This window comes from Hippoglossus hippoglossus, chromosome 4 (genome assembly GCF_009819705.1).
Source record: "Hippoglossus hippoglossus isolate fHipHip1 chromosome 4, fHipHip1.pri, whole genome shotgun sequence".
NCBI classification, from domain to species: Eukaryota; Metazoa; Chordata; class Actinopteri; order Pleuronectiformes; family Pleuronectidae; genus Hippoglossus; species Hippoglossus hippoglossus.
The window spans coordinates 5,183,236-5,471,593 of NC_047154.1; the positions used below are offsets into that span (position 1 = coordinate 5,183,236).

A 288,358-nucleotide genomic window follows, 5' to 3' on the forward strand; every position below is an offset into this window, starting at 1 on the left:
TTGTGGTCTCTCATTTTGGGCTTCACTCGATTTCCTGTGCTCCAGCTTCAGCTCTTCATCTTCCGCTCACTCTGCTTCAGTGCGTGTGAAACGTCTGCTCTTGGATTTGTGGGTCAACATTTCCCAACCAATAGAATGCCAGGTACGGATGGCAAATGTAAGTGTCCCGTCCTCATTGTGGGTGTGTTAGCTTTACATTTTTGAAGAGTACGGTATGGGCAGTTACTTCAACCGGGTTTATGCAATTCCGGCCTCAACGGCTTTCACCAGCTTCCCGTGGTTGAGCCCAGAATATCTCTGGTCAACGTGGACCACGCTCTTGAATAAAGATTGGGGGAAAAACCATATAAAAAAGATAATAACCTGTGCGTACAAGACTCAAAAATGTCCCCTGTTGGGACTTTAGGGGCTCCATCGTAATCAGTCATTCTCATGGGGGGGCTCCCAGCTTGACCCCAGGCAGCTACCCATGCTGCATACCCTGTTGTTACGCCCCTGCTCGAGAGACATTACACTGTTAAGATACTTCTGCTTCTTGTGTGTGAACTGTCTCTCCTCTGGCAGACAAAGGAGCTGAGGACATGGGTTTAATCTAATAACACCAGCAGTTCTCCACATATTCCACACTGGGCTTTGACTGTGGGTTAAAAATGGAGAAGTGGGGACCAGAGTGATTCACCCAGCAGTGAGGCAGCAGCGCTTGGGAGGCTGCTGTGGGTCGTGGTGACACCGCTGGCCTGATGCCTTACATGGGCAAACCTCTCCACTCACCGAGGCGGCTGGAATTTCAGAGCGTGACGTCAGCGCCCCGCAACTCTCCCAGAATTCGTTGGATCACGAAGTTTCACTTTTTTTCGCCGGGATTTTGAGCCTCAGTTTCCTGGAGAGAGCGAGGTAAGCCTCACCGCCGAGCAGCCGCCCGGCTCTCCCCCACGCCGATGTGTGCCGCTGTGTGTGCGGGCTGCGGTGTGCCCGTAGCCGGGGCTCGTCTCCCCGTGTGTGGAGGTAGCAGCTCCACTTTGTTTCGGCCTTGTCGGGCTGCGCTGTTTGACTCGAGTTCACAGTGAGGGCGTGGACTCGGCACGTTAGCTCGGGCTAAAGTTACACTGAGCTAACCTGTCGCTAGCTGCCGCCGAGCTGGACACGTTCAGGCGTCGTGAAGTTTTAATTTGAGCTTGACGGAACCGCGGGGCGTCTCTGGGTGTGTGTGTCTGCGTGTGTGTGTCGCCCGGTGTTGTGGTGCCGAGCAATGCGGAAGAGCAGACTGTCACCGGAGAAACGCGTCCAGCTCCTGCGGGCTCACTCACAAGTTCTCCCTGTTTAGCTTGGAACTGTTTGTCGGTGTGTCCTGCTACACGAGCTGCTAACTCACTGTCCGCTGCTTTGAAACAAATCCCCGTCCCGACGTGAGAGCGAGTGGACGCTTGTTTACCACTGCACAGATTCGCCACGTTGTTTTGAAGTAGTTTTGATCAACTCTATACTAACTGGAGTAACTCACTCCGAACTCATCCCTGGTCTGATGGGGACTCCTGTGTGCACTTTACTTTACTCATGACAGCAACATGTATGCACAGGTTACGTTTGTGGCACTAATGTTGAAGTGCTGTAACATTAGGCCTCTAATCGGTCGTAAAAGGAGTGGGGCAACATTTACAGTGCGGGCCTGCAGTATAGATAACAAGCAGGAAACCATCCCTGCCTCAGTGTATGTTGACCTGGCTCCACCCAGAGTGTGACTTCTGGTTACTGTACAGGTGACTTTAAACTTGTGTAGCTGCTTAGAGGGACAGTTCACCCCAAAATGAAAATTCACTCATTACCTACTCACCTCTATGCCGATGGAGGGGGTGGGTGAAGTGTTTGAGTCCACACAACACTTTTGGAGTTTCAGGGGTAAATGGCATTGCAGCCAGATCCAATCCATTTGAAGTAACTGTTGACCCTGTCTTCAATCAAATGCATCCATGTGTTCTGCCATTCAAGTGTCTGTAAGCCCCGACATTCAAATTTGACTCGAAACGGCCTCATTTAAACCATGTTTTATGCCTAAAAGTCTGCTGCCGGAAGTAGTGATGCTAACGCGCACCCCGAGTGTGCCCTTTGGGCCAGAGCTTGTGTGCAGTGTGTGCGTGCGAGCGTGAACACGGCTACAGAAGAGGATATCAGAGGACATTTAGGCTAAAGTCCTGGTGTAAATTACGCCATTTTGAGTCAAATTTGAATGTCGCGGCTTATGGACACTTGGATGAGACCACAGGAGCAGTATGGAGGCGTTTTCGTTTATTTTATTTTTTTTCACCCACCCCTCCATCGGCATAGTGATGAGTAGATAATGAGTGAATTTTCATTTTTCAGTGAACTTTCCCTTAAAGCTGCTTTCAGACAGGCACTGATCTCTGAAGAATCTCCACACCCTCTCCTGAGGGGCTTTATGTGTGAACACAAATGTCCGAGCAAGAGCCCCGGGTCAAACTCAAGAGAATGTCCGAATGAACCAATGGGAGACAACAGCAGGAGATCCTCAGCAGAATTCACTAGTGATTGGACGTGTTGATGACATTTGTAACACGTGGCAGGCACAAAAATAGAAGAAGACAAATATCTCAGGATACAAAAGGGGTGAAGTAAACATTGAAGACACAGACAAAGATGTTAGAGAAAGCTTTTGGAGATAAAGGCAGACACCAGTGTCGATGTTCTGTAAACAAAAACATACGGAGGTGGTCTGGGCCACATGTGTCCACATTCTTTTAGCAATATGAATGCAAATCCATCCTGGGCCACATATGAAGGACCTCCTACTCAGCTGACGTCTTCTGACCTGCTACAGTTTCACTAAGAATCAAATATATATTTTCTCTTCTGGTAGACTTGTTTGTAACCACCGCCACTATATCAACACTAATCAGCACAAAACGATTGATACTTTCCTTAAATTGGTCAAAACTTTCTTCACAGCGCAGCGGCACGAGATTCACTCAGACATTCCTGACTCTTCTCTCTACTCCTCTTTCGCTCGCTCGTGCTGACACACACACACACACACAGTGGTATCAGACATAGTTGTGTACTCAGACTGGGTAAAAACAACATAACCTGGTCTTCTTAAACAGAAATGATGTACCAGTTGTTTGCATAGAGCAGGGAGGTGAGATCCGACCTCATTTTAATGTGAATGCACACACTATCTACTTCGGATCACAAAAGCCACATATTGTAGTGTATTAACAAAGTGTGTACGATGCCTCACATTCACACCCTGCCAGCAGTTCTAATGGATTGGGACCCCCCACGCTCCTCAGACATGATTTAGCCCCGGCTGTCTCGGAACCAGCCAACTCTCCTGGTGGTTTAAACAGCTTAGGACAACCGGCGAGAAGCCATTACTTCATATGACATTTCCGCTGCAAAAGTATGTGGGGGCGAAGATACTAAAGGCTACGGTCTAAAGGGATTTTTTTGAATTTCCAGGTAGAGTCAATTCAGCCAAAACTTGCCAAAACAGGGTGACTTTAAATAACATTTTTTAAATTGACATGTTTAACCTTTGGGCTAATTTTGTCAGTCCTGCCATTATCAAGACATATTTAGTCATTTTCATGTGTTTTCATGTGTCAACAAATGCAAAAAGTCACTTGTGTTTCGACCACTTGACCACAACAAATTTCCAAAGACAGTTCTAAGTTACTTTCTTCCTCCTTACATTTAAGTTAGGTGGGTTTTAGCTCGTCAACGTCTCACTGTCCACATCCTGTATTCTCATAGACATAAATGTCTTAAAATAGGATTGATAGATTTAGCCAAAGTAAGTCTCATCCTTTTGAAAGTTATGATGGAGTGTCGGACGTTTCAGAGACATTTAGACTATACGGATTTCCCCTGATCTGTCTATATACCAAGCTTTAAAGCTTTAGAGAAATTACACTATAGTCTGTCTTCAAGCAGACTACTCATACCTCAGGTTTTCCTCCAAAGCTTTTCATGGGTCATAGTCACAGATTACTTCGCTGAAAAACTATGGAAACATCTTTGACATTGTTGTCTTCCTCTTTGTGATGGACAAAAGAACCTAGATCCAGACTAAAGATATTGATCTGCTATAAAATGAGGCAAATGTGAGAAATAAGTTTCACTTTCCTTTTTAAAAAGACTAAATTCAAACTTTGACTTAGATGTGAATTTCAAATCAATAACACCAAGGTCCCCCGAGAGTGCTGCCATCAAACTGCATACATCTGCCTTGCTCTAACACATTCTTGACTCAGGCAACATTAAATGGAACTGTCTTTAAAATCTGTGGTTTAAAAGGACTGGTTTGACAGTGCTGATGATGCTGAAGTTAAAAGATGAGTGCCTCAACTGCCTTCAAGCCTGGGGCCCCCTGATAGATTTAGTCAAGTTATTCTCCTGTTTGTGTTTCTTGGTATATTTTTAATGAGGACGTCCTTTTCTTAAAAGAGCAGTTTCTCAGGCTCAAAATGCACAGTTTTAGATTAGAGGGTGGTGTCAGGACAGTGGGCTTTTAGAGAGCATCACCCGTGCGATTGTTACTGCAACCAGAAGCTAGTGGGAATCTATACAATACATGGTAAATGGGTTGTCTACCAGAAATTAAGAAAAGACCCTCTGTGTTTTTGCCTTTCATGTATTTTTATTAAATTTGAGTCACATAGCAGAAGCCTCCATACAACATGCAATTTAAGGATCTCGTTAAATATATAAATCTATATTAACGGACACCTTTAGTAACTTTTTTTAGAAATAAGAAGCACCCAACTACAGGGATTTTTGGACAAACCCAGAGGCATTATAAGTTATACATGACGTTTTAAGGATTTTGACAAACTGTAGTTATTTTCATCAGAAGGCTGTTGACTGTGTTGCCCTGCAAGCGCGAGACACATCTCTCTCTGGGGCCGTGCTGTTCAGTGATTGGCAGAATGCTAATGTGATGTGATCATCGCATGAATTTATGAATTGCTGTATTCCACAACTGTTTTTCAACTTTGTTTTTAAGGATTTAACCTCATCTTGATCAAATATCACTGAGTATTATGCTTTGTTCTGTAAATCAGAGGCGTTGCAACGGATTAAGCAAAGCACGCAATTGCCTGGGGCCCCAAACTGAGGTGTGGGGGCCCAGAGAGAGGCTGTTTACGTGAGTCCACAGCAATGATAATTTCGTGAAAAACCCTTAAACTCACTGATCAGTACAGGAGACTGCAATGACACCATGGTTGGAACCCCCCTAATGAGGCCCCATGCTACTAGCTTTCTGCCAAAGGCTCTGTAATTTTGGAAGACTGGTTGAAGACTAGAATGTCTAGACGCATGTGAATGATGAGGTTTGCACATAACGTCACTACTTTAGAATTATTTATTTGAGCAAGCACACTATGCATTTTGTGTAAACATTTGATAAGTCATTTTTTGAAGATTGGAACGAGGTGGTTTGGTATATGTCTGTCTGGGGGTGGGGTTCGGTTCGGTTAGGAGTGATGTACTGGACTCTTGAATGCAACAAACCATTAAGATTTTATAATGTCAGTGAAAGTGTGCACCACCACAGAAAATTATAGTAATAGTCATTGTAGAAGAAGAAAAAAAAAAAAAGGAAATGTGCTTGTGAACAGATAACACGACAAACACTCAGAGGGCCGAGCACGGACTTGTCAGCGCCTGCTCAAACTCTGCTGTTCCCAGGAAGAGACGTGACATGTAGTGGGCCGGCTTTGCACATCAATGCTGCTCACTTTCTTGTAAAAAACCCTTGTACAGAACATTTCATTATCCTGCACTATACCTGCATAGTGTTAGGAGTTGTTCATTGAACGTACCCTCACTGTACTCGGCAACTTAAAGAACAGGAGGTCATGCAGTGAATTAACATAATTATACCACTTTTCAGACTCATTTGTCTAGTTTTAACCGCTTTACTTGCACTAATTACAATGTGAACGACTTGTTTCCTTCCTCTAGCCTGCTGCGTACTCTATCTCAGTTTTACAGTTAAAAATGTGGAATAAAAACGAGTTTAGTCTCATGTGAGGGCAATTGGTTTGCAGGTTTATTGCACTATATAGCTGAATGCATCATGTTTCTTAAAGCAGGCTTCGCAGTTGCATCAGAAAACACCAACCAGAGCGCTGTCTGAAGGAGTAGAGGCAGTGCACTTCTCCAACTTTCATCCACTTTTACCAGCTCATGAAAGCTTCATCTTCATCACAGTAGTGTGCAGATCAGATTAGAGAACAACGTAATAGGACATAATTATTAGACTCAAACATGGGTAATGATCTAGTTTGTCAAAAACCACACCAAATAAGTACTGCTAAACTAAACTGCACTGAACACACTAATTAGTTTGAGTGTCACTTTTTTAAACGTATTTATTAACTAAATATCCTAAACATTTGCACATTACATCCTCTTTAATGTGAGGATTTGCTTGGTCGCTGAAAAAAAAAGCAGTGAACATAGAATATATGACGGACATTTTCATTAATACATTATTCAGACAATAGAATAATCAATATCCAAAGCTGTAAACTGTAAAGATCAGGCTCATGTGTAAAATACAGCAAAGAAATACAACTATCACCTGAGATATATGATCAGTGCAACAAGATCACAATACCCATAAATTGTGGAAAAATCTGTATGTGTTAATGTTTTCTGATTCCAGTAATTTAATGATATTCAGCTACAATAGTGTGTTGATACTTATTTGAATAGTGTTATAATATTGTTGATATTCATGATTGTGTCTATCATGAATATCAACACAAAATCTGATCAATGACTACAAGTAAAACATTGTCGCTATGACTTCAACATTGGACCGATTTGTCCCGTTTCTGAGAGATACCTTTTATATCAAAGGTTATTTTACCCTGCTCTTTACATTGAATAATTGTCACACTGGGGTGAAATATTTTCCGAGGTGTCACTTGTCAGCATTGTTTTCTACGCACTGTCTTTGCAGTGAAGTATTACTCCAACAGTGTGACAGGTGCCCGCTGAAAAATGGCAGCCCAAAAATGGACAACTTACACTCAGGTTCATACAGGATTGATAGCAGCCTGCGTATGGTTCATCCCTCCACAGATGAACAACACAGTCAGCATCCACTAACTGTGACATGTTGACGAGGCCCTGCACAGAACAATGACAGTTATGTCATTGGACTTATTTGAAGCTTATTAACCCACCATTAAACATGAACTAACACAATGGAAAAGCTCCATTTACAGTGTGTGTGACACATAAAAAAACCCAATACAAAATTTATAAATAACAAGGGCTTAACTTTAATGTGCAAATAGTAGCATAATACAGAAGTTGAGGGTTCACACATGATCACTTGAATGCAGCTGCCGTAAACAGATAACAACATTAAAACAGACCAATGATTGTGCGATTTATGTTTCCCTTGAATGATCTAGCCTGTGGCAGCCACCAAATGTATATGTATAGGTACATACTGTATATATGGGGCTGGCTGTGGCTGAGGGGGTAGAGCGGTCATCCTCTAACCAGAAGGTCGGCAGCTCGATCCCAGTCTTCCCTATCTGCATGCCGAAGTGTCCTTGGGGAAAATACTAAAGCCCAAATTGCCCCAATAGAAAAGAAAGTGCTGCCCATATATGGACTGTATGAATGTTTGTGTGAATGGCAAAAAAAACTGTACTGCACTGCATTGAGTGGTCATCAGGACTAGAAAAGCGCTATATAAACACTGACCATTTACCATACATATAAATATATCATGATTCATAATATCCCCATATGTAATCAAATTAAGTTTACTCAATCTTAATTTCATCATCTTTGTCTCAACAGATTTCAACACAGTAAGGAGTATCACTTTTACTACTCTGCAGAAATCCCAAACATCCAGAGAGGAGAAAGGTAAGATAGCTTTGCTGTACTTTCCTGCCAGAGTCTTCTTTGTCTGTTTTTGTCCTGCTTTTATGTTACGTTCTGGCAGTGGTAGAACTTATATTTGGAAGGTTGTGTGTTTTAACATCCAGTTTAAGGGCACAAATATGGACATTTCATTTATTAACTCAGGGCCAAGTCAATCCGCAGAAACTGATCGTTTGGGAACTTAAAGAAGCTCAGTGGCAAAAGAAAATATACGTGGTGGTACCCAGCGTGAGTACATGTTAGTAAATTATTGTGTTGCACGGTGTATCTTTCAGTGCAGGTTATTATTAACTTCTGCTCCTCCAGAGCATTTGCGCAGCAGGTATAATATTACCTTAATGCTAGGCCATATTCAAACTGCAATGCTGGGATCTGATTTTGTTGGTTCGATTTGTCACAAGTTTTCAGACATCGTCCTGAGGAGAAACTCTCGAGAAATGGGTCCACACTTTGATCACATGTTTTTGTTTACAGCACATTGACACTGCCCGTAGGCTTTCTTGACGTGTTTGTCTGTGTCCTCCACGTGTATGGCACCGCTTTTACATCCTAAGATATTTGTTCTCTTTTTGATTTTTCCATCTCTGCGTCCATCACGTGTTAGAGGCGTCATCAACCCCTCCCTCCACTCGCTAGCGGTGAATCCAGCAGAGGATCTCCTGCTGTGTTCTCATGTTGGCTCCTCCAGACTTTCTGCGGACTTCATACTAGGGGGCCAGACAGAGAAAGTCAGCAGAAACTCCGGAGGCTCTCACTCAGACATTTGTGTTCACGCATAAACCTCATCCGGAGAAACTGCGGAGGATCTCCATAGTTCAGTGCATGTCTGAAAGCAGCTATACTGTGTTTTGTAATGTGGCTCACACAGTATTTTATACCAGCCTGATCTGACCTGCATGTGTTGTAACACCTGGGTGCTTCTGCAGACATATGCCTGGATCTCCCTCTGCTCATGGGTTCGTTGCATACAGTGTGATTTAGCTCATTGTAAAAAGCATACATTTTCCACGGCTGCTTTTATTTAAATCTCTTATCTCTGTATGGACATTGCAGTCACATACTCACCTGGTAATGTTTTTGTGGTTTCTAATATGCTTCCAAATATGCAATGGTCACATATTTTATAGGTTGACTTTCATATAAGTTAAAACATTCCCCAAAAATATAGCACCTCACCTTTCTTACACCGTCAAGGCTGTCTTGTCCAAGCTTTTCTCAAGCACCAGTGCAAATTATTGACTAATGCTGAATTAGAGCAGGAAGAAGTTTCTTGAGTTAGGATGAGATTATTTTACAAATGATTCAATTTGTTCCAGATGTACAAAGATGGGCCAGAGTAGAAAAAACTATAACAGTAATGGAATGCTATGAGAAAACAAACAAAGACTGTCTAAATAAAGATAAAATAGATATATTTGAAGTATAATATGAACATGTCAGTCCACTGACCACCGTCCTTTCCTCTGGGGTCTGGATGAAATGGGTTGTTCGGTTTAAAGAGACAAACACGCACCTCAAGTCGCTCCACGGGTTGGTGTAGTGTTCGGTCGCAGCAGCTGTTATGCTACCGTGATCTCTACTGACCGATGGCACTCATGGTGAGTAATCAGACTTTAATTATACCTTCTTAATCACTTGAGGACAATCTGTACGACAGGACAGCTCTCACAGTAAATGCCCTAACCTCACCTTCTAATCTTGCCCGGGTCGCCTGGAGAACAAGAATAATGTTCACCATATATTCCTAGTTTCTTTTATAAACCTTTACACATTCAAGCTAACACCTCCTCTCCTTTTTGAATTTGTACTATTCACTCTTTAAAGTGCAGGCTCACAGTGTTATCCCTCTTAGGTCAGACTGAACTCCAAGCGATTGTGAAAAGTTCTCTACAATCATCATTATTATTCTTAGTGAAAGGTATGCACCACAGAACTGGCTCTGCCGAGTGACTCTGGCTCACAGCGTATGGCATTCCAGGCTGAAAGCAAACCAAACTGATATTGCCCTCAATACTGTCTTCATATTTTCTCCATATTTGGAAATGTTTACCTCCTCATGATGGTTGACAGAGGTTGGGAGAGGGGATGTGAGTCATTTCAGCTGGATAAGGCTTTCTTGGGGTGAGAGGAGCCTTCTAAGTGACTGCCATTTAGTGAAGTTAGTAGTTTACTGTGCTTCAGTGATCTAAAGAGAAACTGTGAGTATCATTTTGTGCTCAATATTTTGTTGTATTAATTTAGTTGTATGGTAGCATGTGTGTATATATATCTACTGTGAGAGAATGTGTTTTTTTCAGAATAGCTTTTCATATTATATTATATTTGTTAAAATGAGTGATTTGCCAGTGACTTTTTTTGCATAATTCAAAAACAATGAATGTACTTGCTGCTTGTGGGAAACTTGGTGTCGGTATTCGTCACTGCTTGATTGAAGGTTTGAGAGATTTTATTGCTATTTCCTTGCATCAGACACACAATGTTCCCGTGCAAGTATTGAACTAAAGACAGACTTTTGACTGTTCACCAACTCACCAGATATTTTGGGAAGGTTTTTCAAAAGTTGGAACTAACTCAGCATTGCAGTGAGAATTTCGTTTGACCACGAGCCTGACCTATTATAAGAGTCTCTGCCGGTAACATGAGGAGGTTAGAAAAGAAGGTGAGAAGCACAAAAAGCTGTTGTGTCCACACACTCTGAATGGGTATTTTAGGATAGAAATTGTTAAATAGCCGTGTGTGTGTGTGTGTGTGTGTGTGTGTGTGTGTGTGTGTGTGTGTGTGTGTGTGTGTGTGTGTGTGTGTGTGTGTGTGTGTGTGTGTGTGTGTGTGTGTGTGTGTGTGTGTGTGTGTGTGTGTGTGTGTGTGTGTGTGTGTGTAAGCGAGCTAGGGGCAGCTCAGGCCATTGATGAGTTCTGGTTTTGCAAACATCCACTCACACTGGCTACACCTTAACAGGTCTGACCTTCCCCCCGGCTCTTACTTCCACACTTCAAACATTTAGTGGCAGGTTCCTGGCAGTTTTTTCTCTTCACAAGTGGAGGAAAGTGGTAAATGATTTCACTTAGCTTTAAGGGCTGATGCTGCTGACTTTACTGATGGTGTGGTGCGATTATCTAATTAATGTTAATCTTTAAATCAAGCTGGGACTGTATCGGCTTTCAGCCTTGGAGCTAGTTTTCCTGTTAACATCAGTTGTTCTTTTGTTCACGCAGGTTTTATTGAACCATTTATCTGCTAATGAAATAAACATACAGTATATTGAGCCATGATTGACCCTGGAGTTCTCATAGTGCTGACCAACTCTCACCAGAGACAGTGGGGATCATGACTGAACAGCAAGAAGACAAAGACTCATTCATGTAATGAGCAGGAAAGCAACATTAACTGAATGATGAAGACATGACTGAAGCATCATGTACATTGTGGTCTATGCTGTCAGTTAGTTGGTTCCTCAGTTTGGTCATGTATGATTGTATTTGTCCTCACAATGATCCATAATACAGTTTTTATGCACAATCTCCTCTGCTGCAGGTCCTGGAATGTGTTGTAGATTTTCAAGATTGAAGATGGAGTGGGTTTAATAATATTTGATGATGCTGAAGGAAATGGTAAATAAATTATGTCCTGAGTATTTATGCAAACCCATCTGGGTGGTTTCAGAGCCTGCGCCATTGTCCAACTTTAAGATCTACCAGCCTTTAAAGAATGCGGTGACAGCTGCTTTGTGGTTTGATTGTTATTGTCCATTTAGATTCAGGTATAAAAAGGGGTCAAAATTCCTACATATTTGCAGAGTGTGGGAACTGAGCTCTGAGTTTTATACACAGTTAGGTGCTTTGCATCTGTACAGGCAAGACTTTCTTTCATTGTCTATCCTCACCACTAACATAGAGTTTAGACACACAGTCTCATTTTCTTGCAAATACAAATCCTCTTTACACGTTTATTGTATAGTTTGATTTTAACTGAATCATACTGCATTCACTTGAGAAAATTCTGCTCTGTTTTTCTGAATCAATACGATTATTATGATTATTATTATAGTATTATATTTTATTCTCCAGTGAATGCAATACGCTTCCATAGATACATAAATACAAACTTTTTGAATTATTTGTGAACATTAATTTACAAACTCAAAATCGTATTGACCCTAATGTGCCTTTACTTTAATGGGCTAATTATTTCAGATTAGCCATCAAAGCTAATCATGCTGCAGCTGTTTTGTACACACCCTGTCAGAGACTATATAATCAACAGTAGAGGTTTACAGTTATCTTCAATGAACACTTATCTATGAACAGGCCATTTTATTAAAGTTATCATATTGGATCATTTTTTCAGTTTCATTATAACCATCAAGAATGAAGTAGCGTTGCTTTCTTAACAAACAGTTCAGTGGCATGTCCAGTTTGATAAGCAGCGACAGATGCTGGTCATGGTGTTATATCAGTCTCTGGCCACATCTCCAACACTCTTCCAATGACTTAATCCGGTCTCACTCTGCTTTGCTGTCCTTAATTTCAAGATGCTGGCGTCCCCTAGATTGGGAGTGTGTTTTCAAGACAACACTTCCAAATGAATCTTGTCAACAAATTAAGGCATGATTAACAAGAGCAATTACACTGAGGATCCAACTGAGCTGAGGAGAATCAAGCTCAAGAAGAAGAGATTATCTTTCTTATTAAGGAGAATCACTTTAAGGGTTTGATTACTTTCTGTTTTTGTGTTTACCTCTTGATTACTCTCTAACTAACAAAGCCTTCTAAACAACTTTTTTTTTCTCAAATTGTACCCTTGAGAGTTTTAGAGTGCAGATTGAACACAGAGATTGTACATAAACACAAGCAGCCAGGCTCTGTTTCTTCTCAGGGCTAAATAACCCTCGTGGCACCAACATTTTGAGGACTGACACGAGAATTATCAGAGCTTTGGATACATGTCAGCGTCTGCTTGGCACATGTGAATTTGGGGATTTTTTCCCAGTCTAGATTGATTTTTATTCATCTCACCCAGTAAAGCTGTACAGGGTGAGTCAATAAACAACAATCTCAGACACATTATTTTACAATATGTTTCAAGGCTTTGGCAGGGCCCATCATCGCAGTGTCAATTTGGCTGCAGTGGCCATTATTATGTTTTAACGTACTGTAAATCATCACCTCAGTTTAAGCTCTTTGGCACTTTAAAGAAGGTTCCTCTCAAGCCTTCATTTATTGTTCCCTTCTCAGCTATAAAAAAAAAAAAAGACCCACTCCTTCTGCATGATGTCATGACCCTCCTTCACGGTTGGGATGTTGTCAGATTTGTGATCTGTTGTCATGTTGTCAGCAGCCTCCACCAGACACTTTATATCATTGCTTAGGAATTAAGTCATTCAGTCATTTCACAAGAATGAAGTATCTTTTGCATTTTACTTCAGGAAAGTTTTCATTCTTGTTGTAGAGCCCAGATTTCTCTCTGGAAAGGTTTCTCACTGCCAGTAAACTCTGCAGTGAAGGACTGTGGATGTTTTTTGTGATACAATCTCTCAAGTTCAAGTTAGGACGTCTACTTAATTTGTCTCAGTTAGCCTAAATTTACTAGTCTTCTGCAGTAAATTAGCCCCTCATGGAAATGTGGTTACTTATCAGTTAAAATAAGATTTCACCCTAGTTATGTAGAAATTACATGATTATTGCAATAATTAATAATAATGATAATATTATAAGTATATGCAATACGGTGGATAAATCTTTATCCTTGCAATACATTCAGAGGAGCACTTACTAATTGGACTTTTCTGCTTTTTAGTTATTCATCAGTAAATTTCGATGCATCCCAAAGTCAGAAAATTATGGATTTTGTCTAGAGCGATTAACTTGGTGAACTTATTTTCTACTCCGGCACGCTGGCAACAGCCAGTGGCCAAGAGGTTTATGAGGTGGCGTGTCCATCCATCTGTCCCGTTCTCATCAAAACAGTATCTCAAGAATGCCTTGAGGGAATTTTTTCAAATTTCTTACAAACGTTCACTTTGACTGATGAATGAACAGATTAGAATTTGGTGGTCAAAGGTCAAGGGGACAAAAGAGATATTTGGTCTTGTGAGCGCATCATCTCAGAAACACTTTGATGGAATTTCTTTAAATTTGATTCAATCGTTCACTAATATTTTGGTGGTCAAAGGTCAAAAGTCAAGATCCCGCTGACCTCATGTTCTTGTGAATGTGATATACCAGGTCCACACATAGGAAATATCATTACATCCAGCACAAAAAGTTACTTGGACTCAAGGATGACTGATGTAAATTTGGAGGTCATAGTCCCAGTGGCCTCACAAAACATGTCTTTGGCCTCTTTAGCATGATATAATAGTGCCCTGTAGGGGAAATCTTGGTGTGAGTTGAACTCAAATATTACTTGATTAGATTTCAGTGGTCAAAGGTCAAAGGTTAGGGTTACGGAGTCTGTGAAAAATTGGATGTAGACTGAAATTGCACTGGTAGCTGGAGGGATGCAACCGCAAAGTGGTAATTCTAGTTTAATTTGCGGAACAGACCATGCAGACTAATAGAAGAAGAGTCTTGTGATCTCACAGTGGTGATTTAATTTATTTCATTGTCTCCATGTCTCCAAAATCTCCATGTCTTGTCCTAATATTAGTTCTTCTTGATGGTCACCTCTAATCATCTAACGCAGCAGGAACTATCTTAGGACCAGGAACTTTTTGGGCGTCAAAGTCCATGGCCCAGAACACAAAAACAGAACTTTTATTTAACCTGAAATATAGTTTCTGTGATTTAGAAAAGGTTGCTAGATTCCCAGGAAAGTTCCTGCTTCTGAAAAGAACCATACATTTTACTCTGAATCAAGTCTGATTACACCCTCGGGTATTCCTGTTGCCCAACACCCATCATTTGTCAAACTATTGTGCTTAGTGAAAATTTCTCTTTGGTGTTTGTCAACACTTTCATTACCAGTAAACAACAGTAATCTTTAACACTGTCATAATGCTAACAATTCCAGACAGCGGAGTGATTGTGTGCCAGAAGTGACATTTTCTCTGTGCCCCAATCATTTAGGATCAGATGCCACTAAATGATTAATCTGGGATTATGCAGGAGCTTGGGCCTAATGGGACACTTTACACTACGTGACTGATACACTTGCTTGGCATGGACTGACAGATGCCAGCCCCTAAAGACAGTCAAATTACTGAGGCATGTTGGCAACACAGGGCCATTAATAATGTGCCAAAACATATAAACTGCAAAGCACATGAATAAGATTAGAATGACAAAAGGATGAGGGAAGTCAGTGGACACGGACAATGTTATAACTTAAAGCATTGTTTTTCTCTTGAATATCATCAAAAAGTCAGCAAACCAACCAACAAATATGTATTTATGGTTTGAAGGTTAATAAACGTTCTCAATTTTGAGAGGTACCTGAAAATTATAACAAGTTTCTTAGATTGAAATTAAACTAAATCTCTACATTTGACCTTTTCTTTTACCAGAAACAGTACTAGACTTGTTTTTACTCTCTTAACTAAAGAAAAGCTTTTGGAGCCTCTAGTCTATAAAAGTCTTTGTGATAATACATGATAACAGCTGGTGTTATTTGCCTTTGGTACAATTTTATAGCCTTTTTGATTTTATCTTTTAACCTGACTGGGTTTTTCCATGATCTTGATAAAGAAAAGAGTCTTCTGACAGATATAAGCGGTCAGTAAAATTGGATGTTTCCGGGTATCAGTTTTGGTGACGCTGATGATGTGAGATCTAAGAGCTCGCTTATGTTTGTGATTTTTAAACTGCTTAATTGAGAGGCAAGATTTCAGATTTTCCGCTGCATCAGGCACAGTACCTTTTCTTTCTTCTACCATCATCTTATTTTGTCACGGTAACTGTAAATCGCTGGTGTCAGTGACTGGAATTTTACCCTATCACGCTTTGACAGGGCTTTATGAACAGAAATGCACTTATCAATATACTGGCACACTGAACATGTGCATATTTCTAGTGGCTCATTGTCAAGATTAATCGGCAACTAGTCCCCTGTGGTCCAGGAATGCAATTACCTACTGACCCAAATCATTCCTCTGGCTGGAAGTCACTGTTTCTGCTCTGGCTGTGTTACACCTGGGACTGAAACTTCACAGACATCCTCACACTCCCCTCTTGAAGCATCCATAATGAAGGCGTAGTCTGATTTTTATGAATTTGTGTCATAATAACTCAGGGTGTGTATGCAAAATAGAGGAGTGATAGGTTATTTATTACCCCAGAGACCATTTTGTGGTATCTGTGTGTACTGTTCAGGAATTAACCAAAGATACCAGTTATCCTCTGATTTACATCTTGATTGGTGGTTGACTCATGTTAGTGTGGTGGATGGATGTTGACTCTGGGCTATGTCTGCTGTAAATGGGGTTTTCCTGACTCTTATCTGGGATCAACATGTTGAGTGAAGCAAAATCTATCAACCAAACCCCAGAGAGAGATTTCAGGTTCTGAGGTTTGACAAGACTCCAATTATCACAGAATACATTGTATTGGTACTGAGTCAAAACTAGTTAAACCGATCAATTAATTAATTAGGGAATAGAAAGAAAACAAAAAAACTAAAACTTTGATAACTGATCAAAAAACGTGAGGATTTACTTTATCTGTATTATTGTTGTTGTTTTTTTTGGGGGGGGGGTTACACAATTGGTTGGACAAAAAAATTATTTCAATACATCACCTTGGGTTCTCGGAAAATATGATGAAAATCATTTTCCACTACTTGTTGACATTTCACACACCAAAAATGTGTAATCTGTGAGCTTTAACACCTTAAAGAAACTAGAAACATAATCCAATCTGAATCAATTAATAGTTTTTCAAGCAAAAATACCAACAGCTCCTGAATGTGAGGATTCATGTATTTTCTTTGTCTTGAATATCTCTGGGTTTGCATTTTGGCTGGATGAATTAGGAAACTTGAATACATCATCTTGGCCTCAAACCACCTAAGAATCCCATCGATAATTTGACAGTGTATGTTCAGAGCCAGAGGAGGAAAGAAAGGGTGTGAACATTGGGGTCGGGATTGGGAAATCCGACTTTCATACCAGAGAGCAGAGTCCTTATGAATTTGTCTGACCATACCGTAAACATCATTTATTTGCCCTAACCACAGTGTCTCTCTCAGCATTCCACATTTTTTTGAAACAGATGTGAAAATGCAGTTGTCACTGAACGTTTTCCAGGGTTTCCAGAATGGCCCAGTATCTTAGTTCTTCTCTGTCAGTGGGTTTGGATTTTTCACAAGTTGTGATGTTTCATTGACCAACAGAAATAGATTGTGTGTAAAGATTCCTCACCTTTATTGTGGAAGACTCACCTCACTGTGAATATTGGACTCTGTGTTGGACATAGAAACAAATAAACAATAATAAAAAGCCATGGCTTAACTAAATGGAAACCATTTACTGCCCTAATGCAGTAAGATTTAGACACAAAACCATTGTTAATGCTATTACAAGTATACAGGAAGAGGTGGAGGGAAGTTCCACATACTGTTGGTTCATCAAAGCATAAAGAGAAAAGCTTCTTTGTCTCTCCACATATGCATTTACTTGCACTATTCCCATGTCAGATATAATGCATAAGAGGTTAAAGGTTGTGGTCTGGGTCTTAGTAAGTCATCCCAGAATCTGCTTCATTAATGGATTATCCAATTGTATGTGATGTGGCGTGTATTGTGGATCAAGCACCATAGTGCATTGACATTCAGAACACTATAGATGGCTTGCTTGTTATGTTTGAGCTCCCCGCTTGCTTTTTTAGGTTGCAAGCTGCGGGGTTTAAGCTGAGGGTGAGAGGGTCCTTACGTGTCAGGTTCGAGGTCACTTGTGTTAATATCAGACAGATCCAGTACATTAGTTGCATTCCCTAATCTCTTAAATCCCTCCACTGGCCCAACTTTCATTTGTTGCTGAAGCATTAAATTCGGAAGAAACACACAAACCAAAGCCCTGGATTTGTTTCGCCACCTTTCAGGGATTGCACTGGTCAGCTCAGACCTCAGGTCTGTGTAGAAGCTCCAGTGTTTCTGCTCATGATTAAAGCATATAGAAGAAGCATTTGTTTTATGCTTAGGAATGGGATGAGCACTTGTATTGTAACTTTATCTCTGTATGTCGACGAATTTCACCTCTGGCACACGATCACTCCGCTGTCTGGAATTTTGTTGCCCTTATCCAGCTCATGTGGCTCTGTCCATTATGAGTTCATGTTGTTTGTTGGTGGATTGTTGGTGGTTGGAAAATACAGTTTTCTTGATGAACACAACCTTTTCTACTGTAGAAGCATTTGTTCCAAAGTACCAATACTTTAAATACTTTGAACCAGCTTCCGGTTGCGCCGTGAGATGGCTGCACCGAGGAGAGCTCTGAGCTAGTTCAGCAGAAGGTACAGGAGCAGGGCTGCCCACACCAGCAGACTTAAGAACAGTTTCTACCATCAGGCCATCAGCTTCCTAAACTTGTAGTCATCTCATAACTTACAACCCTCTGCACATCGTTTCCTGCCTGCACTTTATTTGGAAATGTGGACTGACACACATGGTGCAATACCTACAAGTACATGTGCAAGATGTATATATTCTTATTTTTGTATTGTATAACATTTGACTTTAACTATTGCACTGCTGAGCTGACTGGTTTCTTCTTGTCCAACACTTACACGACAAATAAAACCTGAAAACTTGAATACTTTGAAAGTGTGTTGTAAAAGGCTGCCAACACTAATCTATTAGAATTGTTGACAATTCGAAAAGCACTGTGCTCATTAATGCCATGTACTGAGGGTTTTTTAGGCAGGGCTCTCCCTGGGTTTCCCTTGGTTGGGCGTTGTGCATTGTAACCCACAATATTTTGGACCCACAATACCCACAATATGTAGAGAAACACAACACAGCTTGTTGTATTTTACTCAGACATCTTCTAGAACAAAAGCAAAACAAATATGCTCACTGTTTTAATGTCGCTGAGTGAACACTGTGTCCTGAAGTAATCCTTCACGTTTTTATGAGCGATCACACTGTGCACCATACAAAATAACATTTGTAAAACAAGACTTGTATAAATGGATTTGAACGGCAATTTTGTTATCCTCCCGTAGCCATCTCACAATGTAACAGCATTTGGCTGCTTACAAATGTCTTTATTCGGTGGGACGTCTGTAGACGCCTCACTTTCCCAGTGGCAGCTTGTCAGCTGACTGACTTTGTGTAGTGAGGCCAGTCCTCTCTCACTCTCATTCCTCTCGCATAATCAATTTCTCTGACAGTTGACATTTTTCAGACTTCAGTCCTTTGGAGCTCATCATCAATGACATCTGTAATTCTTCGCTATTTCAGATGTGTTATATCAAAATTTGATTGGTTTCATAACTCGCCCACTGCCCACCATTTAATTTTTACATTACTAGACAATAGACATAAAACCCATTTGCTTCTTATCTACTTATCAGCATTTGTGTCCAGATTCATCAAATAAAAAAGCTGTAAAAGAATAGTTATCGGTTATTAGTCAGATGCTACAGTTATGAACTGGAAGTGTCTTCAATGTGCAGTGGGGGAGCAGAGTCGCTCACCGTGAAGCAGTGACTTTTATCACAAGGAGAGTAGATCTACAAAACAATGTTGAAGGTATTGGTTTCATAGTGAAAGATAAAAGCACTTATTTGGTATTATTTTTGAAAGTAAACCCAGTGCCTAAAGGGAAACTAGAAAACACACGCACACGCGCACACCTTCAAGTGCTCCAGTCTCCTTTTTGTTCAGAAAGTAAGCGGACGTGAGCCGACGTGTACAGTATGATCGGTAACACTGTCACTATTCCTCTGCTGTCCTTCCTGTAGTTTTGTCCTGATTCTACCAATCAGATTTCATTGCGGTTCACCTGGTCTGGTAATTGAAGTGCTTTAAAGCTCCTCTGCCTGTGGGGATGAGAAGGGGACAAACCAGGGGACTGCTGGTTTGCTGCACTACCTGGAATTTGTACCTATGCCAAGGAGGCTATGTTTTTGTTTGTGTTTGCTTGTTTGTTAGCAGGATTACTAAAAAAACAAGTCAAATTGCAACTTAAATTTTGTCTCGGATCCGGATCAGGGGGTGGATTGAGGAATTCACTTTTTTAAAATTTTAAATCACTGTCTTAAACATTGCGAGTAAAGGTGTTTTTAAAAATGTGGTTACACTAGGGGACTGTTGGGCCTTGGCAGAGGTATGCCATCTATTGAGTGCCGTTATTTTGTGTTGAGCTTTGATTGTGTGTAATATAATCTTTTCATGGATTTGGTTCTTTTAAAGGTTTTCTTTGGTTGATGTGGGTCAGTGGTGGAGTTTCGTACACCTCATAGAGCCACCCAAATGGTGGGGTGTAACACCCACCATAGTTCCAGCCATTTTCAGTCATTTAAACACTTTTGTTTCTCACGGTAAATGCAGTAGAAGCATGGTGAGCAAAGTGCTCAGAAAGTCTCCTCTGTGTGACACTGTTGTGACAGTGCAGCCATCATAGTAAATATTAACCATTCATAATATCCTAGTTGACTGCAACACTGATAGAAGCTTAGGCATAGTTTAATGTTTCTGACGGGATCACAGAGCTCACCATTGGCAAGCAGGCTGAAAAGGTAAATCGACAGTTATTTGTTTTGTGATAGAAAATAAAGGGGAAAGACTTCACAAGCTCGATTGGTGCAAGAGTATCATTTCCAAGGTGTGTGTATTGGAAAGTCTACAAGAGAAAGTCTACAAGAGAGCCCTCAAGCATTTGACATTTTCACAGCAGGAGAAATCGGAGTCCTCACCGAACGTATCAGGAACACGTGGCGAAGTCTGAGAGCCTGTGATGGTGGACTCTGGGACGGGTCATGGGGCAACTACAAAACAGGAAAGAAGGCTCAATGCAGGCAGAAAAACATGGCATGTTGTTATAGTGGCTGATGTTCATCTGTAGACTCTGCTGCAGACGAACAGGAATCATCAGGTGATCAAACTGGGAAATCAGCAGGCGTCTGTCTAAATGTGTCTGAAAGAGCAGAAAGGGAGATAAGGCATCAGTACGGTGCTCATGGATTAGTGTGACCTGGGGCCGAATGAGATGGAGCAAAAGCCACTCCAATGTCTTTAATAATATGTGATGTTAGGGCAACTGGTCTTAGTCGCAGGCTCAGATTGAAAACATGTTGAAGGGGCTCCCCTACTTCAGCAGCAGAGGCCTTGAGCATTGTCGGGCACACCTTGTCTGGGCCGGCTGCCTTGCTGGGACGGAGCCTTAAAGGGATAAGTCACAGAAAAATGAAATTCACTCATTATCAACTCACCACTATGCCAATGGAGGGGTGGGTGAAGTGTTTGAGTCGACAAAACACTTTCAGTGTTTCAGCCAAGGCGACCTCTTCTTCAGACGTTATAAAACTACTGAAAAAAAACATGCCTCCATTCTGCTCATATGTTGTCATCCAAGTGTGCGCAAGCCCCGACATTCATATTCGATATTCGTAATTTACACCAAGTTTTTTGGTCCACTACCGGCAGTAGCGAAGCTAATTCAAATTCTAGATATTTTGTTTTCTTTTTATTTCTTGCTGTAAAAACTTCGAGCCTCAATTACATTTCTTTGTCATTAGCTTTTAATAACAACATCTTAGGAATTATTGGCAATTAAAAAAAAAGATATTTATCAGTATCGCAAATATTTTACTCCTTAACATCAGTATCTGCTTCGGCCCTCAAAAATATCAGTCTTGTTCTAGTATTTAGAATTCTAGTGGTAGGAGATGAAAATGATGTTTAGATGATGTTTTCTTCCTCATGAAACTGTTTGCGTCTGCAAGAGGTATAATCAAAAATTCAGACTGGGGCTTTGAGAGTCACTTTGCTGCGATCGGCCTGGGAGCCTGCTCACCTCTAAGTGAGACCCAGCAGTATTCTTGGTTCAGATGAACCTCTCATGGATGGTTAGCAGGTCAGATATAAGTCAGATGAGAGACTTGCTTTCTGTCAAGGGTATTCCATGCACTCCAATCTGCCCTTGGGCAGATTCCTGTAACGCCACTAGACTGTACCTAGTTCAGAAAAGGTAACTAATTTAATCTGAACATGCCTTTCACTTTGCTGTGACGCTGTAAAAAAGTGGTTATAAATACACTATAAAGCCCAGGAAAAAGGCCAAGGTGTTTTCAGGGATATGTATTTTTCATTGGTTTGGTGCCTTTTCAGGCTGTAAACATTAAGGCTCAATCAGGCTGTCCATTGTAGGAGCACTTAGACAGCATGTGCCTACAAGGAAAATGGACCCTTTGCTCCATAGTTTTGTCAGATTTCTATAACATAAATGTTTCGGTCAACCATTGTTAAAAAAGGCGTCATGAGTATCAAACCTATCATATAAAGTATAGTCCACAATAGCAATAGAGTGATCCAGAGTGCAGCATGAGACGAAGATGAAGGTTAGAGGAAGGGTTTGTTGCATGCACACTTTCTCATCTCTTTCCAGCCTGTCCATCACAACTTGATGAATGAAGACTTTTCAGGGCCTAAATTACATTTCTTTGACAGATTGTGAGTCTTTAGAATTGTGGTAATGGTCTAACGTACTTGCAAGATCGTTTGTGTTTGATAGCAAATTCCTCTATCTGAATGTCTAATGGCTCTGATAATTTGAGTATTTAGCTCATTGTGTTTTATCCATGGGCTACTGGACTGAAAATTGTTTTAGCTAAGTTAAATCATAATGGATTTGGGCATTGAATGAAATTGGCTCATTTTATTTGACTAACAAAAATATGCCTGAATATTTCTGAGTGATGGCAGACAGCGTGAATACACGCCCTGTCCAGGCTGGACTGTGATTGATGCAGTGTTTTTAGAATGGACACAAAAACAACTCATCACACAACCTAAGAATGTTTTTAAGTTTTCTTCAGTATCAACATGACCCAGTGAGAGTTATCTGTACATCAATTTGTACAATGCAAACAGGAACTTATCAAAGATAACTTAGTTTACTTTTAATGGTGCCAGTTTGCAGAAATGTAAACAAATGCAGGTTACACAATGAGACTCTAGTTGAAGTTTATGGTGGAACTCACTGAATCCATGGCAACATTATGAATCCTATTTATATCTCCCAAAGTAGTAGCAGGGGTTTCCTACAGTTGAAGCTGCTCCTCAGTTCAATTCAGTTTGTGTCCAATTTTAAAACCCTACCTGATGAATACTACAAGTTTGCCACTGAGAGATGTTTAGTTTTTATAGAAATGTGCTTTGGCAGTGTGCTTTGGCTGTTCACCATCAGACACACAAGGAATGTACAATACTCCCATCAAACCAGCAGCCACAGTGGGAATGATCTGGCCTTTTTTGGACTTATTTTCCCAGACTAGACATTTGAAAAATGTAAGTAACATTCTGCAAAGTTTCCGTTACAGCAGGGGTCAGGAATTAGGTTCAACCATGGGCCTGATTTTCAGCCTTTTTACGTGTGTTAAAAACATGTCTTGCCTGTATGTTTTTATTTGGATGTCCTTAAATTAATTTAGGACTAGATGTAATTTGGGCAAATGTTTTACAGCAGCTTCAGTTTAGCAAAAAATGTCTCACATACACAAATATAATTTCCGTTTTTCACTATAAGATCCACACACAATAAACAATGGCCTGTTTTAGTTGGGTTGAGTAATATTGTTGTTGTTGTTGTTGTCGTCACCAGCATGCTTTTTCTTGACAGCCCATTATCTGTGTCTGTAAATAAGTGATGGTTAAATAGGCTGAAGGCAATGAATGAAAGTAGTTTTAAATCAACAGGTACTTGTTTCATTTAAAGTGTATTCATTGTGAAATTTACTGGATAAGTTTGTAAGACTTTAAATAGCCTGGTGTAGAACGAGGTACAGTAGCCATTATTTTGAATGCCTTGGGTACTAGTGGGTGTCAACTTCATAAATACACAATACATTTGGGTATTCATCAATTCCATCCCTTAACTATGACCCTTTTAAGGGTCACAGGGGGGCACATTCATTCAGTTTAGACCTGTGTGCTGCACCTAATGCTTAAAAGGACAAACTCTTATTATAGCCTTTACTGTATCAAGGTTGCCCCCCTGGCCCCCACTTAGCAGCGCCACTGCACTGAGGTGCATTACTCTGCGCAGGTCAACAAGAGACTCTGCTCCTCTGATGTTTTCTAATCATCACTTAGGACTGATCTTTATAAAACCTGCTGAATTCATATTTATTTTCCTGGATAAACGGTCATAATCTGCAGGAGGAACCCTGTGTGTGTGTGTGTGTGTGTGTGTGTGTGTGTGTGTGTGTGTGTGTGTGTGTCCGTGTGTCCGTGTCCCATTCTTCACACATGAACTGATAACCACATGTATTTAGTTATTAATCGATGATGTCGGATCATGACTCTGGATCGTTCCGTCACTTTAACCCTGATGTCCTGACTGTGTGCGCCTCGTGTTGTGTAGCAGGTTTAAACAAGTGTCTCATAATCTCTAGAGTGAATCAAACAAACCCTAAGTAAACATCAGTCCTGTACGTGTCCTAATAACTTCTGATCAGTCATGGGGTTTATTGTTAAAATGTAAAGTGAGCACAGGTCAGAGGAGGAGTGAGGAGGAAGCAGACTCCGACAGAGACTCTGACACAGGAGGACCGGACCGGACCTTCAATGTGCATCTGTCCTGGTCCTGAAGCAGTGCTAGTTATAATTATGCAGCAGCGGGAACTTTGCTAAAACACTGAACGTAGCGGAAAACATGAAACCATTATGTTCTGTCTCTGCATCGATGCAGAGTCGTTAAGTCCGCATCGCAATGCATCTAAGAATTGAGTAATTTTCACACCTTTAATCTATACTAATTTGTTTTAAATCCAAATTGGTCTGCACATAAGCATTTTGGGTCTGTATCAGTTATCAACCCTGTCCATACTAAAAACGCATACAACGTAACCACTCAGATACACTGGGCATAGCCGGGCTGTCTACCCTGCAGTTGTTTGCTTAGTTGCAGACAATACTACGTTTGAGAACCAACTTGAGGTCTATCGCATAAGATGTGTGATTTCTTGTCTTGGACCAACGATGAGAAAAACGAATGAGAATTTAGTTGCCAAGAGCATTTTGACCAACGAATTGACCAGTCGAGCGTTAGATTTCAGCCCAGACTGGCACAGTTTCGGCACCAGCGATGCAAGATTACAATTGGGTTGGTCAGCTGTCCTTCTGTCTGACCCATTTTCCTGAACACAACATCTCAGGAACACCTTGAGGGAAGTTCTTTGAACCACAGACAAACACCACTTTTCTGGCCGTTATTCAAAGTCATAACTCAGCAAAAAACAAGGGGAGATTGTGAACACATTTCCTGCAAAATAACTGGTTGGTGGAGGCAGCCGACCACGAGGCGGTAATTCTGGTTAATTTACTTGGCTGGCAACTGACAGCCACACACAAAGCCATAAGCTCAACTGATGTGTTTTCCACAATTTCTGGCCAGATCTCCAATTACGCAACTCCTTTTCAGCTGGAAACTTCCCCAGATGTTTTAGGACAGAACGTGCTGAAACCCTTTTTGTTTTCATCTGTATCTGAATCTTAAAATTTGTGGACAGATTCCAAGTCCCTCACTTCTCAGAAAAAATATCACAGCAACTGGTCAGAAATTTGTGCTGCTATGTATCATTTATTTTCATTTTTGCTTTGGTGACTCACTTTCATTGAAATTTAGCTGGACATGAAATCAGTGCGACCATTAGTTGCATGGATTTCTGTGGTTGTGGATATTTTGCAGTTATGGAAAATCTCTGCGACGCTCGAAGACTGTTGTTTGTTAGAGTTGCTGCAAAATAACATTAGAGCTCTGTATATTTACCTTGGGTTAATAATAATGGAAATTTATATCTAACCCACATAGCTGTGGCGCACAATATAAGTTGACAGCTGCCCACAGGAAGTGAGGCATATTTGCCAACACTTATGGACGTAATAAGGCCCACGGTTATCTGTTTTGTTCTCTGTGCACTGTGTATGGGCAGAAGCCACAATAGTTCTGGTCTACGTAAACAGCCAAAGCTTGTCCTTGATGTTGATACTTGGGGAAGAAGCTGACTGTGGTGTCACAAGAGAGCAAACTGTTTCCGGAGTATTGCACCTTTGGTTGAGAATGACATTTTCTGAATGGGAACATTGTTAATACAAATCTCTTTGTCTTGAAGTGACAACAAAAGTATCTTTTGCTAATCTCTCAACATGTGAACAAGTATTGACACGGCTAGACAGTACTAACTGTAGACACGCAGTCTTTTTTGTCTGTGTAGTCAGAGAACGTGTTCAGTTTTAGTGTTGGTTAGATTCATAAGATTTACCTTGAGTTCTGTTGCTGCAGGTTCATCTACATGTGGTTTATTACCTGTATTATTCATTTATTTATGTTTTATTGTCTACTGTGTTAACTTTCAACAAATAGATCACTGTTAAGAACTATATATTCAAAGAGGCTACAAACAATGATTATTTTTCTCATTGACTAAATTGTTTTCAAATTTTTATTCTATTTAGTTGATTTTCCATTTAGGCTGTAATATGAAAGAAAATTGTGATTTTTTTTTTTTTCGTCATTCAATCTAAGATGATTGAAATGAAAAAAATCTGCAGAAGGTTTACATTGTTATTATTATTTTTTCTTATATAAAGTTAAAATGGTCACTAACTAAACACAAACTCTACACATATTTTGACGTTAAGATAATTTGTGATAAAGGAAAGCATTGTCCTTGTGGGAACACAAAGGATCCATTTAAGCTCAATGCTCAAAACTGAAAAAGCACTACATTAAAAGTGGAAACTATACTCACTAACTGTCACTGTGTTTTGAAGACTTCAGACTTCATGAAAAGACCAAAATAAAGCTCGTTCATCAACATTATTTCCCTGGGGAAACATGTCCCCAGCTCCTGGTTACTTCTCCTCGGTGGCTACCCGCTCGCTGTGCTTGTGGAACACGCAGCGCCTCAACAACGGGAGCATGTGCTATAACAAGGAGCACCACTTCAAGCAATACTTGTTCCTTAACATCAGCTCAGCATAAAGAAACCGAAGAGAAGTTGAGAAAAGACTTAGTTGTCAGTTGCATGTTCTCAAAACATTGAATTATTCTTGCAAAAAAAAAAAAAGTGTGAAGGAGGCATGGATAACAATTCCAAACTGGCGCCCACCAGTAATTATGATGCGAGTACAAAGAGATTTTTGCCATTCTAAAGGGAGAAGGGGAGTGTAGGTGTATTCATTCTTATTCCTTCCTGCTTCCTCGACTTGGAAGTTCAGATTTAGAAAAATAGACCCCCCCTTCTTCAAAAGAGAAGAAAAAACAAGAACTGTCACATTGACTGACGCCAATCGTATGTAGCATCTGTGTTCCCACCACTGCTCCCTATAGTATATGCCACACTGTGGCAACGTGGGAAACTGACAATGTCAATTTATCAGAACAAAAACATTCCTCAGCAAGAGGAATACACATCTTTGGGCCCTGGAGACAAAAATCATTCCACCCCCACCCTTACCTGTATCTAAACAGAATGTAGGACATTCACAACACCAGAAATAGAAATTTCAGTCACAATTATCATTCTTGAATTTATCCCCTGCAGTCAAAAGTTAGTGTTTCACTTTAGGAGTTGGTGCTGCTCTGTAATGCCAACTTTCCGAAAGTAAACAAATGAAAGTCACTGAAATGAATCAAACACCCAAACAGCAGCTTCAGACCAAGAACGGAGAGATCAGATCAGAAGCGATCCACATACTGGCCCAAATGATTATCTCTCTGTGAAGCCAGTTTTCCCTGTATATATGAGCTGTATACTTAAAATGTTTTTCTTTTCAGGTGTCTGATCCTGTTGTCCCCATCATCACTTAGTGTTAAAATTTGGGTGAGTACTTAATAATATCTTTCTGCCATTCCACATCAGTACAGTCTATGTGTGTGTGTGTCTCGTACAGGTTTGATAATCGTGTGTTGCAAAACATTTTCTTTTCTTTGTTCTACCTCTTCAAAATGATAAAAAGAAAAAAGGTCTTGTTTTCACTATTGCAGCGATGTTCAATTTATATATTAATTTTCTTTATTTTTTAGAAAGCAGACAATCAGAAACCTTCAACTGTGTCTGTTTTTCATGATTGGCAAAAATACTGTACAGACATTAGTGGTAATTAGTCAGAATTTTCTTTTTGAATTCATTAAATGCTGATTCATCTTAGTTATTGTTCTGAGTTTGTAGATATTTTGTAAACCCATTTCATCATGTTTAAAATGTAGACGTACTCATTTATAGTATTTTGCTGTATTGAGCTGGAAATTTGGCATACATGTAATATGCACATATAGACACGGAGAGTTTTCTGTGTTTTTAACTTTTAAGTGCAGCATATAAAATGTCCATTTCTATAATTATGAATTCCCCCAAAAAATATTACATTTGCATCTTTATTGAATTTAAAGCAGGAAGACCAAAAATTTATTTTAATTTAATCTTTTTAATTGTATAATTATATTTTTCTATAATTTATCCAGTTATTCTATTCATTTTTGTCAAATCGTTCTTGTTATTTTCTAGCTTCCAGATTGGTGGCATCTTAATAACTATAAAACAGTGTATATGTAACATACATACAACATTATTGTAGCTATTCCTTTGCTGTGTCAGATGATTGTCGTCACAGACAGTTGTCCAAAGGGCCGTGAGGTTGCCTTAATGACGTACAGTAAATGTTCCCATGATGCATTCTTGATTTATTCAATTATCCTTGGTTTTGAGAAAAACAAGTCATGTTTTTTCAATTGAAAATGTGGAAAAAAGCATAACCACTGGAGTCAAGTAAAGCTTTGTTGAGTTGGCTTTTGTAGCCTCTTCAGACAGACATGAGCCACATATTTGCTGACTCATTACCACAACCCCATCTGAAGTTGTCGCCAGCACAGGAAGTGATTAATAGTTTAGTCTACGTTTTGACTAATTGATTGTCGAATCACAACTGCAAGACTAGACCCTGTGTGTGACTGAAGTACGACTTACAAATCTTTGTCTCGCATCACATAAGTGACGCGAGACAAAGATTTTCTCTATGAACACAACAGAAAACATACGATTCTGAAAGTTTACTGAGTGTTACACTGAGACAATTCTGATTTTAGCCGGAAAATGTTGTCAGCTTTGAAGTTTAAACACGGCTTTGCACTAGGAACATCTTGAAATTCACGGTTGACTTAGATTTCAGATAGTCAATAAGAAAATAACCGTTAACCTTCAGGGTTGTTTTTAGGTTGTGTATATTTTCAGCTGCAACTGAGAGATTGTAGATGCCACTCATCGTTATGGGTCTGAAAATAAAAAAGGACTTATCAAAATAATAGATACCTGTTATTAAATGTGGATGTAGACATCATTGCTGCACATCTAGTATGCTTTTGGTACATTAGTTTATCCGACAATGATTCTTTGTCTTTATCTACTAATTAGCTGACTCTTTGTTGCCGTTGTTTCTGATAAGCTGCTGAGAACTCCCGTAACAGCCACATCAGATTTGTGTATGCATGTCCCGATAACACTAATGGCCCTTGCTATAATTGATGTAAGATATAATGTCATTACTGTTTCAGTCATGCTTGTGTGTTTTTAATTCTAATGGAGCAGAGTTGATTGTTGTTTTTTGGTACTGTTACTAAAAAGTATGCCATTAGATAAACTGCATTTCCAATGAGCTGTACTATTATCAAACAATGGATATGAAGCAGATATTATGAGATGGTATAGACCACAAACCATAAGTAGCGATGCTGAAATTAGAAAGCTCTGAGGTGTCTGTGCTCAGCAAAGTATGGACTGTTGTTGAATACTAACATTTGACTCTTGAAACAGATGGTAAGGTGCTCGTTTGGGAACCTGAGCTCTTCCTCGCAGAATATGAAAATGTTGAACAGGTGGTGCAAGAAGATTCCCCCCCTTCCACGGCTTTCATTAATACACCTTCAGTCTTGTAGTAACAATAAGCTTACTCGTGCCATCAGAGACCGAGGGCAGACAAAAGAGTTTCTTCTTTTTTGCAGTGAAAAAGTGGCAAAGCTCTGTCCGTGTTATGTAGTATGAGACACAACCTGCTCCACCAACATCGCCAAAAATCATAAAACACACACACTCTTTCCATACATTATGTGATACTCTGCACAGTCACTTTTTTATATGTGCAGATACTGTACAACTATCAACCATGAACATTGTAACTGTTAAAGGATTTGCAATAGAGTTATGTTTAAATGTCACACCTTGTACCCTGTTGTCCTCCTGGAATAAAGGGCAGAATGAGTAGTCAGGGTTCCATCCAAATGTAGCGCAAATTTATATTTAATTTCAAGAAAATCAGCACAAGAAAATTCTAAATACTCTCCCAGTAACTGCTATTGTGCGAGTATTAGGAGTAGGTTCATGGACATAAACAGCTGGTGGCAAATTTCCCAGTCTGCTGCTATTAAACCATTGAAGAAGAAGAGGGATGCATGATCGTTTAAAACTTAAGATAACAATGTAGAAAGCATCATGGAAGTAAACATGTTTGTTTCATGTGTTAATATGAATGCTGGAAAGAACCAGAGAGTCTGTCTCCATCCAGTATAAACTTCTGTCACATGTTCACAGTTCAGTTCTCATACTTTGTAGCCAGATAGCAGTTGAACACTGACTAGCTCAGCACTGTGGAATCTCACACACTTTAAACTGTGCACATCAATATTTTAATCACCTTAATCAGGTTCCCTGGAGCTTTTAAAGCAGCTAAGAGCAGCTTGTCCTGTCAGTCTGTGAAACTATAACGTTAGCTAAAGTAACATTAGTTAATCAGTTAAAGAGGTGAGAGCTGTCAGCGGGATAAATTTAGATGATGTCTTACACCTTAAGCTTCAAGACCAAAACACTCTGAACCACTGACTGGCGAGCGAGAAAACAGCCGTGTTGTTGTTGTACTTTGTGGCTTCTGTAGCAGCCCAACTCTCCTCACCACATGTGTTCTCCGTACAAGTAGGAGGGACTACTCTCAACTGCATTCAATAGCAACAAAGATATTTCATTGTTAGAGACAACTTCTGAGATTTTCTGATAACACACCACCCTTGCAAATTATTAATCAAATAAAGACAACTGCAACAGGCAAAGCACCTATGCTAGTTTGTTATCCTGTTCCGTGTATGCTCCTGGTCCCGTTGGCGTGCTGCAGTACGGTGCTTCCTGTTGGTGTTATTGGGGGAACACTCTGTTTTGCACGTACACAAAACTTTGGAAGGTGTTTGTAAAAATCTGTTTTAGTTACTTAAGTTTGCTTGTGCATGAGAGGCCCAAACACAGATGGCCCAAACAAAATATTTTGCATTAGTGTGGACAGGGTGAAAGAGTGTAGGAGACAGTACTGTGGCCTTCAGGTAGAAAGGCGAAAGGCCCTCTGTTTGGTTTGTCCACTGGGGGCTTATGTGAAAACATGCAGATACATGGCAAAATCCAATGAGAGATATGTCATCTAAAAGTCAATTGGTTTTCTAGAAACTAATTTAAGGGTATTTTTAAGGGCCTTTGAAGCCTATCTTAAGGTGAAATAGCAATACAAATATTTTTTCAGTGTCATGGTTGAGCTCTGGTGAAAGAGGTGTACTTTCTTGATTGCTCTAATTTTATTTATTTATGTAAATTCATAATTATATAACATGTATCATTTAATATTTAGTTTTTTCATTTCAATGTACTTCGTGGGAATTTTGCTTTGATGATCTCACATTAAACAAAATCCCTGTCCAAACCGAACCTGCCTTAAACCCTGTTACGTTTGGTTATACTAACCTTAACAGCATCTCATGTGCATTTTAAACAGTGACTTTAAATGCACGTTGCCGTTTGTTTCTTGTAGCAATGCCAGGAGTAATGCTTCGACATCTTTTTTGCATTAACACTGATGAATTCTTTAACAGAGTTGATTTCAGGGTTTTGTTTTTTTCCCATTGTCGAAATTTTACATTTGCTGTGCAGTCAAATCAGTGCGATTATCTAGAGTGCAGAAGAATGAACCTGCCCGGTGTAGGTTTATGAACTCTGACATCTCTAAATACAGACTGTGAAGGTTTCCAGGTTTATTCTCACAACAGAGTGTTTACAGTACAGAGTTGTTGCTTTGGAATAAAGACACCGTGGTGACTTATTTCAAACAAAGAGCAGTATATGTATTTGTATTGATTCAGCTTGACCTTTCTGTCATCCCTTAGAAAACTAAATTATCAACAACACCACAGAGTGCTAAGAATTTCATGGGTGTTATATTTAAGAGGATATAACAAAGCTGTTTATCCAGGGAGGTTCAACACTTGAGCAGAATGAAAGAAGAATGTTAGGAACAGTTATTTACTGAAGGCACAACCCAACTAAATGCATTTTAGCCTCTAACCTTATAGAACACAGCTTTGTGCGTACATACGTATAATAACTTCAACAGTCTGAGCACCCTGTGAACCAAAAGGCACCCTAATTCACAAAAACCTTTATATTGCACCAGTACTAACACTCTTAAGTCAGCACTATGTTATAGTCAAGTAGTTCAGAAGTGTAGTCTCATTAAAGCATGAGAGTAGCGTGGAGGTGGACTGATGGGGGCCATCTTACGTGACTGGGCCGCACTGAAGCTGTAAAATGAACTTGCCAAGGAGGGATCTTGGTTTCTCTGTTTGTTTGGATGTCCTGGCTCACAGTTTGTCTGTACGGGCCAGATTCTTGAAGCACACATCAAATCAACGGATGACTAGTGAGGCCGGCTGCCAGCTGAATTTCAAGAACACTTTAGCTTTACTGCAGAATTTTAAATGCTTAACTCTTTGGTGGACTTAAAGTGAATGGACAAATCCTTTTTTTTTTTTTACTGGATTCTCAGTGGACGCACCAGGGAAATTATATAATGGCATAGCATCTTTTCTCCCGTTCAATAGCCGTGCAATTCACTCTTACCTATAACCAGCTTTCTACATGTAAGGTAAACATCTTTTAGAATAAAGCCAAGTCCTTAGTCTGATTCATCACATTTTCCCCACAGCTTTTACAACCTGATAATCTCAGCAGCGCAGTTTGTGTGCATTTAGTGTTCAAATATATTTTGGGACTGCAAGAAAAATCCATGTAGAGTCTCATCCAAAAGTATGTTTCTTTAGCGTTGGCTTACTTCACAAAATATAATCTGGAATGTTCTCTATTTTGCTCTTATCCTGTGAATAACATATAGTCATGGTAGGTAATCGGTAACTACCAAATTTTTGTTGATTATCAGAAAACTTGTCAGACCGTGTAGAGCTTTTGCAAAAATCCTTAAAAACCCATTGTTGCTGTACGTTCCACAAATCCACAAAACAGCAGGGCAGTGTTTCCCAGAAACCCGAAAAATCACAATATTTAAACATTTCCAGCCTTACAACCTTATAACCATGACCTTAAATTGAATTAAGACTTTTAGTCATACTACGTCTAGATCTTAAGAGAAAAAGAAAGTAAAAAAACACGCAGCTCCTCCTGTCACCATGTGTCCACCAAAGAATGTCAGAGAAACACTGATTTTAGTGTAAAGCTGATTTATGCAGTGTTTTTACCTGTTTCCATTACCTGGTCCATTTATTATGAAGAGTAGGAGATCTCTGCTAATTCAGTTTAGGGTAAAAACCTCCTGAATGATTTGCACTGAAGGAATCCCAAACTTGAAACAGGCTGAGAGTGTTTTTTAAACGTGTTAATATAAGGCATGTTAGAAAGTATAAAAATGGGTCTAATCTCAGTCAAATATGTAACATTTCAAGATAAAATACATTATTTAAAAGCAACTATTTTCAGCAACTCGAAGATCTGGTTCAGCATCAGCATATTTAAACATGACGTGGTGGAATCTCAGTGACAGCTCATGTGTGGCCTGATTGGATGGTCCAGAACAAATGATATGTAAAAAAAAAATTGAGAATGTTAATGAATATTGTTCTATTTTTTTACATGGAGCCTGAAGTGTTTTACATTCATACGAGCTGCTTAACAAAGACCCACAGTTGCTGTGTTGTGGATTCTTTTATCATGGGATCGTGCAGCTCATTATTATCAAATTTGGCAGATTTGGATGAATGAGGCTGACAGTGCAGTCGTGTCACAGGGGTAATCTCTGTCTTTTTTTTCTGCTTTTCCTTTCTGCCTACTTGATTTTCTTCATTTCTTTATCCTTCCTTTCATTCTCTCCCAAAATACACATTGCTGTGAAGTTTGTGCCCAGTCTGACTTCAGGATTTAGGAGTCAGTGAGTTATGACGACTGAGGTGGACGTGCTCAAATGGTCAAAGCTAGTCTGATATGCATCTGGAAAAGAATTTGCTTGTAGTATTAATCTTTAGGACGCTATCCCAAACTGGTGTACCAAGGTGGATACTCTGTCATAGATTGTGTTGTTTTATGTCATTATAGTGAATGTATATAACAGAATAATCTCATTTAGAAGATTCAATAAAGAAAACTTTGTTTCTTTGTGCCTGAATGTTAGACTTAATACCCCAGCTGAAATAAAGCAAATGAGTTTTAAATGCTCTCTCCACGAAGCCGTGAAATGTAGTTGTTAAAATATGATGTTTTATTGTTAATAGGGAGCAGTGGATGTCTTAGCTGCCACACTGAGGTCATATTGTTGGCTGTTCTGGGGGGATTTAAACAACCTGAAGGAACATGGCATTTTGCAAATTAAGACCCTACATATGGTTTGTATATTATAAGCTGGTTCAAGCATTTCTATAAAGATACATTTAGATTTGTAAACTTTTAGGTCAAGAAAATAAGGCCTAAATAAAGGCAACAGAATTTCTTCTCCAGAATTTAATTCCGCTGAAATATTTAGACAATCGGATCTAATCTTGCATAGATCTCAGTCTTGATAAACGTATAACTGAAAAGTTAAATAGATATTTGAAACAGTGATTAGCTTTTTTGTTAAAGGTATTTCTTTAGTAGCTTTAAAATAAAGTCAGATTTAGGGCTTTAACTAATGATTATTTATTTTCTGCAGGTCATCGTCTGATCAATTTGAAAAATATGTAGTTTGTCGGAGTCCAAGGTATATTGTAATGTATTGTTGCATCTGACGGTCAAAAAGTCTCACAGATTTAATATTAAACAGAAAATATTTATATTTTTGTAGCAAAAAATTATTAGGAATTGATGCCCTAAAGAATTTCATGATTTCAATCATCAATCAATCAAATTGTATTTGTACAGCCCATATTCAGAAGTCACAATTTTTCTCCTTGGACAAGGTGTGACATCCTCTGTCCTAAACCCTCTATAAGAGTAAGGAAAAACTACCAAAAAATCCCTTTTATGATTTGTTATTGATCAAATCAGTTTCAGATTATTTTTGATGATAAAAAAAATCTATTTGATGTCTCGATATTGTTATTAGAGACCTTTTCTTATGTTTTTGAATTCAAAATAATAAGAACAATTATTTTTCAGCATTTCTAAAAAAATGGAATCTAGTTTAATTGTTATTATGTGTTAATGGTGCAGGTTGATTCATTTAGTCTCTCACATGACGGCTGTGTAGTTAAATTTTCATACCTCAGTTAATGATGGTGCATTTTTACCAGCAGTAATTCAGTTGGTTAACTTGGTGTGTGATACAGAGACACTAGCTGAGTGCACACTTCAATTCTGACACAGTGAGCATGAATCTATTTCACTGAATCAATGCTTCTCTGTTGGGAGGGCCCACATGCCCAACAATGCAGGGAAAATAATGGCGTATTGAACTGGTACGTGATAGAGCAATTATACCCTTTGTTCACAGCTCTGCAGATATGTTTGACAGCTGCTATCAAGCTGCATGTTTACACACTGGCGCAGAGGTCTGTCCTTAAACAATTACTAGTTTTCAAAGAGAAACTAGAGCAGTGGATAGTATGCAGCTGAGCTGCGATCAACTTCTGCAAGGAAAGTGAAGAGCAGAAAACAAGTAAATAAGGCATGCTCATGATGCACAGATTAGATTAAGACAGTGATTAAGTGGGCTGACATAGATACCCTGGCTGGTCCAATGAGTGGCTTTGGATTTGGTTTTAAGCAGCAGGAAGAGATAAACAGCAAAAGCCATCAGTCAATTAAGGATAAAGCCTTCCAAAAACAACTAGTTTAACTTTGCTTTTCAATTAATCCTCTCCAGGTTCCACTGGGGGTCATAGTGCTGCAGAGTGAGCAGTGGAGGAGTCGAAGATTAAGTAAGAGTCCAAACAACTGGGCGCAAGCACTAAGGCTCAAATCATTTAACCCAGCTGATGCTGCACAGATGCTTCTTGCAGTGTAGGATTTCAGCCATTTGTTTTTCCTCAGGAATTTTACAAACATCTCATTCATTTTGGGAAATTATGATCTGTGGATGAATCGTGGAAGTCCAAAAGTGTTCATTTTTTTTATTTACACAAGCACCTCTCTGTTGTTAGAAGGGATTTCAAGAATGTGTAAACATTTAAAAAACACAACTATGTTGTGTTCTTCAGAGTAATCTGTAAGAAATCCCTTAGCTAAAGTCCTCATCTGCTGTGGGAGAAAATCTCCCTTTCATGTACTCTGGTTTGGATCGAGATAATCAAGTAACATTGTTTACTGTACAAATGAAACAATTCGTATTGACCTAATGTGTTTCAACAACAACATTGGACTATGATCCCTTTATTTTGTCCCTTAACTTCCTGTCTTTGGTGAACGTTGGACCAGTTTCACAACATAACATACAGTGTGAATTAAGGACTGGCGGATCAGTAGGAATAACAGACCAGATGTCCCATACACCAGTGGGACAAACATTTTCTATATCAACAGCATAACTGTGCTATAGGCATTGGATACATTTTCAAAGACAAGAGCTCATGAACATTCTATTCAACCTGGTTCTGGTCCAATCTGACTTCTGTTATCTTGTCTCTGAAAAATGTGGCAAACTCCTCACATTTTGATGTTGGCGTGGTGATTGTGTAGCTTTTGGAGCGGGATTTACGAGGCTGTCCATAGTCAATCAAAATATTCTGGCATTTTTATGGGTTCCAGAAATTGGCTTTGAGAAATGGTCTTCATTGAAATAAGTGAAGTGTTTTTTTTTTTAGTTTCCCTATATTGGCTCTTTCCAACTGTTTTTCGTTGCGTTAATATCTGTTGTCCTTGTTGGTTTCTTTTCATATTTAATCTCTTTCAGTTTGACTGGTGCCAATGGCAGCCTTCAGCTTTTTGTTAAAATTATTCCCTAGATCATCAAACTATATTGTTGTCATAATTGGTCCTGACAACAGACAACATTGTGGTAACTCATCTGAAAGTATAGGACATTGTTTGGTAGGTCTATATGTTGCTATAAACAGCACAAGGGGATGCCATTTGAACAGTCTAGTCTGATGTTCAAAGGAGCAAAAATCACCAATAGAGATGCTTTGACAGTTCAGGGCATCAGCAAATTCCCAGGCACTCCCACTGCCTTTATAACCAGGGGTCATCTCTATAAGAGCAGCAGGTCTGTGGCTAAATATCCAGGTTTCTGCTAAAACATGCAGATTAGTTTATGTTCAGAAATCTTTTCCTTAATAACAAAAGTCAGCGATCAAACACTGAGAAGTTCCATAGCCACTTTTCCCATCCAGCTTTTCTTAGTTCAGGGAAGTAGTACATTTAATAAGATCAAGATTGAATTATTTGTAGTTATACCAGATTAGTATGGGTTATCTGATGTATAATGGGTCTCACAAGTTGTTAGTATGATGATATTAGGCTGTTGACAAACTGTTCTCCTGGCAGAGTTTAGGGAGTGTTTGTTAAGTAGTCCAGGCCCCTTGTCGTGACCACACAAGGTAACTGATTGGATTGACTTCTCGATCAGATAAGGAGATGTGATTACCTTGTTGGAGTGTGATGATACTTACAAGGTGATAATGTAATTAATAATGTAGGTAATAAAGAGTAGTCTCATCTGTAATTCATGTAGGGCTCTATGCAGTGATTGAGTAAGTATTCCGATTTTACTTGTGTAATAGCACAAATACAACACTGTAAAATACTCTATGACTAATTAGCATCAGGCATTTAAAATGTCACCTAAGTAAAAGCATGTCTGTAGTCAGGGTAATTAAAGTAATAAGAAGTATTTAATGCAGGAAAATGTTCCTTGGGACTGCATGCTATATTATTTCATTAGATTGTTATTGTTAAGCATGCATTAATGTAAAAGTATTATTAGTAGTAATAAAAACGGCCAACACATTTGTCCTCACAAATAAATAAAAATGTTAAAATTAGTGGTGCACCGATGTATCGGCCGTATATCGGTAGCGGCCGATATTCGCCTCGTTTACTGCTATCGGCGTATCGGTAATAAACTTGACTTTCACCGATAACATTGGCCGATATTCATTGGTATGTTTTCTGCAGCCTGCCAATCTGGCATCCAGATTATGGTACACTGACGCCGGGTTTACACCGGGCGCTGAAGCGCAGCGCAGCGCCAAGGAAAGCCAGGCGCCTCCCATCCACCCCCCTGTTAAACCTTTGTGCGGTTCACATGGGCTGCGATGCGCCGCGCCGCGCCAGCGCCCTTCACCGATGGTTTCGGCGTGCGAGCGAGCGTATCGCGCCAGGAAACAGACTGAAAAATGATTTTAAACGATATAAATGACATATTTGATATGATATAAATGATCAAATATGCATCCCATACTTTGTATTCCCCTTCTGTTGTCCTGGAGTTTTAATTTTCCCAATTTTCCCAATCACATAATTAAATGTCCCCCTCTGCCCATCCACTACAGCCACACAAGCAGTCATATAGATAAAAAGAGAGAGAGGGGGGGGCTAAAGGCTTGCTTGGAGAATATGTCATTTACCCCCGACACCCGACATTGAACGGGTTACATACAACAAGCAGAGAATCACGGGCTGACCAACGCGGAGAAATGCGGGTCCGGTGTGAACAGCCAGGCGGCTGCGCGCTTGAGAATAACGCGGCGCGGGGCGGCGCTTCAGCGCCCGGTGTAAACCCGGCGTTACACACCAAGAAGGCCACATGCAAGTAATAAACAAATATCGGTATCGGCTATCGGCTAGATTGTTGTTTTAAATATCGGTATCGGTATCGGCCAAGAATTTCCATATCGGTGCATCCCTAGTTAAAATCCCTCCATCCATTATCTGTACCTCTTGTCCTTTGAGGGTGGTGGGGGGAGCTGGAACCAATCCCAGCTGACATTGAGTCAAACAAACTTTCACTCTCACATTCACACCTACGATCAATTTATCTAACCCCATTTATCTGCATGTCACTGGAGTGTGGGAGGAAGCCGGAGTACCTGGAGAAAACCCACACAGACATGGGGAGAACATGCTAACCCCACACAGAAAAAACCTTCTAACCATGGCACCACTGGGCCGCCAAAGTAAATGTTAAAAATTGTAGTAATGTATTATTACTCTGTTGAAGCAATGAAAATGACATTGTATATTGTGAAGAGCACATTTTTACATGTTTAGGATATGAACTATGACTTAGTCCCAACTCAGCTCTGAATGACAGTATAACATTGTATAATAAGTTGTGGCCTTGCAAATTCAATATTTTTTCATTTTTCATATCATTGAGTAAATAGTGGAGGTAAACTATCACACTACACTGCATTTTTCCCATCACATTATAGGTATATAAATTAGTCTCCCCTTCCCTTAATTGTATTTTTTACAGCCAATCGCAGGCTCTTTGTTGCTGATAGCTAACACTCCTCCACAGTGGCTGAGAACCCTATAGTGAGCTTAGCCACTGGTATTGTGTGTGATAGAGCGAGTATGAGGAAACCCTGGCTCAGTGTGACATGATGAAGTTATGGACCTAAAGCCCCTCATTGTTCCAGTGTGTGTCTGTGGTCCTGTAGTCCAGCACGGCAGAATATAGAGAGGTGAAATGCTGCCGTGGCTGCCAACCCACTGGACCTTTTTCTGCTCCTGAGAAGAGTTTACAAACGAGGCAATACCTGCAAGTCAAGATAAAGGGGTAAAGCACCCAGGCTCTTTCATCGGGCCAAACCCAAACGATCTGGATATAATTGCAAAGCGAAATCGCAGTCTGCTGCAATTGCTTAAATAGTAGCTCAAGTATTTAAAAAAGCTCAGATGAAATCATCATGAGCTTACACTCATTCATGTCTTTATATCCTGTGCTGTGCTAAGGGGATTCTTGAGCAAAGTCATCTGTATTCAGTAAACAAAGTGGTATTGATGAGTTGATTCAATGTGGCTTTGCCAGTGAGCGAGCCGGGGAAGGGATTATGTCCCCAAGCCAAAACCCAATACAAGTTTGAATTAGGGGATAGATGTGCAGTGCTTATTGTAGCAGCTGAGGATAAGCTGTGTTGAACATTAAAATAACAACTCAATACCTGTGATATGAACAGGTTTCAGAAAATCTCAGACTCGCTTAAGTGGAAAATATCTGTTTACTGTCACAGAATAATAAATCGACAGAAGTTTTTTAAGCAAATGCAAAGGGGTACACAAACTGTGTGTTTCAAAGGTGGTTTGAAACAAGTTTGACTTGATTTCTGCTGATAACACTTTATAAAGGGACATAATTGAAGGAGTTGTTTTGGAAGGCCTTGGTTGAGCTTTCCTTTACAGAAGGATTTAAGCATCTCCAGTGAGTCAGGCTGGTGTAAAGGTGTAACTACAGCAGCATATGGCAGAGACTGTGAGGAATCCAGAAATCCGTTAATCCACCATTCTTCCAGTATAGGGATTATATATCTTCTGTGACTTTCTCCTGTTTTTACGTCTTGCTTTCCCTTCGTCTGTCCACATGGTTTCAGTCACTGCTGTTACAAAACTATGAGGGGTGTTACATTTTGTTTAACATTGCAACTGCCAAGCATTTTCCAAAGACACATCTTGGATTCAGCTACTTTTATATATTTTTTTTATTTGTCTTGATAAAAACTGTCTGCTGCAAATGAACCTCTCCTTAGGTACCTTCTATAGATTAGAGATACCGCGATTACACAGCAACATTTTTGTCTCAGTGTAAAACTCATTAACACTGACGTATTACTTGTAAATACATGTTCATCCATTTATACAGATAAAAACACATACAAAGTTCATATCACTCTCACTTGTATCCATTAACTAAAAGGGGACTAAAATATACTAACTAAAGAAAACCTGCAAGAATATTTCATATGTTAGGGATTTTTTCTTTAGCATTAAATATTTAGATTCGGCGCTCAAAATTGAACTGAATTGAATACCTGTTATTTAACATCATTCATTTTTTGGCATGGATTTTGTGAAGCACTTTGTAACCTTCTTTAGATAATTGCTATACAAATAATAATATTATTATTCATTACTGAAGTTAGAGTTCAGTATTTGATCAGATGTGATTGACAGTACGACATCACCGTTTCTCAACTCAGCCCGCCCACTTTAAACCAGTGAGAAGGACACAGTCAAAGCAAAACAACTTGCTGTAGCAGATTAGTTGTAAATAAACAACTTCTAGAAGACAGGGTTATTGAGGTCAGAGTTCAATATGGTGTTGTACCAGACTACATTGCAAATGTTTACCTTTCTAACAACAAGTGATGCAGAGTATTATTCTGGTACAAGACAGTGTCAAAAACCCCTTGAACATTATAGGCATAACAAAATAGACCTGATGGAACAGCAGTATTGGTGCAGGTGTACCTAATAATGTGGACACTTGAGTGTATATATCTTTCTCTTACACCTAGCTCCGAAGAACTGGGATTTAATAGTTAAGAATCTTTTATTCATTATATGTTTTTGTCCCACCCACCACAAACAAACAAACAAATGGGCAATAACACCTGAGTTTGTTTTTTTGGTATTCCAATAATCCATATATAAACAATTTGCCTATACAGTCAGAATTGACTAAGGAGATAAAAACAACAGGTTGGGACAACCATCAATTTCAGCTAAGTCCCCTTCACAGGCATAAAACTGATGAAAAAAGAAAATAATGCTTAAGTAGGATATAGTTATATTTTTTGTCATCCAATGATTTGATATATTTTTAGGATCTGTGCATGGACGTCATATCACAGTGGTGTTGAAAATTTTTAAGTAGATGCATTTTAAAGCTAATTATGCAGTGAGATAGCCATATCCATCCCAATCACCATATGTTTTAAAGAAACATGTATTCAAAACTGATTTACAGCTCCTAAACCACACATGTACAATTACAAAGACACACAGAGACGACAGTTTGATCCCCCAAATTACATGCTTGCCTCCCTTTTCTCCTTTTTCATGGCTTCAGTCCTCACCAGCGCAGCAGTTGGAGTCGTATGTCCAGACACTTGACTTGTTTGTGAGTTCAGGATCATAATTAACTCCGTCCAACCATAAACTTTGCAAACTTCAGTGTGTCCATGTCCTCATAAATTACATTTCAAAAAGTTTTTAGAGAGTCTCTGGGTTTTTTGTCTGGATAAAACCTAGTCAACTTAATTATCACCTAGCCTTACATTGTATTGCAGACTATCCTTGAAACGCCCAGCTACATGTGTGCTACAGTCCAAGGCCTCTCACTTTTCATTATTCGCTTTGTCATTCAACTTTACAAAGAATGCTCCCACCTCACTGAGCAAATATTTAAAATAGAGGAGACATCCACTGTACTCCTCCATTATCAGTCTACAGGCTCCGCTGATTCACCTCTTACCATCAAGCGCAAATTTCTCTTAAATTAAAGGCAGCAATTAACACATCAAGGCTGAAGATGGTACCAAACTCAGTTTTTCCCTCCAGTCCTCACAGGTAGCTACAGGAAAGAAAAAAGTCCTCCTGTTGAATGATAAGCACTTCCTCTGCTGTGATAAGAAGCCCCAGGATAATGGCTGTCAGATGAGGCCAATTAATGATGGTTTGATGTGATGTTTGAAGTGTTCAAGGCAAGTCCACGGCTCCTCTTACACACTGTTGTTCCCTCCCAGATAAGCTTTGTTGACTTTGCCCAAATCCACTTTCAAAACCAAAGGCACTTGTTAGCTACCTATCCGAGAGTGACATGCGTAGCTATAGGCCAGCGTTGGGTAATGGTCCTTCACTGTCACCTCCGTAATTTGTGGATTAACAGTTTGATTTAATTCTGAGCCGTCATAGGCAGCTGTTTGGCATATTTGGAGGCAAGGACCGATCATCCCGTAAGCTTCTCGGACAGGCAGTTTGGATGTTATCACGCATTATTTATGTATGCTGTACACAGAAGTGTATTATGCCAAACGGGAAGTACTAGACGCTAATAAGGGGGTTGGGGAAAAAATGTAGGCCAGTGTTGTCTTTTTAAATTATCTAGTCCGTTGACCATGGACCTCCATCGAGTAGAACTTAAACTATCCAAAGAAGAACTGTTGTTTGAACCTTTCACTGTATACTACTTGGAAAGTATGTCTATAACAGAAACTCCCAGTACTGAAGCCATCCAGAATATTTGGGCCTGCATCAATATAGAACAAAAATAAGAACAATAGAGAACAATGTGTCCTGATTTATTTAGAGTTTATTACTCAACAGCTTAATTTGCTTCATCAAACTAAAATGGTGAAGTTGGCAGAAAACTACGGATGTGTTCATTTGCTGTGAAGTTTCAGACATTCACTGTCCTCAGAGGATGAATTGTAATCACCCTTTAAATAATGACATTCCCATCAGCCTCAGCTCTACTGTGTGTTTTGCGCTATTTAACAAATGTTAACGTGCTAACATGCCTAATTAGCACAGTGAAAATAGCAAACACTGTATCTGGCTGTCATACTGATATTATTGTGAGCATACTGATGTGAACATTTAGCTCCACTACAGCCTCTCAGAGCTGCGAGCACGGCTGTCGACTCTTGCTCACTTGCTTTTCCTCTCATAGTGATAACGATTCATCAAACCATTTCTATCCTTATCCTTCCTGCGAACATTACCCTGACCTTTTAACCACTTTTGAGTCATATGAGCTTGAAGTAACCAAACTGGTTCATATACTCGTCTGTAGTTTTCTTTGTCCAGGCTACTGCTTGTTCCTTTTAATTGCATCTTACAAGTAAGGAACAGAATGTGACAGTTTATTGAAAAAAGAAACATGTCGCAATTTATCTAACAATTTTTCATCAAAAATATCAAAACCATAAAATTTTAAATAATGAAGTTGAAGAGAAACCTCTACCTCTAAGATGATGTCCTCTGTCTTGTGTGTTATATACAAGATTCACTTCTTTACTGCCGTACACAGTAGGGTGTGCTACCTTATTTAGTCTGTATTCTTAGTTAAATGCTTTATCTTCTCTAATATTATTAAATGTTTGTCTTGAATAATATATAAACAATGTTGTAAAATCGCTGGTGTTCAATTTTTGAGCCAGAGATGTGACATAAATGCCATCCGCCCCTTTTTGTTTGTGTGCCATTACCCAATACGATCAGGTGAACGCAGATCGTCTTCTATCATCTGCTATTGATTTGCAAAAAATGTGAAATATACAGATCTTTCCTTTGTTTATTGTTGATGCAAATATATTTTTAAGTGCATGTGCTTTCTACCACAGAGGTATGTGGGAGATGGTTATGGTTGTGTTGTGATATATTTACAGCTGTCAGTCAGTAACCCCCTGAGACTCAGATAAGATAAACTCCTGAGACGTTGCATCTTACCACTTGCAGTATCAAGGAGCACATACTCCAGTCATGCAAGCCATCCAATTCTATTTGATATATCCCAAGCCAATATACAAGCTGTCAGTCAGCATTAGAGTCAGATTCACGTATTTACAGAAAAGTTGTGCTGCTGTCATTAGGGAGCAAAGGCCAACAACTCAAGTAAACTACTCAACAGCTGTTCAAAAAAAGTCATGCAAATCTTGTTAGGAAGTTTTGAGTTGTAACTTTAACAAACATATCTATTATCTAGTGGGATAAGTGGTGTTTTTATGCCCAAGTGATGCAGAAATACAATCCTTGTTTTGGCTGTAATTCTGAAACGCTGCAAATAAACAATGACAGTTTTAAGCACAAAGGGAGAGTAGAGAGCATGTTCAAACAGCAGATTTTCTCAGCAAGTGTTTTGACCATTAAAACTTTCTCTGTGCCGCTTTTGGTGTGTAAACGTTACATGTTCAGCTTGTTATCACAGATAAAAACATCACAGACCCAATGAGGAACCGAAAAAAGTGTAGGAGAGGTTGAAAAATGGAGCTTTTGGAAGAGTTGCTACTCTAAGAAAGGATTAGAAATAAATGTAGGAGTTGCTGAAGTAATTTGAGAAAAACTGCTTGATGCTGTTTATAAGAACTGAATAAACAGTCGCCCGGCACTCTGTAGCAGTCAGTGGGGGCAGGGCAGTATGTTGAACATGTCTTCTTCGACACCATATGATAAATAACAGCAGCAATCGACGTATGTGTTACACTGCGGGTCAAACTCACTGCCAGCTTATTTAGATAATTTATAATGTTATAATGATAATTCACCATATCGGACTGAGGCAGACACAGACAGACTGACCCTTGACCTCTGAAATAGCTGACATGCAATGTATGAAAAAATAACTAATAAATACTTTAAACTTCTATATAAGCAAATTCTCTTTCATTTTATGAAAAACAGTTAACAATCCAGTGTATCAGAGGTTAACTTTTACAGTTTCAGAAAAAAAAGCTGCACCCAGCTTCAACACATGCCAAGAAAACAGGTCATTCCAAACATACGTGTTCAGAATAGATACTGTCAGTAGTTTCAAATCCTGTGTTAAGCAAAAAGAGAAATCTGAAAATGGCCCCCTGATCACCTCCAGTTTTTTAATGGCTACGTGTCTGGAGCTCCTGCTGAATCAAAGTAGTCATTTCACATGCTGAAGATATTCCTGACATAAAAATACTTTTCACGTGATGTCTGTGTTTAATAAAAACAGTGGAGCCCCTTGTATTTCTCTCACTTGTTACCATGGGCTGTTTGTCACCTCCTGTTTTTGCTCAGGGAGCTGCTGTGGGGTGCAGGTGGGGGGGGGGGGGGTGGAGTTGTAACTCTTTGTAGTAGTCACAGCTCTAAATCTCATTTGTAACGGTTATCAACTGGTTGAGGTCCTCACAATAGCTTTTGGGGAAAACAAATTGGTTTTTGCTGTGTTTATCCTTTGATTAACCTCCATATTATCCATCTGTGTAATTAGCCTCATTATGAGAGGCTTCACACAGGAGTGGTCTGACATTTTCCGGCCTTTAACAAATGGAGCGCTCGCTCTGTCTGAAAGATGGACTCTGAGCGAGGTGGACTGTGGCTGTAAGAAATCTTCTAATGCTTGTTTTAAGGAATAATTTGCAATCTGAGAGTTTTACTCTGTGACAGTTTAAAAGGCTACCTCTCGTAAGAAAAGTGAAGCATGTGATAATGTATTAGTCAAATTGTCTCATGTAGATAGTTTTTGGTTGTGATGGTACGAAACAAAGAACGCACTGTTGCACAACTGATACCGATGTAGTATCTGTTGGTGCACAACAAGTTTCTTCTCACCTTTGCGGCGAGCACCTTCTGCCCGTTCGCCTCTGTCAGACTGAAATTGGCCGCCTCCTGTCAGGTTCCTGCCGGGGTGTAGACAGGATGAGTTGTGATTGAGACCCTCTTCTTCACTGAGCTCTGAGCACACTTGCTTTGACAAAACAAAAAGGTGATTTTGCCTCCTGGCTTTCTCTTGTCCTCTCTTCTCCCACTTGTCTCGGCGGGTTTGTGTTAAGCGGTGAGTGCAGTAACAAGGACTGACTTCCAGCAGGTGACTGTGAGACTGAGGTGTTGAAACAGGTTGTTGTTGGAATTAGAGGTGAAACTCCTTCACTGTAATGTATCAGGACCTCAGAAGACCTTTTTTTCACACAGTTAAGTCAGACCTTTGTGTGACTGTGAAGGTTCAACTTTTGTGTGACTGCTTCAGTTTTTCACTGATTGAATTATCCAGACCAAATCTGGACCTCCACAGAAATGATACAGCCCCCATGTGAAATCCTTTCATAATCCCTTTTGGGCTACACCAGACATTGTAAGTGGTAAATTTATTGTTTGTTATTTTCGAATTAATAATTAGTACAAAATAGAGATGCACTGTAAAAAGGTTATTAACAGTGCAGATGAAATTAGATAAGTCATGATTTAATCATTTCCCTATAATGCTGAATGAAATCCCCCAAAATCCCCAGCTGAGTAAAACCACTATCCTGTATTTAAATTTCACAAATATAGAGAGACTTGAGGTTAGAGAAGTAATGGCTGTGTATCCTTCTGGTCTGAGAAACATGTTGAATTAATTTACTCAGTCGTAAAAAAAAAATGTACAAAGCTAATCAAACAAATTAGATGAATAACATAAACCAGGTCAGTGGAAAAATCAACCTGGCAGCATCTATGTGCTCATTCACGATACAAACAAAACAGTATCGAGCTCATAATAACAATGCCCCGCAGTGTTACTACCTTTAACTATGAAAATATTGTGCTGATTAATCAATAATGAAAGAATGGTTTGTAGCCCTAAACAAATCCCTCATCTCTGTCGCTGAATGTTTGAATTCTGAAGCTTTTTTTAACCAATGGCAAGATCTGTGTTTTGCAGCATTTTTTCTCTTAAGCTGCTAAAGATGTATTTCAAAGAAGAGTCAGCAGTCTGCCATTGGCTCATCTTTGTCCCCACTGTTCTTTTGCACAGGTTTGACTGACAGGAGTGTTTTATTGAAAGGTGCAGGCTGCAACTGAAGCCTGACTTAATGTGAGACACAATCAATTAATCAAAGAGATAATATCTAACCCCTCACAGCAATGTAACACATGCAAAAAAAATCATATTTGAAAATGTACCATAATTATTATTTATTTATGAAGTAATTATCCCTCTGAGGACTTACCGAGACCTCTCACTGTTTTGGGACTCACACTGATGTGTTACTTTACTTAATCCATACTCTACATGTTTATATGGATAAGTAAAATAACAAATTACTGTCTCATATTTATCCGCAGTGAATTCCCGTCTTAAAGGGATAAAGGAGTAAATTCATTCTTACTTTCTCATATTTGCATGCATTAAAATCCTAAATTTGCTGGGTGTGTGTTTTCTAGGTCATAGTGTGATGAAAAAAATCTACAGGAAATCTACAGAGGTACATATACCAAAATACCATGTAGACACTGAGGGCGCAACAATATTAAATATATCTGCTCTCGGAAATCTATTATATCAAATCTTTTTAATTAATTGCATTTTTTTTAATAAAGTGCCATGATTAATATCCACATAAGAGTAATTTCGGGTCTAAAATAAAGTACAGCCTGCTGAAATTAAATATAAATGCCACTTAACTCGCAGCATTAGCAGTAATAAAATCATGTTTTGCTCCTGAGGTTATGTGAATATATTCTTGTCATGCAGCTGTACTGTTTGCTGTGGCTACGTTTCAGAACATCATGTTTGACTTGCCCGGTCCTCTGATGCCCTGACACTGCTATTACGCTTTCACTATAAATGTTTTAACACTTGAAAGAGGTCCAAAACAGCTTTTTGCTTTTATTAATATGTCAACACATGGCATGGTGTCAGACTTCCAGCACTTTCAAACATTTACCCTCTCGTACAAAACATTTCGAGATCTATAATGACCACTTGAACTCTTTGCTCTTCCCTGTTTCCAAACAGTAGAACGCAGGGAGCAAGCGCTTGTTTGTGTAATGTCGCATTAACCTGTTCAGCCATTCAACCGTCCCTCCGAAGCAGAGCAAGTCCAATGCCGGGCAGTCGGCAGCAACCTCTTGCAGATGGGAACCTTTAATTTTTAAAGCGGTTTCATCCGCATGGCTGATCCTCCGCACGTTGCGTCACGAATCGTGAGTGCTAATCCCAGTCGCCTACCACCCCTCTGTTTGCTATGAAAAATCTGCCAGCCAAAGTGTATCTCCGTCTTCATCTCTGCAGTGTCTTTTTGAAGTGATGTTTTGATCGGTGCCTAGTGAACCAGGGGCTGTGTGGTTTTAACTGAACTCTACTCATGGGACGGAGCACAAGGTGGGAGAGAAGCAGCATAATTGCCCTTTGAATCTTAGTTCCCTTTTCCTCAACAACTTTATGATTGGCAGGATAACATGCAATATTATGGGCAGCACTGACAAATAGTATATGGCAAAGCTGGATGACATGGGTAAAACCTATATTGAGATAGAAATTTCAGTCTATCGATAATTCTCCATCTATCCATCTATCCATCTATCTATCTACAAATAATATTAATATGTAATATGTCCCATTATTACGTAATATAAATGTAAACTCCTCTTTATGGACAGAGAAACAAACTCTTGACATAAAGCAAAATATTTTACAAATCTTAGGTAAATCTACTATGAGATATACCTCCTTACTCTACTTTCACAATGCAATTAAAAACATACAGTATATATGTATTGACAATTCCATTAGGATAATTATTAATATTGTTTTATTGCCCAGCCTTAGTACACCAGATGCAAAATAGAGTTTTTATTTTAATTTGTATCACCCTCTGTTGTGTATTGCAATACAGCAGATTGCTATCAAAGTGGGACTTATTTGTCTAAAGCTTGTTTCTGCCACATCCAAGTGACCAAAAAATCTGAATATATACGTTTTTCATCTTATTACAGGTTAAGAATCCTTTAATTTCAAAGTAGCGTCTCAGACATACTCCGCACCCCACAACTACTACATCCAAGTATCTCTTTATCAATGTACCATCAGTAGTTTAATATTTGGTATGAATCATTTCTGTATTTATTAGTTTTTCCTTTACGTCATGTGAACGTAATGTACTGGCTATGTTTACATTGTTAGTTTTTGATTAACTTCTGCTCATCTGTAACCTCAAAGCTTCAGAGTGAAACAAAAGACGAAACACTCCTTTAAAAGCAGCCAGCTCCCCCATAGATATTTGTGTGCTTGTTTGTAATGGAGAAGACAAAAGAAAAACAATGTAGAGATGCTAGTAGAGTGTTTTAAAGCAGCAGATCCTGAACACTGCCAGATCAAGTTCTGCGGTTTTGTGTATGTTCTCGACATGTGATTCAGTTTCTCAGCCACAAAGAAGATTCTCTACAGATCGTGTCGTGCCCCCCTCCCCCTGAAAAAAAAATTCTGAACCCTGCTATTTTATTTGAGGATTCAGTACTCTCTGTGGTCCTCTTTGGATGGTTTGTTTGATAGTTTCCTTGGTGTACATGAAAGATTAATGCAGCAGAAACACCTGCAGCAGTTCCTCAATGACAGCTGTAAAAGTGCAGCGGAACAGCTGTGAGAAGACAGCCTGACTGCCATGCCCCCATAAAGCAAACTGTTAAACACGGTGTCACAGCTTTGCGAGTCATCTTGTAACTGCCCTGGCAATCACAATTGGCTCCCCTTCCACCAGGCTTTGATAGGGATGCAGCCTGTCCTCTGTACTTTTGACCTATACCTTCTTCCTCACTTATAACCACGTCTCGTGTGCTTGTGTGTTTGTGTCTTCTTGTCTCGTGTTCCCTCAGTTTTTGTGTGTTTTTCTAAGAGAGGTATATTTCTCTATCACAAACACATCGGAGCAGATACAGTGGACCAATAAGGAAATATATGATCATCTTATTAAGTAGCAAGAGTTGACAGAAGTTAAACAAACAGCATCGACCTCAAAGGTCATTTGCATACGGTATGTGCTGCATGTGCACTGTGTTTGTGATGGTTCCCTCTGGTGTCCTCACACAGTCTGGAGACATGCAGGATGAAACTGAAAGTTGTGCATGTGACTCATGTGATCTCCCCGTAGATTTGGAATGTTTTCAAGAGAGAATGGACAATTATGTTGGGTAAAATAAGAAGTAAAAGTGAAGCCAGTGCTGACAAAGGCCAATCTCACGTGTCATCACAGCTGAAAACATGCAAAAGTGAATGAATTGCTTGGCAAAGTTTGATTGCCTAGTAACAAGCAGCTTTTACAAGACCACATTCTGAGAGACAGTGTTATGCAGGCAATCTTTGTGCTAATAGCAGGAGAATTTCTGAAGGAGAATTTGTGACCATTGTTGCTGCTGCAGAGCTGCTAGAACTGTCTTGATGAACAATTGCATAGTAGATTGTTGATTTGGCACAAAATATTGAAAAAGGCCTGGAAGGACACTTAAAGAAATTTCTCTCTGGTCTTTGATGGAACAACAGACATAACAAATACAGCCCAACTCTCCATTTGTATGTGTGGGATCACTGCTGATTTTTATACGAGGGTGGAATTACTGTCTTCGCAAGTCAGGCATGAGACTAACAAAGGTGAGGATTTGTTTGAGCAGATTGTTTGGCGAAAACCAGCTGTTAGTAGCATCATCATCAATTTCATCTGACATCAGATGCATCACCAAAGAGAGGCCATTCTAGGCATCACATTAAAAAGGTTGTTATGTGTTTTAGTATGGCCATCAAATTTTTTTTATAAAAATTGAATTGGCAGGGAAATGGTTTCCCACCCCTGTATAGTCTCGTTCCTTGAGAAGTAGGACTGGGGCGACGCGTTGTTGTAATCGACGTCATCGATTATGTAAATACGTTGACTCTCGGAACGTGGGTCGACTCGTCTTAAGGAAGGTGGCTGCGCACAGTCAAAGCATGGACTCACTTGAAGAGCAAGCTGAAGCGAAAACAAACACCCATGATCATGTAGCATAGGTCACAGATAGTCGGACTGCGGTCCGGACCCAGACCTGTTATTAGATTGTGACGGACCGATTTTATTTTAACCTGTGTACTTTATCTTCGAAAGAGGAAAGTTAAAGCTGTTTAGTTGTTAATATTTGTCGAGATTGTTTTTATGTGAAATGTAGTTATATATATGTATAGCACTTTATTTTAAGATGCCTTTTTCAAAAGCTCTTTGGTTTTCATTTGTTTTGTTGTTGGACAGCCTAATGTAGATTGATATATTCCTTTTACTTGAATGGAACAACCTCTTGAACAAATTTTATTTTGGAGAGATATGGGACTGTAAAAGGCAGATTAGCAGTTCAGACTGTGCTATTTTCTGTTGTTGAATAATGCCTTGCACTGCATACGTTTTTGTCCGATTTGTTTGTATATAAGAGAAGATTATTAAGTAAGGTTTTAAAATTTTATTTGTGATAAATTCATTATTATATTAATCGAGTAATAAAACATTATCATTAGATTAATCGAAAAAATAATCGACAGGTGCAGCCCTATTGAGAAGGGGTGGGCAGTATTGCTAAAATCACATGATCACTAATCTGAATCACACTAAATGGCTCTTTGTTAATTACATGAGCTACTACAAAAATATGATGAAATGAGAAAACAGTGTTCTTATAAGTATTGATCTATATACCTTACAAATGCTATATGCATGCACATCTTCAGTTGAGACTGAATGGATGTTTTAAAGTGAACTCTCGGTTGGTTTGTGAAAAAAAAAGATTGCATAATGTAGACACAATACAGAATACACTTGGAACTGTAACATTTTTTATAATATAACCTTAAATGGCATTTGTTGACAACTAAATTCTTTGTAAAGGTGTTATGTTGATGCACTACAGTGTCCTTACATGGGTTTAAAAGTGAGGTGCCACAGGAGTAATTGTGGTATTTTTGCTTCCACATTCAAAAGTCCTATAACGCTGTCATTAAACTTAATTCATTAAGTAGAACTTAAATGAACACATTTTGCTTTTCCAATTTTCCACAGAGAAAAAACTGTTTGTTTTTTTCTTCGTTGTCTGTTTCTCTGCCCGTCTCCAAAAACAGTTGTAAAAATATGAAATGCTGAAATGACGTGTGCTGTAGAGCTGAGATAGAGCTGTATTGAGCCTTTTAGAGCCCTAAGAAAACATCACCGGGACGCTTCTGCTGTGAAACTGCGTCATGACTCATTGAGCCATATTGATCACAGTCAACTAATTAATATGCTGAACACAAAAAAGGCGACACAAACACCTGCTGATTCGGCCCTGCCTCCTCAGTTCCTCTGTGGAAGTTGAACATGAGCGTCGTAGATAAAAATCCTCTGAAGCTTCCCGTCGGCCTGGAAATCAGACCACACTGGATTCTTGATTTTGGCATATGTCCTGTGATGTCAAATGATGGCGCCATATTGTGATCTGACATATTGTCAACATCCATTGAAATATCCGGTTGCTATACAGTATATATCTTATCTGATAGTTGACAGTACATGACTTCTCGCCCTGGGAGAGAAATGGAGACGCTGTTCTATTCAGGCACTGGTCATGTCCTCCACTGCTCTTTCCCTCTGTCTTTTCTCTTTCAGTCTCTCAACTGTCACCTGATGTTCTGTATTTTGATATTTGTCAACAAAAATCACGGAATTGACAAAGCCAGCAAAGAATCAATCCAACTTATATTTTTTATCTCTTCACTTAAAAACTGATATATCTAGTTTTTCTGTGTCTCCATTGCTCCATTATTGTTCAAAACATGAAGTTTTTAATTAATAGTAAAAACACACCACAAGCCACACTGTTGCACTGTCTGACATCATCATAATGAATCCGGTCACATCTTCACAGTTAATTTGGACTTAATTCACTGACCCACTGCCAAAAATATTCATCAGACAATCAAACCTGTATTAATCTGCTGCTGAAAATAGCTCAACAAATGCTCTATTTTCTTTTGTTGGAGTAACATTTGCTAAAAACTACAGTGCCCAGCTTTTTCATGTAGACAGAAAGTATCTAGAGATGGAACAACATTAGTCTAAGATTGTTTTTAATTGTTCTTAATTGTGTTTTCTTTTCTTTGCTCTTGTTTTTTTCTCCTTTTTATTGCTGTCTTACTATCATATTGTCAATCATTTGTGAAGCACTTTGAAATGCACGCACCTGCATCAAAGGTGCTATATAAATGAAGTTTGTTTCATTGATTGATGCATATTTGGTTGAGGACTTACCATTGGATATCCTTCTTAATCTTTTAATATATTAAAGATCTCACGACACACACACAGTTTTGCTCTTAGTTGCCGGGGTTTGGAGAAGCATTGAGATTTCTGCCTCCGGCTCAGTACAATGCAGGCGATTGTGGTGCTCAGTCAGACGTTACATTTAAAAGCTCGACTGGAACATTTCTTTTCACAAACCGTGTCCTTGTTACTCTTTACAAACCACAGAACACAGCGCCAACCAGGTTTTATACAGTGTCTCTCAATCACTGTAATAATTATATGCTGAGGTCTGAGTAAGTTACTTTGAAATACAGGTAAAAGTGATTTTAGTGGGTTTAATGTGCACCGTAGGGCAGTGTTTATTTAAAGTGACGTCCCACTGTTTGAATGTTAAATTATTTTACATGATCAAAAAATCAACTTACAAACTGAAATAGACATTCTTCACTTAGCACGTCATGTATTGAGTCCTACTCACTCCTGCTAAGATCATTTCTTCTTCTCTCCGAGTCATCTTTTATTTTGTTAGCCATTTGAGTGTCGGGAAATGAAAGCGTTCGCACTGAAAGGACAGGTGGGTGTGAGACACCAGCGCGGCGTCTGAATCGCAGCATTAAGAGCAGATGGAAAAATATCAAAAGTGAGAACCATTCAGACGGCAGGAGGGGCTGGGATTTGAGCAGATATTAAAAGATGATTGTGCGTGGGCTTTTCTGCTGTGCTTCGGTGAAAGAATGTAAACCCTGTATCAGTCGGAGTGAGGATAATAAACAGCAGAACATCAGAACGCAGCACAACAAACAAACAAAAAGAAGGATGGGGAGCGCGGCGTATAAATAGTTCAGATATTTCAAGTGATTTCAGAATGAGATGGTGAAATACTGGATGTTTGTGTCCTCAGCTATGGCAACTTAATCTGAGCAGTGTTTTCTTCACTGTAACTGTATGAAGGACACACAAGTTGACATATAAAGTAAAGGGAAGTCATTATATTGATTAGCTATCAGTTAGACCTACGTTTCAATGTAAAACTTATATATATGAATCTTGTGAATTCAGTTCCCCATCAAAAAGAAGAATAAAAAACAGCATATACAAATAATATGTATTATATCTTTACCTTCCTACATGGCATGCAGATCAGTGTTCTGTCGTCCCTGAACTCTGATCTGATCTCAGTTTGGACAGCTACATCAACACTTGCAAATCATTCATGGTTACATCAGCATTACAACATTTTTCAATACTTTTTCTGCTACAAAATTCTGTGTTGTTTTCTTTCTATCTCACGTCTTGTTTTTGTTCATGTTTTTGATTTGTTGTTGTAAGCATTGCAACCGAGGATGTAAGCAAAGTAAAAGAAAGGGCTGAGACATAGTTCCAACTAACTTTAAATTGGACACATTAACACATGTCAGAACACGGTGTTTATCACCTTGTTTTTCTTTTACAAAATAATATTATCAGCTGCCTTAATACTATCACTCAGTAGTTCATAGAAAAAAGTAGAGTTGATTCTCACACATTTTTCCTGTGGCTTGTGCAGCAGTCACCCCCGTTGTCACGCACAGCAGAGGTGACTGTATTATACACACAGTAACATTCTGTAAATAAAAATATTATTATATATATATTATTGTTTTACGAGTGCACTGAACAACCACAACCCACACACTTAGCCTCCTACCTGGTCACTTCCTGTTTCTGTCATTATATTTGCCATATGGTAACTGCATGTAGTTGTGTCTCTGGATCAGTTATGATATTTTGGAAAATCAACTGATTGTATTATTATAATCAAAGTAATAATTTTGGTAATTTGGATGTTAGTTCTAATCTACCCCAGGACTACACTGTTTCAAGGATTTCAGAAGTTGTTCTCCGCAGAACCTTCTTGACTTCTCTTGTCTCCCTGGTGAAATCACTGCTGCTCCTGTTTTTGAAGAAATATATATTTTTTTTACCCTCCATTGATTTCAGCTTGCTGTCCTTTCATATTTAATATTCTAACCTAGAATGGCACATAGTAGAGTGCATACCTTCACTAACGCCAACAGTCCCCTTAAGTCAAGCTGCACCAAATTCTAAACACTTATGGATATCAGTCCTCTAAAGCTTGATTGTTTTTTTTCTTCACCAAGATCCATGAATTATTCCCTGGGAAATGGTGAAAATGGTGAAAAACACCCCATATCGCAATGTTTAATAAAGTTGGGAAAAAATCCTGGATTCACACCCCAATTTGAGATTTATTGGGTTCTTTCCTGACTCATATTAGGAAAGTCGATTCTTCCATCGACTTTCCTGGAAGTCTGTTTGGGGTGAAAAACGTAACCTCCTGGGTGGAAGTATGTGATGTGTCATTAATGTTTAACTGTTAGAGGCAGTATTTAAAATGACATTATGACACTACTCCATGTTATTGTGATCCATAATGATGTTTCTTTACTTTCAGGCCTGGCTCTAAAAGTCTCAAAGAGTTTCCATTGCCTCCTTTGATCAAGATTGAATTCACTGGTCAGAGTTTTGTATAACGTTTTTTCTTCCCTCTACAGAACCATGTGGAACCAAGTGAACAGTAACGACCAGACAGGACAAGTGGCTGCCAGGATGGAGACCACACCGTCTATGGGCAGTGCGAGCATCTCTATCTCCCAGCAGCAGGCACCCAAGAAGTTTGCCCCGATGGTTGCACCCAAGCCCAAGTACAACCCTTACAAACAGATGGGAGAGCCCACCAACCCGGACCCCTCAGGTAAAGTCACAGAAGTCAGCAGTAAATATTTGAACTAATATCAAGGAAATGAAAAATTTATCTCAATTTAAACTTAATATGCAATTGTGGTTTGACTGTCAAATTCCAACCCGTGTCTAAGAGTCCATATTGGTATAGTTTGAATATTTTCACATTTTTTTTGCTAAAGTGATATTTGTATGGGTTTTTACTGACTGGGTGTGGTCACCGTCTTCATTTGACTGATTTCAAACAAGCACAAAATCCAAAGTGGTAGATTTGTTAAGCAGCATAACTGCTTGTTTACCCGTTATTTGCCAGATGGTATAGTTGATCTATTTGTTATTGTTTTTTTTTTGTTATAGTATATGTTTTCTGTCCTAAAACACTCATTGATAAAAATCTGAGTTAGAATTTGAGCAAACTATGGAGGAGTTTAAAAAGACACATCGCAATTTGTGATTGTGTTGTTGGAATTTAGTTGTATTCCTTTGTCCTTTGTGAAACTATTGTGATCATCATAACTGTCATCAATTATTGAGATATGGGAACAACTTGTGGAATTCCTATGAGGTAGTTTTTTTACACATTTAATCAAAAAAATAATTTGAGTCATAAATGAATAAAAACTATAATTTAAAAGATTCCAAATATTCGGGTGAAAGGCCACATGCGATCCTTGAGCTCTTTCATTTCTAGATGTTGATCGTAACAGTCCTTGCTTTGTGCCAGTTTTCTTTCAAGAAGTGTAAGTACCGAGGTGAGCAGTCATGTGTGAGTTCAGGAAGCTGCTGTTGTAGGTCTCTTTTTGGTTTGTTCCATTGCACTATGGTTGTTTCTTTTTTCAGCTTTCTACATGTAGATTTACATTTAACCTAAAGATGATTTAAAATAATGTGAGTTATTAATTACAGTGTAATGTAAATGACTGACATTGGGCAAACACAGAAGCTGTGTGCAACAGAGCACAACTCTGTTTTACATCAGACAGTTATGAATACTTTTAAAATACTAATTAAGAAGTAAAGCAGAACTTATGTAAGTTGACCCAAAGAAAAATAATAATAGGATGACTGATTCAAATATATATTTACATAAACTACTTTCTGTTTTCATAATAAAATTCGGTAATTTGAAATGGGAACACAGGAATTGATTTTGAGTCAACGGCAAGAAAGAAAAAATACTGCGAAGGGAAGACACCTGTAAAGACACCTCTCCATTGTTACTCACAGACATTTTAAAAGCATTGATGCTCATATTTTACATATGCTCCAAGTGACTGTTCCATACCATAACCACAACTGTACACAATGGGTTGTAAAGAATGTTTTTCAACATTTTGTGAACAGCGTTGCTCCATTGTTATTTAAATGTTTACTTAAAGGGGACATAGCATGCCCATTTTACCACAAGTTGATATGGTTCCTTGGGGTCTTAATGAAATGTCTGTAACATACTTTGGTCAAAATACCACAAGGATCATTTAAAACAGCACCCTTTTTACCCTGTATAAAACAGCCCTCCACAGAGTGACCTGTTTTGAGTGCCTGTTCCTTTAAATGCTAATGAGCCAGCTCCCCCCTCCCCCCTCTCCCCCCATGATTTTAAACGATATAAATTACATATTTTATATGATATAAATTATCAAATATGCATCCCATACTTTGTATTCCCCTTCTGTTGTCCTGGAGTTTTAATTTTCCCAATCACATGGGCCAAGGCCATGTAGGGAGACTTCCAGTGTATTGTGACGACACAATACACAGGAAGCTCATTCCAGTCACTCAAGCATGATGTTTCTGACTTAGAGGAACTATAACAAAACGCGCGAGTGTTTTTTTTCCAGAGTTTTTGGGTTGGTAGAAATGCCAGATACCCACATTAACCTGTAGAAGCACTAACAAAGTGGAATTTTAATGATATGTCCCCTTTAACATTTTTTACCTTTTTAAAAATATGCTTATTACAACTGCACTCACATTATCTGAAGTCTTCAGTGAGTGAGGTGTTACAATGGTTGATTATGACACACAGGAAATATTAGACACACAGTGTGTATCAACCCACCTCCCCATCTGGTAGATATGTTGTGATGTAAATATTCTCTAACCCTCTACCCTCAGACCCCCCTGAGAGCCCTAGATTACCAAAACGGGAAATGATTCTGAAATTCAACAAGCAGTGAACACGGTGTCAGGCGGAAGACACTGCTGTCTGTGGGGGGTTGTGGACCTGTCTGGCACTCCAGATGTTAGTCTAGTGAAACTTGTTCTGAGGCGGCTGTTTTTGGACTAAAACATGTTTCAGAGGCTATCACACAATTCATGTTGGCCTTAAAGTCCCTTTACATTCAGAAATATGTTTTTCTTATTGTATAGCTCTACTTGTTGCAAGTTTGAACTTTTATGTGCATATATATATAAAAAATATATATATGTATTTGAATATACATGTACCCAATACAATATTTTATCGGTTGACCAATATGCTGAGGTCTGGTTATAATACGATTTCAGTTCTTTTTGCAACACCCACAGTTTCTGGTTGCAGCTGGTTTTAATACTACAAGTCCCAGAATTGTATGGGCAGCAAAAACTTTGAAAAAACACTTTGTCAAGAAGACGGCCAAAGAGCAACTAGTTTTCGAGTGTGTATAGTGCAGCTAAACAAACATTGGCAGGCAATTCAAACTCATGGCAGGAAAGACAGACTTGACCACCAACAAAGAAAACCACAGCATCGGAAGATTTTAATGTAAACACATTATTGAAAATATGCTGACCTTAAATATTATACATACCGGATTTTGATTTAATGAAAACCAAAGATTTAAACTTTAAACTCTGCATGTAATGATTTTGGAAACCTATACTTTTTGCCCAGCCCATAAAGAAAATGTCAATTTCAAGCCCTTTTGTATAAATTGTTTTGATAGGCTCAGACAGGACCAGTGTAAAATGTCTTAGCATCCCACCTAAAGAAATAAATGAACTCTGGATCTCTTCATATTGACCTTCATCCTGAGCCTCGTCCACGGATTAATTGCAAATTAAAAAAACAACTACATTTTGTTCCCAGTTGATGTGTGGCCTCATTAAATCCTTATAATTCCAAAATGTCATTTTGCTACATAACATTTAATCCAGACTCATTGACACTGTCTTAGTTTCCACAATTAATCATTGAGAGAGTATTAAGAGGATTATTAAACATTATAAAAAGGGTGGGGAATACCACCGTTGCAGGTGATATTATCAGTGTAAGTTTGTACTTTAAATGTTTAAACTTTTATGAATTCAGTAACATCAGGGTTAGATTGTCAGTATCTCATGACCTTCAAGGCCACAATAAAACTCACAGTAATTACATAGCTATGGATCCACTTTGAGATCTATTACCCTCTTTGATTGATTTTGGGAAAAGTGGAGAAAAACTGTATTAGCTTCTGTAAAATTGTTGTCAGGGTTTTAACCTTTTTGTTTATATGTAATTTTCTGTAAGATACAGCATCATTTGGTGAAATTTAGGAGATCAGATGTTCTGATACAGCACGAGTCTTCATTAAACATTAGATGATGACAGTGATGATTGCTGGCTGTCAGCATTTTGAACATGCAAATATGTAAAGCCATCTGCACACATCTCCACTTGTCAAAGGATAAGACGTCTTTATGAAAAGATTATCTAGGACTCTACTGATTTATTTTTTTATTATGTTTTATATCAAATGTAGGGACTGCCTGATGTAAAATAGAGGATTAGCATAAAAATTAGGGACAAGTCAATTTGGCACGGCGCCGCGCTGTCCCTTTTGTCTATCAGAGGCCAGTGTGAGGGCTGGAATGAGCAGTCTGAGGCCACGGTTACCGCGCGGACAAAGAGGCTGGTGCAGACGGGGCGGTGCGCAGCAAGCGAGGTCTGCCCCCACATTTTTTTCGGCATCACTTGTCCTCATTAAGGCCACAGCAGGAGGAGGTGAGAGACATATAGGTCTCAGACATTGACTCAAAAATCCCTCAAAACTCCTTACATCCGATCAGATTTTAGGCTTTGAGTTGATCTCATAGGCACATGTGCTGTTAAAGGTCGGACATGATTGCTTTATGAAATATCATTTTTGCATGTAGCGCAGTGTCTGCTTCACTTCTTGGCTTTGAACTTAGTCCTGTGATTTTGTTCTGGGTATTTGTACGGTTTAAAAGTACAATTACATGCATGCAACTATTAAGTGATTAGAGTCATGATTAACTCTGCAACACACTGTATGAGAAATGGACAAAATATGATGAATAACTATCAGTCAATGCAACCCAGTGCAATATCCCTGCAGTAAGAACTACGCTTCTGAACTGTATCAGGTTCCGTTTTGTTGAAGCAGTATTGACAACACAGTGTCATTTACTGTCTGTTGTCAAGCTTTGTGAAATTATTTCAAAAACCCTCGATGTAGAGTCGAGCACGCTCCGATGCATTGTGGCACAAATTGGCCTTTCTAGAAATCTCAAACAATAAATCATTATTTTTCTTATAAAAAAAAAAGAGCAACCTCACATTCCTGTTGTATGATTAAGTCTGACTTTCCTTCTTGACATCGTTTTTAGACGTACATCCTGGTTAAAATGGTTTGCACACTTGTTATCGGATTTCTGTGCAGCTGTCTGCATAGATCAGCACACGTTGATGACTCGTCAGAGTCTGCTTAGTGCTCCTTGAGACTTCTCTGTTGCTATAGCAGTTTTCAAACATGACCTGCGGAGGAAGTCCAGAGAATCGGGTCAGGTTTGCCTTTTGCACATGCACAACATAACGAGAGATTCTTTGCTCAGACACATCCACAACAGCAACAAATTCTCTGCAGGATTCATAACGTATAAATTCTTCTGTGGAAATCTCGTGTTTGTATTTTACAGCACATCAACACTTGAGTCGGCCCTTATCGCCACAAACTATTTTAACGTCTTCTTAAATTTCTTCTATATCTATGGCTCCACTTTTTCAAGCTGAGCTATTTGTTTTCTTTTAGTTTTTTGCGTTTGTCGCATTTTTGAAGCATCATCAACTCCCCACTCGCTCTTTCTGCTGACTTCATACCAGGGGGCCAGGCGGAGAAAGTACACTGAAACTTTTGAGGCTCTCACTCAGACATTTGCATTAACAGATACACGTTCTCAGGAGAAACTCTGGGTGTTTTTGTTGACTCTGAGGTTGAGTTTCTGTTGACTCTGTTCAGACTTCCCAGCACGTGCACATGATGGTCTGATTGATGTTCGGGGATACCTCTCTGTGTCTTGAGTTGCATTGTTGTTTGATTCACTGCTGTATGTATTTGACATAACTGCATCAAATGTCTTTTTGCAATGGTCCTGGTCCAGCATTAAATGGGGATTTTTTTTCTATATGAATCTTATGGTGTGACCAAAGAGTCTGACGGTCCACAAGAGAACGAGTCACACTGGAATGAGTCATCATTAGCAGCATGATTCAGATAGTAATTCATTTTATGTAAAAGCCTGAAAACCAGATGAATTAACACTGGAGTCGATTTGTAACAATACCGTGCCGTTTCCTTTCATAATGTCTGGCTGCTGATTATCAAACTCAATAAGTTTTTATAGTGGAATAATCATAAAGAAAGTTACACATCCGAGAAGTGCTGTTGTTGATAAAAACTTCTCGCACTAAGTTACAGAAAAAAACGTGCTAATTGTTTGCTCAGAGCGATTCGAAAAGTGTTGAACATGTGCATAAGCTGTTTTTATTCCTCTCTGCTTGACTGGCCAGAGGCAAACTGACTACCGGTTGTTATGTCAGGGTCCCTCATGGGTGTCACCAAGAGAATTTACAGGAAATCCACCAGTGAGTGTGTCACTGTCCCCATAGAAACCACAGGCTCATGCTCCGAGCACACACAAAGGCCAATTTAATCTAAGTGGAACACATACCTCAACTAATTGTTGTCTGCACTTTGTGTGTCTGTGTGTGTATATGTGAAACAAGTGATTTTCTTGCTTGAAAGATAATGATTCTAAAATCTTTTTTTTTTTTTTAGAGCCTGACTTGTATGAATTTTTTGGGGCCGATGCTCATGTAGATTATAGGGAGTGAAAACTTTCTAATACCAGTATATTGCGTGATAATGTTTCCCAGGATGTTGTTGATGTCTATGATAAAGACAAAATATTTCTTGACAGTTTACACTTTAACCATAACATGTGTTGTAAATAACGTAAAATGTAATCATATATGCGCATTTTTCTGTATTGTTTATTCTGAAAAATATGTAGTTTCATTTCGTCATACAAACACGTAGATTCTGATATGTCAGTGAAAGACTAATATTTACCAATTTTATTGGCCAACATTGGGTCACATTTCTTTTCTCCCTTTACTTAATTCTTTTACAGCATTGGATAAGATTGTGTCTGCTGATCGTTTTGAAACCAATGTTTTCTGTTCCCTGAATGAAACGTTTCATTCTCTAAATCTCACTGTAATCCCTGATTCGGTAATAGTGTTATGAAAACAACCTTTTCTAAGTGGTGTCTATAAAGTCAAAGGAAATCACTGAGTAATGCACATTGTCTACAGATTGATGATTTATTTACAAGTATAAGTATAATTTATATTTCCTTATTTACACAAATGGCAAAGTAAAGTTGACTTTAAAATTCCTTTAGCTGTTATTTTAAATAGAGGATAATGACCAAACACATAATGTCTACACATTTCTTGTTGCTAATGTTGCAGAGAATGCTACTGTTGATAAGCAAGAGGCTACTGATGGTGGTACATCGGCCTGGCTGATTTGTTAGTCTAACTTTTTCTATCTATATATTGTCGTTTATTTGACAACATCTTATTTTCTATAATTAACAAGCCCAATAAAAGTGTTCTCCATCAAAGACACCTCAGTGTCCATTAGATTGTAATAATATTTAAATGTCATCCTAGTAGTTACACTGTGGAACTGTACTTGTTAGCATCACATTCCCCTCACAGGTTATGCCATTTAATAGGTCATAAAGTCTGAGAGATGTATAAATGTATGGTCCATTACCTCACGTAGCCTTTGACACTTTCAAGGATGCTTCTGGTATTTTTAAACCTTTACACTATTTTCCCCTCTTTTTTGGACTAAATGATTAATAGGGGCAACATTTTTTGGATTCAATCCAATATTTTGGCAGAGAACTTTGGCAACGGTGAAACAGTTGCATTGCAATCCCACCGGGTATTTGTCCACGTCAGTGTTCTGATGCCAGGTCAACAAAATAAATTGAGCTCATAACATCACCTTCAGTCTGTCTGCAGCAGGTCTCCTCTCTCCTGGAACAGTTTCTCTTCAGGAAAACGTGCTGCTGCTATTTGACCAGCAGTTGTTGTCCTGGTCGCTTCAAACACGAGGGTACAGACAGTGTGTGGGTAATAAATGTGTTGCCTCATTTTACCACAATTTGGAAATGTTCAAACACAAAATCTTTCAGACATAGTATGCTGCTGTAACGCCCTCCACTGATCCCAGGACAGCCTTTCCTAACGCACACTCACATTTACACTGTTGTCCACCTGCAGCAAATCATCTCCTGCGAGATTTCAGATCGAGATCTTTCCCTGATGGAGACTTCTGCTCCATGTCAGACACACATTTATCCCTATTGGGATACTTTCCATAATGTTGTCAGACGTTTATAATAAAAATCTGAATGTGTCAGTGACAAAGACAAAGACTTTGAATGGACGCAATTTGACGCAGCCATTTTGAGGTAGTCTTTTATAGCATTTCAGCTCAGTAGACTGGGCGGACTCCAAGCATTTTTGTCTTCATTAATTATTTAGGAAAATAGGGACCAGGTTAAAAAAGAGAAAAAAAACAAACACTGGAATTGTTCTTTAAAATGTAGAATAAAAGGCTTGAAGTCCACAGTAGAGTGTCAGCGTTGCAGCGGCTGCTTGGAAAGGTTTCATGTTATGAAACGGGATGAGTTTACACAGCAGTGACTGCCTGCTGTGACATTTGTCTGGCTTCATTTACTTGCTCTCTCATTTGTTTCATAAGAAACAATAGTAAACCCTTTCCATCTTTTGATGAATCACGCTCTCACTCATCAGAAAACCATCACAGTTTAATGCACTAATTGTTCAGCGCGCTTATTGGTTCAAATGTTCGGATAAAAAAAGGAAAAAGAAAGTTGGCTCCGGTTTGAAACCGTTCACCCTTTTCACAGTATTTGTTTCTCTGCTTTCATACAAAAACATAATCCCTCTATTGTGCCTGATCTCCATTTCTGCTCCCAGTGGGAATTCTCCTCATGAGTAGCAGAAGCCAGTTTCAGTCTGCTCCTTTACACTTAAAACAAGCACATCTCCCAAGACCTCAAATCCCTGCCTTGCATCTCGAAACCGAATGCAGTCACAAATCACTCGTCTATACATATCATGCTAATTAAGAGCAGGGCTCAGCTGCTCTTCTCCAGCGGAAGACAGAATAAAACGGGTCCATAATTATGTCAAAACAATGCGCTCGCAACCTCTGCCACAGCACATTTGGAACGAGTGTGTGGGGATACAACATGTGGACTGACACCCAGGACTTAGAGCACTTTGTTCATGTTGCCTGGGAGGGATTATAGGTCTTCACTCCTGGATAAAGGAATGCCCTTTCTTTGATTCTCTTTTGTTTTAAATGCACATTAGGCTTGTGCAAATATAAAAGGATGAACAGTTTAGATTTCAGGCGCCAGGTATTGTAGAGTTTCTTTTCAATACACACCCTAACGCTTCAATGCAGTAGATAACTGTCACATGACCCACGTGGATCCACAGTCACTCTCCCCTGCCCTCACTTTGGCACGATGCTAACAGACACAAGCGAGACAAGCTCTCAGCAATAAATTAAGTTTGCACCGTGGGAGGTAATTTATGCTGTGTACATATAAGCGAACATGCTGTGATTTATTTAGTTTTTTACAGTGACAGAACAGTGTCTGAGGTTTCTTCCGTTTCTGATCTTGCTGTTGCAAACTGATCCTTAACTGTAGTGTTTTATGCATTATGCAGGAGGCAGTTATATTCTGTGCCAGGCTTTGTCCTAAGTCCTTAAAGGCCAGATGGCCCCCGCTTACACACGTGTAACTCTGATAATATTGTACATATGTAAATCTGCAAACATATGCTCACCCCCCCTCTATATTTTAATCCTTACAACAGAATATAAAGGCTCATCTGCAACCTGTAAAGTTTTTTTTTATTTTTTTATTTTTTACTCCTTCACAAATCTCTACTGGTATTTCTCTTTTCTGTAACAACATAAATAATTTCTAAGAATTTACACTTGTAGATGCAGCATGAGACGATCGGAGTTGCCTTCCATTAGTCATATACAGTGCTTGAAGTATTACAAATGCATCACTTACTTTAAAACAAAGTTTAATATTAGTCCCACTGTCACAGCTGGATCCACCTCCACCCTTTTAAATATCCTCTTAACAATACTCCGCTTCCTGATAGCCGGTTATATCTCTTATGGCCTCTCAAATAACTTTAATTACTGATTAGGATTCCTTGTTCACAAAGCAGCTACTTAAAAGTAATTGCTCAATAAAGAGAGGGGAAGTTGTCGTATTAAGTAGGTGTTCCTGCTGCTTCTCTCATTAGTGCTCACTTGGAGCTTTCAACTCCCTGTTGTCACAAATGGAGTCGGCTTCATTCACAGCACAGAAGCCGTTCTCACTCTGCCTCGTTCGCGCCGCTCTAAATCACCGGGCCGAACAAAGCATGCTTAACAGTTCGAGCTGGTGTTGATTTTGAGTTATTAGAAATAGCCGCCACTGAGACCCGGGGATTCGATTTCCAGTGGCGGCACCGCTGGCTCGGTCGCACTTCTCAATACACAGTCAGCTGTAAAGGTAGGAAGTCAGTGGGGAGCTCATGAGCCTAACTTATCAATGAAGTTCCTCATTTTCAGTTTCTATACTGATCTTTACAATTTCAACACTAAACTGATTTTGGTCAGACATGTTGTCCCTCTTTCCCTGTAGTTGACTTTAAATAAGGCTCTTGTTCCATGGGCAAGTTTAGAAATTGTATTGGACAAAAAAAAGGAGGTGTGAATGAAAGTGTGAATGGTTGTCTCTATATGTTGGCCCTGTGATGCGCTGGTGACCTGTCCAAGGTGTAGCCTGCCTCTCGCCCAATGTCAGCTGGGATTGGCTCCAGCTCCCCCAGTGGTAGTACCAAGTGGTAGACAATGGATGGATGAGTGGATAAACTGTGACCAAATTGTAAAAACGGTTTGATGTTGAGACATGTAAAACACAGATGACTTCAATTCAAATGATCTGTGTTAGAACATCAATTGTAGTTTTATTAAACACACATTTTGATATGTAGATTTTATTACATTGAAAATATCATGTTTGAGAAAGTTGTGTGTTTGCTTTAACATGGAACCCAACTGTTTGTTCTCACGCTATTGTTTTTTAAAGCAGTCTAGGTCATTCTGAACCAATTGTTTAAATGTCCCACCCCAGTCTTTATATTGATACTTGCTGCAAACAGAGCTTGATCACGGTATTAATAGGTCCATTACTTTCTCTAAGAACAGTTTCTTATAATAACTGTATAAGCTCTTTTACTTTTCTGATTTGATTATACTGTTTTCACAGATTGAAATACAAACGATCATGAATTGCTCTACCAGAAATTCCTCTTAATGCACCAGCGTTTGCACCAATCATTTTCAATGCACACACAAAGGCTACTTGATTCAAAGGAGTCAAAAAATATGAATAATTAATTTTATAATAATTTAGAATATTTTAAATATGTCAGTCAGTGTTAAATATTTAACTCGGAAAGAGGAGTTGGGGTAATAATAATAATAATCATTCAGAGTAATGTGACTTGCAAAATATTGTTTGCATGACTTCGAGTCACTATTAATAGAGAGCAATGTAGTCCTTGCATTCACAAGAAGTATACAACATGCTTCATGGAGCCTTTGTATAGAAAGAAACCTCTAAAATCTGAGGTAAATTACTTAATTGTTAGATTTTCAGTTGCTTGAAAAATGATTAAGTAAATAATTCCTTATAATGACTGATACATTGGAGCTCAGCATAACTTTGGACTTTCTCTTCACTGAAACAGTAAAGCTGCTCAGTTATTGTCAGTTTTTGTCAACACCTCAGGTTTGAGAAAAAGACACATTTTTCACTTTGGAAACTTTATAAAAGAATATATAGTAAAAATCTGGCCACTTGTATGCAGGTGATGTGAAACCAGCTGACACCAGTTTTATGAGATTTTATTGATTGCAGTAACATGTGAAGAGGTGTAGCTCTGCTCTCACAACAGTGATGAAGAGGAAGAATGAAACCCACCAAACATGCATGTAAACAATACAGAACGTTCACAAAATCTGCTTTCGCAAATGGTTTATGAGGAAGGAGATGCGATGAACGTGTTTGTTTGACGTCAGTGTTTGTTCCCAGTGTTTCGGGGAGAAACACTTGATGTATAGGTGCCTTTAAACATTTAATATAAGCTTTAACTTTTTTTTTTTACCGTGTTATAATTGTTCTGCAGTGGTTATGAAAATGTTTTATTACATATCTCCAGTGTGAGTTACAGCGTTGAAAAGGTGTTTTGTAACTACTCCTTGGCTCCGGTGAATCGAGTTCCTTGAGGTCCCTGTTTTTTAGTGTTTTTGTCAGTGAAGCCAGTGCAAATGTAATTATTTGAATGTGCACTGTGTTTAAAAGGCGCTGCTAAAGATCATCTGGTCACCAGCGCCATTTTTATAAAGGACAGATAATTATTTTCATAGATGAATGTTAAATTACATAAACACTGTAAGCTATGACATTACGCGTCGCTTGCTGACCCTGAATCAGCCACAAACAACTTCAAGGTTGAGTGCAGTCATTTATTGGAGAAAATGATTTTGCTTGGTAGGACTGTGGGAAATACAAACACTACGAATGATTTGGTGTCACATTAGCACATAAACACATTTCAATCCTAAACGACTGGCGTGATGACAGATACAAGGAAAATAAGGCTGACTCTGAGGGAAAATTACCAGAAAGATCCTTTCAGCGAGGATGCTTAATGACCCCTGTCCCTGCTCCAAGTCTTGCTTTCCACTGTTCCACATACAGAACTCTAAGACCTTTTCAATAAAACATGCATCTCTGAAACATTTACAACTCTTGTGTTTCCTGAAATGATAAATCCAAAACATCTTTGATGTTCGAGAGACACGTACATGAAACTTAATGTTTTAATTCTCTGTAAGCCACAAGTTACAAGTGAGTTATATTCTGGCAAAAAGGATCTACGCTGGAGCAGGAGGGGAGGAGGGTGGCCGGGGCAGAACCTTGTTGTCGAGCAGCATGTTTTATTTTCTCTCCCAGAGGTTTAGAGGAGCTGTTACACTGGAGTTTTAGCGGAGGTCATAAGGTTATTATATAAACAATTCACATGGAGGCCCTCAAGCACCCAGAGGGAATGTTTAATGCAATGCTCACAATTTCTGCATTGTTGTAACGCTCGAGACGCATACGTGTCCAGCTTTAACCATGCCGCATTATCTCTCTGTCTTCACTTTTTCTTCTTTCGGCTGTTTTGTCAAACAGCGGCTGAGAGCCATGCTTAATTAATTTGGTCAGCTGCCTTGGATAAACTACATTGATGACATCAATTAGATTCTAATGAAAACAGATAAAAGCCATGGAAAGCAAATGGAATTTCTTAACAGGACTCATCAAAGTCTTAGCATTGGAACAAATTCCCATTACATCTCATGAAAGCCTTTAATTTGCAAAGCTCATGTCTGGTTTGGTACTTAGAAGTACATGGTCAAATGATTCGGTCTTAAGTCCTGTGCCGTAAGAAGCCAAATCAGAATTTAATTTGGCATGTAACTCCTTATCCTGTCTGAAACATGTGGTAGGATGCAATCCTTGGATTAGCCTGGACTTTAGAACTACACATGTGGCTTGTTTCTCCCTTTCTGGCAGAGCAGACACCTAGTCTACCCCATTTGTAACACACATTAACATTTCCAATTTCAGTGGGAAAAAAACCATGCTTGCTTCAGATTAGTACTTCTTAGGTACCCAAATTGCTGCACATTATGTGTCAGTCATTGACATGAGTTGAAGAGGGTCCATTTATTTCTCTTTCTCTTTCTTTCTCTCCTTTGTAAAAAAAAAAAAAAGGCTTTTTCCATTGACTGATTTGATTTTACAGTTAACACCGATTTTGAAATACAAATTATGATGAATTGCTCTATTATAAAGTCCTTTTTATGCACCAGTTACTAATAATCATAATTTCCCAGCATGTTGGACAGATACCGGCTGCACGACATCTTTCAAACCAGTGAAGAAAAAATGCAAATGTAGAATACTTTTGTTAGTCAGAGTTAAATATACAACTCAGATTAAGGAGTCTGGGTTGTGATGCTGTCCCATGTCATACTAATCATTCATAGCCTAGATGCAAAATGATGAGCAGGTTGTGTTTGAATGACCTCATGTCCCTGGTGTGCAACGCTGTCAAATTGCATTGAACTATTTGTTGTAGTTAAACACCTAAATTAAAAATGTATATACAGTTCAAACAGAATTTGATATTGATGGCTCGTCGCCAAAATCTGGTGCCGGACATGTAGTGTCCAGTTGATTTTAAGAGCTTTTACGCTTAAAGCGCCTGCCTGCTACAGCCAAAATTGACACAAATGAGAGCAGTGGGAGTGAATAAAGACAGTAGGCTAAAGTTTTCAGCCTGAAAACCAAAAGAAAGAGCCGAAAAATACTAAAATGCTCAGTAGAGCTAAGAAGAGCTACAGGATCCGGTGGTAATTCTTTGAATTGAACAGTCACTTTTACATTTTACATACTCCCCAATTACATTTTGATTATCACAGCTTTCATCTCATGTTTTTGTCCTAAAATGTAAGCATTTGTGTCTAATGTCGCTAAAATCACACTTATACCTTCAAATAACAAAACTTTAACCATCACAATTATCTACCTTTTACTTACAAAGGTCAAAAATAAACTGCTTAGTAAATGTTACTCTTTATCTCAATGCACATGCTGGTATCCTTCAACTGTTACCATAAGAATTGCTTAAACATATGACAGTTGCATTCTAGCAAAGGTTCAGTTTTATGTTCATATATTTTACTTATTTATGTTTTATCTATGGACGTTCTGGCACTGGGATCACTCCACTGCCGGTTACATCCATCCATATATGTGGAGTCAAAGTAGCCTCAGTAACCTACAGTCTAAATTTATCATGAAGTAAATCCAGTAAAGTGTTTAGTATTTACATTTCTTATGTCTCATAAACTTAAACTACCCGTTGGAAAGAGTGTATGTAATTTCTTCCTTTCTGCACTTGGGACACTAGCTATTGAAAATATAAATTAAATGATAAAAACAGAACTCATATTCATTAAATTCATTGGTGTCTGTGCTTCAGAATTATGACAATTTAAATGCATAAAAAAGGGGAAGTATTTAATAAGCTGTTGGTTTTTTTTGTCTCCAAGCAGACTACCCTCCCCCTCCACCACCTGCCGAAGAATCAACCGGTTTCTCATCCCCTGGTTCCTTACCACCACCGCCGATGAACTCCTATGATTTTCAGGTGAGCTAGGCTGGTATAGTATTACGTTTGGATGTCAGTAACTCTATAAGAGTCATTGCAGAAAAAAAAAGACAGCCCCGAGCTCCACTCTGAGTTCATGTACCGAGTCCAGAAAAACTGTCTGTCCAATTTGAGTTGCAGCCAACTGCAGAGATGTATAGCTCCAGATGCAGCCTGGAGCCAGCCATCCTAACTTCAGGACCCACACACAAACACACTTTTCTTCAGTTTCTGAGAGCTCGAATGCAGGAGGGATAGAAGGCTGACACCTATTGGCAGAGCCTTGTCACTTTTCTTTGCTTTGCTGGTCAAAAATACCCACAGGCATTTGGCCCTGCCGGGATATCTGGCCTCTGTGATCCCACTGACACTCTCAGTACTTGACCTCTGCTGTGAAATCCTCCAAGTGCTTCACATTCCTTTGTTCAGTGTAAGCAGGAAGAAACAAAAAAACTCCCTTCCCAAGTCCCTCATTTGATCCAACCAGTTTATATCCTAAATGAATGCTTCTTTTGTAAGTTTGGAGACAGACAGTTGCATAATTATAATAAGTTATGCAATGTGTGTAAATGCGCTGCTCTTCCCACACAAACTATATACATAGACAGTAAAGAAATCCTTTGGGATTTGAATGTACGTGACCATTCATGTGGGCTTATGACGTTAATGTAAACTATGGGCCTCTCATAGTTATACAGTTGTTCTAAAAGGTGCAGTATAATAACAGTTACAGTTGTTAGTGTCATGGTGTTGTTTAACCAGGGGGATGTATGTCTCAGCCTATCGACAGGACTGCTGTCTTTAACACTCAGGTGGAGCAGGGTGCTCTGTCTTGATGATTTCAGCTCAAAATCTAAAGTGCACAGAGAGAATGCATTCAGTGCTGGAACTAGCGAAGACAATTGAGTAGACTTTGTGCTTCTTTATGTCACATGTGCCCCAAAACACACGAGTACCTAAAAATAAAATATGCCTTCCAAACAAAATGTACTTCTCACAAATCTAATTTTGTCACGAGTTTTTCTGCAAATCATTAGATCCTCAAACTTCCTCAGATATTATTTATTTCATTGATCATTTTATGAAATCACAGATAATTTTTTAATCAAATTACAATGGGCATGTGTTTACAATGGACTCGCAGTCTCACTTTTGTAGTTATACTATAAGGGCCATTACCAATACTACTATATATATTTATATATATATACATATATAACTGACACGATAAATACATATTTGCTGTTTTCAACAATTTGTTTAGTGCTGATCGTCATATCTGGCCCTTGATCCAGTGATAAATTCCAGACTTTATTGTTCATAGTTGTGTTAATGTATCCAATATTCTTGAAGAAAACAAGTGGTCCCTTTTCGCATTTTTCGAACGCACTACACATCTTTGAAAAAGAAAGCTTTTAAAATAATATCTGTGTTCAGCTCACTTAATCAGAGTGCTTGTCTGTAAAGAGTCCTTGTCTGAGTGCGAGATAATCGTAATGGAACAAGGTAACGCAGGTAAAATCCATCTAATGGCCTTCAGTGTCAATTGGAAGTTTTTACATTCTTGGTTAACAACCAGTTCCCTTGATTAACTTAAATATATCATTACTCTCCAGTAAAATATGTATCTATGAATTTTCTGGTTTTGAAATTTCCTGCTGAATGGTGCTTTACATGTTTATTCATGAGTTGAGGAAATTGATCTACTTCTTTCAGTATAATTTCCCAACCTCCTCCAAATTAAAGGATTATCTTGGTCGTTGGTCTAGCAACTACCAACAGCTGTAGACATGCCAGAAAATAATCACTGATGACAAACAAATAGCCGTCCACTTTATGATGAGAAACTACCGTGGTAGCTTGGTTAGGTTAAGGGTAAAATAATCTTGTAGTATAAAACAAAAGAGACTTTCGATTTCATTGTAGTAAACATTTGGTTAAGCTTACAGAATGATTATGATCATGGTAAAAGGAAATGATGTTCCATTCACCTTGACCTCCTCCCTACACAGGCTTTGTTGATACCTTGTTGGTACCGTCCCTTTAAGTAGGTTTAATTTAATTTTTTTGTTGTAATGGGAGACAGATCATTTACAGATTTACCTTGTGACGGCCCCCTTCTCTCTGAGACTCGTCAGCCCTCACCAAAATGACACCACACTGTTGCGCGGTGCACACTCTCTTTAAGGGGAAGGATCTGGGAAGTTTAAAAAAATGTCTGGTTGGTTAAGTCCATCCCGCCGCTAACACACCCAGACCATCTCAATCTTTCTCTGTTTCCAGGGGTGTCAGGTGCATCCTTGTCACCCAAATACCAAATGCTCACAGCCACGCCCCCTGCGACATGGCCCACCAAAATAGGTCCATGTGTTGTTAGCGACTAGTAATTGCAAATGTTTCCACAACAGTGTGTCCTCAGAGTCAGTGCAGACAGTGTGTGTTGATAATTGAGGCTACATCATGTGATTAAGTGAAACGTTTGATCTCTCATCCAAGAGGCTTCTTCAGTTCAGTTCAGCAGGTCTTGTTAGTAAAGAACAGATTCATATCTCGTGGCCACGAGTTATCTTGTTCTCAAGACTTAGTAAGTCGTGGCCACGAGTTAAATGACTGTGAATTTAATTAAAACCAGCCTTCTTAAGTGTAATATGTAACCATATAACCATATAACCATATAACCAGTAGAGGTGGACTGGAAAGTTTCTCTAAATTGGAGAAATTAATTCCTGTGGGTGGGCGACGAGCAGATGAGTCAAGCATTTACGTACGGATCTGGATATCGCCAGAGCCGATCCGCGCATCTCTAATATATACGTATTGGCTGATATGGTATCAGACATTTTTACATTCATCGGCATTGGCCCCAGACATCCATCCCGGTCGGGCTCCACAAATAACTTGTGGTTGTTTTTATGGGAGTCTCCTTAAAACAAGTGTCTGATGCCCATAGGTACAATAGTACAATGCAGCTGCTTTTGTCTGCTTTAATTCCTCCTGGTTGCACTTCGCCATTCATAAAAAGAAGTAGACATCAATTAAAATGTCTGTAAGTCTTTTTGAATGTGCCTAAGTAGAGAAATTATACACAGTGACAGAGTAAATCAGCGACTAAATGGAGGCAGAAATACTCTCTTGTCTTTATCGCCCTCCCTGACAGAGATGTCTGGATTATGACACCTTCATGCTGAAAGCTTGAGCAAGAGAAAGAAAGACAAAAGCAGTTAGCGCTCATCAAGGCTGTTGTCCACATTACGAAGGCCTGCACGGTGAATTCCAGCACATCACAAAGACTGCACTGTTCCCTTTCATCCTCCTCGTTATCACTGTTAAACAAGTTTGCCTGTTTTTCTTTTGTTGATTTGAGACAAGCCATTAGTGTTTTGCTTTGTTTACCCCCGCTCATGATTGCCTTAGATGTTTTTTAAGCAGCAGCTTGGCTTCGAATGGAGGCAGACTCTTGCCTGTAATAGGTTGTGACAGGTAATCCAAACACATAACATTAGAATAAGAAGCAGTCACTGATCCAGCCAACTCAAAAAGCCCCCGCAGGCAATTGCAAGAAGTCTTCTTGCCGTTGCAGCATAGTTCAGAAGACTAAAAATATATCTGTCATTCCACAGAGAAATTCCCGGGAATTCTGTAGAAAACCCAGCGCCTCTAACGGTCAGATCATTTAAACTCCTTTCCGCAATTTTTGTGCAACAGCCTTGTTTTTCTTTTGCTCGAAGATTTTGTTGAAGCTGTGCTTTCTCTGTGGTAAGGAAATGCAGATAAATAAATCAGTGAGGTCTCAGAGAGCTGGAGTGATCCTGTAACTGGTGCTTTTGAGCTCCTCTGGAAATAAATTAGTTAGATACAAATAAGAGCCCCTCTTGTGATCACATTTTTTTAAAATAAGGAATAAAAGAAATCTGACTTTAATTTGAAAGAATCAACCTTTTTGTTTGAAATGTTGCTGTTTGAGATTGTGATGAATAAAACATGAGGAATGAGATACTGTAAATCCAAGTGCACTGAAAAGCAGGAGGCGAATAGTGCACTGTGTTATGAAAGTTGTCTCACAGACAATACATCACTTGTTATTTCTCAGCGCATATCTCTGAGAGAAAAGTCTCTTCTATTGATGTGTGGCTTTCAAAAGGATTGTCTGAGGTCAAGGTGAAACATGAACTTCCAAGCAGTAATCTATGGTGTAAGGCGTGGAGGGGGGAAAAAAGCAGCAGAGAGCGTGAATTACTTGTCACTGATGAATGTCTGCCCTTAACTTTCGAGAGCAGCTGGTCTAGTAACCAAGCATGGTCACAGGCGGGTTTGGTTTGAGTTCAGTCAGTGGGTAAGTTCACTGTGTTTTTGTGATGATTGTTCACAGATGAAGGGACCGGAGAAGACGCTGGAGGAGAGGCGCTCCAGTCTGGATGCCGAGATCGACTCCCTCACCAGTATCCTGGCAGACCTGGAGAGCAGCTCGCCCTACAAGCCGCGGATCGCACAAGTATGACCACCAACGACACAACATCCTACCCATACACACAAATGTACACTGACGCTGAGAAAACGACCGTGGTGATGTTATAGTGATGTCATCAGGGTTATTTAATCTTGGGCTGGAAACATCACAATCTTTACTCAAAGGGAAAGACTGCGTCACAAGCGGGTGTGTAGTTTGACAGAGGTGGGTGTTGATGTAGCAAGGGGGGGGGTCTGATGACAGATCATCACTGTCAATGTTGTTCCCAAACATTTTTGGCTTCTGACCTCTGACAAAAGTCAGGGTCGACTCTCATGTCTCAGATTTCACCGAGGAGTGTTTTTCTCTCTGAACTCAGATATTTCATTTAAATAATTCCCAAAGAGGTTGAATTATCCAGCTCCTCACGAAAAAACTAATCTGAAAAACAATAAAATATAACTTTGCACTTTCTCAACCTGTAACAACAGTAAGAGGCTCCTTCTGAATTAATATATTAGTTACAACAATATAACTATGTTCCACCTGACAATAGATTTGTCACATGACTCTTGTCTGACTGGGAATTTTGTCAGACCAACAACTAGTTTTTGATAACACAACAAAATAATGTGCTTTCGGATTCAATTCAACGTCTTCATGTTATGACATAAAATGACCAGGTTGGGGAGTTTTTTTGTTTTTTTTATTAAACACAACAATGATGACTTATAACTTTGTCATTTTATGTACAACCTACTATTATATTGTATTTTTAAATTCAAAGATATATATTCTTTTATTCAGATATATCCCAGTTGGCTGACTCTACTCAAAAGTGTATTTAAATGCACACAAACCTTTCCAATATATTTAAAGTTATGCAGATGCCTGACATGGAAGTTGTAAAAACTTTACATTTAACATTGCTTCCACACATTTTATCTAAATTCAATGAACTAGAAATTAAAAACGTGAAATATTTATCAAGCTAATAAATTGCAGTAAAATATACCCCAAAATCTGAAATTGCTGACTTAACATTTAAAGTGTGTCAAGGGCACAAGGGACATGTCTTTGTGTCACGTGAACATAAAGTTTTTATGTCATTTTGACTTTCAAGAACATTTGTGTGAACTTAGCAATAACATTTTATGATTTTGATGAACTTGCTGATGATACCTCTGTCCTTTCAGTTAAGTAGGATTTTAAAGGCAGGACATTTTACTTATGAAAGTGTTCCTATCTTTTGTTCTACTTTGTGCTGGGGGCTTCTTCAACTTAGTACGATGATAGACACAATTAACAATTGACAATTAAAGACTCTGGACGGCAAGTGAAAAACCTTTAGGAATAGTTATTGTAAATGTTTGAAAATACATGCTAAGATAACTGGGGTTCCTGCAGGACCCATATGTTGCATCTTTAAAAAAAATGTTTTGACAAAATGAGCCTTGACCTATATCATTAGTTGATATTAAACGATATTAGGAGCAACTTCAAAAAGTCAAAGCCTTGGGCAGTTTGCTAAATTGTTTGACACACAATGAATGTAGGACAGACGGATGAAAAAACTCAAACCAATTGTGTTTGGAGTAGAAAGGCTTAGAGCGACTGCGAACACTATGAAGATGGTATCTGTGGTGAGATATTCAAGCAATATAATACCTGAAAAAGTCTTCTCATAGACATGATGGAGATGTGGCTATGCTGGCATCACCAGTGCACTGTGTTTTCATTTAACTCAAAAACCTTGGGTAGTGTGTTGTTACCATGTTGTCTGCTTGGTTTAGTAAATTATACATAAAATAAATCTGAAATGAGGGTTAAAATAATAAATTATTTAGTGTTACGGTTGTTGAAAATACCATTTTTCTGAATTGGAAGTCAAATACAGCTGGGTTCACAAGTCGAGTGAGAAACATGGTATTTTGGGTGAATTGTAAAGTGTGAGGAAGACAAACAGAAAGTGTGATGGCTGTTAGTCCGGGTTTTCTGGTCAGAGGGAGGAAAATGGGGGAACGACACACAAAGTGAAAATTATTGCACCACACAGGGGAAACATACACTGCGGTTCTGAAATGATACACATTAAGATGATTGGGTTCCTGGGTGCTGATGTTACTATAATAACATGACATTATGTGGTCTTAAAATATGTTGAAGTGCTTCAATCGTATATATATAGCCTGTCGTGTAGATTTGACCTACAGTCTGTGTTGATCATAGGCCTACAGGTGTCTGTACAGGTTTACCATAGACCCTGTTCACACTCGTCCTGAGTGGTCGGAACACACGTGATCAGCTCTAAGTACAGTTCTGAACACACCCCACTTTCAGAGGTGGTGTGGGTAGCATGTGGCCTCATTCTTTTTGCTGTGTGAACAGAAATCCATCCTGGGCCACGTACTCAGCCGTCATCCTCTGACCCACTACAGTTTTTACACATACATTGATTTGTTTGTAGCCACCCCCACAATCAACACTGATCACCAACAATACTTTTATTCAATTGGTAAAATATTTCTTCATAGCAGCATACATTCATTCATTCAGTCCATCTTGACTCTCGCTCTCTTTCTCTTGAGAATTGAGATCTGATCACTATTGGCCACAGGAGTCACATTCAGGACTGATGTAAACACCAGGTGTGAGCAGAGCCTACGATAGGGCTCTGTAAGGTAATGCTCAGGGCCACAGGTTACTGGGACAGCTCTAGCTCGGTGTCAGGAGCTCATCATTGTGAACGTGTTTCAATGTGGAGAGCTGTTTGCATTCAGAGGAAATTAACTGAAAGAAGTGTCTGCTTTCTTTATGTTTTTCCCCGCTCTGTGTTGCCTGTAAACTGATAAAACAAGTATACATACTGAAAATGCACAGAAGGCCACGCGTGCGCAATTGTTTTAGGATGTGGAGCCAGCAGCTGCTGAAATGTATGGCATTCTTCCCTAAATAAAATATAGTATGAGTGCATACGTTTGTTGGAATCTGAAAGCTTTTGTCAACAGGACTTGAAAAATTGATGTGCACCTGTACAGCTTGGTGAGAGGCCAGCTTTTTTCGAATGAGCGGGCGCACAGTCACGCTAAGTAATGTATGGATGCCACGGTGGTTTTACCTGTCGGGGTCAAAGTCACGTCACGTTTATTTTTATCGTAACCTGCTGCAAGCTTTTGGAGTTATGGGTGAGAAGCCACTCCACCTGTGTCTCAGCAGAGTACACATATGCGGTGTGACATGTATAAATCATGAAACGCTATGTATCAGACATTTTGTTGACTTAACCCTGGTTTTACAGTGGAAGACAGCACCTCCGTGCCCCTCTGTGGTTTCTGTGGCTTCTCACTGAGACTCTTTGCACATGGAAAAGATTTCAGTTTAATTGTTTGTATTTTAGCATCATGAGCACATGCATTTACACACACACACACACACACACACAGACAGACACACACGTTCACACACACACACACACTCACTCCTCAGCTGATGCTGATTCTAGCTGATTAACTCAGGTTGACCTTTTCCTCTACGCAGCTGCTCCTGTCAGTCCGTGCTTGCTTTCTTTCAATGCATTATTCTACAGCGTAACACTGGTGTGTGTGTGTGTGTGTGTGTGTGTGTGTGTGTGTGTGTGTGTGTGTGTGTGTGTGTGTGTGTGTGTGTGTGTGTGTGTGTGTGTGTGTGTGTGTGTGTGTGTGTGTGTGTGTGTGTGTGTGTGTAATGGTCCAGGTTTCAAGCTCCAGCATTGGCACAACTGCCGCACAGTAATCTTCCGCTTGTATAAGCAAAGAGTAACGAGCACTCTTGATTTACAGCTCTCTGCGCACAAGCAATTACAGAGCCAGCTCTCCAAAATCAATAGGCCACCCCGCGCTCTCCCTTTCAAGCGTCTGGGAGAGGAATCTTCCCCTTGACGTTAAATTTGGAATCAGCGAGGGGACCTTATGTGCGCTCGCCTCCCAGATGAAATCGAAATGGACGTCGCTGCTCATTCATAAAAATCTAAGTAGCATTCCTGCAAACGTTCAGCCGGCACTGATGCTTCACAGACATCAAAACAATTTTGTTTGCTTTAGTTGGTATTCTCTGTGGCATAACAGTGGGTAATGAAATGTGATCATTATATAATTCCCATTTGTTCTCTCTCCACTTCCATCTTAGATGTCATTTGTTGTTTGATACAGTTAACTAAGTTTGTGTTACAGTGTGTTTGCTTAATCCTGCAACAGCAGAAATTAAGCCACACCCAATAACGATGTTTGAGGCATTATTCTGTTAGAGGTTATTATTTCTTATATTATTACACAAAATGTCATGCATGTTATTTTGTTATTAATTTGTATCATTTACATAAGAGCGCAAATTTGTTTATTGTGTAGTGGGTAATTCATTTAGTGGGATCTGAAAGTTATTTTCCAGATGTGTTATTTAAATTTGTTTAACATTCTCAGTTTCTCTTGGCACATAATGTGTTGTGCATGCAACATATACAAGTGCTGTTTGAATAAATCACAAACTCATCAGCCAAATAATTAAGAAATACAAGAGAAGTAGTTGTAACTGAAATGTGACAATGATTTTTTTTTGTGTGATATGTTTGGGCTTTTCTCCTTTACTAATAGGACTCTAAGCATGTAGTGGAGGACAGACATGCAGCAAAGGGCCAGGTTGCAACTCAACCTGCAGCCGCTGCAGAAGGGCTCAAGCATGTGTATTTCGGGGCACCGCTAGCACAGCTGATAGCTTGAGAGAACTTTTTTTATGATGCGTTACTGAGCTTTAATGTGTGGAAAGGACAGGGCTATGGTTGTTCTGGGTTCAGTGCTGGAAAAAGTGTGTGTGCGTGTGTGCAAGTGCATTCTTGTCCTTTACGTCTGTTTTGTGTCTTCTAATTTTAAAATTGACAACATTTAATCAATTCCATGATTAATTCCTCCAAAAGCTTTCACCAGACCCGGGATGTCATCTGGCAAAGCATTCTGTTGGCCAATTCATTACATGCATATTACCTTGTAACATTAATACCTCTACTGTTCACATTGTGATTGTTGAGACATAAGATGAAATCATCGCTGCTGAATTTCTCAAACATGACTTTGTGGATCATATTTGATGTGGAATCAGCTCCTGAAACGAGCTCTGTTGTTTTAATGCTGTTTTCAGCCTTAATACCTGTTTAGGCTGAGTTTGTGGGTAAGGTTAGAATTAGTCGAGGGTGGACTAAGGGTGTAAGATATAGCTTATATCACTGATTGTCCTATCAAACTAATCACAACCAAACACCGCTACAGTTCTACAGCAGCTGCACCTGGTGAACCGTCTGGATTACTAAGACCTCTGCATAGTTTCAGCCCTGCATTTGAAATAGTTTAGGATCCTGTCATAAGATGTAAAAACTCTTGTTGTCTTCGATGTAAAGTGTATCTTGTAGATTCGAGGAAACACAACAGAGCGTGTTGATGCTAAATCCTTCAAGTGTGCTGCACTGCAATCTGAGCCCAACCAGCCCCGCTAATGTGCAGCGTAGGCCTGTCCAAACACATCAGATCTGTTGTGGGGGAGTTAACAAGGAGGCCCAGATGAGTGTCAAAATAGTGTGCACATCAAGCGCCAGAGCTGCTTTGGTGGAGGCTACAGAGGCTTTGACTGCGTGACCTCTAATTCACACTGACCTCTCCTGTGTTTCTAGTAATCAAATGAATCAGCTTCCCACCTACTGAGATTCTACATCATCCAGTCTGTGCTCCACTTTGTACGCTGTCAAAGTGAATATCAGGACGTTTTTATCTTTACACATTCGGTTTGTGGCTTTAGGTCATTATTAGGAGCATGAAAACAAAGTTGGGGCAATCTGAGCAGATGTCTGCCACTGGATGGAAACATAATTAGACCTCAGCATGTGAATGTGTGTAAGGTTTTTTTTTTTTTTTTCAAATCCACAGAAGCTCCATCACATCAGATTGATTTAGTGCTTTTTCTCTGGATAACCTCCTTCATAGAGACTTTTCCCCAATGCTAAAATTTTTTACTCTGCTAAAATGCACATGAAATATAACAATGAAACTTGAAGAATTAACAGTGACTTAAACAGTAAACTTAGTCGTACTCAGTTCCCACATGTACACAAATTGATCATACTTTATCTGATTTACAAAACTGTCTTGACAGAAAACATCAAAACCAAATATTAGCATTAAGATGTTTTTTCATGACCGTCACTTAAACAGACATCAGTTTATTGAGGAGAAATGTTTACAGTGCATATGTACTTCACTAGTTACCCTCTGTATATCCAATAAATTACCCAAGTAAGTCTAATATTTCTCCATTAAGTAGGGACATTTTTGTCCTAATGAAACTCTAATGCATTCCTCCAAAAAGCTGCACCTCCTTCTGATATGATTCAATCTGTTGTGATAAGATTCGAGTTGAATTTAAAAAGCTTCCTCTGTCTGATTCATACACAGAAAACGATAACATGCAGCATAATAAATAAAATATTGAAAGCCTCAGCTTCCAAAATGACATACACTTACCAGCATGGCAAACGTCCTCTCTCTGTGTGTGTGTGTGTGTGGGTGTGGGTGAGTGCGCCTTAACATTTGGAGCGTCTGTCTAGATGGATTCATGGAAGGAGAGCTGCTCCCTCTCCCCCAGTGCCAGAACCTCTGGGACAAGAAATATGTGCCTCACTTCCAGTCATGGTTCCACCCCAATTAACAGGAAGTGCCCTGAAGTGGTCTGTTTGTTGGCGTCCATGCTAGAAACTGAAGTGTGGAGTTGTTGATGCTGTCTAGAAAGTTGGGTCAAGCATGGTCGTTGGCATTGTGGTGCCTCTGAGGAAAGAAGTGGGGACTATATGAGATGGACGTTCCTTTTCATTCACGTGTCATACGTATATGTGGATTGTGATTTCCCATTGATAGTGTGAGAATTGATGGCTTCACTCATCCATGTGTTATACTGCTGTCATGTTCTTTCTATATTAAAGTCGCTTCAGGTCTTACTGTCCTCAAGTTTATTCAAATCAGACTTCCGCACCTCTGGTCTCTTTTGAACCAGGTGTTTTTATGCCTCCACACCGGTGACAGCCAGTGGCAGGAGGCATTACGTCCAGATTGTCTGTCCATCCTATTCTTGTAGGCATGATATCACAAGAATGCCTGGGGGCAATTTATTCAAACTTGGTACAACTGTTCAGGTGGACTCAGCGATGACCTTATTAGAATTTGGTCAAAGGTTGAGATCACTCTGACTTCCAAAACCCCTTTTTTGTCTTGTGAAAGTGTTATCTCTACAACGCCTCAAAGATCCTTACAAACTTGACACTTATGTCCACTAATGGATTAGCTGAGGCAAAGGTCAAGGTCATGGTGGACTCACAAAACATGTTTTCAGCCTCTTGAACAGGATATCTCAAGTCTGCCTTTAGGAAATTTCTTCAAATGTTGACTATTTGTCACTTGTCGACAAAGATCAAAGGGTACAGTGACCTTTTATGAGTCTGGGAAAAAAATGTGAAGTTCTATAACTTCACTGGTTGGGGGAGGCAAACCACAGGGCCGTAATTCTAGCTTAAAAAGGTAGTTTATGCATGACTAGTACGATAAGGTTGTCCATTGTTTGATAGTCATAGTAAGATTTGGTAAAAGATTCTGGACCCTTAAGGACATGTAAATTAGAGCCACTTGGCTTTGCCTCTACTACATGTACAGTTTTTTGGCATTCACCATGTTACATACTTTAAATATTTTTGAAAAGCTTGGCAAAGTCAATGCTGTTAATAGTTATTATCCCACAAACAGTAATTTTATTTTGTCAGTGCTAAAGATCCCCAGGTTCATATCCCATCTGATGAAGGATGCTGCAGGAAGGTGGGTAGATGTACTGCTTTAGAAATACTTTTAATAGACAACCCTTCTGCTTTTTTTCCCCTCACAAGTCATAGAATAAGAATTTACATTTGTGGCAGCAGGCACACTATGCTCTGTTTGGTTCAAACTGAATGTAATACCATGGAGAACATTACTGTCACTTCAGTACCATGTCAGCAGACGAGCTGCAGCATAGCCCACATCGGTCTGTTTGTGTTTTTACTCTGTGTCAAATAGCCTGATGTCTGTGTAATAAGTTGTCATGTCCATACAAAACAGACGGGAATTATTGAAGTCTGCTGACAGTTGAGCTAAAGCCGAGTGCTTGAAATGCTGCTGAGATGGATCCTTCCACACGAGTGCCCTAAGGAGGCCTGACTTCACACTGTGCCAGTCAAGCCATGCCATGACACTTCCATCTCTCAACAGGCAGAGCATTGTGGATGGCGCTTGCTGTCACAACATGGCAGAATGATAGGCCCTCGCTGCTCGCTCCCATGTCTCCCACTGATCATGGCGTCTGCTGAACGATCACAGACAATGCAGACTCGCCACCACCCTGGCGGTGTTTCAGCTCCCTGAGAGTATGATAGGGTTGGTGACCTTTCCTCTGTTTTCTTCATGAGGCATAAACTCTGGAGGCATCTCAAGGGACGACCTCTCCATTTCAGTTCTTTCTACCAACCCTCCAGGAGCAACCGTTTGTGCATCAGAGGTGCACAGAACAAAATATGTTAATGGTTTCACATTAACATATGACCATGTTCATATCAGGTATAATCATGTGACAAATTTTGTTTAAATATAAGGTGTAAGGTGTGAGACATAATGATGCCAGTTCATATGGAAGTGAATGCATCACAGTAATAAAGCTGTTCACTGTTTTATATAGATAGAAGAAATGAAAAGGTAATAGTGCCTGGTAGGAAGAAGTGTTACAGAAAGGGAAAAGTCATTGAATCGGCCCAGGAATAGTTTGACATTTTGTGAAAAACTTACATTTGTGTTCACAATTGTTGAAAGAATTGTGTCACGTTTGGACCGAGCTAGGCTAGCTGCTTCCTCCGGTTTCCACTCGTTTTTTTAGCGTACGAACCCTTTTAAAAGTATTTATTTTTTCATTTCATTTAGATTTTTAGACTAATCTTTGTTGTTAAACTTTTCTAGCTTTGCTACCATTCAAGTTTGTCTAAACTAACTAAACACAGTCACTCGTGATATTTGATATTTGACTTGCCTCTGGGAAATGGTGAATGGTTCATTAAAGGTCATTGAAACAGATTTAGAAATGACTGACTTGAATAAATTGCTTTTCAAAAACATACCATCACTATCCAGGCACGTGAACTGCATGATATGCTGCTGAGCAAGGCTGTGATCCCAGGCTGACTTTTAGTCATTTGCATTGTTACAAATGTCAATGTCACAGCTTTTTGGTCACCACAACTCTATATTTAATGATCTATTGTTGTACTGTAAATAGTGAATGACTGTGATACGTTGCCTCATATTATGTTTGACATCTCAGGTGTCAGGAGATTGTGTTCAATTTTTTTTGAGGAGATATAATCTCACTGGATTTGTTTTATGATATTTGATACATGTAAAAAGAAACCAATTCAAATAGTCTTTAAATGTATTGATTGCCTCTTTGTCTCATGAGGCCAGTTGTAGTTTTTGCAGTGTGCACTGTGACATTGTGTGCCCTTGTTTTCAGTGTCTCTTTTTACTGCACCCATGTTTACCTGTGTCCCTGCCCTACTATAATGACAGGAATGCTCCTCACATGTTTTAGCTGCCACTGCATTGAGACACTCTGCTTTAAGCTTCTCTTAAGGTGGAATGAATTGGCATCAGCCAAGAATACATGTAATGACATGTTAGATTTCAGTTGTCATAAGGTTCTCAAAAACTCAAAGGTCAATCTTAGATATCATGCAGGCTCAGCTGCAGACATGCTGTTAAAGACAAATTTAAATACAGCAAAACATGTATTTTATTACTATAAAAAGTAGGTTGTGAGATAAAACGTCACATGTTCACTTTGACGGTTAGACAACAGTTAACTGAGCAGTGGTATGTCTCCAACAGCTGAGCGGAGTGATCACTCCTGAAGATGACACTCCTGCACTGTAATTATAGGACTGGGTGGCGTTCAAGTCTTTCCTCGCTGTTTGTTTATACACTGCTCTTCACTTTGATTGCTTTGTTGCTGCGTGTAGCAGAGATGTTGCCACCGTGCCGGTGGCACCCGTTGACCTTATGGTCAATCTGGCAGCAGGTTCTGAGTTTTGACAGGGGCAGCCAACTGTGGAGAGAAGAGCATGCCTCCAGGCGCTCAGTGTGTTCCGTCAATGTTTGTTAGTCAAATAAACTGCATAGTATCACCCTTTTGTCTTTTATTAACAGGGTGATCCAATGACGAGTTTAGTTTGAGCCAGGAAGCTGTGACAGTCAGTGAAACCTGCCTCTTTACATGATGAAGTCCTAGTAACTATGCTAAAAGGCTCACCATCAACTGCTGTCACTGACTATTATCCTTCTTCCCAATAACATGTGCAAGCTCACAGTACCCACACACATACGCAAAGAGAACAGAGAACAGTTACGTTTGCTGTCTCCAGGATTGACGACATTGACACATTATAAGCCATGGGCATTTTGAACTGTGCAGCATTTCACCTTCTGAAGCAGGAGGGGTCATAAGTGCATGAAAAGCTCATTACGGGGATGAGTCAGAGGTGTGGGGTGAGAGACTGGCCTGTAGTTCTGCAGGAGGTGAATGAAACAATTAGTCTCTGCTGTGTGAGAACTACAAAACACACATTTCCCTCTTTTGTAAAGGCAGCCTGCAGAAATGCCACGATCGGTGACTCTCAGGGACTTTTTTTTCATACAGTTGCCCAGAAAATGATTTTTTAGTTGCATCAGTGAGTAATACGCCCTACTTTGTACAATGTTGTTACATCATACCAGAAATATTACGTAACAGTGAATTTTGAAGCATGGACTTAATGTTCAAGTAGACCATCTTAGGTTATCTTGGTGCTTGTGTACTGTACATGTGATTGCTACCTACCTTGTTCACACTTTCTCTCATTGCATTTTAAATGCAACAAGATAAACTTTATTTAAGGCCTAAACAATACTTTAATGCAAAGAATATGATTGCTTAAGCAGTGCATGATTTTTTGATACTCAACACAAAATAAAAAAAATGTAATATATCCATCTACTTTAAAATATACAAGTATCTATGAATTTTTAAGAAGACAGTTAAGAAATTATAAAAATAAAGATGAATGATTTATACATTAAAAGCCACAACCAATGGTGATGATGATAATGTTATCTTTAGTGTTTCGAAAAAAACTACATGAAGAATTAGAAACTAATTTTGTAGAATTGGAGACTTAAACAATTAGTTTTATCTTATCTACAACAATGCCACTACTTTCTAATGTTAGTGCGTTTGTCGAACTCGCATGTCTCTCTCCGTTATGCAAATATTAGTGACTAACTGAGAAAAAGTGCCACACCGACCCAAACAATACAGTTAATAGTTTCATAGGAATGTGTTTGGAAAACATGATCGAAATAATGTGTTAGTATTAATTTCCATTTTCTATTTGAGGAATGCTACAGTCTCTTTTTGTGTCTCCACACAGATGTGATGTTTAGGTCTGCCACCGTATTCATTCTTCAGTGGAAGTTTGATCGGCAAATTACTCTCATCCTTCGTGTACGCCAATGTTTATTTCTTAAGTCTGTTTTCATGAAGGAAATTGTCACATTTTGTCTTTTACTATACCAATTTGTCCATTTTAGCCAAGCATAGAAATAGTTTCCTTTTAATGTCCAAATTTTGCACTTTTTTAACATGCAAATTGGAAGTATGCATTGATAATAGGTGGATAGAAATGCACTTTAACCTGTTCCAGTAAATGCACCTTGCCCATGCACCATGAAGAATAAACTGACATTATTGGTACTGTAACTTCATTATTATAAAGAATGCAACGACTACTTGACTGAAAAATAAATGCACATAAAGTGACCAGTCACAGTTGTAGGATTCCAGGTCAGATGTGATACAGTGCACCCATTAAACATTGATTCCACTTCATGTATGCAAGGCTGAAAACATTACTGAAATATCCACTTGAGAGAGGGAGAGGATTTCCACGCTACAATCATTTGAAGGAGTAAAAAATAATCAGATATAATATATGTCAGCGGAAAGTTCTCAATATGTGTATAACACAGTTTAAGTGCAAATGGAAAGATAGTTCATAACAGCTAGAGGTCTTGCCACGGTCCACAGAGACATTGTTTAATCATTTTTAATGTGGCTTATCTGGAACTATTTTAGGAAGAAAATTGATATCCTCAATTGCATGACTGAACTGTCAGATTGTTAAATGTGACTGTTGTGCCTGATCGTGCACAGACGAGATGACTGAAAGTGAAGGGAAGATTAGAGAGTGTTGACCGGGGCTGGTAGAGCCGACAGTTCAGCTTTGTATGAATAAGGAGCAGGAAAAAAGTTGAGAGAAAAATATCCAAGGTCTAAGATGAGTCTGAAAAGATGCAGAACTTCTCCCTCTTCGGGGGTTTTCCCCAAGCTTGCTTTAAAAAAATCCCCCACCCTCGTGGTTTGAAATGCAAAGTTAACAGTTTTACTCAGCCCCCCAAGGCTTGTATAGTCTCTCCTAATCTTTTTTAATGTGTCAAAAGGCTTTCTTGAGAGTCTCTGTGAAATTTCACACTTAAGTTGTTTGCAAAGTCAGTCTGAATTACAGCATAGAGTGAGGGTTAACTTTTCCAAAGGGGTTGGGGAAAACTTTATGTGTTGTTGTTTGTGTGGAGGGGGTGTTGGAGACAACAACACAGTGTGCACTGACACTGATGCTGCACGTTAGGTCGGACTCTTTAAACTGTGCCTCATGAGGACAGCTGCACATACCGCCTTTCTTTGCATTATGACTATTAACTGAGTAGCGTTAGCTTCTTGGAGGCATAATGAATTGTTATATCAAGAACACACCCATGCTGCAACAAACCCAAAACCATTTCTATTTGTAAAATGTTTTTGGTCAGCCAATGGCCGGTGGCATTATGTTTTCGGTTGTCAGTCCGTCCGTCCCATTCTCGAGAATGCGATATCTCAAGAATGCCTTGTGGGAATTTCTTCAAAATTACTACAATTATTCACTTGGACTCAAGAATGAACTGATTACATTTTGGTGGTCAAAGGTCATAGGTCAAGGTCAAAGTGACCTCACATCCCTGTAAATGTGACATATCAAGACTCTCCATTGGGAATTGCATTACATTTGGCACAACTCACTTTGACTTATGGATGAGCTGATTAGAATTTTGTGGTCAAAGATCAAAACCTTTGACCACCAGTCTGTCACCAAATTCTAATTCTCTATATATCAACTTGCAGTTGATATCACTGGGATCCTTATACTTATTATAGGTACAGTAACAGTATATTACAGTAGCAATGTGCCTCATTAGATTTAGTTTTCCTGAAGGTTTCCCTGTCCACCCCCCCCGTCCACCCCCCCCCCCCCCCCGGGAAAGCTGCCCCCTGGCCCCATCAGTATTCTGAACAGTGTCTTTGGTCTGAGCTGTGGTTTCAGTGTTCTGGATGTTATGTTATTAACAAAAATCTAAAGTTTCTGGTAGGACCTTTTCAATATGGTTTCATGAAGAAACTGTTGGGCCTTTTTGTAGGTTTGCACTCGACTAAGTGCCATATCTCTTAGCTGTAGTTACTCTTTTTTTTCTATCTTTCTGGATCATGAAACAGAAGAAATGTACTATAACATCATATACCGTATCTGACATGTCCTCGTCTTATCATGAAAACACAATCACCTATTGTCCTCCACAACCTTCATAACAGCACGAGGGAGCCTATTTTCTCACTGGGACAAAACATCAATTTGTATAATGAACAACAAAAGCCACCTTTTAGCAGACTAGAGTCACATGCCCTGACAACATATGAAAATGTTAGACAGTTTTATTAATGAGCTAATCTCAGTAACACCATGTACCATAAGATGATATGATGGATTTGTTCCAATTACAAGTGACTAGACCTGTGTTAAACGTTTTGTTGACCTGTGTACTTACATTATCCAAAATGTTTCCAACAATGTTCAAACCCAGAGAAATCCCAGATTCAAGGTAAGGGGACAATTCATATTGGTCGCCTTTTAGTCGCATCAAATCTATTTTTTCATTTGGCTTTACCCGTCTGTGCTATAACAACTGGGGCAAACGACTTATGACGAGAAAAACACACTGGCCAGTTAGCTGTTTTTTCCTTCCACTTTTTGCATTGATGAGTCATAATGGATCATGATTATTTTTTTCTGTTTGCCTCTTAACGTGACCTAGGTGAAACTCGCCAACTATACCCCTAGTGGCCATAGTCACATACTGTACATTTAACTGACCTGGGGTTCAGCTTCAGATTTTGAACTTGCAGGGTCTGATTCCAGCAGTTTAAGCCACGGACTAGAATTCATCATGGGAGATCATTAAGTATTTACTAAAGTTACAAGACGCATTCGGTGCAATGAGTGGGAATGAAAGAGGCATCATTCTCCTAATTACAAGTCATAGTACCATCAAAATAATACTGAATCTGTGACATTGAGATGAAATAGTTGCATTATGTGGAAGTTATAATATACACATAGGCTTTTATTAACCGACCTGGTTAACATAAGTGAACAGCATCATATCCGTCCTAATTGAGGCAATATACTGACGAGCTGCCCAATTCACTCAAAATGTATGCTGCCATTCAATTTGGCCATTGGTGGAAAACATGAAGGACCACTGAAGCAAAAACTTAAAATTCAATAGCCAACTCAACAAATTGCTTCCAGGATCTAATCTCTGACCTCCCTCCTTATCATCGACAGGTCAAAGGCATACAGCAGCTTTAATGATCGTTTAGTTAATATGAAAATTCTTGCCACTACACAGACGTCTTTGGTTGAGATTGTGTGCATTTGATTAGTTTCATCACCCCCAGAAAGAGATGAATCCATTCTCTTAATGTAATTTGTGGAAAATTTACCATGACAGTGTAATTATTTTGAGGGGACCAATTTGCATTTCCAGTGCTCGGTTAACTAAAATGTTACTGTAGGTTCTGAGGCCTTGAAGATAAATTAATAATCTGGAGTATTTAAAACCCATGAAACATTCAAATTAAGTAATTTCACTTCCTAAAGGGCATAGTGGAGATTTTTCTATACATATGCAGACAGACACACTTTTTAAGTAAACATCAGCGCTAATCACTGAGACAGAATTCTGAGTGAGAGCAGGGAATATTTTCTGGAGCTTTTAATGGTTCCTTAGGGGCTTCCCTCTGACTTAGATTAGATGGGATTTAGACAAAGTTGATGCATGCACCTCTTTTGCCAAAACTTGGAATTCTGTTTTATCTCTGTACACTATTAGGATCACAGACTGTGAATTTTACTGTGCACTTTATCACTGATAGTATTGCAACAGAAGGGTTTCTATTCAGTTGGGGCAAGGAGTTTCAAGGGAGCATTGCTGAGCTGCGAACCACAGCTATTTGTGACACTTCTCTGCAGCAGGCTTTGATCAGCTTTTAAGGGAAATCGATTGGAATTGTTGCTCTGCCCCAATTTAGAAGACGTCTCATCAAACGGAGTTGCAAAGGGTCTAAAGACTACAAGTTTTAATTTTTGTTCCCCCAGTGCTGCAAATTTAGTAATTGACTCTGATTTTTGGCTTCAGGCAATAACCTAATAAGGCCATCCAAGGTTAATGATAGACCCTTTTTAGACTGGCTGAACGTCTGACACCGATATGTAGTGGTAGTGAAAAACAATTATTACTTACATGAGAAGACACCCAGGGCAGAAGCCTCTGACATCTGAGTGAAACGCTGTTACACTGTGTATTATTAGCTGCTGTGTTCAGCTACAGTTTTGCCTGTGCATCATGTGTAGCCATTGGACATGAGATGCCTCAGTCTTTCAGATGTCAGAATCGCAGCAGTGGGTTGTGTTGCTGTTTTACAGCCGTCTCTTCCCAGGAGCACAAGTGCCACAAATCTTTGTGATTTAACATCTTTCACATCCAAGCAGCTGGAGTCAGCACAAGTGTCATGTGCCATTGCCAATCTGCTATCATGGCTTCCTCTGCCAAACAATTTATCCTTTCCCCTCTGGCTTTATTAGCCATAAATTATGGGTGATCGCGACAGTGTAGAGCCTCTGCTGTCGAGGTAGCCTTGTAATTGACTCTGGGAAGGCCGAGTGGATAATGATTTGAGCATAAACTACCTTATCATTAAATAGCTGTTCATCTATTGTAGTTTCACCATTTAGCAGGTTTTCATTTATCAAAGTGTTTACTTCATCTTCTTATAAGCCAATTAAAATTGTCACCCACTTAACTATTATGTGGACTTTATACACATTCGTGGTCCCCAGAAGATGAATAATAATGACCCTTGACTTTTTTGTCTACTGTTGTATTAGGGCCAAAACTTAGAGTTTTCCAGTATTTTGGTTTATGACATTGGCGTCAGCCTTTACCTTGTGCTTGTTTATTACCAAATATTGCCATTCTAACGTGTTGAACTAAAATGATGATGAAGATTTAAACCCACTTGACACAGCCCTTAACATCAGCATGTCAGGACAGTCATCATGAGCATGTTGACCTGCTTATGTTAAAAATGTTCACTTTATTGTTTGTTAAATTCTTTGTCTCATGTGAAAAATGTATGGCTTTGTTCTGAGAGGTCTATTTCCACCCCCATGTTAAGTGTGAACTTAAGTTATCTGGAAGTTTGCATTAACTGGAGCACATATTCTCTGTTGTTTTTCAGAACTCTGTATCCTCAGCAACCTCTTCTCCCAGTGCTCCTGTAACTGGTTACAAGCGTATGGTCATTCCAACTCAGCCACCCCTTACTGCAACTAAGAAGTCTACACCCAAACCTCAGATTCCTGGGGGAGTCTATTCTACCCTCCCTTCCTCTGGCAGCCCGGCAGCTAAGCCTCAAAGTCACATGGCTCCTCAGCCTGTCCCAGCCTCCTACGCTACAGCTTCAACCCCAAGCCAGCCCACTTTTAATGTCCAGGTGAGGTCAGCCCAGCCCGGCCCACAGCATCAAGCCCCTGGAGGGCACCATTTTGGCCAGCAGCCCATTCGCAGCCCTGCACAGGTGCAGTACATGCCTGCCCAGCCCAGAGGTCCTGACTTTGCCTACGGACCACCACAGCCTGGCTTCTCCCCTATGAGTCAAGGTGCATATCAAGAACAGCACTATCCAGGAGTAGCTCAAGCTGGTGGGCTAAGCTCCAGGAGAGCTGAACCTGCCCCCACTCAAGCATACCAGCCTTCTGGCCCCAAGAAGACCTACATCACAGATGTACCACCAAGCCTGGCTTCCTACACTTCTGGACCAGCTGTCCCACCAAAGGTAAGAATATTCATAAATATGATATTGAATTAGTTATTGTAATTAAATTTAAAGTAAAGTCATATTTCTTGCTGATATTAGGTAAAAAGGCTATTTTTCTGCTTATCGCTGCAGTTGTACACACATACAACATGACACAATCAGTGCAATCAATCCAATCATTTGATAATCCACCCTTTAATTAATTGATTCTTTTAGCCAGTTTTCTGGCACTTTTTTTCGATCTGATTTGGTGGCAGTAGGCAATGAAGTGCAGCCCAGCATCAATTTCCCCAGCTGCTTTTCCCAACTCCTTCTTGAGAATTGAATTAAGAGGCCTTCTCAGGCCAGCTGGGACATTTAATCCCTCCAGTGTGTTCTAGGTCTACCCTGGAGCTTTCTCCCACATAGATATCCCTGGAATACCTCCACAGAGAGAAGTCTTGGAGGTTTCCTGATAGGATGACTGAACAACCTCAACTGGCTTCTGTGAAAAGCGTAGCTCTTCTACTTTAATCTTTCATGGGACATTTGAACTCCTCTACTTATCTCAAAGGGTGGACCCTGACACAGTGGGGGAAAAAAATGGTTTCCACCATTTGTAGCTCTTAGTTAGGGGGTCAGTTTAATACAATTTATGGTGGCCAAATCCTTCTTTGTCAGTTATTGTTTATTTTTGGTATCTTTTCAGTCATGATGTATACTATTTAATTGTGTGTGTGTGTGTGTGTGTGTGTGTGTGTGTGTGTGTGTGTGTGTGTGTGTGTGTGTGTGTGTGTGTGTGTGTGTGTGTGTGTGTGTGTGTGTGTGTGTGTGTGTGTGTGTGTGTACTTGTACAGATATCTTTATGAGGACAATTTTGCCCCTTCAACCTTCAGAGTGAGGACACTTTTTGACCCACTTTAAATGGGCTGATTTAGGGACTTGGTTTTAGGGTTAGAATTAGGTCAGGGTTAGGCATCCACTTTTTCGTTAGGGTAAGGGGCTAGGGAATGCATTATGCCAATGAGTGTCCTCACTAAGATAGATGTACAAACATATGTGTGTGTTTGTTAGTTTGTGTGGGGGTTGGCGTACACAACTACAAGCACGTGTACAAGATTGTGTGTGTATCAATGTGGTGTTGACTCTTACATGGTTTTGTGCGTGTGTGTGTGTGTTTTGTGTGTGTGTTTGTCTGTGCATACATTTGTACAGCATCAGATGGCAATGCAGTGGGGAGCTCCTTGCCATCTTTCATTGAACTGCTTAGAATAAACAGTTGTTTTAACCTTTATGAATATTTGAAAGATCCTCTCTGCTGGGGGTTTCCACCATCTGATTCCATTTGTCTCATAAAAGGCAGATTGTATTCAATAGTATATACAGTATCTAACCAGGCTTATGGATTTATAAAATATAAATAAAAATGTTTATCTCTTCAAATGTAAACAGCAATTGTTAGTAAGTCAAGTTTACTGATTAAACTCACAAATTACAACAGCACCTTCAGAATAGATTTATTATTATTAGTTACAGGTTTTAAAAAATACTATAAAAACAATTGATGACTCTTCCATCTATTATAGTATATCCCAACATAGCAGAAGCTGGTCCAGAATTGTAATTGACGTTTGCAAATGGAGATTATTTGGTGATTACCTGAAATCTGCTATTTTAACATGTAATCTCTGGTGTGTATTTTGTTTGTCTTCTCCGATGATATTTTCTGCTTTTAAACTTTTTAACGAAACTCTTTGACCTATTCCTGGTTTACTTTTATCTTGTTTTATGTTTACCCTCTTATTAGTTGAATTGTATTTTGAGTTACACTTGGACAGAAAACCTGTTAATTGTATGGCTGAATGTGGACTGCAAATTTACTCATTGTTAACCACTGGCTGGAGTCAGAGCTCTGAATACAAAAATAAGCTGGCTGCTTGATTACTTTGTTTCTATAGTTGCTGCCCAGCAAAGCATATATCCACCATAATTTCCATATATACCGTCGGCAAGCAGAGAGCTGGAGGTAGGGGCAGCAAGTAGCAGCTCCATCGCTGGATCTGGTCAGGACAACATTAAGGACAGTTGCTGTGACCCTGCTAGTTCCAGCAGTTTGCAACAGAACCAGATCAGAGGCTCCGTTTTATAGCTCAAAACCAAATCTAATTGGGACATTCTCATCCAAAATGACGATCTGTTCTGCTTATTTGAGCACTTTACTGACCATATCCATTTTCATTTACTAGTAAGTTTTACCAAGCAGAGGCTCAGAGCACAATTTCATACAAATGTCAAATAGGGTTAAAATGGTCAAGGGTCAATGGTTAAAGGTCATCATGACTGCGACAGGACCATGTTCTGCAACAACACATTTTTGGCCATTACTCAATGTCATAATTCAGGAACAGGAGGGGAGATTGTGACCATATTTCCTGCAACTTGACTGATTGGCTGAGGTATACAACGGCGAGGCAGTTGTTCTAGTTAAATGTAACCATCCATTCCATGATCGTGTCATATGTGCACTATTTAATACACAAATTAAATATATTATTATTTAACATAAATAACGGTTGTAAAGTTAAAAAGCACTTCAGTGAATATTGGACTCAAGCCCTCTAAAACAATGCAAGATGTTGAATGCGGCACTATACCTTTTTATAGAACTGTATCTGATTGGGAAAAATAAAAAATTACTGTCATCTCTTAGAACATAGTAGTCAATGCCACAGAGACATCTATTCTCATCTCTGTATCCAGCCGTCGACAATCTCTGGAAATTGCAAGGCCCTTGAGTTTTCTTTAATTCAAGGATTTTATGCTGGTTCCAAATACAAACTGGGCCTCCCTGCCTCTGGGAATTGCTCATCAAGGACTGTACTTTACTAAATACAAATTAGCTTCAACATTGCTGTGAGTATCTTAAAAATAATCTAATTATATTTGTTCAAAACAAAAGTCTACATTTTGCTTGAAAAGCTTTCTTTGGTCCCAGTATGATGCATTATTAAAAAACAAAAGGTGGCGTTTAATAGATTTGTGAGTATCTCTTTGATTTCAGATAAAAGCAAATCACTAATTTTACACATAGAGCTCATCTCTCATACTCTCTCTCTCTCTCAGCTCTCTCTCTCTCTCTCTCTCTCTCTCTCTCTCTCTCTCTCTCTCTCTCTCTCTCCATATGTATATATATTATATATACTTTAATATATACTTTAATTCCCAAGGATATGATGTAATGTAGCAAGATAATGGGCTCTGCATCCTTCCCCCTGTGCTTCATTTGAACACTTTGTTTGTATGTTTGGCCTGACCCTTCTCTAAAATATCAGAACCTTAGCTCTAATCTGTCCTTTGTGTATTTGTGTCCAGTATAGCCGATATTTAAAGCCAAAACAGACTAGAGACTCTATAAAAGCCAGATTAGAATTAAAGCAAAATCTGTCAACTCTGCCTTTATGATCATCACTCTGCTTAACCCAATGTCGTGACATGTTCATAACCTTTTACAAATGGTGTTAAATCTGCTTAAATGAAAAAAGGGGTTGTGCCTCTTTTAATCTGTTGTGTAAATAAACCAAAACACAGTCAATTAAATGAACTGCTTACATATTTGTCATAATTATCAAATATTATCTCAAGTTATTTAGAGTTAATGGTGATTTAATGTAATACCCGAGACTTTCTCAGTAGGAGGTTTGTGATTTTGATTGAGGACTTTATTAAAGAGATCATTTCACATAATTGAGTGTATTCATAGAAGGTCAGTGTCATTAGAAGTCCAAGATCGACTCTGCGTATGAAATTCTATGATCTCGACTCTAACTCGCCTGATCTGCCCTTCCTGTTACCCCACATCACCCTCTGCCACCCAGCACCCAATCCCCTAACGTGTTGTTACTCACACGTAAAGTGAAGGTGTAGTAACATCAACCCGCTCCAAGGACGCTTAATTACCCAAATCCAGCCGTTTTTGATCTCTAAAAAAAAATATCTCAAAAAAATTAACAGATTTCATGGCTTCTGGTTAACATACCAATTTCCACGAGTCTCTCAGTCTTTGCAATTGGAGGAAAGCTAAGCTGGATGATGACTTGTGTTATGGCTGAGCTTGAGTGACGTTTGGCAGGGGAGGATTATTTTTGAACTATTCAATCCCTGCAGCCAGTTAAAGTTAAAGTCCCCTCGAAGGTCAATGATGGTTTCAACTGTCAAACATGTTTAAATATCTGACATTTCTCAGCCTTCCAGTCCTGGCTACTGCGACTTTTGACCTGCACAGCAGCATTTCCATATGGTTCTATCAGTATTCATCCAGACGCCATGTGTGACCCGACATAAACCAACATCAATCTCTAAAATGATGTTTGCAAAACAAGAACTGAAATGTTTTGTAAAGGAATACAATTAGTAACAGCAGTGAAAATATATCAAATGTATAGGTCATTTTCTATTTAAATTTCTATTTGACGGGACATTAACATATTATGCTGATATTGAAAGTAAAATTCCTGATTTTATATATAATTTATTTTAGCTAGCTAGCTTGCCATCTTTACATCATACACGACGCCTTCTCCTCAGGTGACTGACCCTAGCTTCCCCAAAATCTAGAGCTGTGTGTGGCTCCTAAAAAAAGCCTGATGTCTGAGTGCAGGATTACCAGCTCTGCTTTAGATTTCCAGAGTGAATTCTTCTCCTGGTGCAGCTTTACCACGTGTAACTACAAAGTGAGAGCCTTGGGCTTCAACAAGATGAAGATATTATCCATAATGCTGTGATCTTCTCCCTGTGTATAGATGCACCATGAAACACATTACATTTTGTTCTACAAAACAAACTAATTTTAAACCAAATATTGACTCACTAATAATTGTATATTTTTGAAATTTGTTATATATTATACTATATTTCTCTGACCCACTGATCTATTTTCTTTTACTTGACTGCACCATTGCAACATTACATCGAATTCTCATCCACATGTTTTTGTTTGCTTCCCTTTGCAAACTGTACAAACCAACAATCTACAAAATGTCCCTCTGGCTACAGGAGAAAGAATAGTTCTTTACAATTCCTTAAAGCTACTTCTATTTCTGCTAAACCACAGTAGAAAAACATCTTAATTCTCATCATCTACCTAAGCATATTTGTTTATTTGCTATTCAAATGTCACTGTGTTTCGTTATAGCAATTTATGCCAAATTTGTGTACAGTGGTGCTTGTGTGTGCTTGTGTGTGTGCATGCGAGTGTCTATGTGGGTATGCAAGCAGTGAACCTGAAAATATAATTAGAACATATTCCATGCAGTTATATCTCAGTGATATTGTCTCCACAGTGCAATTAAAAACAAAATGAGTCATGATTTTGGAATAAAAAAAGGACACCCACTCACATCTAAGTATGAGTACTTTACTTACACCTGTGAGTGACTCTGCCTTTTCAACGCTCTGTTTATCTTCTCATACTGCTTAAGAAAATAAGATTACAGACAGAAGCACAAATAATAGCTGCTTTGCACTTTCAATCACATCATGATTCATTCTCCCATAGTTTTTCACCTGAAGTGAACTGCTTGACTGAAGCAGATACACTACATATTTGTGATGATACTGCATATTAACCCAGTATCTCCAAGTTTGTGCCGTCCACCATTCGCGTATGTAATAATGACACAAACAGGACACGTGAGGTCGAAGTCTTGACATCAGAGGTGGATGGTATCCATGTAGGGATTTAAAGGTGCCCTGAGGAGCCCTTCTGTTTGCATTCAGTTACTCACTAAAACCCTTTTTTTGGAAACCATGAGGTCCAAGAAATGTGTTGAATGTGGAAACCCCCACCTCCACCATTAATGTCTTGAGGAATGAATTTTTTTTTATTATTATTTTTCGTGTGAAAACCACAGCAGCGGGTCATTCAAGTCGACTCCTCTTGTAAACACAGTAAACACAACCAGACTTCGACATACATTAAGATCATAGGCATGTATTCCACTTAAAGCTGCTGCAGACATCAGGTAGGGATGTGCATGACAATTTGTTGTTGATGTTTTGAGACGAGTCTGTGAACTCTGCGAGGTGTCAAAATATCGACAGTGAGGTGGGAGCAGTGAGTAGTGCAACAGAATCTGTAAGGTTGAAGGCATCAGCCACAGGAGTCTATGATTTTAAAAGGCTGTTTGTAACTTAATTTATTTACTGTATATTTACACAGCGGATACACTTAACCGTGTAAGTCATACCACATTGTATTTACTAAAATTAGAAGATTATGTGGATAGTGTAAATACAATTATGGTTACTTAAACAGGAATCCATGCAGAGACCCTGTCACATGCTACAGGAAACGCCACATGAGACAGTTAGATCGTCTCACCATCATTGCTCGTGTTATTTTGTAATATAACACCCATCAGCACGTATCAGCTGACTGACTTATAACTTTGTTGATCATTGTGTGACAGTGATCTGTGATCAGCTGCATCCCTCTCGCATTGCACGGTTACAAGCAAGTGTTTGTAATTATTGCAGTGCCTACAACCACATTCTTGTTTGACATGATGTTTCGTGGTGGGTCCAAATACGATCTGGTTACCGAACGCCTCGCACACTAAAGGTCAGCTCACTAGAGCCGAACCTTGAGGTCAGTGATGGAACATGGATCTCCTTATGTTTCACTTTCTCATGCCCACATGTCAGGAACATTTCCTTCCAGTAGCTACTTCCAGGCCTCGAGCTGTGACAAATCTCTGAGGCAAATGTAGCTGCAAGCGACAGAAAAAAGTAATCAGGCCCATTATGGGAAACAGTCGCATTAGCAGCATTGATAAATATGTGATCAGGTGATTGATGATCATGATAGGCCTCTACAGATATTTTAAAAGTTATATTAGTTATTTTTCTACATAATTATGGTCAGATACAGTATAAGTGTCACATTTATTAGTATTATTATTATTTATTTACTTATTTGAAGGGGCTTTCCACAGCAAAACCATAATGTGGACTGCTACATTAATTACAGAATTACAAATTAATTGAGATTTTAAATGATTTATTAGTATTAATGACAAACTCATACAGTGGACTCCAGATTTATCCATATTTACTGTTTGTCATAGAAAACCAGTGGTTGGAATATTAAAGGTGCACTGTGGAGTTTATGAGCCACTTGTAGTTTTATGGGCCATGTTTTTGATGAGCAGATTTTGTTTGCACTGCACAACACATGTTTCTGCCAGTGGTTTCAGGCTATTTGACAGTTGGTAGTGGCAATGAGCCAGTGAGCGTAGTAAAGCTTGTAAAATTAAGAATGTAAACAGACTTCCGTCTGTTTACAAGACGCTAAATCAAAAATGATGAATATAATGAGTGCCGGCCCAATGTAAAAAAAAAAGTCATCAGCGGACGCAGATAAATAAATAACACTTTTAATAGGATCATGCGCAGTAGCTAACAGAAAGTGATGTGTCATTAGGCCAGGCTTTACAAAGCACCTTTCATACACAGAGGTAGATTCAATGTGCTGAATTGTCTCTATAAGGGTTGTTTGACTGTTTCATTGCGAAAGTGAGGTCTCATTTCTCTAGAGTGGGAAGAAAGAAAGAGGTATAGAGAGAGAGAGAGAGAGAGGGAGGGGAAAGGAAGGAAGGAAGGAAGGATGGATGGATGGATGGATGGATGGATGGATGGATGTCATCACTTTAAGGTGGAAGGAAGAATGGACAGATGGACCTCATGTCACTTTGTGATGGAAGGATGGATGGATGGTAGGCATGTAATTTCATGACGGAAAGAACTTCATGCTAGAAGGAAGGTATGAGGGATGTCTGTCCTTCATGAGTCCTAACTCCTACATCACATTTGCTGTTGTTTAGTTTACAGATGTTGACCTTCACTTCAGTCATTCCAAACGGCATTTAATCACACAGCTGGACTGCTAACAAACACATGTTAAAAAACCCATGCAGGTTCCCATGAGTGTTTTTCTATGGGAAAGGGCAGAAGATTATGTTGAGCATTCCCGAGAAATACCCCAGTTCTGTTTCCCAGCATTAATCCCCAGTGTATACATACACAGATGCCATTTCCAACAAAAAAAAACTGAACGTCAACACTAAAGGGTTTCAATGTATAGAGCGTTAACCTCTAATTATCAACAAAACCTGGCAATGTGAACTGACTCAACATGAAATAAAGACCAGTTTAAGGCTTTGATTTATCTTCATTTTTGGTCTCACTTCGAGGTAAAGTGCTTTTCATCCGCATTCTTTTTTATTAGCTGTTGATTGGCCGGTTCATCCGGTCAGTGGTAACCCTCAGTATATCAGAAGTGTTTGTCACATAACCGCTCATAAATAATAGCCCCTGCCACCCCAGCCTCAGCCGGCCCCCTCTGAGACTAGCAGCGCGGCTGGTAAATAACTGGCTGGATCGATAACTGTCATTGCAGTTCAGTGAGCTCCGGCAATCTAAAATGTCTGCGAGCGGTTTGTGTGTTCTGTTGTTGTGCGCCGCTCCTCGCTGGCCCGTAGGCCATGGTCCTGCAATATGCTGAGATTATTCTGCCTTCTTAAAAGCAGTAAATTGATGATCCTGTGGCGTGCAGGGTGACAGTTGGATGACCTCTCCTCATTCACTGAATGTCACATGAAAACAGGAAATTCCTTTATATAGTGCCTGTATTCCAGCAGTGTTGCTTAGTTATTTAAGGTAGTTCATTTTCAAGTAGTTAAACCTTTTAGTGAGAGTAAAAAAAGCAGAGTTATGTCAAAAAATGTATTTTATGAATTTACTTTTGGTTAACGAAGAAAAGCACTAGTCACATGACTGACACTCTTGTGCTTGTGTATTGATTCAAGCATTTTGCTCACTAAGTACAATTTACAGGAAGAAATAGAGTCATGTTGGTTCAGTCAGAAACCAGGCTGCCAAAATCACCTGCATAAACAGTGGCCCCTGCTGGCTCCTCCTGGATATGGTCTCCTGTCAGTGTCGACACCTCTTTGCACACAAACAAGTCTCCTCTGTTTTTGTGTTTGAGTGCTGCTGAGGTCGGATTCCTCTCCGCCCTCCTAACATCCACATCTGTCCACAGAAGAACTCTCATCCGCCCCTGGCTCAGACTCCATGAAACGTGTGCACTTTCTAAACATTTTCTCTCATCAAGACAGCGTCTGTGAGTGGATCAGGATTTTTGTATTCTCCAGTCCAGCAATTTGGCGGTAGTGTTTGGTCAGGAGATATCCTCCAGGGTGTCATTCAGATAAACCACGTGGCCGTTTAGGTGGAAAGCAGAGTGATATATCATGGTTTGCCTCGGAGGCAAAATTACACAGGAGATCGACAACACTGTGTATTACAAAAGGGAAGTGCAGGCTGCCAATACATCGATTTGAAGACATAACCTGTATGAATCTTCATTATGTCCACCGCGTGTGTTTAAATATAGATCTGTGTTACCGCGGGAGGAAGCGGCAGGGAAAACTGCATCCTGTGTAATGTAGTGTTTGCTACATTCACAGGATTGTAATGGTACACAAAGAGATGCCAAATAAGTTCCATCTCCGTCCCAACAATTTGTGCTGTCATTTGTTGTTGTTGTAGGTTTTTTTTTCTTTTTTGTTAGGTTTTTTTTTTTTTTTTCAGATTGCTTGTGGCACCCCTCTCTACACTCTCAGATTTTCAAATATCTGTTTGCAGGGGGATGTGTCAGTTCCTAACAGATGACCTAGTTTTTACTCACGCACAATCTTACAAACATTGAGAGGCCCCTCTACATACATTACATGTCGGTGAGCGCTCTGATGTTCATCCCTTTAAATGAATTCACTTTACAGCGAGAGATTTGAATGGCTGTGGAAAATGTCAATTATGGAAAAGGTTAATTTTTAATTATCGCTGGCTGCTCTGTACACAGCTGCTCTACAGTTGACTGCTATTTTCTTTCCCCAGCATTTAATTGGAGCTGAAACAGCATGACCTATTTTGTTTGGAGAGAATGTATACTTTATCTGTGCCTCCTCAAAAGGTGGCCTTGAGCTTAATTTGCAGCGCAGCGATGCTTCTTCTCCAAATGTAATGCATTACAGATTACTCATAACCTGTTTAACATTGCGAGCAGAAAATTCATCTACTGGATTACATAAAGCCACTCACATGTGATTCCTCTCACAGACTTAACACGTTCTTCAATTAAACATGCAGCTGCCAGAAGAATGACAAAGCACAGATCCACAAAAAAAATGTTTTGTCCCGACAAAGCTCTTGGATATGAAGTGGGAAACCCGCAGTTGTCCATAACTCTCAGTTCTGTCCACTCAGTCTTGTGAATGAATCACAATAATCAGGTTTCTATTAAAAAGCGCTGCTGTGTCACCATGTCACAAATAATATCTGTCTCTGCACTTTATCACTGTGCGCTGTGAATCAAATAAAGCATCCACTTTAACCAGATGCCTCATACACTCATTTAAAAAAGAAAGCATCTTAGAGTGTTTAACCCATATGTATGATTTTAGATACACGACATACTGTAACCCCCTCTGCTCAAAACACTCACTGACACACACTCTCACACACTCACACTCTTCACACACACGCAAACACAGTAACTCAGTGAAAGGATAGTGTGGCTGATCCAGCAATCCTTTCATTGTTTTGGTAAAACAGAGTCGCCTAAGCTGCTATAATCACTCGTTTAGTGTTGTGGCAATAAATGCTTTTTTTCCCCCCAATCGAATACAAAAATGTTCCTCATGAACCGTAACTAATGCAATGGTCCATTTGCTCTTGTTGTGTTCATTACTGATATTATTATTAATAAGCCATTTCCCTTTAAAAGGCTCTGTGTCCATTTCCAATTATACCATTGTGATTGAAGGAGACAAAAGGCAGAATGTCAGATTGTGAGCTGACTAAAGCTTCTCTCTTTTTAAAAGCCTGAGTTAAAGCCGCTGTTCCATTGACACTAAAGAGCATTTTGTATTGTAAAGTCCATCATCATTTAATCTGTGGATAAATATGCCTGTGAGTGATTGTCTTCCTTCAGTTTGTGCTGATCGTGCAGGAAATGCAGAAGCTATTGTAAAAAGGAAGACAATTGTTTTCGGTGGAAGGTGGAATGTTGCGTTCACAGGAAGTAAAGCTTACTGATAGATAGATGAGTGCAGGTTTAGAGGCACAGATTAGTGCTGTTTAGCGGTTGTCTTTCACTGTGCTCGCTCCACAGTGCTTTTACTTTCCCCCTTCTGGTTATCACTTTCAGCTCAGTGGTTTGTGCTGTTTGTGCAGCGGCTCTCAATCTCATTGTCTTTGCACATTGCTTTTGAACCCTGCATAAAAAAGGACTGGCCTAAATAAGAAGATGCAGCTCATGATTCTTCAAACATTAGACTGAAATTTGAAGTCTCTCCTCTTTTTGTGCAAGAAAATATAAACCATAGTGATATTGCAGCTCTTGGACACAGAGAAAACAGCCCTGCATAGCCAAAGTTTATGTTATGTACATGTTTCCCTTTTTCAACATTATAGATTAGTTGATTTAATGTAACCTTGTCAGTTATTATAACATTTTAGACGGAGAGCCCGCGCTGCTGCTTTTATTTGTATTCATGGGAGCTGTACTTACAGAGTAGTCATTGTTTAACCTTGTCAGAATCAGAGTTCATTAACCGTTTCTCAAATCTGTTGTGAAACTGATTAGTCTCAGAAAAATTCAAAGAAAATTGGGGAAGCACTTTTTTTTTTTCAGAAAGACTGATGAAGAAAATGCTGAATGCGAGAGTGTATTCACATAAGCTTGAGAAACAGAAGTTAGCCTGGATGTGACGTCACGACTATATTTCCTCATCCTGCGATGACGGTAGTCTGTACGTTGCAGTGATTCTAATCATGACTGATTCTTATTACGACAGAGTCACATAGATAGTTGAAGCTCTTTTACACCAATATTATACACAGGTTATTTAAAAGTGGGTTCCTCGCTCTAAAATGACAATTGACTCCTTTCCCATTGAATGTAGAGGAATTTACCTTTCTGTGTTTTTTTCCGTGGTGCGTCATGTTCGACATCACAAACGCAGCGAAAAGTACATCAAAAGAACTATCGATGATAATGTGCCCAGCTTTCATTTTATTAGGTACACATAGCTAAAAACCCTGCAGTAATTCAAAACCCTTATGAAGGTACTGTTGAGCTGCACTGCATTATTCTGAATGTTGTCTCGAACACCTTCATGCAAACCACACATTATAACCTTCAACAAGATGGGATCTTTTTGGCGTGTTAATGCTTTTTTCCTGCCTGAGTTTCGGGTGTACCTTATACCTTAACAGGCAACTCAGTGTATATACTGCTTCTTATTTAAAATAAAGAGAACTATTGGTTATGTCAGCTGCATTTCTATATACACATAGACACAATGTCAGGCTCATGTGAATATATAACTTCAGTGATCTGTTTTGTAGAGTTGACCTGTACTGCGTCGTATCATTATTCCACCTGCAAATCTGTGCGTTCCCATTGTTCTGCACATGGTGGGTGATGATATGCAAATAGTTCCAGCTTCCTGCTCGCCTGCGCTCCTTTGTTCCACCTCCACTAACAAAGGTGTAGATCAGATGCCCTGAGAACAGTTGTCTCTCCTGTTCACTCTCTATCGCTGCGGTGGAGGCAGGAGACACAGAGCCTGAGGTTTGGTTCTTAGCAGGACATGATGTTGTCAGGGCATCAGGTGAGAGCGCTGCACCGAGCCCCCTCTGCCCACCCCCACCCTCCGCTCCTCACTTAATCACTTCTGACACAATGCCAATTCCACAGTGGGTGGCGCACACAGCTTTATTCATAGATGTGGCAGCCGCGCGGCGATCAGATCTCAGATTGTGTTCACCTTTCATGCTGTATCAGGTATAGCACGATGGTCCCTTCCACATGCTTCTGTTGTTTTTGGATTGTAAGTGGTCGGGCATTAAACAACGCTCTGACAACCATATGATGGCCCATCAGCATGACTTTCAGGGGTATTACAACTGAAAGGCTTTCTGCCATTAAAAAGCAGAGAGCAGATGACCTGAAACTATGAGCCTCGACGTACGGGGGGGGGGAAACAGTGGAAAATAGGTGCAGTTGTTAACCCAGTCACTGAATTTAAGCTCCAGCTTCAATGAAACCACGGCTGAGTGTCCTGAGGGCGTCGGCAAACAATTTACTGAATTGCGCCAGACATAACTGAAAAGTCATGTCTGCGGCACGTACATGTATAGCCGCTGTATGGTTACTATTGTTGCCTCTGAAAAGCTGAACAGGAACTGCGAAGCAATCATAAAGCATGCAGGGAAGCAATTTCTTTCTCTTATTCAAGTGAAAAATTATTCTGGGCTGTCACAAAAGACTCCTTAACAAGGTGCTTTAAACTCTCTGGCAGTGCATTGCTGCGGGGTGTCAAAAAGTGGATAAGGTATAAATGAAGCTTAAACTCAAAAGTCTGTTTCTGGTAATAGCAGCATTTCATTCCCTCTCCAATGTGCTTTTGATGTGGAGCTAAGATTAACAGTGTTAAATCATTCTCTTCACTGTCTCAAACTCACAACACGGGCATAATGAGCAGAATGTTGAGAACAAGAGTGTTTCTTTGAGGTGTACTTGCACTCTGCGCACTTATATTTTCTTTTGTGCAGGTTGTTGAGTTATTATTCAACCCTTGGTATATACACCCCTATTGACCACTATGTATTCTTGTGTATTATTTTTTAAAAGTCATGTAATTTGAGGTGACAAAGGAGGAATACCCAACCACTCAGGAATGTTTCTTTCATCTCCTCCTAATACTCAATTATACAATCCTGGCCATTTATGCTTGAGTGGCTGTGGCGGCGCAAGGTGCCAGGGAATCCAGGGAATCCGGCCGAGCAGGAAGATTTGCACGTCAAACGTGTCGATCCCTCAGAGTTAATGAGGCCTGTTGTTTGGGCTTCCATTATCAGGCTGCTGCATCCCAAGCCAGGCCTGAGCACAAGTCATGCGTCATAAAGTTTAGACCCTCCTTGATACATTGTGGACAGTAAGTAGAGCTCAGCAGTTCTCTCCGCCTCTGTAAATAAACGCAGTAGACCATTGAATGTTCTCACAGCAGATATAATATACAATTGCATTACCAACTTTAATGTATTGTAAAAACAAAAATATACCAATTTTATACATTACTAGTGCAGGGTGAGTTCTAAACCTGTCTGTTCTGAATGGACTGTTCTCTTGTCCTGTGTTAAAGCTCCGGAGCTACTTCAGAATTATTGTCATTAGTGAGTCCTCCTCAAACAGTTCTACAATGTACTGTCACTTTTTATTGTTTGTGTGCTGGACGTTGTGTGCAGAGCTTTTTATAAACAGTCTATGGTGCAAAGTGAAGGTAGAAAACTTTGTGTTCATCCTACCTGGTTTATAAGATTTTATAGTCAATGTTTTTCATTAAATGAAACTGAATTTGTTTCGTTACTTTTCACGTGTGGTCCATATATAAGTTTGAATAATTTGCTAAACTGTTATTTTTGATACATTCATTTCATGCAGAGGTCTGTTTAGCAATCTTCAGACTAAAGTTCACAACTTTTCAAAATAGAAGCTCTGTAACTCGGCTTGATAAAAAGCAATGAAAAAAAGTGAGTGACAAATCGCCAAACAAGAAGTGATTCTATGAATATTGTTGCCATGGCAGAGATCAGCGCCTGTGCTGTGTGTCGCAGTCCGATACGGTGAAATATACAAAAAAGAATTATCTGAATGATCTGGCAGAGATTTTGCTCACAGCTGCAGACCACTGCTGTAGTTTATCTGAGGATAGTAGACATGTTAAACTCAGTTTACAGACTGACTATTTGCCCACTGCCCTGCCCCCACTTGCTTCCTGTTACCAAATTGAAGATACCACATGTCCAAATCGCACCAAACTGGGGCACTGCACTTGGCCATTACCAATATGCAAGCCAAGTGTGAAGCCCATAAATTGAACGGTTTGCAAGATCTGCGTTACACATACAAACATACAGCAGATATTTGTGGAATTAGTAGGTAGATGTGTTGTTGAAACCTTGACTGACACATACAATGAGTCCATGCCATTCAGTCATCAATGAAAGCAGAAGCGTTGTGTGACAGGATCTGTCACTCCTCGTTCATCTTGAATACAAAAACAGTTTTCACTCAATCTCTATTGATAAATCTGATTCCTTTATGCGACACAGATAAATGAGTACAAGACCAGACTGGCTGCTAACATTCACCCAGCTCCCAGACGTCACAATTAGGAACACCTCAAAGGTCAACGCAGATCTTGGCTCGCGTAACAATATTGAAAATCAAAACTACTGTAAAGATCCAGCCCGGGATCTAGGGAAGGTCATCTAAGTGTCACCGATTTCTGACAAAGCTCGGCCGCGCAGCATGAAATGCGTCAACTTCAGGCCTCTGAGGTGTTTGCAAAGGACTCACACACCTGTGACGGGATTGCACCATGAGCCGGGGCTCAGGGAGGGAGAGAGGGAGGCTGTGTTCTGGGGTTCTGCGAATGATTGGCAGAAACTGTCAGGCACACCACGTCAGCTCCATGCAGACACACAGCAGGCGGATGCCAGAGACTGCATGATAAGGAGGGCAGGCTCACAAGGAAGAGGCATCTTCAGAGAGTTATGTCATCCTTCTGAAATCTCTTACAGATTAGGCCTCAACATGGCTCACACCTAAAGTCTTTAGTGCTCAGCGTATGTCTAAATAACTATCTCCTGACCCGTGACCCGAAAGGAGTTTAAAAAGTAGCTTTCTTCTTCTGTTTCCTCCCCTCTTTTCTTTCTCGTATCATTATTTTCCAAACAGAAGGATTAGTCAGGGTCACATTTTTGTCCACATGCTTGAATTGCACAGAAGGATATGCGCAACCTTCTGGGCTGCACACCACTGGGGCCTGAGCCAGGGTCAGATATCTCAGAGGAGAAAGGCAGACTGAAGACTATCCACTGCATGTTAATTACAGTCGATGTGTTTTGTTTGACCTTGAGACAGGGCCTCATCCTGATTTATTGAAGTCAGGTTTCTTGTGGCTATTTAAGTTGGACCTAGTTGTATTTTGTTAAGCATTATTGCAATATTTTCATTTTTCGCAGCATTTACATTGCATAAACCAAAAATGACCCTCATGAGTCAGGTGGAAATGACTGCAAGAAAGTGCTGAAATCCTCCTTGTTATCTTGGTCAGTGTTGTGTATCAAAACTATATTTCTTCTCTGGTCCTCAGGGCAGTGCTCCTATGGCCCATCCTGAAGACGAGCTGGAGCGTCTGACCAAGAAGATGCTGTTTGACATGGACAACCCTCCAGCTGAGGAATTTTTTGGTAAGAATCATCTAGTATAGATGTTGTTAGCAATAGCATTTTCATTGGAAGAAATTTTGATCTGTCACAGTGAGAAAAATTGTGTGTAACGATGGTTGGATTCCATTTATCTTGGTGAAAGATGGCACAGCATTATAGTGATTCACTGCTGCTCTTTCTTTCACCACAAATTTCGAACAATTTTTGTGTGTGTCTGTTGTGGTGACAATACGATTTATTCTATTCTATATTTCACGACGCGATTTAGCAAATACAATTCTAAAGATAAAAAAGAACGTGCCTCGGACAAAGAGAGAGCTGCCTTCTGTATTTTTGTTTTAATGATATCAACACAAATGCTGAGACATGTAATGCCTCATCCTAATTCAAGCTTTTAATTTTTAATATTTGTGTGGGAATGTTACCGGGCAGGACTATAGTTTTTCACATCTGGTGTCATAGCGATTTTATTTCTTATTTTTTAGCATTAGGATGCTAACCAGGCTTGAATAAATTCTGTTTGCTGCTAGTATGCTGCTAGTATATCGTGTCTATGAAAAGGGGCATTCTAATTACATTAACTTTATTGCATAGGTACTAGGGCTGGGTGATTAATTGAATTTCAATTATGATTACGGCCTCCAATGATTATGAAATGTTTGCTTGATGACACCCGGGCCACACAGTCTGAGTGGCTGTGGTATTACGTCTGTATTTCCTCGAATAACAGTCAGGGTATGTACTGAAACTAAATGCCAGGACACCCCAGCGGAAAACACTTTGATAAAAAGTCAAACATTTTGCCCGCACTCAGTTCACCTGCTACACACATGAGACGTAATGTGATGCGCACAGCCAGGACATCAGGGTTAAAGTGACCGTAGTGATCCGGATTCAGGATCAAACACCATCTATTGATAACTAAATAAATATGATCGTCAGCTTGTGTGAAGAGTGACAGAGATGAACAGACTGAGCAGACAGAAGAGTAGTACTTCCCTGCTCACTCAGTGAAGACACTGAAAACCGACACCATCTGTTAACACGGGCGATAAAATGATACATTTTTCTTTAAAGTTCAATAAATGCTGGATTTAATGCGTGATTTTAAAAAAACAACTATATTGAGTAAAATAATCATACTTTTGATTTTGGCCATAATCGAGCAGCACTAATAGGTACTTGTTTTGTAATCTAGTAAATGGAATTAAAAATAGTCATCATACATATATGGCTTTTGTACGGTTACTATTGTTGCAACAACAATCACTTCACAATGTCGCCTTTAAGGGCGAGAGCAGAGTGGCTGAAATAGTCCATGACTCACTGTTTGATTCACATGTAGCACTGACACTGGGAAAACTTTGCGCGCTCACACGTATCTTTTTGGATGAATTGCAAAAGCAGCTCTGAAAACTTTCACAGAGGTAGTGTGATCTCCTGAGGAGCAGCTCACTCACTCTCTGGCCTTTCACTGGGATATTTTGTGGAACTAGAATAAAAGTTGTGCCTTCCAATTACTCTCGAGAATTTGCAGGTTGTACTATTAAGCGGACCTGCCTCATTTCTGGTGATGAAGGCTAAATAAAACAATGTGGGATAATGGGTTAATAGAATAAAACTGGCATAAGCTTTCCTAGATTAGACTACCCAGTGACCCACAAAGTTAGTTTTGTGTCATGAGAACAATGTTTTTATAAAATGGCTCCACTATTGAGACTGAATATTGAGTACAGTGCAGGTGTGTAAGATACAGACCAGACAAAACTTAAGTAGAATTCTGGGCACATGTTATCCGTTGATTTCCTCTGTGTAGATACAGCATGTTTACCAGTCTAGGAAGCAGTCCTCAAGGTAGTCTGTCTCAAGTCAGAGACCTCTTTTGGGAATCAGGCTGATCAAAGGTTGAGACACAACTCTTGTTCAGGGTGTAATGATAATAATGATAATGAGAGTAAAGAATCTAGGCAGATAATATCCTGTTTTGATTGTCTAGCTACATTTAACAGTATTGTTTTCTCTGAAGCACTTGATATTAATTTTGTTCTTATTGAAAAAAATTAAAACATTAGTGCCAGGATTAAAGAAAATACCAAGTTTTATACTATTTCGCAAAATAGGATTCAAAATACAAGGATTCTTAGCATTTACATTTCATTTCTATTTTTCCGCCCTCTATACCCTCTGCTGCCAGCGAGTGCCATCCCTCTGCTTCTCTCGCTTCTCTAGCCTTTAATCCCCTTTGCCCTGGAATTAGTTCCCATGCCCATTAGATACCTCACTCAGTATATTCAATGGGACTCTGGAGCAGGCTTTATATCAGCACATAATCACACAGCACACCATGATAACGTGGAGGTATATTATAGCTACAAGAACATGTATTTAACCGGCATTAAGGGATATTCGGCCTCACATTGGTGCACGCTGATGTAAAGACCTTAATTGGTTCACATTAGACATAGGTCAAATGGATCTGCTGGCTTAAGCAAAGTGTAGTCATTTTACAGAGGAATGGCCCTCAAAGCCTTGTTGGCCTAATTTCTGCGTGAATGTGTATGCAATGTAGACCTGGCATGAACCCTTCTGTAGCGCTATACCATGCATGCAATGGTCACTGTTTGCCAACTATAAGGCTGACTGGCTGAGGGCTGGTTAAACAAGGACATGCGAGTTGAGAAATGGGTCATATGTGAGCTGAGGTAGCCAGAACTAGTTAGGGATAGCGTGCGCGTACCCGGCTGACAGCGGCTCGCTGTTACTGGAGAGGATGGGAGGGAGGAGGGTCATCTTGTGGTTAAACTAGGCGACAGCTGAATTAACTGCAAGATAGAAAGAGGATGAGAGCAGGAGCCCGCAACCGAGGTGACTGCAGGGACTCATTAGGAGAGAGTTCAAGCGCAGGCACATGCTGTTCTGCAAATCCACAGAGCCTCCTTTCTCCCCCGCTGAATAATGTACATATAGTCGCCGCAGTAATGTTAAAATTGACTTTAGTCTGGCGTGTTTTCCGACTGTATATGCAATTCTGTGGGAGAATGGGTCCCAGAGCATGAGACTTTTGTAATTACAAAGAATCTGATGGCGCACAAGCCTCGTCTTCTTTTGGCGGGGTACAGGGGGAAAGAGGGCCAGCAGTTGTTGAAACCCTTAGGCTAGTAATTAACAAGATTAATCAAAGTGGGGCTGCGATCTCTAGTGCACGACTGGACTGGATCATTGTCTTCCTATAGCAAAGTTTTATTGGTGCCACTAATGTCTTTGATGAGCTTCTAATCTGAAAAGGCTATAGTGAGTTTTCACAGGTCCAGAGGGGGTTAATGGAATTGAATTAATGTTACACTCTGGCTCTGTGATGTCACAGGGGAACTTTTCATCAGACTCCATCTCTGGCTTATAAATTACATACATAACATTATTATGCCATTTTACGCCAACAGCAGTCAAGAAATTGCACCGGACATGCACTCTCCAACACAAATGCTCCTCAAACTGTAAAAAACCTGAAAATGATACATAATAAAAGAACGGCTTTTCTTGTGAGAAACCCAGTTTGCGAGCCAGAAATTCCCCCTCTGATTGAAGCTTCTTTGAAAAGCCACTGATTAGTCCTGATTTAGAGTTCCAGATTAGATTTGAGTAATCTGAAAGAGCCTTTTCTCCAAATGTCATCATCCGTCATATTTAATCCACTTAGATTGTGCGTAGGTGTACTGTGTTTGTGGAAATCTAATAAGACACAGCTACTCAGCTCGCAGTACAGATGCCTTGGCATCAGAGGAACTTACGATATTTTGTCATCACGACATTTCTGTCAACCAAAACCAGGACGTAAAGCTGAATAATTGAAAGGATGAGATGCTTTGCATTATTTACAATTAGTGTTGATGATATTTATGCAGTGTAGTTCATTCTGCCGCAGAGAATCTGTTTTTATTCCCCCTTTTAATACCAAAATGACAAGTTGAGAAATCCTCCATGTGATCCCAGACTTCAGTTTTCCACTGTATAGAATTAAGAAAGACGTGAAATATTGATGTCCAATCAATATTTATACAGTGTGATTTTACAGAGAGGTTTTTGAGCAGTGGCATAAATGTTTTTGTAATGTTATTACCAGACAGTGGAGAGATAGTCATTGGAAATTAGCAGGGAGCATCATATGAGCGTACTGTACTCCGCACAGGACTCTTAGCTGTCGAGAAAAGCCTCTCCTCCTGGTTTTAGCTAGCTTTTGTTTCATGATAAGAGCGAGAGAAGAAAAGGAAGGCTTTGCCATTTTCCGTCATAATGTCAGCTGGAGGAGCCCTCATAATTTATGAGACACCTCACATTAAAAGTTCATGAGGAATCTTGGAAGAGATACAAATGGCAGTGGAGCTCCAGTAACGGTGCAGGCCAGAGGAGTCGGAACAGATCAGCTGAGGTAATTGGGTCAGAAAAGTTTAGGTTCACACAGTGCATGCTGGTGGAGCTGCCTTTGTTGCTTTAAAACACAACCAAGCATCATAACTTAATGTATTAATAGGCTTCCAGTTTAGACAGCTTTGTGCATTGTCTAAGATACTCTGGTGGAAGTGATTTGCATATTACTGAGGTCGCCCTCAGCAACCTCTCAGGAGTTTGCTTTTAGATGTGCCTCTACATGTCATAACAAGTGGGATGTGTGTCAGAGTAAAACCTTTCTGCTGCTTTAAAATGAGCCCCCCCCCACCCACCCCCCCGACTCAACTGCGCTTCCTCACCAATCTCCACCCCCACAGTCTCCAAACGCCTTTAGCCAGCCGTCTCCCCCAAATTAGACGACTGTTTCCATTTAGTGTGAAGCTTTACCTTTAAAGTCGTGTTCACTCGGCATGTACACAAACAATAAACAAGAGCTCTAGTGAATATGCAGGTGAAATATGGTAATACCCTTACAATTACACCACTTTCAAATAGCATGCAGCTCAAAGTCATAATGAAAATATAATATGTTGCAATTCAGCATTAAAATGTCTTAGAATTAGTCCTCAGTTCTATATTTTGTTGACTTGTGTTGTTTATATTATCCAAAATGTTTTCAACAATGTTCAAACTCAGAGAAATCCCCAATTCTATTCAAGATAAGTGTATGTTTCAGTCTGGTCGCCTCATTATTTCATCATATCAGCTTTACCTGTGACTTTACCAGTCTCCAACGACGAATGATAAAGGAAAAACACACTGCTCGCCAGTTAGTGCTGCTGCAAACTAGAGGATAATCAGGCTGATTTTTGACCCGATTCGCCCATTCCAACAATTGCCGGCTAGAGGCCGGTCAGTGACAAGTATCTGCCTAAATAATCCTGAAGTGTGAGGAGTGTACAAAATACTCTTATTACCATTTCAGTTGGAGCCTCCCTGATCTCAAATTATAAATTTCAAACATATTTGATATGTTACAAACTTGTATAGCTGCGAATAAAAACTTTCGAACAAATTTCCAACTCACTTCCAGCTTGCACTGCAAATTGTGTAAGCCAATTTCGCCTTCTCAGCGATGAATTTGTCCTTTTGTTTCCTCTTTACAATTATGAAATAAAAAATCAGTTAAATCTGTCGTTATGTCTTTGGGCTCTTACGTTTTTTAAAATTGGATAAGAGTTGAAAATGCTTTAGTGTGCACCATACCATAGTCAGTCAGAAGTTTTTTTCCTTCCACTGTTTGTATTGGTCACCTGAAATGAATGACCACTCTCGTCCTCCGTCCTTCCATGTGCCTAAATGGAAAGCTTTAGACAGGGAGAGCCGCAGCCCCAAAGGGAACAGAACAGAGGGGGCATCAGTGAAATCAGAAATGACACTGAATAAATCAAAACGCAGCATGAAAAAAGGGTGGAGCTGGGGTGGAGGTGGGTGGCAAAATGGCTTTCAGAGGAAGCAGCAAGGGTAGGCAGGCTGAAGCAGCTGAAATAAGGATGAATGCGTGGATGGATGTGGGCTGTCTTTGAGATCAGCTGCTGTAGCTGTCAGGTGAGCTGAGCTTGACTCCGTGGCCTGAACTAACACTATGCTCAGTTTGTCTCCATTAGTTTGGTTACAATCCAAATATATAGCACAAATTTGAACAGTATTTAGAGCAAAAGAAAATGCTAATTAATATAAGTTTCCATTAACTACTGTGAGGAGATGCTTCATCAAGATAAACGCCTGCTTTAGCTGTGGCATAGGAAGTGGGAGCAACAAGATGACCAACAGTGATTAAAAGAAGGCTAGTAAAACCTCAAACAAAAAAAACATGATGAGAAATGAGACCTTTCTGTTTGTTAGTCTCCTGATCACACCACACAGATCTGCTGATTTTATTTGGCATTATTTTTCCTCTCACAGTGAAGCAGAGGTTTCAGTCACATGTTTCGTGTTCACCATGATTTCTTCACTAGATCTGTTTCACATCTTGTTTTTGTCAACACACCAACTCCTACACCTCAGTCAAGCATCAACGTTTTTGAGTCAGATCTTTTTCCATTCCTACTCATTCTAAAATGAAAATACACATGGAAACTAGAATGGCACTCAGTAGAGAACAGTCCCTTTTAAGAAACCACATTTAATTTCACTAAATGTGGGTTTTTATTTGGACCTGAACCAAGTTGCACACATTCATAAAAATCACCTAATCTCACAATGAAGTTTGTGGATGTGCTCGCTGATCCAGGTCTACACCAAGATTTAATGGGTTCTTCCTTGACACATGTCCCATCCAAGTTCTGTGGTAATCTGTTCTGTTGTTTTTGTGTAATCGTGCTCACAAACCTACAAAACAACCAACAAACAAACGGAGGAGAAAACATAACGTAATGGAGGAAGGAGGAAATAAGTGCATGAAAACGTGACCAGTATTAGTGACAGTCTCTATCATTCTCGCCTAAATTCAAACTGTGTTTACAGGAAACAATCCATGCATGTGATCCAGTTAAATCTTATTAATGCTAACCACACTGTTTACTGTTCACGTCCATTAAGTTGTATCCCAGTGAATATGTATCCTGCATTTCCCACTGCCGCTGCTGCTTCATAAAACAGGGCGTCTTTTATTGTGAAGCCGTCACAGGAATTTCAGTGCACTTGCCACCAAGGTCAGCGCTGACACTGCTTGTCAGATGCATGTCCTCATGACTGACTTGTTTAATTTAACAGCAATGTAAACATATACACCTGCTGCTCTTCTGCCATATATCTGACAAAAGTTAGAGTTTAGCAATGTGTAAACGTAAACATGCACAATGTTAGACACAGGTATGCAACCTTCTGTCCATACTCAGTACAGCCTTCATTTCGTCCATATTTGTGCATGTCAGAGCAGTACCAGTGGAAATCATTGGGGGCAGTGTAACCATTAGTTCAAGCGAAACAACCATGGGACGGGAAGAAGAAGTTTCTGCTTTGGCGGAACCTTTTGAGGAGACCCTTTGCGAGTTTGAAAGAAACTAAAGGCAGAAGCCTGTGATGTTACCATGTGGAAGAGGCCTATTTTGCCTCTACAATGTCCTGTCGCCATGTTTGTTGTTGTCAGAAACTCTTGCCTCTGTGTTGCCCTCTAGTGGAGGTATTGCATTTCAACCATGCCAACGTAAAAGACACATGTAAAATTTGGGCAGTGAAACGGACGGATCTCTTTTCGTTCATTTTGGCAGCACAAATGAACTTTAACATGTTATCAAATAGCTGCATAAAAGTAAAGCATTGGATAAAATACTAAATCACATCAAAATCCTGGACTTGATTTTGACACAATTGGAAAAAAGCAACAGTTTGGTGTAGTGTCATCCTTTTACCTAAGCTGCCCTCATTTCCCCCCACAGCAAACTCCTTGTAGGCCCTTTACTGTGAAGAGCCCATTTCCTCTTTCACTATCAGAGGATTTCCTCCATTCACAGTGACTGAGTGTTGGCCATGACTTTGTTGTGCTGTGCTGTACTCCATGTGTATGTAAGTGCAGTCACTGTGAGACAGCGGAGCATAATGCTGCTGGAAGGAGGTCAGAGACCACCCGAGGGCAGGGAGGCATCATATGAGGCAGTCTGGTGACATGGCAACTCATCTAAAGCCCATGCATCACTATACCACCTACAGTGGATTATAATGTACGACTGCAAAAGACTAGATTATACAACACAATAGCCACGGATGAACCATCGTGGCTGCCTTTCATAAGGGAAACCTACAGTATGTCAGTGTGAGGCTGTAGATTTGACTTTCAGGATTATTTATTTTTTCTCATGTTAAAACTGTCTATAATTCAGTTCTTTTATGAATGAGATCGTTTTTTCTGCTATGTCATCAGCTTGGAACTGGTCACAAGATGTTTTCAATACTTAATCGTATTTGGCAGTATTTTTAGCGTGGGGGTCGGTTTTACAAAGCATTAAGTATTTTTTTGTTTTCAGTGTTGTTCATGGATCCTCCACGCCACTTGTTTCCTCTCATTATTTTGTCCCAGTGCTGCCGCTGACCTCGCAATGCTGCTTTCTAGTTTCTCACCGGATGCAGTGTGCCAGCACGGGGGCCTCTCTTTGTGGCGTCACAAGCCCACTTTTTTGGCAGCGGTTCACGTGAGGTGACTGCCCCCACCCCACCACCACCACCACCCTCCTCCCTGCGCTCCCTCCCCTCCCCTTCCTCCCCCGGCAGGCTCGGCACTTGCTATCCTGCCTCGTTGAGACAGCTCCACTGAGGCTTGCAAGATCAGCTGCCGTGCGAGCCCAGCTGAGGCTTCCGGGCACTCACGTTGCTAGATTTCATTTGAGAGTGAGCGTTTGACCTCAGGAATGAGTAGGCATCCGCATGCTCATGCACGCAAACGCAGACATACTTTGCAAGCACACGGGTGCGCACGGATAAACAGCATATACTGTAAACACGGGGACGTCTTTGAGCCCACAGCTTGTCCATATACTCTGCTGCTTGCTCATACACACACACACACACACACACACACACACACACACACACACACACATTCACCTGCTCCCCCCCCTCCCCCCCCCCCCCCACTCTCTCTCTCTCACTCCCTCGCTCTCTCCCCCACCCACTCGCTCTCTCTTTCACCCCATTCGCCAGCCCCGCTCGCTCCCTGGCACCCCTCCATGTCGCCCCTGCCAACCTGTTTCTAAAACATGTAACCTACACTCAGCACCCCCTTGCACCGCTGCCGCAGGCCGTGACAGCCCGGGCTGTAATGCTTAGTGGCACAGGCTTGCCTCTCCTCCATCCTCCACCATCGCCGCAGCAGTTCTGCAGATTGCTATTTGCTGACATTGGGGATGAGATTAAAGGCAGGGGTTAGGAAAGAGGCATTCAGAGATTGAAATGCAGCGATGACAGCTATTTCTCTTGTCATCCCAAGGCAACTGAAGGCCACAGCATTGTCAGGCTGCGCAGAGGGCAATCCGAGGCAACAAAGTAGATTAACCTAGAGGGGAAAGAGATGAAACACTGAGCAAATGGTGGCCCCTGGCACTTCAGTAGCTGGCAGTTACACGCCTAATGTGTTCGGCAGACTTATTTTCTGCCGTTAACCACTCGCTGACCTATTGTTTATGTCTTTAATTAAGTGTGAAGAAGTTATCACAACTTTGTACCTTTATTTGGCTCACCTTTTTAAGGGTGTCACAATAAATTAATGTTTTATTAGAGGGTGGAAACACTTCTGTGCCCACTGAAAGCAAGATAATATGTTGTAGCCACATTTCTATTACTTAAGTTTAAATCTTTTACTTTTACCTTGTTGTGTTGATAATATTGAAACACAAACACATATTAGGTGGTTGAATGTGTTATGTGTTTTACCACTATATATATATATATATATATATATATATTGGATATTTTAATCCAAGCCCAGAACTTTAGTTTTTAGTCCCAAATGGGTTTTGTGGTTCTTTTATTAGTTTTGGATACGAGCTATAGTCGCTGGGTTTGCCTCTGGGGTTTGCAAGGGTTGCACCAGCAGAATTGTATTCTTTAGTAACACAGTGTGAAAAGTTTGGTCTCCCACAAAAAAAGTTCCTTGCGATCCTTCTTTACATGCACGATCTTTGATTTCTGACGATGTAAGATCAAATTGAGCTGCAAGTGTGCTCCCTCTCTGCCTTTCATGCCGCTTCAATATCACGGCGTGAAAAAACAAAGAAGGCAAAGACTGAGGGAAATCTGAAGCGTTCTGCCACTCAACATCCCCCATTCCCAAACAACAGCGTCTCACTGCCACTACAAATACATTAGAAATCAATTATTTATGGAACAAAGTCAGGGCCTCTTTTATCTTTTCCTTTTATCCAATTAAATTGTCTAACCATTCTAAGCCTCTATAGCTCACAGGGAATGTGCTGCTTTTAAAAAAAAGAAGAAAAGAGTTTCTCTTCAGTCCTTCTTTTGACTTTCGACGTAACAGAGAAGAGACACTTCTGAGGGTTGAAGAATGAAAGGAAGAAAGTGAGTAAAGTGTAAATGAACTCCCCCTCCTACCCCCGTCACCATTGCATTGGTTCTACAGGAACTATTTGAAGTTTTGATATTAAGACTTTGGTTCCATTCCGTGCGCAAAGGGACACTGGGAGTGGCGAGGCCTTTCATGATTCCTTTATGCCCAGCTGAAATAGTTCGAAAGTATTTGGGATCATCTCCACAGGGGTAAATACGATGTTGCTTCAATTGCTCGCCTGTATTATTCACGAAGTCAATTGATGTAGTGTCGCAAAAATCGAAAATGCTTATTTCTGATGCAGACGTGTGAAATTATTGATGTTAAGCTTTGTAAAACACCCTGCACGTCTCTCTATTATCTTACAGTACGACTGTTAGAGAAAAACAGCCACAGATTCTCTGAAAAGCTTCTCAGTTTGTCACTTTGTAGAATCATTTTCGTGCACTACAATAAAACACATTACAGTAAATGCATGCTGTAGATCTACAGGTGTGGTGGCAAAGGGCTTAAAGAATGAAACCTTTTTTTGTTATTATTGTTAATTTATCCATTGTTTAATTCATTAGGCAAATATGACAACAGTGTCCGCTGCCACCCTCTCAAATGTGAAAATGACCTGATATAATGATATATTAGTCTTTACAAAAAAACGACCTAAACACTAGTAAATGAGTGAATAGAGCTGTTTCCAATAAATCAATCGACAATTGCAACAATTTTGACGATGAGTTCATTGCTTAAGTTATTGTATTGTGCAAAAATGCAGAAACGGCTCTGATTCTCAAATGTGGGACTGGTCATTTTCTCTTCTTCCTGTGATCGTAAACTTGGACACCATACAGTCCTGTTTTGATTATTCATTTGTCTGACAAAACAATCAATATGGCAGCGTGCCCTCGGAAACATGATTTGACTGAAACATTAATCTGTTCATCAAGAAAATCATAAATTACATCCTTGTTTAGTTTACATTCCATGCCCAGTTTATTAGCTCGACCTTTTAAGTGTCATTAAATGCATTTAATACCTGCATGACACTGCTGTCAAGGTCTCTGTTCAATTATATGCATTATCATTGAAGTCTCAGTTAGTGGTGGTATTATACTGGACTACATCATACCCAGAGGTGTCTCTAATAATCTAAACAATGTAAGTGGGAAGAAAAATCTCTCGGTGTAATGCAGGGACAACACCAGCTTTAACTGTGGCCTCAGTGATATTAAATATAACTGAACATGGAACACAGCAAAGGTTATTGTAATCTGGCTAATAGCAGAGAGCAGGACTGAAATAATGAAATGATTGATTCATTCATTAATTGTGCAGTGGAAAATTGCAGATATTTGGATATTTTTCTCTTCTATGATAGTAACCTGACACATGGGGTTTTCAAGAGCAAAAAAATGTCACCTCAGCATCTGGACAATTGATTTTTAACCCATATCCTGTATTTTTTAGACCTAACAATGAATACATTAACTGAGAAAATAATGAACAGATAAGTCTTTATTAAGTTCATGTTTTGTTTTGTTTTTTATCATGGATCCTGAAACATACTACAACAGACTGAATTTTCTCCATTAACCCATTATATTAATAAATAGTCAATTGTACTACTTACAGAATGCAGTAGAAAAACCGCTTGGCATAATGGGAGAGAATAGTGTGAGCGCTGTCAAAACAAAGGCTTTTGTTTCCTCTCAAACAACAGAGATCATAGTGTCATGTCTGCCATTATAGCGACAGCCACTTTATGATTAACAAGGTGCTTACAAACTCTTAATCCTATCATTAAACTGTCCAAAACATATGGGGGGAATATTTAGAAATAAAACACACACACAAGTTTTAGAGCCGACTGTGAGCAGCCTCAGATCCGCTGCTCTTTGTTACAGGTTCATGTGTGTTCATGTGTGGGCTGGTGATTTGTATGTGCAGCCTGGCATGACATGTCTGAGGGCTTGTATATACAGTACATGATACATGTGTCTGTTGTTTGTGTTTATCGGTCTACATGTGTGGCATGTCTGGCTCAAAGAGATTCTTTTTTTCACTGTATATGCGCCTGTGTGTGTGTGTTGGGGTAAAACTGTGTACACTGTAAGCAGAGTCGCGCACAAATAGCTCCTGAGGGCCCTTACGATCACAGACTGCCAAAAGGAAAAGGATTTCCGAGAGGTTTCCTTCTCGCTATTTAAAGTGGGAGCCCTGTGGGACATGTTTGGCATTCTCATCCACTCACTGAAGATGGCCTGTGATCTGAAGCCACTAACAGGCTCGGCGTGCTCTGTCTCTGTCTCTCGCTCACTCTCTCCCTTTCTCTTTCCCTCTGGCTCTCTGAAGTGATTACCCTGCTTGTGATTCCACTGACACCCACATGTCCCCTGGAGACGTGCCTTCACTAGTTTGTTTAATCTGCCTCCCTGTACAGTAGGTAACACAGCCATAATTGAGGTGTGGATAGAGCTGTGGGAGCAGATGAAAACGATAGCAGGTTTAATGAAAACTTGTCTGCGCTATAAGTCGCCGTGGATGGCAGCAGTCGCTAAATTAATGTACAAAATGCTGCTGTGATAAGAATTTTTTAAAGGAAACTGTCTTCTGCTGCAATCTGTCAGTCCTTTGTTTCTTAATGTTTCCCCAGGCGATAAACGAAGAATCCTGTACTAAAAAAAAGTCACAAATATCAATGTTGCAGTAAGGATTTGGAAAATGTTGCTGGGAAAGTTGTGGCTCCCGTCGCTCTTCAAGCAACTTTTCTCAGTTTCCAGTGAGGCTGCTGATAAGATAATGAGTTATCTGAGATTAGAATACCATTAGCGGGCCTCGCAGTCAAGCAGATATTTGATCTCAACAACATATGACTTCCAAAGTTGTGCTGATACCTGAGACAGATTCCGCTTTACACTCCGTTTGAATTTTTTGATATGAAAACAGCAAGTGGAACTGTGAAAATGCAAGCATCAGATACTCTATCTCCCCCGGTTAGTGTCTCGCCTCTGTCTGTAACACGCTTGAACTGCTCTGTTCAGAACATACAGGGTGTCAATCATCGCCCAAATCAGCCTTTAGATGAGGCAAAAAATGAAAAAGGAACAAAAAGGATCCATAGAACTGAACTTGAATTAATTAAATATACTGTATCGTACTTCCTCAGAGAGATTGCATCTGTCCTCAGATGTGTAAAAAATAAAACATTCTCAGATATCTTCTTAAACCCTATTATTGTAAGATACCAGTAATTAAATTGACAGTGTCATTAATTGGGTTGAAGATAACTTGTATTGAGTCGAGGACATCTTAAACTCAATTAAAGATATCTCTAACTCAATTAAAGATATTCAAATGCCATGTCCCGCAATATGCAATCAGCCCCTTTCTGGCGCAATAGTATCAGTTCACTTGTGCCCCTTTTACAAAGACTTAGTTGTACTTCTAAAGTTTTCTTTTTTATCGTTTAAAGCTTGACTTTTTCAAATAGATGTCACACTTTGGTGATGTCTATAGCTCTTTTAATGTGGCATAATTATAGTATTTAATCCGTCCTTATCCAGCGTTTGAAATAGAAGTGAAGATTAGACGCTTCTGACATCATTGAAAGGAGGCATTTAAAGGGGAAGCTTATAATTTTTTTGGGGGAACAAGGTATGATGAGTTGGAGCACGGGCAGCAGTTCTGTCTGTAGATCTCTGGGTCAAGCAGTGCCAGGGAGACAGCAGCCTGTCAGAAATCAACAGAAATGACTGGAAACAGGTGATATCTTAAGATGCTTTCTGACATGCACTGAACTCCAGTTAATGTCTGGCTATTCTCCGGTGGGGCTGTATGTGAGAACTCAACTGTCCAAATGAGAGGCTCCGGACATTCTCTGGCCAGCCCCCTAGTAAAGACTCTAGAGAATGTCCAAATGACCCTATGCGAGAACACAGCAGGTGGATCCACTGCGAACAAGTGGGTGTGTTGATGATGTTTCCAACACGGGACTGACGCAAACCTGAAAGGAAAAAAAAGAAAAAGAAAATTACAAATATCTCCGAATAAAAAAGCGGTGCCATACACATAGAAGACCCAGACAAAGATGTAAAGATAGTTTTTGGTGGTAAGACGGTGTTGATGTGCTGTAAATAAAATCATATGATCTCCGCAGCAGAATTAACCTCGTGCCTCTGCCTGCTGTTCCACCCGTCACATAACCCTCCAGAGATTTCTGTGATGTTTTGAGCTGCGTCGTTCATGTGTCAAAGGTAAACTCCGGAGAATGTCCAGACCCAATTGTGAGGAAATTCTCCGGAGCACATGTGTGAAAACGGTTTAAATCACTCTGAGTAGCATTAAAATAAATGTTCACCATACATAACAAACTAGAACATTTTCATTCTATCCTGATGTTTTTTTCCTCATTAATAAATAAATCTGCATAAAGTTGATAATCAATTAGAGATCTCAAGGCAAATCCATTTTCAGCCTCTCAGATATGAAGATTTTCTGCTTTTGTCCTTTTCTGTATTTAATTGTGACTGGAAGACACTTTGGTTTCTGCTCTGTCTGTTGGACAAAACAAGTTGATTTAAATGAGTCACCTCAGAAGAACTAGTGATCTGCATTTCCGACAGTTTTTCAAATAATAAAATGTAATTTCAGCTAAAAACGAGTAGCAAAGTTGAAGCAGACTCTGGTATATTTCTTCACACTCCGAATTCTCTTTTCCAATTTTTGCTTTGAATGATATTCTCAATTTTCCTCAATAAAGAAACATGCGAGTCTCCTGGATAATTAAACAAGCCTACAGGTTTATGTCATGGCCACCAGTTTTAATTATTTCAACAAAAAGGTTATTTTCCATTTTATTGGCGTGGCGGTTGGCTCCAATAAGAAGAAGAAGAAGCCACCCAGAGGCGTGAACCAGAGCTGTAGCACTTTACAAACATTTAGTTGTTGCAGTTGTGAACAAAACACACCACTGTAGTTGCCAAATTCACCCTGAATTGACCCAGACTTTGACTGTAAATTCACCGAAGCGGCAAATTGTAAAATTTGTTTTCTCGACAGCCGTGATCTTTCGCTTCAACCCACACAGAATTGTAAGCTCTGTGAGTGGATGGTTCCTACCAATATGCACCTTGGGAGTATCTTTTTCTACTAACCTTGCATGTTTTTTATACACAGTCTAACAATTTCTATTGAAAGAATGAATGGTAGTTTAGAAGCACAGCTGCCAGAAACTCCAAAACTATGATCAAAATCTAAATAAGCCTTAGTTGCAGCCCTCTGGTCTCATATCTCTTTGCATCATTTTGCATCATTCAAGTTTTTAAAAATTGTTCCAGGATAACGTGTATGACATATCTAGCCTTATAAGGATTATTTTCACCTCCTTTTTAGAGACCTGTTGCAAAAAATATATCTTAGCAAAGCCCATTTCCTTTGACCTGGTTGTATTAGAAGTGTTGTGTTCTGTGGACGATTTGCAGCTCTAACATGCTTCTCATCACATCATGCTGTTTGCTATTATTAGATCCTCTGCCAGTGCATGGAAAAAGAATCAAACTCTACAGCTCTTCTTCACTATAATATTCATGATTGGATGATTTGTAGGGACCTTTCAATTGTTTTCATTGAGTGGAATGGGACTGTTGGTTTCCTGATAAATGCTACCTGATCTTAAGTATCTGTGGATTTATGGTGAATCTGGGCTCAGCCTCTCCTCCTCTTCCTTCTCCTCTCCCCAGGGCGCTGTGCCAGCTGTGGAGACAACGTGGTGGGTGAAGGCACCGGTTGCACTGCCATGGACCAGGTCTTCCATGTCGACTGCTTCGTCTGCATGACCTGCAGCACCAAGCTGCGTGGCAAGCCCTTCTATGCTGTGGAGAAGAAGGCGTACTGCGAGCCTTGCTATATCGTAAGTAACTTCAGTGCTTTTTAAAACCACCTGTCCCAGCACCATGTTTAAGCTCACCCTGGTTATTGATGAGTCTGTGTGGGGGGCACATTGGCAGCTCTGTGCCAGGATTGTTCACATCAAAACTGCTCGTATCATCACACATCTTCATTTCCTCTTTTGTCTTTGTTTTGGTTTTGATCCCTCAGTCAAACTGACTTTTGAGTGACTTTAGTTGGTCTTGTTATATGTTCAGTTTGATATTATTAAAATGTTATCTCCTGAAAGGAATGAGCAGAATAATGAATAATATTAACTTGAAGTTATAAGTTTTAGGTTTAAAACCGCCCAGCTAACAGTTAAGTGCTGTGATGGTTTGTAATTCTAAAGCTCTCCCAACAAACATTTTCATATTCACATGAAGATGTGGTGAACCCACTGAGAATTCTTAATTCTACTCTGAAGTTTCTCTCAGCTTCACTTGGCTGTTAAGAGTCTTTCAGCTCATTGTTTTGGTTTTCCGCCTTCAGCTTTTAATTTATTACCTCCGCTAAGGAAGTTATGTTTTCTTTTTATCTGTTTGTTAGTCAGCCAGTTTACACACAAGCTACAAAGTACAACAAAGAACAAAAACTTGGTGGAAGGATGCAATATGGTTCAGAAAAAGACCCATTAAATGTAGGTGCAGATATGATTAAATGGGCAAATCCAGAAAATTTGTTTCACTTTCTCTGCAGTATTTACCACAAAATTCATTCAAACTATGGCAGAAGCGGGGGTGCACGTGTACACGCATGAACATCGCTCTCATGTTCAACAGATTGTGATTGACAGGTACACAGTCTAAAGAGTGAAAGACAAGTTCTTGCATGAGAGAGAGAAATGCATTGATGCCACTTGCGAGTACACTCACCACTCACGACTGCAGCCATAACTATGAAAACTTACTGTGTGGATGGTAAAAACTTTATGGACGATAGCATTAGTGCACACGTGAGCCAATAGTGCTGTGCATATAAATGCAGCAACGAAGCAGCACATCGTGTTGGAGATCTCTCATGTTATTATGAGATTTCAACCTTTTTTTTGGGGTTCCTTATGAAACTGTAGTCGGAAAGAATTTGATATGGCAGCTGCCACAAACTAGATTGTTAATGGGAAATGATGTTAGATAATGGTGAGGGCATTAGCAGAAGTATGCACTCTCAGAGCATACTTTTAGTTCTCACTGCTATCAGCAGCAATTCTAGCAGTGGTGTGCAGCTTTTCCGGTGACAAAAGCGCTTCTATGTTGACAATTAGCTGGTGAGCATAGTGAAGCATTTAGCAGCTACATAGTTGGATACTATTCTCAGTAGCTGGGGGAGTGAATTCTGGACGGAAACACGACTCCAGATACATTTCAATGCTGCTCTTTGTCTGCTGGATGTGAAAACAAGCTGTTTGCTGACACATTAGCCATATCAGCTTCATAAGGTGATAATGTATGAGCGTGATATTCACATCTGTCCACAAGTGTTAAAGACGCTTCAAATGTCCAGTATATTGTTGCCTGTTGTTCATAGTGACATCCAAGCCAAATGTTAATAACAGATCAAATAAATTGGCAGAGCTTCAGATCTCACTCTCTTTACTTCTCACCTCTAACTTTTTCTAGCCGAGGAAGTGATAGACATTAGTCATTTGATCTCCCTGTCCCTAATCATCTTTAAAGGTAACATGGTGATACATCTCTGTGTGGATAATAGAAAACAAATGTTCCTTTTCATTTTCTATCTAAATTTGACCAAACAGAAGAAGAAGTTAAAGACATTTAGTGACCGGTACTGTTTTTCGTTGCACAATATTATCAGGAAAGATCTGAAGAGACCACAAGGAAATCCCCTCATTTTGAGTTTCATGACAATATGTTTCAGTTTCGTCATAAATCAGTTCAACTGCTGGAAATGACTACAAGTTTTGTATTGTCAGCAATTTCATGGGTAAGTTTGTGGGTCATATCTGGAAGCTGAGAAAGGGAGGAACTGTACAATGGGTCTTTACAATGGAACTTTCCCAAATGCTGCCAACTTGTGGATTTGGAGTCAGAGTCTGCGTCGTAGTGAGGTCCTATTGATACACGTGTCTGAGTCAGTCTCAGCTGTCAATTGTGACATTTCACCACATTCTTATAGCATCAAATAGATGACAAAACTTGAACCAGGACTAACACCACTGTGAACTACAGTGAATAACAGAAACCATATTTAAGGAAATCTTTCTTTAATGTTCTTTGATTTTTTTTCTTAGTTTGGTCCATGTCCCATCTGCTAACATGGATAAGAAAGGATTTATGACCTTTAGTGCAGCCAGATTAAGACGCTTTAGCTTCACTTCTGGGGAGCTGTCATATTGTCCATCTTTTTACAAAGTCTATGGGTTTATTCCTATAAGCCTCCTGAGACAGACAGGGGCCACACTAAGTTATTTGTGTTCCACTTTCCAGGTTGTAGAAAAAAGAGTTTAAGGAAAAATAATTGCGCTTGTACAAGTTTCAGTGTAGTTTACAATGTGCTAGTTAACGAGGAGGTTAAGGCTTTGTTTGTAGTAGATGAGAGATAAAGCATTGCGATGACCAGAGTAGTTACAGAATAACAAGTTGTCCGAAAGAAATTAATTAGTTAGAATTTTATTCGAACACTGATGTGCTGGATTCTTCTGGAACAGCACATATTTACACACACATACAATTCATTTACATCACTTGCAGGATATGAGTTGACGTGCACTTTACCAGTAAATTCTCCGAGCTGAGCTACTGTACATGATGTTTAAACCAGCGACAGGCCATCTCCTAAATCACCCCCTCTCAGAGGCACTCACTGTGATTGTAGTTGTCTTGTCTGGAAGTTCTCCAACTCTGATACATGCGCTAAAGAGGAATGGGATAATTTAAGAACTTTATTTATGCATTTCATCAGCATAAATGTTCTTCTGGCACAAGATCAAAAGGATGGGGGAAATCTGAATTTCTTAATGAAAGTAATTTCTTCTTCTTTTATTCCCATCCTCAGGGTCATACGCCTCTGTACGATTAGAAAATGAACGTGAGTGTTGAGTCTCTGAAGAGAAATGTCATATCCCAGGGAGGAAGAGGAAAACTTCAAGTTATAGCCTCCAAGTCAGTCAGTCTAGGAATCTCTAAGAGCAAAATGAACATTAATGATATATTTTGAATTGTGTTTTTATCTGTATATTCTCAAACTACTCTCACTTTCCAACCTGCTGTTTTATATCTGTAGCATATAGACCTATTTTTACCCTCAGTTTTTTTTATCTTGAAAAAGCACTGGAGTGATTTATAGTTGCACTTCCATAAGATTGGGCGACCTATAAGAGATACAGCCAGGTGACAAATTAAAATGAAAATCAATATTAAGTGTCTCAATATACCATGTGCCACCAGAACAGCTTTAATATGCCTTGGAAGTTTAGAATTTTTTTCTGTGTGGAGTTTGCATGTTTTCCCGTGTCCGAGTGGGTCGTCTCCGGGTTTTCTGACTTCCTCCCACTGACATGCCGTTAAGAGACAAAGTGAACTGGCTGGCGATCAAGCTTATTTGAATATACTTATCTCACTTACCCATGTGCAATCAGACTATCTCACTGTGGTGGCTGAGGATTATTCACACTTTTCAGCTGAACTTCCCGACCTCTTCCACCTGTGGGCCCGTGAACCACAATGCGATCTGTTGGGCGTCAGCCAGGTCAGTCTCCGAGCTCTGCCTGCTTGAATGGGGCGTATGGTTTCAGTTCCTAAGTGATTTTTGACCATCCTCACACATTACATTTGTACACTATTATGAGAATAGGGCCTCTCTCATTGCTCATATACTCCCTTCTCTCTCCAAGCAATACCCAAGGTCAGGTTGTAGATAAAGGGCCAACTAGCAGTACATTGTAGTGTCTATATTCAAGGACTTTCATATCTAACTCAGATGCGCCAGACAGAGATCCAGCAAACTTTAACTCTTTTGGGTATTACACCAGTGGCAAGACGTAAGGACACAATGTGATTTAGGAATGCATATTTAGACTTAACTATCCAGTAGTATGTGAACACCTACATGTAACATAGAGAGTGACAGCAATTCTAGCCTTTCATGGATGTGCTGTTAGAATGGGTAACGCACGGTGAGGGAGAGATATGGGGATGCTGTGTTAGACATCGTCAGACTTGGGGGTGACAATCGCTCATGTAACTCTGTTAGGGTTTGGTTATTTCACCTTCTGGTCTCCTTGATGCATCAAGTCTACATTAAACTCTTCTGCATTAGACATCAGCTGCTACCTGAGTTCTCCTTTCATCGGCTTCCAGAAACCTTCCATCACAATGGGGAAAGTGTCCGCGTGCACAATGAAGTAGTGTAGTGAAAAAGAGTCTGTGCTCCGGGTTACTGTCTAGAGTCTTGACTGGAGGTTTGTTTGGTCACAACATTAGGTCAGCTGCCGTTGCTTTCCTCAGTCTCTCAGGTGTGTCGCTGTTAGGTGTGTTGAGTTGTCCACTAAAAAGGGAGGTAACCCCACCCCCCATGTGGAGAGTATTTATTTCCCTATTCGGCCATGCTCTAACGATAAACCCTATCCAAAAAATAAATATATGAACAAATCTCTTAATGTGTCATAACAAATGCAGACCAGGGATTGGGTGGATTGTAGACTCTAAATTGACTAGGTGTGAATGTGTAAAATATTGTTTGTCCCTGTATGTTGGCCCTGTGATAAGCTGGCCACCTGTCCAGGGTGTACCCCACCTCTAGCCCAGCGTCAGTTGGGATTGGCTCCAGCTCCATTGCGACCCTCGAAGGATAAAGGGTATATATAATGGATGGATGATGGTGAGGGAGGGGGCTGTTTACCACGTCAGTCCAAAATCTGTTGAGATCGTCATCGCATCATCATCATACTTATGAGTTTAGTTAAACCTTGTGATGAGACTTTATTGTTGACTTTTCCTAGTTTGACATTTTGGGAGAGACACTTGTTCACTTTATTTCAAAGGAAGATAAGACCACACAATAGATGTTCTGTTAAGACTTTGAGTATTAACTTAATGGAAACACATTTTATATTTTTAATCCCTTATGTAATGTACTCTAAGTGTGAAGTAAATGTTTGTAACTGCCTCTGGCAGTGTATTACATTTTGATGTAGGAATATCTTACAGGTCTAACAGCTGCCTGAGGAAACGAACTGTTAGTAGAATCTGTACAATGTCAAATAAAAATCTATTAATCCCTTTGCCACGAATTGTAGGAATACATTTTGTTTGCCAGAGCGACTGTCATCCAATAGAGTTCTCTGCCCTGTATCAGAGTAAGGGATCAGCAGCTCCTTTATCTAGTCCAGAACTTTGCATATTCTGCAGAACAATACTGGCATTTATATTGACAAGATCCATCTGTTCCTCTGGGTGATTTGCCTCATTCATTGTCTAGATATATTTGATTCCTTTTTAGTAATGTGCAGGAACTCACCCCCATCTGTTATTATCTACATCCAGATTTTCCTACCTGTTAACTGTCAGGCGAACAAACCTCAGTCAGACGACTTGCCCACAAACTGCAGGGCAGCACTCAGACTTTGTCTTCGGCACTTCCCCGGCCTGAGTCCTTATCGCTGCGTATTTAAAAACACGATGATGTTGATAAACTCGACAGCCGCTCAGTTAATGTCCAAGTTTGCATGGAGTTAATGTGCCAACATTGGCTCACCATTGTTTTTTTTCCTTTTCTGATATGACTCAGTCGGAGGTTACCCACAGCTCCAGATACTCCCTGTTTGCATAGATAAGACTGAAAGTATGAGTGAGTGTGCAAACACCACCCAGAGAGCTGTCCATCACTGTTATTGAAAGACACTAGTTTGGCTTTAGTGCATCTAAGTGCTTTCCCAGAAAGCTCAATTTAATTCAAATTATTCTTGAATGTATGTTTTCTGCAACTTTGAGCATCAATCACAGGGCTTATGGAAATCTACAAAGCTGAATGGAAGACACACCCAGTGGGGAAAGACAATATAACAGATTATCATTAACTGAACTTTTTATCTTTTTACAGCTCACAATCAAGACATTGTATCTCATTTGTCTATCAAACTGCTCCTGGCAGCAACATGTTACTACTGCAATGGTGATTTACGTTCAAGGTTTTGTACAAATGAATGAAATAAGATGTGATAAGTGATCTTAAGCGGGGCTGGTAAGTGGGTTTATTATCAGCCCATCTGCTTTTGTGTACAGACATAGTGGTATCAATCTTCTCATCAAAGCCATGATGATGTTTACAGTATGTTTTCATGTGTTGAACCAAAGGGCCTGCATGGGTTGATTCAGGTTTGTTCACATTAATCCTTCATACGCATGTAATCTTACCCACAGACGGCTTCATTGTGTGAAGCGTCAGTTTTTTTGCAGTAAATTTTCACATTAAGGTGAAGAAACTTGAGGCTTTTGTAAGTAAAGGACACAGTCTCAGACAAATCTTGTGAGGGACGTTATGAGATGTAACACATTTAAGAAGATTGCTCCACTTTTGAGGAAAAGTGGTGTCATTTGACAGACCGAGAGTCAGTCTGGAAGCTTTTGTGTTAAAACACCAGATACAGACAGCATCACGTCCAGGTATATGTTGGAGGGATTCACTTCAACAATGCCCCATGTAATCCAGCACATCTGTTTAGAATGTGATCTCTTCACTATCTGCCTCATTGTTTAATCGTCACTCTCTTCACACCATATCTGTGGTGAATAAAGTTACTGTTAATGCTAACATAACATTTTCAACTACTGCTGCTCAAATTACATCATTTTCATTGTAAAGCAGTCTCAGGAAGTGAAATGTACTAGTCACAGAAGTAGTGACTGTCATTGTTCATCAAAAATGTCTCTACAAAGCAAGACAGAAAATTCAATGTCTGCTTTTTAATGCTATCATTTTACTTTTTAATTTCATTAGTGAGCAATGAACTAGAGGCAGCAATTATTTCTAAAAAACTGTGCAAGTTGTATTTCCAAAGAAGTAGCTCTGCTGTTGAATAAAACCCCCAGTAACCACACGTGTCACCAAATCTACCCATAACATCGACTGATTGACTGATGGAATTACCTAGCAACTATGACCTTCTTTATAGGCCGTGATTTTAAAAGATTCATTTGAGACATTTTCACAGCTTCACATAAAAAAAGAAAAATGTTCATTGTGTTCTAGCAGTCATTATACCTTCCACTGAGTTCAAGCCACAAAATGCTCTGAATTAGTGGGATTATTAAAGCCACTGCATCGTTTTGAATATGTAGTCTTAGAAATGAAGAGTAATTTTCTCCCTCCTTTCACTTCAGGAAGTCTTCCTGTAACCACGAGATCATATTATTGAACAGAGCTGCGAGCAACAGGGGCTCCGCATCCATCTGATAGCTCAGCTGCTCTTTGAACAAGTTCAGCCCTGGGACTCAGTGTCACTGAGGTTAATTGCTTACACAGGGTATGTGCCCACTGTTCTTAAGTCCATTCGGTGCCGTGCATCTCAGCCTCATTACTGCAGCAGTTCATTGCAGATTTCTGCAGCATTCCCTCAGCCAGGTTGATGACAAGTTAATGAATTAATTCATTTTAAAATGGTTATTTAGCTGCCCTTTGCATCTGGTTGGATGCTGATAAACAGATCCATTCAATCTGCTTTACTGACACCAGTGAACGGTGAAAAGGCTTTAGACAATGCTCAGCTCCATGTTAGGGGCAGAATCCCATCATGGCCTTCCTGTTTATACTACCACTCCCTATGAATACAGCGAAGCAAAGTGCAGTATTGTAATGAGACTGATGTAAGTAACACAAGGTCAAGCCAGGAGCAGAGCTTCATATTGAAAGAGCAGTAATAAAAAGATAGGGATTTGCCCACATAAAAACCTTAATCTATTTCTGCCTCTTTTGACAAAATTTCAGAGACCAGCAAGGTCACGGACACCAACTTGCTTGAATGTAATTGCGTTCATTATCTGGTGTTGTACCGTAGCTCAGTTATTATTAAAAATAAATGGGCTCTGGTCTCATTGGTTACACTCTGGGAAAGATTTTCCATTCTGCTATTGAAAAGGAAGAAGTGCACAGAGCCGTCCTGACCTGCCAGTCACCAGGAAACATTCATGATTGACTGATGAGCTTTTACCCTCCGCGTTAGTTTGCCTGTACTGGAAAGTAGTGATGTCGGCCTCATTGGACACCCATTCATCCGTCCTTCTTAATAGCTGTAATCCTGGGCTGCCTTTTTGTAATTCATTTTCACAGTTTTTTCAAACTCTAACTATGATTTTATTATATGTAGTGACATTGATCCTGAGAGAAAGAAACTTTTTGGTTGGAGACAATAATCATAACAGGAATTAATTTCTATCAGACATTTAGAAAATCCTGCTTTGTGCTTAATAGTCTTGTAAAAACTGATCAACTGATTTTATCATCAGAAACAAAGAATGCCATGCTTTATAAATGTAAAATGTTTTTCAAGCTAACATTTGTCAAAATATACTGATTATTCTCACCAATGATTAATCATACAAATACATTTCAATTAACTAATGGATGTTTGTCCAATTAACAACTTAAACAATTTCCTTACCTCATCCAACATCATCGATGAAATCACACCTAATTTCACACACTCATGTCTTTATTCATCAAGATCCATAAATAATTCCCTGGGAAAACATTGAAAATGTAAAAAATAATATATATATATATATATTCCGCAATTTTAAAGAATTCCATAAACAAATCCCATGACCTGCCCCTATGTCCAACATTTAATGTTTGTTTTCTTGATCCATGTCCCATTCTTCCACCAAGTTTTGTGGAAATTCTTTCTGTAGTTTTTGTGTGAATCTGCTGACAAACAAACAAGCCAACTAATCAACAGGGGTAAATGCTTTTTGACTTTTTAAATAATAGATCATCAGAAATGTATCCAACATATTGTTTCAGAGCCACAGTTATTCCACTTTAACTGAAACAATCCAAAGACTGTGGAGAAGTGATTGTGATTCTGATTTACAGAGCATTTTGCAATGGGATCACACCAGCCTGTCAATATGACGACGTTCTGACCCATGGTTATTCACAGGTCACTACTACACTATTACAGAAGTATTCAGTCCTCGTAAATCAGACCACACCTATCTTTGAACTCGCTCTTTAGTTCGATCTCAACTCCAGTGCTATTGCAGGGATGGGATCTGTTTGCGAGCTGGTTTGTTCTGTTCTCACTACAGTTGACTTCCAGGACCACATTTTGCCTTGATGACACACACATACCCAAACTCACCAAGTGTCACAAAAACTAGTCAGCTGCCGGCCCCAATAAGCTGATTTCAACCAACCTGAGTCAGTTTTACCTTTAAATACTATGCGTGTCTACCAAGTGTAAAGGAAAACTAAAGCAATTGTTGGCTAAAAGTTATGGATAAACAGGTTGATATTCTACAGAATATGTTGATCAAATCTGTGAAATATTTAGCTGAAAAAATGTAATGTAGATAATTATGTAAAGTAATTAAACAGTGAGCTGACATTTATGGATAGACAGGTCAAATAAATTGTGAAAGTGAAAAATGTAAGCTTTACCAGTAGAAATACATTTTTGAACAAACCAACTTAAACATTGACGAATACAAAAATCTTGTAACAACATCCATGTTTTATAGCTTCACTTAAAATCCACCTCAAATGAATTGAACTGAATGTTTTGTGGGTGAAGGGATACTTGAGTTCATCTGACAGCCACGTGGGCGTACATCACACTACAAAAAAGGTGAGGATCTACTGCTCCAGTTGTGTTTACAGAATTTTCCACTTGACTTCAAACGCACCATAATCATACGATCTAGATAGCAAAGGGAAGTTTCCGAGGGTGGCACAGCACCCAGAGGCGACAGGCTTGGTGCCAACTGTATTGGGGCTCCTGGTGATGGATGTCCTCCACAGCACATCATATCCGACTATTCTCCCATCTAACAATGGGATATCCCCCAAGAACTCCCCTCAAGCTGCTGCTGTCATTGAGAGCGGAGATATACAATACATTCAATCACAGAGGATGATCTCTCTTCTCCCATCCACTCACAGCACAACACAGGAACCGAAAGCTCATAATGTAGCTTCTCTGACAGTAATATGGCTCTAATTAGAAATGACTGCACACCACCCCACACACCTGTCACTCCCGTGTGATGGATATCCAGGTAGTCAGATCCAGAGGCTCGCAGCCAGCATGGTGCGTTCAGGGTCCCCATATGCTCGTTGTTGCGGCGCTGTAACTCGGTGTTGGCGGTGCTGCGTGTCTGGATGTGGCCACACAGCTGCTGCTAAGAGAACAGCCTGGCACATGCCGAGCGGGGACGACAGGTGTACTTACACCCTGGTTTTTACTTGTCGTCTGTAGCACCGTCGTGAACACACAGAGACTCGCTTTCTGCTGACTTCGTCATCAAATATTCATGGCTGTCTGCATTAGCTTGCAGAGTTCTAATTGAGTTCTGTATATTCAGACGTGATTAACTCGGTCTAATTCCTCAAAGGAGTGAGCCAATTAGATAGCACTTGCATGAATAGGATTTCACATCTTAGTACGTCTCCAGAATTGCCAAGACAATTATATGTGTGTATAATTGCGCTGTACAGTGGGTGTGAGCCCGCTAAACTCAAGCAGGTCATTATTTCTTATTACCGACCCGCACTACAGGAAATACAGCTGTCCAATCCATCACCAGCAAGTGGATGAAAAGCCGGAGTGTTGTTATTAGAGTTCACTGTTTGGACAAAAGACGAGAGAGCGATTCCAAACACCAGGCCCCCTAAACCGTCCTCATGTTTTTTGTCGAAGCGCATTTCCTCCCCCCCCCCAGGAGCGAGCGGGAGAAAAATATCCGTGACCCAGTGCTGACCCACCACAATGTCACTCTAACTCATGCCATGAGAGAACTACTGCCGGGGTCTTTGTCAGTTTCTCTCTGTAACCAGAGCAGGAGACATTGCCCAAAGTCCAGAGGGGTCACATTCTGCTGCGGAGCCTGAATTTAAGGCACAGAGGCAGACAGGCAGTCAGGCAGGCCGGCCACTTTGCCTAAGCTGGAGAGAGAGAGATCAGGGCCCCCCACTGCCACCTTTTATTCTTTGGAGAAAGGCCTGAGTAAGGCATGATCTCTGTGTCGGCCCTGTCCCTTCATGTCGGCTTTACCATGACGCTATCACGCAGCTAAAATAAGAAATCTCTGGGAACAAATACAGCAACACAGCAACACAGCTGAGTGTAATAGAATGTATGAATATTTAAATCTCATTTGACGTTTGTTAGTTTGTCAAAAGTTGTGGGTAACCTGCACAGGCAGAGCAGCTGCTGGTGAGGAGGACGTCTGAGGCCGAGGCTGCTCATGAAGTGTCCAGGCCAAGACATAAAATAAATGTAAAGAAACAAATCAGGAGAGGAGGCTCTGGCATGTTGCCATCCTAATCCTACACGCGGCGCTCGTCCATAACCCAGTGTGAATTTATTACACAGACAGACTGAGCCGAGCAGGGTAGACCTGCACCCAGAGGAGGCAGGGCCGTTCCAGGTCAGAGACATCGAAACCTCTGCGTACTCGTCCTGCCTGAGTGGCGTGCACATGGATGAGTGTCACAAATGCTCCGTCCGTGATTTACGCGGCTGATACTTTCAAGGTCACTGATCCTCGGAGTCAGCAAACCATTAGGAGAATCACTTTCCACTGCCTGACGGGCTCACTCACACCCACACGTAAACAAAACCAAAACACACACACCTCAGTCATCTGCATCCAGGCAGCAGAGGAGATACGAGTGGGTGATTTACATAACATGCTTATAAGTGACAGGATTTTGTAAAGGAGTCAGGTCCTGTTAATATATCTTCATATGCTCACACTGTGGGCTGATGCTGAGAAACTGCACAGACAGATGGAGCGAGTACCTGGCACTGGAAAGCAATCGCTGATATAAAATTACATTTAAGTTGAATGTCAAGGGCCGGGGATGGGATGGTGTCAGGGGCCTCTGGTGAGAGTTGGACCGCGGCGGGGGGGAAATGGCAGGGGGCTGTTCACTTTTTAACCTTCGCAGGAATGAGATTTGGGAGATGATCCTGATCACTGAACCCAACCAGCTGAAGGGAAACTCAAGTTATCCTCACACACAGTCACACGCTGACCTCTCCGCGTCCGCGACCTGAGTGGACCACAGATCAGGGAAGGGTGATGCTCCTACAGTCTCTCCACACACGTGTGGAGACTTAGAAGAGCTTCCAACCAAACCTCCACCAAAACAAATCTCTGACGTTTCATGTTTGCCACTATCTGATCTATGACTGACTTAAGTTAGGGTTAGGGTCTGAAAACACTGTCATGGTGACTGTTTTTCCAAATCTGCTTTTTTAAAATATGCATGAAGAGAAGCTGGTGCCAAGTCAGCTGTGAGTAAGGAAACTGTGTCTTTCTCGTGAACACACTTTAGACAACAGCATATAAACTGCAGACTGTTGGGAGCTTTTCCATCCAGTGTTGACCTTTACGTTTATAGTCTGCTGTGGAATAATTCAGATACTATGTGGAGTTGGTATATTTACAGGATTCTTTAAATAAATGGTAGAGCATCTCCCGTGAGCTGAAGGCATCGTAATGAAGGTTAAGTGACGTGATGGATCATCTACCTGGTGAGAAGCAGGCAGCGAGTGTCACAGGAGTTGCACAATAAAAGATGGAGTGTGTTAAGAACAAAATAACTTGAATATCTTTTGAAAAGGGGCAACCCCCCCCCAAAAAAAGAAGTGAAACAAGTACTAAAAATTATTTCTGATGTTTTGATATTGTCAGGGGTGTCAGAAGAGTATTTATCCACTTATAATAATTTGACGTTTTTATAAAATGTGCTTCCTCTCTTTCTTGCTGAGAGTTGAAAAGGCAGAATTGATACCACCCTCATACATGTCTGCTAGATATAAAGCTGCAGCTGCACTGCAGGACTTAAATGTAATTGATGGCTTATCCACACTCAATAAACCGAGACCTGCTGTCATATCAGAAAGCATGTGTTAGACTACTACCTATTACCGTTAGTAAGGTTATGTTTATTATATGTCAACTCCGTTATTTATATTCAAAGTGTGAAACTGCTCCTTTAGAGTTTGACTTTCATGGCATTGTGACGTCCGTTTTGTTGAGCTGTGCAGTTTGTAACTTTCTCACACTTTTGCTCAGTAGTATCGCTCATTATTAGTCATAGTTCCCTCATCTCTCTCCTTTCTCACTCATCTCTCTCCTTTCCCACTCATCCCTCTCCTTTCCCACTCATCTCTTTCCTTCTTTTACGTTATAGTACTTTCTGTTGAAATATACGCCACCTGAGTGCATAATTATATAATTGTAGATAAAAAAGATTTTTCTTTGTCCTGCTTGATTGACCCATATTAAGCAATAAAAATGGAGAAAGGCTGCTTGTCAAGGTTCATTAAGTCAACAGACACCTTCCCTCGGGAAGTAGGAGGGTCAGTGATTTGACTCATAGTTCACGACCGAGTCAGAATCTCTTATTCACTGCGGAGGAACCAAACGCTGCAGCGGATTTGTCTTTCGAACAAGCCCTTGTTAGACAACGCAGAACCACCCTCAGTAGGGTGTAGTTAATTCACACAGCATGGCCTGGCACCAACCAGCACATTCTTTGAGGGTGCAGGCGCGCGCACACACACACACACAGACTCACACACACACACTGAATCAGATCATCTGTAAATTTGGCCCACTCTGAGTTCAGCATGCCAGGTCATAAATCGCGTGCAGTCTCACTGAACTCCAGCCTGCCTCCTGTCAGCCCGACTCGGCCACGTGAAAAAAAAAAGAACAGATAGGTATAAAAATTTGTGTTGATGTGGTCGGAGGAGAACAGCTTCAACTTAGCAATATGCCACAGCGGATTTCCAGCTGTTTGCTGTTACATCAGATTTGTTCCAGCATTGCTGAAAAAATGACATAATGTAAACTCAATTATTTGTAATATTTTGATTTACAATGAAAATGACCCATTAGGTTGTCTATTTTGGTTAATTGATTCTTTTTTACAAACAAAAATCCCAAACATGCGATGGTTCCAGCCTCCATGCGTGAGGATTTGTAGTTTCACTCTGTGTTGCATTATAGCAAACTGAACATTTGACTTTTAGATTATTAGTTAACCCAAAGAAATTTTAAAAAGTTATCTGAAGACATGACTGTGGGCTTTTGGAAATTATATTGGGCGTTACACACAATTTTCTTAAGTTTTATAGACCAAATAACAACTAATCGATTAACTGAGATAATCAGATCATTTGGTAAAATAATTTATGTTTCGGCTCAAATTTTTATTTATTTTAAGTATTTATTTGTTTAAAATAACTTATTTATGATTACGTGTCTAAAATCAGAAAGCATTCATCATTTGATCCAATCAAGTAACAGATTACAAGCTTATTTACAGTAAAATTTGTCAAATGGACTCAAACCATTACCATTGTTTAAATACAAGAGATTTTCTGAGACTCAATATAACACAAAATTACTTGGATTTGTGTGTGTGTGTATGCGTGTGTGTGTTATTTCACCATCTGTGTTTCTTTCTCAGTCCGTCAGGCCTGTATCTCATGTTCGGAGCAAAGCACATGGGACCTCTTAACTCCCTCTTGAATGCTTTGTTTGCCATCACACTCCTCATTCTAACAGACAGCTGTGTCAAATGTTGTTTGGGGGCCCGCTGCTAAATAGTGGGGAGCTTGGCTGGGTCTGTTTGGTGTGAGAGCATGGGAGCACTTTGTGGCAGAAGAAACAGCTCACGATGAGAAAAGGGGGGCCACAATTGACTTTAGAGCACTCCACTCACCCCTCAGTTCAGCAAGAGGCTGTCTGACCTAAATTCACTTTACCTCATCTGCCTAGACATTTGTTTAGCCTTCTGGGCAAACACTTAGAGAAATGTATGAGGGAGAGAGAGGGAAAAAAAGAATACATATGCTTGAATACATCACATTTAGTCAGGGGAAAAGCTAAACCCGGACATCTGCAGACGTATACAGCCCTCTAGTGGCCATCTGCAAAGGACCTGGATGTGTGACAAAGGGCTTGAAGTGATTTATGCAGAATTTCCTCAAGCATCTGTGGAGGTTGTACCCAGACACTGACCAAATTTCTGCACGTCTTCTGTTTTGACATCAGACCCAGGTTTCTGTAACAGCGCTAATAAATGTTACCTAACATCAAATAATAGGAGTCATGGGTGAATTAAATAAAAGCAAAACAACGGAGGCTGGAGCAAAATGAATGAATTGAGGTCATAGAATATTACCATCAGGGAGAAAGAGAGAAATTTTGTCTTTTGAGTACTGTACTCATTACAATGGCCTGGAGGAAGTGTGTGCTGTGAAATCATATGCTCTAGTTAAGCTAAACAAGGGCAAGGTATTCCCACATGAAGGACAGATGAGAATAAGTAAGTGGAAATCCAGACAGATGAGTAAGAGTTGAGGATGCTTTAGTGCTGTTTGGCCTCGGTATCTCACTCACATTCTCAGGTTGCAAATATATTCCCTCTCTCTCTCTCTCTCTCTCTCTCCCTCGCTCTCTCTCTCCCTCGCTCTACCTCTACCTCGCTCTGTCTCTGTGTGCGTGTGTGAGGCAAACCTCAAGGGTTCAGTGCAGCGAGCTCATTAAAGGCTTTATTCCACTTCCAGGATCCAGCAGGATTGCAATATGGACATTGTTTATACACAAATGTTGCCCTGGGAATAATGTTTATTTCTATTACCGTCTTGGAGGGGAAAATAAATAAATAAGGATCCAGAGCTTGTCTGCGCACATTGCTTTTCATGAAATAATGCCTCTCCAAGAGTGCTTTGAAGAAACGGCTATTTTTCAAACCACTTCACTCCAGCCTGGAGTCATACATCAGCTGCTCTCATCTTCAGTGGCACATGATGGTGTTGTGAGGAGGCCTGAGAAGCAAAAGTCACAGAATGGCACCACACAGACTCATGTCAGAAACTGTTTCACATTGTAGTTTCACTGAACCTCGTCCTCGGAAGACGCTCCGCTCATTAGCATATATACTACAAATGTCACTGCGCGTCCTCCGCAGCCGGACGGCGAATGGCTCAGAGTTTATCTCAGCCGAGCGGTCACAAAAGTGTCATTTTAAACGGCAGGACCCGGCGGCACGTCTGGGAGGCAGCTGATGACGCAGCACAGTGTTGCTACACACCCCGAGCTGTGTTTGGAAACACTGAGGCAGCTCACTACTACAGTGGGAGCCAATGGGAACAGCTGAACCGTGAACTCTTTAGCTCAGCCAAGCGCAGAAAGAAGGGGGGAGAAGAGAGACACACAGAGATCCAGGAAATGCCTGAGCAAGCTGCAGTGACAGCGAAGCCCATCAGCTCACACACAGCCACATCAGGCCGCACACTGATCACACTCACATGATATATCCATCCCCCTGTAATTGCATTGCTGTTTAGAGAGGCGGTCATTACTTATAAAATAACGAATGGCGTCTCCCGGCAGATATTAAGAAGAGAGATGCCACAGATAAGTCAGAGGCGGGCGGCCGCCACGTCTAACCCCCCCACCCCCCCATTTGTGGGCCGCTTGCCCAGTCGCCTGGCTGCAGAAAACCTGCAGTCATCACAAAGTGGAAATATTTACTGCTCACACTCTTGCATATGGGAGGATGGAGTGTGGTTGAGGGCAACTGATAAATGACTGTGTTTGTGTTTCGAGGGGAGTGCTAATCAGATTCCTTCAGCTTCAGAGGCATCTGAGGACAGCCAAGCTAAAGGTACCGAGCGAGGATTTATTTGTGGCACAGGCTCCAGTGGAAAGAGAGCCACCACGAGTGTAACACAGGAAACGGGAAGTTTAAATTCACAAAGAAACACAGGAAATCTTAACAAAGTTTTCATGCTGTGTAAATTAGTGCTGATTGTACACGAGCACTTAAAGGCCCATTGAAAATGACTCATGAGAATCACTCCATTCATGGTTTGTTGTGTAAACATGTGGGTGTATGTGTGTTTGTGCGTTTGTTTCTGCAGAACACCCTTGAGACCTGCAACATCTGCAGTAAGCCCATCATGGAGCGCATCCTGCGGGCTACAGGGAAAGCCTACCACCCTCACTGCTTCACCTGCGTGGTGTGCCACCGCAGCCTGGACGGCATCCCTTTCACCGTGGACGCTTCCAACCACATCCACTGCATCGAGGACTTCCACAAGTATGACATTCAGGATTTCATCAGATTTAAAGCTGCACCAATCAATATGTTTTCTATTAACAACCAATCAAATAACTGTGTATAAAATGAAAAGGGGTCACGTGTTGATGAACCCAAGAATTATCATCTGCCTCCGTTGTTCCTATTTTCATCTCGTTGATTGATTTTTTTACGGCCTTAAACGTTATGTGGCTGCATCTGTCTGCTTTCATGACAACTTCACTTTTCAAAGCCACATCAGCAGTTCACAGTGAAATCAAGTATCTGATCTACCAACTCTATCAGCACTAAACAACTGACAGACAAACTTTGGGTCAGATAATTCCCTCAGGAGTTGGTGGAGACCAAACCAAAGAGTGACTATTAGATGAACTTTTGGCTGGAGTAAGGTTTGATTCCCTTTTCCCGTTTCAAAACCTCCAAATACTTAAGATAAAAATGATTTTGTTGATTGTTTATATCGTTTGGTAACTAGCAGGCGATGCTAGTTGTTTGCAGTTTTGCTAAACTAAACACATCCTCTTCTCGAACTTCAAATTAGGCAAGTAACTAGCATGCGTCCAAAATCACCTAAAGTGATGAACTCTGCAGTCTCCTCTGCTCCATGGAGAATACATGTCTTTCATCTGTCCTCATTGTCCAGACACATGACAAACAACATCAAATGCTAAGGTTGCTTTGTGTCTGCCTGATGTGTTACTGTTTGCTAACATTATAAGATGCTCATACAACCAACATGCTTCAGTATCCTTAATTGACATAAAAAATGATATATATATATATATATTGAAGTTGTGTTAATACGGATCTTCTTGCTTCCTTTTCTTGAAATACTGCAAATCATTTCACAAGTTCACTGACCATATGAGATGCAGCAGTGGACATGAATTTAATAGTAAATTCCTGCCATTGTGTCACACTCTGATTGCACAACTGCCACCTTACCAGAAATGTTCCCTGACTCAGTGACCAGAAGGGAAACAGAAGTAAACAACTGGCTCTTGCTGTGAGTGCACAGCGTTTGCTGTACGGAGTGGCTGCACTGGGCTGTTGTTTAATTCCACCTGACAAGTGTGACCTCAGCAGTGTAGCCCTCTACGTCGAGGAACGGTCACGCCTGAGCTTTTTCTGTTTATGATTGTCAGGCACTGAATGCGCTTGTAGAAGAGGGATTTTTTGCCACTCAGCGTCCGGCCAGTGGACAGGACCTGAGATCTCAGCGTGCGTCTCATATCCTCATTAATTCTATTATTAGATAGACCTCTTCCTGTTAAAGGCATTTCCAAAGTTACCAGTTTTAAAGCTTGTTCTGTAAATGTTGCTGTGAGAGTCAGTTACAATATTTGTTATAGTCTCACTTAAATGTAGACATTTCCTCAAAACATTCTATTTAAATGAAGTATTTCAGAGAAGAGCAGATTTATCTTTTAGTTCCTTCTCAGTGTCTCAGTGAGCTGTTAAATAATTAAAAGGCCTGTATGTAAGTTTTTGCTATTGCTACATAGCCGACATTAGCATTAACAGCTGTTTACTTAAAAGAAATGCAAGTTCAGCATCAACCTTCATTCCTTTGCTTTGCCAAAATGCCTCTGGTCATGATTGAATTGAACCACAACCAATCAGAGTGACAAAAGGTGTGAGGCTGCGTATCAACAAACATTGTGTGTCCGCTTCTTTGTTCTTATTTTTGAGAACATAAACCATTGAAGTAAATTTAATACCGTCACAATTTAACAGTCACAACCCTGTTGCTGAGGTGCTCCTCTGTCAGTCATCATAATCAGACCCGCCCCATTTGAGATAAATGGATGTGATTGGCAGGCGAACTCAGGAGGGGGATATCTGATACAACCTAACCATGATAAACTTGAGCTCGCTGAATGGTTTGGTTTTTTATTTTTGCTCTTGTGTGAAAGGATCAAACACAAATGGATGGATCAGTCAGTGCAGTGATTCCCAAACCTGAGGGGGTGGAAGAGAAATCTGAGGATTCATAAAAATCAAATGTCTGCATATGTATTGGTCATTTTTTCATATTTAGCTCATTTGAATTTCTGGATAACCTTGGCCTTTTGACCCCTGAAACCAATTTAAATATAACAAGAAGAAATTTTACAGTCAGTTGAAATGGTTATGGCAAAATGTGTAATGCAAAGGTCAAACATCTTTTATTCCAGCTTCTCAATTGTTGGGATTATCAGTTTATTCTTAGTTTTCTAGTTGTAAACTCAGGCTCTGATAGAAATGTTGCACCAACAGGCAAATTAATCTAAAATCATAATGGCGCTTGTGTTGCATACAGTCACTGAAAACCTCTCTCTGCCAAATAGTGAATGAGGAGAGTTCCCCTCTCAAAAAGTGCCTTTGTCTCAAATGAAAGATGACATAATGTCACATTATATTCTGTTCCTTCTCACAGGAAGTTCGCTCCACGCTGCTGTGTGTGCTCTGAGCCTATAATGCCAGCGCCGGGCCAGGAGGAGACCGTCCGTATTGTGGCCCTGGACCGCGACTTCCATGTGCAGTGCTACCGCTGTGAGGTACGTGTTGTGTGTTTATCTGCCCTGGTATGTGAGCACCCTATAATTAGCAGTGGTCGTCATGTACCACAGCTACAAGTGACCGTCATAATAGCAGGAAGGTGTAAGGCACGATGTACATACCCATCCCCAGAGTCACCTTTTGAGCAAGACGAGTGAATCATTCCTCTCTTACCTGCCTCAAAATAGCTTTTCATCTCTCCTCTGCAAAGTTCATGGACTTACATAGTAACCAATCAGTCAGCCGTCGCTCGCCGGCTGATAAGCTGCACATTACATGCCCGGCTAAAAGAGAAGTAACGTGTCACATTGTCAAAGAACTATTTCAGTGTGAGAACACAGAGCATTTGGCAGACATAAAGGTCAAATGAAAGCAAAGCAGATTAGTTCAGCTGAAGGGGCTCAGCAAGAGAAGAATTGTGTCACCAGGGAGACATGAGTAGATGGAGTTGTAATTCTGTGTTTGTGTGTGTGTGCGCATGCATGAGTGTGAGAGAGAGAGAGAGACAGAGGGAGACAGAGGGAGACAGAGAGTGGTTGAAAGTGTCACAGGGAATGAGATAATATCGCTAAAGCAATTTGTTCATCATATTAATGTGAGTAAACAACAAGACCAACAATTGACAGGTTTTACAGAACCTGTGAAAGTGTTTTGTCTGATTCTGAGGGCAAGAGTCAGATATAAGATCGACACACTCTCCTTTAATAAAGTCTGAATTTTGACTGAACTGAGGCTTTGTCACGTGACCAACGCAGACTGGAACATGGTTTATACAGAAGCCTTCTCTTTTGCACCTTTTGTTTGGTTCAGCCTTATACTGACATTTTTTTCAATTCATTCTTCTCCCATCACTCAATACCCCAAAACGAGTAAAACTGGGTTTTTTTTGTAAATGTATAAAAAAAAAAGGGGAAAAGAACTGAAATATCATATTAGTTTTGTTGTCATACAATTGTCCAATGAATTTGAAGAAAACATCTGAAATGTCACAAAAATGAAAATAATTTGAAGCAAATAAACTAAGCTACTTCTGTTGTCAGAAGGTGGCAGGGAATCACCCAAGTCATTAGAGTAAATCCTCTGAGGATCATGAATGCTATTGCAATCCATCTAATTGTTGTTTAGGTATTTCAATCTGGACCAAAATCGTGGACTGACCAGCATCCATCCAGCTCGCTGCTAGCATGGCTAAATATTAGTAATATTCACTTGCGCAAAAAAAGTTTAAATAGCAAACACAAGATGAAACTTTACATAGGAGAAATAGAAAACAATCTTTGTTACAAGTATAAACACTTAAACATAGGTTTAGGATCAACAACTAACTTCAAGAAAGGGTTAGGCAGTAATAATCAGCTGTTGCTGGTACAGATTCACCAGCTCATAGAAAACCAAAGTAGTGTCTTTGAGTTGGAGAGCCTCCTGTAGGTTGATAGTTTCAACAGCTGTAAACGTCTCATTCAGGGCAGGAGCTCAGCGAGTGTATGAACGTGTCGAATCGGCGAGCGTGGCTAATGGTTGTTTGTGTTTGTGGACTTACGGAGTATCTGTGTCCTGCAGGACTGTGGCTCTCTGCTCTCAGAGGGGGACAACCAGGGCTGCTACCCTCTGGACGGACATGTCCTCTGCAAAAACTGTAACACCAGCCGCATCCAGGACCTCACCGCCAAGTCCACCACTGACCTCTGAACAAGCCGGCGCCCGGTCACCTCCACTGTGATAACCCAACGCTCGCTCTCTCTCTCTCCCTCCTTCACTCCCTCCTTCACTCCCTCCCTTTCTCACAGGCATACCCATCCACAGATGCTTGCATTCACCATATATATATATATGAATATATTCTATATTCACCTTCAGAAACTAAAAAATACCATCACATGTTCACCTGCATATATTATCTATAGACTGAGTGCAGTCACAGCAGAAGAGACAGTACTTGTGTCTCAATTCAGGGGCTGTCCTACTTTGAAGGCTCCTTTAAATGCTTCCCTCCACCCACCGAACTATATCCATAAAGCTCAATAATTTTGTATCTCATTTGTGGTTTTTCAAGGGGGTTATTTGCTGCTTCTGGCCAAGAAATATTCCTTCACATAACCCACCACCGTCCACCACCACAAAGCCACAATATGGGCAGCCTTGGAGGAGCTCATTTTCCAGATTTGGTTATTTCTGGACAGATCTGTGTTAGCTAATTTCCCCCATTCCCAGTCTTAACATTAAGGTACTATAAAAAAATTAGAAGTGGCGTTAATCTTCTCGTCCGACTCACTTCAAGAGAGCAAATAATCGTATTTTCCCAAAGTGTTAAACTGTTGCTTAGAATCACTCTGAATCCATCAGTTACAATTTACATCATCACTCAGTGTTATTATCTCATATCATAATTATCTTCAGCCTGTATCTTCCAGCCACTGTGCACATCCATGCGTTTAAGCATGCAACCCAAATTTTACTGACTGGTTCTCGTGATCTAAAATCTGAGAACATGCAGGAGGTCTGACACATGTGCCCTGCAGGTGAAGTGGGTGTGTGTATGAGTGTGTTCAGAAAAGCCACGGCGCGTTCAGTAAATCATTTAGTTTGTTCTTTCATCTTTATTAAAGTGCACATGCACAGACAGCACACACAGAGGGATGTAATTACACAGTGAAGCTTATTATTATAAAACAGTTCTGCATAACTGAACACCAAAGAATTGAATTTAAGCTACCATGTGTAGTTATTCTATTTGCAACTATATGAAACATTTCCTTCAGTGTCTGGCCCGTCGGAAACACAGCAGACACACAACACAATCTGCAATAGGCGGCTGTTCTTCTTCTTTGTTCGGTTTATAGGCGGGTGGCAACCAATGTCAAGGTGCATTACCGCCATCCACTGTGTTGGTGCACCGTTCCTGGAGGTACTGCAATACCAGGTCGATAAATGCAATGCTCCTTTTTAACATAATATTGTCTTTGTACTTTCCTGTAGACTTTGCTTTGATATAAACAGCATTTAACGTTTGTGTTGGCCTGAACTGTACAATCAAGACATTCCATTCATAGAAACATGGCTTGTTAGAGCAGATAGACCATAGATCATTTACCATGCCATGGATTAGATCAGTGACTGCACTCCAAGCAGTCTGGCAGGGAAAACCAATATGACATGGCTATGCAATTTTTAATGTTAATTGCATTGACACTTTATAAGAAATTTTTATGAATAAGGAAATATTTTACCTGTACAGATCCAAGCATAAGTGTCCTTATAGTAATCCTTTAATCCAGACTATGCTGGTACTGTGTGACTTTGTGCGTCACTGTGCTGTGTGTCAGTATTGATTGTTCCAGTGACTCGTCTTTTATATCTAGTGTTTGTTTAACGTTGATGGGCGAAGAAGGGACCTTTCCCAAATATGATTTTTTTTTTTGTGTATTGTTTGTTCCACTAAAGGTGATGGACCAGTGGTTTGACTGCTTGATTTGATCTGAATTAATGAGACATTTAAAGATGGTGAGTTCAATGTACCCTGTGGAATTGTCACCACTCTTTGTTTGAATCTTGTCATTCCTGTGTGAGACAGTGAGGGAACAGAGACACACAAAATGACTACAAAACGATCACAGACAGACGCAAAGAGATGTCAAATGACTATTAAATTGATTTTTGTTTGGGGGTGTGGCATTTATGTAGGAGGGCTCAGGCACCTTTGCACATGCACATCATCCAAGGGTCCAATATCCGTGGCGATAGGAATCACAGTGCACGTGGGTAATATGCCACAACACTTTAAACAACTGTTTTCACACCATTCCACTGATCAGCAATAGTGTCAGTGATGTAGAGATGACTACACACCCGTAAAAAGGATGTCCACATTCCACATTTTACATTATTCAAACAGTTTTGTGAATGCAAAATATCTTTTAATTGAATGGAAATCAATTCAGAATCTTTGTACACACAAAATATTTTGATGGTGAACTGTGATTTTAAGCCAAACTTCATCATCCACAGGGTACATTTAAACACCACAGACAATGTTATTCATACTGGTCGGCCAGTTCATTATCTGGACTGGTTGCTTGCAGTCAAACCACATCACGCAAACCAGAGTATTTCAAAACCCCTGATTTACAAATGTCCTGTGCATGTGTATTTATAGGTTATGAACATTATAATTTCCAGAGACTTCTCTGTACTTCTTCTTTCTGTCTTCCTGTCACATTCCGTTTAGTGCCATCTGGATATGTGATAGAAAGTGATTAAACGAACAAATGAATCTCTATTTACTTCATGTATAATAATCTGAAAGTGGTCACAGGAGACTTGTTAGATCAGTTTGAGTGTGGCACTATTTTACCAGGGTAACACAATGTAAATGTATGTGCTAATAAGACCATTCATTAATTAAATGTGATTACAACAAAATTGCCTACAGCAGAATTATAGGAAACAACTGAGTTTTTAATATTCCTTAACATCCAGTAAAAACTTGTTTGAGCTGAAGGTGAGAAGGTGGCGCAGAGTGTGAACTCTGTTTATTTGGTTCTCAGACGCACTGCGTGCACAGACAGAAGCAGCCTCACACGCCTCGAGCAGGAAGCCAGGGAAGGCTGCTTCTGTCGAAGGTTAGGCAACCTCAACTCCATATCCTGAGGAATTTATTTCATCAATATCTGACGCGCATATTTAGCCAGACAGTTCATCGGTCACAGAGAAAAACCAACAGACAACAAGACCCTCACAGCCGAGGAAAATCATCTCAGTGCAGCGCCGGAGAAAGACTTTTTAGTGCGTCTTAAAAACATGTTTAAGTGTCTCAAAGGTGTCACAAAACTCGAGCTAGTTAGTCTATTTATAGCCATCGTGAGCATCTTTTATAATTTTATTCGTCTTTTCTCAAGTAACAAACACAACTTTTATTCTGCTTATTCTGTCTCCTCCACTCACACCAGCTGCATCATGTCCACGCTGACTGTGGCCATTTGACACTTCTGATTACCTCTGGTTGCCAGGCAACAGAGGACACAAGAAAAATACACACTCCATATATCATTATGTCACTTACTGTACGTTGCTAGGTTTCAGCTCAGAGATGTAGCCGGGGATCCGACTGAGTTAGCATGTGATGTTGGCAGCGTGGTAAAGGTCGCTGCGGGGCCCTGTGACCTGCTGCGATAATTAGACAAGCAGTGTTGAAGGTCACAACACGAGTTTTACATCCGCTGATGAAAACCCAGAGGAAGATGTCAAAGTGACTCAAGAGGCAGAGAAAACAATCATTCATCACCGCAGTCGATGAATTTTTAAAAAAGCAGTATAGTGGTGCTCATTTGAAATTATTATTCAGGTATCAGCTGCAGAGCTCGTTCAGTCCTTATCGCCTCAGTTTTCTATAGTAGCCTGAAAGTTGTTATTTGTACACTGTTGATGCCTTCCAGAGTTGTTTAACTTCATTTGTGACAGTCTGAGGAAGCTCCATGTAAAGATGTAGTTCATATCTTTGCAGAGTGAGCGCTCTTAAATCAGACGTTTTAAATGAAAACTATGAAACATGCAGTAAACTTCTTCACAGCACATGGTGCGAGAAGAGAAGCCAATTGTTGTTACAGTGTGTTAAAGGGATCAAACCTCCCACCTCTCTCTGATCTTGTTGTCAGTATTTAAATATTAGCTTATTAGCATGTATTTTACTAAGTGTACCCTGGTCTGGCCCATGAGCACAGAGGTGGATCTATGCTTTAGTTTTTCATTGTGCCATTACAGCTGCCTTGCACTCCTGTTTGTCAGCGGACACATCGCACACGCTTGTGGGAGCATATCCGACATGAATCTATTCAAGACGTCTGATGCTTTTATTACAAAGACCATTTAATGATTTTTTTTAAAGTATTTGTTAAGTGTATTTGTGTTGTGTTACTGTCTTTGTGTGTGTAAAAGTGCCCTCGGCTGAGCAGCACTGAATCACTAAACTGTTGTGTGTTTCATATGTCGCTCTGCCTCGCTCAAAGATGTTGCCTTGTTTACTTGTGTTTTGCCAAAGTAAATAAACAGGCTGCCTTTTGTTTGTTAGTCCGTACAGTGGGTGTCTATATCAGGTGTGGTGACTTTAAGACCAGCAGCAGAGCCTGAACCGCTGCTGTGTGTGTGTGAGAGAGCTTGACCCCCTGTTGATAAAGTTAAGCGTCTCATCTGTTCTTCATCATTGGAAGGGGCATGTAGTCAACTGTTGTTTTCTCTTCTTCAATAAAAAGCTTTTGCAACAGCATCACTTCTCTGCATCTCTGTGTGCTCCCAGTCTTCTTCCTGTCACATCACATGAGAGGATATTAGAATCTCTTTCTGATTCAGGGAAAGCCCCCATCCCCCCCCTCCCCCCCTGTCGCTGGTTAACACTTGCTCTTTGGCTCCTGGTCCGTTAGATTTTCCCCCGGTAATGAGCTCGCTCTCTCCGTCTTCTCCTGGCACTCCGCTGAAACCTGGCGGTGACCTCCTGCGCAGCGTACCTGCAGATGAAAGAGATTTATTTCCAACAAGTATAACCCAGGGCTCCTTCACTCTTTTCAAGAGTCATTTAAAAGCCCCTCAGTGGCTGCAAATGCCCCCATGCTTACACAGCGCAGATTCATTTCCTCCTCTCTCATGCGGCGCTCTGTAGTGCTCTTTAGTTGAATTGGAATCACCTGCTTAATAGAAATCCTACACTCGCAATAGTCTTTTGAGTGTACATCTGGGACAACGGTTTAATTACCACGGAGATACAGTGAGCGGTGGCCACCATCAGCAAGTCTGCGTACTGCTGCCATCAGCGTGATGGAGTTGTCGGAATAATTTAAAGACCTCCTGAAAAGACTTTATTATTTTCTGTCGCCTTTCCAAGACCCGCTTGATTTAATCCTTTCCATTTGTCATCTTTACTTGTGTGCCACATGTCAGCAGTAAGTCACGAGCGTTTCATTCCAATCCTACAGATTCCTCCTTTGAAACGGCAACCTGAAGTGTTCAAGCGGAGAGAAAGTGTATTGTTGGACCAAAGGAGGAAACCCGTATAATATTTTAAATGTTAGAGACAAAGTAGCCGCAGAGTTTTGTCTGATCACTTACAAATCAAACAGAAATATTTATCCACAGCCGGTCTGGTGCTGACAGTAAACAGAGCAGTTATATCATCAGCTCATTGCTGTCCTGCCTCTGACGTGAACTGTGACCTGTAAAGTGTGTGTTCACCCCCTTGTTCCTCTTTTAGTAAACTGAAGGTTTAGGCACGCTGGCAACGTGGAGATTTCCTCGTAATTTTTTGCTAAATATGCTGCAGGCCATACTGTGTGTGTGTGTGTGTGTGTGTTAGTGCGTGTTTGTGTGTGTGTGTGTTAGTGCGTGTGTCTGTGCGTGTGTGTGTCTGTGTGTGTGTTTGTGTGTGTCTGCCTGTGTGTGTTTGTGTGTGTCTGCCTGTGTGTGTGGGTCTGTTTGTGTGTGTCTGCCTGTGTGTGTGGGTCTGTTTGTGTGTGTCTGCCTGTCTGCCTGCGTGTGCGTGTCTGAGAATGAGAAGCCCTGCAGCAGTTTAGCCGAGGACTTGCTTTACTGCACATAAATCTGGTGTTTACAAACAAATTGATGAGTGATGGGCCCTCCAGCCAACATGATGTACCCACCAATTTCTTCTTCTGCATAAAATCCCAGCGTCAAGTCTCCAGGGGCCTGCTTCGGCATTTTTGAATGTCTTCTTGTAATATGCAGAATTATGGCTTGAATGATTTACCAGGAAGCAGAGATGAGCACAAGGGAGCAAAATGGGCCACTATCATGCATAATCTCACACAATGTAATTTAAATGAGGTTGTCATATGGTCAGATTTACATAACATTACAATGTGGGCCAACATTGCAGTGCTCAGAGCTTAATGTTATTAGCTTAAAAGTGAATTCCCACTGTGCATTTGCATCAAGAGCATTGATTTTGTGCATCCTTGAGTTTGCTGAAGATAGTGATGTAATCAGTGAGTCAGTGTTGCTCTCAGTAGAACTCGGAACACTTCGCATTTAAACCTTTATTACGTTCTCTTGTTCTACAACTGCTGTTCCCGTCCAAGGACTGGCCAAGGTGCCTGCAGAGTTCAAGGGTTCCACACACTGCTACTCTTTTATTTCCGTCAAGACGTCTTAAAGATTAAGAAACTTTTCTCCATCAGTTTGATGAAGAGGAGAGAAACTTGTGTTTGCAGAAACAGATTCATCAGAGCTGTGGACCGTGTCGCAGAAACCGAACCTTTTCCTCTGTGTGCCTTCATTACAGACTGATGCAAACCTCAGAATGTTGCATTCATGAATGAACAATAAACAGTTTTAAGTGCCATTATCCATGCAGCAGACTTTCTAAAACAACTGCAATCATGTAAAATGAAAATTTCACCTCTGGCAGTCACTCTGTTCTTTACAGGCGCCAGTCAATCTGGTTTATGTGAACTGTTTTTGGTTCCTCTAATATTCTGCTGCTGGGGTCTGCTACACTCCAGATTGTTTCTTCATTAACATTTAACAACGCACCAAACATTTCTGGCATTAAAATGTTCAGTAAAGTACAATAATACTAATTATGTATGTTAGCGAGGAACAAGTCACAAATCTACTTTGCCTGTTGTTAACAACACAAAAACTGAATCTGTCTTCAATTGTACATTTCTTGTTCTCCACGTCAGCACCGTGCATGTGAAGGATGAACTATGCTGGCTGCGTGGTCTGGAGATCACAAACTGGTTTGGGTCATCTTTACATTTAGCTCAGAATGCTAAAACGCTAAACTACACAATGAACATGTCTGTTAAACCACTGATTCAGGCTGGGTTACGTGCATTTAGTTTCTCTAATATTCTATATAATTCTATATATAACACTATAGCGGCTGCTGCCCTCCAGATTTTTATTCTTTGTGTTTTATATCCCAAGCTACTAAAATGAACCTTCAATTCAAAACATTTCATAAATAAATCAATTGTTTCGCTTCTAGCAAAGCAGTATAGCACATTAGAAAACATTACCATGGCAACAAAGATGGTGTACATGGAGAACATTGTTTTTTTTAACATAAACATATAAGCATTATTGGGTGAATTTTAGCATGCTAATGTTAGCGTAGGTTAAAACACTGGTGTGCCTCCAGCTTCACAAAGCTGCTCTGACCCTGAATCTTTATCCAGGGTTTTCTGACCCTGTTCCAGCCGGGGACCTTTTAATGTTCTGTCAGAACTGACTTTGGAAACTGAACCTTGGGTTCACACTGAACTGTTACACGTTTGTTTCTTTAAAGTGCCAGAAACTACACAGAATTGGGCTCGACAAGAACATGCGGTGCCCAATTTGTGCCTCTTACAGTTTATCTGTGAAAAATGTACTTCAGACTTCAAAATCATTTTTTTTCAGGCTTTTTTCTGTAGAATAATAAATTCCTCCAGTGGCAGCTTTATGCTTCCTGAACTTTTATACCCAGCGGGAAAGAAAAAAAGAACACACACGCAGGATGCAATGTTTTCTTGCAGAATTACTGTAGACGTTGTTTTCTGGGGAAATTTCCTCTCAGCTGAAGAAGATCATTTTGCTGAGGGAGTCAGCGTCGGGCCACAGCACTGAGCAGCTTCAACCTCATAACATAGGAAAATAACCTGCAGTGACTCATCACAGTCTGTCACACATGCACTTGGTGCCTGGAAAGATGGAAATGCAACAGCAAACACTTTCCGTACAGTCATACTTTTAAATGTAGTCACAGCACATGAGTGTACGGGGATGAAGCTTGTGCCAGAAGCAGCAGAGCTACATGTTATTAGCCTGGTACTTACATCACATGCCCTCATTAGAGTGAAGAGGCTGAGTTCACTGCTGATCCAAGCAGCAGGTTATCTGCTACCGATGTGATCAGGATTTACATCTGAAGCAGCTGCAGCCACAGAGCCACACTGGACATGATCACACACTGTGGGTTAGCGCACAAACACCTGAAGCTACTGTCTGCCACACATTAACACGTGAGGCGTGGACACAACATGGTTCATTCATTGTTAACACAAACAGTTACATACATCTTTCCAAAAGAACGATCACAAAGCAACACAAAATCTACTTCACAGACTGATCTTGGAGCTGCTTTGACAAAAGTCAGGTGCATTACTGCTCTAGCATCGGTTGCTAAGTTACAGTTACAATCCTCAGACAAATCGGTCCCCATATTGTTATTTCATTCACAGACAGGGAGAGACAATGGGCCGAGTCCAGCAGGAATAACAATTAACTCCTTTTATCTCTTTCAAATTACAGATCATTCTATTAGCAGAAGATATTTTCACAGTTTGTTCAGGTCTCATCTCCTCCAGCATCCATTCCTGCTTTGTCTCTCGCTTCCAGCTGGATGGAGTTAGTAGGTACAAGTGTTTAACTGATCAGTTCAAACAGCCTAACATTGGGAACGTGATTAAACAGACAATGGTTTTACAAACTTACAACCAGCTCACTTTGTTCTGTGGTAGCTGCTCATTTCAGGACATCATTTTTTTCAGATGATGATGTGACCTCATCATAAAAGTTAGTATCCTCACAGGAAGGAGTAGTTTTTTCCAGTACAGATAAATTATAGTCGGTCATCACACCTTTCATATAAGAAACAGTTTATCTGTAACAGTTCAAATACTGTCTGTTAACTGATGGCTTATAGCCTACTACTGACTGTATAAATCCTACCTCCTCCATGTTAGAGCATTGGACATAGAGTTAACAAAAAAGTGAAAGTACACGTCAAATAAATTGTTCTCAAAGATGGTTTCTGTCATTTTAGGTAGTTCTTAGTTCCAAGTGCTACTTTTTCCAGTACTGACACTGGTTTACAGCTGAGACAGACTTATGATTGGTTGAGCTTGTGTATCGACGGGACCCTGTTAGAACAGCTCCATCCCCTAATCGCTACTTTGCAGACTCCAAATGACAGAATCCACCATTATTATCACGATCTGCCAGCACGACACAGGATCCGCCATTACGATCACGATCTCTGATTCGCGATCCACCATCATAATCCACGATGTGGCTGCAGCCGCAGCCCTGGATCTGCGGACGATAAGGCAAAGGGACTCTGGGGAAGAGGTCAAGTCAGTAATATGAACAGTATTGAAGAGATATTCATTTCTTTGATGTGATAAGGAGGGAGAAGAGGAAGGAGAAGCTGGGAAGAGAATCTCAATGAGAAGCTCAATGATCTTCCCATACGTTAACCAATTGTTTTAGCTGCTTAGCCTTAACAATTTCAAATTTTTTTGACATTTAAGAGCCTTTACATTGATCGATTTAGATTCTTTTTTAGCTACTGTTATTTCTGACAGGGGCACAGAGGTCATCTCATCAAAATGTAGTATAGATTTAATATATGGACAGAGCTGCATTCATTTCACAATGAATATAAAGACAACAATGTCACGTTCATATCCAGTTTTTATTGTGTGAGTGTTATTTTTATGCCAGTCGTTGAAGCTCATGAGGCTCAGTGCTTTAAATACTCACCAATTTCTCAATTTACAGGCTGGACATAAAATCTAGAAACAATTGAGTAAACAGCCCTGAATGTTACAAACAGGGAGATATTAATATTATTGCTTAAAATAGTGAACCTGTTTGCCTGTTTGTTTAACTCAAAATGTCTGTGTGACTCTATAGAGGGTAATAATAGAGTTCTGCTTGTTGCCCTCTGCCTGTCTCCACATCCCAACCATCACTCACCCTCAGTCTGTCAGGCTCACACAGAACCCACAGTCAAACCAAATGATGGCTGATTTATATTCAACACGGGGGAAACGTTCAGATCCGGATAAATCCACAGACTTTACTGACTTAGTGTAGGTGCGTTTCTGCAGCTCCACTGAAAGGTAAAGCAGTTCTCATGATTTAAGGCGTTCTTTGAGCTGTCACCTCTTGACCTCAGGGTAAGAGGAAGAGTCGTCCGTGGGTTTAATGCAAAACCTTGTGTTGCAGTGTGAATTTTCATTCTCACACTAAAGCAGGCCGACTGAATAAGCCACCTGAGTATATACAGTATCTGAATAGCAGGGAAAATGGCACAAAATGAATCAAAATGAATGCATTTTTTACAGTGACAGTTGCTGGGATTGTTGTGTGAAAACAATTATACCTGAATATCCAAAGACACGATTTCTAATGGCTATAGAGCCAAAGCGTTTCCATGTGAACCAGGCTGCCTTTATGCTTACAAACAAGCATGTGCTGCATATTTGTGTAAATAAGAACAATCATGTGGGGGAAATGATCTGGTTCTGAACAGGTGTTATTTTGAACTGATGTAGCCCCACGTGTGAGATGACCTCAACAACCTGTTCATCCACTACACATCATTATCCAAAGAATTTGTTTTCATGATGTTTAAAAGGATGTTGAGAAAAATGTTTTTCTCACAAGTCAATGGCCCAGGTCAACAATTTAAGCTATTTCACCTTTTCTAATTTACATTATTAAAATTGGTAGTTTATATTCCTAGAGCAGAGCCCATTCCACACCTGCCTGTTCTCTTGTCCTGTGTCAAAGCTCTGCAGCTACTTCAGAATGATTCCTTGTCATCAGTGAGTCCTCCTCAAACAGTTCTACAATATACTGTCACTTTTTATTGTTTGTGTGCTGGACCTTGTGTGCAGAGCTTTTTATAAAGTTAGAAAACTTTGTTTTCATCCCACCTGGTTTATCTGCAGTGATGATTTTATAGTCAATGTTTTTAATAAAATGAAACTGAATTTGTTTTATTACTGTTCACATTTGTAGTTTATATATATATTAAAGTTTGAATGATTCCCTGAACTGCTTTTATTGCTTTCGACTATTCTTTGAAACAACCATCACAATCTTCAGACCCAAGTTCACCTCTTTTCAAAATAAAAGCGATCAGCCGGAGATCAGCACCTGTTCTGTGTCTGAGTCAGTCCGATATGGGGAAATAGATAAAATCACACTATTAAAATGATCTGGCGCAGTTTTGATCCATAGTTTGACTCTGCTGCCGATCAATGCTTGAGTTTATCCGCGGTCGTAGAAGAAGACATGTTCAACTTTGTATGCAGATTGACTGTTAGTGCACTACCCTGCTCCCACTGACTGCTACAGGGAGCTGGTCGCCTGTTTATTCAACATGTCCAAATCCCACCAACCTTAGCCCTGTACTTCCCTGGGATATTAACAATACAGATGCCAAGTGTGAAGCTGATAAGCTGAGGTATGTGACATAGGCTTTCCACATACGGACTTGGAGACGTTTGTGGAATTAGTAGGTTGATTATTTGTAACTCATAATTTCTAATGGAGGTGTTTACTAAGCAGTTAGCCAATCGCAGAAGGTTATTTATTATGAAAATGTACTAAATCGAGATCAGATCAAATTATTTGTATTGTTATTTTACCTTTAAACATCTTTTTAATTAGTCGAGATACTTAATCTTTCCCCGAGGCAACAGCAGAACTGCAGCTAGGTGTACAACAACTGGTTGGGAATCTCTATAGTGCTTCAATTATGTGTGAACCATGAACTCTTTAGAGGTGTCCGTTGTCCTCTAAATAGGACTCCTATTTTAAAAATAGATGTTCCCTCTTTCTTCACAGAACCGTTTTCAGGAGATATTTATTGATGTAAACTGTCCCTTTGCAATGATGTTGAAGGTCAGTACTTCTTTGGAAATAAGACAATTATGATCAAGTGTTTCCATTTTCCTTTTTTTCCCTTCAGAGGAGGTTGTGTAATTGAAAATTTGCGTCAGACGTTAGCCCTTAACGGAAACCTATTCACAGTACATCCATCTATCTTTTCCTTAACTCAGAAGCTTTTGATAAATGTGCGTTTGAGGTGTCTGAATTCTCTCAGATGTGCAGAATATAAATTGTGTTTGAAACTCCAGACGTTGCAGAGTTCAACTGTTAACACCAGATGATAAAATGAGACGACTCCCAATCACGTCAGCTTCGTTTCTGTCTCCGGATTTCCCTTAAAGTCTCCGTCCAGGGAAAACCAAGTTTTAAAACATGTTATCACGTCTCCTTTGTGCCTTTCATATCATAACAATGTAATTTTATGTTTTTTTCCCTTTAACTATACCTTTAACTCTATCTTTGTAGTATAAAGTATAAAGTATAGTAGTATTGTGTATCTACAGTAGTATAATCAAGCACAGTGTATATTAAACAGCGTGGGGAGATTGCATGAGGGTGGAATATCATATTTCCATTTAACAAAGGGGTCTTGCAAGATGGTTACAGCGACAGATTACGAATGAACAAGTGTGACTTACTGTGTTGCTGGATCCATCTGCTTTTTCCAGTTAGTCTTAGTGTGAACTTTTGCCAAAGTAAATGTTTAATCCAATAAATGATTGAACAGCTTTGATGAGTGTGTAGTCATTGAAATACCCGAGACACATCTGTATGTTTTGCAAAATTTAAATTAGAGGGTGAAGGGTGGGGAGAAATGGGTTGTATACCCATGTGGCCTCAATAACTTAGAATTCTAGAAAAAAAGAAGGGAAGAATTCTTATTTCATAATCCCAGGACTGAGAATTATTTGATCACACATAATAAGTCCAGCCACAAATGCTATTAAAACTTAAAACTCGGATCCTTTGGACCTAGAACAAAGGCAGTGGAAACATCAGTGATAAATTATTCACATCGTCTTGTCGCCCCTCCCTCCCCCATCACTGTTTTGCTCAGACACTCCAAACTCATCCAACTCCACCTCTTTGGCTTGAATTACTGGAGAAGAAACTTAAGATATGTGAACTTTGGCACCTCTGCTCTGTCCTAACTTCTCACACTGTCTCTGCCTTCTTTACACTCATAATAATAAGAGTCTGGATAGTGGCTCTATGGGTTAGTGTTGGTCTGTCAGTCAGGGCAGACTGTTTGATGGATTACCACACAACTTTATTTTTTTACATATACTTATGGTCCCCAGAGGAAGAACCTTAAAGACGTTTCCTGTTTCCTCTCGCAACACTATGTGGTTAACCTTTTTAGTTTTCAGTAAAATATCTCAGTAACGTTTAAATGGATTGGCAGAGATTGTTTTGTGGACATTCATGGTTCACATGTACCACAGACCCAGCATCCGTTTCCTCTTGCACCAGCATGAGGTTGAAATTTGTGGTTCGCAGTGAAAAGTCTTAACAACTATTGGATGGATTAACAGAATTGTTAATGTCACATGTCAAGATAAATTAATATAACATGAATGATTCCCTGATTTTCAGTTAGCACCATCATCAGGTCATAATTGAAGTTTGTCAGGTTCTTGGATTATGACCAAATATCTGCTAAACATTTCAATAAACTATAGCTGTACCTTGTTCAGCGTCAATTTGCAGTTGTTTAATGTTAGCATGCTAACATGCTAAACTGAGATGGTGCATGTTAAACATATTATCAAATATCACCATTTCGGTAAATCATTCAGACATATATATAAACCAAACATGTGAACAGTAAATAAAAAGCAAATTCATTTCATTTTATGAAAAAACGTTGACTATATAATCTTCACTACAGATGAACCAGGTAGGATGAACACAAAGTTTTCTAACTTCACTCTGCACCAAAGACTGTTTATAAAAACCTCTGCACACAACGTCCAGCACACAAACAATAAAAAGTGACAGTATATTGTAGAACTGTTTGAAGTAGCTCCAGAGCATTTACACAGGCAGGTTTAGAACAGACACGACACTAGTAATATATAATATTATTTTTTATCTTAGCTAGTTCCCACTTTATTAGTTTGTTATCTATGTCATCCGTAAATATACATCACATCATCATGTTGTTTACCTTGTACAGCAAAAATACATTTGAATCTCTTAACCCAACATGATCATTTGATCGTCTGTCTCTGCGCACCACGCATGTTCTGCAGCACTCATGATTCAGCTCTACATGACAGGTTTAAACCATCTTTTTAACCTCCATCCTCTGTCAGGCTGAGGTCTCCAGTTTATCAAACGCTCCTGAGTGAGTGATATAGACTAACAGTGTTTTGTCCAGGCTCAGACAGCTATGATTAAGGGGATTTTGAGTGGGATTTGTGGATTACCATTCCAACATTTGTGTGTAAACAGCTGAATGTCACAGGTTGTATGTACCATCATGACCGAGTCTGTTCCCCTACGAGTGGATCGAGTGGAAACACATCAACACAATGCTGCCAACAGAGATATTTAGTATTTTCACTGAGGATGGAGTGTAAGAATACATCAGCAACAACCAAGGATTGAAGTAAACTATTGACAGATACAACATGCTTTCTCTTGGAATGCTATAAAAAAAAACAAGGGGAAAAAATCAAAGAAAGAAGAAATGATTCAAGCAAAGAAGCTGTTTTAATAGAATCCTGTCTTTGTTTCTTTGAGCTTTTAACATCGCAGGACTGTTTTCCTTCTTGCTCTGTGTTTTATGGCGTAATCAACATTATTGATTATGTCTCCAAGGCTGCGTTGAGTAGCTGTGCTGTGAATGAACCACTCTTGAGTAAAATCAGGCCTTTGTGCTCTTGGGTCTTTGATGGACGAATCTCTCAGACACTGAAAATATTTGGTGGTGGTTACTTCAACCTTGTGTCACCGACAGTTGTAAATTACATGGTGACATTTTAAGACACAGTTTGACAACCTTGTTATGCAGTCCATGAATTGTTTATGTAGAATCCAATCAGTAACGAATGACTGCATGGCGATGAGGCTGCATGGATTCATTTACGGATTAATGTCTTAGACATCATTAACTATTAGGGAACGGGCAGGGTTCATCGTTTTCAACCATCAAAATTTCATGCAATACATTGAACACCTTAATTAATGCCTCGACTGTTAATCTGCTTTGTTGATTATTATTTGATAGGAAATCATTTGTAACTATGAAATAAAAGAGATTCGCTCTCTACTATCTTCCAACTGTTCATTCTACTACCAGTATTGTAATTGTAATTGAATTGTATTTTATAGTTTCAGATTGTTTTTCTCTGTGTGTTGTGAAAACATCAGAAACTGCCTAACTTTTGGCGACTCTGTAGAATCAGGTCAGTGATTGTGTCAGCGACCTTCGGGGACGCACTTCTTATACTTTTGGAAATACACTCATATACGAATATACTCTAGAGCAGGGGTCTTCAACGTTTTTCAGGCCAAGGACCCCCAAACTGATGGAGAGATGGAGCAGGGACCCCCTACGATATATATTGTATAAAATTGTGTTTTATATTAAACTGGGCCTAGTGCCATGTATAAACATAGCTACCCTGTTATTGTGCATTCAATACTAAGCTATTCAAATAATACACAGGTTCATATATTCATGTTTTTATTATTGAATGTGTGCATTGCTGACTGAAAGATAACGTCTTCTGCCTCCATTTATCCGTTCGCTACAATATGTTGGATTCATGTTAATGTGTATTTAAGACATTTAAATTTGTGGGAAAGAAATTGGTTGGGAAAAAAATAAAATAAAATAAATTGTCTAATCAACCAAAAATGTCGAAGAAGACCTCTGCTCTAGAGTGTGTGTTGCAAGCTATTCCCAGCTGCCAGTTAGCGTATCTTAGCTTATCATATCTTTCTCAATGGGTTGAGCTTAGACCTGTTTAGAGACCTCATCATTCACCCATACAGTCCACTCCAAATGTCCATGCCCTCACAGTATTTGATGAGAAGATACAATTGTCTCGTATCCTACTTTTAGTTTGTACTCCAGCCACAAGGAGCTATGACACAAGCTGGTGAAGTATTTTTGGCATCAGGATACAAACAGATTCCTGGAAGCAATAGACAAATTCAGTGCTGGAATTGATGCCAGTACAGTGGCTGTAAATACGTTTCATCCAACATCAATCACCTGAATATAGGCAATTTAAAAAATTTAGACCAGTTGTCAGCCAACTAACTGACTGCCACACCTCGCTCTCACAGCGGTGTGTGATTCTCACATTAGTGTTTGTCACTGAGGCAGACTGATGACCTGATTTGAATGCTCTCCTGTGGAGTATATGATCAGCCTCTCACTCAGTGGGTCTCAGCACATCAGTCATTCATCTGCACACAGTTCACCAAAAGGGCCACAGACAAAAAGTGTTCATGGAAACTTTCCTGCTATTTCAAATATGCTGCTGTCCTGTAGGTCGGCAGCAGCGCTCAGTGCATCTAGTGTGCATTTTAAGATTCACACCAGAGGTTTGGAGATCTTGAGTGGTTGCAGTGAATTGAAAGACAAAGTTCTGATGTCAGCACTCATTAAGTCAGACCCACATTGTGAAGTGTTCGTACCTTAAAGAGCTCGTCGTACCATATCAACCCACTAGAGCACTGCGCTCCCAGAATTCAGGCTTACTTGTCGTTCCTAAAGTCTCTAAAGTAGAGTAGGAGCCAGAGCTTTCAGTTATCAAGCTCCTCTGCTGCGGAATCATCTCCCAGATTCAGTACAGGAGGCAGACACCCTCTCTCTCTCTCTCTCTCTCTCTCTCTCTCTCTCTCTCTCTCTCTCTCTCTCTCTCTCTCTATCTCTAAGAGTCTGCTTAGAGCCATGAAAAGCTACTAGGGATCATTTAGTACACTGATATCTAGCTACATTTCCAGAAGAGGAAATCTCTGCTTTGATTCCAACAGATCAGGTGTTTGTGGTATGAGTGGTCTTTGATGAAGGAATGCACAATGCACTCCATCATCTAACTTTAACATTGTTTTGAGAAATTTGACTAGCATCTGTTTATACTTCTTAGTTTCCTGAATTTCTAAAATAAATGTTTTGAGAAATAATGTTCTCTTGTTTGCTCTGTTACCACATCTTTTTATAATTCTCATCAAAGCCGTCAAATAGCTCCCTATCTAGTGAGCTATAAAACATGGTTATGAATAGAGAATATATCTTCCACCTACTACTTTTATTCTACGTACTCTACGTACGTATTCTACGTATTCTACTACGTTTATTCTACTACTAATATTGTAATTTTGTAATGTTTTGCATGGGGATTCATAGTTAACATCTTAATTACATGATGTTACTGTCAGTTAAAACGGTTCTATAGTTTCAGATTGTGTTTCTCTGTGGGTTGTGAAATGTCAGCATATAACTTTCTGCAACTCTGTAGAATAATTGATTGTTTCAACTAAAACATGGAGACCCTTCCAAGCATTTCAGAAAGAACTTCTTACCTTTTACAACTACTACTACTGATATTGTGTATGTGTTGCGAGCCCAGCTGCCAGTTAGCGTAGCTTAGCGTAAAGAAGAAGCTAAGTCGAAGCAGCTAACCTGGCTTTGTTCAAAGATAAACAAATCTAGCTTGTTCTAATTTGTTTGTAAAACATAAACATGTTACATTTAAAATGAACATGTGTTTCTTTAACGGTAAGTTACAAACTTGGCATAGCCAACTACTTGGCTGGAGGGAGTGCACCAAGCCAAGATATAATTCTAACACCTTACTCCCTGTGAAAAAAGCAACATGCCATTTTTACATTTTTTTCTTTTGTGCCATTTTAATTCTCATTTTGGAAAGAATGACCTTTTCTCTCTACACTGTAAACCATGTCACTGCTGGCTAACTCTCTCCTGGGAGTGTTAGGCACTATGACAATGTGCAGAGCCTAAGACCACAGGGTCATGCTAACATGCGAAATAAATGAAATGATCTAATTTTAAACATTTGAAAGGTCTTTGATTGATGCTACAGGCTCCCAAGATAGAACACATACGTCTCCCTGATGTGGGCCCGATATATAAGTTTCATTGGTAAGTCGTAGTATGGCGACAATTTTTCTAATTGACACAATGTTACAAATGCGAATTTGGACTTTATTTGCTATTACAAAAAAATAATTTACATACTTACATCTCGATTTGCGACATTAAACACAAAATTTCATAAAACTGTAATATAAATGAATTATACATTCACATACAATTTAAAGTGCCGCCTAAATAATGGCAGCATTTTCACTCACTTGCTTGGATTAGTAAAAGTTAGAGGTAGTCAGATCTGTGTGTGTGTGTCTGATCGGAGGCCCTCTCCCTTCCTCCGCTGCCTCTACTTACATTTTAATGAGCCCTTTTGAGGATAACCATGCTTTCCGTGTTTTTAGCATTAGCCTCCTCATCGCTCACTACCCATGTGTGTTTCGCATGCTCTCCGTTGCAATAGTAAATGATTCAGAACTACATGATCAAAGTAATTTTGAAGACCCACTCTGTGGTTCAGGTTTGCGTGGTAGACAGCACACTCTCATGCTTCTGGCACGCTCTCCCTTTTCCACAACATCCACACACACAGCCAGCTGAAACCTGATTTGTGGATTAACCTTGGATTTACATCTTGGAATGTGGCACCTTCGGAGGGAAAGTATGAGAGATACCAGCTCGCATTTGAAGAAATCATTAACAATTAACATCAGAGTAAGGGATGACTCGAAATGGTTGCAGAGCAGCACGGAAGCAGCAACGCCAGCTGAAATAGTAATGTGTTTTCCTGTGTAGCTGTCAGCTCTCTTATCTCATATCCTTTGAGTGGCAAAGACTTGACGTGGGATTCCAACAATGCGAATGATGTTCACCTCCTGCTCTCAGACACAGTTAATGGGAAAATCCATCCTAACACAGATTTCACATATGTTATTCCTGTGTTAGTCCATCTACTGTTTTGAAAAAAATTATTTCATTTTAACTATAGAATAAGAACTTGTCTGTCTGGGATGTATAGCCTTGGTGTGTGGATGGATGCTGCATTCTTCTATATGAGCTTATGAACACTGTCTCCTTTGAGGAGAAGGAAGCAAATAAAAAAATCAGGATGAGCAAAGTCGACGGACTTACGCTTTAAATTATTTGAAATACACTGTAGCAGTTAGAAATCTACAGGTTAAAAGGTCAGGGGGTCATAAATCCGACATGCACTCTTTATATTTAGTCTGTTCTCCAAGGCAGTGCTCACCTGACTCTCCCAATCTGCTCATGTTTTATACATGTCACCCTTCACACTGCGTCTTCATCTTGCATGTTCCCCAGGCTTACATAGAAAAACTGGAGAGATCTATGTTTTGTCTCTGTCAGATGTTTTCTCTGGGGCAGAGTTTGGACAGCCTGATGATTTAGGATATGAAGAAGAGAGATGTTGGGTCCTTGAACACAGTCTCCGCAGGCCTTTGGTGAAGCTGTAGAAACGCTAAGCAGAATGTTTGACTTGTGAGGAATTCAGAATTTACCAGCGTTTCTGCAGCGCTGCTGATTAATTTAATGTAAGGATTGACCATCCTGCCGAATTAGACATATTAACCCTTTAGTAGTTTTTTAACCCATTGGTGAAACTCATTTTAAGTTACAATATCCTCAAAAATGTAATGTTGGCAACATTACTCAACTTGAGCTCACAGTTTTATTTTGTTAGTTTGCAGGATTACATACAAAGCATTGAACCAATTTCCATGAAACTTGGTGGAAGGATGTGGTGAAGGTCAGGGAACAACCTATTTAACTTTGGTGCAGATCTGGATCCAGTCATTTTCTTTCCCTTTTCACAGCATTGTGAGATCGGACGTTTCCGAACAAATCCGTGGATTTCTCCGAGAATAATTCATGGATCTTGATGAGGACTGATATTTATGAGATTTTAGTGCAGATCCCCCCAAAAATATTTCATAAGGGGACTGTTTGGCCTCGGTGAAGGTATGACCTCTACTGAGTGACATTTTAATTTCACCACTCTCTGTTGGTTTATTCGTTTGGTAGTTAATTTGTTAGCAGGATAACGCAAAATCTAGTTAAAGGTTCAGTGTGTAAGATTTAGGTGAAAGGGATCTATTGGCAGAAATTGGCAGGATTTTTTTTTTCACTTTCTTTAAAAATATAATAAATATAAATATAAACTTCATTTTTTTCTTTTATATTTCTACCATAACAACTAGACTATGCATAATTGTTGGGTTTCTAACTTTATTGTATCTTAATGGCTAAAACATTGCTAATGGTATATTATATGTCAGTGAATGTCTTCCTCTCAGCAGAGAATGAACAATATTTTCATTTTAGATTATAGAATTTTAATTTTAAATTTTAGTTTGTACAGATATTCAGACACATAGAGTTTAGGCCTTTAATGTTATGGTTTACATCTACAGCACAGCTCACACTGTGGAATGCTTTCATAGTGTAGGCAACCTCAAAATTATATATTACCATTTGGCTGTTGTGTGTGTGCATGCACTTTCAATACCATCAGCCCCGAGGCCAGGATCCCAAAGAAGATAAGGGATGAAGAATAGATGGCATTCTTAGCTCTCAAGCCTCACGCACATGTTTTTATTTTTACCTTCAGACTTCTTGGGAGCCATCTGTTCAAACATTTAAAGAATACCTTGCATCTCGCCAGCCAGAGTGGAGCGGCTTGACCAGCAAACATTATGAAGGTGCTGTCGAATAAATATAGCTCCCTGGACAGAAGGGGCAAAGAGATTTGTATGAGATAAAACCAGGAAATAAGAGTCAACTGATGAAATATCATCATGACACTGTGGTGGAGCACACAGAGCGACAGTGGATGTGATGATACTGCTGAAAAGCAAACCTTCTTCGTGTCTGCATCTGACCAGCTGAATCCACATTTGGCCAATTTGAGGAACTGATCAACTTCCTGCTGTTCTCTCTGCAAAACCATCCGCTGCACATATTTGTGGGCCGCTCAGGGGACAGCTTGTTCTTGGCATCGTGTCTCAGGACCAGTCGAGACATTCCGACTTTGGAGGGAAGATCCACAAACACAGAGACAGTGGAAGCAGGAACCATCACATTAAATACCAGAATCATTCAGTTCATTTTTTCTCAAGATCTCACTCTGAATTGCGAACCACTTAATCACAGTTTAATGCATTCTATTCAATAGGTCGCAGGGATGCAAGGTAAAGTAGAATAAGAGCTCCAAAGTCAAATTATCTGTGTTATTCAGGTACGAGTGAGCATCACTGCAGCTCATTTTCTGAAGAATGTTATCAGGTTTAAACTTCCAGTCTTAGAGACGCGTTTTTTTCCCCGTTGCTCTCTCCTTAATTGTCTTTCTTAAGCAGATGGCAGTTTTTACAAAAAGCCAAATTGTGACGCTTAGTGGTTCCCTCAAGACTTCTCCGCCATTTTCTGAGAAAGCCTCTGAATAGATCCCGACAAGCCATTACTGTTCTTCACTTTCCCCCCTGTTTATTTCTGTTTACAGCAGTTAATACAATTATTCCCAGTCGTGACCTATTTAAGCAGTGCATGCTACGAGCCATTAGCATTCAGGGAGTCTAAAAAGTTACTACATTGATGGATTTGTGAAAGGAGGTTGTGTTTTTTTAGTGTGCGCGTAGGTGGAGGTTCAGAGGCCTCCTGTTTGTCTTCATTTAACTGATTTTCTGTTGCCATAGGAGCTGGCCTCTTTTTTCTCCTATGAAAGTGCAGCACTTCAGAGCGCACTGTTTGGATTCAGATCTACAAGAAGGTGTCAGGGGAGTTGTCCAGGATTTTACACTTATCATTGCTTCCATTAGATGACTTGTAGCTCACTTTGGAGAAACGTTCAGTTCAGATTGTCTTTATTACCCCAGAACCATTCATGAGTGCATATTGATGTGGATTTAGCGGATCTTTAAAAACATCATATATGTACTGCAGCATATAGCGAGAGAAGATAAATGTTCCTGGGTTGAATTAAAGTGCAAATGTAGGATTTTTTTAGCCTTTGTTTTGTCGGCTCCTGTGCTTTGGTTTCTTTTTTTGAAGATATTGTAAGCTCTCTTTTGTTGCTTTTGATTTATCGCTCCACCCGGGAAGAGTTCAAAGACTCCTTAGTAAATCAGCCAGAAAAGAGAAAAGTCAGCAGACCATTTTGGATACAAGCCATTCACTGCCCTCCGCTGCTTTGGACCTTTCCCCAGCCAGAGAGCTAGTCAATCAAATAACTCACACATGTCCCGACAGGACCCTGTAGGTCAGTGGTCCTCCGCCTTCTTTTTCCTGATGTACCTCACCACCTCTTAAAATGAGCTCACATATCATCAACTGTTTAATGTGAAGTAATTTTTGTTCATTTCATCTTTTCTCCTCCATTGTATTCTATTGTTCAGGCAGTGTCTGCGCACACACATGTCGACTTCTTTAATTGTTTATCTTTTGTACAGCTCATTACACACATCTGTAGCCATAGCAACCAAAGTTGTGGTATGCATGTAGTCGTAGAGGTAGGATCGCCACAACCTCCGGTGCAGGAGGTCATCGCCACGACAAACAGTCAGTGTCTCAGTATCATCATGTCAGTGCACAAGCCTTTACTGAGTCGAAGTCAAAGGGACAAACATGTTGTGATAGTCTGTTTCATATGAGGATACATTGATGTTTTTTCTTTTTAAGGAAATGGTATTTCATTTGAGGTGGCTTTACTGGTTCAATTTCTGCTTTAGACATTTGGATTTTACAACCCTTTTTCTAACAGCGCCTAAGATTTCCATCACAGTCATTTCATTCTAATTTAAATTTCTAAAGCTATCATTAGAGGCAGAGGATGGATCTTACAACCTGTTATCCATCAGACTACTTTATGTGATTTCAACCCTATTATTGAAGCAATCTGTGAGCCAGTCACTCTGATTGGACAGTATGAGCACAAAAGCTCATGGGACTGTTAAGTGTCCTGGTTAAATATATAACAGTTTTATTTGCTATCTAAGTAATGTTATGTGAATGTTCTAACTTGGTTTATGTGTTTTTTATGTTTATGTGTGTAGGGTAGTTTTATGTCAAAGGTTTAATAGAGATGTAGCCACCATGACTGTTGGGTATGGAGTGTTTGATCATGTTTCTCTTACATGGTAGAGGTGTTGTTAAGAAGATTACATTTAAACCCAAAGCCTTTTGTCCAGCCTTCTCTCTTCCATGATAACTCATCACTTCATCATTCATTTATCACCCACAACTTTGACTGTTTATCCATAACAAATATGTATCCATTAACTTTTGGGTCATTATGTTAACTGTTAACTAAACACCAATATCACACCAGCTTGAGTGGCTGTATTTTGATGGTTTTGTCCTCTACAGACAAATATATGGACATATACTATATCATTTCATTTTATTAATTAAGTGGGTTTCTCCACAGGCTCCAGGAAACTGCAGAAATACAGCCTGAGTTACAAGTACCCATGGTTGGGTTTCACTGCTGTAGACTATATGTCTCACTCTCATGCCAACAAGAGGCAAAAACACAGGCAATAACATCGTCTTTTTACAGCGATCCAATGGAAACTGCTTTTAGTAATGAGAACTTTCCAAGTGGGTCCTGTCAGTGTTCAGACACATCACTGACGGTGGAGACACGCGCAGCAATGCACGACCCTTTTGCAGCAAATGGGGCAAAACCAGATTCAGGCCTTGCTCAGCGTTTAAAGAGAAGAAAAGCATGTTGTGGGTGATGTCATTGTAACCTCAAGATTATTCTGAAGACATGTTGACTGGATGTTTCTGTTAAAGGTCTTCTGTGATGTGATCTATCCTTTAAAAAAAAATGCGAGTAGGGTCCTATTGAAAAAGTGGGTCAATGAAGCTATTTTTAGTAGCCAATGCAACACCCCTTTTTGTAAACAAGCAGAGGCACAAATTCAGAAGGAAACCTCAGCCTGCTACGTTGAACAAATATTCTGGGAGAAATCAAGGTGTTCAACTTGCGGGTAAGTGGGGTGAACTATTTATCTGGTTTCAAACTTCACCTCCCTGCGGAGATGAGAAGCTGCGTGAGGGCATGAAATGACTGGGGTGGGGTGGGGGTGGGAGGGGCTGTGATAAACTGGGGACTTGTGAGATTTGTAGGGCTCTCTGTTCTAAAGTGGGCTTCTATTTCATCATCTCCAAGCCCCGGCGCCTTGCGTGGCTACCTTGTTGTAATTCCTCCTCATTTTCTGGCTTCCTCTCTCGTGCTGCCTTTCATTTCCAAAGACGGCACTTGAAAAGGAAGTGTTTGCTGCCTTCTGCCGTGTTAGAAGTGACACGGTGGGCGATGATGTGATGGAGGCGTACCAGAGACAACATCCTCACATGCACCTTACCGGGTTTAATGTTCTGCAATTGCACACAAAAAAGTTTGTCAACTAAACAGAGCGTGAGGTGACATATGTTGAGAGCAGCGTCTTGAAGCTGTGCACAAAAACCCCACGTTCGGCAAGAAGTGAAGGAAATGAACAATAAAAATTTGGCTTGCCTGTTTCAGGATTATACTCTGTCAGCGATGGCGGTGAAGCAGTGAATTACTGCTCGTCTTGCAATCAAGCCCAATAAATCACATGAGGCTGTGCACTGCCCCAAACAAACAGGCAAGAGAATGTCAGTGAAGCAGAAAGCGATTTAGCGGCAGAGCAGAAAATGCACTGTATTCCTACAGGCATTGCATGACAAATCTGTGAACTTCCACTAAGTAGAGGGGAGCATTGTCTGTAGGAATTCCTAAATGACTTTTTCACCTGAAGCAAACCTGGGACGAAGACTTCATAATCATTCTGAATTATAGCACATTTAATCAGTTTTACTATGACGTCAAATTAATGATTTGTTGTTGTTGCTTAAAAAGAAAACATTCGCACTTTGCATGGCAGGCTTTTCTTGGAGTGGCTATTTAAGCTTTCCAGAGGACATGTGATACCTCAGCCCCAGGGGGAAAACATGCAAAGCCATTAGTTACCAAAGGGGAAATCACTGTTGTTGTAGCACCAGCGCTGCAGCAGGTTTATGAGCAAACCCTCTGCAGCTTTATACCTTCATCCATCCAGTCATAGTGGCAGAGGCTGTATGTTTCCAGGAAACCTCACTAATATTACTCACCTTGAGTGAAACTCCTGTGATGTAATAACCAGTAAATCTCAGAACTCGTGTGCAGAAGTTTCATGTTTCTGTTGTAAGATGAGAACTGAGAGGAGAAAAAAAAAATGCTGATGCTTATGTTGTAGCAAGGAAAGTGTGAAAACAAGTTTCTTACAGAGTTGATAGAGGTTATGTAATATCAAATGAGCAAGGGCACTGGCAAAGCTTAGAATATACTGCCTTGCTAAAAGGCAGCAGTTAAGAATAAATGTGTTACTTGCCATCCTTAATTCATCAGCTCCAATCTGGCTTTCATCCTCCTGTTAGTGCCACATATCAAAGCTATCATTTTCTGGCTACTTTTCAGTGCCAGTCACACTGCGAGCTCAGGGCTAAAGTGCTACTCAGATGAGTCGGAAACATCGCGATTTATGATGAATTCACGATATCCGATCGGTGTTTCCTGCAGCCTGGATGGGCCATGTGGGAGCAGTCACTGTGTCCAGGGTGACAGTATGTCACAGGGAAACAGTTTGGATTGGTAATGACACATGCCAGGAGGGCTTGTCTGTTTTACAGTCAGAGGTGACGTGAGGAGGACGAGACAGAATCAGGATGGCAATGAAAAGGAAGGAAGAGAGCAAAGGCACGTTAGCCTCAAAGCAGCAGGTGTACAATAAGATGGAATGAAATGATGTCAGTTCATCCTACTATACTCTCTGCAAAGTTATTGGACAATTAGCAGAAGTTGGCTGCTGACTTAATACATGTTAAACATGTTGTAATCACACATGTAGAATGTGAAAATGCTCTACATGGCCCCGTTGTCCATGTCCTCTGCTGCAGTTGTATCATCACTGGAACAACACTGCCACTCAGTGGTTGCATTATCTCTCCCTCTGGACAAAACTCAGTGCAAGGTTGGCTTAACCACATTAATACAGCTCATACAGCTGCACCATAACTGAACTCATGAGGATCACTTGAAGTTTGGTACCAGGGGGAAAACACTTTTAATGCGTAAATATGGGGCATGGGATCGCTGTTATAATTTTTAATACTGTGCTATCTAGTATCACGTGCTTTTTACACAATGTTATACCAATGTCTTACTTTAAAAGTTTGCATACATCTAACTGTCTCACTGATATATCCTGATGTTAAACAATACTGTTTGTCTGGATTGACATGATTAACCTGCAAACCAGGACCCTTTGGGGCAGAAGTTGGCTTCCAGCCCCTCCTTTACATCATGTTCCTATGCTATAATACACCACATTTGAGAAGCATACGTTAATTATTTTACCTTAGTCAATGTAGGCCACTTCATGATCCGTTTAATGTCATTTGACATTGTAGTTTTGAGGCGAATATTCCGAGATAATATAATTAAGCCACTTACCTCAAACCAGATGACTCAATTTAGTGGTCCACTGTCCCAGGGGAGTTTTGCCCAGCTGGTAAAAGAAGAACAGTTCTGTATTTAGTGCAAGAAACTTGTTTTAATTTGTAAAATAATTTTACTTTTAATGTTCAAAAGGTTCTTTGTCTTACGATCCTCACACGAATACCTATTCAGGGAATTGTTTGGCATTTTGAGGAATACATTTATTGTTTTTTTTGGTGGGAGCTAAGAGTTACATACCACTCTGGTGTCTGTGCGTTAAATGAAGCTACAGCCAACAGCCAGATTTCACACATTTTAACAAGACAGTTATCTCAATTGTTTACTTTGTGGTCGCACATGTCGGCCTAAATAAGCTGCTTTTGATTATGTATTTGAAGTGGTGTGATAATACGTACAACCAGATACAAACTGTGGTTAATCTTTTTTCATACGCTCAAATAACTGTTTTTGTATAATTATGTATGAAATATTGGGTTTTATTTCGATGTTATTGCCAGCGAGGGTGCAATTTGTTGTTGAATCTAGAAAGAGAAAGACTAGGTGTTATTCAGTGCTTCTAGTTTTTGCCTAGCTAAGCTAACTGCCTCTCATGGGGATTTCCTGTTCCTGTGTTTTCACTACCAGTGGTAGTTTGCTGCAACTTAACTTAGAGGTTCTGTTAAGGGTATTTTTTAACATAGGGGCGACGCTAGCAGTTTCTCACTGCTTTCAGGCTTATGCTAAGCTAAGCTAACCATGTGTAACTTTTGCCAGGCAAGGGGACAATATATTTCTCAAAATGAATAAAAATGGCTAAAAATGTTCACTTCACAAAATAAACTTGAATAATACTGTTTAATCTTTCAAATTGCTGTTTATAAACAATGCACCAAGCTGTTGCTTTACATACCAACTTTCAACCTGAAAACTGAGATTATGAGCCACAAACTATTCATGTGAAACTTTGTCTTAGACCTGGACAGGGAGGGTCAGGGCCTTGAACCTTTTATCTTGGAGAAATAACAGCCCCATGTCACACTGATTTATGTGTGTACTATCACTTTCAGGCTCACCAGGCACCAAGCAGACTCTCCTGAAACTCTCCATCACTGACCTAAGACGTCCCTGTGAACCACACCTGACAGGTCAGGTCTCGGCCTGATGGTCATAACAGCCAAGGTCAAGTGAAACTGTTGTCTGCAGTCATCTGGGAGTGGAGCCTCTGGGTCGTAAACGCAGCGGTCAGCTCGCGGTCAGTATGTGCAGCGCTCCCACGCCACATCATTGTCAACTGAAGCCAACATACAGTGGTCCTCAGATGCACTTAACTGTCTGAAAGAATTAGGGTTATTCCAATTGAGATGGGAAAGTTAAACAAGATAAAAGATAAAGATGAACAAAAAAAAGTAGTTGAATGACCGGGACTAGAGTATACAAGTGTTTCCCTTGAGTCACTTCCTGTCATGTTACCTGAGAGGATATGGCATAACATTCAAATCATGGAATTCATACATATACACATCAAATTTCAGTTTGTTTGCCTTTGTCTGTTAATCGATGGTCAGAAATGAAGAAGGGCCTCAGCATACACTCAGGGCATTTACCACACTGGGTGAAATTACACTCCTACAGTATGTGGAGCTTTTGCTGGACTAAAACATTGAAGTTTAGGAGTTTTCCAGCTCATCAAGCTTCAGCTGAGTTAATGAACCCTGGTGGCCCAGCCCCTACGCTCTGGTCTGAGCATTACTCATGGGCTAAGCAGGGGAAAAAGGAGCTGGCAGTGTTGCTACGCCTCAGCAAACCACTGCACACACACATACACAGATCATGACTGTGGGACTTTCGAGGTCACAGAGGTCTTTGCAACATCTGCCGATCCCATGTGATATCCCAGGAGAGTTAAATCAGGCATCGCTGCGATATGGGTAAACAAACACAAACGTGCTGGGACATAATTGAATTACTTCCATCCGCCAAGAATATTGAAGATGAAGGGTGCATGCCCCTGGACATGTTTGTGTGTATGTTTGAGCTGTAAAGTGAACTGATGTCGTCTCACTGAGAGGACTCTCTGGCCCAGATTCCCTGAGCTCCCTCACGTTGTTTTCCAGAAGTGTACAACATGCCCATCATGAGTATACTTTCAATTCACTTATAATTCTTCTGAAAAAGTAAAGGGAAAAGAATAATATAGTATACAGAATCTTTCTGCTGTTTGATACACACAACCCGAACAACCTCCCTTCTGCCTCCACAAGCTGCTACGATACGTTGTAATGTGAAATAATAAAACCATTGGAACTACTCAGCTATATAGAAATAGGCTGTATGAGTAAAGGAATAGCTATAATTTAGGAAAATACCCCTTCTTTGTTTGCTTGCCACAACTTAGATAACAACACTGATAACAACTCCCCTTTCAGCTTTGTGATTGGTCTCCACCATCTCAGGGCTCTTCATGTTTACCAGTGAGTTGGGGACTGTGTCTGTCTGGTGTTTGGCCCTGGGGAGGTAGCATTGATTCTTTTAGCTTTAAAAGCTGTTTAACTTCATTAAGAGTGAAAGATGCTAAAAATAATTTAAAGAAACCGCAGTCTGATATCAATTTTCTCTTTTTTTGTGAACATCAGTGACCAATATATATATATTATTTTGTTTTCATTTAATGTTGAATATGGAAGCTTTATATTATAAAAATATCACTTGTGGTATCTGGGGCTTATATAAGAAAAGATTTTCTATTGATTTTTGCTTAAACTCCCCAGTTGTTGAGCATAATGTTATATGTGCAGCACTGTATATATAGTGCAAGCATAACATCATACAATAAAACAGAAAACACTCAAAACAGTCTCAGATACACATGTATGATGCATACATATGCAAGATAATATTAAGTTCGCGGGGAACATTAACTGCACTTATCTACAAAGGAGAGCACATGCTGCACTACTCACGATGCCATTATAATGCACTACATGCAGCAGTTTTTCATCTAAAACATCCAGTGGAAATATGACATGTATTATTTAACCTATTATTAATTCATGATAAATTCCATCTGTGATAAACATGTATGTCTGTGGAGAGCACCAAAAAAACTGAGCAGGGAGACTGAAGCATCAACTTAAGGAGATACACAGTAGTACCAAGTGAAACGCTTACAGCTTGGCATCAGTCAGCATTTCCAGTTATGCGATGTTGATTACTTGGCCTAGATACAACAATATGGATTATTCTTATCCTCACTTCTCTGAATGATGTGATGCATCACGGGGCAAAGGCTTTTTAAGTTCACTGGTTTATTTCAAGTGTGTGGCAGCAGAAATCCAATGCTCCAGTACGGCACTGTCATGATGAGCTATTTCCGTTAAATGACGACCCAGTCTGTGATTCAATTAAGTTCTGGTCTTTAGTTTGCATTTATCACAGCATCAACTCACGGAAAAACAAGACATTTATGGATTTCATAAGGATTTTGGAGAAATTCCAGCCACTCTATTTTAGCAGAAGCAAAATCCAGAAAATGCATTTTGAACTCATCACTGAAGCAAGGAGGAGCTCTGGATTGATTTGATGTAATTACTTGATCGCAGCCGAAAAACCCCAAATGAGATCTGGACTGAAAGCTACTGGCCATTCACGCAAACACTAAAGAGCATGGAAATCTCAGCCCGCAGTATGTGGGAGTAGTTAAGCAACCGTGCACAGAGAATGCCTTTAGAAATCTGTCTATATTTCTTTGACGGCTACAGATTACAACTGGATTGGTTTTGAACCTCCGACAAGGCGTTGGAAGAAGTCCCTGACAGAGTTGTGACTGGGAACGAGTGGCTCCATCGTATGCTGTGTCAGAGAACATTAGCGCAAACGAGGATTGATGTTTAAATGGTGATGCTATTCAAGGATTGGTGGGAGGGAAAAGTCTTATTTGCTTTCAATGATCTGGTTCATCCCACAATTGCTTGATTGTGTTATTGTCCAGTCGAATCATGGATGCCATTCACTGGTATTTTAAGAAAAGATGTCAAGACAGGAACATAATCTCGAGAGAGGAAATTCAAAGCGAGCCAAACCTTACATAAGCAGTATAAATAGTGTGTTACAAAAATGTCCAAGGTTAATCTAGGCAGCAGTTTAATGTTTCCCATATTCAGTATGGATTAGAATTCCACCCCAAAAAGTTAGAATCCCTCTTGAGACATAACATATAACATGGAACCTAACTGGTTAACATTGAATGTCTGTCTGTGGTTGTTAATGTTTATAAACTCATTTAGTGGGTAGGATCCATGTTTTCCCCCTTAGCACCAACAACAAAAACAGCAGGCACATTAGCAATTTACAAACCTTTATACATATTAAAAATGTTGATTCCATCAGTAGGGGCTGTAAATCCTATTCATGTCCACAGTAAGCCTCTTTTATTTCACATAAACGACAACAGATTCACAAAGTAAAGTCATCAGCCTCAACAGTTCCCTTAACTTCAGTCCAGCTGTTCCAAGACGCAGATACTCATAGAATCTATCAGGAATTTTAAAGATAATAAATCAACATTTTGAGATTTGTCAACATTTTCTTATATTTCTCTGAGAATAATCACGGATCTTGATGAACAAAATCAGGCATGTTCAGAGGACTGATATTTATGAGTGTGTGTCATTTTGTGTGGATCCAAATAAATCTGGATCTAGTGAATTTAAATGTGGTTTCATACGGGGACTGTTTGGCCTCAGCGGAGGTTTGCACCATACTGAGTTACTAGTTACAGCTGTTTTAGATTATATATATATATATATATATATAAAAGTCATTGAAGCCAAAACCTTTTCAGGTTTCACTACCTGAAATCAACAAAATCTTAATTTAGTTGAATTAGTTGTTTCAACCATGAAGCTTGGAGCAAGTAGGAGCTAAATGCTGAATGAATGAATCTAAAATCTAAGAGCAATAAACTGATATTTAAAGATGATCCTGCAGCTCTCCCATTAGTAGATGAGCAGTAAGTGTGTACAGTTCACGTGCCTCTGTAAATCACAGTGATGCTGCAGCTCACGCCCTCTGACAACACCAACCAGACAGGAACAGGGAACAAGGAAGTTGTTGCACCTGTTGCTGACTCTGACAAACTTTCAATTCCTGAGAAACTCGATCTTTGGTGGTAAGTAAATCCTCTTTATAACTTCTTAATCTGTCCAATGACACACGGTGCTTTACTCTTGTTGTTCTTCTTACATGTATAATTTGGATTGTGGGGAGGTTTGTACTTCTGGAGGAAAAGAGTTGACAGGATGTACAAACCTTCACTTAAATACACGTCTACACCTCCGTGTTGTCCATCTCTTTAGAGCAGGTGTTGAGAGACTCCATCATGGCAGAGGCTGAGGGGAAAGCAGCGTCCAGTGACGAGCAGCTGCAGCCGGTCAGCGTCTCCTCCAGCGGCCCGGAGGACGGTCAGCCTGCTGCCCGGACACAGAGCACCGAGGAGCGGGTAGAGGCGGGAGGAGCGGCCCGGGCAGAGAGCACCGGGGAGCGGGTAGAGGCGGGAGGAGCGGCCCGGGCAGAGAGCACCGGGGAGCGGGTAGAGGCGGGAGGAGCGGCCCGGGCAGAGAGCACCGAGGAGCGGGTAGAGGCGGGAGGAGCGGCCCGGGCAGAGAGCACCGAGGAGCGGGCAGAAGGAGCGGCTCTCTTGGCCAACCACGATCCCACCTCTGTGACCTTAGCTCTGGACCCGTTCAAACGGAGGAAGTTCTTCGTGTTGAGGGTAAACACGTCAACATTTCCACCTGCTACAAAGCAAACAGTTCAAGTGGCTCAGAAATCCTACATCACATTACAAAAACCCATATTATTTATCCGTAGGCCAACACAGGACAAAACGAGAAGAACCTGTACAGTCAGTAGAAGAATACAGTATCTCGGACTTTGGTACTTTGGTACATTTGTACTTTTTATCTCATTGGCCATGGCTGTGTTAAGAGCATAATATTTTTGTATTATTTCCAGGGGACACTGTACCTCATTTAATATAAATGTAATTATAATCCATGATATATTAGTTTATTGCGGATATATTAGTATCTGTGTATATGTTGTCATAAAGTAACAAGAGATTACAGTCCAAGAATGTCATTCAAAAGCAGTTTTAAAATGTCATGGTTTATTTTTCAGTGATGTTTGTATCTTGACCACACATAATTAGTATTGGCCTTAAAGGTTCAGTGTGTAGAATTTAGTGATCTCTAGTGGTGAAATTGCATATTGCAGCTGAATACCCCTCACCTCACCCTCCCCTTCCAAACATGAAAGAGAACCTGTAGTAGCCTTCAGTTGTCATAAACACTGTGTATAGTTTGTCCAGTCTGGACTACTGTCAAAAACATGGAGGCCTCCGTAGAGAGGACCTGCTCCAGATGTTAATATAAAGTATTTAAATATAAAAGGCCCATTCTAGGGTAAATAAAACAGTTATTACAATTTAGAGGAAACACACTAGTGCAAACATCACTAGGATTATTTTATATTCAATATCTGCCAATAGATCCCTTTCACATAAATCTTACACACTGGACCTTTAAAATCACACAATAGGTTGTGCTATAATCTATAATATATTTGTTTTCCTTTTCTTGTGAAAACCATGTTATGCAGTCCAGGAAAAGAAAACAGCTCCTTAAAAGTAGGGATTAATCAACACCTCTGTGGCACAGTGTCAACAGTGAAGTGAATATTATCAGTGTCTCAGAGGGAGTGGGCCTGTTGTATTGGATTGCAATGGAGAGTCAGTCACACCTCCCATGTTGCCAGGCCGACTCTGCACCAGGCTCAGATTACACTAAGACCGTCAGGAGTCCTTAGTGTGAACTCCTAATCTTTTTTAAGTTCTCCAATTTGGCATAGAAATGAATCACAAAGTTCAAGGATTGAATGGCACGTTGTGAAAAGTGACTGTGTGTATGGGTAGCCTTGGTAAACAGATGCTTTGACTGTGTAATGTATTGTGTACTGAAGCTTTCTCTAGTGTCTTCAAATACCTGAGTTACTCAGATTTATACTTGGAAGCTGCACGCTCAGCTGTCTTCATTTACAGTCATTTTCATATGCCAAGGCTTCATGTTTTTGTTTATTGTTACTCTGTTTGACACGCAGACGCACTGACATTTTGTTGGAGTACCGGTCCCAGCTGCGCATCTGCCTCAAAGATTACCCCTTAAGCTTTCTGTGTACATATTGTGATTGTCACAATGGAAAATTAGAAAGTGACACCCGTGCATTTCTGTCTCTGCAGCCTGGCACTCTGAATCAGGCCATCAAAGACGTCGAAGCTCTGGTGGATAAAGAAGTAGATGGCAGCATTCACGGCATCTGGCTGATGGCAGAGTGAGTTCATGAGACCATGTTCAGCTTTGTGTTCATGTTCACATGCTGAGTAACATGTGCAAAGTGAAAAGCTTGTATCCTGAATTCGTTAACCCTTCATCTTCTTCTCTGTCTTGTTGCTGGTACATGTCCCATTTGTTACACTTTTCAGCTTAGAAATATTGGAAAACACACAATGGTAACACACTATAATTCAGATGTTTTGTTTAACATATTAGTAAGCAAACAGTGATGTATAATTTCACACATGAGCCAATCCGTAGAGTATCTAATCAAGCATTTATTACCTGTGAATTAATGTGTACACATTAATTCACAGATGAGTTTGAAACTATTAAATTAAAGGTTATTCTTGACCTTGGAAATAGTAAATGGAATATATAATCAAGGTCCACTTACTGAATTTCGCACACTGCTTTCACTGCATGAGATGACTGGACAGCGTGTATTCATGAATAAATAATTAGCACACTAGTAATTACAATAATTGAATCATTCAATTTGATGAATAAATTATGATTATTTCATATTTATATAAAATAGAATTGGAATTTTGTAAGATTTAAACGTATTCAGTACGGACACAACTGTGTTGTATGATATTGATGTGGTAACTTGGGATTTAATGATTCTCAATGTTCTTAATTGTTTTTGGCCAAACATTTTTAGTCTTTGTAATAATCTGGATATTATCCATCTTTACCATCTTAAACTGGCCTAATGTTTACCTCAGGCTAATCAGTTGATCATGACTGGATCAAAATAGTTACACATGCAGTAAGAATACATAAAGTAGGTGTCATATTTACAAAATATATATATTGTCCTGACTTTAAATATAATAATAATAATTATGTGATTTACTTGTTACAGTGGTAATAGTGAAATGTAAATGGGAGCCTAGAGATTGGTCTGTAGTTCCTAAGGACAGAACAGTATGAGTTTGCACGTGTCTTTGGACACTTGAGGTCATAAAATAATCAGGAATACATCCATAAATTAACTATAGATGATTGAGAGCATTAATGAGGTGACATCATGACGAACATCTAATAAGAGTTTCGTAGATGTTATATGATGGAGACATGTGCAATAATTCAGTTGATTCTTAGAAAGTGAGTATCCAGTTGAGGACAAACTAAGTCAGAGACAGGAGTTGGGTGGTGGTAGGGGGGGGTCTTTCAATGTCCTCTAACAGTTTTCTGCATTGGAGGAAATAGGGACACCAGCAGAAGCTTACTGATCACTGGTATTAAATAAGAAGCTAGGGCTGTGCTAGTTGGTGCTGATGAGCTTACAAACATATTTTTCTCCTGCATCTTTAAGTTCGCTGTTGAAAAGACAGTGATAAAGATTTTATATGCCCGCAATGCACTGAGAGGAGGAGTGAAGACAGCGACCGCCTGTCCTAAAGTCGACACATGTATAATGTACTGCAGTGCAGAAGCGTGACGCCTTAGCATCGTCAGATCCACACGTCTTCATTAGTTAACCTCTCACTCACATATCAGTGCCCTTATCAAAGCCAAAGCTCACGAGTCACAGCAGAGGTAGCGATCTATGTGACTGGAATGCAGAGTAAAATGAAGTGACTGCAGGACATTTACCAAGTGCATTTGCAGATGTCAGGTTGCATCACTCCTGGACGAGCTTTCAGGAAACATTAAGGCTGCCCATGTGAGAATGAATAATACATCCCATTTATACAGCTCTGTCCAACACACATTTATGTTTGTCCTGCATTTTGCCTGCAGTTATTGTTGTGGCAACAGATGCCTCTGCAGGATGTCTTGCATTAGAAAGAGTGAATTCTGTGGTAATTCTGTAACGTTTGTGGCTGAGTCAGAGAAGCATGACATCTAAGAATCTAAGACTCTAGTGTGTCCTATAGAAGTAAATCCATGCAGGCCTCCATGTTTTTGACTTGGCACTGTGTTATAGTGTCAAGCCTGAGCGGCAGCAGTGTGTTGCACCACCCACAGTCTGATCCAGGATCTGTGTAACACCTCTGTTCCATCAGTGACCCGAGCCAAGGTCAACTTTTTTTATTAGTACTGTCAAATCTCTTCACCCACACCTTCCCCATGAGGGGTTATTCAGTCAACTGTTTTTTTGTTTTGGCCTACGGCTGCCAGCAGCAGTCAAGAGAGTTTCAGTTGAAGTTGGCCACGTGCACCCGGCTCAGTGGGCTGTAAGAAAGAGAGCCACACCAAGAGAATCCATGCCAAGATGAATTAGTTGTGTGTGTACAGCAGCGAGGGAGAGAGTGTGTGTGAAACGATGCTTTTTCTGACTGCTTACATGCTTTTGTGACATTTTTAGAAGCACTTTGAGGGCATAAGAGAAAGTGGATTTGTTGCTTTGAAGGTGTTTTATGTTTATTAGATTCCTCTCTCTTCATTTCTCTTGGAAATAAAATGAGGGACTTAAAAATATTTGCATGCATACTGCTTGATCCAAGGGCATTTTCCCGAAATTATGAATCCTTTACAGAACATAATTGAGCAGCTTTGCTATACATTTTTTTCCCGTCCATCCATATATTATCTATACCACTTATCCTTTGAGGGTCGCAGGGGGACTGGAGCCATTCGCAGCTGACTTTGGGTGAGAGGCAGGGTACACCCTGGACAGGTCGCCAGTGTCACAGGGCCAACATATAGAGACAAACAACTATTCACAGTCACCGTCACACCTACAGTCAGTCTGTAATTAACCTAACCCCATTCTGCATGTCTTTGGAATGTGGGAGGAAGCCAGAGAAAACCCACAGAGACATGGGGAGAACATGGAAACTCCACACAGAAAGACCCGGCTGAAACCGGGACTCACCTGTGTTTTTTGGTATTAACGGCAAATAACGACAGAATACAAACGTGTAAACTTTTCATCACCAATAGATCTACTGCAGTGGTTAACCAACTTCAGGTTTCCCCTAAGGGGTCATGAGATAAAACCTAGGGCTCACGAGTAAGTGTCCCAACCTTTGCAACAGGTTTAAAAATTGATGGACATCTACCTAAGGGTCCTTTACACCGATAAATCTCCCCAAAATAATAGATAGTCAAGGATCAGAATGTCTCCTTGGTTCAAGTCCCTCCTGAGGTTTGGAAGCACTGATGATAAACAGGATGGTAAATGGTCTGTATTTATAAAGCCCTTTTCTAGTCTTGATGACCACTCAAAGCACTTTACAGTACAGGATAGGAAATAGTGTTTTTGTTACACTTTCTTTTAATCTTCTCTCTTTTTATGCCTCTGTGTCAGCCAAAGCCTTCTGAGGCATTATGTCTTCAGGTTTCCATCCGTCCCATTCTGTCTTGGAACACAATATCTCAAGAACGTCTTGAGAGAATTTCTTCAAATTTGGTAAAAATGTTCCCTTGGACTCAAAGATGAATTGATTCAATTTTGGTGATCAAAGTTTACAGCAACCTCATTATCTTGTGAATATGACATATCAAGAACACAGAGGTAATACCTTTACATCTGGCAAATACATGCACTTGGACTCAAAGGTCAAAGTCACTGTGACATCACATCTTTACAATGTTTCAACAGAATCCTTAGCACAAGTGTTCACTTAGACTTTCATGTCTGATTAGATTTTAGTGGTCAAAGATCAAGATCACGATCGACTCACAAAACATGTTTTGGCCTCTTGAACATGAGACATCTCAAGTCTGCCTTGAGGGACTTTCTTAAAATTTTGACCACTTGTCACTTGGACCCAAAGATGAACTGATTAGATTTCAGTGGTCAAAGGGTCAAAGGTCACAGTGACCTCATATGAGTCTGAATATGAGTTTATTGACTGAAACTGCACTGGCTGGCTGAGGCATACAACTAAAGGGCAATGATTCTAGTTACCTAGTGAATGACTTTGTTTTAACTGTAAAACAAAGTAAAAGTTGAAGGTTGGTTGCTTGTATTTCATTGAGGTGGGGGTCACAATGTAGAAATGTTTGAATCTGATGCTCCAGTCTAATCCTAACACTGCACTATACACAGGTACACAAATAAAACGAATGCAGTCTAATCCAACAGTCCTGTGATAAATCCTCCGTCCATGAGGGTTGTGGTTTTCAGTTTTTTCACAACTGTTTTTAGTGGCTCGCAATATACTTTGTTGTCATTTTAGAGGCATCAGTTTGTTTTACATTATGCAGAGAAATGTTTCTGTTACCCACACTTCTTCATTGACATAAATGGGATGGACAGCACTGTTGCTTTGGCCTGCAGTTGTTTTAGCTGGTATACTAGTGTTTACACAAAGTAAACACACAAACATAAAGGAGTCAAATGTTCTGTAGTGTGTGACAGTAAATATTGTTATATATATGTCACACATAAATTTGGTTGTAAATGGAATGACTAAATAAATTCTGTTTGTGTTAAATTTTAAATATACATATAAAGAAATGATTTTCCACTATAGGTCTAACACAGTGTCCCCTGTGTGTATTTTCTCAGGGTGGATCACTGGAACAACGAGAAGGAGCGTATTGTTATAATAACGGACAACTCTCTCCTGATCTTCAAGTACGACTTTGTCATGTTCAACTGTGACCAAATGCAGAGGATCCCGCTGAACTTTGTGGACCGCATCACTCACGGCACCTTCAGCTTCCCAAGGCGCTCCATACTCCGGTAGGTTCACTCATTGTAGTCTTTATCTTTCCTGCAGCAGTGAACAGTAGCCTGATGAACCTGCAGCTTTTTCTGAGGTTAACATCTTGTAATTTGTGGTGGGAAGCGATAACCAGGAAACTTCAGCTTCACAGAGATGTGCTCATTACCATTTGAACAGTGTGCAAAAAAAAAGAATTTTATTATAGAGAAAGTCTTAGAGCTCCCGTCTCATTTTCAGTAAGTCTGCTCAAGAATTTCTCTGTAGAGTAGCTAATTAAAAAATAAAAACCCGACTTACAGAATTACAAATATTAGCCCTAATTATATGCTCCATGTTCTAATTTGCTTCACAAAGGAAATGTATCTCTGAAATCCCTTTGTCTGATGATTACCATTAAGCTCTGCCACAAAATCTGCCTCGTCACATTTTTTTCTAGGTTTACGAACTTTTGTTTGAAGTATTGTATCATACAACACGTCTTTATGTAACAAATTTATTGAGAAATTTGAAGATGTCATGAAAAATGCAAGACGGAGCCTTTTTCATAAAATTTCAAAGATTGCGAGAGTATGAATGATTCACTAAAAAGTAGTCGCAGTGATTTGTATCGTCAGCGAGAACAGTGACAGGAAGCGGAGGGCATCGATCAGAAGGCTGCGTGGTGGTGAGGGGGATACATGCAGAGGATCGGTTCAGGATAGACGAGATCAACCAGGGACACGTGGAACAGCAGAAGTGAAAACGGGGATGGCAGCGAGACGAGTGTGCTGAGAGGTTTTCGGGGGGTAAGGAGTGCATAGCTGTCACTTGGAGCTGTCACTTAACTGATTAGTGGCAAAATTAATGTAGTCCTTTCATCTAAACCTTTTAAAGACGGCTCAAGGGATACCAAACCAACTAAAACTAATTTGATGAATAAAACGTAATGCGCTGTGAAGAGCTTAGAGAGCGCAGCCTTTATTGGAGGCTTTATCTCTGCACATTACGTTAAATTATACATAAAACGCTTGTGAAAGCCACCCGGGAGTCAAACAGTAAAGAGACGGTTTCAAATAAGAAAAACCAGAGCCTCAAACATTTCCTCTTTCTGTCTTCATCTTCACCGCTCCCTCCCTCTTTTCTCCCAGTCTTCCTCTCTGTCTCTCCCTCAGGAAGTGTCTTCCTTTTTTCGTCTAGGTCATTCTGTCTTATTTCTGGCAGACAGTGATCAGTGAGTACATGTACAGATGAAAATGAATCCTCGCTGCCACTGTAACCGTACACAAAACTTTGTTTCCACATCAGTGAAAGAAAAGTGCTGAAAGTCAGGCTGAGGAAATTAGTCGATGTTACATTCATTTTTTTAAAACACTCGTAGTGTGGAGGAGTTATGGAGGACCACAAGTGTCACTCAAATGGTAATAAAGCATTTCATTAATACATTTGTTTACAAATCAATTCATCTACACTCTAAAAAATAAAACTATAAACAAATAGACTACATTAGGAAGCAATTCATTATTAGGGCCCGAGCACCTCCAGTGGGAGGCCCTATTGAAATTGTTTGATATTGTATTAGAAAAAGATTGGAATTATAAAAATGATTTACAAATTAAACATGAATCCAGCAATGAATACTTTAAGATAAATGGTTTACAAAACAACGAAAAACTGTCAATAACTACATGATGAAATAAAAGAAACTTGTATTTGAAATGCAGTTTTTGAAATGCAGTTTAAAAAGTGAAATACATGACTTAATTCAAAAACTGAATCAAGAATACACATTTTGAGCAGGTATTTAAAAAGACAATTTACTTCCCCATTTTTTCTTTGTGAGTCCAGGTATTTATCTATCTTTAAACTGCATTTTGTAAACCACCTTATAATTTGAACTATTAATTGATGGATTACTATTTGATTTATACAATTCTTTTTACTTACCATTAAAATATCAAATAGTTGATATAGTTTGTGATGTAGTGATTTATAAGAAGGTAAAGAAGGAAATCTTGCTAGCAAACAGTTGTCTATTTACACAACCAGCAGGCATGATACTACATTAGCATTTATTTGGAGTCATGCTTCTGTCCACCTGATCAATATAAGGCCAATATCTGCTGTCACTTCTGCTCTGTTCTACGATAAACAGCAGTTCATTATCCACACCGCTAATTCTTTAAGGGCCATATCGAGCTGGTGCCCATCCCAGCTGACATTGGGCGAGAGGTGGGGTACACCCTGTACAGGGCCAGAGAGAAACTTAAGTTGCTAAATGCTACATGTTCTTCACTAGATAGTAAAGGGAAGTTGGTGTACTATAATACTTTTTTAAGAGATTGAAAACATTTGCCCAATTAGTTTGACCACAGTAAGCTAATATAAATGGAAAATTGATTTAATGTGATGTAAGAGTTAAATGCACATATTTACGTTCAAGATGTAAAGAAAACATTACATACACTCAGTTAGTAAGACGAACTGAGTAATAGTAATACTCTGGAGAATGTCCGTATGAGCCGATGTGAGAACACAGCAGGCAGACAGATGCAACAGTGTCAAGGGAGTTCCTGGTGACGACGGCGGTGTCAGTGTGGTGTAAACAACAGCACGTGATCTCCCAGTCGAATACGTTACATCCTGCCTCTGCCTGCTGCACCACCCCTCACCTGAATGCTCTTTCTGTGTTGCTGTGAGCGCGTCGGAGCAGAGATTATCCCGCTGCGTTGTTCATATGTGAAAGGTAAACTCCGGAGAAAGTCAAGACCTAATGTGCGGATAATCTCTGGAGCTCATGTCTTAAAAAACAGCTGTACATGCACATATTTTGTATTTCCGGTCATCACTTTGAGGGATTAAGACAGTGTTAACTTACAAAATGTAAATCCTCTTCTGGTATTAAACATACAAATCATGAGAGAACACACACACAACAAATAAAAGAAAGGACAAAAATTGGGGGGATAATCCCAAATTAATTTGTCACATAGAGAACTATCTACTGCTACATAATTAAGTTGATAAAAGTTCTGTATCTCTGTTCCCAGGCCTTCTCCAGATAACTGACTGACAGTATACACTGATTTAAGCTGTCACAGTAATGACACTTGTCTTGTGTGTGAAATATAGCTGCTGTTGATTTGACTGCTGACAGTTGTCATCTGACCACTTGATGTCAGTGTGCACCCTTGGTAGTGAGGGTTCAAGACAGCAGCACGCCACCTCACATTCCTTCATCTGTTTGATGTTGTCACGGATGATTCTGAATCTCTGCTGCTAGAGAGCCTGTGCACTGTGTCGCCTGCAACAAATACGACGCCGTCACAGTCACTGCAGAAAAATAACCTTTCTTTCTCCGCGCTGAGGCAGTTAATTGCAATAGATCTTGCATAATCATTTTTAAATGTTCTCCACATTCTGTTTTTCCGTAGCAGCACATCCACTGCTCGTAGATCTTTGTTTTCAGCCTATTTTGCAGTGATTTCCTAAGTTTTGATGCCGCGAGATCAAAGATTGATGTTTGTGAAATCACCACAGGACACTACAGCTGCTGATAATGGCACGTTAGTATTTTATATCAGAAGTAATGTAATTAAACTTATGTGATTGAGACTGAAAGCACTCTCATGAATGTCTGACCCCGGTGTTCCCAGACCATCACAACAAAGAATATCAAACTCCCTCTGTACAGCGTCTTACTTGGCGTCAGCCGGCTCGTCTGTGCCCCATCAGCTTCCCAAAACCTTGATGATGCCAATAGAAGGTGTTCGGGGAGCGTCAGTATTTTTAGTCCTGATGATTTTTGTTTTCATCACACATTCTCCAGGTAGAAGGGGAAAAAAACACATTGTATTCGACATCTGTGGGGAAAGATGTGTTTTAAGTGCCTTCTTTCCAAACTGTCTAGACAAACTAATTACCCAGAACATCAGCTATATTTTTTATTCCTGTCTGAAAAAGTTGGGTGTGGAGGCTTAAAGAAGCCTCGCTAGAGGTTGCTTCAGTAACTGTTGTAAAAAATATATATATTTATGAAGGCTGGAAATAATCCCAGTACTGCTCTCCTCTGTTTCTCGTCTGATTGGATGGAGGGTTTTCTTCTGAGCAAGGCCTCAGAGGGAATCATGCCTTATTTAGCTCCCCACCTTCAACTACTTAAAACAGTTTAATTAACTTGAATATCCTCCTGACTCTGTCAATTGATATTCTGACATGAGTGAGCTCATTAATTATTTTTAATGTTGTTTTAATGGGTTGCAAAGTCTGTAGTTTGAGTCTGTCAAACATGCTTTTAAAAGTCATCCTCCTCTCATTCTGCCATGTTTCTGGCCACACCTGTACAAAGCAAAGCAGCTAACACATTCAAACAGCAGAGGGCAGTGAGTAAGTGAGATCATCCACATAACATCTCACCACATGATCATTTAGACTCTCACAGCTTGTGTAATGTGAGGCAAGAGTTAAATGCACAAATTTATGTGCATATTTAAGGTGTAAAGCAAGTAAAACGTGTGGCCGCACCACCCACTTTAAAGTAGAACTATTATTCTTATTTCTAGCTCTATTTTGAATCTCCACTTGAGTATCTTCGCAGGATTCTTAGATCAAACCAAGTCCTTATTTATGTCAAACTGGCGGGAGCGATATGCAGCCTCTGACAGAAACAGGAAATATTAACTCAGGCCTCCTTAAAAGCTCACCTTTATTCTGACTGGCTAAACATCCAGAAAGCTGCCAAGCTCCCATGAGCATCCTCTCACCAGTGTGGAGGTTCTGTAAGTTTTGAATTATGTGACAGTTGTGTGAATTGATTCGAAGTGGCAACTTCTCAAATCCATCCATACATGTCCCAGACTGAATCTGATCCTGAATATGAGAGAGGAAAGCACAAACATTTGCAGTTTGTCTCTACCTACCGACCCAGTCTTTCAAACATAATTTTGTATATATAATTGTTTGTATATCCCCCTGTTTAAGGTAAAGTTGTTTCTAAAACATTTTTTATCATATCTGTTCAAATCTTTCACATTCCAAGAGCCATCAATAAAGTTGTCCGGGGAAAAAAAGGAAGAAAAGCTGGTGTCTGTGGCCCTCGCAGGACTTAAATAAACACGACGTACCTTCCTGTAAACGCTGGTGTAGCTGTCTGTCACTAACCAACCCGCCTGCCTGTGATCCCCCTGCCTTATGCTCTCACTGTGCATGACGGCAGTCTTCAGCCAGAGAGACTTTCACCACTGAAGCCGAGACGATAGTCTAACTAGATATTTAGTGAGGGAGTTACAGAAAAGGAGTCTTCTAGCAGTTGTCAGCCAATGCACGTTCATGTGTTTTGCGGTGTAGCTTTGATGAGAGAATCAATGGGAGGGGGTGGGATGTATCACTTCCTTTCTTTGTTTAAGTGTAGCCTGACCTTGTTAGCTTTTCCAGGATTACCAATCCCAGCTTTAATCCTGTTATTGTACATATGAGAAATGTGAGAGAATGTTGGCTGAATTGGAAAATGTCTTCTGAAATGAAAAATGTTATATTCTGATGTTGACTTCATAGAATATAGTGCAAACCTGCAGATGGGTTATTTATATGCTGAAGTATATTCAACACCTCTAATTCTTCTCAAGTAGGAAAACGAGTTATGGATGACTGTATGAAACTGTGCCTGAAAAGAAGAACCATGGGAACCTTGCAGTCTGAAGCCCGGGCCACGCTGTTGTGGAACGGCTTGCTTTTGATTTTGGCACCTATGTTTACAGATTACAGCGGCCACACTGCCTGCGGTTCAGCTGCAGTTCAGCTTCAGCCACTCTGCTCTTCTAGAGATTCGATGTCTCACCTATTTTCTCTGCGTACCTGGCGCAGTTCACAGCAGAATAGTGAAAATTTACTTTTCTTTACTTTTATGTTTATCTGTTGAATATGTCACAAACATAAATGTTTGCAACACTTTGTGTACCCGTTTCAAAGTAAAAGCACTCCAGTGTTTCTGTTGATTAAATCCATTCATTTGTTTTTTAAAGGGTTTTTATTAGGAAATATTTGCAGGAGCGGAAAATGTACGGCCTCATACTGTTTAATACTGGTATGTATTTGAGTATATAGGACTACTTTATTCAAAGAAAATATAGAAGCCATATTTATGGCCATTTTCAAGGCAAACCCTATGTAAAAAATAGCAGTAGCAGCTCTGCTGCTGAACCACAGATCCCTGTGACATGCAGCAGAACTGCAGCGCAGCCGTTCCGTGGCTCAACCCCTGCCAGTGTGACCCGGGTGTGACACCTGAGCTTTTGTCTTACAAGATTTACATTTACATAAATAATGTTGTCGCCCCTGTCTGTTTGTTGGTTGGTTTGTTTATTTGTTAGCAGGATTGTATAAAAGTGACTGATTACCATGGAACTTGGTGGAAAGAATGGTTTATGGGCTAAGAGATAATTCATTATTATTTGGCATTGATCTAAACAAAGCAGATCAAGGATTTTTTTTATTTATCTGCGAGATAGGCCTTTTTTTCACCAGTTTCCCAGGGAATAATTCATGGAACCTGGGATATTCAGCTGACTGATCTCTACAAGTGTGTGTAATTTGGCACATCTTGATTGAATTTGGGTTGAACCTTTATTTGATACTTGGAAGTACAAGGTATTTGTTTATAAAAGGCTACCACTATAGCACAGAATGTAAATACTAAACTCATACTGTACTTAGTACAGTCATTGTCTAATGTACTTGTAGTACAGGCAAATTACATACAATACAGAATCAAATTTCTTTGCAATGAAAATTTGCTTGTAATTGTGATATTGGAATACTTGTATTTATTTATTCATATACATTGTCAGTGCAAGCATTGCCTCATTATACTATATATTTTTTTATAGGGACACTGGAAGAGTTGTTGTTCCCATGGTAACTACTAGTGAGCATCCAAATAAACAACAAACCACATATAGGTCTCCCCTGCATTCTGACACCAGGGACTGGCATTGTACAGTCTATATGTAGCTTGATATATGAAAGATGAGGAACATGAATGATCCCCAGTTATTCTGAATTCTTTCACAAACACAAGACTTAAAACACAAAATGCAAAATACATCTATCCAAGCAAAGAGAGGAGAGAGAGAGAGAGAAGTGGGTTTGAATTCTCTCAGCAAATCAAGTCTTTGTATCACCAGAACACAGCATCGCCAAATATCGTAGTTCTACCTGTAGCCTGAGTCCTTAAACCAGGCAGAACAAAAAAGAAAACCTCACATCACAGAAACAAAGCATAGATCAAGAGCAGAGTGTGCACGCTGGCTGCTCCCAGGACATACAGCAGAAATGAATCAACGCCAGTGGATGTATAATGTTTGGGGCATGCTGCTGTAAATTCATCCACCTTGGGAGCATCGTGCAGCTTGTGGATGTGCTTTTTCAAGGATGAAATATCTCAACAGCCTGCAGCTATGATATCACAGCTTTTGCATCATGACATTGGAGTAGCTGTATTTTTTTAGGTTTCTGACGCAGCCTGAGCAGCTTTATCATCAATAATGTAAATATCCTTTTGAGCTGGAATATCAGAAACTGTGTCTTAACAGGTAAACTAAACTCGTTGTCTTTGTTTCTCTTGCCAACACTCCACCCTCATCTTTTTTATCAGTCCTTTCACATTTCTTATGAAACCCTGTTGGATGGATAAATGGATGATGGCTGACAAACCTGCAGGCTCTATTGAGCAATCAGAGCAGATTTGTTTGTTCGCTCTGAGACAATGTGGGACACTTGCCATGACAACTGCAGCTGGGCTTGATATTTATCTTGTGTGTTGACTTGCGAGTCTGAAGCGCTTGAAGGCCCATTCAAGGGAGTCATTTTTTTGCCACTTGCCCCTAAGCTCAGAATACAGTGCTGCTCCCCTGCATGGGTGTGTTTTGTATAAACACTGTGGACTAAGTGGAACTCCACCAGTCGAGGGTGGACAGCGGACACAGATGCTACTAAAGTGTTAAACTTCTGAATGACAGAACTCAGGTGTAGCCTGCTTTCGCTCTGTCTGTTATTTTGTGACTGTATCGAAGTGAGGCGCAGTGAAAGTACAAACCCCAGCTCTGCCACATAAACACAGTGAAGACTTCCAAGGCCTCTGGCAGCAAAGCCCAGCCCTGCTTTGCCTGTTTGGGCCGGTCCCGCTCCCAGTGATAGCTTACCTGTGGAATTTGCCAAAAGCTTTTTTATATCCCCATGTATACAAGGGCAATAGCTGTGTGCACTTACAAAGGACAATGTGTACCAACGTAACCCAACCATCCTCACTCGCTTTTGCTGAAATATAATCAGTCTTTTAGTCGGGGCTTTGCTTTTGTACCAAGTATTTTCTTTTCTTCCTCCGTGCATAACATTTACTCTGGAGGAGGCACAAAATGTTCAGCGGCAGCAGCATTGTCATTTTTAAAAGTGCTTGTGTAAACAGGGCTAGATGATTGCATTATGATGCAGCCCCTCCCTGGGACTGTGACATATCAATAGCTCCACCACTATTGTTTAGCCTCAGGTGTTTAATTCTGGTTGGCAGGAAGTGCTGTTGCACAAGCAATGTGGTAAAATGAGCACATCAGCATGACAGATCATTAAAGATATGTCACACCTCGATTGGGAAATGGCCTGCATGCTGATTTATTTATCTTACTTTCTTCATTGTTACCTTATTTTTGCAAACCAGCAGGTACATGATGGATAAAACATCGCACGGTTAATTTTTTTTACTCCTTTAACGCTGACCATGGTATTAGTCACAGCTGTTGACAGATTTACAAAAATACAAACACGTTGTGTGATTGTCATAATAAGATGCACTGTTTGCGCAACTTTTAACATGCCCACTGGGAAACGGGGCATTGTTTGTTGTTGATTGTGTGGTTGTCATTGTGGTTGTGTGTGTGTGTGTGTGTGTGTGTGTGTGTGTGTGTGTGTGTGTGTGTGTGTGTGTGTGTGTGTGTGTGTGTGTGTGTGTGTACTTTGGAGTGTATCTCCAGATGAACACATTTTCCAAGATAACCTCATAAATAATAGAGAGACAATCTAAAGTTCGTATTGATCAGAATTTGATTCCTCCTCATATGATGCCAAATGATAAGTGACATCATGAAGAAGTCACAATAAAGTCCCGAAAATGACTTCATGGTATGTTTGCATTCTAAAATCAAGTAGGAAAAATTATTATCAAGTATTCGGAATGATGTCATCATGACATCATGATGTGGTCAGAAAATTGTGTCATATATTGTAGAAATTCATTAGCTTTTGACCAATAGAATTAGAGACACAGTCTATGGCTCTTCGGCTCATTTGTTATCATATGGTAAAAATTACATCACGATCACCATTTTAAAAAGTCAGCGTATTTGCAACACACATGGGCAGGGTATGCAAAAAAATTACTTTTGCGTCTTTAGTTGTATAAACTATTTTAACAGCATCATCTGTGTCCATGTCCATTTTCTCTGTTTCATTTAGCTCGTGTTTATTTGACTACTCTTCAGGAGGATCTGTCCTACAAAGATATGCAGCGCATGGTGCTTTAAACTCTCTTTGACCTTCTACATTTTCAACAGCAACAAAGATACCATATTTCACCCATATAATACAGTCTTAGAGGTATGAGAGGCCTAGATCACATTCAATGGACAAACAGTAAACAGAGAATTGTAAAGATCTTCACAGCATGTAGATCAACACCAACATGCTTTCAAAGATGGGATCTCTGAGTGTGTGGAGGTCTGTTTGCTCTCAGTCTTCTGAGGTTTCATTAGGCTGAGAAAAGATATGACCTCAAGGCATTTTCATTAAAACCTATGGTATTTACAGACTAGCGAAAGAACAGCAGAAGAAAGAGAATATGAGAGAGTATGATGAACACACTGTAAATTACCTCTAAGCCTGGTAAACATGAGATTGCCCTCACATTAAGTATTTGCCCTGAGGACAGATTAGTGGCATTTTTTTTCATTATTCTAACATCGTTACCATGGAGCTAACAGGTCTGGTAATTCCCCTTTAGGCAAATAATGTGAACTGATGTTAATACCACAAAATAAAGATAATGGCCTATTAAGGGGTATTAATTTCATATCAGAAAGTATGCTTTTCTTTTTTTGCACACAAATCTGCATGGCTCTCAGGCCTTAAGGTCAGCAGTTGGAGATGGCAGAGACTGCAATTTTTTAGTAGGTCTAGCTTTTCGCCTGATAATCAATTGAACTAAATACTGACTCTCAATTAGTTTCCCTCATCATCAGCGAGATGTCAGGTAGATTCAAAGTTATATTTCTCAATGACAGAATACAGACACATAATTTATGCAAAACTAGGTAGATCGTATATCTCCACCAAGGCCTAATAGTCCTAATAATCAAGATGCACCAAACTGCACACACAGATATCAGTTCGCTAAATGTGCCTGATTTAGATCCATGAATTATTCCCTAAGAAATCTGTGAAAATGTTAAGAAAACAAACAAACACCCATCTCACAATTAAAAAAAAGTAAAAGATTCCTGGATCCGTCGATTTGTTTGGATCCACTCCAAGTTTAAAGTTTCATGAAAATCTGTTGTGTAGTTTTTGTAATCCTGATGACAGACGAACCAACCAACCAACAAACCAATTAACAGGGTTAAAAACATATCCTCCTTAGCAGAGGAAAGAAAAGTATGCAACATAATTATCACTTAAAAAAACCCTCTAAGATGTACCAGTATTTGTATGTGGCCAGAGAGAAAGAACCTAATTATATTCAGTCCTTTGTCCCTGATTCTCAGGAACAAAACCAGACATTGTTTCTGGAAAATGTTGATGTGATGACAACATGAAGTGCAGAAGCTGAGGTTTTATCACATAGTGAAGTGGAATGTGTCGCTGACAGCGTGATACTCACAGTGTTTTGATGTGTTCAGGAGAGAAGGGGAGGGGGTGCGAGTCTTCTGGGACCGGCTGAGAGAGCCCTCCTTCACCTCCAGGTGGAACCCCTTTGCCACTGACTACCCTTTCAACACCTTCACCTACCACCCTGTGAGGAACACCGATGACATGTTTACCGCGCTCTGCGACGTAAGTTGATGTTTGGAAATGGTTGTGGTTTTATTTACAGATGCACTTAAAGTGAAAGGAATTTGATTTGTAATCAAGGAATTAAAGTGAAAGGAATTTGATTCGTGATGCTCCCGGTGCTGAAAAAACAATTTCCTAGTTAGTCAAACAACACTAACCTATAACCAACTGGAGAATGTAGCTACGACAGTACAGTCGAGTGTACTCAAACGTTGCCACCGGCTTTTGCCTGCAATGCAAAATATGGCCAAGTATAACGAAGGTGGAAGAAGGTAATGGCTGCCCCTGCAAAGACAAACACTGGCGACATAAGTTGTTTGCATCAAGTAACAATACGTATAGTTATATTGATATGATATGAGATCTATCTGTGTGTCAGGTGTTTAGTCATACAGCTCTACTATTGACTATAATGTATTTTAACTTCAGTTGCATGTTTCATGTCGTAAGTTCTCCAACTCAAACAGTTTAACAACATAAAGACTAAGCCCATTTACCACAACTTGTTTTATAATTTGTCAAACTTCTTGTCAGTTTTCTTTCTGAGTCATCAAACATTACATACATTATGCACATTTCTGTGACTGTACATTGAGGGGGACTGGCAGCTAAGCCTGACTCACTCAAACTGGTGAGCATAGACCTGGAAGAACATTTACTAAGAATGCTGCACAGTCTCGCCTCCATTATGACGTGACATTTAGATATGTGTCTGGTGGGGAGACTATTGTCAGTGTAGACAGGTGCAGGGATCACAGCAGATAGGCCATTTGACCCCTGACCCCTGACCCCAGCCTCTCAAAACTTTCTTTTATAAACTATTATTTGTTGATTTACTGATGTCAAAAAATAAATAAGATGCCAGTGGGGCAAGCAAAGTAGGAGGTCTCTAAGAACCACCTCTGACCTGTCGACTGAGACTGGCTCCAGCCCTCCCACGATCCTCAAACGATAAGCAGTATGCAGGATGGGTGGAGGGATGGAGATTGATCTTGATTGAGTAGGATCAGTTACCATTAAACAAGTTTAATGATTTGATGCAATGGTGCTTGACAAGATGTTCGATTGAGGATTGACTCACACTGAAATAAGCCGTTTTTAGTGTAAGTGTAACTAATGCTGGACCTTAAAACAAGGGTGCGAGAACTTCCACCTGGAAATAAATGTGTTTTCTGATAAATGTCTGATCATCCCGTCTTCTTGTCGACAGATCCACAACTTTCGTGTGCAGCTCCTGGACGCGGCACAGAAAGCCCATGCCATAAAGCCCGTTCCTGGGAAGGCCAATGGTGTCCTGGTCTTGAATCAGCACATTGAAATTGAGGCCTATGTAGGCCTTATGTCTTTCCTGGGAAACCAGAACAAACTGGGCTACTGCATGGCTCGAGGAAATCTTGGCTTCTAAACATAATCTAATAATTTATTGCTGTCTTGAATTCACGTTGATTCGTTTGTTTACAGAGAGTTCATTATTCTTGAAGGGTTGACCAGGGATTGTTTCAGTGTTCAGGTTTGCTTGTGTTTTACGTTGAAGCCCTGCTTCCCAGGATGAGGTGTATGAGGTATAAACAACTGTGTGATCTCCCCCACTGCTTATTACCAGTTTGTGGTGTCTGAGCACTCGCAAATATCCACATTTCAACACCGCTCTTCACTGGATGACGGATCTCCCGCTGCTCTCAAGGAGCTTTGTATTTGCTCCTCAGTGATATGGTAATTCAACTCTTTTGCAACGGGACTCCTTTCTTCCTCCCCCAGTGTCTCTGCTAAAAGCTCATTCCCATGCCATTCAGCCCCTTAGAGATTCACTGGAGCATGAGGGCACATTTGTCAGTTTATCATTTGTAGTGTATTTTTACAGTGCATACAGTGCTGGAATTTCCCTTTGATTTGTGTGTTTACTGTGTGTCATTCCGCCTTGTCTAGTATCATGTGTTTGTCTTGTAAGCCTGTCCCTGACATGAAAACATAAGCTCGCATATTTTGTTATCTTTCCCTGTTATTGTTATAAAAAGATGTGCTGTTTTTTTATGTGCTCTTGGTGTATTATTCCATTAATAACTTGTTCTTAATAAATAAGAATTCATGCTTGTTGAAATGTTAACCTGACGGTGACATCTGACTCTTCTGCCACGCCACAATTTGTGACAAAACAAAGAGTATCCATACCTGAGTAATATCACTTATGTAGAGTTATTGTATTATATTAACATTTTTGTCCTGGTTGGTATGGCAACACCTGTAGTTACTAGCTTCTTTCATCAGTGGTTTTAATTTGAAGCAGAGGCAGTGGAACGTGGTGAGTTTGCATTAGCAGTATTTTAATACAGTTCTTATAAAGCTGCAGGAGTGTGAGCAGTAAACACTGAGGTTGAAAGCACTGATATTAAATTACGGTCAGTAACTCTGAATAAGCTGCTGCATCGGTTTACTTTGACTTGGTCCATATCCCATCTGCTAACATGGAGGAAGCCGGATTTATGGCCTATACGGCAGCCAGACACCGGGGGACATTAAGAGCCTTTGGCTTCAGTTTTGAGGAGCAGTCATGGCGTCCATCTTTATATTCAGTCTATGAATATGTATAACAATGTAAACCCTCCTTCCTGCACCTCGCACAGATCATTGGAGTACTGACAGTCTTCTCATCCATTATGTCTCATCATGAAATTGATCACGTGTACTTCCAAAAATTTAAAATGTCTTTAAATAAGAGGATGTGATCAAACCTCTGCCTTCTGAGGTCATGTCTTAAGGGACCTAAAGAAGTGACCTCAGTTTGTCGGATCAAACGAAGCGTTAACAAAGTGATGTGCACTTCACTGCAGGACTTAAAGAGTTCCACTAGGCTTTATCTCTGCTTTGAGACAGACAAGGTTCACAGCCACCTCCATCGATAACAGATATTCGACTTCCTGTCTGATGGAGTACTGAGCCTCACAGCTTTTCAGATTATTTATCACTTCACCATGAGTAGCTACTGAATCAAAAAAGAAGCTAAAAGGTGATCCTCTAATCCCTGGTAGAAGGAGGCAGTGGTGATCATATTATTATGTTGTAGATGTGACTGTCTGTTTCTACGTGATGTAATGCTCTCACAGCATTCACTATAGTGAATGGATTTGTTGGTATCTTGGGGTTATAAATAAGGTGCATAGAAAGGTCATGACTTTAGCGGCTGAGGTTGTTTTCATCTGTGTGTGTTTAGTAGTTAGCAGGATTTTGCAAAAACTACTGGACGGATTATCACGAACATGGAGTAAGGGTGTGGTATAGGTCAGGAAAGAAGCCATTCAATTTTAGTGTTGATCTGGTAATGTTTTTCTTTTTTTTACCATTGTGAGAGGGTGTTTTTCCACATGTTAATTTCTCAGAGAATAATATATGGATCTTGATTAAATGAATCTGACATGTTTAGGGGACTGATGGTTAGAAGTGCAATTTGGTGCAGATCCTGATAAAAATCTAAATCTAGTGAACTTAAATGTGGTTTCCTTAGAAGACTTGGCGGAGGTAACCAGAATACGTTCACCAACAGTCCCCTGATGAAAGTTATGATTTCACTTTGTGTCCCTGTCTGTTATTACTAAATGTAAATACATTGAATGACTATAGAAAAATGTAGATCATTTGCAGTGTCAAAATCTTTGATTTCGAGAAACTGGAAAAAGCTTCAGAGGTAAAGTGCACACATTGAAATGCAGTCTTCTTTGAATGACAAGAGTGAAACAGCCTGCAGTATTTAGCCTCTTCAGGGAATCTCATCAGGAAACCAGACTCAGTGAGCCCCAAGAAGAGTGTCCCAGGTTTACATGCAGCTGTTTCGACAGGGTAAATTATATGGTTAAGTTCAGCACCTTTCGTATCGTGTATCATAACCTTAGGGTTTGAAGGGGTTAACACGCTTCCTCCAAGAATGAGGATGTGTCTCTCATGCTGGATCAAGCGCTGCTCTGGCCCCGAGCGAAGGACCTCATCCATATATCTGCTCCTCCAGTTGTAAAAGATGTTCAGACCACAGGATTAACTGCCAAGTAAATGAGAATTTGTATCTTGGAGTTTCACATGTGGGTCACCTGATGATTCAAAGGGATGAAACATATCTGTGTATTTATTTTGTTTGGTTTCCATGGATCACATTTGTGGCTGTAATCATTTTATTATTTAATTGTCATGACTATCTTAGCTGCAGGTAAAGTGGTTACTAAAAACAGTGTACAGTAACATGACAATGAATGCTTCAGTCTCATGTCACAAATCATTTCAAATAATGAAGGACTTCCTAAGATAATAATAAGGTCATATTTGTGATTATGCTGTTCGCATGACGCTCTGTACAAGTCCTGTCACGTTTAAAGTGGACTTTAATGGAGCTGCAATCGTATTTTTCTTTTGTTTTCGGTCGGCCTCTATTTTTGTAACCGTTAAGAGCATGTAGCATCTCGATGTGATGAGACTTGCTTTTAATGTCAGGATGCAGGATAAATATGGGCCAGTGTGTGTGTGTGTGTGTGTGCAGATGTGCGTGCAGCAGGCAGGAGGGAGTGTTGGTGTGTTCATGTGCGTGATCCATCTCTGTCCTCGGATGCTCCTGCTTTGCATTAGAGATCATTAAGTTCAGCCCTCGAGGTACCACATCTGAATTAAAGCTCTGATTTGCTCTCAAGATTGGAAGCACACTCTGTAAAGTACTCAAGAGTGACTACTGAGACATGGTGTGCAGGGACTATTCGTTCTATACACATAATTAATTAATAGTCATAATAAACATTGTAGTGAACCTGGGTTTCAAGAACCTATGTAGAAAACATTTCATCACAGAACGGCAGTCAGAAAAGATAAATGTTAGATAAGCAGTAGAAAATTTACACTGCAGAACAAAGATTCTTCTGATTAAAAAGACTGGTGTAGTTCCCATTGTAAACCTGCCTGTTCTCTTGTCCTGTGTTAAAGCTCTGGAGCTACTTCAGAATGATTCCTTGTCATCAGTGAGTCCTCCTCAAACAGTTCTACAACAAACTGTCACTTTTTATTGTTTGTGTGCTGGACGTTGTGTGCAGAGCTTTGCATAAACAGTTTGTGGTGCAGAGGGAAGTTGGAAAACTGTGACTGCAGAGCACTGCACTTTCTCTGGAAATTTACAGTCGACATGCCAAGTGTGATGTTGATGAAAGATTTGCGAGATGTGCGTTTCACACATCGACAGACATTTGTGGAATTGTGTGTAGATGAGTAAACTACCATGATTCATCGTAAAGCTTATAAAAGATTCCAAAGAAGTGACCACTCTGTAACATTGGAAGTTAGTTTGACTGGAATTATTATTCATTAATTGATTGGTATTTAAAAATAATACTATCGGCTATAAAGATGATATAGTGGTTTATATTTCTGTGTTAAGTGTTAAAGCTGTGAGCTCCACAGTTCCATTGTGTGCAGCTAATGAGCATCTATACCTGAATTTGGAGTCATGCTGACTAAACTTTCCTCATAGGTCTGGTTTGGTCTTTAGCTTCTCCTGAGGTGACAGTGTATCTTGCTCTTTAGTTGCTAAAAGCTTGTATGTAGCTGCTGGACAGGTAGGGTACAGTGGAGCCATTGAATCTGAATGTGGCTGCTTGTTGTTTTAGGAAATAATGATTGGACCAATGAAACAATGAGGTGAAAGAGGCTAAAAAACTCCACACAGCTAAAGACAACTGCATTCAGGTGATAATAAACTGTTGGTTTGTCACTTTGAATGTCCACATCACATTAGGGAAGGGATCAGTGCAGTCTAAGGTAATGATAACACATGAGAATATAACAGTATGAGATTTAACAATGTAGTGGGGGTATGAGGGATATATATTTATAGCTTTTGAAATATGAATATTACAGAATACTATAGATTTACTGCAGCTTACATATAACTAATTGTTAGTCTCCTTATATTACATTACATTATTACATTTCATTTAGCTGACGCTTTTATCCAAAGCGACTTACAATAAGTGTACATATGTTCCTTATAGAAGATATGTACACATTCTGGTCTAAAGCGTATGATGAAACAAATTGAGGAGCCATTTTACGCGAGTGTGATTTTACTGGTGAATCTGCTGCACTGAAGCGTATATCACTGCTTTGTCAGAGAGCAGCACACGGACTCACAAGATAAATGACTCTCAAAGCTAATGATTGCATACCTGTGCGCAAAGGTAAGTTAATGCCCCGGGCTAGATAATATGGCTGGTTTTTCACTCCAATTATTTTCCACCACTAGAACATCAAACTGATCAACTGGCAGTCTGCCGCCATGGACTGACATTACTTCACACTTTAGACAGATAATATAAACCAGAGCGTGTCCGAGAAGTTATGACGGCCCCCAAAAGAGATGGATTCTGTATAAAAATGTCTTCTTGTTTCCGTTATTTAGTCTGAACACAAACAAAACATGATGTTTATGAAAACAGTTTTGAGTTAGTAATCAGGAAATTAGCTAGTCCACGTCAGACTTGTCGGAAAAAAGACGACATGAAGAGGTTCTGTTGGAGGTCAAGGTCCGACAAGGTCACAGCGGAAGTCTCTTATGTCTCACTCGACAGGTCCAAGTGGTTATTTAGCTTCATTGTGATGTGAGATGATTTCCCCACTGCCCTGAAGTGGAATGCGATCAGGAAAGTGAGAGGTTTAAAAACTGCCCATCAGTGCCTGTGACCCCGGAAGGCCCCGGCTAACAACCAGAGCTGCCTTGGATGCTTGGGGCGAGTAACATAAGACAGATTCTGCGAGACACTCTTGCAATCCTGGTGTGGCACGCAGACTTCTCATCTCTCTGAAATACCTTCAAAGCCCTCGTAGATATGCCAGCTTGGATAGCAGGCTTCTTTTCACAGGTCATGCAACCTCAAGTCGCCATTTCCATTTCTCTGACATGTGTGTTGCTTGTTTGTTTGGTAAACATGTTACACCTGTCAGAGGAATGCTGGTTGCTAACGGGCCAGGTCCAACACCATTTATTATCCTCTGTGTGGCACTTTCCCCTTCTTCGCGCCTCCCTCGCTCTTCCATCTGTTGCCCTCGCAACAGTGAATGCAGTAAGTGTGAAGGAGTGAATGTGTGAGGAAAAGCGTGCGCGTGTGGGTGGGTTGGTGTGCACGTGCGCACGGAGGTTACTGGGTTGTTGTCTGGATCGCTGCAATGTAATGGAGACAGAGACACTGTTTTTATTTATCCGTGCCCCAGCTGTCACTGTTGTGTCTGGAGTGTGATCGCTGAACTCAGGGCTGTGGGACTCTTGGAGACCTGTCAAGTCCACTGACCCTCCCAACCACGCAGAATGTTACAGCCCTGAACACACCCTGGATTCTTGTTACAGAAAACAAGAGCTGAGACCGACGACGTTCAGGAAATGTGCAACCTTTACCTGACTCTCCTTCTCTTAGATTTATAGTTTACAGAGCAGCAATAACTGTGGTTAATTCAGATTTCATTAAATTTTTAGATGACCAATAAATGTGGAATCATCTCATGAAGGGAAAGGCCTCTCCACAGTTATCCACACCCATGTGTTTGCTCATTTTGGGAACTGTTGGGTTTTTCTATAATTATCCAAGGTCTGGACCTTACTATGTAAAGTGCCTCGAAGTAATATAGGATTTTGCACAACACAAATAAAATTGAATTGAATTGAATTGAAACAACAATGGCTGGAATGGAATTTTTACATTGAAACACATTAGACGACAAACCTGGTCACTATATTTAACATGTTTGTACTACTCACAGAGAAATATCAAACCAATGTTCTAAACGTATCAGAAAACAATTGCCTTTAAAAGCTAAAACGACTGAACCTTACACTAATGGAAACTATTATATTATTATTTCTAAAATGTACTTAAATTAAAAGTAAATGTACAGTCTACTATCTCTTAGTGTTTTATTATTACAGATTATATTCTATATTATAAAGCATATTAACAAAATAATGTTGTAGCTGGTTGAGGAGGAGATTTTAACTATATGGGCAGTTTAATATATAGATATATTTTGTAAATTAGATATACTTTGTGTATTAAATCTTAAAATAGAAAAAGGAAATAGAATATTAATGATGTCCTTTTTATTATTACCATGACAGCAAAGGTCCTTACACTTTAAGCTCCTCCGGGTTTTATTCAAAGGTGGAGACAAAAAACCCATATGGTCATTTCAGGTTGGAAGATAAATACATGTATGATCATGTTTGGCCAGCAGGAGGCAGTTCGCTTAGCTTAGCATAGTTCAGCATAAAGATGGGAGAAAGTGACTCGCTCAGGTTGTGGACCTGTTTCGTCATTGCAGTACATCAGCAGGTGGGAGACATTGACCCTCCTCGAGAGTTATCTTTTTATACCTGTAGACATTTGCTTGAATTAAATAGTTTCGCATAATGTGTGATTAAGCTTTAAAGCTGCTAAGGGGTTGTCTGCAAACAGATTGTGTTTAGTCCTGAGGGGTAATTTGTTTTCACAAGTCAGTCAGTGTAACAATTAAGTTTTAAAAAGCTTGTTAACAGTAACTACTGATTCAAAACATTTGAGACACTGAGAGAAAAAGTATCTTCTTCTTGTACAAATGATGTATTAAAGTACTGGATATTAACAATAGTCTATATTAAGCAAATAAATAATTCTACACACTCAGAGTACAGTCTTTTACTATTACCTACTGTGAATAAGGCTTACCACGGTGTGTCAATAATTATTATTGTAAATGTCAAGTATCAAGTAAAAGTTGCTGACTGAGCAGCAGTTCCAGTCTGTACATGCGGGTTGTGCAATGATGAAAATCACCATACTGGCACGTATTCAACATCAGACCTTTCACTGACTCGATGAGGGCTGCATTCTCTGCCATATCTCACCTGTCACACAGTGTTTGTGAGAGAATCTGTGTTGCCGTGTCAGTCATCCAGCTCCTTGTTTTAGGATGCCCCCATTAGACGCTGGGCAGACGCTCAGCAGGGCCGAGGCTAAGCACCGATGACAAGCTGCTGGAAAGGCTGCGGTGAAGAAGAATGAGCAGAGTCTGCAGGGGGACCGGCCTGGGCCTCAGACACGTACACACACACACTCACACTAAACCTGCATTCATGTTCAAGTCCGAATACACATACACAACATTGCTGTGTGCAGTCTGATGCCCATAATAAAATAATAAAATAGTATTGCTGCAGTGGAAAACATTGTTTGATTTATGTTGTTGGAGTTATGGTTTACACTGGTTTGTCATTAGCTTGAGTCCATGTTGAATTTCTTTGTGTTCAGTTTTGACTTGAGCATTTAACATTCACTTTGTTGCCAACAGGGGGAAACAGCTGTCCAGCAGTCAAATTTAGTGCTGTTTGTTATTTGTACGGTTTGGGCTGTTTATTGTAAGGTTCATCGTATGCGATGTGCCATGGTGATTTTATCAATGAGTGTTCTAGATGAATGTTCTGCATTTTTGACTTATCAGATCCACTGATGGGTTTGTGTGTATAACTTCCTGTTGTGCAGCCAAGATTTATACAAACTGCAGACCTTTATTTCAAGTGATGGTGGCGACTCCAAAATTGTCAGAAATGTGCTGAAGACATTTAGAATATTCCTATTTGATTGAATTGTGCTGCCATAATTTAATTTAAGTCGGACCATAAAACTTTAATGCTCATTGCACACAGATAAGAGTCAACATGAAATCCATTAACTTGTTTACATTTTTATTCAAGCCATGGAAAATAGCTGAAACTTAACTGAAAATGCATTTTAGTTTAAATCACAATACGGATGATTCAGAATGAACTGATATGCATAGAAAAGAAAAGAAAAGAAAATATTACAGAATGCATTTGACTGACGTTTTGTTATTTGACTACTGTTGTAACGTTCATGCTTCTAGACATGAACCTTTAGAGCTGAAACCAATAGTTGATAATAACAATCGTCAACTATTTAAATTTGATTATTTTAAGCCAAAAATGTCAAACATTCCCAAGTTCCATCTTCTCAAACATGATCCATCGCTTTTTCAATCACTTTTTTTGCTTTGTTGTCTATGTTTGTATGTTTTAATTTTAAGTAAATATATAATCGAAAAGATAAAATACTTACAAAAATTACTAACAACAAAAAATAATTATTTCAGCTCTGCAAAATTTATGGTAATCTTATGGAATGTCATGCAGAGATAGATTAAAATACCTACAGGCTTAATTAGACCCATCTTTACCAGCTCCGACATTAAAGTACTGCTTAAATTTGTTAAATATTGACAATAATGATCCAGTAATACAATAATATAACACTGACCGGCTATTCTAAATAGTGCATACTTTTAAAACTTCACACTGTTGCCAGTACACATTTGTACTTTTTAGTAATTGAGTGTTGTTGGCTACCTTTTACATCTAAACCCTCAGTGTTTAAATTCTTGTTCCATGACCTGATCATGTTCAAGGGATGTGGGGATGTTTGTTTTTTTTCTCTTGGCATTTTTAACAAATGAGAATCTGAAAAACTCAGAAATACAAAACCATTCTGAAACCCAGTCTGGCTGTGTGAAAACATACCACATGAGCCTTATGTCAAAATAGTGTTATTATCCTTTAAGAATGTTAATCACACTGGTCTGAGCATTGGCCATTTCTGCCTCAAGGGCCTGTTTCCTCAGCAAGTGTTGCAGTTTATGAGTGAGGTTAAAATGTCAGTCTGAGCCTTGGTTAAAGGCAGCGCTCCTTTAACTGTCCCCCAGCCTAACCTCCGGCACTGGAGGGAGGAATGTGATGGCTTGACGCTAAGTGAGCTCCCCAGCTCTCCCTCCCCTCTGACCCTCTCCGCTCGGCCAGCGTACCGGCAGCAACCCCTGTGTCCCCAGCAACCTCCTCACAGTTTGCAAATACAGTATGTCTTTGATATGGCTGGCATGTTGTACGCAGATGTCCCAGTGGTGGGAGATAAATTTGAGAGCAAGGAGATGTCAGGCTGGCAACAGCTGTGGGCTACAATTTCACCAGATGTCCGCCGTTGCTAACCTTCAGTAGACATGTGCTGGCCACCTCCTGGATGTACTTTACATGCACAGTAAATATTTTCTCAACATGAAGCTTGTAGGAGGCGCAAACCAGAATTTGTTTGTCACAGCTCACATGGCCGGAGCTTTCAAGGGGACATGATTTATGTTCACGTCCTCCTGACAGTGTGCTGTACAGGCACATTCAAAACAACACAGAGACGACATTAAAAGAAATCAATAAGTAATCAAAAAGCACAGTTTGAAACAATTTTCAAGCAAATTTATCATAATTACATTAAAAAGAGTAGAATAAAAGAATAATAGAAATAAAAAGAATAAATCACTATGAAGAATTTCAGAATTACATTGAAGGAGTCAAATTATACAAATAAAAAACATTGTAATGTGTGAAATAGTCAAATGAAAATAGTATAAAATGCGATGATGGTACAACCTTAGATATTGTAAAAATCTTTAAAGGCACTTGAAAAATATTTCAATCTGGATTTAAGGGGTCACATGATGAACCTACAGAGAATGCATCACCTCCTCTCAGTCTCTCAGAGCTTTGTAGTAAGCTCTTTGTGAGCTCGTCCTTTAAGGTTTTTAGTTTTTATGGTTTTTTTTGGTGGACCCACAACTTTAATGTTACAGTAAACTCTCACTGCCCTCACAGTGTTGTTTTAGTAGTGGGAACTCCCATGGTACTCCTCCTGCTCAGCACCGAGCAGCAGATAGACAAAGTAGCTAATTGTTGCTTGTAAACAGCAGCGTATCAAGCATCTCAAAATATTTCCTCAGGAGTTGGTGAAGACCAAAATCGGAGCCAAAAAAGAGTGAATATTGAAGTTGCTACTTGGGTAGCTGTCTCACAGAAAATAGTAGTGGAGTAGAAGTATAAAATAGCATTGAATTGACTGTACTTAAATACAGTACTTGAGTAAATATATGAAGTTACTTCCACCCCTGCAGCCAACGCTGACGGGTGCAATGTCTGTGTGTGGACACACAGTTTACATTTCTGCAGTCCTCCGTCGGCCACAAGGTGCCACCAACATGGCTGTGGCATTTCCTGTTGTGCCACAGTGTATCTACCACAGTGTATCCAGTTCTGACTGCACATTGGTCACAGACTCTCCCCGGTCACTTCAGCGTGAACTGAACCAAGCCCAAAATGACTTCAGTTACATCCCTGCGCTTCCTTGCATTGCTGAAATCTATTCAACCCCTTTTAAAATTGTTTTGATAAGTGGAATAGTGTGGTGTTTTGAAAGGCCTCACATGGTGAAAGACAAGCTTCTTTTCTTTGTGCCATGACTCTGTGTGACTAATACTGACAGAGGCAGGAGAGGTGTGATGACGCCTCAGTGTGTGCGTGTGTGCGTGTGTGTGTGTGTGTGTGTGTGTGTGTGTGTGTGTATGTGTGTGTGTGTGTGTGTGTGTGTGTGTGTGTATGCGGCATTCTATGGCCGTGCCTTCACAGAATCACCTTACAGTAAGTTTGGCACTTGAGATATTTGTTCGAGTTCACTCCACGGCTGATCTCTTTTCAATTCCTCACTATCAGCAAAGTCCACCTGAGGGTGTGTGTGTGTGTGTGTGTGTGTGTGTGTGTGTGTCTGTGTGTGTGTGTGTGTGTGTGTGTGTGTGTGTGTGTGTGTGTGTGTGTGTGGGTGTGTGTGTGTGTGTGTGTGTGGCAACTCACCACGGTTACTTGGCTGTGGCAGGATGGGGTGGGGCTGAAAAGGAGTACTTTAGAATCTGCAGATTACATGGAAATGTTGTCATCACATTTTCCACCCTTACAATTTTTTTCACAGCAAAACCTGATGGATTCTGGGATTTTCTAACCAACAATGTGTATCTTGCAGCACCTAAAGAGCCCTGGACACTTGTTCAAACTCACCACCAACAAGATGTGTTTGCTTTAAGAGTGAAAGTGCAGAGATTTGTCATCGGGTGGGATGTTTTCAGTCTGGCAAGCGAGAGTGGCACAGATCTTTTGGGATCACTTAACTTAGCTGTATATGAGCGACTGTCAGGATTACGCATATTTCAAATGCTTTATGAGCCCTATGCAAAAGTAAAGGGCCATGCTGTAGGAACTGAGTGAGGAAATACTGAGGGCAGGAGCTCAATGAGATCCACTGGCCCCTGAGGCTCAACAAACCTGTCCTGCAACCTTCTCCGCCAGCCTGCTGTACTCTTAAGAACAGATTTGTTTTTCAGACCTGTTATTTTCCTGCTTGGTTATTGTTGACTTCTGGTGTTACAAAGCCAAAACAAAAACACAGGGCCGCTCCAGTATGCCTCATACAGGCCTAACAACAGTTCAAGCTTAACACTCCTCCATAACAGGAACACTGATCGGTTATTCTCTTGTCGTGGTGTAGTGTATTTTCTGGTTGTTATTTTTGGCAATACAGTATATGGTCGTCTACATGGTGAACATTTTACCAGGAATTTCAATTGGTGAAGTTGACTTAAGTTTGAGATTTGTTGTCGTCATTGTTACGCATAAAGAGGACAGCTGCCTTTTGCATTTTCCCCTGATCTATTTTACCTGTTTGCAGCACCTAAATATGCAGAACACAGACACAAAGACTGAGACTGTTTGAGAAACGTGTCTACTGGCAACAGATTCCTTTAGTTTGAGAGATCCGTTGTCCTTTGTTGGAACAGTGCGTGTTAGGTGGAAAAGGTGAGGAGCAGGTAAAGAGTCTTGCACAAGTGGTTGGCTGAGGGGGGCAGAGCATGGCAGGTGATGAGATGTGGATCCAAACAAGGAGCTGTGGACATAGATCCAAATAGGTAACAGGTAACACGGCAAACTGGCTTACACACCTGGAGCTGCAGGACAGGAAAATTCAGGATTAGAGACATGCAAGACTCAAACTTTACCATGAAGGGTTAAATGGTAGACTGAACAATCTGATGGAGTCTGGAGGGGATACCTGGTGTCTAAATGCTGCAGCATTATAGAATAACCTAAACCTAAATTAAACCAACCTTAAAACTTAACAAAGCCGTAACATTTAGTGTTGTTCTGGGGACATCATGTGTCAACAGATTTAGATCCCCATAACATGAGTAATATCTGGATCACACACTCACACACACACACACGCACGCACACACACGCACACACGCCCACACACACACACACACGCACGCACACACACACACACACACACACACACACACACACACACACACACACACACACACACACACACACACACACACACAGCAGGGAGTGAGACAGTCACAAACCAGAGGGAAAACAAAGAACCTAGAGACAGAGGGAGGCGGAGTCTGACATGACAGCTGTATATTCTCTTCTGTTATAAATCATCGTCAGCTCAGTCATGACTCATGTTATGTTACTGCCTTAAAATCTTCTCAAACTAATTCACAATCAGGATGTGTCTGCTGTGCTATTAACATATAAACTGAATTTGTATAGGTTTAAATTTGTTATGATAAATTATAATAACTAGAATTTATATAGCGCCTTTCAAGAGACTCAAGGACGCTTTACATGTGTCTCTAGTGACAAACTAGTACTGAACTATTACTGTTATTGTCCAATTATTTATTGTCAGCATCAATATTATGAAAATAACTGGTGCTGCTATAATTGCGGTTATTATTAATATCATAATTAAATCTAAGTGTCACTATTATGATTGGCATCAAAACACCCAGTCTTACTGTTCTTAAGTCTGACAGTTACACAACCGTTTCTGCAATCTCTCTTCCTCTCTCTCTCTCTTCTCTCCCCCCTCCCACCCACCTCTCCTGTCTCTCCCATTTCTCTCCTCTCACCCCAGCCGATCGGTCTAGGCAGATGGCCGCCCACATTGACTCTGGTTCTGTTGGCGGTTACTTCCTGTTGAAAGGGAGTTTTTTCTCTGTACAGTGTCTCGACCTGTGCAAAGAGCCTTGAGATAATGTACTGTATGTTGTGATTTGGTGCTATACAAATGAAATTGAATAGAATTGAGTGTAACAGTTTTAAGAGAACTCATCTGAACCCGTCGAGAACAGCTCTGAATATAACAGCATACCATTTTAAACACTGATGCGTTCTGTTACTCAGAGGGAAGTTCAGTTGAATGGAGAGTGAGTGATTGCTTAGCTTAGTAAGAGGGTGAACCAGCTACAGTTACTATGAACTGAACAAACTTATTCAAATCAGAAAATGTTTCATAATTTCCACCCATAACTCTTAAGTTTGTACATTAAGCTAGAGCCCACATGCAGTTAGCTTAGTATAGCGTAAAGACTTTATGGAAAGTTCCATCTCTAAAGGAAATTCTTGCTAATTAGCATGGTATGCTTCATTTCTTAAATATTAATGAAAGTGAAAGAGAAGGGAAAATGAAAGAGAAGGGGAAGAATGGCATGTTCTCATTTTACAAAAAGGGTACAATGCTTCATTTTTGGTGTTAAGTATTTACTTAAGCTGCTTTCGGTCATGCACGTAAGTGTTGAGAACATGTGACAGACAAAACTGGAAGAATACAATTATCTCATGGTGAAAAAGGGGAAGCGTATACCGAGAAGATGCAGAAGAAGATGTCAATTTGGAAAAACAACAAGATTCCAGCTCAGGGGTCGACAAAATCACTGTCCTTTCCACAGCAGAACTTTCCACAACCCAGATGCCAACCCTCACTTGTATTTTCCAGAAATCCAGTTTAAAGCTAAAAGGATACCACCAAACTCAAGGAAGTATCTCTAGTTTCAGATCACGATTAGTTGATTGTAGATTTGACTGTGGATCTTGCTGGAGAATGAGGTTAATGACCTTCTGAAGGTGTCTGAACTCAGTGTCAGTGCTGAGCCAGGTGTCACCCAGACAATCTGCCAAGTGACTCAGTCTCCACTTTGGTGATGTGATGTAAAGCGAGAGGTTGACACGGACACCGTCCATTAACAGATACCATTTAAAAACTTACTAGTTGTGAAGATCCACTCTCCGTGATCAGCATCTGTATCCCTAAACTTCACATCACCTGCTGTGAAAACCTTTTTGCAGCACAGGCATGATTTGGCATTAGATGGAGACATCATGTACGGCTATAGTAAGAGTAAGATGAGTCGAGTGGAAGTGGCCTTCATCGTGTTGCCATGTCTGCTTCACACCTAAACACATGTACAATCACTAACAGAGATTGACGTGTGACATCATCCTGCTGGAACCTGGTCTTCTACAAACATTCTCATCCTGCTGCCTCCTGCTGTCATGGATCGTCTTTCATGTGTGGTCATAGACATCTAAATTCTCTCAGCCTATCAATTAGCAAAAAGGATTACATGGGTCTTCACTTGAGCTGACGTCAGCTCGGGTCTGCAAAACATAAGCATGAAAACCTAATAAAAATCAAGGTCATTGTTGAGTGGTGAGGGTCGTCATGCTGCTTTACTGACAGTGACTCATGATCGGCATTCAACAATGAAATCAGCTCCAATAAAACGAGGCCAGGTATCATATGCTCTCATGAATTGAGGCTGAAGTGAACACAGCATTTGTTTTGTTTTTTGAACGAGAAAATGAATTCAGCTCAAGACAATGCCCCACTTATTGTATGTGGTATTCATTTATATATTTCTGGCAACGTGATGCACACAATGTGCAGCATGTCGAGCTTGTAATTGTTTGATGGCTTTGGTATTTTACAGATGAACTATATCTATCTACTCATCAAAGACTCAAAGAAATGCCTCTGAAATATCCACTTTCATTCAAGCGTCCCGGGACATCTACAGCATGTTTTATTTTTAAAATGTATCCAGTGACAAAGACCACTTCAACCCCTTGCTTAGATTACATGCGGACGGGTGTAAGCTCATGGATGGAGGGTAATGTGTCTTTGAGCTGCCCCCAGGCATCATTATGTTCTACGTGTACATGCTTTTTAATAGGTTGAGGGGAAGACCAATCACACTTGTCAACCTGTTGCCAGGAGACCGGCGGTGTGGTTGCTAAACACCGGTCCACAACTTTTACATCATGGACTATATTTCTGAAAGTTAGAATACGAAAGATTGTGTTACTTCACAGAAGTGCTGAAGCAGGTCCCGGGAACACCTGCTCTTTCAGTGTAAATATCATCACCCTTGCTCCCAGGTCCGAACGATTTCCTCACTTAATGCCTGTGGAGAGGATAAACCTCATCTAATCCCAATGAATCATCCGCAAGAAAGGATTCTTTAGGCAGGGGAACCTGTAGTAGTGAGCGTTTTAAGTTAGGCATCATGTGATTTAACATTGATAACGGCTCAATTATATTTCATCCTGAGTTTTTGTTGTAATATGATGCACACGTCTATTTAAAACCACTTGAATATCACATTCAGCTTTTATTCATGTAGTTATGTGGTAATTAGTTCTTGTTTCAGGGAACACTGCATGTGTTTCACTTCATTTCCCCACTTTGATAGTGAAGCCATATTGCACCATGCTAATACAGCACCATGAGTGAAGTTGACTGGCATCAAAAGACAGCTTTAGTGCAGGATTAGCTGTGATTGATGGTCTGTGGTTCACAGGTTGTCTGTCTCTCAGATGTGAGGCTGGTTAGTGATATAGGATTTGATAATGGTTACCAAAACCTTCTCCACTGTCCGTGAAGGGATTCTGTCTGAAAAACAAAAGCAATCCAGTTGTACTGGTTTGAACCGAAGCAGGTTTATAATCACACGCTCGTGTTTTTGTTTAGTCTGTATTCCCTCACGTGCGTGCCGGTTTTCCAGATCTAAAAACTGTACACAATGTGTTGCACGTGGAATCATGGTTCTGTAAAATCCTCTGATAATTTTCAGCTAATGTTTAGATATTGGTAAAGGACAAATAATGACCTTTGATTCTTAAAATATCAACTGTGAAATTAAAATTAAGCCATCATTTTTTATATTTACCATAGATTCAGTGTAGACTATATGCATAGAGGGCTGCTTGTAGAGCTAAAAATAGGAAATTAATCACATTTCAATAATGTTTACCATTAAAAGTTCAACTTCTCAAATATGAGGATGTAAGACTTTTATTTGTCAGATTTTATTTGACAGTTAGATTTATAATAATTTGAATACACCTAGGGCAGTGAGAAATTATGGGAACTTCCACTATAATGGCACCTCCACCATAATGCTGAATATTTTAATGGAGTAAACAACTGATAGAATAATCAATAAGAATTGTAAGTTGCAAACTCTGGTCTCATTTTCCAGAAAAAACAGGCAGTTGTTTTCAAACTTTAATAAACAGAGTTTGCATCACGCTATTGAACAAAGTGGAGCATTTAGCAGCTGAGGACTCTAAGATGATTCCATCAGGACTTGGTGTCGACCAAATGGAACGAAATAAGAGAGAAACTGGAAATAATCTTGTGATGTTTTGCCAGAAACACAACTCTACAGATTAGTAGGCAACTGTTTCGCCAAAACTTAGTTTGACCCGTGTCTGTCCCACAAATTGACTGTTTTGTGTCACTCTGCTCTCAATGTGTAGTTTTTAGCCAGAGCAAGCAGCTGTTATTAAGTTAAAACCTCTGAAAACTCACTGTCCACTACCTGTTTAGTTCCAACAGCACAGACAGGGAGCAACTATAGAGGAGCATTAGCAGCTAAAGAGCCAGATATTTTTCATTCATCACAGCAGGAAAGACTGAAGACTTGTGTTTACCTAATGTTTTAAAATATGAAGGGAACCTGAGTAATAATGTCATTGTTTTGTCTTGTTTGACAATAAATAACTTTTTGGCTGTAACAACTTTTCAACTTATCTTCGCATTGTGTTTTCAGCTTGTGTAAGTAGTCAAAAAATGCATTCAAGTTGCTTTAATGTAGAAACATCTTTTGTGTTCAATTCGCTGTTACAGTGGTTTTGTTTTTTAAAATGACTTCTTTGAAATCTATTTTTAAATTTAAGATTACCCTTTCTTTAATCTGCCAGTTCCAGTGTAACTAATTATTACTGTGCAGTTCAGAATGTAAAAAACAAATCTGTTCTCAACCGAAGCGAGTTATACTGGTTGAATCATCCAACTCTGGCTCATTGCCTTTTTACCGCTGCAGGCAAGACTGATTTTCCCAACGTGACAACGACCTGATCTCAGGTGTAAAAGACACTGTGACAAAAGACACACAAAAAAGTGTTGAATCATATCGTGGGAAAGCATCAATAATTGTCTGGGAGTCTGAATATTACCGCAAATAATGATTCAGTGAGTAAAAATACAGGTTTTACTGGTCACATAAGAGAACTTGTGTAAGTTTATGTTTTTTTAACTTCAGTGCTGTTATGGAAGTCCGGGACTGGTTGTATGAGACTAAAAATATTCCATGCTCCAGGAACTGAATTTACTATGGCTGATAAAATTAAAAAAAATGTTTTGATTTATTTAATTGTTTTATATATTCTTGATCTATTTGCATAATGTTCCCATGTACTTCCCCGACATATTGTCAGTTAAAATAGAGGTTTCCCTATAGGGACTTTATGAACAATGCTAAGTTGCTGGGCAGTTTAGAGCATAGGCTGTAAATTATCACCTCTCAGACTTCGCACCGGACACTGGTAGTTTTGACTCATCTGGATTTCCCCTGCATTAGTCACCAACTGGAATATATACACACAGATGCACACAAGTATGCCCACATAACCCCCTCACAGTGTGAGAGTGATTGGCCACAGTGTGGTGTGTATGACTGACACTGTTAATACAGCTCTTCGCAGCGCAGCAAACACTGAGGCTACTTCATCAGCTGCTCCACCAACTGCTCTTTGGCATCTCGTATGTAAACTCTTGACATTAATAAGGCTGTGTGATTGGGGCCACATAATGCCGTCAGGACAACGCACGCACCAAAATCAATTAGGGAGATATTGCACTGTACAGCCAAACAGGCTGGATGCCATCTAGGGATTTGTACCATATATGCAATTGCAGATTAAAGTAAGCTTAGCCCTCTCTAATCAGAGCCTTGTTTGAATAAGAATCGCATTAGACATATGTGCACTTTTTCTGACGACTGTACCAGACATGTCACTGACGTAGCTGTCAACTCATAAACACACATATATCTCAAATGAAGTAATAGGGTTCGATGACTGGTTCCTAACGACTGAGCCTCAGAGTAATTAATGATGTAAGGGTTTCGGATGACATTGTAAATATCAGATTTAATGACACATTGAGGTCACTTTGTCCTTGTTATGATAGGAGGTGCATGGATGTAGTCAAAGCTACATGTTAATAAACAACACAATAACCACCCTGAGGTTTTACAAGAGGGTTTTTTCACTGTAGTTGTGATTATGCAGTTTGTGGTTGATCTGTATTTTCAGCTGGGGACTTTTTTTAACTGTGCAAGCTGATTAACAACAACTGGTATTTACAGCAGTGACCTTGTAGAATAGTTGCTTGGAGATAGACAGACAGGCACAGTGCAATGGGGCTATTCCGTGCACAGGGTAACAGCAGTGGTATCTTCTTCAGCAACCTGTTTATCTTTATCCACCAACCAACTTTCCTCAGACATAATTCAATTTAAAATTGTACAGATAAACATTAGACTTTTGATAAAGAACAACACTTGTGTGTTAATGAAATTATATCACATATCTAAATAATGGTCTAAATAGTCCAAGACCTGAGTAATATTCCACAATGTTACTTAGATTTTATAGAAAGTTTGATATTTACAAGTATTTTTTTGCTTTGCTAATCTCAACCAAATTATTCACATTATATTTTTTTACAATATTGTATTTTTCTGCTTTCAGCAAGGCTTTAGGGGTGGAAATGTAAGTATGCAGCTCAATCCAGACAAGAATTGCAAAACAGTTGTAGAATTGTGCTCCCAGCACCACTATGAGGTTGGCATTTATTTTGTTTCTCCAGAAATGTATTGACAACTGAACATTTATACGTTCATTAATGTGTTCATCAATCTTCTCAGGAGTAAATGTAACAACTTTAGTTAAAAGTTAAAATAGAAATGACTTTTAGTCTCTCGTTGAGTCCACTTGTCATTTGTCCAATACTTAATAGCTGAGCTAGTTAGCATGCTAACACTAAACTATTATCTGTGTGGGGGCTAGATCCTTTGTAGAACTTGAAGGACTAAGTGTACGAAGCCATGGCTTCTGTTGACCAAGTCCATGAAGGCAGAGACAAAATGAAATGGTTTGGACTACGGAGGATTTACTAATTTACAAATGCAGCCTCTGAAGGATCCCTTGAAATGGGCCACATTAAATGTTCATTGCTGAACATGGTAGCATTGACATTGTGAGCATTTTAGCTTGCTGCTGATAAAGCAGCTGGTATTTTTACAATATAAATGAATCAAATATGAAAGGTGTCAGTCATCATAATGAACCTACTGAGAATTATCCTGCCACGCCCTTCAGCTTTACAGAGCTTTAGTGAGTTTCAGCTCATTGTGTAACTGTCGGGCCCACGAATGTAATGATTCAGTTCACTCCATTCTGAATACGTTCTCAGCCAGAGCAGAAAACTGTGTTCAACTAAACAGCTCTGAAAACTCAATGTACGATACCTGCTCAGATCCAACCAGCACAGACACAGTTGGCAACTTGCTGATGAACACATAGAAGAGCTTTAAGCAGGTAAAAAACAATAACTGAGCTAAAAGAGTATAATAATTGGATTTACACTAATGGGGCGGCTAGAAACAGGACGAGCTAGGTTTGCTTGATGTTTAGATAAGCAACTGTTTGCTATGTTAACCTAAAAGCTGATGTGATTGCCAATGTTTCTTATGATTCTCAATCCTCCAGGTCATGGTATCTTCAGGAGTTGTACTTGTGTAAACAGGCTGCACCTGCTTTTGTTTCTTGAAGACGTTTCACCTCTTGTCCAAGATGCTTCTTCAGCTCTGAAATATAAGTTAGACAAGCATGTCCAGCCTCTGTACAACTCCTGAAGATGTTTCTTGTGCTTCTGCTGACCTTAGACAGCAATGAAATGACTAATAATTGTTATTTTGATAGTAAGACATTAGCTCAAAGCACTACCATGGATATTTACAGCCTCTCAGGGCTACTAGCTTTTCAGCAGACTGAAGTGTGAAGTTCATTAACATACCACCATGTTCACACAGGTTCACCTCACAATCAGATTGTCTCAACAGGAAAAACTGAAGTCAGCTTTCAGTTATCTTATCTTTAAAGATATGAAGTTCATCTGAGTGTTATAATAATGTTCATTATGAGGTAGTTAGCTAGGTGTGGCATTTCTAATGTGAATTTTTTGTTTGTAAATCAGCAGCTGTGTAATTACAGAGTCACCGGGTTGACTCACTGTATGCATGTCTGCTGTATCAGTACTGTTCCCCATACTGTAGGTGCATAGCAGACGACCAGAGGAGAGAGAGGCTGTATGTCTTTATTAAAAGTACAAGAGAGCAGCTTAGAGGTTTGTGTTCCCTGGATACACCACATCTATTTATTATCATTCCCCCCTCGGTGACCTTACCTTTTATTTTAGCATGCTGATTCATCTGCTGTTCATCTCTGCAAACCACACAACACCTCTAGGTTTACAGTGTCATACTACTTGGTTGTGGGGGATGTGGTACGATATCTGTGTGTGCTTAATTAAGAATTCTTATGGGTTTCTATTAAGGATTGTCAAAACGCACCATTTTTTGTCTGGTCTCTATTCATGTCGTTAGGATATAAAGGATATAGGATGTCATTTTCTTCTTGCATTCAGTCAATGGCCATCTTTGCATTTATCAGCCTCCACTAAAATCTCTCTTCTCTCACTAGTCATTCTAGATATCTCAGTAGACATCGGAGCTCCTGCTCTGAGAGTTTCACTTCCTTCAAATCAAAAACCTGGGTGATTTTTTTGGTTTCCCCGAGTGAATTGTATGCTTTTGCTGAGTCGGCACAGAATCAACAATCGCTTTCATTTAGAAGGTATCTGTGGTCAAATTCAACATGATGAAAGCCACCAGGACCTTAGTGAGAGGCATGACGCAACACACATGCCCACATACCCAAAAAACCACTTGGGAGTCTAAGTGGAAATATCAGAAGTGGACTGAGAAACGCATGCATTATGGCAGGGGGTGAGCTTTTCAGGATTGTGGCTAGCGATGTTTGTGTGTGTGTGTGTGTGTGTGTGTGTGTGTGTTGGTGGGGAGGGGTCGGGGGGGTGCAGGGTCAAATGTAGTTGCTTGATATCTATATCCTAGCAACTGCGAGTGAGTGATATCTTGCACGACTGCAGCAGGGGATTGGTCAGAGAGCCAGCACAAGCCCCTCCTATTTGTTGGGTAGCTTTAAGAAAAAATACCTAAATTCAAAACATCTCTCAAACTTTCTCCACTCTGCACTGTACCCTCTGGCACTTTAATCCATGCCTGTTTGTTTATGTTTTTTTTATTTATTTCTAATTATTTTTTTCTTCTTAATTTACATTTCTTAGTACAGCTCATGTACAGTCGTTGATACATGTGGCTTTCTAAGCAGCTGAGCGTTTCGAAGATTTCAGCAAAGTGACGTTTGGCATGACAACATGAATTCACCTTATCCAGAGTTTCCCTTGTATCGGTAAGTACATACACATTGTTTAAACTGATGACTCCCAGTGTTGTTTTTACCATATATTACGTGGTATTATACAGAATACAAATATATTATATATAACATATATTGAATGGATTTAACATGTGGTATATGGGAGTGTTTCATTTAGTTTTACATGGATCATTATTCTTTATGAATGGAATTCTGAACATAGAAGAATCAGAACATTTAATGATTTATTGACATGTGTGGGAATCTCCCTGGTCTGTGTTTGACTTGAGCTGCCATTCAGACCGATAATGTCTGGAGGTCCAAAGTGACACGAGAACAGTTGTGTCTGCTCGATCCTCAGCTGCTGCTCCGTCCTAATATATATTTATAAGTGCGGCACAGTTAGGGCAACAATGCTTTTGTAAAATGCAAGCAGAGCTGAAGTGGCAGACCGATTACATGGCATCCAATGGTTTTCCTTACTGTAAAGGACTTTTGATAATTTCATATGCTGTAAATCAGGTGTCATTCATGTTTTGCAGATGCTTCTAACTCAGAGTGACAGATGATGGATCTATAACCGTTAATAAGGATTAAATTCAACTGACGCATTTAACTGAAACCGAAAGCCATGATGATAACGTGATAATTTATTCTACAACACAGCTAATGAAACACAATAAAAACTAAGAATTAAACAGAACAAGTGGTCTTTCAAATACATTTCATCGGAATAAAATCGATCTGTGACAAATCAAACTGATGATTAGTAAATCAAATAGAAAGAAAAGTTAAACCCCAGTATCTACACTAAAAGTAATAGCCTACATATTAATAAGCATGCATGTCAATTGATGTGAACAGATTATTCCATTTCTATCTATCTATCTATCTATCTATCTATCTATCTATCTATCTATCTATCTATCTATCTATCTATCTATCTATCTATCTATCTATCTATCTATCTATCTATCTATCTATCTGTCTGTCTATCTTTCTATCTGTCTGTCTGTCTATCTATCTGTCTGTCCGTCCGTCCGTCCATCCATCTATCTATCTATCTAATATAAATCTTTTATCTTTATCTCAAACATATTATTTGTTGAATATGAATTAACTCTGACACAGTGTTCTATTCACACTTCAGGATCCACTCCGTCTTCACTGCAGATCATTAATCGTTAGTGCATTAGTGCCCTGACACCTGCAAAGCTGACATCCATGTTATCTATCTCTTTGCCTTTAAAATGATATTATGACGGTACTATGAAAGCATCTTACTTCCCTATTTGCGCTCTACATTTACTTATATTAATCAGTACAGTATACAGCATGAATCGCTGGCTGATCAATATAGCTGCTAACAAACCGTAGTGTGTTGTTTCCATCCTGCTGGTTTTCTTAGTGATGAGTCGTAATTTCATGTTTTCTGGGTTAATGCATTATAAAACAGTGGTACAGTATAATTTTTATTTCCGTGTTTACATTAGGAGAATTAAGCAATATTGAATGTTCAATGTGCTGAGCCAGTACATACAGTCTGCTTCCGTGCATTTATAACTTGATGCTCCAGCACTGTTGTAGTTGTGTTGGACTGTAGTGTGTTTTAAAGTTATTGCTGCTTGAAGTTTTGTGCTCTGATAAAACAATATCAGGTTTTTGCTGCTCACAATAATGAGATTATTGGAGCTTGATAACTTCATCACTTTATGGTGTTGCCTCTCAGAATTTATTTAGCTTTCAGTATCAACACGTGTTCTTTGGTTCGCTAATTCTCTCCCCCTCCCGTGTTTTCTTTGCATTCTAAACCTTAAAGGAATTTGTGCCTGTCCTTTTGCCTCAGATGATTTGAGTTCAGACTGTTTCACTTCTATAAATGTAAGGGGAGAAACGGAGGAGAAACGCAGGAGAAACCTTGGTGCTTTCTATTGTTTTGGAGTCATGTCCCTCATCCAGCCGAGGCTGACAGATGTGGGGGAGAAGGTCTTAGGGCCTTTGAACAAGTGATTAATAAAGACACTGGAGAAGGGCCCCGATCGGCTGGGCTGTTTGTTTTGATTGCATTTTCATCGGTCGGTGTGCCCAACCTGCCAAGAGACAATAGCCATCCCTGTTTAGTGCTGACCTCTGCCCCAGTCTCGTCTGGAGGCGCTGCACTGTCGTTAAGTGGAGGCTGAACAGCCTTCGCCTCAGGCCAATTGAAAACCTCTGAGTAACCAGACACCCAAAAGCAGACAAACATCAGCCCGAGCAGGGACAAACCCATCTATCTAAACGCCTGTAATTTTTGTGAATTCAGGCTTTTCTAAATTTCATCTACGGATCAGATCTCGCCAAGATCTCAAAATTGTTTACTATTTCTAAGCTACTTAAGACTCAACATTTCAAACGTACAAATACTCCTTAAAACATAGGTGCAGGGGAAGGTGGACATGTGAGGTTGCTCTCGGCTTCCAAAATATTTTTTGGACACTATCCAATATTTTTTAATAGAACACTTTTACATTTTCGAGAGCTCACAGGCCAATTATGCAAGGTTTCTGCAGAGTGCAGGACATCAGTAGATAGAGAAGAACATTTATCTGTGATAATAATAAAATGTGTTATTGAGCATAAGCACTGTTTTACATGTTGAACCTGATGTGCAACTTTTGTGATTATATTCTGGATTCTGACTGGTCAACAGACAAAGCTGTGAAACAAAAGCCCAAAAGTGCGCGAGTGAAATAATAGAAGTGACAGTTAGAAGTTTAAAAATAAAAGCTGAAGGGAGGGAGAACTGAGGGAGAGGTCAGTGGAGGGACCACACCTAAATCTTCCCAAACAGACATGACGCCACACCTGTTTTGCCTGCAGTCGATCTGTTTATTAATTCATCCACCTTGTTTTCTTGTTTTTCCAGTGCCTTACATCCATTATCTTAAACTTATCATGGACTTATCATGTGTTAATTATTTTTAGTTGGATTTATGGTGTTGATGTCGTCTCTAATATGAGAAAAAAATTATGCAATAGTAAAACTAAAACAATCTGAAAAGACCCAGTAAACAACATCTTAAGAAATAACCTTTGCATATGTCATCATTTTTCAAGCTTTTCTGATTTATGGAATTATTTTAATAATTTATAATAATAAACATTAAAATATAATATAGAGAAGGAAAGGCAGTTTTATTCATAATGCACATTTCATGCATAGAGGCTTTACACTTTCTGTAAAGGGACATTAAAAACAACACAGAGACAAAATTAAAAAGTAATTTAGAATCGATTTAAAATCGAAAAGCACAGTTTAGAACTAGTTTCAAACAAAATAAAAGAGATTAAAAAGAGTAGAATAGAAGAGGTAAAGAGATTGAAAGATGTAAAATAAATAAACAGAATCAAATCTGTATCAATAAAAGAATAAAAATAAGTTCAAGGAGTAAAATAAAACAAATGACATAGATACAGATGAGTAAAATTATGATATTAAAACAGATAAAAATACAATGATGGTATGATCTTTTAAAATGGTTTAGTTTAAGGCACTTGAATAAAAAAAGTTTACAATCTGGTGTCAAAAAACATAAGATAATGTAATTTTAATTAAGTATTTTTTAAATGCATCACTATTACTGGCAATACCAAATTTGTCTATCTGATTAATTCATTAAATAGTTCTGCTGGATATTAAACAGATTTTCTTCTCCTTGGATTTTACTACAAAGAAGAACCCCACCATGTTGCATTGCCCTGTGCAAGACTCTGTTTACCACCAAGATACACAGGGACCTTGACAGTCAGGTTAATTAGCTCAGACAGTAATAAGTTAAGAAGTTGGTTTTTACAGCGTTTCATCTCGGAGATTAAATGAAGTGTCAGCAGTAACAGCTATTTCTGCAACAGAGAAGTGAAACTAAAGCGACCAGATGTAAAACTACCAAGAGTTTCAGTTGTTAGCATCATTAGCCCAATCGGCTAGAGTTAGCCAAATAGCCACAGTAGCCTTTAAGGACCATGCAGGTGTATCCACTCCCAGTGACAATGTAAATGCAGCTACATTTGATTTTCATAACGGTTCAGAAATGATTTTATTGAGCTGTTACTGTTACTCCTATTGAATGAAGTTATTTTGTGACGCTGTAATTTCTATTCAAAATGAGCTACCTTGCTCTTTACTGTCACTAACTATGGCTAATCACAACTTAACTCTGATTTACAGTTATTCTTTCATCGGATACTTTTGTGCTCCTGGGTTTATTTGAGTAGATAGAACCAACAGTGAGTATGTGAGTGTATTTTAGCTTGTGTAAACTATAATGCTGTATAGTTTACTCCTTCAAGTATTCACAAAAAGGTATATTTGCCCACATGCTCCATATATTTCATTTACAAGTTACGAATGATGAAGCTAAAAATAATGTACTGTTTCCAGCACCTGAGCTGAAGTGACTGATATTCCCAGTAGCTGTTAACGGCTCCTCTCAAGAGGTCAAAGCTTCAACATGGTGCTAATGTTACCAAAGCTTCTGAAGTGATGTATTAATCAATGTCTGATTTTTAATTTGTCCGGGGCTGAATGATCTTTAAGCCGGATCTACAACATCCAGCGCCCCCCCCCCCCCCCTTTATTCCAGAGGCCCTGCAAACTCAACCCATCTTTACTCTAAACTCAACACCCCCCCATGTGTAGCTCCTGCATAAGTGACATTATTGGCTTCATTAGATATGCCTGTGTTTGTAAGTCAGGTATTAATATCATTCATCAGGCAGTGTAGGGAAATTCCAAAACTTAAAATAGTGCCAGCTTCAGATTATGGACCCCCCCCTCTCTCTCCCATCTCCAACACCCTCCACCTCCCCCGAGCTCGTCCAGCTGTACACATACCAGAAGTTGCAGCAGTGCTATCATATAGACTGTGGGGGGAATTCCGCCTGTCTCAGACTGCCGCATGCGCCACTTCAGCAAGAACAATGGCACGCTGAGCTCCGAAGCAGGTGTAATGTTTCAGGGGAGCAGGTCAAAGTGCCTCTGTCTGAATGGTGCGTAATCACCATTATGTGTAGTACAAATATTCAGCATTATGCAGGCTGACTTCTTCACAATGGAAGTGCTCTTCATGAATGGCTGCTAGCGGGACTCCTCCTCCTCCTCTCTTCCTCTGCTGGCTGGGTGGCCAAACCTCAGCCCTGCACATCAACATTCATGTAGTATGTTTGCTGACATTGCAATTTCTCAAACTATCATTTAAAATAGTTGTGCCAGCCTCAGGTCTTGTTCTGGAAACACGAGCAGTACAATGATTGTAAAATGATCATGGGTGATTCTCTCTCCCTGCAGACTCAGGGACCCGTCCTCCCGTTTGTCCTGGAGAGAGAGCTCGTTCCTCACCGCCATGTCCCAGAATCAGTCAGCACAGACAACTGAGTTCTTCAGCCAAGATGTATTCAACCAGCTGTTTGATATGCTGGACCAGTAAGTGAAATCCGCACAAACACAATGTGATGTGAAAGCAAAAACACACACATAGACTTTGGTGTGCTTCAGTGTTGTCATCTCTATTATTTTTCAGATCTGCCATTCATTCAGTCCAGCCCATAGAGCTGAACTTCACAGACAGTCCAACAGATGGGTCTGCAGGAAACACCATCCAGATCAGTATGGACTGCATAACCATGCACAAGCCTGATGAGACACTTTCAGTAAGTACGTAGGTTTTCTGGTCAACAAAATCACAAGTTTTACTTTTTATCTTTTTTACTAGTAAATCTGTCCTTCCCACCACAACTACAGAGTCAACATAGGGATTTGACCTTTGATCATATCCCCATATTAAAGATCTTTAAAAAACAATAGAAATAGAAACTATATCAACAATTCAAATGTAAATAATTACAATTATCTTGATATCAGCAGGGCTCCAGACTAACTTTTTACATCGGTTGCACCGGTGCGCCTTACTTTTTCATTTAGGTGCACCATCACATAATTTAGGTGCACCCAAAAATGTTCACTGCGCCTTTTAGCACCGCAATTATGGATCTATTATACCTTTTCTTGACAGTTCCCATATATATATTGATAATTTCCTGAGGGCTGGGTATCTCCACTGATTTCCCAAATCAATTTGATTCCGATTCACAAGGTCTTGATTTGATTCGATTTCCGATTTGATTCAACATCGATTCAGTTCAAGATATTTCTTTGTACAATATACATTTTGCGTGGATATGGATATGAAAGACCTAAATCTGTAATCTGTCTAAGGAAACCTCTAACTTGGTGCATTATTAAAAAGGCATTAAGGTAGGCCTGTCACAATCACAATATTTTCTCCAAATTATTGTTATAACTTATATCATTGTCATCATTGTGAAACCATTTTAAACCACTGGTATAAAGATAATAATATAGCATAATCATGGAAGTTCACCCTTTTAAAGAGCAAACAAGTTAATTCTAAAGAATGTTCAGTCTGACATTTGAATGAGAATTAAAAATATCCTAAATAAATAATAAATAAACCACACAAAACCAAAACAATAAATATAATTGACCCGCTCTGTTAATAAAAATTGCTCTCAAATAAATATTAAACATTTGGCAGAGAATATATCTTACCAGCTCACTAAACATAATGGGTTGGTTACGATTTAAATGAGCTTTTAGCCTTGTATTGTTTTAGGCTAGTATTCCCGCGTTTCACCTAGGATTTCGTGTTTGTGTGTGTATGGGCGCATGTGTATGTGTCTGCTCGTCACCTTTTCAATGTGTTAAAATACGTGTCTCATAAAGTAAACTTATTTGTTCAGATAATAGCTTGTGATTAGTGTTGTTGTTTATTGTTAAAGTGTAAAGTGAACGCAGGTCAGCAGGATGATCTGATCCTGACGCAGCGGTGCTAATGGTTTAGCGTTAGCGGTCCGTTGTGAAAACCCTGTATTCAAACTTTTTGTCGCCACTGTTCGACATTTACCGCCTCGTTCACCACCTCTCATCTTTCATCTGTGAGTGAGTGGGGCCAGACCCGGGCCTGTGTGCGTCAGGGTAAACTCCACAGAGGAGATGAGAACAGGAAGTGACACGACTCGATCAAATGCTGAGACACCAGTTCAATGTTTGCTGCACTGGTCCGAAAGGTGCTAAGGGAAATTTCTGGTTGCTCTTCATAGATTTTTGGCTGCATGTGCCACTAAAACGGTTACACTGTGGAGCTTTGATCAGTATCTTGATAACAACATCAATAATTATAGTATATATATAATTTATTTATAATAGTTATGTGAGAGTGAATGTGAATGGTTGTTTGTGTAGCTATGATCACTCGTCTGTCACCACAACCCCAGTAGGTATTAGTATTTTATATCGCTATGTTATGATAATATCCTTATTGTGACTTATTTTGGCCAACATAATTGTGCACAGTCAGTTTAATGCCTTGTGAGACCACACAATTTGTGTTCTTTCCAAACAGACAAATGATGCTGTGAATCCAAGCAGAACACTTCTGTTTCCTTAATTTGATTAATTAAAACCAATGTGGTCTAAGATAGAATAAGCATAAGATAGAAGCTTGAATTTAATATCATTTTTAGGTTTGTCATTTTGTACACTTATTTGTAGCTGATTGATAAATACACCGTCTGAGATTACTTTTATTCTGAGTTGATGGGACTTCCAGTGGTAAATTCCACAAATTGTACAATTATGATATGGAAACTACGTTCTGTTAAATATTTCAAATGGAATTTCCCCGTGAACGTTGTGAGAATGTGACGTAAAGTATTTCAGCAGCCAGTGAATGAGGCCGGTTTATCCGTTTCTGCCTGAGACGTTGTGATGATATTATCTCATTTAGTTGTGCTGGAGCTCGGAGGCCCCTCTGAGACAGGCGGCTCTGAGTTTGTTGGAGGAAGAATGTGAATTTTACACAGACAGATGCCTGATGCTGCGCTTTTGTTTCACTGTCCTGCGTTTTGTTTTTATTACTTTTTGTGACCTAATGCAGTTAAAGCACGGATTGTGAGCTTACTTTCTGTGATATCAGATGTTACACTTCATTTAGCTAGATGTTCATTGTGCAGTCGAGTAAAGGTGTGAAAAATGCATTCTGCTACTAGAAGTTTATAAGTCAGTGCAGTGTGTGAGCCTCTTTCTGTTTGATTTGCAGTGTAGTGATCGTATCTTTGTCAGTTCTGCTACTGAGAGATGATGTGTGTATTCCCCTCCCAGTGCTGGAATGCTGTTGTCCAGCCAGGGCGGAAAAAAATAGCAAATAAAAAATTTGTTTAAGGAGCTGAGTAATGTTACCCTGTGCATCCCCCAAGGGGGCCTGTGCTCTCTTGAACTGGTGATTAATGGCCCCACCCCCACCGCCCACTTTCCTCTGCACCAAAGAGGGGTGTGGTGCGCTGATTGGCACGCCAGCAACTCAGGCAGCATCCGTGTGGGGGCTAAGAGCTCACTACCATGGCGGCGTGCCAATCACCAAGCCCCAGTGGTTTTTACCAAGTGTCTGTTCTGGTGAGAAGCCGTGGTGGGCAATCCACCCCACCCACCAACCCCATCCTCCCATGTGGAGGTGTGCCTCTTTCATGAGTCATTAGAATGCAGCTCAATGTTTAGTGCCCTGAGGGACTTATTTGTATTGTGTAGGGTTTATGTTTAATCTGAAATTCCTTTTTCTTCTAGATTTTTTTTCTGTAGCTGCAGGGCAACAATTTAACGCAGCACCTGCCTCTCCTGCAGAGGTCCCAGCTCTCATCTATCAGTACGTGTCTTCTCAACTTAAAGGTGAGGGGTGGCAACAAGGGGGGAGAAAGGGAGCGTGCAAGCAGAGGATAGAATAACATTAAGGAATGTAGCAGATATAGTGGCAGGAGTAATGTTATATCCTACCCCAAACAGCTGATTTTACACCTAGATAAAGCGCTCAGCTGTGCGTCGAAGACACACTGTCGAGCGGAGGGACAGAGGTCCTTCCCAGGCAGGGTTTTGCAAACTTTACAGCAAAGTAACTCAATCGACACATGACTTCTCTGGGATCTAATTACATGTTTGTGTTTGGATTCGTACTTTTTTTTTTAACCACTCCTCTTTTGTCTAATGTGTGATGGCTGTTGCGTCCTGGTTCAATCTCTGAGCATCAGCTTTTCCAGTTTCATTAGTTGTCACCTGAAAAGAACCTGCCTAACGTGATGCAATCTTTCCCGTTAATATGACGAAGTCTGATGTTTCTTCTTTGTCATTTTCACTTTGAGTCATTACAACCGCCTTACCTCAAAACTTCCTGTCTTCTTTAGTATGCATACACAGTTTAGATCGTTTTACCTCCCAAACAACGACACGTTTAATTCAGGAACACGAAGCACAATTTTAAGCTTAACTTGGATTATTCCTCATGTATTCTTGTTGTACTTGATCTAAAGGAAACCTGTACATTGAATACCCAGCCATAATGAGCTCTCTTTTATTTTTGAATGCTCCACCAGTTTGCCTCCAGCACATGAAGAATGTGTTTTTAAGGCACAGTTTCAAGGAACTCATGATCCTTGCCATGATCTGTGTGAATAACTGTTGCGTCATTTGAAATTACTGCATTTAAATACATTGGTTACATTTAAAAATGCTGTTGATTTTGACATTTTGAACAGAACAAAACATAATCTCATAACAACATTATCAAAGTAATAAATGAAGTTAAAAACTTAAAAACAGTACTCCATTTATTTTTGTTCACGTGTTTCTGGTTCTTTCTTACCGTATAATACAAGAAACTAAACCAGACACTATTAGCTTTATACTGTAGTGTTTGTATTTTAACTGCACCTTAAGACCAAGGCGATTACGCAAATTAGACTTGTAGCACATTCTAGAGAGCTGAGTTTTTTAGATGGGATTTTTGCGTGCAACATTGAAATTGCCCCAGAGTCATTGTCTCCTTTGAAATCCACTGTGGTGTGACCAGGGTGTGACTGATGCTAGAAGGGTATTGGAAAGCAGACATGCAGCGAGGCCAATGTTTTTAAAGTAATGGTGATCTCTTTTTCCCATCTTTTCATTTTACTCCTTTTTTAGAAAAATTGGAAAAACATCTTCATCAAACATTAACAACATTAAGCAAACTTCCCATCCCTGTTCTTAATGTTGAAACCAGCTACAACCAGTGTGTAGCTGCAGTCTGAATGAAGACTGTGCACATGCTGTGTGAATCTTTGCTGATAGCTCTTTTTAGAAAAATAGTACTGTGTGACATTTTGATGGCAGAGGCACAGAAGGATCAGCAATCAAAACTTGAAATGGGTTCCTGCAATTGATATTACAAGTGAAGTTCCTCTGTCCCTAGAAGAGTTCATGTGGCTGACTAAATGGATTTGCTGTCAAGTCGATATTCACTTCAGTTTTGTTTTTGTATTTTGAGGATACCTTCGTATTTGAGCTCTTCTGTGGATGTAGTAATCAGGTTGTTTCACAGCATATTCCAACAAGGTTATCCAACAGAATTCATATATTTTTGGTGTTTGATGTAGTTGCTACATATATAGTACAACTAGTACAACAAGTATGACCAGTGTTTCCCATTAATCTTCTACACTTTGGCAGCCCACCATTTTCTAATTTGTCCTGCCACAGTTTCAAAATGAATCAAACTATGTTTACACTTCTCTTAATCACATAAGAGATCTCTTAATTTGCGTATAGCTGTGTGCAATCAGACCTCATAGTTTAACTGCAGTTGTATGCGTAACCTCCAGTGGCATCAATGCAGTACTCTCTCTCTCATGTGAGAGCTTGTCTTTCACTCTTTATTCTGTGTATAAATCTCTACATTCGGAATCTGTTGCACGTGAGAGAGCAATGTGTATGCACGTGCACTTGCACCACTGCTACCACCAGAGATTGAATGAATTATGTGGGAAAACGCTAAAGACACAAAATCCATTCAGTAAATTAGGGTTGGACCTACCCAATGTTGAATAGTGGTAAAGTTGTTGCTGATAAGTCTCCTATAGTTCCTCTTGTACACCTGCAATTGGTTTGGCCTGTCCCATTTAAATTATTATGCAGTTGTAATTGTGAAATCGTATTGCCTAGTGGGGTAAATTCAGGTTTACCAGAAGCTGCTTAAGTTAGTTTCTTCTAAACAATAGTATTTCAGGATTTGGTGGCAGTTGATTGTGTTTAGGATTTGCCACCCAAGTGATGCTCTCTGTCTCTCCATTGACTGCCTGCGTCTGTCAGTGTGGACGGGAGCCCACGATGGTTGCGGGGCAGGTGTCTGTGCCTTCCTGGCCTCTGCAGCCTGATACTTGATACTAAACTAATCTAGCTGACTTAAGGAACCGACTCTTTAAAGGGAAAAACTTCAGTAAAGCCTCTTTTGTCTGAGCCCCTGGATCTGCAGTTCTTTAGCTGCTGCCTGGTCTGACTCAGTTTAGCTTCTCACCGCTGTAACATTTGAACTGATGCAGTTAGATGTTCCTACTCTCTCCCAGTAAATGGGTTAGGATGGCAGGACAATGAGTGACCAGTGAATTTGATTTGAGGGTCTTAAATTGTAATCCTAACCTGTGAATCCTTTTTTTCACCATGCACGTGTTGTGTTAGATTGGTTTCAATATTGGTCTAAATTCAATTATGAAAGAAAGGTATGCAATTTAAAAAGTTTTAAGGTATGTGCTGATTGATTTACAAGCCCATTGCAGTTTATTGCAGCTGCTGAGACCTACACTGAACTCTGAAATCTCTTGAAATTATCCGGAGTGGTTGTATGTGAGAACGCGAATGTCTGTGTCACCTTCTATGAGATTCTCCAGAGGATTCACCGTGACCGAATGGGAATGTTGATGACGTTTCTGCACGAGATGGACGCAAAACTGAAACAATGAAGAAGCAAAATGAATACATTACGTCCTGCCGCCCGCATGCTGCACCACTTCTCACCTGAAAGCTCTGAATTAATCTGTGTTGTTGTGAACGCATCTGAGAGGAGTCTTCTGCTACCGTGTTCATATGTGAAAGGCAAACTTAATGTCTGAAAACAGCTTTAGTTACATTTCATTCAGTTGGCACTTTATCTATAACTCAATCTAATGCAGACTAATACAATAAATCCTCCCTTCATGAAGCTTTTCAGCTTTTGTCGAGACTGATGTTGATTTAATCCAATGGTTGTTCTGGAGCTGCAGTTTTTGGAGAGATTGAATTGTTTTGCATTTTATGAAAAGGTGTTTCTATTATTGTGTCCACCCCCAGGTTGAATAACAGAAACACCTCTCGTTATAATGCAGTGCAGTTCTACAGCAACACAAGAACCTCTCTGAATCAAAGACATTTGTTAGGCTGATTTACTTTTAGCTAGGTGCATTTAATAAACTGTCAGTTGAGTATAAAGTCATATGTCAATCCTATCCTGCTTAATTACAATGGCTGTGCTATAGTTTACTTCAGCCTCACCCCAACACTGAGTACTCTAACTTCTTTTCAGATGCCAATGTTGTTTTACCATAATTAGAAGTTTGTTTAGCTAAACTAATTGTTACCCTCAAAAGGTTTGGCCGGGTCTTCACTGAGGCCTGGCTACGCTGGGAGGCCCCTGGGTTGGACTCTTTAAAGTGTTGATTTGCCTTTTGTGACAGGCTGACCTGTGGCCCCGGGGCCTGGCCCGGGTGTGGTTGGTGATTGGAGACACTGCCTTCAGTTCATAGTTGTGCGTAAGATTTCAGACAGCTTTCAAATCATTCTGACCACAGGGCAAAAGTTTTAAGCCCCTTGGCTCTGCAGTAAGAGACATTACTTGCGCCCTGTTGACCAGTGACCTCACGTGTCATGTAGCAGACCAGCCAGCACAATCTACTCATGTTTATATTTGCATTTTCACTCCATATTTCTTTTAGATCATTAAAGAAAATCAAGTCTACTTTCAGTCTCAAATGATTCATGTACAAACCAGATTTTTTTTATTTTGCTTATTTAATCAATTGTTCTTTGAGGTCGGGGAGTCCCTCAAAAATCACCTGGGCCTCCATGTAACGTTTTCAGCTTTCCAGCCAAAATTTAAAACCTGGTATATGAGGCTGAATTTTTTGTAGTTCTATTGAAGCTGTGCTAAGGGCCTGCTGGTCCGTGCTGCCACCTGAGACACACTGCATGTTTCCAAAACAGATCTACATCAGTCATCTCTGATAGATACAAGCAATCTACAGGAGTCACATTGTTTTTCTGGGGGGCTCTGCATTAAGATTGCTTGACGATGCAGAGGGGAGCCATTCTTATGCTAATTGGCTACTACATGTGTAGCTGATACTCTCCCAGCACAGCACCACAGTTCTCGCTGTGAGGATCACAGGTCTCGGGATTTTTCTCTGTGTTCATTTATATTTTCTCAATCTTTTTAGTTGGTAGAATTTGTCGCTTTAGAAAATGATTTTGATATCATCCACCCATGTGGATGCGATCAATGTTTTTTGAACAGCTTAATTTAAATGAGATCTTACACTTTACATGGATTGTCTTATTTTCAACTGTTAAGAACCGGAAAAAATAACTGAAATGCATGCATACGATGGAAGCATTCATTATTTTTGTTAAGGTTGATCTTGAGCAAAGCTTCCAAGTTGATTAATTAATTCACAACTCGCCTTAAAGGATGTCTGCAGAGCTTCATAGGAGCTGTTCCTCAGGAGATGGGTGTGGACTCTCCTATTGAACAGGTAGCTTCTTAGACCCCTCCCCTCTCTTCCAGGTATATATCAGCTTCCCATAGATTCCTATAGAAGCTTCTGCTTGTCCACTCTGCATCTGTAGTTCACATCACTCATTCAGAGTGAGGAAAAGAGATTTGTGGAATCCTGGAGCCAGTGGAGCAAACAGCGGCAGCTCTGCTCAATCTCAGCGCCAACATGTTGTACCTGGAGACAGGGACCGCTACATCCTACAGTGAGGTAAGATCAGCGGAGGAGCTGCTTATGGGGCCTCAGCCCTCACTCCCATTCCTTTAGTGGGTTTCCGGGCGAGAAAGACGTGTGAAACAGGAATAAAATGCCTCACGCTTTGGGATTACAATTTAATGTCAGTGTTCCTAATGATCCAAAATCTTGGATACATGTGTATAATTTGTTTCCTGACACAGGAATGTTTTGAGTGTAACCGAAAAATGTAATTCTGATTACGTAAAACATAAATATATGGATACACTAAAATTCAAGCAGCTTTTTTGAATACAGTAAGAATTACGTAGAAGATTTTGAAGCGGGTACAAGGATTTTGCATTTGATTGTGTGTGTTTGCGTGCACATCTGTGTGCGTGTGTGGCTCTCGGGAATGTAAACACCTGGAGGATTTTTGAAAATATCCTTGTAAAATCTCAACTGTCTGACTGGGAGATCCATTATTCAGTCCATGTGATTAACATTTTTACTTTCAGTCTGTTTGTTGTTGATGAAGTGTTTTAATGTGGGAGAAAATCTGACTTCCAAAAAGTTTTGAAGCGTTTTGATTTTCTGCGATGATAAATATCTGTTCTCTGCAAGGAATCTTTCATGGAAAAGCTCTGGAAAATACAAAGAAAGGAACATTAAATAGGCAAATACCATCATGTAAATCATTTCAATGATTAGAAAGTACTCTGATACTCTGGTGAGCTTTTTTAAATTAAAAATTTGGAGAGCAGGACAATCACGGGATCAGTGTTTGTCATTTTTTCTTTGTGAGTCTGACATTTTCGTGAAATGTTCTTCTGCTCTTTCAACAAAACACAAGTCTTGATTTTTAATTAATTAATCATCATTTTAAAAAACTTAGTTTGAAAAAACAATCAGAAGACTGATTCCCATTTTTCACTATGAAAGCGTAAGCATCCTGACTGATGGATCTGTGTTTGCAGAGCTCGATGGTAAACACTGACAGGTTGTTTTAAAGTGAATTAAATATTAAAAGGAGTTTGTACTGAAGTTATTTTCAGCTCCTTTTTTAGTATTAAATTCCACATCATTGCATTATTCTAACTTTGTAAAAGTGTATGGTTTCACAGCAAGTAAATGTAACTGTTGTTACAATTGCAAGCGGAGTTCACCTTTAAGGCGTGTTTGCTTAAAAACAGCTAAATTTGTTTGACTAATCGAATCTGTATGAAATACATGAAATATTTGCTGTAGTTTGAGGATTGTTATCATCAGTTTTATGTCTCAGCCATCATTTTCCTTTGTCATGTTTTTTTTTCACTGAACTACAGGTTTGTGTTTTTTCTGTTACCAACCAAATCCTTAACTAAAACTTAACAACGAGCAAGTGAGCGGTGACGGATTCTCAGATTGCAGGTTGCAGATAGCAGGTGTGTCGGGTCACTGTCTTTTAAGTTGTTGAGCAGGGGGTCTTTAAGTGGTGTCCGGCTCAATCCCCCCAGTGTGTGAGGTATCAGGTTCCCCCTCCCCCACCCCCAGTCTCAAGGGAGCCGCTGCAGCCATTAGAATGTGGCCGACCAGGCGCTGCTGTTTAGTCCAGGGTTGTAATTGCTTTAATGGTGTGTTGATGTAGATACAATCACCTTCTCTGCCCACCCCAGCAGGTAAAAGGAATAGATAGACCCCCACCCAGCCCCACCTCAACCCCCAACCCATGGTGAGCCTTTAATGCCTCCCTCCCCTGTGGTCACTCATCACCGTCCCCAAGATGCTCTTATATACTGGCCCTAGGTAGATGGAGCAGGTCAGCAGAGAGTCTGGAATGGGAGTAATTTCCCCTCAGGCCAGGTCTGCTCTGGTTCCTGTCATCTATTGGTCGTTCAAGCTTTATCAGTGCTTACACTTTGTGACCATAGCAGCAGCAACTGGAGACATTGTGTATTTTATGTTAAAGATGTAAAATTATATAGTTTTATCTTTTCTAGCAGTCCAGTATGAGGCAAAACTTTAGTTTATGTAACTGTTTGGTTTCCATGGTGCTCTGCTGATAGATGTTCTGCTTGCAGTGTTGGATCACGTAATCTCTGCTGTTTTGTGACACCACTACTGTTGATACTTTAACACATCAATGAACAATAATCACAACCTTTGGACTTTCACAGACATTAATGTACTGACAGGGAGGGAGCAGAAATTAAAAAGCTGAAGATGAACATGATTTGCCTCGAGTCAGATAAGACGAACAAATAAGATACTGAATGCTCAAAGCTTTTAATGCATTCATGTGGTCATTGACATCTTGATAAATACAAGTCAAGGAATAATTTGAATGTGTTAGTATGCCATACCGAATGCCGCTGTGTTGGCATTAGCAGTAAGTTTTAAATTAGCACTGTCATGTATATTTGAAATATGCCCGATATGTGATCTGGATAATTCAGATTCCTACATTGTAATGAACAGGCCTTCACCCTGAAGGTCACCAGGCTCCTTTTCCTTTTGGGCTGAAGTGCTTACTCCAGGTTTTTTCTCAGACAAAGACACTGAAGGCCTCAAACAGACAGAACAACCTTCAAAAACATTATTAAAGGCTGCTGAGGCTGACAAGGCTGCTGATTTATCGTGCTCCTGCTTAGGAGCCTGACATCCCAAAGGCCTAAACACAGCGTCGGCTATAAACAGAAGGAATTTTTAAGAGCAGCTAAAGTGGTTATTAAATGGTTGCTGTATTATAGTGGAATAAGATCTGATTAAAGGAAACGAGGAGAAGGCCTGAAACTCCCCTGCACAATCTTTTTCAAAGCTTATAGCCCACTTCCAGTCAATTAAACATTAAACCATGATGAGTTTAGGTGAGACTCTGCCTCTCTGGGCCTCACTATCTGGTCAATTATGGCTTTATCCTCATTCCTCATCTTTGATCCTTATATTTATTTAGACCATGAGACACATTATCCTGGGCCCTGTGTTTCATGTTAAGTATTCTATGTCAGGTATTCTGCTTTATGTCCGTGCTTTTATCTATGTTTGGTCCCTGGCCAGCATCCACCTTTTCTTTAGGATAATAATTTGACATCGATAATTGGTGCCTGTCACATTAACCTTTGCAGCTGCCAGCATCGGCTACCAGAGGAGCCTGCATCATCTCTGAATGGCTGAGCACCTCAACGCAACAGCAGTGTATTGCACCATAGTTCTAAAGAATGATCATGATCACTGACTCCTTGCTTACGGGAAACTACTGTGTAAACAGAAAACGGTGTCAGTGCAGAACAAAGGACAGTTTCCTTCACACTAATGTAGGCTAAAAAATATATCATGTAACTAAAAAGCTTCTGTTGTTGTTAGTCACAAAAGGTTGGACCATCCCCATTTTTACTGGTCTGAGTTCAGATGCACCTGGGCAATCCTCAGCCCATTGACTTTAACCCTTTATAATTCATATGTGTAATTAGCCCATTGTAAGGAAGTGTGTGTCGGGGAAGCCTCTCTCTGCTAGAGGCTGCAGGATTTCCACCAGATAGGAGTTCTTTCTTTTTTATTGTGTGTGTTCCATTCACAAAACACTTGTCTCCTAACACCTGCATGCCCACTGCAATTGTTGTCCAGACAAGCTCTTATAAGCTCTGGTGTCATTGTTTGCGGGGGGGAGGGCAGGGTTAAGCAGCTTTGCACCGCACACACAGTGACCCTCACCCAAACAGCGAGCTACCCTCTGGCGCTGTTACAAGTATGCTGCGGTTGACTCGAATGACCTCTCTCAGGTGTGTCTGTCTGACTATACGAGTCTGACTGTTTGTTGATTTGTGTGTAATAAAGCAGCAACATTGCTCCACGAGTCACTAGCTTGAGATTAATAGTTATATAGTCTAACTCATCAGTGTTTTGTTGGTCATCTGGCTCACCGCTAACACCTGGCAGTGCAGTGGGTGTGAGCTGGACAGCTGTGGGCGGCCGTGCTTGAAATAAACAAGAGGCCCTGGAGAGATTAATGGCTGTCTGAAGAGCAAGGGTGATGGCACCTCGTCCAGGAATGTGCCATTTATAAATGGAAAGGAATGGGGTGAATGGCAAGCAGAGCAAGCAGGAAGGGACTGGCTACGACCCAGGCGTATATTTCCCTTCCTGTTAAAAGGCAGACATTTTAATTCCATTCCTCCCGTCTGAATTGTTCAGACTGTGGAAAGGGGATCAGGAGAAGAAGTAGCAGGGCATTGATCAAAAACAAGCATGGCCTGATGGTAATTAGTGACATAGAGTTTATTGTATTTTTACGGTATATAGACATTTCTAAGGCCAATTATGGCAGATGTAATAGCATGTGGGTTCAGGAAGGAGCAAAGCCACTAACACAACACCACAAAAGATGGTTTGTGTTGCTCTGCTTTGCCGTGATTTTTTTTCTTTTGAAACAAGATCTCAACTTCCTAGTGCATAATGTCTTCATATTTTATGAGCCGTCACCAGCTTCACCATGTTTCTTTCTTACCTCAAACCGTGTGTTCTTTAGTGATTTATGCAACATAAAAATATATCACCAGATTTTGTCAGGTTCACAATGTTTATGTAGTTGAACATAACAAGTGACAGGTCAGACGTAGTTGGTTCTTACATATCCATGTTTCACGTATTTTTATTTTAGATTGTGCTTTGTCTAAAGTCCTTGAAATTCTTCTTTAGTGAAAACACTGTTTTCCCCTCTCCCCTCCCCTCCATTTTGTCTCCAGTCGCAGTACACAAACCTGGGGCTCCTGAACAGCATGGATCAGAGCATCCAGAACGGCGGCTCAACCTCCACCAGCCCCTACAACAACGACCATGCACAGAACAACGTGACAGCCCCATCACCCTACGCCCAGCCCAGCTCCACCTTCGACGCCCTGTCTCCCTCACCGGCAATCCCATCCAACACAGATTACGCTGGCCCTCACACTTTTGATGTGTCCTTCCAGCAGTCTAGTACGGCAAAGTCTGCCACCTGGACGGTAAGACACTTTCTGCTACATTTGTCAAAGTAGTTAGTGACGGGCTAACCCTAACCCTAACCAACCCCAGCTCTGAGCTATTCTTTGTAACACAAATATTTTTCATAGAAAGTATTTTTCATTTGTCTTCCTGAAATGTTCCATCAGTTCTCTACACTTACACTTACATGAATCAGTGTCCACGTATGTGCTGAGTCAGTATTGGTCCATGAAATATGAAACTGCAGTCAATAGCTAGTAAGCTTAATTAATGTAAAGCCTGGCAACAGGGAGGGAGCTAGTCTGGCTCTGTGCAAAGGTAAACCCACCTATCAGCATCTCACAAGTTCACTAATTCACAGGACATATCTTGTTTGTCGGTTCTGAACCAAACCGACATAAGAGTGGTGTCAAGCTTCCCGTCTAATTTAAAATGGAAGTTTAGCAAGAAAAGCAAAGAAAAGCCAAAAAGAACATCGCGGTCTTACAACATCTATTAGTGAAGACCACACATTTGTGTCTCTATGGGACAAATTCAGACTGTCAGGTAAGTTATCAATCACGATATCCTCTGAGTGGACATTCAAGCATTTGTTTTTCTGGTGTTGTGATTGTACATTACTGTTTCCTGATGAATCTAAATATACTTATATGGCAAATGAGTTTTATAAAGTTTTGTGTGTCATACAGCAGGAATATGCTCGTCATTGTAACTATAGAACCACATATTAATGTTCTAGCTGTCATCATAGCGCGTCATCATTTGAAGAGGAGTGATTATTCAGACAAGATGATAAAGAGACACTTTTACTGTTGAACTCCTTATCTGACAATCTTTGCTCAAGGCAGATTTAGGTGCACATCATCTGAAAATCCCTCACTGCACAAGCACATCTCGCAGGGGAGAATGCCACTTGAGATGTATAGCTTCAAATCATGACTAATTCACAGGTATTTCTCGCAAAGGCTCAGACTTTACACTTCACTTGCTGAAAGAATAAAGACTGAAGGGCATCATCCCATTACTAGGCTGTTACTGTCAGAGACATTAATCAAAGCTTTTAAATGTAATTCTAGCTGTACAAATGATTCTCTGTTCTTACAAATTCCTCATGTTTACTGACCATGTTCTGATCATGTTCAAATCCCAGTTTACACACAACTTCAGCAAAGTTCACTGGTACTTTGTTGATGACAGAGGTAAACAGACTGAACAGTTGGTCCAGGTGTGGTGATGCCCTGTGCAGGCTGCAGATATCACCATGTGATGCTCCATAAACTCACACAACCAGCTCCTCCTGCTCTGTCATTAGGCATGACATGGCTGATGGACAGCTGTTGCATCAGAGCAACGCTTGCTTGGTTAAGTGTCTGATGTACACCGCTCGGTGCAATCACTGCGACAGCTCCACAAGTCCAGGGGATCGAATGCACCCTTGTGGACGACATCGGTGACACTTTTTGTTTTTTACATTGGTTTCTGGACAGGATAGAATCAGAATGTTAACATTTCGGGGCGTCTTGGGCTACATGTGGAGTGTTGATAACGTCATGGTCCTGCAATACAGCAAATTATTTCCAAGTGGTAACTTCGGATTAGACATTTTCAAGGGGAAATGGTGATTAAAAAGGCCTATCATTAGTGTGAGAGAGAAAAAAATAACACCCCACAACTGCTGTTGAAACTGTTGAAAAACCTGCTGAGCTCAATGCAGTGACTTTAATGCACTGTGTCTTCCAAGTAAACAGGCTGAACTCAGGGAGTGCTGGGCGATCTCACCTTATTCCTCCCCGAGTGTGGGATTTTGACACTCACCCAATTCCCAGACTGCCTCACTCATCCCTCTCATTTTCACAGTCCAAAAAACAAAAGTGTTTGTCTCATGTGCAACTGTGAGGAGCTGAAGAGTGTGGTTTGTGAGAGGCACGCCCCAGAGCCTGAGCCACACTGGTTTAGGACACATCCCAATCATTGACACATGAAGTGCAACAGACTTTGTGTCCCACAGTCAAAACACATGATGCAACACTGGGTTTTTTTTAGGTCAAATGTGGAAATGTGGAAAAATTGGGAATTTGGGTTTTACTCATTCCGATTTTTCACATTTATATATATTTATATACCTGAAAATGAATAAAGTGAAAAATAATTCACTTTCCTCTGTTTCTTTGACGTATAATCTTTAAAGATGGAAAAACTAAATATATAACAATAAAATAATGATATGGATTAGATACAAATTTAAAGAAATCATCTGTTAACAATGGTAAATAAAGTATATTCCTTCTCCTGCTCTTAGTTTTTAGGAGGCTCTTAACACATCTAAACTTTATTGTCTTAGCAGGATTATAAATGGAAATTAAAAAAATAAACCACTTAACATGAAGATACTTTGTTGTGTTAATGAATGAGCCACAGAAATGGTCTCTTTGTAATCTCATTCTCAGAGATGTTTTTACATTTAATGGTCAGGTTAAACGTCAGTGCATCGTCCACCAGCGACAAAACCCTGTCACCTAATCCAAAGAGTATTTGTGAGACTTTTCGCTCGCTGAACATTGTTTTGTTCTGCTGATGATTTTCCATAACAGAGAGAGTCATTTTCCCCGTGGTTGGCAGCAGCTATTCTAAAGAGTGGTGATTACAGTGTTGGTTCCCATCTTGAAGGAGGCTCCCTCACCTGATCTCAGGTGATCTGTCTCAAAGCTCTCATAATCGCAGTGCGATAGCTCGACTGCTGGACTGACGGACTGATGGCGGAGAGCCACTGAAGATGTCACCGGCACGGCTTTGCTCAGTGCATAGATCTGCTAATGCCCCCCTTTTGAAGGCCTGTGGGATCTTCCACAGGACTTAATGGACTGTGTACTGACTTTTTTGATGACTGTTCTTATTGAGACACACCTAATCCCTAACCCACACCTTAACCTCTTCCTGTCTAGGACGACTGTGACACACACGCACACATGCACCTCAACATTTCCCAGAACTGCTCCTAAACAGTTTCCTTGTTGGCACTCCTGCAGTTTCCATGGAGTTCCATCCTTTATCATTCACTCGGAGAAAAACACTCGACCGTGTCAAAGGAATTTGCGGGTTCTAGATGTTTTTTAGCTTCTTTGCTTTAGCTTGCTAAATTCATCGAGTGTTACAAACGAGGCAGCCATTGTTGGCAATTGATGCAACTATTGTGAAGCTAAAGATGGGTTGTGTTTGCCATGTGTATTACCTGCCACCACGTATAGCAGTCAAAGGAGAGGAATGTCATGGTTTGGGCGATCAGTGGGACGCTGTAGAGCTCGGGGGATTACAGTAATGGATTGAGGGCCTGTAGATAATACTTGTGTAAATACTGTGTGCCTCTTTCCTGAACCCTGTGCTCTTGGAGTGGGCTCTGTCTTTTTGAGAGAGTTAAGCTTGATGGCTGCATCTCACATTGCGCCGGAGGAGGAGGAGAGCCCTTGAACGCTCAAAGAGAAGAGTGTTCTAGCGAAAGGCAGCAAGACACAGCTTGCCCCTGGAACATCTGTGGGCCCGTCCCACGCCTCACAAGATGAGGCTGAGACTTGTTTGTGTCAAGAAGCTTGTCAGGACTCGCCCATCACAAGCCCTGTAAGCTACAGATGGGAAAAGGTAGAAGGGAAATTTTTAAAAGGGCAGAGTCAAAAGGTTTTTATGATATGGGCTATGGGATTTCTCCATAATTATTGTGGGAAAGCCCATTCTCTACAATTTAGATCAACAACAACATGTGGAGATACCAGCAGCAGTGATTCGCCTAGCAGAAAACATATAAGTTAAAAAATATCTATATTAAAAAAATTTAACTACTCGTCATGAGGAGAAGATGAGCTTCTCCTGGATCCGATCCATCCAAGTCTGCTGAAAGCACCACTGTGCGATTACTTAGCTTTAAGCTTATACATAAAACATAGTGTTTGGAATCAAGTGAGTGAAAGAAAGAAACATAACATAAATTCTTATCTCTCCACCTTTGCTTTTATTTTCAGTTTCTAATGCACTGAACTCAGTTGTAGTTATAGTCACTGGTGAAGACAACCATTCGATTGGCTAATCCCAAGAGTGACATACATATTTTACGCTAGCTACATGAACATGATGCTACATGTCAGTGCACAGGTTTGCCTTGGGACAGTTGTCACTGAGATTGCAGGGTCAAGATTAAAGTCGGTGACTACAACACATTTCTTTTGAGAGCGAGAGATGATTATCGTTTAAAACTTTTAACTTACCACATATTCCTTTTCTGCTGAGAGATGGTTTTTTTCTTTCCAGAGAAAACAGGAGAGGGGAAAAAAACTTCTTAGCATTATTGTTGAATTAAACAGGTTGGGGAGAAGCTCCAGGCATGACATGACATGTCTGGTATGAAGAAGACAAGACCAGAGGCGCCAAACAGTGCTTGTTTAAGGCCTGATGTTTGTCAGGACTTGACTTCTGCATGCGCCCGCAGCGCCTGTCAGGTAGAAAAGAACGCCACAGCTGTGGGCCTGCCCCAACCTGCACTGCATGGGAAGTGTGAGTTTGTGCGTTCAAGGGCTGCAAGTGTTAGAAAGTAGTTGCACACATGCAGCACTGTACGAGTATTAGTACAAATTGTGCGTTTCATGTGCTAAGATTATTATATTTTCCGTGTACAAACTGCAGAAGTAACCAGCCTTTGTTCATGTTTTCTGTCCAGGAGATCTGTAAGCAGCAGCCAGAGTTGGTAGTGTTTGTAAATACAGCCTCTGCCGCTCATTCATTATATTTTTACTGCCTCACTTCTGCATGTGCCAGAAGAACACTTGGAAAGGTTTTTTTCAAACGATTGTGATTAAGCGGCTCTGTATTGTGCACTCTGTGTTCCCTGGCTGTGTAATTCACATTGTGACCAATGAAAGACTCATAATTACATGTTAACACCTGAACGCCGCACCCTGTGTGAGCCACTGAATCCCATCAGTCAACCGGGCGTCCTCCACCCTGAACCGTGTTAGCTTTAGCCAGGCACTGCTTTCAGCAGCCAGCAGCAGCTCCTGCTCTCACTGCTGAGCAAACATAGCTCCAGCAGCGCATAGTTGTGTGCTCGAAATCTGTAGCTGCAGGGCTGGGATGGTTCTCTTCAGTGTGTGTGTGTGTGTGTATGTGTGTGTGTGTGTGTGTGTGTGTGTGTGTGTGTGTGTGTGTGTGTGTCTGTGTGTCTGTGTGCCAGTAGGATATGATCAACACAACTTTGGTTGTGTGCCTCTCTAACGTCTCTGATTAGATCTTGGTGTTAAGAGTTGTGCAGTTTTTGCCTTCAGCTACACAAAAACCAACAACCTATAATTATTTGAAGGTCTACATACTGACCCTTTACACCGCTCTCTTTCTCTTCCTCTTTCTCTCTTTTTCTTCCCCCCTCGTCTCTCTGCTTGGCTTCTCCACCTCATTTAGCTGATTGACAGAGGCGTACGGGGAGTATCAGGTTAGGAGCGAGGGGCAACTGCAAACATTCACCTGAGACTTTTTTTTTTTGAGAGGACTTTTTGGAAAGCTGCTTTGAGTTTAAGGAAGAGTCACGTCTGTCATCACACATGTCCCAGAGCTTGAACTGTGCTCATCAGACACTATATCATGTTAACTAGATGTATTTGTGCACAAACGGCAAATCAAAATACTTTTGAACTTTACTAACTGATAGAACACTATTACAACTTTCTATCAGTGGTCATCTTATGTCAGTTCATCCTGTGCATGTACAGTTAATATTTAATGACAGTAGATAAGCTGAGTATTATTAACCTGTCTGTGTTGGTGGGTCCCACCTCTGGGTGAAAAGCAGTAATGTGTGTAGTTTGTCATGGGGTTTATAGCAGAGGGAGATGAGAGGGAGCTGTTTGGGGTTTGTCCTGATGAAAGGCTGTGCCTGGGGAGCAGAGTAAACGTCCATGCCAAGCTTCAGTAACATTTAAAGTCAGCACAGACAGGTACTGGGACGGGCTCCCTTTCTCTGGAACCAAACTGAATTGGGGAGGAATTTTGCGTTGCGTTGTTCTCGAACACAACCCCAAGCGGTTTTCACAATGTTCACTTCTCTTCGCTCAGAAATGAACCTGACAGGGAAATTTTCCCCTTCACCCACTGTCTCCTGCACACAGAGGATTTAAGGCTCTGCTTACACAGCACTGGTTTGAATGGTTTGTTTACACAGTTGGGTTATGCCTATTACTAACAATTCAGTCTTTCTGATGACTTGCTGGTTATCAATCCTAACTGTGCCTGGGATCAACGTGCATCCATTATTCATGACTCCTGGCTGACAAACTTGAAAGTTAGCCAGTGTGTGTGAGCAAGCATCACATTTTGAAAGAAGGATCCTCCACGACTAAAACTGAGTCATTGTCTTCCCACCTCTTGAGAAAAACTGAGCTCAACCGTGTTAGCTCACCAGACGCTCTGATGTGTGTGATGAGTGGCCATCAGATGCTTTAGCAGAGCACTCCTCCCTTGAAGATGAAAGCCAGGCCCAGTTTAATTGCTGCTGGAGGGGTCCATTTTATGACGCTCCTCGGAAGTCCCAGGGGGGAGACATCTTTGACTCTTACAACCAAAACGTACCTGTGTGTGTGTGTGTGTGTGTGTGTGTGTGTGTGTGTGTGCGTGTGTGTGTGTGTGTGTAATCACATAGTCTTGTGTATAACCCCTTTTGCGTCAGGGGAAACCAGAAGTGCACAGTCCAGGCAACAGGTGTTACCCGGATCGATGTTTGTTTTTAGGAATTAGGTGTAGGTTGTTTTTGAGCCAAACATTTACGTTGTTGTTTCCTTTTTTCAGTTGATTTATGTTTTATCTAATCATTTGTTTTTTTTTTGTCTTCCCTTCAGTACTCAACAGAACTGAAGAAGTTATACTGCCAAATTGCCAAGACATGTCCCATTCAGATCAAAGTCCTGACCAACCCACCCCAGGGTGCCGTGATCAGAGCCATGCCTGTTTACAAGAAAGCCGAACATGTGACCGAAGTGGTAAAGCGCTGCCCGAACCACGAGCTCAGCCGCGAGTTCAACGATGGTCAGTTCTTTTCATTTATTACAAATAAAATTCTCACTCTAATAGTAAGTAATCATCGTTTGTTGACCACACTTATTGACGTGACTCATGTTGCTTCCAGCTCAGATCGCTCCTCCCAGCCATCTGATTCGCGTGGAGGGAAACAGCCATGCCCAGTACTTGGAGGACACCATCACTGGAAGACAGAGTGTATTAGTTCCTTATGAACCTCCCCAGGTGAGCTGTCTATCAATGCTGCCCTGTCAGTGACACCTCTCCACCTCAGCCTGACTCTGACAGATAGGCTGGTGACAGCCCGGCCTCTCATGTCCACCTGATACGCAGCAGCTGCGATGATTTAAATATAAATGTAGTAAAAGAAAAGAGCCAAAAAGTGAAAAACTTGTTATTCTGCAGAAACCTGAGAGAAACGAATGAACACAGGAGAAGTGCAATTGAAAATCAAACCAGGATTTTAATGCTTCTTGGACAAACCAGTTTTTTCTTCAGTGTCACCAAGTGTTGTCACTCACCTTCTTTCACCTGTCTCCTCAGGTTGGAACAGAATTCACCACGATCTTGTACAACTTCATGTGCAACTCGAGCTGCGTGGGTGGAATGAACAGACGCCCTATTCTCATCATTGTCACTCTGGAAACCAGAGAGTAAGAGACATTGTCATCCTCATCCTCAGTTCATGCCTCCAGTGAAGTTGTGGATCGTTTTGTGACGGTTGTGTGTCCCCGTCTTCTCCCAGCGGTCAGGTATTAGGCCGCCGGTGCTTCGAGGCCAGGATCTGCGCCTGCCCGGGCAGAGACCGCAAGGCAGACGAGGACAGCATCCGCAAGCAGCATGTAACAGACGCCACAAAGAGCAATGATGGTACGAAACGCCGTAAGTAGCGCTGGGGCTGGTGATGGGCTGACTAACTTTGCCATTACCTGACGTGCTGCAAGTGTCGAGGACCCTTAGCCGCTCTCAGGGAATGCTGCCAAACTCTCTGCTGCTCTCCTGCTTGTTTTCCTCCTGCTCTGGCTAAGGCGAAGTTTCCAGCACCCAGTAGTCGTACTCACTCGTCTCTCTTCTGTTATTCAGCTTTCCGCCAGGTTTCCCACGGCATACAGATGTCTACTATCAAGAAGAGAAGATCCACAGACGAGGAGGTGTTCTGTTTGCCTGTAAGTGTCATTTTGATGTTGTTCAAAGCGTTGTTGGGATCCAGTCCAACCTGATTACTGACCATCGTTTTCTTTTTTTCTCGACAGATTAAAGGCCGTGAAATTTATGAGATTTTGGTAAAAATCAAAGAGTCTCTGGAGCTCATGCAGTTTCTTCCACAACACACCATAGAATCATACCGGCAGCAGCAGCAAAACCTACTCCAGAAACAGTGAGTACCAGTACAGATTCTTCATAAAGTCATGCTCTTTTGTTCTCAGCCATATGATGAGAGACAGACCTACGTTAGTTACGAGGTTCACCCTTGAATTCAAGTGGACTTGTTCCCTGGCACTGTGTTTTTCACTGCACTCTCTTATTCTGACTAAATTGCGTGGTTTTCTTTGTATGAATTAGTTTTTCTTTTGAATGGACTGCAGTGATTTAACAGACTTACCATGACTGACTTGCTGCTGCTAAAGCAGATTGCACTGATAAAGACTGTGCACTATGCACTAAGCTGATAATAATTGCTTAAAATTGATGTTATTCAGTGTTTGAGAGTTTAGTGAGAAGGTGCAGGTTTAAAGGGTGAGACTCATATCAAGTAGAGCTGTTTTTCCCCCGTACTGCTCTCTCATGGGACATGAGCCAAAGCTGAAGAATCGTGACAAATGTACCTGGCTATGCTTTGTTAAGGAGAAGCTTCCAAAGATTTGTGGTAACGCCTTTGGGTGCTCTGCCAGGTTTGCACAACAGCACCCAACAAAAACCGTGCCTCGGCCTCATCTATTCCTATTCACTTCAGCATAATTAAAACTGTCTCAGGCGTACATGTTCACATGCACACACACACGCACACACGCACACACACACACACACACACACACACACACACACACACTTTTCCTGATCCACACCCATTTCACTTTAAGCTAAAACGAGGATATGGGTGTAAACGATAGTTTGAGAGGCCTGTGGTGATAATTACTGCTTATCTTACAGTTTCCCATTAAGACACTGGCAGAAAGCCTCAAAGTGAGATAGTTTGTTTTTTTGTTGTTTTTTTAACTTCATTTGTTTGTTCCTGACTAACCTGTTACTTTGTGACAGGCACTAAAATGTAGGTAGTTATATAAATTGTATTAATATTCAATCGGTCTACAGACATTTGACAAAATAGAAGTTCATTTAGTGTATTTGCTGAGTGTTTTTAAATATTTAGACCTTTGCATGTTACCCCTGTTTTCTTCCTATCGTCTTTAAAATACTCACAGCTTGTTAGTTTCTTCCGTCATTTCTTACTCTGAAAATGTTTCCATGACAGACTTTGAAAAAGGTTCTGTCAACAGCGAGTGTTTCAGACCTGTTCTTTCTCTCCGCTGTGCAAATGCTAAATAACATCACTGCACATTCCAGTGGTGAGCAGCTGTGATCTGTGTCTCCATAGTGCCCTCTTCTGGACACTGGTTGTATCACACTTCAGCTGTCTGATATAAAGACCCTGTGCCCTTCCTTCTGTGTGTGTCTCTCTTTTTCCTCCACTAATATTACTGCGGCTACTTCTCTCAAACCTCTGGGCCTCCCTGGGGTCACTCACTCCTATCTCCTTCTCCTCCATCCGTGAGCCCTTATTTCTCCTCTTCTCTCTTCTTTCTGGTTCCTCCCCTGCAGTCTGATAAATACCCGTCTTGGTAGCCAGCTCCTGGAACCTGCAGGAGAGCAGAGGCGCCGCTGCAGCTCCTCCTGAAACCGCCCCACATTCCTCTTCCTCCTCCTCCTCCTCCTCCTCCCTGATACTCGGACCTCCTTCCTCTCTGTCTCCATTTTATCAACTTTGATTTTTCACATCTGCTCATTTTCTGCCTTTCCTGGTGATTCTGCACTGAGAATGTGACACTGAAACTTTCTTTGTTGCTGCTGCTGCAACATCATGGAGAAGCACATCTCCTGTTCAGCCAGTGGAGACTGTACAGCCCTACATACTGGACACAGTTATTCTTTGTTTATCCACTCGTAGCTAATGGCCCTACTGACGTTTTTTCAAAATTCATAGATTATTTTTTGCATGCATTATTTTTGGCCATACAAAGGACATTTCTCCTCTGTCTGATCATCTCTGTTTATCATGTACAGTATCTGTCGCATAGAGTCTGTCTGTTCGTCCCATTGATAGCCTTTTATTCTGGCGGAAGTTGAGCAGGAACCAAACCTGTTTGTTTTCTATAACTCCACTTAAGAGTTTGTGAGACTGAATGAGAGCTGGACTCACTAGATCCGTCTTTGGGGGGAAGAGACTTTATTGTTGAGAATTGTTTTGCTGATGCTGGTCATGTTTTATAAAGTCACTGCAGGACAGTTGGTGTGTTTGTTTTTAACCTTCTTTAACTTGACTTTGTCATGTACAGAGCAGGTGTGACCATTCTGTTTGAAACAGATCATTTTATTTTTGTGGCTGCTGTACGTTTGTCCATCAACATAAAATAAATAAAAGGCTTTTTTTTGTTTGACCTCTGCCCTTTTCTTTTACTACTCTAATATTTCATTAAAGAGGATGAAACACCCTCTAAGGGTCAAGAACAGACATTTGGTACGATATTATATTATCAGAACGATTATCAATTAAGTTTGGAGCTTTTTTCACTTTAGTCAATCCAATACAAACCAGGCAAGTGTATGTGGCTGAGCGCTGTTGAGAGATGATGATGGTAACGGCCTATAACCTCCTCTCTCCTGCCCAGGACCTCGATGCAGTCTCAGCCCTCCTACGGCTCCAGCTCCCCTACTCACGGAAAAGTCAACAAGCTGCCCTCTGTCAGCCAGCTCATCAACCCGCAGCAGCGTAACACACTCACCCCATCCAGCATGTCTGGAGGCCTGACTGACAGTAAGTGTGGCCCTTTGTTCCTCTTCCTGTCTGTCTCAGGCCGTACCCCCCTCGACCCCTGCGGTCGTCCTGTCCCTCCTGGGCTCATTGTATCTCTATAAGGACAGCGTGTCCAGGCAAAGCAGGAGGGGACTTGAATACACCCCCCCCCCCCAAATACAAGCACACACACACACCACTAGAAAGATTCCCCCCTTAAAAAGAATGTGATCCCTGTGAGACTCTCCCTGCAGGACCTGTTGTGATGCATCATGTGTCACGTCGACAGTCGGGCCGATGTGTTTCGAGTTGATGTGACATAATCTACAGATCTCAGAGCAGTAAGAGAAAGCTCACAGTAGCTGCTTTTGTCTCTGCAGTGACTCCCATGATGGGCAATCACATCCCCATGAACGCTGACATGAGTTCACTGAGCCCCACACATGCACTGCAGCAACAGCTCCCCCTGGTGCCTTCCTCCCACTGTACCCCCCCTCCTCCATACCCCATGGACAGCAGCATCTCCAGGTACCTCAATAAACCACAGTGGAAAACAATCACTGCTTTTCTCACTTTGAAAATGGTGGATGTACCATCAAACGTACGGAAGCCCAAAGTGTACAATATTAAATAAATAAGACATTATAAAATAAATAAAATGACTGAATAGAGTAAAATATACCAATCAGTTGTTTTCTATTATTTTATTTCATAATGGCATTTGTCCTGACAGTGTCACCAGTCACTGTCCTCGGCCTTTTATAACAACCTGTAGTTAGCAAGAGAAACAACATCAAAGTAATTCTGATTCAATCAAATAGAGGCTGCTGCTGCTCTAAATTAAAAATACACTGCCACATTGACTAACCTCGTTTTATTTAGCTTATTGAGCCCACTCATGCTACAAAACCTACTGGCTAAATATTAAAATGACCCAGCTTCAGTTAGCAGCAATATGGTTAATCATGTGGGGAGAAAATGCCATTATGAAATAAAAACACCCCTCAAAGGGACATTTTGAAAGTTTTTATAATTGAGAAAAAATAATCTCTGGAGCAATGAGAAAACATTGTGTAATTTATAATAACCGATTGTTTTATACTTTTATTTCATAATGTCTCATATGTTTATTTAATTATTGAATGTATTTTGTGCATTGAATGTATTTTCATTATGAGCTAAAGTCAATGAATCAAATAAGAATGTATTTAATTGTTAAGTGTGCCTCAACTGAAAATAAAATACATGCAGGAAGTCAGAATTATGTCTGAAGGACTTTCTTCATGCTCTTATCTTTAAGATAAGATTTGGTTTGCACACAAAGTCCTTATTTGTTTTCCAAAATTGTTGCACATTTGAAAATAAATAAAGACAACCTCACATTGACCCACTGACTCTGAAACTCGTCACTAAATACAGACTTGGTGTGCAAAGACCTTAAGAATAGTTCTCACTGTATCTTTTATAGCCATTTGTTTTATTTGCCCGTTCTTACAATTCAAAAAGGTATAATTGTTTGACAAGTGCAGATATCTAGTGTCAGTGTGGGCTGTAAAGTAACTTGCATATATATTTAAAAAGCTCTCTTCCTCTCACAGCTTCCTTATACGGCTGGGCTGCGCAGGCTGCTTGGACTACTTCACAGCACAAGGCCTAACCAACATCTACCAGATTGAGAACTATAACATGGAGGTGAGCCCTTGCCTATCCAACACCAGTCATTTGATGGGTTAGAGAGAAGAGTGGCTCCCCCTGCGCATACTAACGCTCCCTGTGTAATGACATTAGGACCTGTCCAGGATGAAGATCCCTGTGGAGTTCCAGCACATCATCTGGAAGGGCATCATGGAGCACCGACAGGCCATGGATTTTTCCCCACCTCCCCACATAGTGCGCACCACCAGCGGGGCCTCCTCCGTCAGCATGGGCTCCTCCGAGGCCCGGGGCGAGCGCGTCATTGACGCAGTGCGCTTCACTCTGCGCCAGACCATCTCCTTCCCACCGCGCGATGAGTGGTCTGACTTTTCCTTCGACCTGGATTCTCGCCGCAACAAACAGCAGCGCATCAAGGAGGAGGGCGAGTGAGGCGACCCGCGTCCTGTTCTCAATTCCCCCCAAAATCTCACCTCGCGCCTGTTGTTGGAACATTTCATTTGAAAAACCTGGTATCAGTGCAAATACTGCTGAGAACAAAATACATATTCACATCGAGATGCACTTATTTTCATTGTTGTTCTGGTTCTCGTAGTCGCAGAAAAGAATGGTGTCGAGCAAAGGTGCATTTTATTATGTTCTGATCTCTTGAGAGCACTTAGGAAACGCTGAGGATTTCAAGATGATTGCTTTGAGCTTGTGTTAAGTGTCCGTGATTCATTCCCATGTTAAAGCATGACTGGAAACAAACGTTGCATTAAAGGGCTTATTAGGGCTTGTATTTCTGCTATGGGCCGTAGCAAACGTGTATTTTACTCTGTCATACTTTTAAAGTTTTCACATATGGCTGTACGAGTTAGTCGAGTACACTGGTTTTCATGTGTGGCAGAAGTCAGCATTGATTGTAAACATTTCAAACATTTCCTGTCAGAAGTATTATGTCAGTTGATGGGCAATCTGTTTTCTACTGTAGCTTCTTTATTTTGCTTTTCTTATGTCTGTTGTGAGACCAATGCATCACCTTGCTGTGTCAGGTTGTGAAGTGTGTGTGCTTAAGTGACAGATGGTCGTTCATTTGATGTAGCCATATATAGGCCTAATGCTCTTGACCCAGTGTTTTACAGTACGTTGATACTATGACTGACTGTTTGTTTCTTGTTTTACTGCTGTGCAAAAGTGGTTAAGTGATAAAGAGCAGACCTTTGTTTCTTGCAGCGGGTGCCTAGCACAAGTATTTTCTTTTTTATTCATAAACCATGTTTTGGTTGAGGTTTACTTCATTTTATAACTGGCCAAAACCTATGATATAAATGTATATAAATTTGTATAGTTCTTTTATGAAAGTCTCCCTAAAGAAAATGACATGGTTTTCATCGTGGAAAAAAGCATACTGATGTGAATATTGCCTGGAAGCTTCATCGGTGAGGACAATGTTTGTATGAGTTCTGACGGGTGCGTACTGTATGCGTGTAGCCTGAATTAGCTCGCAGCCGATTTTCAACATGGTTTCAAGAATCGAGCATTTGCATTTTCATATTTTTGTACAATGTATTGTAAATATGTTGCAATATACTGAGGGTATTTTGATATAAATCTGAAATAAATATCCATACTTGCTGTATTGCATTTTAATGCTTCTTTGTGTCCTGTCATTGAGAGTGTGGCATTTCATTATTTCACATACAGACCACACCAGCCTACGTCTCATTACACTCACTGACATATATATGAAATGATCAGTTGATTGGAAATCGCAACTCTTGTGAGACGATTCTAATAAATTGGGGGACAACAATTTCTTTACTTTTCAAATTGAAGTCGACAAACATTTTTTCTGTTTTTTTTTATTATTGTTTATTGTTTGTGGAGCCGCAAATTCTTAAATATCCAGAGGAAATAAAAGGTTTCTGCATGATGACTGAGGAATTAGAGGTTTTTAACAGTGAAGTCTCGTCTGTTCTGTCACCAACAACAATGACAGATGAAGATGTGATAAAGTGATATTCTAGTGAGAGGCTATTCTGAGATAAATCAAATAATTTCTTAACGTTCCCAATTAAAGTAGACAACAATTTGCCTCTTTATTGATCATTTTAACAAGTTTGTTGGTGGAAATTCTGAATTCTCAAATATTCAGAGGAAAGAAATTCTCATCCAACAGTAACGTGACTGATAATGCAGCATTTCTGTGTGCTGACACTAGGGGGAGCAAATAAGCCCACAGCTGCTCCGTCACCAACAGCAGCAACAGATGAAGAGGTGATGAAATGATGAAGTGAAACATTCATGTTGTTTCTTACTTCTACATTTATTTCTGCCGAGTGTCAAATTTCAAGGATTCATCAGTTAATTGTCACTGTATGTGCAACTATGTACACACAACACAGGTGTGAGTGTGTGCAGGAGCTCAGCTCATCAAACACAGGTCGGAGCTGAACACACACTTAATACATTATGTACATTTTCAGAAAAATAGGCATCTTTTTACACTGTGGTACATTTCGTGTCTGTGTGGGACAACCCTGCTCACTCCACCTCAGCCACGTGAGCCACCTCCACCTCCATGGTCTGAATCATCTCGGGGGCATCATCCAGTTTGGAATCTGTGAGGGCCTGCTGGGCCAGGACGTAGTTCACAACCTGCATGATGCCCTGATCTGACAGCGTGGCCACTGAGCCGTCCAGCTGCGTGGCATCCCCGGCCTCCACCGTCTCCTCCGTGATCAGCACCGTCTCTATCTCCTCCGAGGGCTGCTGCTGGGCGGGGCGGAGCTCGGGAGGCAGGTCGGACGCCAGGATGCTGACGGCGTGCTCCACCTGGGTGCCCTGGTTGTGGAACTGGAGGGTGTCCTTCTCCAGCATGATCTTACCGGGCAAGTTGTCGCTGTGGTACTTGGCCATGTGTTTGCGTAGAGTGCGCGCATCGATGTGGGCCTCCTGGCACATGGGGCACACGTACGGCCGCTCTCCTGTGTGTGTGCGCACGTGGCGCTTTAGGGAGCGGGCGTCGGCCCAGGCAACGCCACAAGTCAGACATTCAAATGGCTTCACTCCTACAGAGCAGAGGCAGGGAAATAATGAGCAAATCATTTCTATGACGGTTCACAGACACATGAAGTGAAAGTCTCACCCTGGTGGTTGTTGATGTGGCGTCTGTACTCTCGCAGCTGAGTGAACTTTCTTCCACACTGCTCACACTCCCTCTCCAGGTTCTGCTTTACTCGGCCCTTCTTCCCGTGCGTGGCCTTTTTGACGTGTCTTCTGAACAGGGCCTTCTCAAAGAACTCCTTCCCACACACGTTACACCTGAGGACACAAACACACGTGTTTAATATGCAGCAATGTTCTGGGCACCGTGTTCACACAAACAGAGCGTGGACTCTGAGTCCTCTGAGACTTACTTGTAGGGCTCGGCCACGCTGTGGGACTTGACGTGGGAGTACCAGTCCTTCTTCCAGCTGTAGCACTTCCCACACACCTGGCACTGGAAGGGCTTCAGGCCCAGGTGCTTATTCATGTGCTGCTGAAGATCTTTTGCTTCATAGAACCTCTTATCACAGCTGCAGGACGGGATTGAAGTGGAATCAATGAAATATATTTATACCGTATGGCCTGTGGATGTGAAGTTGAACCGCTACTCACTGAGTGCAGGCGATTGGACGGACGTCAGGTTTGGGCTGGTGCTTCTTCATGTGTTTGCTCAGAGCTGAGGCTCGAAAGAAAGTTGCTCCGCACGTGTTGCACAAGTACTTTGATTCACCTACAGACAACATGGAAGTTAGTAGTTGAATTAACAGAACTACTGGAGAAATTTGTAGATAATTAAAGGGTCAGTTCACTTAAAGGTCCAGTTTAGATGAGACCTAAGATTTAGGTGAAAGGGATCCAATGACAGAAATTGAAAATAAAATAATCCTGGTGATGTTTTCACTAGTGTGTTTCATCTGCATTGTACGAATTGTTTTCTTTACCCTAGAATGAGCCCTTTATATTTAAATACTTTATATTTATATTGGGAGCGGGTCCTCTCCATGTTTCTTACAGTAGCCCAGACTGGACAAACTAACATATGACCTGTTGAGATTTTCATTTCATTCATTTTGCTGACACTGTACCGAGGTTGCAGGAGAAATCGGAAAATTTTAAACTATCTGCGTGTCAAGATAGTAAATGGAAAATATGTTTGGTGCACTGACACCTCGAGTCAGGTGTTTCTTTGCCTTCAGATCACTCATTACAGTCAATCACAAAAAATTGTAAATTTTCCAGAACAATCCGCTAGAAAAATTGAGCAAAAGCTTAGATATCTTTTAAGTACTTGACCTACACGAACAGCAACATGACATCAGCCAATCAGAGTTTTCAGATGCCTTGGTACATCAGTTATATCATTTGGGTGAACTGGCCCTTTAATTAAAATGGCGTTAACCCAGTGTGTACGGACCTGTGTGCAGGCTGGTGTGCTCCTCCATGCCCCTCTTGCTCACAAAGTACTTCTTACAGAATTCACACTGGAACTGTTTGGTGACGTCGTGCAGCGCCCAGTGCATCTTCAGGCTGTGTTTGTGGGCGAACGTCTTGCCACAGATCTTGCAGGAGTGAGGCCGCACGCCCGTGTGAGTCAGCATGTGGATCCTCAGGGAGTAAAGCTTCGGTAAGGTCTTCCCGCAGATGTCGCACACAAACTCTCTTTTGGTGTGTGACAATAAAGTCTTGTTATTCATATCGCCGCACACCTTCCCATCAACGCTCTGTTTGACCAAGAGTTTGGTGATGGGCACCCGCTGGCTCCTCTGCTGCTTGTGTCGGGTGAGGTGGGCGCGGAGCGAGGCGGCGTACTGGAACTCCTTACTACACAGCTGCAAGGACACACAAACATCGTGGTGAGAAGCTGCTGTGTTAATAATTACATGCACCATGATGACCAACACCCGTACTTACGCTGCACTTATATCCGAAGGCTTTCTCGTGTTTTAATGAGTGCATGATGAGAGAATAGCGTCTTTGGAAGGACATGCCGCACTCAGTGCATGTGTACTCTCCTTCCACAGCGCCCTCTGTTGGAGACTGATCATGGTTGGTTCGGGTCTCTGCCTCTGCCGCCGCCATCGTCGCGGCCTCCTCTGTGCTGACCTCTTCGGCTGCCACGCTCTCCACGGCGCCTGTCTCTGGTTCCGCCCCGGACTCAGACGCTCCTTCAACTTGACTCTCCACTGGATGCTTTGGTGGTCGTCCCCTCTTCCCAGGCCTCGGACCCACCTAGAAAGACAATAAGATATTTTCGTTTAGCAGTTTTTCACTTTTAACAAAATATACGATGGAAAAATGTCAGTGATAATGTGCAATGTACCTTCGGAGTGATAGCACGCGGAGGGGTAGAACTTTTCTTTCCCTCCTCTTCCTCCTCCAGCCCCATATGCAGACGAGCATAACCGCCCTCAGCGATAGAGCGCTGCCGTAGTCGTCTTTTGCTTGGGTCGTCCGACGTCATCTCCTGCTTGTCTGTGTGGCCTTCATCGGCCGATGGATCCTCCTCCTCTGGTGGCATGGTCACCTCTTCCTCCACCTCCTTCTTCACCTTGGCCGGACGCCCTCGTTTTCGTTTCTGGGGTATAGGTGCTGGATCCACACTCTCCTGCGGCGATGCTGCTGCTGCTTCGGGGGCGGCTGCAGATGCTAGTTTGACAACCTCTGTGGGGCTCACGCTATCTGTGTCCATGTTTATGACAAAGGCTTCTGCTTCAGCGACTTGTGGCTGCTCCATCGCCAGGCAGGCTGACACCACAGCGAGGGACTCGCTGGCTCCAGCCTGTCCGCTGTGGGTGACCACAGTCATCGTCTCCCCATCCATTTCTTCTGCGCTGCGTGAGATCAGAGTGACAGTCTCTCCTGGCTCAGCCTGTGCGCTGTGTGCGATCAGAGACACTAATTCATTTTCACCAGCCTCCCCTCCATCCACTTGGTCTCCCTCTACAGCGTCAGTAACAACGCTAATCGGCTGCTGGATGAACGCATCTTTGGACGGTGCAACAAATGCCAGGGACTCGCCCGTTACAGCAACAGCACCTTGGGTGACCACCACCCCGTCCTGTAGGGCCATTATGTAAGCCTCAGACTCGTCCTTCAAGATCTCCTGAGGAGCCGGTTGGCTCGACACCACAGTGTGCACGTCTCCTCTTTGATACACCGTCAGCTTCTGTTCCTCCACCTGCTTGTGCACTGACTCACATATCAACAACACCTCATTCATGAGTAAATGTCGGGCAAGGTTAGCGATTTCTGCCATGATGCAGAAATTAAACGTGAGCGTGGAGGTGTACGCAAAGTCCAGCAGTGGGAGGAAGCTCACTTTGCTGAAACCTGGAGAGAGAGAAGAGCGAAGGTTAAAACGGAGCCAGGGTGCAGAACACTCAGACACAGAGATGAACAAACTGGGGCTCTTACCAGAGAGGTCAACCACGGCTTCGTGTGTTGACACGGCCCCCTTCTCAAAAAACAGCTCGTGGAAGTACTCGCTGCACGCCGCCAACACGGCTTTGTGCGCTCGGTACTCTTCTCCCTCAATCAGCAGCGTGATGTCACAGAACTGATTGCTGAGACGCTGCTGGTTGAGTTTGTCCAAAATGGTTTGGCTGTGTTTGGGCAGGTACTGATTCACCTCACCCTTACTGTCCACCTGGAGAGAGAACACACAACAGACTTCATTAATACACTCAACCTTACAGGAATCAATGTCTCACTGCTGACAGAGCTGACACAATCATTTCTCAGACTTACAAAGACCAGTTCATGCTTGGCCGCCGTCTTGCACTTCACATGAGAAGACGAGGTGGTGAAGAGAAAACCCTCAACTCCCACTTCTTCCGGTTCATCCTCCTCTTCTTCATCATTCGCGTTTGCAGCCGCCCGTCGTCTCCCTGACCGGGAAAATGGCCGGGGTCCAGAGCCGTCGTCAGCAGCCCGCTTGCTCAGACAGTGAGGGCACTCTCTGATGAAGTCTTTCACGTGCTTCAGGATCGCTGAGGACGTCATAAAGAGGACAGTTCACTCACTGTGACAACCAACCATGATGTTTCTGTCTTTAGAGGCAAATGTTTTTTATTCTGTCCACTATATTCATATTAATCGTGCTGTAGTTACAGCAAAGATTTTTATTATCAATGTATAACCTCACCAAGGAGGTGATGGTTCCTTCTACGTTTGTTTATCTGTTAGCAGGATTATGCAAAAACTACTGAACTGATTTATATTAGATTTTGTGGAGGAACTGGGCATGACTCAGGGAAGAGCCCATTACATTTTGTTGTGTGGATCTGGGTAAGGGGCCAGATCCGGGATTTTTCCTCTCACTTTGTTTAACATTGAGAGATACTGCGTTTTTCAAAATTTCCATTGATTTCTCAGAGAATAATTCATGGATGTTAATGAAAAAATCCGTCATGTTTAGGGGACTGATATCTATGAGCGTATGCACTTTGGGGCAGATCCAGAGGTTGGATCTGTGTCTATCTGAAGATTTACAACAGTGACAGTCCAAACTACAGAGATAATCAAAGTACAACCACAGAAGAAGAAAACCTAACATTATTGACATTCAGGGAGTTGAATCCGTTTTTTTACTTAACTTGGAAATTGAATCATGTGTGTTTATATTTCTTAATCCTGAAGTTATCTAAATATGACTATCAATATAAACTGTTTGAACCGTCTGATGTATTCAAGTGCAACATGTAGTTTTCCAATTCAACTCAAGCAGCTACGTCATTAAAAATAACCACAACAAATAAACAGTAAAACAACAACCACTTGAACTAACCACTAGATGGAGCCAGTGCGAACATGTGTGTGATGGAGACAACAGACTAAAGTACATGTGTCGTTCACAGGCTTGTGTTTACACCGGTTCCCGGTCTGATCGCACCGCCTCCCGGGGACCGGGCCCCTGACCCGGGCCTCGGGGACTCACCTCTCCACCAGTACTTCTGGGAGATGTATTCCCACGTGAGCTGCTGGTTCAGGTGCTCTCCTGCCTCCATGATGTGCGCCTGCTTGATAAGTTCCCTCCTCCGGTCGTCCTGCAGCACCACCTCCAGCTCCGTGAATTCATCCTGGCCCTTCAGGCGCCGCTGGTAAAACAACGTCCCGCTCCTCACCACGTAGCAGGCGGCCGCTTTCCGGATTTTCCTCTTGGTGTTGCCGGGCGTCCCCGGTGCGTACGGCTCCTGTTCATCAGTCAGGTAGCGGATGATCGCCAAGTAGCTCTCCTCACACGACATGTCTCAGCCGAGCCGCGGCCTCCCTCACAGTTCCGGGTTTCTCTGGAAGAGGAGAGTTCCCCCCGCTCATGTACGGTCAGATTTAAATTTTATAAACCCCTCAGGCCGGAAGTAGAGTGAGTGTGAAACACCACAACTACATTTCAAATTGTTTCCAGGGTGGAACTGCAGTTCGTAACCGTCAGGGAAGACTTGCCCGAACAGACAAAATGGCTGCTGCACAACCGGATGTGGCGTCAGCAACGGCGGAAGCACGTCATGCCCAACATCCACCGCAAGAGGGCGTAGTGTCCAAACTAACAACATCAGAGACAGGCAGCGACTTTGATCAAATGTCTTCTTTATTTTCATTTGTTTACTCATTTAATTATTATCTGAAACATTCCATATTACCTATTAGTCATATTAGAATTATTACTCACTGCCACTTTAGTATTACTTTATTTTATTTTTATTATAATATTGTTATTTCAATAAGGCACTAGCTCTACATTTACTCCATATCCTTTTCATTCTTTTATTTTCACTCATAAAACACTTTATACTTATATTTTCACTTATATGTTTTAGATTGTTTTATTCTCTACTCTAATATTAATTGTGTTGCTGTAATCTGGAGAAAACTGGCACAAGAATTTTCAGTGGGATTAATAAACTTAATTTAACTGAACTAAACTTGCGAGTCAGGCCTCTGTGTCTCTTGCTACAGTGATTACTGTTGTTTGGTTTTTTTTATGCTATAACAGTGAACACGTACACTCTGCATAATTACACACAAAGTGCAAGTTAAGATACAGATGAGTGTTCAACAGCTGAACCATCCTGCCAATATAAGACAGAAGTATTTTGTATTGTATGTATTAACTCTAAATAGATACTGACAGAAAAGAGACAAGAGAGCAAGATCACCAATAGCTTAGCTCCTGTGTGACCTTCTAGTCAGAGTCACATTCACCAGTTCATGTTTGTGCCCTTCTCAGGCTGTAATCTACCACTTGGATGCACCACTTCCTTGGTCAGATTCTCCTTTTTATTGGAGGAAGATGAAACATTTTTTGCCCCCCCGGCTGTGGAACAGTTTACCTCTCGCTGTGAGGGTTTCCCTCAATGTAAGCTTTAAAATCCTGTCTCATTTGCTTTTCAGTCCACAAAACAGTTACTGTTTTAAAATGAAAAAATCAGGTTTACTTTATAATCTTCAGTTGAGTTTCTCTAGTAGTTAAAATGAGTAAAGTGAGTACAGTTGGATATTTTGATTCACTTCCTGTGTGAAACTATTTCTTTTATGTCATAGTCAGTATGAAAGTAGGTCACTTGAAAAACACCTGTCAATCTTAATGTGAAGAACCTCACAGTGTTTCCTTATATGTCCTTCAAAACTCACAGATTCAGCATACATATCTGGTGCTCTGGAGATCAGCTTGACATGAGTGTTGATGCACTCACTGTCCCACTGGTGGAGATAAGTCGTATTTCTGTGCACACCAAATTCCACAATATTTTCAAGCATCCCAAGTGCAACTGATCATCTCATGTCGTCGGGGTTTTTTAGATTAAACACAAAGTTCAGTTGGATTTAAAGGGGACAGAAGTGAAGTCACCCGAGTCACTGTCTGGGAATCATGAATGTGTGAACAAAGTTTTTACACATTCCAGTCTAACGCAGAGTGGTGGACTTTAACGCCTCAGTTAACTTGTTTTGTGTGACCCCCAAAAACCCAAATGTATTCAGTTCAATATTGTAAACAAGTGAGACAAAGCAACCACACTTAGATTTGGAGAAGAAGGAAGTGGCACATGTTTGGATCTTTTGCTCAGTCGATGAAACAAAGAGAAGGAGCATGAATCAGCTCCACTTCTTCCATCGATTAGTTACACACACTGATGAGCGGAAAAACAAATCACACAAGTCTTCTGCTTGTGCTGAAACTGAAACACAAATGTGTCTGTAGGCCACAGCAGAGTAGGTTTACATGTGAATACCTATGAGAATGATTTTTTTTTTTTTTCATTTCCCCAGAGTGTCAAACAGAATTACGGGAGATCTGGAGGGGGGGGGAGACGACGCGATTTGTTGCTCATCCATGTGTCACATACCAAACTCGCCGGCAAACACTGGTCAGTGATGTGTTTCACCACCGCATTCCAGTTCGCACAGTTACACTGACTGCAGCAGCTACAGCTTTAGAATGTCATACTGAAACAACACATCGGCCCCTGCTCGTCACAATACAAACCTGATGGACACCCTGGGGAGAGTTAGTGTTTACTGTTGCCTTGGGAATGGACAGAAAATTGTCAGAGCTCTAGATAATGTGGAGGCAGAGACTCTGGTTCAGTCACTTCTATGACTGTCTCACTATCGGACACTTGCTGTCAGTCTAAGACACCCAATCTTCCCGCAGCTGCTCCAGGATCTGCCTCTGTGGCCTGAATTCAACTCTGAACACAAACTGGAGGCTCAACCTTTAACTCTACAGCTTTTCTGTGATTCTGTGATTCTTAACTTCCTTTAAATGCATATAAAAAAAGTAACAATTGGTTATACATTCATTATTTCAGATCTTGTTGCTCCAGTCTTGTTTACCTTCCCAAACAGAGCTGATCTGGTAGATTTAAGTTCCTCCCCCAGTGAGGCGGAGGTTTGTTATTCCCCGTTGCTGTTGGCAACACATGACACACATTTCAACACATTACATTTTTTCAGTAGAAGTATAAAAACACAGAATATGCACACAATCACCCGTTAATAGACAATACAATCAAGTTTTACAATGCAAGATCAGATAAAATATATCAAATGAAATCAAACATCAGCCACATTTTATTAATTATGAAAAAATAATTAATAAATGAAATATTCGTATATGTTCAATACTCACAGGTTAATAACTCCAGGGTCAAAGGAAATAATTCTTCAAAGTAAAACGGTGTGCTCTCACTTTTAGTTGTTTGCAAGTGTTAATGTCTCATTATCAAAGTGGGGGAGGACTTAGAAGACCTTTCTTTATGAATATGAAATTTACCAAATAATTTATAAGGGTTTATACGTCACTGGCCAAAAGGTGATTTTCATTCTGTCATCACTTCTCAAAGTCAAAAGACTTTTGTTCACCCATGACTTGTATTTTGAATGTAGTCTGTGACACAATCAAACGTCTGTCTGACAGAGCGGCCTCGGACTCCTCTCTTCCTCTGCTCTGCACACCTTGTCACGTCCTCCTGCTGAGGTATTTGTCTCACATTCATGTCCTCTTCCTTTTATGCAGGTGTGCTGCTACAAACAAACAAGTATCTGTGACTTCAGCAGGAGGAGTGGTGAATGTCTGAGAGGGGTAAAAAATCCACACATGCCTTTCAGTGGACGGTTTCGGGAATTTGCTCAGCCACAGAGTTCAGCTCTTCTAAAAGCTGAGAGCTCGAGGGTGCATTTTGACATTTTTGTAAATATGCTCATATTCATTCACTGTCTTGTTGAGTTGCATGATAAATAGCTAGCAGCCGGTTAGCTTAGCTTTGCATAAAGACTGCAACAGGGATGAACATCAGCCAACGTCTGTCCAAAAGTGTAAAGTATAAAAAGTATTTATAAAATAAATAAACCCATCAGTTTGTAGATAACTTCATCTGCATTTGTTCATGGTGTATATTGAAAAATGCCACTTTATTTGCTTTGTTATTGTCTTCAATGACACATCAACTTGTACTAATACATGTGTGCACACACATATGCATTAATCCAAGTTGATTCGAATGAGCTTTAATGTACAAATGGAGATTGGACCACAAGTACTATTACAAGTCAATGAGCTCCATCACCACCACACACACAGCTTCCTGTCTGCTGTATGCACCTCTCAGTGATCACTTGATCAGTCCACTGAGGCTTTTTGAAATGTGTTCACAACTTGAAGCTGCATTTAGAGTAATTTTTGGATACTAATATCAAATAAAATAAAATGTTATTCCAAAACATCCACCCCTGTGTTGTGTTTTCTGACAGGTTTAAAAACCATACACAATTTAGCCTTCAGCAGAAAACCTCATTGTTTGTTTGTGTGCTTTATCTTTAATATGGTCGAATATACAATTTTGTCAGTTGTGGAGTTTATAATTTTCATTTCAAAAGTCACTGCCCTGCAATGAAACAGTCTGTTTTTGAAATAAAAGCTGTAAATCGTCACACATTAAACATGATGATTGAATAAATGCTTTGGTAACTTTTGCATCACATCACCTCCAAGTGCCTTGGATTTCCCTGCTCAGGGCTGTGTTTAGGTGTTAGTTGTGATCCAGTGATAATCTCCTTTGGTGCAGAGTTTATTTTTTCTGTTACATGTCAGAAAAAATGTTTCTGTGTCTCTATTTTCATCACACTGTCTTCCACTTGTATTACACTGTCACAAGTCAAACCAGTAGGGAATGACCTGACCTGTGTCCTCCACACATGTAGGTATGACGTACTCTTCCTGTCCTGTACTAATCTCTTATCAGCTTTTTATCTCAGCGTTATTCCATCTCTTTAAGGTTTAAGCTGGAATTGCTCTCTGACGCTGTCTTCCCATTGACTTGATGGATGTTATGTGGTTTGCATGTGTTTCTTTTTTCCCCCAAGTGCATTTGTAGTTATAGCTGTTACATCAATAAATGCCTTTATGGTCTGCCATCTTTCTCCTCTTATTACCCACTTTGATGCCATCATCCCCAACTTTATCACTTTATTAACCCCATAATTGCAGTTTATGCGTCTTCTTATCAGAGTTGTCCATTCTGACTTGTAAGTCTCGGCTGAACTGGAATAACTCCTCTCACTACTGCTACTATCGCTAGGTCATTGCACAGTGGCAGGGTTGTAACAATGACACATGTTAATGTACTATCAACAACTCTCTACCATGCAAAGCCAAAATGGTTCACGCTAATGTCCCCCTGATACTTTAACCTTGAAATGAGAGAGAGTGAAACTGGCCTCAGGCATGTTACAACAGACAAATAGTACTGATCAGTGCCCCTATTACCCGCATGGTTGGCCATTTAGCACTTCATTGTATATTTGCTGTTGAATCTTTTTCCACTCTCAGTTGAAGCAAACCAGTATTGAGTGTACACAGAAGAGTAAAGCCTTTAAATTCTCTGTTTATCCTTAAAGCTTAGGTTTTGACCTTGATGTAAAATGGTCAGTACTTTTCAGACATTGCGTATTTGAGATAAAGTTTAATGTCCTTGTTCATGTAGACTCCATAACCATAACCTTGTAACTTCATAACACAACCAGTCGAGGCAGATATAACGAGTAATAATAATAAGTCTGGATCTGTTGGAAGTTTCCTCATGTTACAATTTAGTTTTTTTTGTGTCCACTGTTTGCATAGTATGGGAACTTTTGTGTTGTAAGGTCTTGACCATATTCAGCAAAGTGCACCATAGTATTGGGGCCATGTTGAGACAAAAGATTCTGAGATTTCGAGAAGAAAGGCAAAATATTATGAGAATGAAGTCGTAATATCGTGAGACTGAGGACTTAATATTATGAGGAAAATAGTCGTAATTCTACAAGTATAAAAGTGGTCATTTAAAATTAGGAATGAGGAGCATCTTATTAAAGTATACTTTAGTATACAGTAGGTCTCATAGATAAGGAAATATGTAATTTTGTGGCACATCAGCACCATATTATCAGAGGTATCATGGTAGTATCAAGGTTGTGTAAGAAACTGACTCTATTCTGAATAAAGAACACTGTTCTCTGTCTTTTGGAACTCTGAAAATCCCTGGTCAGCTCCTAACTGAGTCTCTTTAGAAAATTATACAAGTCCCCAGATGGTTGATAAGGGTATATGTCCCACAAAGTTCAATATCAGCCCCTCTGCTATTTACTCTAATCTTAACAATTATTTCATTAATATTATCCAGCTAGGGACAACAATGTCTATGTTTATGCTAATACTGTCTCATGCCATCAACACGATGACATCCTTTAATTAATTTAAACCTTTTTCGAAGTTCAAATACCCAAAATATAGACATTTCACAAGTGCACCAAACTTAGCGGTTTCTTGAATACTCAGAATCTGGTTCGGTGGGTGTTGGTCATTCTTGCTTGTGAAAGTTAATATCCTAAGTCTGAATACTTACACCAGAAGTGGAAAAAAATGTGAATACCTGATATGAAAGAGTTTGGGGTGCAGTTCAAAGGAAATTATTGGTCTGAGGTTTACAGTACAGTCGTAACTTCAATTTGCAGCCATTTTGTAATCTACTATCTGTCCTGTTACACTAATGGCTCTGAACTGTAGCTCAAAGGCAGTCAGGAAGATCTTGTGTCTGACGCAGACACCTGAACAAGATAAAAGAGTTTGTCTGCTGAAGGACAAACACAGCCGGGGAACCAGGGAAAAGGAGACTGCCTTATCTTTCATTGTCTTGCTCTTGCTGTGCCCAAGGCCAGATATAGTTGATAGAAAGCTTGCTACATTTTTTTCTGGCACTGGAGTACTTTTCCATTACATGCTGCCTCTGATGAAATCTCTGTGCCAGCAGTAATGTGCTGGACACAGGGAGGATGCAGGCTCACCTGTAGATTTAGATTGGGCTCAGCAAAAGAAGTGAGAGAACATTTTTATATCATTAACACCTTGTTTCCCTCAATCATACTTAGAGCTGCTGAGCATAGAGTCAGGATAAATCAAACAGTCTGTCAAGGAAGCGGAGGTTTTGCAGCACAGAGGCCATGAATGGATGATGATGATGTAAGAGCTCACAATCACGGCTCTGCTTATATCACCTCTTAGTTATCCTTCAGACCTTTGTTGTCTGGCTGGCTACGGGTGACTGGTATTTTACAGGTATTTTTAGCCAACTGGCAGTAATACATCCACTGAGCTTGTTTCCCGACAAGACTTAAATCTTTTAGGTGCCAGGGAAACTCAACAAATCATGATTTCTGAGACAGGGGGACAGTTTAGTCAACGCACACAGAAGGAGTTTGGAGAGAAATGCATGAATTCTTTATCATTCAGGGTTTATGATTTATGTAATACAGCTTACTTTTAATACAGTTACACATTAAAGGCTAGAGGCGCCTTGAGAAGACGGTGCATGTACAGGAGCCACAACAAATCATTCCAACAATTTAAAGTTCACTAAAGAAGGTAAGATAAAAAGGATAATGCTAAAACATAGCCTAACATTTGCATAGAAGCTAACAACGGCCACTAAAAGCTGCTTGTCAAACCAAATCAAGTAAGGCTGTAACACACAGTCGCCACAAGGTATTGAGTTGAGCAAGAGTGGGTTCTACTAAACATTTGTTTTTTAAGAGGAGGAAAGTGTTGTTGCTCTTATTGTATCATTGCATCATCTTGGCTGTAAATATGATCTCACTGATAAGGCCTTCTGAACACTGGATCCCTCATCTCAGGGTGTGTGTATGTATGCAGTGAATAGATGTTGATTTACCTCCATGTGATTTGTAGCAGTACACTGGAATCAGGGTGATAAGAAGTGGGTTTCATGATGATGCAATAGCAAGTGTGTTAAAAGAATAGCTTGGTATTCTCCCATGTTTGAAGTATGAACGCAAAACTGGACACACATAGATTTTGGTTTCATAAAACATACTGAGTTTTATTCACAGATTTTGACAATAGGTTTGCTGTTTGGAGTGCACACATTAAGTTAAGGTTTTTTTGAGTTACAAGCTCCAGGGGGTTGCTACAGGAGTCGTCTGGCTGGCAAACAATAGGAGGTCGAGCTGCTGCAGACAGGCTGTTGATTGCCAATTGGACAGCACCATTTTTGTCATAATGGGGACTGTGATTTAATATTGATGTTTTATTATTTTCCCTTGGTTAATATTAGGCAGCATTATACTGGCATGTTTTGTGGTTATTGGGGTTTGTTTAAATGTTATTTTGTCTCAGTCTATCCCCGCTCTGTGTTTGAATGGCCTGATCAGCCGCTTTATATGTTTCACCATGTCTCAGTTTGTGCTGCTAAGTTCTGTTCAGTTGGTGCTTGAGGTCATCTGTTAGGTCGACCTTTTTTATGGGCCCAGAATTATTGTTGAGATTTTTTCTGTTGCCTTTTTTGGTAACATTTTCAAAAAACGAGCTGTGATTCTTTAGTTTACCTGCTCTGTTCCTGCCACTGCCAGATCTGGCTTCATGCTTGAAGGATCTTCTTCTCACATTCAGCATTAACTTAAAGACGCAGTGTCCTTTACCATAAACATGAGGAACTTGCAAAAGGGAGAGAATAAAAATAGCAAATGCAACAGAAGCAAGATATCTATACTTTTAACTATACTTTTAATACTTTTCTCCAGGCTGCAGCTTGGCAAACATAATTGTTTGTTGTTTGAAGTTGTATCTTTTTCACTTGTCGCGCACTTACGTTTATTTTTGTGTCCGTTTCAGACCCACCTGACAGGATCAACCAGTCAGCCTGCTTAACAGCTGAACATGTCACTGCGATGTGGATGTATGTGTTTCAGCTCCTCTGTGAGCCTCTCTGACCTTTACTCACCTTGCTCGGCTCTCTGTATCTTTAGAGAAACACAACACAGTCAATGGCATGTGTCGCGATCCAAAATAATTTCTCCTACACTTCCCAAATGCAACCTTGGTTAAACTTTCCCCTCCTGGTAATTTTGCATGGCTTTGATCCCATGACCCCAGTGTTTTCAATGGTTTAAAATAAAAACACCTCAAAAGGTTTTGATCAGACATTAAGTCAGACCAAGACCTATAGCTGACTATTGGCTGACATTTACAGAATAAGTTCTTACAGTTAATGGAAAAACATGAGAAAAATGTCACGTCAAGAATGTTTCCTGTGTGTGCATTGTGATGTATTTTCTATATCCTGAGAAACTGCGGGAGTGTATCTAAACTCCAGGTCACGGTTGGATTCCACACGACTAAGACACAAGCACATGCTCGATGGTGTGAGGAGAGCCTGTTGTGTGTAACACAAAACTGTTTGAGTCCTGCTCTGCTCTCTGCCTGGGCCTCTGGCCAACAGACAGATTAACACACTGACAAGCTCCAGTACATCTTTTACACTCTCAGTCTTGACCTTTCACCTGCAGCGACGTACAGTAATAATGTCTGCCACCATAAAGACGCTGCTCTCTGTGGCACTGAGTGTTTCATTCTCAGGCCACCAGGAAACGCAGCCACAAGCCAATCACGGCTAATAAGAGAGGCAAGACCGCCATTGGAAATATTGCGGTGAAACGTTTCCCGCTCAGAGTGAGTGAGTGGAAACCCCAGATGCTGGCTTCCTCGTCGTGGATCCATTCAGCTCTCTCCATCACAGACCATAAAGTGTCTAATTTATTCTGTGCTGTTTCACTACCAGGAACTCACCAGTGAAGAATCCAAGAGCAATAATGATGCTTTTGTCTGGAGGTGCGCTGCAAGCACAGAAAGTGAGAAAGCCAAAGGGAAGGCTGGGAACCAGTAGGTCACTGAGCTCACCTTACACCTCTTGTTCCCACAATGTTTTGGCTGCCTTCCCAAATCACAAACTTTTTTTTTTTTGCTCCGCAGACACAGAGGGGAAAAAGTGAGTAAGCTGTTATTCTTAACTTTAAATCAGAACCAGCTTGTAGTATCTGACACCATAATTTTGTAATCACAGGACGAACACCAGTTGACTGTGTAAACAAGTGCAGAGCTCCCTCCCGAGTCCTCAATGCAAAGAATCTTTCCCAAGAGCCAGCAACTGGGAACTTTAACTCTCGGGAAGGAGAGAATTCCCACCAGCCTTTTGTTCATCTTTATTCCTTCGACATTACTGTTATTCATCAAAGAATCCATGTTGCTGGAACAATGATCCTCTTGGAGATTGTAGTACATCAACGGAACTAAATGGTATGTAAAGTGAGATTAGATGTGATGGAACTCCAAGGTGCTGCTTCTCAAGGATCAAAGATAAAGGCTTGTGCCCTCATTCGTGACGATATATGACCTCATCTACTGGAGCAGAGCAGAACCATGGATGAGGACACACCCCACACTATTAACCTGTGCCTTGCCCAATAAGCCACAGGTTTACACATGCTTCTTTTTGTATTGGACCCTCCCGTGAACAAACACCGCCGTAGTTGTCAACCGTACACCTCCAAACAAGAGGCCTATACCGTACAGAATGTACCTTACATGTCAGCACATGTCAGGTAGGCTGTTTGATGAATGAAATGAAATGAAAATCCATGTTGGTGTTCATCTTAAGGCAGCCGTTAAAGTAACAGGATGTAACATCCACCCTGTTTCTGACAAAAAGCTGCATTAATGAGCATTAAAATGCATTACTGCTAAATTCAACACACTTTTGGATATATGCTGCTACACTTTGACATTGTTTTGTGTGATTGACTTCTATTGGCTCAATAGAAACTGTAAAAATAGTGTGAAACTGGCATTACATACATACATACATACACCCATTCCACATCCTCTCATTCAGATCCATGAAAGATGATAATCTTGAAAGCAATGAGTCTGGAGAATCTTCAGAAATTTACCGAGCAAAAGCTATTTTTAGCAAAACTTCCACCGACCTTTAATTTGATCAAATTATTTTTTTTATTCAATAAGCCCTACACATGAAAGTCATTACACCTCAGTTGTATCAGCACAGAGTCAGAAATCAAAAAACAGATAATTTGATTGAATTTACCCTTTGAAATCCTACCACCAGTTTTATAGTCTCTGTAATGCTGTGTAAACATTCTATGAATTCAAACCACCGACTCATGTCTTCTCAGAAAAGCAGAACATTTCTTCAGTAAAAACTTGGTCACACTGAGTTGTGGAGGGTCTTTACCCTGCACTGCGCCCCTTGTTGTCAGACATGAAAAGAGGCAGCTGTTTTTGTCCTCAAGTGAGAGCAGGGAGAGCAGCAGAGGCTCCCTAAAATAAACAGGCTATCTGTGCAGCCCCGGGGCTGGGTCAGGGTCACACTCCATGCTGCTCGCTCACTCGGGTTCTCCCTGTCCGCAGCCAATCACAGCGCTTCACTTCTTTGCTGGCAGAGAACAGATCACGTCTCTTGAATGAAAACAGTGCATTAGGACAATGATCGGTCCCAAAGTTTGAACATTTTAAAGAATGACTCTGCCTGATTTGATGTCTCTGACGGGGTCACCTTGTGCTGGAAATAAATTCATGTATACTTCTTTCCCTCTCATTTCATTGTCAGCTAATTGGTTTAGGAGGTAAATAATTTAATATTATATCATTACAATTTAATAACAGCACTGCTGTGGATGTAATGCTGTACAACGTTATATTGAAAGACATTCTAGTGCTGAGTATACATTATTCTCTTACTCAGTATATTTTAAAATAAGCCTCAGCAAAGTTGTCCCTTGTGAATGCAGTGGTAGACAAAAACTGTAAGGTGATTGTAAAAATACATTATATTTAATATATTTCTAGACAATATTGAACGATATGAAGTTTATGTAATTTATATAATAGTGTTCTTCAAACAAGAGTCGAAAGCAATGCTAGCGGTTCTGTGAAGCTATTCACAGCAGTGCTTTGAGCTATATGCTCACATCAGGATGCTCTCAATGGCAAAAGTTACACACCACAAACATACTTTTGCATGTATACTGTTCAACATGTTCACCATCTAAGTTTAGCATTTTAGTATGCTAATATTTTATATTTAGCACTTAACACAAGGAGCAGCTGGGGCTGATGGAAATGTCAATATTGTTAAAGGTATTTGACGTATGCAGCGCTAATAAAAGACTGGGGGAGGCACAGCTTCTTTACAACTTTGTTTGCAGGTTTTCAACTTAAGAACAAAGTATGCAAATAGAAAAATAGTCTGGTCTAAAAGTGGATGAGTGACAACCATCTCACCACTGCCTCCCATTGTAGGGTACAAACATAATAATGAAAATCTTTTGGAGGGTTGATTGTCAATGGATTGTCATTGTGTTTGCAGGCACATGTGCAACTACTGATGTTATATCAATGTTATTTACAACTGTGCTTTTACCCTCTATGACACGGCAAAAGGCTGCATCCATACTATGTTTTCATTTAGTTAAAAGCGTTTTGATACTCAAACAACCTCTGTCCATGTGAGCTTTTTGGCTCCGTATCAGCTTTAATTACGCGAGCCTCTCATTCTGAGAAGCTGTTGTTTTTCTCATTCTTATGGCTGCACAGAGGCCTCACTGGATCACAGCTATTGAACTGAGGCATTTCTTACAGCAGCTGGCTTCAAGTTCCAAGGAAAGAGGAGGACGCACGCAGGGATTGGCTGTAAATACGAAAACATCACGTGCTCTCTTTTTAATTCAGAGTGTTTGTGTACTTGAACTCATGTTGAAGCTCTCTCATCATCAGTGATAGTGGATGTTCTGTTGTGTTTTCTGTCCACAAACATATACCTAATCAAAATTTGCAATTTAGACCTTATTATTGAGATAAAGATATTTCACATCAGATTGAGACACATTGAGGGTTCACTTTGAATTTGTAATAAACCACGTACCATTGAATAATGACTTCCAGTTTTGTGCAGTTATATTTTATACTTTATTAAGATATGTAGACTAAGTAATTCGTGTTTATTCGCATGGATCTATGGCCATATCAGTTTGTCAGTCCAACATTTTGGTCCAGGCTGAAATATCCCAACAACTATTCGATGACTTGCCATTCATTTGGGATGAGCCCAAGTGACGTTCTTGATCCTCATACTTGAGGTTGATGTATGTGATTAAATTTAGGATCCGCTCAGGATGAATTGCAGTAACTGTTTGGATTTCTTAACTTTTCAACTGGAGCTGTCGTCAGGTCAAACTTGAAGTGAAGTCATCAGTGACATGTGTACACAGACAGAGGGTCTAAAACTTCCCAGAATAAATGAAAGCGTATTAACATGAACATGAGTTATTTTTGTCCCTAAAAATGAGTGAATCATAAAAAGACTGTTCATTATCCTAAGAATTAAACCTGCCTGTTTGCTCAGAGAGCGGAATTCACTGCTAACACAAACACTCTGGTCAGAGCTCTGGATTTTATGAAGTCTGTGGAAGGTTTTACACTGATATCACAATGTTAAACAGTTGAGGTCATTCTCAGTGTGTTCTGTTGAAAACAGAAGCAGGTTTTCATCAGAACTTAAATTCTTTTCTATGGGGCTTTGTCGTCGTAAATCTATACTCTTAATTATAAGAATCAGACTCTAAAATGATTGTAGCAAGGAGATGTCAGCTTTTTGGCTCCTCTTATGAACGCTAATTACAGCCAGGGTGAGTATTGTTTTGAAAGGATCATTTTTCATCCTGCTGTAATGAAAATGTGAGGGCAGAGCGGATAGAGTGGGACAATATATCGCCCGTATTTTCCAGCTCAGGAAGGAGGCTCCCACCACAGGGACAGTGGATCTCTGTGGGCAGGAGGCCTCTGCCGGCGTGTGGCTCGCCACCGGCCACTGGCTCAGGGGACAGCTGTGTTACGCTGCAGTATTTGGCCCTTTGCCCCGAGACAGCAGTTGCCATAAACAAACAGTGGTGAAAGCTACTGGCCCAGTCCCCAGCTCTTTTCAAGACGGTGCAGCAGGCCTGCTAAGTTTCAACCAGTTCACTCCATTAAGTTTGAATAAGACTTAAACAGCACGTTGGAGAGTGGTGCTGGTAAAACACACTGCTTGTCCTGTCCAGAATGAAAATGAAGACAAAGTGGCTAATGGACACTATTGTGTTTCTACAAGTGCTGTTACTGCTCACCTTGAATTCACATGCTGGATGCATTCACATGCTGGATGCATTCACATGCTGGATGCATTGGAAAAAAAGACATTTCATTTTTGGAAAGTTCACAGGAACACCTTGCAGCCAAGTCAAAAAAGTTGGAGAACATTTTTTTACATAAGCAAAGCATTATTTAAAAAATAACCCTGACTCAAGGTCCACTTGCTAATTATTTCCAGAGCTTTCAATTGAGTTTGTTCATTTGTCAAAGAGATGGATTGGTAGCTGTTCTTTTTTCATCCAGAGCAGTTAGTTGGTGGAGTAGTTAAGTTTATTTTATTTATACTACTACTGCTATTATCAGTCAAAAAGAACCTTCAATGTTTACCTGAATGTGAACATGCTTTTTTCCATATATTTGTTTTATTTAGATTTACCATAATGAGTTTGTTCACTTTATTGGTGAGCGTTATTGTTGAGAGGACTGCAAAGACGTATGTGTCTGACACAGTAGATGATTAGCTTGACTTAGCTTAGTTTAGCATATCTTAGTTTACTGACTGAAAGTAGTGAGTCACAGTCTTAAGGAAAAATAAATAAATAAAAATAATAATAGGAACGTTACTGCTCTTATACAGACTAACCAAACTGTACAACTTGTTAATTTGTAGGTTTAAAGACCTTGGTTGCCAGATCTTAACTTTTGGTCTCGTTATGCTGACTGGCTGTGAATTTAGCGTCACATTTAACAGACAGACTGTCAATGCCTTTGTAAGTCTGAGCAGCAATGTTTCCCAAATGTTGGCCTCTTCATTTAAAATGAATGATAATAATCTTACGTGTATCAAGGAAAATATCACATAAGTGATTAGCTGTTGATATAGTAATCCCTGATGTCAGGCCCTTTAGCACACAAACACACTCTTTCTCCAAGCTTTTTGTTATGGCAACATGTGGTGTTGAGTTTGCCCTCTGCCAAGTTAAGCCCAAAGGAGCTGTTGATATCATCATGGCTGAGTTCATCCTCTCTGAGCTTCTGGAAAGCTTATACTCCCACAAAGCTAGATTATCCTTTCTCCCCCAACATTGATCCTGGACAATATTGTCCTGTATTGTATTCTGTTACTCTCATCCCATTTGGTTCAATATGCGTATAATTAATCCCAAACATCATATGCTCTGTGATTTAGTCTTTTTTAATCATGCATGGAAACCTTCTGCCATTACATCAAAATGTGTCATGAAAAAACTTACTACACCTTTACACTAAACAAAAAACCTTGCAAAAATAACTTTTTTAAGTGCCTTATGAGTGACCTAAAGTAATGTGAAGAACACACTCAAATGATTTTCAGTACAGTTTGCAGCTGTACTGCAGCTGCCAAACAAGACACTTTAATACAGGAGCAATGTGAAAACAGGTGGGACATTTCATTACATGCTGAGCTCATGTTGTCTGAGGGATCCTCGAATCACTCCCAACACATACATGAGTTTTGTTCTGATTTACAAGACAATATCACCAGTCAGTCACACCAGGCAGCTCTCCGAATACTTTTATTACTTTTATGAGCATGAAAATAGTGTTAAACCATTTTACTTTAACATGACCCCAACTCCAAGGTCTTGGAGCGGAGCCTGACTTAGTTATTTTCCATCATCATGAGCACAGCATCCAATAATTGAGTTGTTTTGTATAACCACTTTCACGTGTTGCCAACAGACTTGCAGGTCCTCCTGCAACTAAATGAAAACAGTTGAGCCATCGGTGGAGCCCAAAATCCCCGACAGACCCTCTGTGATGAGGTTTATTTTACCATGCTAGACCAGAAAATCAGTGATTACACAGGCATAAGTCACATGCCTGTGGTTGATCTATTTATTAAAAGTAAATATATTGAATAAAATGGAAACATGAACAATATCGTTTTTATATAATGTCAGTGTTATGTCATTGTTTAATAGGAGTAAATATGTATTTGGGTTATGATAACTGTTGGTTGGGTAACATTGCTGCAAATCTACAAATTCTCAAATTCACAGTCAAAGTCTGTCATTCTGCACAAGATGTATTTCCATTGCCGATCTCTGAAACGAAGTGAAAGACAAAATCAGTTGAGTGATCGCACAGTACCAGATTTTACTAGTGTTTTTCTTTTGGCCTGATCTGCCTTAAACTCTGGTCCCATAGGCCTCACAAAAGACACATTTCCTTCCCACTCAGCCATGTGGGGTTTCAACATTTTTGGTTAGATTTTACATCCCATTGCCACATGGGATCAGAAGTTATTTAGAGAAAAAAGCAGATGTTTTGAACAAACCGTAGCACTCCAGTGAAGGTGGTCTGAGCACCTCGGATGAAGTAGCCATAACTAGGGACCACCAGCTCCGCCTCTTCTCTGTAGTGTTCAGGAATATCGGAGGTCTTCCTGTGGAAAGCAACAAATGTTTGATAAAAACAATATTTCCTAGGTTTAGTATTAATGTGTTAACCTTCAAATGAATACAATTTGGTAAAATGCACTTTCTTGCATAGAGTTAGATGATAAGGTCGATACCACTCTCAATTAGTACACGAAAAATATAGCTAAAGGTTATTTTAGCTTTTCACATGCACTAGACTGGCACAGTGAAAATACATAAAAAAGAAAAACAGCCAACCAGTACCTCAAAGCCTTAAAAGTTGTTATGTGCTGGATTGTTTCTTGGCCAGGAGAAGTGACTTCCTGGTTTCTATGATAGCAACCTCACACCGAAGAAAAAGTCCACATGACCTCTGTAGGACGAGGAGCATTCTTACACCTCTGGTTATGTACGGACTAAACACAAAAGTAAATGCGGTAATGAATGAACTTCAGAAATGTCGATAGGTGGACTTGAGAGTGGAATTCATTTTTTCATCTGACTCTAAACAAGAAAGTGTCCAACTATTCTTTTAACATGATTATATTCCCATGAGTTGAACGTACATGCAGGAGTAAGGACATCGGCGTTTGTAGTAGCAGCAGTAGAACTGCCACTCCCGGTCAAGGACAGATTGAAAGTACTTGCTTTGTACCCCTGCCACCAGGCCATTACGAGTACAAGTTGAAGTCCTGCAAAGACACATTAGAGTCATTAAGTTATTAAAACTACAGTGAAAAAGACGTTAAATGAAACCCTGTGTATTCTTTCTTCCATTTATTCCAGTCCTTTAAATTCTCTGTATAATTAAACATTACATTGGAAGGAATATTTTGAGAGGTAAAACACTGACAAACCTTTTAGACCAAGAGAAATTGAGTCCATGTCATTTGAAGTAAATACTGGGTTGTTGACGGTTCAGTTGTTTATGGCCCTACACTTAACTGTCGCCACAACACATTGAAGAGGACCAGGTCCAATCAGCAGGAGCTGCAGCGTGTGGAGACATGTGTCATGGCAACATGGGCACAGCCTTCAGCAATTCAACCAATGGGGGTAGTTACCCTGCAGGGTAATGTCCGAGCCAGTGTAATTCAAATAGACAGCAGGCGTGGCAGTGATAAAGAGTGTTCACAGTGTTTGCCTTTGAATAGAGGAGCTGGGTGCAGTTGATCTTAACTGAAAAATAAATCTGAAGCGCTCAAGCAGGTTCTGCTCTCCAGCCTAGAAATGTTGATCTGAAGCAGATAATACAGAGTCGTTGTAGGATTCAAGCAGCTGTTTACAAAGAGAGGCCAGGCTACAATTCTCCCTCTAAACAGGATCTCTAAAGTTCGATCCAAGTCCTTTAATTAAATCCGCCTTTCAGTGCAGCCGATGATTAGTCAAACATGTTTATGTGAGTTGTAGGATTTGGAGTGGGCTAAAATCTGATTACCTGATTGCACGGGAGAAGTTTATTCTCTTTTTTTTTGCATTGTCTGTTTTTACTCAACTTTTTCCTGAAGGGCATTCTGAAAAAGCATGGAGCCTATAAAATAGAGTGAGACATATTTCTCCTTAGGACTATTGACAAGGCCTGTTAGATGGATCTTGTTGAAATTCACTAGAGGTACTAGAGGTGCTCCAAGGAACTGTCTGTTGAAGACACATTACTGGATAGAGGCAGAGATTCAAGATTTTATATGGAAATAATAGATGATACACATGTGGAAATTGTGAGGTAAACTTACTAAGCTTACCAACTTGTCCCTGATTTAGCAGGGACAAGTTAGTAAGTTTAGCGGACAATCACCTGCTATTTAAATGCAAATTGATCATCTATTTCTTTTTAACAAATGGCTAATTTAGGGATGTACTTACATTTTTACATTTGCAAAAATGTATTTATTCGTGCATACATGGACAAATATGCAGTTTAGAATGGGTGGGAAATATCAGATCATGCTAGACTGGCTACAAGTTTGTTATTTGCAATAAATTATGTTGGGATTTGGTACTGCACAAATAGAATGGTGTAATAATGGTGTCAGTTTATATTCTTTTTAAACAGTGTGAAGTGATTAATGAGGAAACCATATTCAATTTTACCTCAATATCAGGTCCTGTTAGCAAGCTAAACTCAAGCTGACTTTTAAGCTAGCTAGTTTAGCTACACAGCAGTAACACGTGGAAGTTAGAGTTATGCATTCGTTTTCACTTCATACAACCTTAATACAAAGCAGCACAGCAGAGCAGCAGCTTCAGCCCACTGAAGTCAACTAGTGATAATGTGGTCGGCTTTATACGCCACCAAAATGTCTGTAATTTAGTCTTCATATCACCAAAAACTTTTTTGTCTTTACGCTCTTGATCAGGTCAGGTCTCCCATCTGTGTATGTCCCCCACTCACCTGCAACATGGGTGCTTGTGTTCATACAACAGTTTGAGCAGCAGACTACACACAGGCCTTGTATGGGCCATTGTTGTCTGCCAATGGTGACCTTTAGCAGCCTGTGTTTCTGGACACAGTCTGTGCTAGAATGAGGGTCCATCATTTATTAGTTGAAGGCATTTGATCTGTTGCCTACTTTCTACAGATGAACCAAAGATGTGCCTGTTATGTGGCTTTCACATGGATCTGTCTGTGATAAATGTCATCCCGAGATGTTTATCTGGCCCTAAATGCTTTTCTGGCATATTTTAGTGAAACCCAAACATGTTCACAGCTGCTGAACAGAGTAAAAGAGAATCTCAGTAGACTAATGTGAAATGGAATTTCATGGTGTACACGTGCATCCTGGCTCAGATGTTTCTAGATGACTAATTTGTTGATTTCAGTTCATTTCTGTTTCACTCTGGTCATATATCATTCTGTATTATTTATTCATATCATTGCTGGTTAGATCTCTGTTGGCCACGGCACTTAGTGCATGCAGCTGCAGTAAGATTAGAAACCAACAGCAACCTTTCCTCACTGTGACTTCATGCCCCAGGTTAGATTTCTCACTGGGACAGCTGCTGAAATTAGTCTTGCTTTTAAAAATGTAGTCAATTCAACATAAAGGTTGTTTAAACTTTAAATCTGCCGAAGATGTGTAGAAATGCAGGCGGCACACTCGCTGGTTTCCCTCTGAAGGCTAAACAGATGCGACTGTCCTGCCACATGCCAAAGCTCACTGCTGTATAAGTCAAAGATAAACAGGTGGTAACAAGTGAGTAAAACACTGATGTGTGACAGAGGACCCACCACTCCAACCCAGCACGGTTGATGTCGTCCCACCAGCAGTCACTGGGCTCCCCCAGACCCTCAGGTGTGGACTGGCACTCAAACGTCCACAAGCGGTCCGAGCCGTTCTCCTCACTGAAGTAGCTCCGGATGGCCACGAGGACCTCTCCGTGGGGACACTGGAAGTTGAAACTCTGACGGTAGCCGTTGACCCAGGCCATGTCATGGTGGTCGTGAGACTGAGCTGCGACCGTGGTCAGCAGCGAGAACGCCAACGTCACCAGAGCAGGATTCATATTGAAGAAATCTGTTGGTCCTCGCAGATTTGCTCTCCCTCACAGCTGCCTCAGCTTAAACTCCTCAGAGCCCTTTGCTGTCCAGATGTTTTGTATCCAGTAGTGATGTGTAATTTCCAGCTCACAGGACAAATCCAGAATTACTTGACATTTTAAGGTGGACTCTGAAATGGAGCACAAGCAATGTCCCACCATAGAGATGGGTGTACCTTAAAACTTGCAGATTACATGCAATTCAGATATTTGTTCGATGCTTTATTTGACTCTGGAGAATGTGGTCCTGTGTTAACCATGTAATTGCTTGGCTTATAAACTTTGCAGTGTAATTTACTTCTTCAATATAATTGGCCATTTGGACCATAAAACTATCTTATTTTGTCATAAATTGTCACACCTGCCCATGAGAACCTCACCAGATAGATTTTATGACTGAGGTGTTCTGTAGTATTTATGCTGTGTGAATTTGACGAAAGGGATATCTTGATCAAGTAGTGGCTCAATATCAATACAACAATTTTTAAGCTTGTATTGTTGTATAATATTGTTTCAGGTAATATTTATTAAATGTGAGAATCAATAAATTGGTAATGTGGTTAAGTTGGAACTAAGAACAAAAAGGAATTTATCAAACATTTTACAAGCTCAGAAAATGTGTCACTAAATAATGAGGCTAGGAAAAGTTTGTCTCGCATTGTCAAAAATGTTGAAGATACTTTAATGTGAACCCTCTACTGGTCTATGCCATGACCATCAGTTAGAATTATTTCATGGTTTGTCTGTATCTATACATCATGGCAGATGGGTGTAAATGCCACAGTACCCATGAGCCTGTCACACCCTGATTTGAACTTCGAGTTGGAAACAAAACTTCAATAGAAACTGATCCGGAATTTAAAGATGAAGTGATTTCAGCTTTAAGAATGTTTGTTTTCATTTTCCTAAATGCTAAAACCTCTAGCTCTCTCTCTCAGTAATTTAAAGTAATGGGCTGTGGAAATGCTCTAACTGTGAGTCATGTAATGGGAAAATAACTTTGACTTTCACATTAACTCCTCCAACTTCACAACTCTATTGACTGTTCTCTAAACTGGGCGGCTATGGCTCAGGGGTCGTCCTCTAACCAGAAGGTTGGTGGTTCTACATAAATTCAGACCATTTATCATTTAAACCCCTCCCTTTATCAACCATTGTCCAATCATAGCCTAGTAACCAAAACATAAGGGCAAAAGTGTAAGAAATTGATAAAACTGTGTTTATCTGCTCTGATTGAAGTGGCATCTCTTAATTTCTGACTAACAACAATAATCTAGTGATAACATTACTTCAGAGCCCACTGCTTGGATATTACCATTAAAGGGATAGTTCACTGAAAAAGGGGCTCCAATGACATTTACCCCTGAAACTCCAAAAGTGTTTTGTGGACTCAAACACTTCACCCACCCCTCCATTGGCATAGTGGTGAGTAGATAATGAGTGTATTTAATTTTTTGGGTAAAATCCAGTCCAATAGAGAGTTTATATGTCCATTGAGCCATAGCTCACTGAAAACACTTACTGTACGGTACTGTTTATGCTCTTCTCCACTTTAAGTTCTCCTCACTTCATGAGTATTGTACCCAGCTATTTCATTTTCTTATTAAGTAAAAGGAGTACAAGCTCATCATCAGGTTCCATCTTTTTTTTACTGGGGCAGAATTTTTTTAGATCCTCACGGCGTGCTTAATGTGAGTAGTCAGGAGCATTTGCTATTTCGGGTCACCATTGATTTGCAAAGGCTTTACTGTTTACTGTCCTTTTTAAATCAGTGCAGTTGAAATTGAGGAAGTTTACAGGAGCCTCAGCCAAACTTGTCAAATGAGATAGCATTTCATGCACTGAAGATAAAAGTGAAAACATATTGTTTGAAAATAAGAACAATAAAGCATATAACTGTTATCCTTGACTTAGCAGCTAAATATGTTGGAGCAGATGTAGACAAACAACACTTTGCAGTATGCAGTTTCTTCATTATTTCCATGTCTTTATAGATCAAGTGTATGTAAAGGCCCTTATACAGCGTGCTCATTTTAAATAGACACAGATTTGAATATTAAAAACATAATTTGGTGAAAGCGTTTGAAGTTAATGTATAAAAATTTAAATCATAAGCATCCATCAACAACAGCTGCAAGCTAAAATGAGACGCCTTCCATTATCTACATCTGCCTGATTTTCTGCGGTAAATCCTCCCTCTATGTGAAATAAGAAAGCTTGACAGGCGTAGCGAGGCAAAAAAACTTAAAATGAGAGTGAGTGAGTCACTGCTTTGCACTGTGTGGCATGTTTTTTCCCCCCCACAAAATCCTTCGCTATCAGTGGGGGCATCTCAACAGGATAGGTAAGCAGGAAATTGCCACAAGAACAGCTGCAGTGTTGTGAGAACCCCCTTAAATTCTATGTTCAGCTTTGTACAGGAGACAGCAACAACACCATTGTTAGAAACCCCTAACAAGACTCCATGCCACCAACCTTCTGGTACAAAGTTCGTGAGGAATGGATGATGAGATTGTGGAGGAGGTTTGCACTTTCCTACTTTGGTTTATTTATGTATGTGCGCAGAATTTTTTATAATGTAATCGTTTGAAGATGGGACTGATGTGGGTTGGTATCATGTATTTCGGGGGGGGGGGGTTCCGATTTGGTCCGATGCAGGGCTCTTTTGCCTGGGGCCCCCAAAGTCCCTTGAAGCACCCTGTTTATGCAATACATGTATTTTACAAAATGCAGTATGTGTGAGCTGATGTGCAAAAGAACAAGTGTTTGCAAGAGAGAGACAGACTGGGTTCGTTGACAGTAGGAAAAATATAGGAAAAAATAGCAGCCATTTCGTCAGAAAGGTCATTTCTTTACGGAGCCAGCAGAGGAGATGTCCATTACAAAGAATAATTCACAGAGCTTGTACACAGTGTGGATACAGATCACTAAGTGCTAACATGACCCTGACATTCATTAGAAACAAAAATGGATCAGTGCACACGAACTGGTGCATTTTCTTCTCTGTATCACAGGATAACAGCCATTACAATTTCCACAGCCTCTCGTGTTCCTGTGAAACAGGGCTCTTGTAAGAGCCAACTAGCAGACAAATTAGGCTGTTAGATGAGATCACATTATTTATAGGGTGTGGTATTACGATCATTAGTGCAAGTGTTTTTTGCTCATTCTTACATCAAATATTGCTTCAGAGCCGGAAGATCTGGCAGGTTGGGCCGCTTTTCTGTATATGAAAAATGTACAATAAGCTCAAAGTCGACCACTACCAAACATTTTCTCCTCCACAGAACAGGCGATTTCCCAAAATTCCTAAAATTCCTAAAATTATGACTTCATTCTTTTAATATTATGACTTTTTTTCTCCTAAAATCATTATGACCTTAATCTCGAAACCCTATTTGTTTGCGTTTGAGTGGCCCTAATACTCTGTTGTATAAAATTAGGGTTAGGTTTTGATTTAGAGGGCTGAAGTAAACTTTGGGAAAGGCTCACTAAGCCTTGTGTAATAACAATACAGACATATTGATTATTAATATCTGATTCATATATTCTGTTCCACAGCATGCATCTTCGTGGTTTAAAAATGTTTTCTGGCCATTAAGTCAACCTAAAAGGTTCTTGTATATGCAGCCTTGGTGAAGTGAGGAGACAAATCCATTTGATCACTGCCTGCCTGAGAATCTGATCCCATGCGAGATCATCCTCACAGCATCTAAAAATAAGTGACAGCACATGTTCAGGAATAGTGTGTGAGTCACTGCATGAGGAGTTCCACAAAAGTCAAAATGGAGCAGAACTTAGAGTTATTAATAGGCACTATTTTCTATTTAAAAATCTTTATTTAGAGCAGTGCTGTTGGCACTTTGAAAATGTAGGGCTTCATTCACAATACTTTGATCTGACTGTGACATACAGACTTCACTGTGCCAAAGATCACACAGCAGAGGCAGCTCTGACTGAAGCCCAGTTCACAAACTACCCCCAAAGGTCTAAAGTGCTCCTACATCACTTACATTCACATGTTGCTGATGTTGCAAAAGAAACATTCTTTGGGTAACTGACCACTAACAAGGATTCTCAACTGGCATGAATACAAGTCTCATGTATAGTGAAGACTTAATCCATTTGAATTCACTCCAGGGATGAGTACGTGCTAACAAGATGACACCAACAACATCTTGCACAAATTAATACCAGTCTTTTCTAAGGTAAATATTTTGGAGCTACAGTGAACATCTGCTTTTCCTAGCATGCAACTTTCATACATTCCTGGCCCCATGCTAACGCTAAGGAGGACACCATTCAGTCTCCTTTTAAAGGCTAACGTGCTCCTGGCAAGTGTTGCTGTGTGCTTCTGTGCATCAGATTGTATAATTGATTATAATCAGTCACCAGTATGTGTGACACCAGTCAGCTCGGTTTTCTTTAAAAGATGGGAAATAGAAACAACCCCAGAGAGTCACAAAGTCTTTGTGCTTCATACTGATACAGTGGTAAAAAGAGGTATATTGTAGGGAGTAAGGCTCATGTTATATTTATGGATAGTTAAGGCATCTTGAACCAGTGTTAATTCATCAACACTTTGATAAAGAACTTCACTTTGTTCATATGTTTAAAAAAATTACACTAAAAGACAAAATAATGTCTTCAAACATGTGTTCGGATAAACTCATTGGTTATTGTAAAGATTAAACTGGTATTCCCCTGTCAAGTGAAAGTCCCCCGACTATATTGTCAAAAGCCCCTTGTGTCTGATGTTAAAGGAATCCTCCTGTGACATGGCACATTGACAAATAAAAAGATCCTTTGTTTATGATTGGAAGTAATAAATACTCAATACATCTAAATGATCACATAACAGCACAGATAGTCACTGATGATCAGTCGCCTCCTTACTACAGAGCAGCTCATTGTTCTGGTGGCCAGAATAAGGTTTGTATTTAAACCAGGCTGCAGGAGCAGCTGCCAAGTACATGGCGTACCATTCAGAAGTATTTCAACAAACTTGACATCTCGAGACTGTCTGAGCAGGTGTATAACAAACTGTCATGCTCCTATTGGGACATAACCTGGAACATGATACTGCACAAAAACAACATTCTTGCTGACACTCATTTTCAGTTGGGTGCGCTTCATTATCCAACATGAAATTCTCATCTCTTGTCAATTATCACCACATAATGGGCCAGGTTTAAAACAGAATGGGCTTGAAAGAGGGCAGAGCTTTCAATAACCTCTCCTGTCAGAACAGACTCGTCAATTCATCAACACCTGCGAGACAATGTCACAATATACTATACATACTATCTCATATGCTCTATGTTACTTCTGTCACAGGTATGTTTAAATATGATCACACATGATAATTGTACACCTACACACACCACTTACTGTGATAAAAGGAATATATATGTGTAACGTGTGTATGTGTCTGTGGTTGAGATGGCCGATAGTGATCGTTCCCAAACCTCAACCATTTGAACCATGAGAACAAAGGTAGTAGTCAGTTCAAATCAAACCACAATGTTTCCATTGGTTATATCAGATCAGAAAACAGGTGTTAAACAAACAACATACAGTATGTTGACTCGTTGCATCTTGCAGAAGAAGAAGAAGAAGAGGGAGGAGGAGAAATTAGCGCGTTCATTAGACAAAAGCCAGATGTTAGTGAGTGTTATTGGGTTGTTTGACCAGATGGAAAAAGGGCTTTAGAAACTTGAGGTGTGGTGTTTGAAAAACAAGGTCATTTACGAAACAAGCAGGGTCCCATGAAAGATTATATGTGCCAATCATGAACCACTCAAGGGGGGAGTCTTATCCAGCTCTCTTCCCTCATTTACTGGTATCTTTCCGCTGTCAGATTAAGGCATGAAATACTCATGGTTGCATAATGGGAATTTTTTTCTACAGTCCTTCTTGGAAGTCAACCAGAAAAGGGTAATACTAAATCACTGATTAAGCCCTTTGAGGTTTAATCCAAAGCAATCTGTCTTTAGGAAATGAGTATTAATAGGCAAAGCATAAGACATGATGACTCAGTGCTGGATCAGTATGAAAGGCCTGGAGATACAAGCCAGGTAGAACCATGCACTATTGTAATGGATCTGATGATTACAGTATGCGCGGTGGTAATTAAGTAGCTTTGTTGCTGTGTTAGTTTAATATAAACTCCTCAAAGTCCATCTACACTAAACCCTAATTAGACAAATTACAAGAAGATGTATCACTATAGAATATTTTCATGAATTATTTCAACCCTCATTATAATATAAACATACAGACATTAAATACTATATCAATATTGGTATGGTTGGGTTTCTGTATAAAATTAATAAGAACCTGACCTTAAAATGTTAAGTGCTTTGAGATAATGTATGTTATGGTTTGGTGCTATATAAATAAGATTGAATTGAATATCTTCAAGGGTAAATTATGCTTCTCCCATCTTTTAGTCCTAGAACCACCATTATGACAGTTTTGATCAGCTGTGCGATTCCACAGTCTTAAATATCTGATGGGTTACTGGGCACATATAACCAGGGAGACGATTCAAAGTCATTGCTAGTGATGTCATTACACAACTGTGAACTTGCTCCTAAAAGTCTTACATCTTAGGCCAGTGCTAAAGAGCACAGAGTAATACACCCTCTGCATTCTGATTCTATTTCTAGCCGTCATCTGTGTTTTAAAGCCGTATCAACGTCATCTAGATCATGTCCTATTCAGCATTTTAAATTGAATGAGTCTTAGTTTTGTATCCCTTGACAACTTTCTTTGATTTTGGCATATCCTTTTCTACACTTTCTCCTAGCTAGTCAATGCTGTTGGAAGTGTACTTGCCTGGCAAAATATTTTTGAATTGTATTGAGAGGCCTTATGACCCAGTCCAAATATTTTGATGACATTAGAGAGCAGTGCAGATTGCTGAGGGGGGTTCTCTCAGAGAGTGAAGCACAGTAGACAGCAACTGCCTCTGTTGTAAGTATACCCACATATTGAATCGAGGGAGACCTCTGTTGTAAGTATACCCACATATTGAATCGAGGGAGACCTCTGTTGTAAGTATACCCACATATTGAATCGAGGGAGACCTCTGTTGTAAGTATACCCACATATTGAATCGAGTGAGACCTCTGTTGTAAGTATACCCACATATTGAATCGAGGGAGACCTCTGTTGTAAGTATACCCACATATTGAATCGAGGGAGACCTCTGTTGTAAGTATACCCACATATTGAATCGAGTGAGACCTCTGTTGTAAGTATACCCACATATTGAATCGAGTGAGACCAAAGAGTCCAGTAACAAATCTCCAAGTGTCCAAATCTCTTTATCTGACCACACTTTCAGGGATCTCTTTCAACTTATAACTTCAGGTTACACCATTGAGGTGAATGTCTATGTTATGGCTCCTGCAGATGACAAAGGACTGGGTGGGACTGCATCTAATGGATAAACACGCTAGTGGGAGCAGTCACACCTCATTCAATATTTGAGCATGGAGGGGCTCTTCCTGGTGGAATGGACCACTGGGAAATATTTCACTTACCGGACACATAATGATAGAAGTTATGATAGTTTTGGATGGCTATACCCTCTCTGTCTGCTGGGAGTTGTATTTCTTCCAAACCCATCTACTGAGGTTTCCAATTTAAATAAATGTGGTGTATGTGTGGTCAAATTGCTTGATTTCTGAAATGGACCATCATCCATGGGGATTTTTCTAATAATACAACATGGCGTACTCTGGTGGTTTTTGTTCTTATTGGGTTAACTTCTATCTAATGCATAGAGTGCAATAGGAATGCTGAGCACATCAATGCAAAGTATACTTGGCTGCTGAGCTAGCTAGCTGTTATTACCATGCTAATGTCAAACAGCAAATAAGCAATACTTGAGACTTTTTACCTGACTTCTCTGAAGATTCACAAATGCTCTCAAATCTCTTGTGAGTTTCATCACAACAGTTATTGGCCGTTTCCGTCTATACAACATGTGCTGTTGATGTTTGTCTTTGATAGCTGTTATTTGTCTCCTTCTTCTTCTGTTATCTTTCTGGTAGCTACATGATAGTTTCGATTTCAAAGTCAA

At 40.3% G+C, this 288,358-nt stretch overlaps 5 protein-coding genes and 1 long non-coding RNA gene across 22 annotated transcripts; 4 read left to right on the forward strand and 2 right to left on the reverse strand.

Annotated features, from left to right (window-relative positions):
• The first annotated feature begins 221 nt into the window (after positions 1 to 221).
• Positions 222 to 151,875, forward strand: lpp (LIM domain containing preferred translocation partner in lipoma). 6 transcript variants are annotated; one of them, XM_034583005.1, is made up of 12 exons: positions 222 to 894; positions 7,846 to 7,914; positions 27,866 to 27,911; positions 56,614 to 56,813; positions 71,362 to 71,459; positions 75,829 to 75,951; positions 92,689 to 93,285; positions 109,533 to 109,629; positions 125,788 to 125,957; positions 143,100 to 143,278; positions 145,698 to 145,818; positions 147,380 to 151,875. In XM_034583005.1, the coding sequence occupies exons 4-12, from the start codon at positions 56,618 to 56,620 to the stop codon at positions 147,506 to 147,508; spliced, it is 1,710 nt and encodes a 569-aa protein (XP_034438896.1). In that variant the 5' UTR covers positions 222 to 894; positions 7,846 to 7,914; positions 27,866 to 27,911; positions 56,614 to 56,617; the 3' UTR covers positions 147,509 to 151,875. The 6 variants fall into 6 exon arrangements, with proteins under 6 accessions (XP_034438896.1, XP_034438901.1, XP_034438900.1 ...); XM_034583010.1 differs by having other exon boundaries at positions 71,365 to 71,459; XM_034583009.1 differs by lacking the exon at positions 27,866 to 27,911.
• Positions 151,876 to 171,504: 19,629 nt separating this feature from the next.
• On the forward strand, positions 171,505 to 199,149 carry tprg1 (tumor protein p63 regulated 1). Of its 6 annotated transcripts, none has more exons than XM_034583314.1 (7): positions 171,520 to 171,571; positions 175,149 to 175,333; positions 179,436 to 179,851; positions 181,376 to 181,467; positions 185,941 to 186,117; positions 197,020 to 197,173; positions 198,384 to 199,149. In XM_034583314.1, exons 3-7 carry the CDS (start codon positions 179,459 to 179,461, stop codon positions 198,576 to 198,578), a joined length of 1,011 nt encoding a protein of 336 aa, XP_034439205.1. In that variant the 5' UTR covers positions 171,520 to 171,571; positions 175,149 to 175,333; positions 179,436 to 179,458; the 3' UTR covers positions 198,579 to 199,149. The 6 variants fall into 6 exon arrangements, with proteins under 6 accessions (XP_034439206.1, XP_034439205.1, XP_034439207.1 ...); XM_034583317.1 differs by lacking the exons at positions 171,520 to 171,571; positions 175,149 to 175,333 and adding an exon at positions 179,144 to 179,248 and having other exon boundaries at positions 179,436 to 179,584; positions 179,630 to 179,851; XM_034583318.1 differs by lacking the exons at positions 171,520 to 171,571; positions 175,149 to 175,333 and adding an exon at positions 179,144 to 179,248 and having other exon boundaries at positions 179,436 to 179,584; positions 179,675 to 179,851.
• Positions 199,150 to 220,493: 21,344 nt separating this feature from the next.
• tp63 (tumor protein p63) lies at positions 220,494 to 253,956 on the forward strand. 7 transcript variants are annotated; one of them, XM_034582783.1, is made up of 14 exons: positions 220,500 to 220,793; positions 226,087 to 226,221; positions 226,319 to 226,448; positions 239,375 to 239,632; positions 246,482 to 246,668; positions 246,769 to 246,884; positions 247,203 to 247,312; positions 247,405 to 247,541; positions 247,743 to 247,825; positions 247,913 to 248,037; positions 250,547 to 250,692; positions 251,052 to 251,199; positions 252,270 to 252,363; positions 252,460 to 253,956. In XM_034582783.1, the coding sequence occupies exons 1-14, from the start codon at positions 220,759 to 220,761 to the stop codon at positions 252,754 to 252,756; spliced, it is 2,001 nt and encodes a 666-aa protein (XP_034438674.1). In that variant the 5' UTR covers positions 220,500 to 220,758; the 3' UTR covers positions 252,757 to 253,956. The 7 variants fall into 7 exon arrangements, with proteins under 7 accessions (XP_034438681.1, XP_034438674.1, XP_034438676.1 ...); XM_034582785.1 differs by having other exon boundaries at positions 220,511 to 220,793; positions 247,405 to 247,529; XM_034582787.1 differs by lacking the exon at positions 220,500 to 220,793 and adding an exon at positions 224,659 to 224,676.
• Positions 253,957 to 254,171: 215 nt separating this feature from the next.
• Positions 254,172 to 260,866, reverse strand: zbtb11 (zinc finger and BTB domain containing 11). Its single transcript, XM_034582782.1, has 10 exons — positions 260,291 to 260,866; positions 259,102 to 259,343; positions 258,769 to 259,000; positions 257,675 to 258,684; positions 257,266 to 257,583; positions 256,769 to 257,183; positions 255,967 to 256,084; positions 255,726 to 255,884; positions 255,455 to 255,630; positions 254,172 to 255,377 (listed from the first exon to the last, which is right to left on the reverse strand). Exons 1-10 carry the CDS (start codon positions 260,598 to 260,600, stop codon positions 254,851 to 254,853), a joined length of 3,507 nt encoding a protein of 1,168 aa, XP_034438673.1. The 5' UTR covers positions 260,601 to 260,866; the 3' UTR covers positions 254,172 to 254,850.
• Positions 260,867 to 268,747: 7,881 nt separating this feature from the next.
• Positions 268,748 to 270,525, forward strand: LOC117760061. Its single transcript, XR_004613607.1, has 3 exons — positions 268,748 to 269,858; positions 269,964 to 270,170; positions 270,246 to 270,525. It is a non-coding gene; the product is annotated as an uncharacterized LOC117760061 (long non-coding RNA).
• Positions 270,526 to 275,692: 5,167 nt separating this feature from the next.
• On the reverse strand, positions 275,693 to 280,318 carry dpt (dermatopontin). The gene is made up of 4 exons (XM_034583808.1): positions 279,959 to 280,318; positions 277,296 to 277,421; positions 276,648 to 276,755; positions 275,693 to 276,414 (listed from the first exon to the last, which is right to left on the reverse strand). Exons 1-4 carry the CDS (start codon positions 280,231 to 280,233, stop codon positions 276,348 to 276,350), a joined length of 576 nt encoding a protein of 191 aa, XP_034439699.1. The 5' UTR covers positions 280,234 to 280,318; the 3' UTR covers positions 275,693 to 276,347.
• Between the last annotated feature and the right edge of the window lie 8,040 nt (positions 280,319 to 288,358).

Excerpts from the sequence above, each read along its gene's own strand:
- lpp (XM_034583003.1), top strand. Across the intron at positions 71,460-75,828 it reads TGAACTCCTATGATTTTCAG|ATGAAGGGACCGGAGAAGAC; the intron begins GTGAGCTAGGCT and ends GATTGTTCACAG. Across the intron at positions 125,958-143,099 it reads ACTGCGAGCCTTGCTATATC|AACACCCTTGAGACCTGCAA; the intron begins GTAAGTAACTTC and ends TTGTTTCTGCAG.
- tprg1 (XM_034583315.1), top strand. The coding sequence starts at position 179,459 with ATGGCAGAGGCTGAGGGGAAAGCAGCGTCCAGTGACGAGCAGCTGCAG. Across the intron at positions 181,468-185,940 it reads GGCATCTGGCTGATGGCAGA|GGTGGATCACTGGAACAACG; the intron begins GTGAGTTCATGA and ends GTATTTTCTCAG. Across the intron at positions 186,118-197,019 it reads CCAAGGCGCTCCATACTCCG|GAGAGAAGGGGAGGGGGTGC; the intron begins GTAGGTTCACTC and ends TGATGTGTTCAG.
- tp63 (XM_034582783.1), top strand. The coding sequence starts at position 220,759 with ATGAATTCACCTTATCCAGAGTTTCCCTTGTATCG. Across the intron at positions 247,826-247,912 it reads AGGAGGTGTTCTGTTTGCCT|ATTAAAGGCCGTGAAATTTA; the intron begins GTAAGTGTCATT and ends TTTTCTCGACAG. Across the intron at positions 250,693-251,051 it reads GTCTGGAGGCCTGACTGACA|TGACTCCCATGATGGGCAAT; the intron begins GTAAGTGTGGCC and ends TTGTCTCTGCAG.
- zbtb11 (XM_034582782.1), bottom strand. The coding sequence starts at position 260,600 with ATGTCGTGTGAGGAGAGCTACTTGGCGATCATCCGCTACCTGACTGAT. Across the intron at positions 257,584-257,674 it reads CGCGTGCTATCACTCCGAAG|GTGGGTCCGAGGCCTGGGAA; the intron begins GTACATTGCACA and ends TTGTCTTTCTAG. Across the intron at positions 257,184-257,265 it reads CCTTCGGATATAAGTGCAGC|CTGTGTAGTAAGGAGTTCCA; the intron begins GTAAGTACGGGT and ends GTGTCCTTGCAG.
- dpt (XM_034583808.1), bottom strand. The coding sequence starts at position 280,233 with ATGAATCCTGCTCTGGTGACGTTGGCGTTCTCGCTGCTGACCACGGTC. Across the intron at positions 277,422-279,958 it reads AACCGTGCTGGGTTGGAGTG|GACTTCAACTTGTACTCGTA; the intron begins GTGGGTCCTCTG and ends GTGTCTTTGCAG. Across the intron at positions 276,415-276,647 it reads ACCTTCACTGGAGTGCTACG|AGATCGGCAATGGAAATACA; the intron begins GTTTGTTCAAAA and ends ACTTCGTTTCAG.